Source organism: Salmo salar, chromosome ssa18 (assembly GCF_905237065.1).
Source record: "Salmo salar chromosome ssa18, Ssal_v3.1, whole genome shotgun sequence".
Classification (NCBI taxonomy): Eukaryota; Metazoa; Chordata; class Actinopteri; order Salmoniformes; family Salmonidae; genus Salmo; species Salmo salar.
The window spans coordinates 9,563,521-9,834,154 of NC_059459.1; the positions used below are offsets into that span (position 1 = coordinate 9,563,521).

Here is a 270,634-nt window from a genome sequence, read left to right on the forward strand (position 1 = left end):
CAGACCTCCATGGGTTGATAAATTGGATTTCCATTGATTATTTTTGTGTGATTTTGTTGTCAGCACATTAAACTATGTAAAGAAAAAAGTATTTAATGAGATTATTTCATTCACTCAGATCTAGGATGTGTTATTTTAGTGTTTCCTTAATTTTTTTGAGCAGTATATATAAAAAAACATAATTTAAAAGATAATAAAACAAAAACACTACAGTAAACACTACAGTATACAAGAGTAATGTCTGCAAAAACACTACAGTAAATACTAGTCATGTCCGCAAAAACACTGCAGTAAATACTACAGTATTCACTATAGTGTTTTGTGTAAAAGCAAAAACCCTACAGTGAATACTATAGTATATTAATATAAACTCAGCAAAAAAAGGAACGTCCCTTTTTCAGGACCCTGTCTTTCAAAGATAATTCGTAAAAATCCAAATAACTTCACAGATCCTCATTGTAAAGAGTTTCAACAGTTTCCCATGCTTGTTCAATGAACCATAAACAATTAATGAACATGCACCTGTGGAACGGTCGTTAAGACACTAACAGCTTACAGACAGTAGGCAATTAAGGTCACAGTCATGAAAACTTAGGGCACTAAAGAGGCCTTCCTACTGACTCTGAAAATCACCAAAAAAAGTTGCCCAGGGTCCCTGCTCATCTGCGTGAACGTGCCTTAAGCATGCTGCAAGGAGGCATGAGGACTGCAGATGTGGCCAGGGCAATAAATTGCAATGTCCATACTTTGCGATGCCTAAGACAGCTCTACAGGGAGACAGGACGGACAGCTGATCGTTCTTGCAGAGGCAGACCACGTGTAACAACACTTGCACAGGATCGGTACATCCGAACATCACACCTGTGGGACAGGTACAGGATGGCAACAACAACTGCCCCAGTTACACTAGTAATGCACAATCCCTCCATCAGTGCTCAGACTGTCCGCAATAGGCTGAAAGACGCTGGACTGAGGCCTTGTAGGCCTGTTGTAAGGCAGGTCCTCACCAGATATCACCGGCAACAACGTCGCCTATGGGCACAAACCCACTGTCGCTGGACCAGACAGGACTGGTAAAAGGGTTCTTCACTGACGAGTTGTGATTTTTTTGTCTCACCATAAGTGATGGTCGGATTCGCGTTTATCAACGAAGGAATGAGCGTTACACCGAGGCCTGTACTCTGGAGCGGGATCGATTTGGAGGTGGAGGGTCCGTCATGGTCTGGGGCAGTGTGTCACAGCATCATCAGACTGAGCTTGTTGTCATTGCAGGCAATCTCAATGCTGTGCGTTACAGGGAAGACATCCTCCTCCCTCATGTGGTACCCTTCCTGCAGGCTCATCCTGACATGACCCTCCAGCATGACAATGCCATCAGCCATACTGCTCGTTCTTTGCATGATTTCCTGCAATACTGGAATGTCAGTGTTCTGCCATTGCCAGCGAAGAGCCCGGATCTCAATCCCATTGAGCACGTCTGGGACCTGTTGGATCGGAGGGTGAGGGCTAGGGCCATTCCCCCCAGAAATGTCTGGGAACTTGTAGGTGCCTTGGTGGAAGAGTGAGGTAACATCTCACAGCAAGAACTGGCAAATCTGGTGTAGTCCATGAGGAGGAGATGCACTGCAGTACTTAAAGCAGCTGGTGGCCACACCAGATACTGACTGTTACTTTTGATTTGACTGCCCCCCCTTTGTTCAGGGACACATTGTTCAATTTGTTAGTCACATGTCTGTGGGACTTGTTCAGATTATGTCTAAATTGTTGAATCTGGTTATGTTCATACAAATATTTACACATTAAGTTTGCTTAAAATAAACGCAGTTGACAGTGAGAGGACGTTTCTTTTTTGATGAGTTTAGTAATACTACTGTATACTGTCAGTAATTCTTGAAAATCGGGCAATCCTTGTCTGGCAAGGAAACTTGATCTTTATAATAAAAACAAATATATGTTGTTTCATTATTTGAGCTTAAAAATTACTTTAAGGAAAAATATCTATGTTTTTTACATTTTCTAAATAGTTGTTATGTTATTAATTTCCATGTCTGCTGTGTGTGAGGCCCTTGTCTACAGCAAAGGATTACCATTTCACACTCTCCATAAAAGTGTTTAAAATTCTAAAAACGGGATAAAATGAATATTAACTGACTTTAAGTAATATTTCTCTCATAACTGTAATTCCTAAAAAATGTGTCCTGAGTTTTAGTCAACTCTGTCAGATTTGTCAAAAATGTATCAGAAATGATCTCCTGATCTCCTGATTCGATGGAGTGCAACAAGACAATTCATATTCCTGAAAGTCCTCTACTTTTGATAGATTTAAACAAACATTGATATCACCATGGCCACAACCATAACCTGTCAACTCCATCTCCGTTATAGACTAAGACAGAATATGACTTTTTGCTATTTTGTATACCACTTCAAAATAAAAAATATGCACTTTGTCAACTCCGTAAAACGTCAACTCTGTCACATTTTTGTCTAAGGTCAACTCCATCAGGGTGATGAAAGATCTTTTGGAATGGTTATGTTTTTGTTTTGTTTTTCCATATTTTACAAATGTTTGTATTGAACTATTTTAATAATAGTTTAATATTTTAATAATTGAAATACATTTCATGTTCAATCAATTGAGATCTATTTTGCTACTTGTAGGTTACTGTCTGTGATTTGTTTCAATATATTTCTAGCCTAAGCTGTGCTCAATGATGTGCCAAATTAATCTGTGATTGAGTGCATAATTATAGGGTAGGGATTTGAATAAACTTCTGCAATTTTTGCAGCCATTAGATGATAATATCGCTTTAGGAGCTGATCCGTCATCAGTATTGTGGAATAATTATGTTATTATGTTAATGGCAAAAGCTGATCAGAAATCAGTGCTGCCTTTCTTTCGATCCTGTTAGTATCGACACATGCTCAAAGGACACACTTAGCAAACTATTCAGAAATCGCTCCGCCAGGTTCTGGTTTCTAAAATTAAAATAGTCTGCCTAAATTCAGTTTGAGACAAAACAAGCAAGTATAGTGTAGAGAATCATCTACTATCTATATTTTCCATAACCAAAAATATAATATTTTCAGCTATTTGAAGCTGATGTACAAATCCCAAAGACAAAACTGAAAAACGGGAAGCATAGAAATAGAGCACATAGAACATATCTACCCCTTCTTATACTTGCTTTCAATGAGAATGACAGATCTATAACTGACATTTCTATGTGAATTTTGTCAGGTCGCCCAAAAAGTTACATATTGCAGCTTTAATACAATTATTTTATCCATAGGAGTGGGAAAACAGCTGCTCGTGCATTGATAAGCACACCAAAGACGCCAAATAACGATAAGTAATCAAATAAAAACAGCACTTCTAAAAGCCTATTTCACACCATAGCCTGCTGAATTTCCAAGATAACTTTCTTTCATTTTGATTTCAGCGTAAATGAAAATGTGGCACTGACTTGCCCATGGATTGATGCTTCAGCATTGTCTCAATGAAGAGTTCGGCGTTCGACTAGCCACTCTCGACACGCGCAGTTATAAGCCAGCTAGATTTAGCGGCAGGCGGACGAGCAATATCCATCGTCGTAACACGGATGAAACCCAAGCTGAAATGTGACGCTAACTGAAGCTGGCTAACTTTAGAAAAGCCTGAGTAGATTTAGCTTGCATCGTAGTATACCCCTCAGGGACAGGATGATCCGGCAATCAATGCCGAATCAAGCTAAACCGACATCATCGGGAGCCAATTTACTTAATTGAAAAGCCATCTTGAGTGCGGACTGCCGTGCGCTATAAAAAGCTGCAGACCATATTGAGCCTGATTGAAGTGCACTCGCACAGATGTGCGGTGGGATGGGAGGGAAAGAGACTAGTGGAGTGGAGGACTAGCTGGTGGCCAGGCTAGTAGTTGCTATTGGCCAAAACAGATTTTTATTGGACCATTAAAGCCCAGTGCCAAATCCAATTTAAGGCTTTTGTTTCCACGCCACCGCTAGTTGCTAACTGCCCTGTAGCTTCGGGGCTCTTCGGTGCAGCTTGACAAAAAATTAAAGAAAGGACAAGGGCAAATCAGACCAAACATCACAATTATGGTATCGTTAACATTTACATAACAGACTCGTTAATGTCAACTGAGACAACAGGCATTGATCAAAGGAGCATTTGAATGAAATCTGAGCCTGGAGAAAACGGACAACAAGGGCGTCAAAACAAGCCTGGTTAAACCAGACTGAATTCTGCACTTAGCCGCTCACCTTTCTTTCACTTGAGCATAGCTTTCAGTCTGGTTTACCATCTGAAACTAAATATTGAGAAAGCTTGTAAGAGAGAAAAAGGGGGGGATGTGGAAGGTATGAATGAAAACTGAATGACAGGGGAAGTCCCCATCACCTTAATGTAATATATTAAAGTTGAGCCCCAGACAGGATACCTCCATCTAATTCAATTGAGACGGTCAGTCCCTATTCTGCTCAGAATCTTGCAGCATGTAATGTGACTTGACAGGATATTTCAAGGGAATGAAAAAATAAGGGTATCAGTGTCACCAAATGGATATGAACATGTCCAGATATTGTGTGCCATATTGGGCACTTATACAGTCAAATCGTTATTGATATAATAATGAAGGGCCACATTACAGGCATTTCTACTAATTATAAAACTGGTTGTTTGGATCCTTGATGCTGATTGGACGAGCATGGTTCCTCGTCTTGCTATATTCAATAATGTTTTCCTGCAGACTGCGGTTACTACATGCCACGTCCACTGCCATTGACATGGAACCCAAACCGGCTGCGCGCGTGCGCCATCGTGCATACATTTATTTTGTCCCCCCATACCAAACGTGATTACAACACACAGGTTAAAATATCAAAACAAACTCTGAACCAATTACATTAATGTGGGGACATGTCGAAAGCACTAAACATTTATGGCAATTTAGCTAGCTAGCTTGCAGTTGCTAGCAAATTTGTCCTATTTAGCTAGCTTGCTGTTGATAGCTAATTTGTCCTGGGATATAAACGTTGAGTTGTTATTTTACCTGAAATGCACAAGGTCCTCTACTCCGACAATTAATCCACACATAAAACGGTCAACCGAATCGTTTCTAGTCATCTCTCCTCCTTCCAGGTATTTTCTTCTTTGAACTTATATGGTGATTGGCATCTAAACTTTCATAGTATTACCACGACGACCGCCAACACAGTTCGTCTTTCAATCACCCACGTGGGTATAACCAATGAGGAGATGGGAGAGGCAGGACTTGCACTGCGATCTGCGTCACAAATAGAACTGACTTCTATTTTAGCCCTTGGAAACGCAGACGCTCGTTGATGCACGTGAGCAATGTGGGTGCAATAATTGAATAATATATATATATATATATATATATATATATATATATATATATATATATATATATATATATATATATATAAATTTAGTTTGCAACGCTCGCGCACGCAACACGAGCGGTGTAGTCAGGGTGTGAGGCTGCTAGCGCCATCTCTGGACCACACTACAGCACAGTAGTTGGGAAATGCACCAACATTGGATGCCAACAGCGAGAAAAACCCCACCGAAGAAGAAGGAGGCTGATAGCTAGATAGGAAACACCAGTACCTAGTGTAGTCCAGCCCCGCTTGTCGAGAACTGCTTTCCCGCAGTTCTGTTAACCTTACGGCGAGGGAAGTAACAAGCTAGTGTAGCCAACCCAACTCTTGCGTGATTACCCTCGCCGTAACGTTAAAAAACAGCAGTCTCGATCTCTGTACCATACTGTACATAGAGAGTGAACTGTGCCAGGCTAAATTTTTCTGAGCCAGGCGAAATCAAACATCAATGTCATTATCATGGATATATCCAAGTAAATGCCAATAGAAAAAAATCTAAAACAAACAATAATGCAACTAATGTACTGTCATTCCAAGTGCAATCTTTGACGTGACTGAGTTAGCTGAAGCTAGCTAGCAAGTGACAAGAACGTTATCCAGCTTGCATAGCAACCATTTTGTTTAGAATGGACGACCAGTTCTTTTGCGAAGCAACTATGCAAAAATAATTAACGACTGGGTCGCTTCTGTAGCAACATGACCAAAAACGAACAACCAGATTTTTGTCCAGACTATATCTTCTGGTGGAAGAATGAAATGTTATGAATTTACTTATCAATTCATTGCTATCGGGTAGATTAAGGCCTCATTTATTTATTTCAATTGACTGATTTCCGTATATGAACTGTAACTCAGTAAATCTTTGAAATTGTTGCATGTTACATTTATATTTTTGTTCAGTATTCATTGTCCCCATCATGGCAGCTCTCTCTAACTCACCTTGGATAATCACCCAGATCACGTCAAGTGTCCTCTAACACTGCTGGAAGTACAATCACAGAGAACACTGTGTTATTTAGCAAAGCACTCACCTGCTTTTTCATCTCTCTCTCTGTTCTTTCTCTGTCCTCTCCCTGTCCTCTCCCTCTCCTGCTCTCTCTCTTTCACACTCTCTTTTCACCCGTTTCTCCCTCTCTCACTACCTCCCTCTCCTTCAATCTGCCAGGCAGCCAGAGCCCAAGTGCCTTGAAACAATGTACCAATCATCAGACAAGGACTGTGCCTCACGCCGGCTCTAATCCTGTGGGATTTACCCACCAGCGCTGTCAGCTCAATGCTGTCCGGGAAACAGCCGTTCGGAGACCCCTCCAGCCGCCAGGAGCAAACAGCTTTAATGATCACCCAGGCACTATCACCACTGAAGCAGAGCCAGAGCCAGGGACACTCAGTCAGTTGGTGGGAAGAAAGCCATATATATCACAGCAAGTGATATGATTTAGGAAATACTGTACCAGACAAAGGCAGAGCTAGCTTTGTCACATTTTCTATACTTATTTTCTGTTGTTTGCTTCTTTCTTTAACGCCACTCTCTCTCCTATTCTTTCTCTGCTCTCTGACTTCAATTACCTGCTAGAAAATCTGATATTGACAGAACGACACATGAAAAGTAAGGGAATGGTATGGTGTGTGTTTAAATTATTAAACTGTTTCGCATTCTTTCAATTCTACTGCTGAGAAAACTGAAAAGGTTTTGTGATACCTAAGAGTGGTGTGTTGAAAATGCAGAAATAGCACTGCATGTCTAAGGATTTCTGATGCTGGACGTACACTACATGGCCAAAGGTATGTGGACACCCCTTCAAATTAGTGGATTCGTCTATTTCAGCCACACCCATTGCAAACAGGTGTATAAAATCTCCATTGACAGACATTGGCAGTAGAAAGGCCCATACTGAAGAGGTCAGTGACTTTCAAGCTGGCACCGTCATAGGATGCCACCTTTATAACAACTCAGTTCATCAAATGTCTGCCATGCTACAGCTGCCCCGGTCGACTGTAAATTATGTTATTGTGAAGTGGAAACGTCTAGGAGCAACAACGGCTCAGCTGCAAAGTGGTAGGCCACACAAGCTGACAGAACGGGACCGCCGAGTGCTGAAACATGTAGTGGGTGCAAATTGTTTGTCCTAGGTTGCAACACTCACTACCGAGTTCCAAACTGCCTCTGGAAGCAACATCAGCACAATAACTGTTTGTCAGGAGCTTCATGAAATGGGTTTCCATGGCCGAGCAGCCATACACAAGCCTAAGATCAACACACGCAATGTCAAGCATCAGCTGGAGTGGTGTAAAGCTCGCCGCCATTGGACTCTGGAGCAGTGGAAACGCATTCTCTGGACTGAGGAATCATACTTCACCATCTGGCAGTCCGACGGACAAATCTGAATGCTAACTGCCTTAACGCATAGTGCAAACTGTAAAGTTTGGTGGAGGAGGCATAATGGTCTGGGGCAGTCTCATGGTTCGGGCTAGGCCCTTTAGTTCCAGGGAAGGTAAATCTTAACACTACAGTATACAATGGCATTCTAGAACTAGACACCTCCTTGAGACCATGACACAACGTCCTTACCACTTTACGCAACCATTTTGTGACGTTCTGTGGATGTCCTAACAACAAATTTTAGTTTGCAGGGTTATAACTACAAAAAAACTTTGCATATCAGTTGAGATTTTAGTATTAGTTTTCCCAAAAAATCTCTCTCTCTCTCTCTCTCTCTCTCTCTCTCTCTCTCTCTCTCTCTCTCTCTCTCTCTCTCTCTCTCTCTCTCTCTCTCTCTCTCTCTCTCTCTCTCTCTCTCTCTCTCTCTCTCTCTCTCTCATTTACACAGACAGATAGACAGACTCACTGACTGGGGTTGTGGGTATGTATTGGGAGGTGGGTCAATTGTCTTGATATTACTGCTAGGAATGTGGTTTGTTGTGTAGTGAGCTATTACTGAAGCATGACACCTGATATGCATGAAAATAAAAAAGGGTGATTAATACATTATTGGTTAAAGTTATTACACTATTCATGGCTTGTTTTACCCACTTCATAACGTTACATTATGCAGAAAATGGTATTAGGTTATGCGTTCAGCATATTTATTACATTATTGTCAATTTATTACATCATCAGTTGCTACAAGGTGGACAGAGAGAGAATGGGTGGAGAGGGAGAGAGTGGGTAGAGATGTATGGAATTTGTAATGGACCCAGACACACACACACACACATCGAGAATTCAACAAGGTTTTACAGTAATTATACTGCCTGTGGAACCTCAGCCTCCAGAATCTAGGCTGTGCACAGCCAGGATAGGAACATTACAATTAATTAATCTAAGAATTTGCATTGAGGGAACCGCAAAAGCTCACAGATGGTGCACACGCAAACACACTGCAGAGCAATAAGGGTTAGTCCTTTAGGGAATGCTGCTACTCCAAAGCCGGGAGCTATGCTTCTGGGATCAGACTTTGATGGATCTGATGAGAGTTCGGGAGGAATTTCAAAATAAATGACTGCTCTATTCAGAATGTGCATTTGTGTATTAATTCATTCGACTGTGTGTGTGTGTTTGACTGTGTGCTCATCTCTGGGTATGCATGCTCTTGCACGCGCGTGTGTGTGTGTGTGTGCATGTCTGTGCTACTCTGCGTGACCTTCATCCAGACTGTTCCTTACAGCATATATTTAATTATTTGTTAATTTAGCTTTAATTACCCCACATGGCCCGGCAAGGAATGTACAAGGAAGAAAGCAGCTTGTAATAGCATGCAGGGAAGGATGGAGCGAGGGAGGTAGTGGAGGGAGGGAGAAAGACATAGACAGAAAGCAAAAGAGACAGACTGAAACCAGCTCCCCAGCTGCTCCCTGTTTAAAGGAGGCTGTAAGGGCTGGGAGTGACGATATGGGTCAATGGAGCTGTGATTTGTAGGTCAGAAGCAAAAGGTGAAAAATAAAGCCGGACAGCACAGATTAACTAGAACAGGGGACGGAGCCCTCGGCCAATTGGCCTACATTGGTGCTTTTAGCGCTATAGGTAAGAGACAGATAGACAGAGAAACAATGTGAAAGAGCGGGGGAGAGAGACAGAATCATAACATGTGGAGGGTTACCATTGGTCATACCAATGAAATAACGCCAGTGCTAAATGACTGTATGCTTGACTATTACCAAGGTGACAGGTCAAATAAGTACAAAGAGTACTTATGATGATAAACAGCATGCCGTTGCTTCAAGTGAGGAAAGTCTTAACTCATGACTAAGTTGATATGACCTAATAACACAACTAACTGGAAGCACACTATTTCCCAGCCTCTAAAATAAAAGTTTGAGGTTTCTTCATCAAAGTTAACAATCTATGACTGAATGCCAGCCGGGGGCATCAACAATCCCTGTACGTCACATATCTATGAATCAGCTATGTGTCGCGCTGATAATGCCCTCACCTCAACCCACCCTCTATAAGCAGAGGGGGATTTCAAGGAATTCAATCTACAATAAAAGCATGCCTTGCTATAAGAAATGTTGAAGCACTGTATTCACAAAGAAAAGTTGTCAGGGGCAAACAACAACTATATTGCATAGTGCAGTGCAGCAGAGTCCAACGTTTAATATAAATCATTATGCAGCAAAATAACGCTCTGTCTGCATAGCATAGGACAGCCAGCAGCAAACAGATAAGGAGGAGCTAGCTTCACAATACAGCATTGTACAGCCAGCAGTCCTGTACAGCACATGAGCGTGGTAATGCAACAGAGGCACTTAATGAAACAGTGTGAATGCTGTACTGCGGCAGAGCAGGATGGGAATGGAGGATGTGTGCGTCTGTGTGTGTGTACGGTGTGTTTGTGTGTGTGTGTGTGTGTGTGTGTGTGCGTGCGTACATATCCAACCCTCTCAGGGAAGCAGGCGTGACAAAGGACAGCCAGGGCCATTCTGCTGCACAAAGCCCAGTCAGCTAGAGCGACTAGGCTCCAAAGGCACAAAGAGAACCAAATTTCCTCTGTCCCCTGTTCAGCTGTTCAGCGGAAATGGACAGATCTCCCCAAATGCTCGGCGACTGGCTATCTCTATCCGTCGATGGAACTATTTATCTTTCTCAATCTCTCTTTCGCTATTGAAGTAGTGCTGTGTTCTGTTGAAGTATGTAGCGTTGTGTCTCTCGTTGTGATTTGTGTTTTGTCCTATATTTATATTGTATTTTTTAAATATTTTCTTTATCCCAGGCCCCTGTCCCCGCAGGAGGCCTTTTGCCTTTTGGTAGGCCGTCATTGAAAAAATGTTCTGAAATGACTTGCCTAGTTAAATAAAGGTTCAATAAAAAACAAATAACATAAAATTGATCCCTCTGTCTCTTTCTCTCTTTCTATATCCCTCTGTCTCTTTACCTGTCTGCTTCTGAATTTTCAATCCCTTCTCTTAATCTGTCGCGTTTCCCTGTCTCTCCCTCTTTCTCATTCTTCCTAAATTCCAGTTCTCTTTTTGCTTCACTCTTCTCCTTCCCTCCCACCTTCCCTTCCTCCTTCTCCCTACCTCACTCCCTCCCTCTTCTTATTACGAGGAGTAGAGAGGGTTTCCACAGTGTTTAGCATTCAGCACATCTCACTGCAGCATCACAGGCCTATTTGTTTTTAGAGACCTACTCCTGGAAAAATACAATGCTTAGAGGGAACTGTTTTTTTGTTGTTGTATGCTTTTTCAGTTATAAATGCAGTTACAAATGCAAATGCCCTCATATGTATGGTCACAGACACCACACACACACACACACACACACACACACACACACACACACACACACACACACACACACACACACACACACACACACACACACACACACACACACACACACACACACACACACACACACACACACACACACACACACAAAGTATCTGCAATGAAAACCATGAAAATAATGGATGAATGTTAATGTCATAAACATGGCATTCGGCACACATACGATTAACCTTGAGTAATTCGGGTATGAATCAGGCGGGGGAATTTGCATGATTTCCTCTCTGTGCTTCCCCTCGTCTAAAAGAATACAGGTCAACGTGCTAATGAATAGCCTTCACTCTGTCGATACCCACTTAAATGGCTTAATTCCTCCATTGGTTTGTGCACAGAATTCTCAACAGCACTCCTAGTCTGTATCTATATTATGATGGAATGATTAAGAGTATATTTAGACATGTGGAATTCAGAAAAGCTGTGTTGATCCTGTTTGGCTCAGTTGCTAAGAGCGTCCCACTAACAATACCAGGGTTGTGAGTTCAATTTCCACTGGCTTAAATGTATGCACTCACAAGTCGCTTTGGATAAAAGCGCATATTAAATAGATTTCATTATTATATTATAAATCACTATCAGGGAATTACTGCATCTGTGTTCAAAAAGTAGCTTGTGTCAGTTAAATTTGTCTCTGAGCACTTGTTGCGTGAGATATTTGGTGGTTGAGTCTTCCTGCCTGTGGTTGTGTATTTCCAGCACTAACAGTTCCCCAGATGAGGTAGCAGCAGCTCTAACCTGCACGGTGACTGTTTAGCGGCTAACAGCTAACAGCAGCATAATTAAAAAGCACTAAAGCTCTATGGAGCAGGAATGCTATCTAAACAGAGAGGTTAGCATATCCCACTAGCTCAGCCACAGGCCCTCTGTAATTAATTATGTCTTCATGAGCAAGGGGGAGAGAAATGACTGGTAAATATTGTCCTAACTGGCCGATACCTCTACTGAAGGGTATCACTGGCACCCCCTGTGGTCTTAGCTATTCAGTTAGCTTTTAAGACATGACTATGACTCTGGCAGACATTTTTAATCACACCCTCACAGTGCATAAAAACACTTAAGAGGTGTGATATCTTGAAACTGCTCTATTAATTATTTAATTTAAATGAAACACTAAGAAAATGCAAGCCAAACTAATACTTACCAGAAATCGTTTGGGACATTGCTTATCTTTGACGAGTTTTCACATTTTGATACCATTTCAAGAGAGAAATAGCATAATTTGTAGATAAGTACGTTTTTACACTGTAGCTATACTCACTCAAAGCAAATCCCTTAACTGTTTTGTTGTTTTGCATTCCAAAGTCATTTTGGATTAATTGCAGTGTCCCATTACTCAAAACTGTTATTTTACGCACGAGTGTGCGATTAGGTGCTAAATGTCGGCATAGATGGCTAATTGTCAGACTTTGAACTTAAAAATCTTTTGGCTTAATTTAAGACGACGTAAAAAATAATAAAAAAATATGAAAAAGGCTCTGGGCAATTACATCAGATGAGATTAATCATGTTTACCAGATGGTACTGAAAGAGAATCTCCTTGGATGATAAGTAGGTGATAATATGAACGACGTAGAGTAGAGTTAAACTCAGGTGATCTTATCAACGGCATCATTAGCTGTATTTCACACCCATGAGAATCTTCTCTTTATTAATAGGCATGCAAAATGTGTTAAATTAAACTAAATAATACAGTAGTTTACTGGCAGACTCTATGATGCCCCTGATATTCTGTTATTATACATTTTGTTTGAAGTGACTGTGCAGCTTGGCACTGTTGAGGGAGAGTGTGTTGTCATTCAGTGAAATTCTTTTGCGGAAATCCACAAACCAGATTCCTTCTATTTCACTGTTATCCCATCCAATTAGCTACCAGCCAGACATTTAAAAACATATGTGTTGGATGAAGCTGGTGGCTGAGGTCTGGCATCTAGTGTGTGTGTGTGTGTGTGTGTGTGTGTGTGTACATGCATGTGATCGTGGTTGCACATGTATGCGTTTGTGTGTGTTTGTGTATGTGTGTGTGTATGTGCGTAATGCCACCCGTTTGGCTGTGTGTGGGCACAGCGTGACCATATGTTCTGTGCAGTAGCTCAGTTTAACCTAGCACAGCACAACCAGGCATGAGACACAGCCAGAGAGATAGAGATCAGATACTCTGCGAGTGGGGGCTAAAACAGCACTACGGCTTAAATACCAGCAGTGTGAACACTGGTAAAGATCATCAGTCGCACAGAATACACTGAACTAACAACAGCACAGAGAGGAGGTGAGAAATTCCCCCAAACATGCAGTGTTCTATCCTGGGGAAAGAAGAGATGGGAGCGGTGATATTTGTGGAAGTAGCCTCTCCTCCTGAGGGATGCTGCAATGTCTGAGTCCTTTTTAGTGAGAGTGTGAGTGGAAGATTAGTGTGTGTGTTTGTGTATGTGTGTTTGTGTGTGCGTGCGTGTGTGTGTGCATATGAGTGTGTGCGTGCATGTGAGTGAGTGCGTGTGGCCTGAATGGATTTGCTCTCTAAATCAACACTGAACACACACGCCGTCTTCACGGTCAAAGTGATGAGCGGTGGAGTCAGGCTTCCGCTTTGCATCTTTAATTTCTTTCTGTCTGCGGGTGAAACGAGGACAAAGGGAACCACTGAGCCCTGCGGCACCCCTGCACCTACACCTCCAGCCACCGGGAGGCACTACAGGCAGAAGTTGAATAGCCCCCCCAATGGTAGAAGCCTTGCCTAGGGACATGTGCCAGTACCCACCATATTGGAATTCAAACTGTTCACTACATCAGAATAGCTAGCTGTCCAGCACTCATTTGGTGAGAGCCACAGACAATTGTCATGTAGCAATAGCTAAATATTGTCATGTAGCAAAAGCATATTTCAGTTACTGCTGGTGTGACTGTCATTGTTATCCACAAGTGTATAACAGTAAAACCAGTAACAGTAAACCGATTTCTCCAGGATTCTAATTCTAATCCCGTAAATGGCATTCCTATGCACAAAACAATCATAACAGATGCCTACATGAAAAATGGCAATTGAGGCTGATTACTAGGCTGGAAAAGCACCCTCTAAACAGTGGATGTGAGGGGCTGCCAGGGTGCCCGTTACAGTTCAGCGAGGAAGGGCCTGCAAGGTAGTGTGAGATCGGCAGTAATAGGAGGGGCCTTTGCATATGCAGTGTCATGTCGTAGGGTTGTACTCCCAGAGGAGAGCAGAGGAGAGCAAGGACAAGGCCAATGAGAGAGAGAGATAGGGCTAAGAGAGAGAGAGAGTGAGAGAGAGAGATGGCTGGCGGCATTTCCATCCCAACCCTAAGTGGCCCACTGATGCTCTGAGTGCCGCTCACAATGTCACATTCCCATTGAGAGCTCACTTTCTCAATGGCAATCGCTCCCTGTCTATCAAGCCACACAGGTTTGGTTTGGAATTGGCTCACTTCGATAAGCCTAGTCATGCTCATCGACCTCTGTCATTGGACATCACAAAGGGACAGTTTAGTCATCAAAGGAATGCCTTGCTATTCTCCCCCATGGCTAGTCCATCTGAGATCGCTGAAAAGCTGCACTGGGCACTGCAACCAAGCTAAATAATAGCTGAGCACAGTAGATAGTATTAACTAATCATAAGAGGACACTGTCAACAAACATGCAGAAACACACAGACACGAAAGTAAACATGCACACACACCAGCACAAGCACGCGCACATGCACACAGTAGTTGATGTGTATAACTACCTACTGAAATATTGCAAAACAATGCCACTTCAATGCCAGAGGAGTGTTTTTCCCTGTCTGCATATGTAGACTGTAAAGTGTAGCTGACGTGGCATCTGTCATTTGGGACGGGCCAGCAGGAGGTATGATGGAGTAACAGTGATTTAGTGTGACAGGGACACAAGGCCACAGTATCCATCACAGGAGAGTGGCCTACATACACTGACTCCAGAACCACCCCACCAATCCTGACCCTTCCCCCTTTACAGTGCAACCTATCACAGGCTGATCTACAGCATGCCACTGCACCAAAACAGGATGTCAACTTATGGAGAGTAATAGACAACAACAAGTCTGCCAGGCAGGAGCAAAGCCCTATTATTCTTACACCAAAGTGGGTGCATTTGAATCTTGACCATAACAAGCTGCATTATCTAAAAAAAACAAAAGACAGAGAGAATTTTAGGACAGAATTAAATGTAAAATCTCTGATTAACTCTTACGGTATCGTAGAAATGTCATTCCTAGAAGAGAGATTCTCATTCAAGTCAACGTTCTGTAACAGGAGGAGCGGCAGCCATATTGAATGTATGTTGTACCCATTAACCATGGAGTAAAAGCAGGAAGTTCATCCTTCAATGTGTGCTTTATTTTCAAGTCATTCTATTTCTATGTACTGTACCTTGCTGAGTTGGCTGGTGGGGGAGCCGCTGCCGTTGACCGTGTGACATTTGAAGTTGAGCAGCGTGTCCCCGATGGCATCCTGGTTCCTCTGACCAGAGAAGGGTGGCAGGGGGGCTCTCTGTACTACCATACACGAAAGACCCTGGAAGTTAGATGGCCTGATCAGAAAGGCCTCCATGGCTATGTTTGGGGACACCTGGATGGAGTCAGAGCGATAGGAAGAAGGGGAGTAAGTGAGTTTATCTTCCTGGTCTGAACATAAATGGCAGATCCCTTGAAATTGTCATTCAGAAGTGTCATTCTGCACTGAATCGATAAAAAGATGTTGATGAAAAATAAAACAAATTTGCTGATCATGCTGAGCTGCGAGACTAAAGGGATGATAAACTACAGCAGGCCTGGGCAATTATTTTCCATGGAGGGCCACATTAGAATATATTTTTTCCATCGCGGGCCAGAATTATACAGTTGAAGTCGGAAGTTTACATACACTTAGGTTGGAAACTAGTCTTTCAACCAATCCACAAATTTCTTGTTAACAAACTATAGTTTTGGCAAGTCGATTAGGACATCTACTTTGTGCATGACACAAGTAATTTTTCCAACAATTGTTTACAGACAGATTATTTCACTTAGAAAATTGGAAAATTCTAGAAAATTATGTCATGGCTTTAGAAGCTTCTTATAGGCTTATTGACATAATTTGAGTCAATTGGAGGTGTACCGGTGGATGTATTTCAAGGCCTACCTTCAAACTCAGTGCCTCTTTGCTTGACATCATGGGAAAATCAAAAGAAATCAGCCAAGACCTCAGAATTTTTTTTTGTAGAACTTCACAAGTCTGGTTCATCCTTGGGAGCAATTTCCAAACGCCTGAAGGTACCACGTTAATCTGTACAAACAATAGTACGCAAGTGTAAACACCATGGGACCATGCAGCCGTCATACCGCTCAGGAAGGAGAGGCGTTCTGTCTCCTAGAGATAACCGTACTTGGTGACGAAAAGTGCAAATCAATCCCAGAACAACAGCAAAGGACCTTGTAATGATGCTGCAGGAAACAGGTACAAAAGTATCTATATCTACAGTTAAACGAGTCCTACATCGATATAAGCTGAACGGCCGCTCAGCAAGGAAGAAGCCACTGCTCCAAAACCGCCATAAAAAAGCCAGACTACGGTTTGCAAACGCACATGGGGACAAAGATCATACTTTTTGGAGAAATGTCCTCTGGTCTGATGAAACAAAAAATAGAACTGTTTTGGAGGAAAAAGGGGGAGGCTTGCTAGCCGAAGAACACCATCCCAACCTCGAAGCACGGGGGTGGCAGCATCATTTTGTGGGGGTGCTTTGTTGCAGGAGGGACTTGTGCACTTCACAAAATAGATGGCATCATAAGGGAGGAAAATTATGTGGATATATTGAAGCAACAATGGGTCTTCCAAATGGACAATGACCCCAAGCATACTTCCAAAGTTGTGGCAAAATGGCTTAAGGACAACAAAGTCAAGGTATTGGAGTGGCCATCACAAAGCCCTGACCTCAATCCTATAGAAAATATGTGGGCAGAACTGAAAAAGCATGGGAGAGCAAGAAGGCCTACAAACCTGACTCAGTTACACCAGCTCTGTCAGGAGGAATGGGCCAAAATTCACCCAACTTATTGTGGGAAGCTTGTGGAAGGCTACCCGAAATGTTTGACCCAAGTTAAACAATTTAAAGGCAATGCTACCAAATACTAATTGAGTGTATGTCAACTTCTGACCCACTGGGAATGTGATGAAAGAAATAAAAGCTGAAATTAATAATTCTCTCTATTATTATTCTGACATTTCACATTCTTAAAATAAAGTGGTGATCCTAACTGACCTAAGACAATGAATAATTTTTACTAGGATTAAATGTCAGGAATTGTGAAAAACTGAGTTTAAATGTTGTTGGCTAAAGTGTAAGTAAACTTCCGACTTCAACTGTACATCATGTGTATGACTGTGTTGACAGGTATATCTACTGTAAATCACATCCAGATATGCTACTTATTTAACTTTTTTAACATGCACAAAAATAAACCACATCCATTTCCTCCTTTTGGTAGTTATTTTCATTATTAAATATGCAATGAACTACACGGAGGGAAAAGTACTCTGTGCATTCAGCACCACGGACAGAACTCTAGTTAATTGGTATGCACAAAAACACAAGAAAGAGCGAGAGCTCAACATTACATTTAAATTACTCAATCAGTTTGAGGAGTGAAGTTTCTGATGGGCATTGACTAGAGCAGTGAAGTCAGGTATGGTTTCTGACGTCGCTATGCACAGGATTGCTGAGAGGTGAGAGTCAGTACGAGATGATCTGTGCCTTGACTTTTTATATACTGCTCAAAAAAATAAAGGGAACACTTAAACAACACAATGTAACTCCAAGTCAATCACACTTCTGTGAAATCAAACTGTCCACTTAGGATGCAACACTGATTGACAATACATTTCACATGCTGTTGTGCAAATGGAATAGACAACAGGTGGAAATTATAGGCAATTAGCAAGACACCCCCAATAAAGGAGTGGTTCTGCAGACCACTTCTCAGTTCCTATGCTTCCTGGCTGATGTTTTGGTCACTTTTGAATGCTGGCGGTGCTTTCACTCTAGTGGTAGCATGAGACGGAGTCTACAACCCACACAAGTGGCTCAGGTAGTGCAGCTCATCCAGGATGGCACATCAATGCGAGCTGTGGCAAGAAGGTTTGCTGTGTCTGTCAGCGTAGTGTCCAGAGCATGGAGGCGCTACCAGGAGACAGGCCAGTACATCAGGAGACGTGGAGGAGGCCGTAGGAGGGCAACAACCCAGCAGCAGGACCGCTACCTCCGCCTTTGTGCAAGGAGGAGCAGGAGGAGCACTGTCAGAGCCCTGCAAAATGACCTCCAGCAGGCCACAAATGTGCATGTGTCTGCTCAAACGGTCAGAAACAGACTCCATGAGGGTGGTATGAGGGCCTGACGTCCACAGGTGGGGGTTGTGCTTACAGCCCAACACCGTGCAGGACGTTTGGCATTTGCCAGAGAACACCAAGATTGGCAAAATCACCGATGGCGCCCTGTGCTATTCACAGATGAAAGCAGGTTCACACTGAGCACATGTGACAGACGTGACAGTCTGGAGACGCCGTGGAGAACGCTCTGCTGCCTGCAACATCCTCCAGCATGACTGGTTTGGCGGTGGATCAGTCATGGTGTGGGGTGGCATTTCTTTGGGGGGCCGCACAGCCCTCCATGTGCTCGCCAGAGGTAGCCTGACTGCCATTAGGTACCGAGATGAGATCCTCAGACCCCTTGTGAGACCATATGCTGGTGCGGTTGGCCCTGGGTTCCTCCTAATGCAAGACAATGCTAGACCTCATGTGGCTGGAGTGTGTCAGCAGTTCCTGCAAGAGGAAGGCATTGATGCTATGGACTGGCCCGCCCATTCCCCAGACCTGAATCCAATTGAGCACATCTGGGACATCATGTCTCGCTCCATCCACCAACGCCACGTTGCACCACAGACTGTCCAGGAGTTGGCGGATGCTTTAGTCCAGGTCTGGGAGGAGATCCCTCAGGAGACCATCCGCCACCTCATCAGGAGCATGCCCAGGCATTTTAGGGAGGTCATACAGGCACGTGGAGGCCACACACACTACTGAGCATCATTTTGACTTGTTTTAAGGACATTACATCAAAGTTGGATCAGCCTGTAGTGTGGTTTTCCACTTTAATTTTGAGTGTGACTCCAAATCCAGACCTCCATGGGTTGATAAATTGGATTTCCATTGATTATTTTTGTATTATTTTCTTGTCAGCACATTCAACTATGAAAATAAAAAAGTATTTAATAAGATTATTTCATTCATTCAGATCTAGGATGTGTTATTTTAGTGTTTCCTTTATTTTTTTGAGCAGTGTATTTCATCAATGAAAATGTCTGTTCACATAAAGAGGTTGATCCAAACACTACAAACATTTTCTGAGCATGACTCCTAATCTTTGGAAAGTTTTTTTCATCGAGAGATGCATAGAACCTCGTCAGTGACATTGTTTTGAATAGTTCTCCAATCACTGCATCATACTGAAGATCGATAAGCTCAAGTTGCTGGTCAGTGAGAGAATTATCCACATTGAAGGTGAAAGGGGAGGAAACCAACAGCATGTCATTTTCCAACACTTTGAAATCCTCAAAACGACGAGAAAACTCACTGTTCAAAGGACGCAGCAGCGATGTATACTTCTCCTGCTGGTCATCTCATAGAGAACAGACTAGTAGTGTCGGAAGGTGGGTGAGATTGTTGGCTTCTACTTGGCGGGTCAAGAGGAGTCATTTTCCCTTGAAGGCTTTGACAAGGGTGTTCATTTGATGTGCAAAAAGGCCCTTCCCTTTTAGTTTGGAATTAAGTGCATTCATGAGGGCCATGTGTCACAAGGGTCGTTGAAAGGGGACCAAGGCGCAGCGTAGCGTGTAAAGTGCTCATATTTCTTTTATTAAATGATAGCACTTCAACAAAATAACAAAAAACGACAGCCAACAGTTCCGTCAGGCACTACGACTAAACGGAAAATAACTACCCACAAACCCCAAAGGAAAACAGGCTGCCTAAGTATGGCTTCCAATCAGAGACAACAAAAGACACCTGCCTCTGATTGGAAACCATACCCGGCCAAAACCTGTAAAACAAAACATAGAAATAGAATACTAGAAAACCCCCACATATAAACAGAAAACCCAAAACCACCCAACACAACCACCTGTCACGCCCTGTCCGCTCTACTATGGCAAATGACCTCTTACAGGGGTCAGGAAGTGACAGTACCCCCCCCCCCCCCCCAAAAGGTGCAGACCCCGACTGCACCCAAACAAAAACCCAACAAAAACAACCCCAAATACAAAGGGATAGAAGGGAGTGTGACAAACGTCTATGGCGGCTCATGCGCTACACCCAGACCCCTCCTCTGCCTCCGACCCTCCAGCAACGGAGGTGGCTCCGGATCAGGGCGTAACCCCCGTTCCGCCCACAGATCCCTCCGCTTCTGTAACCCTGGCATGTGGATCATTATCGGAGGAATTGGACTGTAGATCCTTACCGGAAGCTCTGTGCTGTAGGCCACCGGGCTGCATGCCCCTGCCGGAGGCTCCGAGCTGCGAGCCCGCCGCCGGAGGCCCCGGGCTGAGAGGTGTCGCCGGAGGCCCCGGACTGGAGAGCGTCGCCGGAGGCTCCGGACTGGAGAGCGTCGCCGGAGGCTCCGGACTGGAGAGCGTCGCCGGAGTCTCCGGACTGGAGAGCGTCTCTGTAGGTTCCGGACTGGGGACCTTCGCTGCAGGCTCCATGCCAAGGATTATCGCTGGAGGCTTCGGACCATTGATCATCACTGGAGGCCTCCTACAGAGAGCTGGAACCGGTCTCACCAGGCTGGGGAGATGCACTGAGGACCGCGTGCTCAAAGCAGGCACCGGCCGTACTGGGCTATGGAGGCTTACTGGAGGAAGAGTGCGAGAAGCAGGCACAGGACGTACTGGGCTATGGTGGCGCACTGGAGGGAGAGTGCGCGGAGCAGGCACAGAGTACCCTGGGCCTTGGAGGCGCACTGGAGCTCTGGCGCTTAGGGCTGGCACAACCCGTCCTGGCTCGATGTTGATTATAGCCCGGCAAGGGTGGAGCGCTGGTACAGGACGAACTGGGCCGTGCTGGTGAATGGGGGGTACTGTGCGTAGAGCAGGTGCAGGATAACCTGGGCCGAAGAGACGCACTGGAGACCAGATACGTTGGACCGGTGCACTTCTCCCTGGCTGCTGGCCAACTCTAGCACGGCAACGGTGAGGAGCTTGCACCGAGCGCACCGGGCTGTGAGTGCGTATGGGCGACACTGTGCGCACCACCGCATAACACGGTGCTTCTACCGTCACTCGCTCCCCACGGTAAGCACGGGGAGTTGGCTCAGGTCTTAACCTTGCCTTCGCCAATCTACCCGTGTGCCCCCCCCCCTAAATGTTTTGGCGCTGCCTCTCGGCCTCTTCTTGCCTGCCTAGCTGTTCCTCCCAGTATCGTCGTTCCGCCTTCGCTGCCTCTATCTCCCACTGCGGATGGCGATACTCCCCAGGGCATGTCCAGGGTCCTGCCCCATCTAAGATCTCCTCCCAGGTCCACTCCTCTGAACCACACTGCTTGGTCCTGCTCTTACTCCTCGAGAATGCACGCTGCTTGGTCCGTTGGTGGTGGGTAGTTCTGTCACAAGGGTCGTTGAAAGGGGACCAAGGCGCAGCGTGTAAAGTGCTCATATTTCTTTTATTAAATGATAGCACTTCAACAAAATAACAAAAAACGACAGCCAACAGTTCCGTCAAGTACTACGACTAAACGGAAAACAACTACCCACAAACCCCAAAGGAAAACAGGCTGCCTAAGTATGGCTTCCAATCAGAGACAACGAAAGACACCTGCCTATAAACAGAAAACCCAAAACCACCCAACACAACCACCTGTCACTCCCTGACCGCTCTACTATGGCAAATGACCTCTTACAGGGGTCAGGACGTGACACCATGATGTCCACAGTGAAAGCAAAATCAGCCAACCATTCTTTATCTTGCAGTTGAGGGAAATTCAAATATTTTCCTTTCATTTGCAAAAACTCAGCAATCTCCGACTTCAGGTCCCACGCCCTTTTAAGCACCTTCCCCAAATTCAGACATCTCACGTTTTTGTGGTATGTGAGATCTGCATGACACGACTCTGTCTCTTCCCACAGTGAGACAAACTGCCTGTGGTTTAAAGACTTAGCTCTTATGAAGTTTACCACTTTAGTGACTGTATCCACAACATGGCTAATTTTCAGAACACATTTACAGAGTATCTCCTGATGAGTAATGCACGCAGGATTTTGTATCCTTTTCAAAAGGCCAACGTTTTTTCTTGTCAAGTTTGGGCACCCATCAGTGGTCACACTAGATAACTTTTCAAAACTCAGTCCCAGTTTTGCCACACACTTATTAACCTCCTCCAATAAATCTTTCCCTGTGGTTGTGCTCTTCATTGACTGCACTGAAGCACGCTCCTCTGTAATTTCAAAGTCTGGGGTAATGCCTCGTAAGAACATCAACAACCATGCCATGTCACGTGCATCACTGCTCTCATCCAGGTACAAGGAGAAATAGTTCAAATCCTTTACCTTGTCTTTCAACTGTTGTTCCATATTCTCTGTGGTGCCCTCAACACGCCGTGTCACTGTTCGTCTTGACAAGGAAACATTTTCAAACAGCTCTTTCTTGTCGGGGCAAAGTATTGGTGCAGAGTCAATTAAACATTCTTTAATGAATTCGCCCTCAGCGAATGGCTTGCTATGTTTAGCAATTTTGTGGGACAGTACATAGCTAGCTCTCGCAATTCCATCGTTTGCTGAATGCAGTTTTGTGAAAATACCTTGCTGCTTTTGCAACTGAGAAAGCAATTCTTTCGATGCACTTGCCCTCTGCTCAGAAGACATATTCCTATATTTCTCTGCATGCTTCGTCTGGAAGTGTCGGGACAAGTTGTAGTCTTTCAAGACAGCGATGCTCTCTTTGCACACTAAACACACAGCTTTCCCTGATACCTCAATAAATAAATATTTCGATGTCCACTCTTGCTGGAACAACCTATATTAATTGTCTACTTTCCTTAACTTGGAAATCTTTGAAAACTAATTTCTAGCTAGCTACTATTTGTAACTTTGACATGTCTGTCAGCCTCTCAGTCACTGTCTGTCCCCGTGCAGTTATTTATATGTGCCCTCATTTAAATGTCCCACAAGTGGTGGGAGTTAAATCATTACACAAAGGCGAGAATTCATTGGGCTTTTAATTTGAATAACATCGCAAATTCTTTATGTGATCTGAGCATGATTCCGCGGGCCGTATTGAATCAGGTTGCGGGCCGCATACGGCCTCCGGGCCGGCCTTTGCCCATGCCTGTACTACAGTGAGTTCCAAAATATTAAATTTTTTTGCTGACTTTGGATTTAAAATGATGCCGCACTTTGGATTTGAAATTAAACAATGACTATGAGGTTAAAGTGCAGGCTGTCAGCTTTAATTTGATTGCATTTTCATTCATATCGGGTGAACCGTTTAGAAATGATTCTTGAGTGAGAAAGTTACAGACTCACAAATATCATACCCCCTCAAAAATGCTAACCTTCCCTGTTGTTTTAATGGTGAGTGGCTAGCATGCCTTGGGGTATGATATTTGTGTGTCTGTAACCTTTTCACTTACTATTATTCACAATTCACTCAGGATTATCCATAATCATGGTGGCATCCACATTAATGTAGAAGTGTTTAGAAATATATTATATTCTTATTTACAATAAAAGTGACTCCATAATGACACAATACATTTGTCACGCCTGCTCCCGCTCCCCCTCTCTAGTGCTCTCTGGCGCCAGGCGGCCCATCATTACGCACACCTGTCACCATCGTTGCGCGCATCAGCGCATCATGGGACTTACCTGGACTCTATTACCATATTGATTGCCTCCCCTATATCTCTCACTTCCTCAGTTTCTTCCCCGTGTCTGCATTCATGTCATTTTGTTCCCCTTGTCCAGACGCTGTCCTTGTTTTGTTTCACGTCCGTTATTTCTTAAATATTCACTCCCTGTACTTGGTTTTCGTCTCCCAGCATCTGTCCTCACAACATGATTTATCATTCATTTCTATTGGGCACAAAATGATCTGAAACACAACCAAAGCAAATGCATCCAACATATGTGTAGAGACACACGCTTGATGTAGTCATTCTGTGCTATGAATATGGGACCAACTACTTAATTTATTACTACTTTTAATACACATATCAGTGAATTTCTCTTTTGGTCCCCTAAAACGGGGTCTGCACTTTAAACTCATAGTCATTGTATGATTTGAAATCCAAAGTGCTGGAGTACAGAGCCAAAACAACAACAACAACAAAAATGTCCCTGTCCCAATACTTTTTGAGCTCCCTTAAGCTTTGATTCCAAAACCAATCTCAGTAACACTTTATAAGTTATCCTTTTAAGGGGTTAAAGAGTGAACATTTAGTTTACAGATGTTTGTGTGCATTTGATGTTTGTTTACCTACCTTTGATATGACCTGCGTGTCTATGGTGAGAGCCATGTCGGCGATGCGCTCCACACACTGGACAATGCGTGTACATGCCCTGGCCTCGTTCTGAGCCATCCACAGGATGTGTTCCTCCACCAGCATCATGTTACTGGCTATGTCAGAGATATAGTCCCCTAGCTATGGGATTGAGGAAATGAAATGATGAGGGTGTAATTCCACTACACTACTCTGACCTCTTTTGTGTGCAGACCCTACAGTTGCCTTCAGTCATATAAAGCAGGGGTATTCAACCGGGAGTCCGCAGAATTACTGCAGGGGGTCCGCGAAAATGTACAATACCAGTCAAACATTTGGACACACCTACTCATTCCATATTTTTTATTTTATTTTTTACTATTTTATACATTGTAGAATAAAGGTGAAGATATCAAAACTATGAAATAACACATATGGAATCATGTAGTAACCAAAAAAGTGTCAAACAAATCAAAATATATTTTATATTTGAGATTCTTCAGAGTAGCCACCCTTTGCCTTGATGACAGCTTTGCACACTATTGGCATTCTCTCAACCAGCTTCATGAAGTAGTCAACTGGAATGCATTTCAATTAACAGGTGCGCATGGTTAAAATTGCATTTCTGGAATTTATTTCCTTCTTAATGCATTTGAGCTAATCAGTTGTGATGTGACAAGGTAGGGGTGGTATACAGAAGATAGCCCTATTTGGTAAAAGACCAAGTCCATATTATGGCAAGAACAGCTCAAATAAGCAAAGAGAAATGACAGTCCATCATTACTTTAAGACATGAAGGTCAGTCAGTGCAGAATATTTCAAGAACTTTGAAAGTTTCTTCAAGTGCAGTCGCAAAAACCATCAAGCGCTATGATGAAACTAGCACTCATGAGTTCCGCCACAGGAAAGGAAGATCCAGAGTTACCTGTGCTGCAGAGGATAAGTTCATTAGAGGTACCAGCCTCAGAAATCGGCAAATAACTGCCCCTCAGAATGCAGCCCAAATAAATGCTTCACAGGGTTCAAGTAACAGACAAACCTCAACATCAACTGTTCAGAGGAGACCGCATGAATCAGGCCTTTTTGGTCAAATTGCTGCAAAGAAACCACTACTAAAGGACACCAATAATAAGAAGAAACTGGATTGGGCCAAGAAACATGAGCAGTTGAAATTAAACTGGTGGAAATCTGTCCTCTGATCTGATGAATCCAAATTTGAGATTTTTGGTTCCAACCGCTGTGTCTTTGTGAGACGCAGAGTAGGTGAACGGATGATCTCTGCATGTGTGGTTCCCACTGTGAAGCATGGAGAAGGAGGTGTAATGGTGTGGGGGTGCTTTGCTGGTGACACTGTCAGGGATTTATTTAGAATTCAAGGCACACTCAACCAGCAAGGCTACCACAGCATTCTGCAGCAATATCTCATCCCATTTGGTTTGCACTTAGTGGGACTATCATTTGTTTTTCAACAGGACAATGACCCAACACACCTCCAGGCTGTGTAAGGGCTACTTGACCAAGAAGGAGAGTGATGGAGTGCTTCATCAGATGACCTGGCCTCCACAATCACCCGACCTCAACCCAATTGAGATGGTTCTGGATGAGTTGGACCGCAGAGTGAAGGAAAAGCAGCCAACAGCAAATGTGGGAACTCCTTCAAGACTGTTGGAAAAGCATTCCAGGTGAAGCTGGTTGAGAGAATACCAAGAGTGTGCAAAGCTGTCACCAAGGCAAAGGGTGAGTATTTGACAAATCTCAAATATTAAATATATTTTGATTTGTTTAACACTTCTTTGGTTACTACATGATTCCATATGTGTTATTCATAGTTTTAATGTCTCCACTATTATTCTACAATGTAGAAAATAGTCAAAATAAAGAAAAACACTTGAATGAGTAGGTGTGTCCAAACTTTTGACTGGTACTGTATATCAAATAATAATATTGAAAAAGTGCATTTTTTGTAATTTTTACTTTTAATGTTTTTATGAATATCGCTAGCAACAACAGAATAGACTACCAATGTCTATGAAATCTATTCATTTTAAAATGTTGTTTACATCACCTGATGATAAGACAAGATGTTGCATTTTTGGGGGGCTAACATAGATTTTTGTGGGGGGCTAACATATGATGGGGATCCCTCGGTCTCCGGTTTGCCTCACCAGGGGTCCCCGGGCAAGAAAAGGTTGAAGACCCCTGGTATAAAGGAAATACATTTTGAATAGATTAGGGGGATATCTGAATTACCTCTTCATCAACTTAGCTCTCAGGTGCATGATTGTCATAAGCAAGAAAAAAAGGATGAAGGAAAACGCACTGCTTTTACAAATTAATTTTGAAGGCTAGTATAGCGTGGACGGTGGCAGGCTAAGACTCCTTTATTCCTAGAGTGTGAGCACATTTAGCGTAATGTACGGTTTCTCAAATTGAGTTCCGTTAACCTGCGGATCCCGCCATTTAAGCCACGTGTCAAACTCATTCTACGCAGGGCCGAGTGGCTGCGGGTTTGCACTCCTTTTACATGATTGATGAATTAAGGTCACTAATTAGTAAGGAACTGCCCTCACCTGAAAGGAAAAAACAAAAACCAGCAGACACTAGGCCCTCCATGGAATGAGTTTGACACACCTGATTTAAGATGTCATCTGAACAGTTTCAAGTCTATTCTTGCAAATCATTCCTCAGAATTTGGCATATCCCTGCTTTCAAAAAAACACTGAAAAGCACTCACATCTCACAGGCTTAAATAATACAAGGTCACGAATACCAGCTAACAATATGTATAGTTTCCCCTCAAATTGCATGTTACCAAATTGCTGCACTGATGACATCTCAGGGATATTAGCACCCAAAGTCTAGCATTTATGGAGCTGGAGTCAAAAAGAGACATCCACTCATATGTGCCTTTCATTGGACTATAAACAGCTCGTCCAAAGAAAACAGTTTGGGGTTCTTTATTCAGTCCCTCCAGAATTTCCCAGGGATTATTTTATGACATTTGCGGGGCAATAATGCTTGATTTTGCCAGAGGAATTCTGACATTATGCATGGCAATATGCAATGCTTTTGTCCAATTTCTCAGGAAAATGCATTGATAAGGGAAAAAGTTTGTTGTCGTGTGACTTGATTGAACTATATTATGCGTTAAATGTGTGGAGATTGGTTTAAATTGCGAGTCCTCTTTTGGTACTGATTTGACTGTTTTATGAGGAAATAGTGCAGTGATTGGTCAAATTTGCAAGCCCTCTTACAATATGCGAAGAACTGTTGATTTAGCAAAGTAATTACTGCTGCATGGAGGCTGAGGGCAAATGCTGTGTGTGTGTGTGTGTGTGTGTGTGTGTGTGTGTGTGTGTGTGTGTGTGTGTGTGTGTGTGTGTGTGTGTGTGTTTTTGCACGAGCGTGCATGGGTTTGTGTGTGTGTGCATTCTTCTGTGTGTGTGTGCGTGCGCATGCGTGCGTGAGTGAACAGCGGCTAAGTCCTGCTTTCATACTTACTTCTCTACGCTGGTCCACCAGGCGAGTCAGCCTCTCAACCAGGTGTGTGACAAAGATGACATCCATCACATCGCTGAAGTCCCCCGCCCTGCTGGTGAAGGCTACCAGCTGCTGAGCTAACGGCTGGGCATTGCTGGTGTTGATGGTCACCTGGTAATAGAACAGTGATTGGGTTAGAAGAGGCTAGATCACTTGGATTTCATATGCATTTCATATGTGTTATAAAATAACAGTTTGTATGTCTTCCTATGGGTATTAATCAAGCCAGATATTACCTCAAATAAAAAAAATAGTTAATGATTCAGATGATTCCGTTTTAGACCCCCTTGTCTTGCGTTGTCTCTGCTAGTGAGAAAAATGTCCTACCTGAGTAAGCTCATGCAGTATGCGAGTCACCTCGCTGGCATATGGGCACTGGGTATAGTCATCCTCTGCCCACCGGCCTGCCCGGTCACAGCGTCGCCAGGCCTTCTTCTCCCTCTGAGTGAGGTGGTGTGAAGCGGCACCAGAAGGGTGGGGGGCATAGCCAAATGTGGATGGAGCACAGGGCAGGAAGGCCAGTATCCCTGCCAGGGTCTTTGGCCAGCTGTCACAAGATATGGTATCAATATCTTTGTCACCGTGATCCACAATAAGCCTTGATTTCCTGATTACACTACATAGATGTGACACGTTGCCTTGTTATTATGTCACGTTATTATGTCACATTACTAAGTTATCATATATTGTTGATAGTTGATCTGCATGACATGTAAACAAACATAATGGCACTGGATATTACATATACTGTACATCTTACTGTAGTCTATATCTCCCTGAAAATACCCTCAAAAACACCAATGAAAACAAGCTTGTTTCATTCCAACAATGTCATTTTGGCAATTTTTCATAATGTGAAAACTAAGGGAGTAAATTGAAGAAAGACTGAGGATAAATCTGTTGTGTTCAGAGGAACCTGTCCTGCTTTCTCCTCCTGTCATCATGGCACCGGCTACTTCGTAATCTATGGCAGTAATCCCCCCTGACAAAAAAAAGGGTCTCATTTTCTAGCCCATTACGCCACTGCTTAGCAGAAACAAAGCCTCTCTGCTCGCTTCACTGGAAGTGGGTTGTAAAGTACAGGAGCAGTGACAACAATGGAGCATACACGGAAACAAGACTGAAGGGAGAAAAACAGACAACTTCTCAAGACGGACAGGGACAGAGACGGAGGTGGAAAGCAGACCTGGGTTCAAATATTATTTGCCATCATTGATGTGCTTGATTTGTTTTTGATTTTACCTTTATTTAACTAGGCAAGTCAGTTAAGAACAAATTCTTATTTTCAATGACGGCCTAGGAACAGTGGGTTAACTGCCTTGTTCAGGGGCAGAACGACAGATTTGTACCTTGTCCAACACTCTAACCACTAGGCTACGCTGCCACCTGACGCAATGGAACCAGTTGAACAGTTCCAAAATGGTAAACCCCTCCCATCTGGCACTCCAGGCAGACTGAAGCAAATGCTCAAAGTATTTCAACCCAGGTCTCGTGGAGAGCCTGTTAGCTATTCAACTCATAAGGCTGGATGGGAAAATGCCAGTCAGAGACTAATTGGAATGTTTTCTAGAAAGCTACAGTATAAAGCTGAGGTACAGATTTATTAGCATTTTGGTGATTGATATGAAACACATGGCTTCCTAATGCGTGGGGATAACTGCTAGCTAAACAGTACGTACATTCCATGGATTTTTTTTCTCATTTGACTGTTTACTTTCTTTGTTATCTAATATTCTACAGTCGCTTCCTACTTGAGCAGAGCTGAGTTTAGCGAACCATTGGGCTTTCACATTTCACATTCTCAAAACACTGACTTCTTGAATGCCAACCTGAGGTCAGGCATGTTTTAGGCTACCTTGTTGCACTGTAGTTGACCTTTGACCTTGTCATTTAGTCTTCACCTGAAGAGGTCCTTGTTTTTGGTCTGGTTAGAGCACCCACCTGAAGTCCCCCTTGTTGCTGTTGACCCTGTCTGCTGAGCAGTAGGGTGCTGACGTCTCCAACACAAGGATCTCCATCTGTCTGGACCTGTTGCCACGGGAACTGGTCACCTGGCACTCCCAGATGCCAGACAGGCTGTGGTTGATGTTGGAGAGGACGACCTCGCTGGAGGAAAGAAGAAGACAGATCTACTGCATGAGTTTCCGTGTGTGTGTGTGTGTGTGTGTGTGTGTGTGTGTGTGTGTGTGTGTGTGTGTGTGTGTGTGTGTGTGTGTGTGTGTGTGTGTGTGTGTGTGTGTAACCACACAAGAACTACTCAATTCAAGAAACACTTAGAATTGTGAAACTTAAAATAGTGCTGTTACAACGACTTAGAGCTGTGGTCGTTACATGCTTTGGTGATTGGTATTTGGAGCATGTCTCCTTTGTAAGGAGGATTTCTATTTGAATGGCACGTCACTGGTTATATATAGAATACATACATGACAATGACAACAGATTATAAAGTACTGCGAGGCAAAAACCGCTATCTCCATAGAAATACTGTATTTCTCAGCACAAAGCCAAATGTATTTTTTATTACTAATGCATAATAATTTCCGTAAAATCCACATTTCCATGTGGCACCTCAGAAAATTGACTGCTTTGCTCCACAATTTCATTGAGCAGCGTTCTGTGTTGAGCTGAAAAAAAAACTGCCGCGGTTTCCCCCCAAAAAACACGACTTTTCAAATCCGACTTAGGAACAATACTATGCCATGGGTGTTTGACAGTTGACATTCAAATTATAAGTGACAGGCAAGAGATGGCACTTAAATCTTCCACAGTAAAAATGATTAGTTGCTGAGTGCACTCTGATGTGCCAGAGAATAATCCTTGACAACGCCTCTGAACAGAGGATGTGCAGGAAATATTTATTCAGCGACATGAAATATAGTTCCCTGTGGCTTTTTTCTCCAATACCCTCAAATTACTCATCTTACTTGTCTCTTGCTGTTGTGTTTCTTTGAATTATTTCAGTACCATAGCTCTGAATCCCATAGACATGACGACACTAATATTTCAAAAACCTTTACCCTTTTCACACTATCATGCTGATCCGAACCCAACTGTGCTGGCTTGGACATCTTTAAAATGTTCCTTTTCAGCATGGTTCAGCAAGTATGGTGGATGGATGTGTACCCCGGCCAGCTTAGTACAGTTTGGCTCGGGTCAGTTTGGCTCAGCGGTGTGAAAAGGTCTCTAGATTCTAATCTACAGCTTGGCGGCTTTCAAAGTCTCGTATCTTCACATAATGGTAAAGAACATAAAAGTAAAGAGCTGAACACTGTTCTAATTCCCTGAATCAACTCTTCTCACTGACCTTGCCTCAATGACGCTTTCTGCGAGGAAATAAATAATGAAACACCGATTGGTTCAATCTCTGCATTTTGCTCACCACTCATTTCTGATGAGGATTCCAAAGGGCTCTAAATTCAATTTTGAACTCTTGACTGAGATGATGGCATCCTGTGTGGAGTGGTAGAATGGGGGGGGGGTGTCGAGAGCTGTGCGAGAGAGGCCAAACTCCTGGGTGTTTTGCAGTGCTTTTAGCTAATCAAAGGGGGACCATCACGCCGTTCCAGATGTTTGGTTGGTGCGTAAAACATGTCAATTCAGATAAGCAGAAAACTGTGATGGCTCCGCACTCAGAAAGATGTCACATAAAACTTACTTAATTAGGGATAGCGTACACAGACATTTCCCTGATGCAGTGAAACTAATAACACATTTGAATAATTAAGCAAACTTTATGAGACATCTTTTGAGTGCGCAGCCATCACACTTTTTTTTGCAGGGCTGTTAGCTAAAAGCTTTAAACACTGATCATGATTTCATCAGCTGGAGCAGAGACAAGAACCTGAGAGGCTTTTGGGGATTTGAGTAAAAGCTTGCGCTGAAATACAGTATGCTTTACCCTGCAGGCAAACATCTTATGAATGACCTAGGCTACTTCTGTACCCTTTACCACTGAGCAAAACATCCGTCTAGGTCGAGATAGATGTAGCTAGATGTACTGTAGCTAGATTAGGGTTGCAAAACCACCAGTAATTTACCAAGTTACCGGAATGTTCAGCAATTTAGGCAATTAACAGGTAATCTATGACAATCTATGGTAACTTTGGTGATTTGTACTTGAATAATAAATAAAAAAATGTATCATATTTTCTTAATCTTTACACTGATGTTCATTAGTTTCTAGTGGATAGACCATATGGCTCAAGAGAAAATAGCCTAATTAACTCTGCAACTACTCCAACTATGAACTTTTTTTCACAACTGCCACCGCAAAAACATTTACAACAGACATATTGACATAGTAAAATAAATAACAGTGTGTAAAAATTTGAAGGATATTTGATGCTGAAACTCTCATATTAAACGAACTGTATTCACTAAATGTATGGGTTATATTTAGGATAATGTTTTAGCGTTGTCATTAAATGGTTAATTTCAAAATCATCTTATTTGATTGTTTTATATATTTTGCACGTATTGAAAATTCTGGAAGTTTACTGGTAAACTTATAAAGTTAACAGTATTATACTCTCCCTTTGCAACCCTAACATAGATTCATTATTCGTTCCTCTTCCTTCGCTTAGCTCCCTTAGCAATGCCCATTAGACAATTATACCACACTGTACATCAGAGGGACTGATAAAGTGAGCACTCTATGAGTCAAATCCAGTGCAGTGATGTTGAATAATCCTATGATAGCATGGGCAACCCAGTGTTGCTGCTGCTACTGCCTCGGTTAGCTCCAACACCACAGGCAGAAATAGAACACAGCTCTCCCTCCCTATAACAGCAGCGTTCCTTCCAAGGGACACAACCACAAAGTAGTGTATCAACTCTCCAGTCAGGTCCTAAATAGAAACCCTATGAGCTTAATCCAATATCAGCCAGTCTGATGTCTCCATGCAAGCAGCTTGCTTGTCTTTCATTTCTAGGAAAGAGAAAACAGGAGAAGAAAGCCTTTAAACATATTATTATGATAATGACATGATGATGATGATTACTTAAAGATTTGATGATGGTGTAACAGATGTGAAATGGTTAGCTAGTTAGCGGTGGTGCGCGCTAATAGCGTTTTAATCGGTGACGTCACTTGCTCTGCGACCTTAAGTAGTTGTTCCCCTTGCGCTGCAAGGGCCACGGCTTTTGTGGCGCGATGGGTAACGATGCTTCGTGGGCGACTGTTGTTGATGATGCAGAGGGTCCCTGGTTCGAGCCCAGGTTGGGGAGAGGAGAGGGACGGAAGCTATACTGTTACAATGGCAAAGATGACAATAACGAAATAAAGTAATAAAATCCATGTAAATGTAACTGCAGAGAAAGTGTAGGTGTGTGTTCATTAAGATTAGGATTAAAGTGATAGTTCACCCAAATTACAAAATGACCTGTTGGTTTCCTTACCCTGTAAGCAGTCTATGGACAAGGTATGACAGCAATCCATTTCCCTGGATGCTGTGCTCCCTGCCGCCCCTGTGCTACCTGCTGCCCCTGTGCTACCTGCCGCCCATGTGCAAGTCTATGTGAGAGAGACTGAGACATGAATGGTGTGCAGAGAGGACAGATACATCATTGGTGAGTAGGCCAACCAACACATACTGTACCATGGGAAATATATCTCCCCCTCTTCTCCTCATCTCATCGTCTCCTCCTCTCCCTCTCTCTTCCTCTACCAGCTCTTTCCCCCTCTCGGTCTCTACTCTCCCCCTCTCCCTCTTACCTCCCTTCCTCTCCCCTTCTCCTCCCTACTGCCTGAGCAAAGCAAACTCACCGCTGAGGGCTTAAATAACAAAGTGGCAGCTAGATCGTAAACTCTTCCATATCTGCTACACAGAGCTCAACTGAGACCCAGATAAACAGATTGACAGTTGGTCCAGCTCCAGCTCCAGCAGTCAGCTTATGGGTGGTTTGATGATTTGAGAGAAAACATTTTTTAGTCAGGTCATCCTCACACTAAATAATAACTATGAGAGGGAGCTGGGAGCTTGGAGCGCTAGGGCGAGACAGGGGCACAACACAAAGCAATGACCTAAATCCACACGTAACACTGCACTATTGTGGAGCTCTCTGCACCTATCGCTTCCCAAGGGCCTCATTAGGAACGTTTATGCTCTCACGCTGATATTTAACTATTTGTTTTCATGATGCCTGCTTACAAGACAGTAAACTTTAAAAGCATCCCCTCCTCAACAACAAACCAATATTCCAAAGCTCTGGCAATGCTCAGACATTTTACAAGAGGCTCAATGCCACATAGTTGGTTTCCTACTTCCTTTAAGTAAGTGCATGGGTGCTTCCAATCATAAATTCAGTTTAACAGCTACTGTATACAAATAAACATAGGAAACAGAATAAAGATAACTTTGTGTATGGGGACCATAGTTAGCAAACACCATAGCGTAACACCACTAACTATTGGGACCATAGTTAGCAAACACACACGTGAATACACACACACGCACGCGCATACAGACATACTGTACACACACTAGTGGTACACGGGTTGACTCATAACCCACAGTCCACGTGGTTATATCCGCGAGGATATAAAATATTCAGAAATCAATGCATAAAAAAATCCATAAATGTATCATTCTTCTGCAATTCATATAGGCTACATTGAGGTTTTTCTTTCATCATTTTTTATCTGGCAGTGCGTACGCCTAAGCTTTAGGGTCTAACTGTAGGCCAATGCATGCAAAATACAGGGCACGCGCCAAATACACTCCAAGCTCCAAATGCTTTTGGGAACTTGGGCAGAACATTTTGCTTGCTTTTTGGGAGAACCAGTTTTGTTATAGTCTATTTATTTTCTAAACGTATTATTTATTTAATTAGATTTAATTCATATGCTGGTATAGGCTATTAACTGACACAGGCAGTCGGCCTACAAGATGTCCATTTATTGTTTCACATTTTGTTTTGTTTCTGCAAAATGATAGGCTACTGTTCAATAGGCCTAAGTGGGGTTGCAAAGCTACCGGTAATTTAGCAAAGTTACCGGAAAATTAATTCATTTTGGTAATTCATTGTAATTTCGGTCATTTATAATTGAATAACTTTGCAAAAATTAATATACAGTATAAATGTTTTATTACTGTGTACATATTGTCCACGAGTTTCTAGTCGATAGACCATATGGCTAAAAATAAAATAGCATAATTAATCAACTGCCACCAGTTTGGTGGCAAAACATTAACAACAAATACATATTGATATAGTAAAATAAATAAAAGTGTGTAAAAAAAATCTAAAGAAAATTTCATTCTGAAAATATTTTATTTTATTATTTTACATGTGATAAGGACACACTGAGGGGAAGAGAAATTACAGACACCTGTAATAATCTGAAGTACCCAAAAAGGCCACTAGTTGTCTTGTGATAAAATCTCCCCAAAACTTTACCAAAATTCTGGTAGTTTACTGGTAAACTTAAAAAATGATCAGTAATATACCCTCCCTTTGCAAGCTTAATCCTAAGGCTTTTCAAATTAATAGGCTTAAATGCTCAAGAAAAACATAATTTAAAAAAATAAATTGTTGAAGGGCAAAGAAGCCTAATTGTAGAGCGCATTTTCACAAAATCATGCACAAGGTGTGATTATTCTTAGACTTTTTTTTCACAAAAGCATGCATAAGGTGTCAATTTAAGCTATTGTTTGACATTTGTTTGAACAAAACATTAAGTTACTCTTCAATAGTCCTAAATATTTATATAAATGTTGAAGAAAAACATCCTTGTTCAATAAATGTTCAAGAGAAAATATATTGTGAAAATGTATTCACAATAAAGGGAAGTTCATATTCAATAGCAGTGTGTGCATTCATTAAGTTATTGAGCTTGTTTTGGCTGATTTAATTGGGCTACAGATGAAAACAATCGACTTCCTTACACTTGGGAAGTACTTTTTATTTTTATTTTATTTTATTTATTTCATCTTTATTTAACCAGGTAGGCAAGTTGAGAAAAAGTTCTCATTTACAACTGCGACCTGGCCAAGATAAAGCAAAGCAGTTCGACACATACAACAACACAGAGTTACACATGGAGGAAACAAACATACAGTCAATAATACAGTAGAAAAACAAGTCTATATACAATGTGTGCAAATGAGGTGAGATAGGGGAGGTAAGGCAATAAATAGGCAATGGTGGCGAAGTAAATACAATATAGCAATTAAACACTGGAATGGTAGATGTGCAGTAGATGAATGTGCAAAGAAGAAATACTGGGGTGAAAAGGAGCAAGATAAATAAATAAATACAGTAGGGGATGAGGTAGTTGTTTGGGCTATTTACAGATGGGCTATGTACAGGTGCAGTGATCTGTGAGCTGCTCTGACAGCTGATGCTTAAAGCTAGTGTGGGAGATGTGTCTCCAGTTTCAGTGATTTTTGTAGTTCGTTCCAGTATTTGGCAGCAGAGAACTGGAACGAGAGGCGGCCAAAGGAGGAATTGGCTTTGGGGGTGACCAGTGAGATATACCTGCTGGAGCACGTGCTACAGGTGGGTGCTGCTATGGTGACCAGCGAACTGAGATAAGGTGGGGCTTTACCTAGCAGGGTCTTGAATATGACCTGGAGACAGTGGGTTTGGCGACGAGTATGAAGCGAGGGCCAGCCAATAAGAGCGTACAGGTCGCAGTGGTGGGTAGTATATGGGGCTTTGGTGACAAAACGGATGGCACTGTGATAGACTGCATCCAATTTTTGAGTAGAGTGTTGGAGGCTATTTTGTAAATGACATCGCCAAAGTCGAGGATCAGTAGGATGGTCAGTTTTACGGGGGTATGTTAGGCAGCATGAGTGAAGGATGCTTTGTTGCGAAATAGGAAGTCAATTCTAGATTTAATTTTGGATTGGAGATGTTTGATAAGAGTCTGGAAGGAGAGTTTACAGTCTAACCAGACACCTAGGTATTTGTAGTTGTCCACATATTCTAAGTCAGAACCGTCCAGAGTAGTGATGCTGGACGGGCGGGCATGTGCGGGCAGCGATCGGTTGAAGAGCATGCATTTAGTTTTACTTGTATTTAAGAGCAGTTGGAGGCCACGGAAGGAGAGTTGTATGGCATTGAAGCTCATCTGGAGGGTATTAACACAGTGTCCAAAAAAGGGCCAGAAGTATACAGAATGGTGTCGTCTGTGTATAGGTGGATCAGAGACTCACCAGCAGCAAGAGCGACATCATTGATGTATACAGAGAAAAGAGTCGGCCCAAGAATTAAACCCTGTGGCACCCCCATAGAGACTGCCAGAGGCCCGGACAACAGGCCCTCCGATTTGACACACTGAACTCTATCGGAGATGTAGTTGGTGAACCAGGCGAGGCAATCATTTCAGAAACCAAGGCTGTTGAGTCTGCCGATAAGGATGTGGTGATTGACAGAGTCGAAAGCCTTAGCCAGGTCGATGAAAACGGTTGCACAGTATTGTTTCTTATCGATGGCGTTTATGATATCATTTAGGACCTTGAGCGTGGCTGAGGTGCACCCATGACCAGCTCTGAAACCAGATTGCATAGCGGAGAAGGTACAGTGGGATTCGAAATGGTCGATAATCTGTTTGTTAATTTGGCTTTCGAAGACCTTAGAAAGGCAGGGTAGGATAGACATAGGTCTGTAGCAGTTTGGGTCAAGAGTGTCCCCCCTTTGAAGAGGGGGATGACCGCAGCTGCTTTCCAATCTTTGGGAATCTCAGACGACACGAAAGAGAGGTTGAACAGGCTAGTAATAGGGGTTGCAATAATTTCGGCAGATAATTTTAGAAAGAAAGAGTCCAGATTGTCTAGCCCGGCTGATTTGTAGGGGTCCAGATTTTGCAGCTCTTTCAGAACATCAGCTAACTGGATATGGGAGAAGGAGAAATGGGGGAGGATTGGGCGAGTTGCTGTGTGGGGTGCAATGCTGTTGGGGTTGCCAGGTGGAAAGCATGGCTAGCCGTAGAAAAATGCTTATTGAAGTTATCAATTATAGTGGATTTATTGGTGGTGACAGAGTTTCCTATCCTCAGTGCAGTGGGCAGCTGGGAGGAGGTGCTCTTATTCTCCATGGATTTTACAGTGTCCCAGAACTTTTTTGTGTTTGTGTTGCAGGAAGGAAAGTTCTGCTTGAAAAAGCTAGCCTTGGCTTTCCTAACTGCCTGTGTATATTGGTTCCTAACTTCCCTGAAAAGTTGCATATCACGGGGCTGTTTGATGCTAATGCAGAACGCCACAGGATGTTTTTGTGCTGGTCAAGGGCAGTCAGTTCTGGAGAGAACCAAAGGCTATATCTGTTCCTGGTTCTACATTTCTTGAATGGGGCATGCTTATTTAAAATGGTGAGGAAGGCATTTTAAAAGAATAACCAGGCATCCTCTACTGATGGGATGAGGTCAATATCCTTCCAGGATATCCGGGCCAGGTCGATTAGAAAAGCCTGCTCGCTGAAGTGTTTCAGGGAGCGTTTGACAGTGATGAGGGGAGGTTGTTTGACCGCAGACCCATTACGGATGAAGGCAATGAGGCAGTGATGGCTGAGATCTTGGTTGAAAACAGCAGAGGTGTATTTAGAGGGCAAGTTGGTAAAGATGATATCTATGAGGGTGCCTGTGTTTACGGCTTTGGGGTTATTCCTGGTAGGTTCATTGATAATTTGTGTGCGATTGAGGGCATCAAGCTTAGATTGTAGGATGGCCGGGGTGTTAAGCATGTACCAGTTTAGGTCACCTAGCAGCACGATCTCTGAAGATAGATGGGGGACAATCAGTTCACATATGGTGTCCAGAGCACAGCTGGGGGCAGAGGGTGGTCGATAGCAAGCGGCAACGGTGAGACACTTGTTTCTAGAAAGGTGGATTTTTAAAGGTAGAAGTTGAAATTGTTTGGGTACAGACCTGGATAGTAGGACAGAACTCTGCAGGCTATCTCTGCAGTAGATTGCAACACCACCCCCTTTGTCCGTTCTATCTTGTCTGAAAATGTTGTAGTTAGGGATGGAGATTTCAGGGTTTTTGGTGGTCTTCCTAAGCCAGGATTCAGACATGGCTAGGACATCCGGGTTGGCAGAGTGTGCTAAAGCAGTGACTAAAGCAAACTTAGGGAGGAGGCTTCTAATGTTAACATGCATGAAACCAAGGCTTTTACGGTTACAGAAGTCATCAAAAGAGAGCGCCTGGGGAATAGGAGTGGAGCTAGGCACTGCAGGGCCTGGATTAACCTCTACATTGCCAGAGGAACAGAGGAGGAGTAGGATAAGGGTACGGCTAAAAGCTATAAGGGCTGGTCATCTAGGACATCCGGAACAGAGAGTAAAAGGAGCAGGTTTCTGGGGCGATAAAATAGATTCAAGGCATAATGTACAGACAAAGGTATGGTAGGATGTGACTACAGTGGAGGTAAACCTATGCATTGAGTGATGATGAGAGAGATATTGTCTCTAGAAACATCATTGAAACCAGGTGATGTCATCGCATGTGTGGGTGGTGGAACTGAATGGTTGGATAAAGTTTATTGAGCAGGGCTCGAGGCGCTACAGTGAAATAAGACAATAAACACTAACCAGAACAGCAGTGGACAAAGCATATTTACATTAAGGAGAGGCATGTGTCGGTCTATCCCTGTTCTCTCCTCTCTGCCCAGGCCATACAAACACTTCACTGCCACTCTAACCTGGTGGTCCCAGCGCGCACGACCCACGTGGAGTTCCAGGTCTCCGGCAGCTTCTGGAACTGCCGGTCTGCGGCCAACAAGGCAGAGTTCATCTCAGCCTATGCTACCCTCCAGTCCCTCGACTTCTTGGCGCTGACGGAAACATGGATTACCACAGAAAACACTGCTACTCCTACTGCTCTCTCCTCGTCTGACCACGTGTTCTCGCAAACCCCGAGAGCATCTGGTCAGTGGGGTGGTGGCACTGGAATCCTCATCTCTCCCAAGTAGACATTCTCTCTTTCTCCCCTGACCCATCTGCCTATCTCCTCCTTTGAATTCCATGCTGTCACAATCACTAGCCCATTCAAGCTTAACATCCTTACCATTTATCGCCCTCCAAGTTCCCTTGGAGAGTTCATCAATGAGCTTGACGCCTTGATAAGTTCCTTTCCTGAGGATGGCTCACCCCTCACAGTTCTGGGTGACTTTAACCTCCCTACGTCTACCTTTGACTCATTTCTCTCTGCCTCCTTCTTTCCACTCCTCTCCTCTTTTGACCTCACCCTCTCACCGTCCCCCCCTACTCACAAGGCAGGCAATACGCTTGACCTCATCTTCACTAGATGCTGTTCTTCTACTAATCTCACTGCAACTCCCCTCCAAGTCTCCGATCACTACCTTGTATCCTTTTCCCTCTCGCTCTCCTCCAACACTACTCACTCTGGCCCTACTCAGATGGTATTGCGCCGTCGCAACCTTCGCTCTGTCTCTCCTGCTACTCTCTCCTCTTCCATCCTATCATCTCTTCCCTCTGCTCAATCCTTCTCCAACCAATCTCCTGATTCTGCCTCCTCAACCCTCCTCTCCTCCCTTTCTGCATCCTTTGACTCTCTATGTCCCCTATCCTCCCGACCGGCTCGGTCCTCCCCTCCTGCTCCGTGGCTTGACGACTCATTGCGAGCTCACAGAACAGGGCTCCGGGCAGCCGAGCGGAAATGGAGGAAAACTAGCCCCCCTGCGGACCTGGCATCTTTTCACTCCCTCCTCTCTACATTTTCCTCCTCTGTTTCTGCTGCTAAAGCCACTTTGTACCACTAACTTCCAAGCATCTGCCTCTAACCCTAGGAAGCTCTTTGCTACCTTCTCCTCCCTCCTGAATCCTCCTCCCCCCCCTCCTCCCTCTCTGCGGATGACTTCGTCAACCATTTTGAAAAGAAGGTCGATGACATCTGATCCTCGTTTGTTAAGTCAAACGACACCGCTGGTCCTGCTCACATTGCCCTACCCTATGCTTTGACCTCTTTTTCCCCTCTCTCTCCAGATGAAATCTTGCGTCTTGTGACGGCCGGCCGCCCAACAACCTGCCCGCTTGACCCTATCCCCTCCTCTCTTCTCCAGACCATTTCCGGAGACCTTCTCCCTTACCTCACCTCGCTCATCAACTCATCTTTGACCGCTGGCTACGTCCCTTCCGTCTTCAAGAGAGCGAGAGTTGCACCCCTTCTCAAAAAACCTACACTCGATCCCTCCGATGTCAACAACTACAGACCAGTATCCCTTCTTTCTTTTCTCTCCAAAACTCTTGAACGTGCCATCCTTGGCCAGCTCTCCTGCTATGTCTCTCAGAATGACCTTCTCGATCCAAATCAGTCAGGTTTCAAGGCTGGTCATTCAACTGAGACTGCTCTTCTCTGTGTCACGGAGGCTCTCCGCACTGCTAAAGCTAACTCTCCCTCCTCTGCTCTTATCCTTCTAGACCTATCTGCTGCCTTTGATACTGTGAACCATCAGATCCTCCTCTCCACCCTCTTCGAGTTGGGTATCTCCGGCGCGGCTCACTCTTGGATTGCGTCCTACCTGTCAGGTCGCTCCTACCAGGTGGCGTGGCGAGAATCTGTCTCCGCACCACGTGCTCTCACCACTGGTGTCCCCCAGGGCTCAGTTCTAGGCCCTCTCCTATTCTCGCTATACACCAAGTCACTTGGCTCTGTCATATCCTCACATGGTCTCTCCTATCATTGCTACGCAGACGACACACAATTAATCTTCTCCTTTCCCCCTTCTGATAACCAGGTGGCGAATCGCATCTCTGCATGTCTGGCAGACATATCAGTGTGGATGATGGATCACCACCTCAAGCTGAACCTCGGCAAGACGGAGCTGCTCATCCTCCCGGGGAAGGACTGCCCTTTCCATGATCTCGCCATCACGGTGGACAACTCCATTGTGTCCTCCTCCCAGAGTGCTAAGAGCCTCGGCGTGACCCTGAACAACACCCTATCGTTCTCCGCTAAAATCAAGGCGGTGACCCGATCCTGTAGGTTCATGCTCTACAACATTCGCAGAGTACGACCCTGCCTTACACAGGAAGCGGCGCAGGTCCTAATCCAGGCACTTGTCATCTCCCGTCTGGATTACTGCAACTCGCTGTTGGCTGGGCTCCCTGCCTGTGCCATTAAACCCCTACAACTCATCCAGAACGCCGCAGCCCGTCTGGTGTTCAACCTTCCCAAGTTCTCTTACGTCACCCCGCTCCTCCGCACACTCCACTGGCTTCCAGTTGAAGCTCGCATCTGCTACAAGACCATGGTGCTTGCCTACGGAGCTGTGAGGGGAACGGCACCTCCGTACCTTCAGGCTCTGATCAGGCCCTACACCCAAACAAGGGCACTGCGTTCATCCACCTCTGGCCTGCTGGCTCCCCTACCGCTGCGGAAGCACAGTTCCCGCTCAGCCCAGTCAAAACTGTTCACTGCTCTGGCACACCAATGGTGGAACAAGCTCCCTCACGACGCCAGGACAGCGGAGTCAATCACCACCTTCCGTAGACACCTGAAACCCCACCTCTTTAAGGAATACCTGGGATAGGATATAGTAATCCTTCTAACCCCCCCCCCAAAAAAAGATAGATGTACTATTGTAAAGTGGTTGTTCCACTGGATATCATAAGGTGAATGCACCAATTTGTAAGTCGCTCTGGATAAGAGCGTCTGCTAAATGACGTAAATGTAAATGTAAATGCAGGGGCCAGGGGTAGCAACCTAGCAGAAGACGGAGGAGGTCTGTTTATAGCCTCCTCGTGCGTTTCCGTCGGTAAATTAGTGGGGTTCCGTGTGGTAGAGGGGACCAATCCAATTGGCAAAATAGTTATAGTTATAGTGGCCCAAGAAAATTGTCTGATGGACCTATTCAGCTAGCAGCCGATATGCTCTAGACAGCTAACAATTAGCAGGCCACAGTTAGCAGGTGGGCGTTCAGGTTACGTCGCGACGGAGGGGCCAGTTGAATAACCCCCTCGGGCAGATAACGTTGGTAGTCCAGTCGTGAAGGCCCGGTGGGGCTCCGCACCTGCAGTAAAACAGGTCCGGATAGGTGATTGTAGCCCAGGAGTGGCTGATGGAACTCTTCAGCTAGCCAGAAGATGGGCCTAGCATGGGCTGGCTTCGGGGCAGAGACGTTAGCCAGGAGTAGACACTTGGATTGCAGCTAGCTAGCTGATCCAGGCGAAAAGGCAAAGAGCTTGCGGTGGGAATAACCCGGGGATCTCCTAGTCCAGTCGTGAAGGATCGGCGGGGTTCCGTGCCCCGTACCGGCAGTAGAAGGGGTCCAGGTATTGTAGCCCAGGAGTGGCTGATGGGCCTCTTTAGCTAGACAGGAGAAAGGGCCTAGCATGGGCTAGCTCCGTCTAATTGGTGCTTTCTCTGGGACCGACGTTAGCCATTAGGCACTCGGATAGCAGCTAGCTAGCTGCAAGATCCAGGTGAAAATGTCCAGAGCTTGCGGTAGGAATCCTGGGATATGGAGAATAACCTGGGGATCTCCTAAATAGGTCTGGTAAGCTCTGGTTTGAGTCGCGATGTACAAAACTGGCGAGAGCTTTCCGAGTTAAAGGATAGCTGATGACCACTAGCCGTGGATTAGCTGAATACTAACGTTAGCTAGTGAGCTGGCTAACTTCTGTTGGTGATTTCGGATTCGAGGTGAATAATACTTCAGAAAAAACAGATCTGCACCACATTGGGTGAGGCGGGTTGCAGGAGTATGTTTTGAAGTTCAGTTTTTAGAAAACAAATATAAAAAAGATATGCGAAGAAAAATATATAAAAGATATATACACGGGACACGACAAGACGAGGACAAAAGACGTCTGACTGCTACGCCATCTTGGATCTGCAGAAGAGCTAATCCATGCATACATTTTCTCCAGAATCAATTATAGCAATGCTGTACTGTCCCCCATCCTTGCTGATCTCTTTTGGCTACCTGTTCCTCAAATAAATTACTATAAGGCCTCTATAAGGCCTTCTGAGTAGCGCTGCGGTCTAAGGCACTGCATCGCAGTGCTAGCTGCCTGCCGACCGGGAGACCAATGAGGCGGCTCACAATTGGCCCAGCATCATCCGGGTAAGAGGAGGGCTTGGCCGGCTGGGATGTCCTTGTCCTATTGCGCTCTAGTGACTCCTGTGACACATTGGTGCGGCTGGGTTAAGTGGGCATTGTGGCTCTTGACCTTTGCCTCTCCTGAGTCCGCATCGGATTAGCAGCAATGGGACAAGACTGTAAACCATCAATTGGATACCATTGGATACCACATACTCTGCCCCTATGAACCTCCACGCACCCTACGTTCAAGTGACGACAAACTCCTCCATGCCCCCAGGACCAGGCGTGCACAATAGGGGACCATGCCTTTTCTTCCAATGCACCACGCCTATGGAACTTCATTCCAGATAATCTCAGGACTGTGCAGACTGTTGGACCTTTTAAAGCAGGCCTTAAGACTCATCTCTATCGGCTGGCCTACCCTTCCTCCTAGACTTTGATTGTGGCTTTCATGATATGGTTAGATATATTTGAATGTTATTTTATGCACTTTGAGATTATTCTTGTATAATGAAAAGCGCTTTACGAATTGTTGGGTTCTAGTTTGAAATACTTGGTATACTAGAAGTTAATGGTTACATGTATGAGGAATGTAGATGGTGGGGTCAATGGAGGTTGGATAAGATCCATGGGCTTGGAGAGTTACTAAGTAAGGGAAAGGCAGTCACATGGTTGCAGTCACTGATACGGGTGGATAGCTGTGGAGCTAGTGAGGAATGTGGGCCGAGGTCAGGTCAGGTCACAGTTTATTACCCACATCCCTTAACTTCCTGCCTAGCAACAAAGATGTAGTGTTTAGAGAAAAGGAGGAGATTCTGACTAAAGGGGGGTATAAATACTTGTACTGGTGGACGTATGTCTTTGAGGCTGTTTGACCCAGTGGGTGAATAAACTTGGTTTGAGCTTGTTCTAGTTGTCAGTTAGTTTTTACTCTGTTTAATAAATTATTACTATTATTTTATTGTACTGTTCAGCAACATTTGAGTGTATGCCTGGCTTAAGTGGAGCAGGCACGAAGCCCTCGCGTAATAAGGGGACATAGGCTGCGCTGATAGACAGACTTGAACCTTTCACAATCAGCAGACAACGTGAGACACATTTGATAGAATTCCCAAAAGTAACCAAAATTCTAGTACAGAATCGTTTTCATGCTCTAATATTGAAAAAGTACAAAAGTTTTGGTATACTGTGCAACACAATAAAACACATATACACACACCACTGCAGGCCTATGTAAAAGACTCTTGCGCCGTGATGATAAAACACTTTAATAGAGAAAGCTAAATCTGGGTATGGATGGTCGGAGAGTGATTTGGGAATAAATAAAATATCCCTCCTGCTGCACCATCCATAACAGAAGCAGCTATTCTTTTAGAGAAATGTTGTTCTACCTCTCCTCTTTAACCATTCCATCCAGTATAGTGACCCCAGTTAGATTTACTTCATCCACTACAGACCGTCACATTCATGTGTAAGAAGGGCTATAAAATCCTTCTATAAATGTATTTGTTTTGTTTTTTATTTCACCTTAACTTAACCAGGTATGCCAGTTGAGAACAAGTTCTCATTTACAACTGTGATAAAGCAGATAAAGCAAAGCAGTGTGACAAAAACAACAACACAGAGTTACACATGGGGTAAACAAACATACAGTCAATAACACAATAGAAAAAGTCTATGTACAGTGTGTGCAAATGTAGTAAGATTAGGGAGGTAACGCAATAAATAGGCCATAGAGGCGAAATAATTACAATTTAGCAGTAACACTGGAGTGGTAGATGCGCAGATGATGATGTGCAAGTAGAAATACTGGGGTGCAAAAGAGCAAAAAACATATAACAATATGGGGATGTGGTAGTTGGGTGTGCTATTTACAGATGGGCTGTGTACAGGTACAGTGATCGGTAAGCTGCTCTGACAGCTGATGCTTAAAGTTAGAGAGGGAGATATAAGTCTCCAGCTTCAGTGATTTTTTCAATTCGTTCCAGTCATTGGCAGCAGACAACTGGAAGGAAAGGCGGCTAAAGCAGGTGTTGGCTTTGGGGTGGAACAGTGAAATATACCTCCTGGAGCGTGTGCTACGGGTGGGTGTTGCTATGGTGACCAGTGAGCTGAGATAAGGCGGGGCTTTACCTAGCAATACTTACAGATGACCTGGAGCCAGTGGGTTTGGCAAGTTTCTGTCGGGGATGCAGAGCTGTTGGCCTGGGTAGGGGTAGCCAGGTGGAAAGCATGGCCAGCCGTAGAAAAATGATTATTGAAATGATCAATTATCATTGATTTATTGGTGGTGACGGTGTTTCCTAGCCTCAGTGCAGTGGGCAGCTGGGAGGAGGTGCTCTTATTCTCCATGGACCTTACAGTGTCCCAAAATGTAATTAGTGCTACAGGATGCACATTTCTGTTTGAAAAAGCTAGCTTTAGCTTTCCTAACTGACAGTGTATCTTGGTTCCTGACTTCCCTGAAAAGTTGCATATCACGGGGGCTATTCGATACTATTGCAATACGCCACAGGATGTTTGTGTGCTTGTCAAGGGCAGTCAAGTCTGGGGTGAACCAAGGGGTATATCTGTTCTTAGTTCTACATTTTTTGAATGGGGCATGCTTATTTAAGATGGTGAGGAAAGCACTTTTAAAGAGCACCCAGGCATCTTCTACTGACGGGATGAGGTCAATATCCTTCCAGGATACCCAGGCCAGGTCGATTAGAAAGGCCTGCTCGCTGAAGTGTTTAAGGCAGCGCTTGACAGTGATGAGGGGTGACATGACCATAAATGGCATGACCATGGGGTATAGGGCCCAGGTAAGAACACTATTCATACAAGGATCTTCTGATTCAAAAATGTAGTTTAAAGGGAGCTGTTTGTATATTTCTTTGCATGGTGTACATCGATAAAACATGTTGTGACAGTGTAACCCTACCTAAGCTTTTATGTGAAAAAATGAAATTCTCTGCTCTCTCAGTTTGCCACTATCTACAGTATTGTCTATGTAATGCCATCAACTAACCTACTATCCCTCTGACAATCAGAATTTCAACTCCCTCTGGCCAGCTTGGAACATTCCTTCATGTGCTAGTTTAACCTAACTGTCTACCAATCAACTGATGAACTGGAAAGCACTAAGACAATTAACTCTTGTCTCCATGGCTACTGATGCCTGCGGAGAACACAGTGCCAGAAAAAGTCCAAGAGCCAATCAGCTTGAGGAGAGTTGTGAAGAAAAATCAAGGGATGAGGAGAAAGAAAAGTTAGAAATAGAAATGGGAGGAATTCAAAAGGTGAAAATGCCTGGAGAGGGAAAGAATGTGGTTGGGAGAAAATAAGAAAATGGGGGAGCAGGGTGAGAAATAGAGAGAGAGAGAGAGAGAAGCAGAGAGAGAAAGAGAGAACGAGGCAGCGCTTTTCCTCTCTGTTCCCTGTCTGCAGCTAATGTTTTTCCCAGGTCTTTCATTCAGCGGCAGATTAGGGTGATTAAAAATGGAGGGTATTAAGACAGATACCTCTGAAGCAAGCTGCAGGGCTTTCAATTGTTTGATTAATGGGGCATGATTCACACACTGGTCCCATGTCCGCTGCTAGCAATAGTTACTGGGAATTTAGGCTGGCAACATTACTCAGTCTGCAGCAGCCTGGGCTATATATACACAGCACCAGTCAAAAGTTTGGACACACCTACTCATTCAAGGGTTTTTCTTTATTTTTACTATTTTCTACATTGTAGAATAAAAGTGAATACATAAAAACTATGAAATAACACATATGGAATCATGTAGTAACCAAAAAAGTGTTAACCTGTTAGGGCTAGGGGGCAGTATTGACACGGCTGGATAAAAAACGTATCCGATTTAATCTGGTTACTACTCCTGCCCAGTAACTAGAATATGCATATCATTATTGGCTTTGGATAGAAAACACTCCAAAGTTTCTAAAACTGTTTGAATGGTGTCTGTGAGTATAACAGAACTCAAATGGCAGGTCAAAACCTGAGAAGATTCTGTACAGGAAGTACCCTGTCTGACCATCTCTTGGCCTTCTTTGTCATCTCTATCCAAAACAAAGGATCTCTGCTGTTACGTGACACTTCCTACGGCTCCAATGGGCTCTCAGAAGGCGGCAAAAAGCTGAATCGTGGCTTTGCAGGCTCTGGCTGAAAAAAAGTAGCGCGTTTGGGTAGTGGCTGGTTACAGTACTGTGAGACTCAGGCGCGTGCCCGCGTCGACCCGAATGCTTTGTTTTCTTTCCTCTGTTTACCTAAACGCAGATTCCCGGTGGGAATATTATCGCTTTTTACAAGAAAAATGGCATAAAAATGGATTTTAAACAGCGGTTGACATGCTTCGAAGTACGGTAATGGAATATTTAGAATTTTTTTGTCACGAATTGCGCCATGCTCGTGACCCTTATTTACACTTCGGATAGTGTCTTGGAACGCACGAACAAAACGCCGCTATTTGGATATAACAATGTATTATTTTGGACCAAACCAACATTTGTTATTGAAGTAGCAGTCCTGGGAGTGCATTCTGACGAAGAACATCAAAGGTAATCAAACTTTTGTAATAGTAAATCTGACTTTGGTCAGGGCTAAACTTGGTGGGTGTCTAAATAGCTAGCCGTGATGGCTGGGCTATCTACTGAGAATGTTGCAAAATGTGCTTTCACCGAAAAGCTATTTTAAAATCGGACACCTCGATTGCACAAAGGAGATCTGTATCTATAATATTTAAAATAATTGTGTTTTTTGTGAACGTTTATCGTGAGTAATTTAGTAAATTCACCGGTGGTTTGCGGGGGGTATGCTAGTTCTGAACGTCACATGCTAATGTAAAAAGCTGGTTTTTGATATAAATATGAACTTCATTGAACAAAACATGCGTGTATTGTATAACATAATGTCCTAGGGTTGTCATCTGATGAAGATCATCAAAGGTTAGTGCTGCATTTAGCTGTCTTCTGGGTTTATGTGACATTATATGCTAGCTTGAAAAATGGGTGTCTGATTATTTCTGGCTGGGTACTCTGCTGACATAATCTAATGTTTTGCTTTCGTTGTAAAGCCTTTTTGAAATCGGACAGTGTGGTTAGATTAAAACCTCTTACATCTAGACGTTCCGCTAGCGGAACACCTGCTCCAATATCCAATGATGGGCGTGGCGCGAAATACAAACTCCTCTAAAATACAAAAACTTCCATTTTTCAAACATATGACTATTTCACAGCATTTTAAAGATAAGACTCTCCTTTATCTAACCACACCACACTGGGTAGGAGTGGTAACCAGATTAAATCGGGTATGTTTTTTATCCAGCCGTGAAAATACTGCCCCCTAGCCATAACAGGTTAACGAGAGTCTTGTCTTTAAATGCTGTAAAATAGTCATATGTTTGAGAAATTGAAGTAATAGCATTTCTAAGGTATTTGAATAACGTGCCACAGGATTCAACTGGCTGTTGAGTAGGTGGGACGAATTCATCCCGCCTAGCCCAGAGATGTTAAACAAATCAAAATATATTTTATATTGAGATTCTTCAAAGTAGCCATCCTTTGCCTTGACACCTTTGCACACTCTTGGCATTCACTCAACCAGCTTCACCTGGAATGCTGAGCACTGGCTGCTTTTCCTTCACTCTGCGGTCCAACTCATCCCAAACCATCTCAATTGGGTTGAGGTCAGGGGATGGTGGAGGACAGGTCTACTGATGCAGCACTCCATCTTGGTCAAATAGCCCTTACACAGCCTGGAGGAATGTTGGGTCATTGTCCTGTTGAAAAACAAATGATAGTCCCACTAAGTGCAAACCAGATGGGATGGCGTATCGCTGCAGAATGCTGTTGTAGCCATGCTGGTTAAGTGTGCCTTGAATTCTAAATAAATCACACCAGTCACCAGAAAAGTACCCCCACACCTCCTCCTCGCACCACGGTGGGAACTACACATGCAGAGATCATCTGTTCACCTACTCTGCATTTCACAAAGACAGAGGAAGTAACCAAAAATCTCAAATTTGAACTCATCAGACCAAAGGACAGATTTCCACCGGTCTAATGTCCATTGCTCGTGTTTCTTGGCCCAAGCAAGTCTCTTCTTCTCATTGGTGTCCAATAGTGGTTTCTTTGCAGCAATTCAACCATGAACGCCTGATTCACGCAGTCTCCTCTGAACAGTTGATGTTGAGGTTTGTCTGTTACTTGAACTCTGCGAAGCATTTATTTGGGCTGCAATTTGAGGCTGGTAACTCTAATGAACTTATCCTCTGCAGCAGAGGTATCTTTAGATCTTCCTTTCCTGTGGCGGTCCTCATAAGAGCCAGTTTCATCATAGCGCTTGATGGTTTTTGCAACTGCAGAAATTTTCCGGATTGATTGACCTTCATGTCTTAAAGTAATGGACTGTCCTTTTACTTTGATTATTTGAGCTTTTCTTTTACCAAATAGGGCTATCTTATGTATACCACCCCTACCTTGTCACAACACAACTGATTGGCTCAAACATTAAGGAAAGAAATTCTACAAATTAACAAGGAACAAATTGAAATGCATTCGAGGTGACTACCTCATGAATCTGGTTGAAAGAATGCCAAGAGTGTGCAAAGCTGTTGTTAACAGGTATGAATGTAAGACCCAGATGCAGACCACGTCGAATAAACAATAGTTTAATATTCCAACAGGGACAGACAATACACAGTTCAATTTTTATTTATTCAGGTAGGCCAGCTGAGAACAAGTTCTCATTTACAACTGCGACCTGGCCAAGAAAAAGCAAAGCATTGTGACAAAAACAGAGTTAGACATGGGGTAAACAAACATACAGTCAATAACACAATAGAAAAATCTGTATACAGTGTGTGCAAATGAAGTAAGGAGGTAAGGCAATAAATAAGCCAATAGTGGCGAAGTAATTACAATTTAGCAATTTACACTGGAGAGATGTGCAGATGAGGATGTGCAAGTAGACATACTGGTGTGCAAAAGAGCAGAAAATAAAAATGCGGAAGAAGTAGGTAGTTGGTTGGATGGGCTATTTACAGATGGGCTGTGTACAGGTACAGTGATCAGTAAGCTGCTCTGACAGCTGATGCTTAAAGTTAGAGAGGGAGATATAAGTCTCCAGCTTCAGTGATTTTTGCAATTCGTTCCAGTCATTGGCAGCAAAGAACTGGAAGGAAAGGCGGCCAAAGGAGGTGTTGGCTTTGGGAATGACCAGTGAAACATACCTGCTGGAGCACGTGGCACTGTGAAAGACTACATCAAATTTGCTGAGCAGTGTTGGAGGCTATTTTGTAAATTACATCCCTGAAGTCAAGGATCGGTAGGATAGTCAGTTTTACCAGGGTGTGTTTGGCAGCATGAGTGAAGGAGGCTTTGTTGCGAAATAGGAAGCAGATACTAGATTTAATTTTGGATTGGAGATGTATCATGTGAGTCTGGGAGGAGAGTTTACAGTCTAACCAGACACCTAGGTATTGATAGTCCAAATATTCTAAGTCAGAACCGTCCAGAGTAGTGATGCTAGTCGGGCGGGTGGGTGCGGGCAGTGATCCGTTAGAGCATGCATTTAGTTTTACTAGCATTTAAGAGCTGTTGTAAGCCACGGAAGGAGTGTTGTACAGCGTTGAAGCTTGTTTGGAGGTTTGTTAACACAGTGTCCAAAGAAGGGCCAGAAGTATACAGAATGGTGTCGTCTGCGTAGAAGTGGATCAGAGAATCACCAGCAGCAAGAGGGACATCATTGATATATACAGAGAAAAGAGTCAGCCCGAGAATTGAATGCTGTGCCACCCCCATAGAGACTGCTAGAGGTCCAGACAACAGGCCCTCCGATTTGACACACTGAACTCTGAGAAGTAGTTGGTGAACCATTCAAGGCAGTCATTAGAGAAACCAAGGCTGTTGAGTCTGCTGGTAAGAATACGGTGATTGATAGAGTCGAAAGCCTAGGCCAGGTCGATGAAGACGGATGCACAGTACTGTCTTTTATCGATGGCAGTTATGATATCGTTTAGGACCTTGAGCGTGGCTGAGGTGCACCCGTGACCAGCTTGGAAACCAGATTGCATAGCGGAGAAGGTACGTGGGATTTGAAATGGTAGGTGATGTGTTTGTTCACTTGGCTTTCGAAGATTTTAGAAAGGCAGGGATGGATGGATATAGGTCTATAACAGTTTGTCTAGAGTGTCTCTCCCTTTGAAGAGGGGGATGACCACGGCCGCATTCCAATCTTTGGGAATCTCAGACGATAAAAAGAGAGGTTGAACAGACTAGTAATAGGGGTTGCAACAATGGCGGCGGATCCTTTTAGGAAGAGAGGGTCCAGATTGTCTAGCCCAGTTGATTTGTAGGGATCCAGATTTTGCAGATCTTTCAGAACATCAGCTGTCTGAATTTGGGTGAAGGAGAAGCTGGGGGGGCGTGGGCCAGTTGCTGCCGGGGGTGCAGAGCTGTTGACCAGGGTAGCCAGCTGGAAAGCATGGCCAGCCGTAGAGAAATGCTTATTGAAATTCTCGATTATCGTGTATTTATCAGTATGTGACAGTGTTTCCTAGTCTCAGTGCAGTGGCCACCTGGGAGGAGGTGCTCTTATTCTCCATGGACTTTACAGTGTCCCAAAAATTTGAGGGGTGGTCGTTTGACTGCGGACCCATAACGGACGCAATCAATGAGGCAGTGATCACTGAGATCCTGGTTGAAAAGAGCAGAGGTGTATTTAGAGGGCAAGTTGGTCAGGATGATATCTATGAGGGTGCCCATGTTTACAGATTTGGGGTTGTACCTGGTAGGTTCCTTGATAATTTGTGTGAGATTAAGGGCATCTAGCTTAGATTGTAGGACGGCCGGGGTGTTAAGCATATCCCAATATAGGTCACCTAGCAGTACAAACTCTGACGATAGATGCTGGGCAATCAATTCACATATTTACATTACATTTACATTTAAGTCATTTAGCAGACGCTCTTATCCAGAGCGACTTACAAATTGGTGGATTCACCTTATGATATCCAGTGGAACAACCACTTACAATAGTGCATCTAAATCTTTTAAGGGGGGGGGGGTTAGAAGGATTACTTTATCCTATCCTAGGTATTCCTTAAAGAGGTGGGGTTTCAGGTGTCTCCGGAAGGTGGTGATTGACTCCGCTGTCCTGGCGTCGTGAGGGAGCTTGTTCCACCATTGGGATGCCAGAGCAGCTGTCCTGGCGTCGTGAGGGAGCTTGTTCCACCATTGGGATGCCAGAGCAGCGAACAGTTTTGACTGGGCTGAGCGGGAACTGTGCTTCCTCAGAGGTAGGGAGGCAAGCAGGCCAGAGGTGGATGAACGCAGTCCCCTTGTTTGGGTGTAGGGCCTGATCAGAGCCTGAAGGTACGGAGGTGCCGTTCCCCTCACAGCTCCGTAGGCAAGCACCATGGTCTTGTGGCGGATGCGAGCTTCAACTGGAAGCCAGTGGAGAGAGCGGAGGAGCGGGGTGACGTGAGAGAACTTGGGAAGGTTGAACACCAGACGGGCTGCGGCGTTCTGGATGAGTTGTAGGGGTTTAATGGCACAGGCAGGGAGCCCAGCCAACAGCGAGTTGCAGTAATCCAGACGGGAGATGACAAGTACCTGGATTAGGACCTGCGCCGCTTCCTGTGTGAGGCAGGGTCGTACTCTCCGAACGTTGTAGAGCATGAACCTACAGGATCGGGCCACCTGTTCACCTTCACTGTCAGTCATCCTACCTGTCCAGCTACCCACACAGATTCCACTAATCTTTCACTCATCTTCTGCACATCTATCACTCCAGTGTTTAATTGCTATATTGTAATTATTTCGCCACTATGGCCTATTTATTGCCTTACCTCCCTTATCCATACTCATTTGCACACACTGTATATAGACTTTTTCTATTGTATTATTGACTGTATGTTTGTTTATTCCATGTGTAACTCTGTGTTGTTGTACAGTATGTGTCGAACTGCTTTGCTTTATCTTGGCCACGTTGCAGTTGTAAATGAGAACTTGTTCTCAACTAGCCTACCTGGTTAAATAAAAAATTTGCCTCACAATCACCACACATAACATCCTATTTTACCACTTCACCAAATCTTTCCCAAACATTACATTTCTGGCCCTCCCTTCTCTTTATTTTCATCACTCTACTTCGCAGATTTTCTCTTGAATTAAACTGACATTTTTCCCTCAGTGGATCCACATTAACTTTTTCTGTAGTTCCGAAAAGCATATGGCGATTGGCGTTTAGACTACTTGGTTCGCGTAGGCTACAGTTAGGCCCTAAAACTTAGGCTTGCATACTAAGGCCAGATAGAGTAAAAATAATGAAAGAAATCTCAATGTAACCTATAGAGATATAAAGTGTACAAGAATTATAAATGAATTAATTTTATTATGTATTGTTTTCTCTTTATTCAACCTGCTGCCACCCACCTGCCCTTCATCCGCACAATATTTCATGACCGTAAACCTGCCAACCCCATGGAACCCAAACCGGCTGCGCGTGTACACCATCGTGCGCTATCGTGCATACATTTATTTTGTCCCCTTACACCAAACGTAATCACGACACGCAGTTTAAAATATCAAAACAAACTCTGAACCAATGACATTAATTTGGGGACAGGTCGAAAAGCATTAAACATGTATGGCAATTTAACTAGTTAGCTTGCACTTGCTAGCTAATTTGTCCTATTTAGCTAGCTTGCTGTTGATAGCTATTTTGTCCTGGGATATAAACATTGAGTTGTTATTTTACATATGGTGTCCAGGGCACAACTGGGGGGCCAAGGGGGGGGTCTATAACAAGCGACAACAGTGAGAGACTTAATTCTGGAGAGATGGATCTTAAAAAGTAGAAGCTCAAACTGTTTGGGCATAGACCTAGATAGCCTGAAGCGTTCTGTCATGATATCTCTACAGTAGATTCCGCCCCCTTTAGCAGTTCTATCTTGATGAAAAATGTTGTAATTGGGGATGGAATTTTCAGAAATTTTAGGTGGCCTTCCTAAGTCAGGATTCAGACATGGCTAGGACGTCAGGGTTGGCGGAGTGTGCTAAAGCAGTGAATAAAGCAAACCTATGGGCCAGGCTTCTGATATTAACATGCATGAAACCAAGGCTTTTACGGTTGCAGAAGTCAACAAATGATAGCGCCTAGGGACACACAGGGCCTGGGTTAACCTCTACATCACCAGAGGAACAGAGGAGGAGTAGGATGAGGGTACAGCTAAAGGCTATAAGAACAGCTCGTCTAGTGCTTTGGGAACAGAAAAAAAGGAGCCAATTTCTGGGCAAGGTAGGATAGATTCAGGGCAAAATGTGCAGACAAAGGTATGGTAGAGTGCGAGTACGGTGGGGGTAAACCTAGGCATTGAGTGACGATGAGATAGGTTGCATCTCTGGAGGCGCCAGTTAAGCTAGGTTGCATCTCTGGAGGCGCCAGTTAAGCTAGGTTGCATCTCTGGAGGCGCCAGTTAAGCTAGGTTGCATCTCTGGAGGCGCCAGTTAAGCTAGGTGTGGTCTCCACATCTGTGGGGATGGGACAAGGGGGCTATCTGAGGCATGTTGAGCAGGACTAGAGGCTCTTCAGTAAAATAAAACAATGAGAGCTGCCCTAAACAGTATACAAGGCATATTGGCATTAGAGAAAGGCATAAAGCAATCACATGTGATGATTGGGAGAGCTAAGACAACAACGGGTGAGACAACGGGTAAACAGCTAGGACAACAACGGGTAAATGGCGATGAATGGGCAGAGCGGGTCAGTTAGCTACACACAGGGCCCGAGTTCGAGGCTGGGGCCGACAGATAAACAAAATTAAGTACCGTGTCCAGCAGGCATCAGCTGTGTAGCCAAGTGATCATAGGGTCCAATGAGCAGCAAGAGATGAAACAGGGAGCCGTTCGGTAGTCGATTACTACGCTAGGCGAGCGGGAGACACGGCGTTCAGGAAGCTAGCAGGCCGGGGCTTGCAGAAAGATCATCACCAACATCCACGACGCAGAGGCCGGTTGAGAGCACATCGGCAGAATTACGTCAGCAGACCAGTCGTGATGGATCAGCAGGGCTCCGTGTCGACAAAGGGTCCAGGCAAACTGGCAAGAGGGGTACTGTAGTTGGTGTACTTCGTTTGCTAGCCAGGAGATGGCCCTAGCTCGAGGCTAACTCGTGCATGCTTCTGGACAAGGGCGTTAGCCACAGTAGCCACTCGGTAGCAGCTAGCTAGCTGCGAAGATCCGGTGTAATGGTCCAGAGCTTGCAGCAGGAATCCGGTGATGTAGTGGGGGGAAAAAAGCAGCCCGATATGCTCAGGGCTGATATCGCGCTGTGCAGACTGGCAGGTATTTTCCAGGCTAAAGTGGTTGGTGTCCAAGCTAAAGGTAAAGACCGCTAGCAGTGGCTAACAATGACTAAATAGCTAGTAGCTAATTAGCTGGCTAGCTCCTTATTGAGGTTCCAGTTATAAGGTCTAAAAAAAAAAAGCAGATCCGTACCACATTTTATGAGGCGGGTTGCAGGAAGGTATATCTCATTCGAAAATAGAAAAAAGAGATTGAAATATAATGAAATGTATACAAAACAAAAATGTACAAGGTACGAAAACAAACACTCTTACTGCTGCACCATCTTGGAAGAACTTCAATGCAGGCAGGGGTCAGTAAACCAGAGGTGGGGCAACGGTACCGGGCAGCAGGCAAGCTCAGAGTCAGGCAGAGGTCAGTAATCTAGAGGGGGTCAAAGGTACAGGTCGGCAGGCAGGCTCAGGGGTAGGCAGAGTGTTCAGGCAGGTGGGCTCGGAGTCAGGACTGGCAAGGGTCAAAACCAGGAGGGAGTGAAAAGAGTGACTGGAAAAAGCAGGAGCTGAGACACAAACCGCTGGTTGACTTGAACAAACAAGACGAACTGGCAACAGACAAACAGAGAACACAGGTATTAATAAACAGGGGATAATGGAGAAGATGGGCGACACCTAGAGGGGGTGGAGACAATCACAAAGACAGGTGAAACAGATCAGGGTGTGACAGTCGTTAAGGCAAAGGGTGGCTACTTTGAACATATGTGTTATTTCATAGTTTTCATATCTTCACTATTATTCTACAATGTAGAAAATAGTAAAAATAAAGAAAAACCCTGGAATGAGTAGGTGTGTCCAAATTGTTGACTGGTACTGAATATATACGCACGCACGCACGCACACACACACACACACTATTAGCATCCAGGGACCTTTATTTTGGGCCTAAAATCGGAATGAAATATGGAAATGGAGGATCTTATCATTCTGTGCCTGTGAGCGGAGTCGAAATGATATATACAGTGTACACACACACACACATGCATGCACGGCACACGCACACATAGACGCTTACACATGCATACAACACATGCACACCTGTTCGCACACACAAAATCACACGCACGCACCCGCAAACACACATACACTTTTCCCAGCATCAGCGTGCCTTACCGTAGTAGACAGTTACAGCAAGACGATGTAACATATCCTGAATGTTTACACTGACACATTGTGTAGCATGGCACCCTCTGAAGAATGAAGTATGGGCAACTTTGGTTTGTGCCTACGCTCAATTGAGGTGACAGAAAAGCTATGAAAACATTTTGGGATCACCTTAAATAGAGATCATAAAATCCAGATTCAATATGACTTATTGTGGGGGTTTAAGTTCAATTATAAACTGGGTGGTTCGAGCCCTGAATGCTGATTGGCTGACAGATGTGGTATGTCAGACCGTATGACAAAACATTTATTTTTACTGCTCTAATTACGTTGGTAACTAGTTTATAATAGCAATAAGGCACCTCGGGGGTTTGTGGTATATGGCCAATATCCCACGGCTAAGGGCTGTATCCAGGCACTCTGCGTTGCGTCACGCAAGCGTCCCTGTTACACAATAAATGTTTGTTTTGTTTGATAAAGTCCCTCTTTATTTCCCAATAACTCCGTATTGTTGGCGCATTTTGTTCAGTAATCCACTGGCTCAATGGCGGTCACAACATGCAGACGAATACATCCTAATAGTACCGGTAAAGTTTGTCGAAACATGTCAAACGATGTTTATAATTAATCCTCTGGTTGTCTATTGTCTAAATATTCGATAATATTTCAACCGGACAATAGCATATTCAATAGAAAGGAAAAAGAACGAAGGGCGCGCAAACTAGCTCTGGTTGATTCTACAGTCCACTTAGAAAACGGTCTCATTCTTCCTAATTTTTCAGAAAACAGGCCTGAAACAATGTCTAAAGACTGTTGACATCAAGTGGAAGCCATAGGTACTGCAATCTGGGTCCTAACCCAACACATACTGTATAGGCATTCAATAGAAAACTACACACATCAAAAATAGGCCACTTCCTGGATGGATTTTCCTCAGGTTTTCACCTGCCATATCAGTTCTGTTATACTCACAGACATTATTTTAACAGTTTTGGAAACTTTAGAGTGTTTTCTATCCAAATATATATGCATATCCTAGCTTCTGGGCCTGAGTAACAGCCAGTTTACTTTGGGCATGCTTCTCATCCAGATGTTGAAATACTGCCCCCAAGCCATAACAAGTTATAAGCTTCATGATAAATACTGTGTGTTTAGACTTTTCCTCTCCATACAGGGCTACACACAAACACAACTCAGAAGACGTTATTTAAAGGTTAACTCCATTAACAAAAAGAGCATAATGACTACAAATATGACCTCATGTCGTTAAACTGGCATTGACATGGACCTTGCTCCTGGCATGGTGGAGAGGCCAGTGCATTACTAATCTCTGATCCTTTATTAAATGAGAGCACCAGGGCCAGAAATTCTCCCCTCTCTCTAATTCCCTGCTTGTCTGTCGACACACTTGATGATATAGAAGCAGGGTAGAGGTGAGGTTCAGACTGGGCTGAGAGTGGTGTTTTTGTTGGACTGCCGTTTTATACACTCAACAGTCTACAGTGGAAACCAATGCAGTTCCTCAGTTCCAGCTTGCTTTTCTCGCGCTGCTGGGAAAGCTTGACAGAACCAGTGGCTGCCAAGTGCAACATTACCATATAGGTTCCACTTGGAGGGAGAAAATTGTATAATTTGTATATACAAGGGAAAATGTTGGCTAATTGCGAGGACTAATCAGAATGAGAATGAGACAAAATCCATCACATTCCTCTCTGGGACGCAATGGTTGAAAAGGATCATTGGGAGTGTGAGAGTGTATGTGCACAGATGTGTGCGATCGCCTGTCAGTGCATGTGAGCATGGTTAGCGAGATGAAGCGATGTCAGTGATGTGAGGATGTGTTTGTGTGTGTGTACTGCACAACGTACATGTATGTGTGTGTGTGTACTGCACAACTCCACTGCACAACTGAAATGCATGAGTGCACACGCGTGTGTGTACTACTGAGTGTGTCTGTGCGACAGCGAGCGAGAGCGATTAGCTCTCCCCTCACGTTTGTGTGTGTTCCTGGAGAGTGTGTGTGTGTGTGTGTGTGTGTGTGTGTGTGTGTCTCTGCAGCTGCGTGTATGCATGTGTGTGTACATGAGCGCATGTGTGTGCGCATGTTGCTAGAGTGTGTTCCTGAAGCGTGTGTGTGTTGCTGTGAGGGGTCAGAGGGCTCGGCTAACACTGATGAATGTCACAAAACACCAAATCAACTCAGAGCCACTTAATTTAGTTAGATTGCATAAGGAGTGCCTGTCATGCCAAATAGTGTCCACTTGACAAAAAGTGTCCCCCCTGTGTCACAATGGGACTCGATAAGCTATTAGCGCCCATTGCTAGGAACGTTGCTAAAACTTGACAAATTCTGCCTGGCTATGTAATGAAAGAAAAAAATCAATAGCATTCGTTACTATGCTGGTTGCTATGTTCTGATTGTTCTGAGGCATGCGGAGAGAGAGTCGCCTGGAAATGGAGGCGCGTGCAGTCAAAAGACTGTGGAGAATGCGATCGAAGTTACAGGTTATTTACACTATTTAAGATAGTCTGGGGGGGGGTGGTAGCTGACTAGGTAGCTGACTAGTAGTGGCTATTCAGAAGCCTGATGGTCTGGGAGTAGAAGCTATTGGCCAGTCTGTTAGTTTTAGACATGATGCTCCTGTACTGCCCACGTCACAGTGATGGAAGTGGGGAGAACAGGCCGTGGCTCGGGTGGCTGAGGTCCCTGATTATATTTTTGGCCTTCCTGCGACACCTGGTGTTGTAGGTGTCCTGGAGGCCAGGCAGTGTGTACCCACTACTCCAACAAATGCCCCATAATATCTGGCCCTGTGCCCTTCCTAAATCATGGCATTGAACGTTTCAGCAGACTTTTAGCCCTCCATAACTGGCTAAGTGACTATTGCAGCTCTTTGAGTGTTGTTACATCTGCTCTTGGCACGCCCTCTACTTCTCATCCTAACCTGCTGCCACTCTCCCAGAGCTCTCTCCCTCTTCCTCTGTCTCTGTGTGTGTATGTGATTGTGTGGGCGGAGACAGGTGTGCAGGAGGTAGAGCAGATCCCCACCAGCTGCAACCTATTCCATAATCAAGACCTCTACAAATACTCTGCCCTGCCACTTCTACGCTGCCAGATCGTAATCTCTGCTCAGTCATTTTAGATGGTTGTTCCTACTTAGATCCTGTTTTCATGTTATGCCTGTTTTCCCATGCCTGACGCTGTTTTCCTCTCCGCTACAGTTCTGCCTGCTCTGACTTTGACCCCTGTCTCTAGTCCCCTGTCTCGTCAGTCCTGCTACTCTATGCTGGACCCCCCACTCCACTGCATCCTTGGATTCCTCTCTGGACCTGCTTACGCAGTCCCAACTCCCCTCGTTCCAGCCTCAGCCATCACTCTAGGCTTCCTGCAACCCTCCGAGCTTCCCCTGGCCTGCACTCCATCTTACCCCTGTGTTTCATTAAATACCTTGGTTACCTCATCCCAGTCTCCTCGTCTGAGTCTGCTCTTAGGTTCACCTGTTCTGCTTCGTGTGACAGGTGTAACATTTATTGACAATTTTGATACCTTCTGGAAACAAAGCTGGAACAAGTAGTGATGATGTCAATCTCTTGTGGCACCTGACCACACGAGAGGGACCTTGGAAAATTACAATTGGCTCAGAACAGGGCAGCATGGCTAGCCCTTAAATGTACACTGAGCGCTAATCTCTCAAGGCTCAAAGTAGAGGAGAGATTGACTTCATCACTACTTGTTTTGGTAAGAGGTGTTGACATGCTGACAGCACCATAAACAAATTGACAAACTTTTAGCATGCTTATAGAGAAGGACATTCAACAAGCACGGCACTTAGACAAATTACTGATGATTGGCTGAGAGAAATTGATGATAAAAAGATTGTGGGAGCTGTTTTGTTAGACTTCAGTGCAGCTTTTGACATTATCAATCATAGTCTGCTGATGGAAAAACGTATGTGTTATGGCTTTACACCCCCTGCTATATTGTGGATAAAAGAGTTACCTGTCTAACAGAACACAGAGGGTGTTCTTTAACCTGTTAGGGCTAGGGGGCAGTATTTACACGGCCGGATAAAATTTAATCTGGTTATTACTACTGCCCAGAAACTAGAATATGCATATAATTATTGGCTTTGGATAGAAAACACCCTACAGTTTCTAAAACTGTTTGAATGGTGTCTGTGAGTATAACAGAACTCATATGGCAGGCAAAAACCTGAGAAGATTCTGTACAGGAAGTCCCCTGTCTGACCATTCCTTGGGCTTCTTGACTCTTTTAATTGAAAACTTAGGATCTTTGCTGTAACGTGACACTTCCTACGGCTCCCATAGGCTCTCAGAACCCGGGAAAAAGCTGAATGATGTCGAGGCAGCCCCTGGCTGAAAAACATTAGCGCCTTTGGTAAGTGGTCTATCAGAGGACAATGACACTGAGGCGCGTGCACGAGGCGACCCCATGTTTTTATTTTCTCTCTCTTTGTACTAAAACACAGATTCCTGGTCGGAATATTATCGTTTTTTTACGAGAAAAATGCCATAAAAATTGATTTTAAACAGCGGTTGACATGCTTCGAAGTACGGTAATGGAATATTTAGAATATTTTTGTCACGAAACGCGTCGGGCGCGTCACCCTTCTTTACCCTTAAGGAATGTGTCTTGAACGCACGAACAAAACGGCGCTATTTGGATATAACTATGGATTATTTTGAACCAAACCAACATTTGTTATTGAAGTAGAAGTCCTGCGAGTGCATTCTGACGAAGAACAGCAAAGGTAATAACATTTTTCTTATAGTAAATCTGACTTTGGTGAGGGCTAAACTTGGTGGGTGTCTAAATAGCTAGCCCTGTGATGCCAGGCTATCTACTTAGAATATTGCAAAATGTGCTTTCACTTTTGTGAACGTTTATCGTGAGTAATTTAGTAAATTCACCGGAAGTTTGCGGGGGGTATGCTAGTTCTGAACGTCACATGCTAATGTAAAAAGCTGTTTTTTGATATAAATATGAACTTGATTGAACAAAACATGCATGTATTGTATAACATAATGTCCTAAGATTGTCATCTGATGAAGATCATCAAAGGTTAGTGCTGCATTTAGCTGTGGTTTGGGTTTATGTGACATTATATGCTAGCTTGAAAAATGGGTGTCTGATTATTTCTGGCTGGGTACTCTGCTGACATAATCTAATGTTTTGCTTTCGTTGTAAAGCCTTTTTGAAATCGGACAGTGTGGTTAGATTAACGAGAGTCTTGTCTTTAAAATGGTGTAAAATAGTCATATGTTTGAGAAATTGAAGTAATAGCATTTCTAAGGTATTTGAATAACGCGCCACGGGATTCCACTGGCTGTTACGTAGGTGGGACGAAATCGTCCCACTGGCCCTAGAGAAGTTAATGGAAGACTCTCCAACATAATCCAGGTAGAATCAGGAATTCCCCAGGGCAGCTGTCCAGGACCCTTACTTTTTCAATCTTTACTAATGGCATGCCACTGGCCTTGAGTAAAGACAGTGTGTCTATGTATGTGGATCATTGTATTTGGGCCAAATCATTCACTAAACCCTAAACTTCAACTAAATCTTGTAATAAATAATGTGGAAATTGAGCAAGTTGAGGGGACTAAACTGCTTGGAGTAACCCTGGATTGTAAACTGTCATGGTCAAAACATGTTGATACAACAGTAGCTAAGACGGGGAGAAGTCTGTCGATAATAAAGCGCTGCTCTGCCTTTTTAACAACACTATCAACAAGGCAGGTCCTACAAGCTCTAGTTTTGTTGCACCTGAACTACAGTTCAGTCGTGTGGTCAGGTGCCACACAGACAGGGACCTCGGAAAATTACAATTGGCTCAGAACAGGGCAGGACAGCAAGCCCTTAAATGTACTACACAGAGAGCTAACAATAATATGCATGTAAATCTCTCAAGATTCAAAGTAGAGGAGAGATTGACTTCATCACTACTTGTTTTTGGAAGAAGTGTTGACATGCTGAATGCATGGAGGTGTCTGTTTAATTGACGTTCTCCGTCCCGTATGCAGGATCAACATCCAGCGTAAAATCATTTCGCCATGTTCATAACCGAACAATAGAAAAATTAAACAATTTTTTTTTCTTCAAATATAGGACTATTTTATATCGTTTTATAGATACACCTCTCCTGAATCGAACCACGTTGTCCGATTTCAAAAAGGCTTTACTAGCCCACAGCTTGGATACCCATGCATACAAGACATACCTCCAAAGTCAAGAACAGACTATGGGAGGCACGCAGTACTACGTAAAGGCATGGCTACATGGAACTCTATTCCACATCAGATAACTGATGCAAGTAGTAGAATCAGTTTTAAAAAACAGATAAAAATACACCTTATGGAACAGCGGGGACTGTGAAGGGACACAGGTACAGGCACACATACACATAAGACATGCACTCTATACACATGTACACATGGATTTTGTATTGTAGATATGTGATAGTAGAGTAGTGGCCTGAGGGATCATATGTGTTGTGAAAAGTGTTATGAAATGTAATGTCATGTAATATCCTCGTTGAGGATGGAGGTGTGCCTAACTTGTTTCCTCCTGAATTCCACAATCAGCTCCTTTGTTTTGCAGATGTTGAGGGAGAGGTTTTTTCCCTGGCACCACTCCGTCAGAGTGCCTACCTCCTCCCTGTAGGCCGTCTCATCATTGTTGGTAATCAGGCCTACTACTGTTGTGTTGTCAGTGAACTTGATCATGGAGATGGAACTGTGTGAGGCCACGCAGTCGTAGGTACTGTATACAGGGAGTACAGAAGGGGACTCAGTGTGGAGGACGCACCCTCAGTGTGGAGGAGGTAATGTTTTCTACCTTCACCACCTGAGGGTGGCCCGTCAGGAAGTCCAGGACCCTGTTGCATAGGGAGGACTTCAGTCCCAGTGCAATGGCAATTGCGTCGTCTGTGGATCTGTCGGGGCAGTAGGCGAATTGGAGAGGATCGAGTGTGTCTGGGAGGGAGGAGTTGATGAAGTCTTTGACTAGCCTCTCGAAGCACTTCATGATGACAGAAGTGAATGCTATGGGTCAGTAGTGATTTAGTTCAGTTACTTTTCCTTTCTTGGGCACAGGGATGATAATAGACATCTTGAAGCAGGTGGGGATAATGGCCTGAGCTAAAAAGTGAACTCCATTAATCAATCTTCTGGTCATCATGAGTGATCAGATAGTACCTGGGTCCAGCATTAGAGAGGCTGGTTTCAGACTATATCTAGAAGTATAGGACATGCTCAGGCCTATACCAGGGAAATGCATAACCTGTATTAGTAGATTATAGGAAACCCTGTTGCAGTGAAATTATTTTAGCAATATCAGTACCTATCGAATACCAATGTATGTCTGTTGTGGCAGACCAGGGGGTTTGGTCAAGACGTTTATACAGATCAGACACAGACAGAGTATGATTAGCTCAGTTTCAAGGGTGTTTATTTAAATAATAAATCAAAAAAGAAAAGGATAGGTCTCCCCGATGAGACCCTCTCCGGGATATCGTCTTCTGGGCTCCAGTTCTTGCTGTATCCTGTCGGGCACAAAAACTGAACTCCCTCCTCATACCTCTGCAACCGTCCCCAACTATACGGGAGTCCTTTCTTCCCCCTGCGCTCCCTTGTGTGTTGCCCTTCTGGCAGCTTTATGGGCCTTGCACAGCTGTTGAGCAATCAGCCCTTGATTACTCACAAGCTCCCAATCAGCCCCAATTAGTCCTGGCCGGAGAGCCCTTCGAGACCTGGCATGTCCAGCAGATGGAGCCATCGCCTCGTGATTTATACTCTGTCTGTCACCAGGCTTCGACAAGACTCCCCCTGGTGGCTGACCTACTGTACCCCCCCCCCCCAGCTCTGTCGGGGAGGGGACTGTCATCTGTGCGACGTATGTCTCCCTTCTCGATAGGGCATCCGCGTTTCCATGCTTCACCCCTGACCTGTGCACAACAGAAAAAGAGAAGCGTTGAAGGGACAAGAACCACCTGGTGACCCGATCGTTTGTGTCTTTTCCCCTGGCCAACCAGACCAGGGGAGCATGGTCCGTGACCAGGGTGAAGTGGGTACCTAACAGGTAATACTTGAGAGTGTCTAGCGCCCACTTCACGCTAGACACTCTTTCTCAACAATTGAGTATTTATTTTCTCTAGGCATCAGCTTTCGGCTGATGTACATGATGGGGTGCTCCCCTATCTGGGACAGAATGGCCCCTAGTCCCGTATCACATGCATCCGTCTGGACCACCATCGGCACCTAGAAATCGGGCGTTATGAGAATCGGATGGGAGCACAGCGCTTCCTTCAGACGGCTGAACGCCGCTTCTGTCTCATCCGTCCATTTCACTTTTTTCGGGAGGCGAGCCCTGGTTAGATCGGTGAGGGGGGAAGCAATAGCCGCAAAGTTGGGGATAAACCAGCTATAGTATCCTGCCAGTCCCAGGAAGGACTTGACCTGTGTCTTGGTGCGTGGAATGGGCCAGTCACGTACCGCGTGAACATTCCTCTCCTGGGGCTTGACGTTCCCCCGTCTGATCAAATACCCCAGGTACTCCACCTCCTTGAACCCTAGTTTGCAATTCTTGGGGTTTGCTGTCAACCCGGCTTGTCTGAGCGCGTCCAGTACCGTCTGGAGGCACGTCAGGTGCTCTTCCCAACCTTGGCTGTGGATGATGATATCATCCAGATAGGCCGCTGTGTACAGCTGGTGGGGTCGAAGCACTCTGTTCATCAGTCACTGGAATGTGGGCGGGGCTCCGTGGAGACCGAACGGGAGCACCCGGTACTGATACAAACCGTCTGGTGTCGAGAACACCGTCTTCTCCCGGGAGGAGGCTGCCAACAGTACCTGCCAATACCCTTTGGTCAGGTCAAGGCTGCTGATGTACCGGGCCTTTCCCAATCGGTCGATGAGCTCGTCCACCCTCGGCATGGGGTAGGCGTCGAATAAGTTTGTCGTTCACACCCTGGAAATCATTACAGAAGCGGAGGCTACCGTCCGGTTAGGGCACCAACACGATGGGGCTGCACCATGCACTGTGGGACTCTTCAATGACCCCCATCCTCAGCATAGTCTCCACTTCTTGCTTCACGGCCTTCCTTCGGGCCTCCGGAATCCGATATGGCCTCTTTCGTACTGTTTCCTCAGGCCGGGTATGAATGTGGTTTTCAATGAGGGTCGTGCGGCCCGGCTTCTCGGAGAACACCGCCGTGTTCCGATCGACGTGCTCCCTGAGCTCTTGCTTCTGGGCCGGGTCGAGGTCCTCATTGCTCGGGACCACCACTGGTACCGTTGGCGTCCTGGGTCCCGACCATAACACGGCCAAGGCTATCCTCTCATGCCACGTTTTCCGGCGCCCCTTCCGGCTCCGTCTCCGGATCCGTAGATACAGGTTGGTTAACCGGTTGCTTCCGGGCTGCACAGGCGATGGGTCGTCCCTGCTCTCTTCTTCAGCCGGCTCGTATCTTTTTCCTGAACTCGTGCCCCCATAGGGCCGCGAACAGCGGACAATCCTGTCCCACTAGGAGAGGTACCGTTAACCTGTTAGGGACAGACGTTCAGCTAGCGGAACGCCTCACCAATATCCAATGGTAAAGCGTGGCGCGAATTACAAATACCTCAAAAATGCAAAAACTTCAATTTCTCAAACATATGACTATTTTACACCATTTTAAAGACAAGACTCTCCTTTATCTAACCACATTGTCCGATTTCAAAAAGGCTTTACAACGAAAGCAAAACATTAGATTATGTCAGGAGAGTACCCTCCCAAAAATAATCACACAGCCATTTTCAAAGCAAGCATATATGTCACAAAAACCAAAACCACAGCTAAATGCAGCACTAACCTTTGATGATCTTCATCAGATGACACTCCTAGGACATTATTTTATACAATACATGCATGTTTTGTTCAATCAAGTTCATATTTATATCAAAAAACAGCTTTTTATATTAGCATGTGATGTTCAGAACTAGCATACCCACCGCAAACTTCCGGTGAATTTACTAAATTACTCACGATAAACGTTGACAAAAAAAACATAACAATTATTTTAAGAATTATAGATACAGAACTCCTTTATGCAATCGCGGTGTCAGATTTTAAAATAGCTTTTCGGTGAAAGCACATTTTGCAATATTCTGAGGACATAGCCCGGCCATCATGGCTAGCTAATTTGACACCCACCAAGTTTGGCCCTCACCAAACTCAGATTTACTATTAGAAAAATTGGATTACCTTTGCTGTTCTTCGTCAGAATGCACTCCCAGGACTTCTACTTCAACAACAAATGTTGTTTTGGTTCCAAATAATCCATAGTTATATCCAAATAGCTCCGTTTTGTTCGTGCGTTCAAGTCACTATCCGAAGGGTGATGCGCCGGCGCATTTCGTGACAATATTTTTTTAAATATTCCATTACCGTACTTCGAAGCATGTCAAACGCTGTTTAAAATAAATGTTTATGCTATTTTTCCCGTAAAATAGCGATAATATTCCAACCGGGCGACGTTGTGTTCACTCAAACACTGAAAGAAAAAAATTGAGTTGTCTCGTGCACGTGCGCTCCAGTGTCATTGTTCTCAGCAGGACCACTCACAGAAACCCCTGCTGTTTTTCGCCCAGAGACTGGAGAGCTCTCATTCCACTTTCTGGTGCCTTCTGAGAGCCAATGAAAGCCTTAGAAAATGTCACGTTACAGCAGAGATGCTGTATTTTTGATAGAGATGCCCTAGAAGGAGAACAAATTGTCAGACAGGGCACTTCCTGTATAGAATCTTCTCAGGTTTTGGCCTGCCATATGAGTTCTGTTATACTCACAGACACCATTCAAACAGTTTTAGAAACTTTAGGGTGTTTTCTATCCAAATCCACTAATTATATGCATATTCTAGTTTCTGGGCAGGAGTAGTAACCAGATTAAATCGGGTATGTTTTTTATCTGGCCGTGAAAATACTGCCCCCTATCCCAAACAGGTTAACTGTGGTACTGCACCCACCATTATCTGGCAGCTCCCTTGTGGCGTCAGGAGGTTGGTCCATACAGTTGGATCCCGCTTTGTGTCACCGTGAAAACAGGAAATGGACATCTCCCTACCCTGTTCGGTCTCCTGGTTCAGCAGGCTCATGGTTACGAGCGTAACCATACCATTTTGTCGAGGATGGAGAGGGTGGATACATCGGTTAGGAGCCATGCCCTGGTGACGCGCAGTAGGTCGCTCATCTGGGCTCGGGGGGATGCGTCGGGTACGAACCTCCAGTCGTGGAACCATTGAGCCCGATGGGCCAGGCTGTACCCGTATAGGCTGAGTATCTCCTGTTTGAGTCCGTTGTAGTTAGCCGCCTGGTCGTCGTTCAGGTCCCAATATGCCTTTTGGACATTCCCTTAGAGGAACGGGGCCAGCAGACTAGCCCACCTCGGCCTTGGCCATCCTTCCCGTAGCGCTGTCCATTCAAACGTACAGAGGTATGTTTCGATGTCATCGTCTTCCGTTAGCTTGATTAAAAACTGGTTGGGATGTGATTCAGGAGACGCTCCTCCTTGCAGCTTCCTGATTTCATCAACGAGGCGGACGTTTTGTAGTCGCTTATTGTGCCAACAAAATCTTGAATATTATTTAGGGCAGCTTCTAGATTAAGATTTTGTATCTCAGTCCAGCAGTATAACACTAACCCCCCATGCATCTTATTTACATGTTGCCGCAGACAGGAAGTAGAATGGAGTTTGTGCATGCAAACATTGGCATCCATGTTTGGTTTTATTTGGAGGGGGTGTGGTAGCATCCAACAATTTCATTTAATTATTTCCTGGCCACCACTCGGCGATGCAAACAAATAATTTCTTTGCAGAACTGTCCACCAACCACGGATATACCCTCCAACATGGTACAAGCGTTGCAAAACAGGCACAGACACAGGTCGGTAAATCAAATCCAATTTTATGTGTCACATACACATGTTCAGCAGATGTTATTGTGGGTGTAGCGAAATGCTTATAAGTTACACGGTGGGTTTGTATGAAAGGTTGCCTCTCTCGAGCTGTTCTCATTCTAGGTGTGATGCACCATTCCTTTAGTAACCGTGTACACAGGGTTTTGTTTGGTTATTACTGCAGTGGGTTTCTAACATGTGAAGCCCATCCGTGGTATTAATTTATTAGTGGACGACAGGTCACAGTCATACAAGTAATTTCGGTTAAAAAGGAGCTCTTACACTCTGGGTATTATATTTGTGTATCCATCCGCATAACATTTGGGGTATTATAGCAAGTTAATGTGCCTTTTCAGGCCTGTTAAGAGGGTTCGTAATTATTAGTTGGTCAAGCCTAAGATGACGCCTAAGATGACGCATGTTACTTTTGAAGTTTTATTAGGTCCCATCTTTTAAGGTGTCCTTATAGGAATTAGTCATATTCTGTCCATTGTCATTCGTAATGGCCTAGTCATTAATGTGTTACTACTGCCACATAGTGGTGCTTTAGTTTAAGCCCTTTTATACAGTGCCTTCAGAAAGTATTCACGCCCCTTTACTTAAAAAAATATATATCTTACAGCCTGAATGTAAAATGTACTAAATTGAGATTCTGTGTCAAATTGGAATTTAGTTTTTAGAAAATGTTCGAAAATAATTAAAAATGTAAAGCTGAAATGTTTTGTATCAATAAATATTTAAACTCTGTATTATGGCAAGCCTAAATCATTTCAGGAGTATAAATGTGCTTAATAAAACACATAATAAGTTGCACAGACTCATTCTGTTTTAACAAATAGTGGGTAACATGATTTTTTTCATGACTACCCCATCTCTGGACCCCACAAACAGTTGAAGTCGGAAGTTACATACACTTAGGTTGGCGTCATTAAAACTCGTTTTTCAACCACTCCACACATTTCTTGTTAACAAAGTATAGTTTTGCCAAGTCGGTTAGGACATCTACTGTGTGCAAGACAAGTAATTTTTCCAACAATTGTTTACAGACAGATTATTTCACTTATAATTCACTGTATCACAATTCCAGTGGGTCAGAAGTTTACATAAACTAAGTTGACCGTGCCTTTAAACAGCTTGGAAAATTCCAGAAAATGATGTCATGGCTTTAGAAGCTTCTGATAGGCTAATTGGCATAATTTGAGTCAATTGGAGGTGTACCTGTGGATGTATTTCAAGGCCTACCTTCAAACTCAGTGCCTCTTTGCTTGACATCATGGGAAAATAAAAACAAATCTGCCAAGACCTCAGAAATAAAATTGTAGACCTTCACAAGTCTGGTTCATCCTTGGGAGCAATTTCCAAACACCTGAAGGTACCACGTTCCAGAACAACAGCAAAGGACCTTGTGAATATGCTGGAGGAAACAGGTACGAAAGTATCTATGTCCACAGTAAAATGAGTCTTACATCGACATAACCTGAAAGGCTGCTCAGCAAGGAAGAAGCCACTGCTTCAAAACCACCATAAAATAGCCAGACTACTGCACATGAGGACAAATATAATACTTTTTGGAGAAATGTCCTCTGGTCTGATGAAACAAAAATAGAACTGTTTGGCCATAATGGCCATCGTTGTGTTTGGAGGAAAAAGGGGGAGGCTTGCAAGCCGAAGAACACCATCCCAACTGTGAAGCACGCGGGTGTCAGCATCATGTTGTGGGGGTGCTTTGCTGCAGGAGGGACTGGTGCACTTCACAAAATAGATGGCATCATGAGGGAGGAAAATTATGTGGATATATTGAAGCAACATCTGAAAACATCAGTCAGGAAGTTAAAGCTTGGTTGGAAATGGGTCTTCCAAATGGACAATGACCCCAAGCATACTTCCAAAGTTGTGGCAAAATGGCTTAAGGACAACAAAGTCAAGGTATTGGAGTGGCCATCACAAAGCCCTGACCTCAATACAATAGAACATTTGTGGGCAGAACTGAAAAGGCATGTGCAAGTGTAACGGTTGTCTTCTGTAGAAATGGACCAAGGCGCAGCAGGTACGTGAATACTCATCTTTAATTAAAATAAAGGAGTAAAGCATCCACTTAACAATTCAAACAAAGTAACAACAGCTACAGTTCTGCAGGCTAGAAACGCAGTGCAAAAAACAACCACCCACAACCCCAAAGAAAAACACACACACCTATATAGGACTTCCAATCAAAGGCAACTATACACACCTGCCTTCAATTGGAAGTCCCAATCATCCACCCAACATTTAACCAATACAAACATGCCACGTCCTGACCCCAAAACTAAAACACTAGCTCCATCTGCTGGTCAGGACGTGACAGTACCCCCCCCTCAAGGTGCAGACCCCGGAATGCACCTACCAACAAAAAAACCAACACAAAACCCATAAACAATAACCCTAAAACAATAAGGGAGGGAAGGGAGGGTGGCTACCGTCACCGACGGCACTGTGCTACACCCTCCCTCCCCAACCCACCTATCCTGGAGGTGGCTCAGGTGCAGGGCGTGGACCTTGCTCCACCGTCGGCGTAGCCCACTTCGGTGGCGCTGCTAACTGCGCCGGGCAGATGGGCCACTTGGGCTGACCCTGGCAGACGGACCACTCGTGCTGGGCCGGAGGACAGGAGGACCCCTCGGGCTGGACCGGGGGACAGGAGGGCCCCATGGGCTGGGCCGGGGGACAGGAGGGCCACTCGGGCTGGGCCGGGGGACAGGAGGGCCACTCGGGCTGGGCCGGGGGACAGGAGGGCCACTCGGGCTGGACCGGAGGGCAGGAGGGCCACTCGGGCTGGACCGGAGGGCAGGAGGGCCCCTCGGGCTGGGCCGGAGGACAGGAGGGCCACTCGGGCTGGGCCGGAGGACAGGAGGGCCACTCTGGCCGATCCTGACAGGCAGGGCACCCTGGCAGATCCGGGCAGGCGGGCACCTCTGGCAGAACCGGGCAGTCTGGCCACTCTGGCAGAACCGGGCAGTCTGGCCACCCTGGCAGTTCAGGGCAGTCTGGCCACTCCGGCAGTTCAGGGCAGTCTGGCCACTCCGGCAGTTCAGGGCAGTCTGGCCACTCCGGCAGTTCAGGGCAGTCTGGCCACTCCGGCAGTTCAGGGCAGTCTGACCTCTCTGACGACTGTTGACTGGCGGGCAGCTCTGACGACTGTTGACTGGCGGGCAGCTCTGACGACTGTTGACTGGCGGGCAGCTCTGACGACTGTTGACTGGCGGGCAGCTCTGGTGACTGTTGACTGGCGAGGCTGGGTTGACACACTAGACTCCTGATGCGTGGGGCTGGTATAGGACGTGCCAGCCTGGAGACACGCACCTCCATGCTAGTGCGTCTGGCGGGAAACACCGGACCGAAAGGGCACACTGGCGGTCTTGAGTGCAGGGTTGGCATCACCCCTTCCGGCTCGATGCTCCCCTTGCCCTGGCACCTGCGGGGCGCTGGTACTGGGCGAACTGGGCTGTGCGTCCGTATAGGCGAGATGGTGCGCACCTCAGCGTAACATGGCGCCCTCCACCTCGTACGCACCTCCCTGTAGTCACGGGTAGCTGGCTTACGGCTCTTCCCTGGCCTGGCCAAACTACCCGTGTGCCCCCCCCCCAAAAAAAATCTTGGGGCTGCCTCTCGGGTTTCCTAGCCAACCGTGTTCCAGCGTAACGTTCCCGATGGTTCCTCTGTCCAGCTGCCTCCACTCTCCTGAGTGCCTCCACCTGTTCCCATGGGAGGCGATCCCTTCCGGCCAGGATCTCTTCCCAGGTGTAGGCTCCCTTGCCATCCAGGACGTCCTCCCATGTCCATTGTTCCCTTTTTCTCTCCTGTGGCTTCCTCCTCTTCTGCTGCTTGGTCCTTTGGTGGGTGGTTCTGTAACATTTACATTTACATTACATTTAAGTCATTTAGCAGACGCTCTTATCCAGAGCGACTTACAAAATGGTGCATTCACCTTATGATATCCAGTGGAACAACCACTTTACAATTGTGCATCTAAATCTTTTAAGGGGGGGCGGGGGGGGGTTAGAAGGATTACTTTATCCTATCCTAGGTATTCCTTAAAGAGGTGGGGTTTCAGGTGTCTCCGGAAGGTGGTGATTGACTCCGCTGTCCTGGCGTCGTGAGGGAGCTTGTTCCACCATTGGGGTGCCAGAGCAGCGAACAGTTTTGACTGGGCTGAGCGGGAACTGTGCTTCCTCAGAGGTAGGGGGGCCAGCAGGCCAGTGGTGGATGAACGCAGTGCCCTTGTTTGGGTGTAGGGCCTGATCAGAGCCTGAAGGTATGGAGGTGCCGTTCCCTTCACAGCTCCGTAGGCAATCACCATGGTCTTGTAGCGGATGCGAGCTTCAACTGGAAGCCAGTGGAGAGAGCGGAGGAGCGGGGTGACGTGAGAGAACTTGGGAAGGTTGAACACCAGACGGGCTGCGGCGTTCTGGATGAGTTGTAGGGGTTTAATGGCACAGGCAGGGAGCCCAGCCAACAGCGAGTTGCAGTAATCCAGACGGGAGATGACAAGTGCCTGGATTAGGACCTGCGCCGCTTCCTGTGTGAGGCAGGGTCGTACTCTGCGAATGTTGTAGAGCATGAACCTACAGGATCGGGTCACCGCCTTGATGTTAGTGGAGAACGACAGGGTGTTGTCCAGGATCACGCCAAGGTTCTTAGCACTCTGGGAGGAGGACACAAGGGAGTTGTCAACCGTGATGGCGAGATCATGGAACGGGCAGTCCTTCCCCGGGAGGAAGAGCAGCTCCGTCTTGCCGAGGTTCAGCTTGAGCTGGTGATCCGTCATCCACATTGATATGTCTGACAGACATGCAGAGATGCGATTCGCCGCCTGGTTATCAGAAGGGGGAAAGGAGAAGATGAATTGTGTGTCGTCTGCATAGCAATGATAGGAGAGACCATGTGAGGATATGACAGAGCCAAGTGACTTGGTGTATAGCGAGAATAGGAGAGGGCCTAGAACAGAGCCCTGGGGGACACCAGTGGTGAGAGCGCATGGTGCGGAGACAGATTCTCGCCACGCCACCTGGTAGGAGCGACCTGTCAGGTAGGACGCAATCCAAGCGTGGGCCGCGCCGGAGATGCCCAACTCGGAGAGGGTGGAGAGGAGGATCTGATGGTTCACAGTATCAAAGGCAGCAGATAGGTCTAGAAGGATGAGAGCAGAGGAGAGAGAGTTAGCTTTAGCAGTGCGGAGAGCCTCCGTGACACAGAGAAGAGCAGTCTCAGTTGAATGCCCAGTCTTGAAACCTGACTGATTAGGATCAAGAAGGTCATTCTGAGAGAGATAGCAGGAGAGCTGGCCAAGGACGGCACGTTCAAGAGTTTTGGAGAGAAAAGAAAGAAGGGATACTGGTCTGTAGTTGTTGACATCGGAGGGATCGAGTGTAGGTTTTTTCAGAAGGGGTGCAACTCTCGCTCTCTTGAAGACGGAAGGGAGGTAGCCAGCGGTCAAGGATGAGTTGATGAGCGAGGTGAGGAAGGGGAGAAGGTCTCCGGAAATGGTCTGGAGAAGAGAGGAGGGGATAGGGTCAAGTGGGCAGGTTGTTGGGCGGCCGGCCGTCACAAGACGCGAGATTTCATCTGGAGAGAGAGGGGAGAAAGAGGTCAAAGCACAGGGTAGGGCAGTGTGAGCAGGACCAGCGGTGTCGTTTGACTTAGCAAACGAGGATCGGATATCGTCAACCTTCTTTTCAAAATGGTTGACGAAGTCATCCGCAGAGAGGGAGGAGGGGGGGGGGGAGGTGGATTCAGGAGGGAGGAGAAGGTAGCAAAGAGCTTCCTAGGGTTAGAGGCAGATGCTTGGAATTTAGAGTGGTAGAAAGTGGCTTTAGCAGCAGAGACAGAAGAGGAGAATGTAGAGAGGAGTGAGTGAAAGGATGCCAGGTCCGCAGGGGAGGCGAGTTTTCCTCCATTTCCGCTCGGCTGCCCGGAGCCTTGTTCTGTGAGCTCGTAGTGAGTCGTCGAGCCACGGAGCAGGAGGGGAGGACCGAGCCGGCCTGGAGGATAGGGGACAGAGAAAATCAAAGGATGCAGAAAGGGAGGAGAGGAGGGTTGAGGAGGCAGAATCAGGAGATAGGTTGGAGAAGGTTTGAGCAGAGGGAAGAGATGATAGGATGGAAGAGGAGAGAGTAGCGGGAGAGAGAGAGCGAAGGTTGGGACGGCGCAATACCATCCGAGTAGGGGCAGAGTGAGAAGTGTTGGATGAGAGCAAGAGGGAAAAGGATACAAGGTAGTGGTCGGAGATTTGGAGGGGAGTTGCAATGAGATTAGTGGAAGAACAGCATCTAGTAAAGGTTGTAACGGTTGTCTTCTGTAGAAATGGACCAAGGCGCAGCAGGTACGTGAATACTCATCTTTAATTAAAATAAAGGAGTAAAGCATCCACTTAACAATTCAAACAAAGTAACAACAGCTACAGTTCTGCAGGCTAGAAACGCAGTGCAAAAAACAACCACCCACAACCCCAAAGAAAAACACACACACCTATATAGGACTTCCAATCAAAGGCAACTATACACACCTGCCTTCAATTGGAAGTCCCAATCATCCACCCAACATTTAACCAATACAAACATGCCACGTCCTGACCCCAAAACTAAAACACTAGCTCCATCTGCTGGTCAGGACGTGACAGCAAGCAAGGAGGCCTACAAACCTGACCAGCTCTGTCAGGAGGAATGGGACAAAATTCACCCAACTTATTGTGGGAAGCTTGTGGAAGGCTACCCGAAACATTTGACCCAAGTTAAACAATTTAAAGGCAATGCTACCAAATACTAATTGAGTGTATGTAAACTTCTGACCCACTGGGAATGTGATGAAAGAAATAAAAGCTGAAATAAATCATTCTCTCTACTATTATTCTGACATTTCACATTCTTAAAATAAAGTGGTGATCCTAACTGACCTAAGACAGGGAATTTTTACTAGGATTAAATGTCAGGAATTGTTAAAAACGGAGTTTAAATGTATTTGGCTAAGGTGCATATAAACTTCGACTTCAACTGTATACAATTATCTGTATTGTCCCTCATTCGAGTAGTAAATTTTAAGCACAGATTCAACCACAAAGACCAGGAACGTTTTTCAATGTCTTGGAAAGAAGGTCAACGATTAGTAGATGTGTAAATATAAGAAAGCAGATGCTGAATATCCCTAGAGCACAGTGATGTTATTAATTAGGCTTTGGATGCTGTATCAATACACTCAGTCACTACAAAGACACAGGCGTACTTCCTAACTTAGTTGCCGGCGAGGGATGAAACTGCCCAGGGATTTCACCATGAGGCCAATGGTGATTTTAAAATATGAGAAAACTGAGGAGGGTGAAAAGAAGGAAGCCTGTACAGAATACAAATATTACAAAACATGCCTCCTGTTTGCAACACGGCACTTAAGTAATGCTGCAGAAAATGTGGCAAAGAAATTAACTTTATGTGCTGAATACAAAGTGTTATGTTTGGGGCAAATCCAACAAAACACATCACTAACTACCACTCTTTATATTTTCAAGCATGGTGGTGGCTGCATCATGTTATGGGTATGCTTGTCATCGGCAAGGACTAGGGAGTTTTTTTGTATAAAAAGAAACGGAATATAGCTATAAGCACAGGCAAAATCCGAGAGTTAAAAGGGAAACATGGTTCAGTCTGCTTTCCAACAGACACTGGGAGACAAATTCACCTTTCAGCAGAACTATAACTTAAAACACAATCCCAAATGTACACTAGAGTTGCTAACCAACAATGAATGTTCCTGAGTGCCCTAGTTAAAGTTGTGACTTAAAAATCTATGGCAAGACTTGAAAATGGCTGTCCAGCAATGATCAACAATCAACTTGACAGAGCTTGTTTCTAATGAATAATGGGCAAATACTGTACAATTCAGGTGTGCAAAGCTCTTATAGACTTACCCTAATAAATTCACAGCTGTAATCATTGCCAAATGTGCTTCTGCAAAGTATTCACCCAGGGGTGTGAATACTTGTGTAAATGAGATATTTGTGTATTTCATTTTCAATCAATTTGTAAAAACATGTTTTTACTTTGTCATTATGGGGTATTGTGTGGAGATGGGTGGAGACAAAATCTATTAAATCATTTTTTTATTTAGGCTGTAACACAACAAAATGTGGAATAAGTCAAGTGGTATGAATACTTTCTGAAGGCACTGTACGTAGTAACATGTTATAGTGATGCCTTTAGTTCATATTTTAAGTGGTGTCAATATAATGTAATTGTATTTCTATGTACAGTATGTTATCCTAATATTAATGGCACTTTGTATTCTGCTCTGCAGTGCTTCCCTGCTCTCTTTTTTCCACACATTTACTAATGAGCTTATGTTGATTCAATTTAATTTAACATGCAATATCAAGAGTAATGCAGTCACCTCCTGATAAATGAGTGAGTAAATTCATGTGTTTATCTACGTAATGCATATACTTAAACGCAGACTCAGTGATATGATGTGAACACAAGCAGTAGTGTGAGATAATGCAAAGTGAGGGCAAAGAAAATGGCTGCACTTGTCATCACCCATACAGATAATGGTAAGCATCTGTGCATGTGCACAGGACTTTTTCTTCCTTCTCCTGCAGCATGACAGTTGTGTGACAGCAGTCAGTAATTATGTGATTTTTCTTCCTCGCATCGTCAGATATTCTCCTCCAATCCTTTTTTAAAAGGACGTGAAGAGAAAAGACGTGAGGAATCGAAGAAAGACAAATCGAGAAAGAACCTATCCCTGAATCCCAAATCAAAGCCTAGCCCTTACACCCTATGCACTTGTGTAGACCTGATGGGGTTTGAAAGGTATAAGCAATATGGTGACAATTCTACCTGGCCCATTAGAGGGCAAGATGGAGCTGCTGTAGCCCAGCATATGTGAGTGTATCGATCTGGACAAGTCTCAGTCCCTGCCGCTGAAAAACATCCCCACAGCATGATGCTGCCACCACCATGCTTCACCGTAGGGATGGTGCCAGGTTTCCTCCAGATGTGACGCTTGGCATTCAAGCCAATCTTGGTTACATCAGACCATGGTCTGAGAGTCTTTAGGAGTCTTTTGGCAAACTCCAAGCGGGCTATCATGTGCCTTTTACTGAGGTGTGGCTTCCATCTGGGTACTCTACCATAAAGGCCTGAAGGTGGAGTGCTGCAGAGATGGTAGTCCGTCTGGAAGGTTCTCCCATCTCCATAGAGGAACTCTAGAGCTCTGTCAGAGTGACCATCAGGTTCTTGGTCACCTCCTTGACCAAGGCCCTTCTCCCCCGATTGCTCAGCTTGGCCGGACGGCCAGCTTTTGGTGGTTCCAAACTTGGTGGTTCCAAACGTCATCCATTCAAGAATGATGGAGGCCACTGTGTTCTTGGGGACCTTCAACGCTGCAGAAATGTTTTGGTACCCTTCCCCAGATCCCTGCCTCGACACAATCCTGTCTCCGAGCTCTACGGACCTCATGGCTTGGACCTCATGGCTTGGTTTTTGCTCTGACATGCACTGTCAACTGTGGGACCTTATATAGACAGACGTGTGCCTTTCCAAATTTTGTCCAATCAATTAAATTTACCACTGGTGGACTCAAATCAACTTGTAGAAACATCTCAAGGATGATCAATGGAAACAGGATGCACCTGAGCTCTATTTCGAGTTTCATAGCAAAGGGTCTGAATACTTATGTAAATAAGGTATTTCTGTTTTAAATGTAACAGTCTTTTTTTTTGCTTTGTCATTATGGGGTATTGTGTGTATTGCTTAGAAAAAAGTATATTTATTCAATTTTAGAATAAGGCTGTAACAAAATGTGGAAAAAGTCAAGGGGTCGGAATACTTTCTGAAGACACTGTGCATGTCGGAGAGGCATGTTTGTTCTACACAACATATTGATATCTAAACATTCCAAAACGGTGTGTCCTGCTAACTGCTCCCCTGATCTATATGTAACCTGCGTGTTTTTCTTTCTGTGTCCTACTCATCTGTCTGCTCCCCTCTCCCCTGCTCCCCTCCCCTTTCGCCAGGATCTAGGGGTTCTGCAATTCTGCCTACCATATCCCTTCCCTAGAACTGGATCCACCTGATGTCTTCCATGACCAACCACCCTCCAAGATCCCACTTTTCGTGACATTATCTAGAGCTACTGTTATTGTCATGTTGCTTAATCTAATCTGTTATGAAACGGTACTTGCCATATCATCCTAGGCACAGTGAGATACACAGATGCGCTACATACACTAGCACTGCAAACACTCCAACAGCGAAGAGAGCAGCTGTGCCTGGAATTTGCAGTCACCATCTTCAAGTCCCCCTTCCGAGACTGGCTGCCTGTGGAGGTAAAGTGACGTGCAGAACCACCCGTAGCACCCACCTCCTCTCTATCCCACACACCAGAACTGAGAGATGAAAAAAAAACAGCCATACCCTACTTCTGCCAAATCTTTTTGAGGATCCTCCTCTCATATGATGTACTTTACCTGTCATTCATACTTCTGTTTTCTCAACTAAATTGCACTTTATTATTTATGTGTTGATTTTAGCCTATACCCATGTGGGTATATTAAATTAAATAAACCACTTCATGACACAACTGTTCCACAAAACTGTCTGTTGTGTCCTGCATTATATTCAACCACAAGTGTCCTGCTGAATTACTGAGCTATGCCTATATGCCATGTGGTGGAGGAAGGGAGATAGGAACAAAGTAGTATAATAGGACTAATGAAAGCATATTTTAGTAAGACATGACAAGGGGAAGTAAGCTCAAAATAAAAACATGCCAGGCAGACGAGCCAGTGTATGAATTGAACTGATTTGAACATGAATGAAGTGACAATAGCTGCATAGCAGCTCACGTTGCAATCTGAAAGGTAAGTTAATGTGCAGTTTACACATTTTCTTCGCTATTTTCCCGAAAAATGTAGATCCATTTAAGACATGACTTTTCATGTTGTTGAAATGTTAACAAGGTACCCGAAAGTATTTCAAAGTCATGTTTTCATCTTATTATCTTAACAAAATCCCTAGAGTCGATGACCATGCCCCATATAACTGCTTAAGCAAAATAAATCTGTGGTGGAAGGTGGCCTAGCTACAGCGGTGTTTGCCAGACTACGAGCCATCCCGAAAATGGCCTACAAACTAGTATGATCACTATATGTTCTCCATTTTGCTCTACGACCCCCCAGAAGCGTCACAGGACTCATCTGAGGTTAGTACCGCCGATCTGCCAACTTCTGCCTGTAGCGTCAGAACAGTTTGGGCTACACCTTTCCCTCGATAGAAAGGCGAGACTCTCACGAGTGCAGAGGAGTATTTATGTCTGTAATAAAGCCCTTTTGTGGGGAAAAACGAATTCTGATTGGCTACGACCTCGCCCAGTCATGTGAAATCCATAGATTATCGAGTCCCATTGAGAGCAAGTGGGGGGACACTTTTTGTCAAGTGCACACTATTTGGCATGACAGGCCCATTAGAATAGAACACCACCTAACAATGGACACTGGGCTCTTTATCAGGCCACTCCGCTCTGCTGTGTATGCTGTAGAGAACACAGGCAAGTGTTAATCACTCTCCAATCCCTTCACATATACAAGTGATACATTCACCAGAGCAGCTTGATGGACACAATTCACAACTTAACACTACAGCTGTTAGTTGCCATTAGCTATGAGTGTTCCACAGCCATCAGCCAGTTTGTAATGAGCAGCCAGGTGTGAACTACAGACCTCATTGGAGAGGCAATGCTAAGTAATTCCATTTTGTCAGACCGCTACAGAACAATCTATCAATACAAATAAAAATTAGGAAGAGAAACACTGAATACTGTTAGCCTAGCGCAATATATAAATGTTCATGCAACATATCTTTTCACTCATCCTCATACTTTGAGATAATCAACTCAGCCACAAAGCTATAGAGAATAGAACATAATAGTAAACTTCAACGTCATAAATTACAAGTGGCAATGTTGGTCAAATCGGGAGCAGTGGGAGCTACGACATTCTGGGTTGGTATCTTTCCTTGTGCTATGTAAACCGTGACAACAAGCATTCCGGCCCTGTTGACACAGGGAAACATATTTCTGTCAGCACCATCAATATTTATGTTAGAGCCCCCGGCTCAGAGCGTAGCAGCAGTTAAACTAATCAACGGCAATGTGCTCCTCCATATGAGCCTGCTTACCGCCAAGCCAAGCAGACCTGGGTTCAAATACTATTTTAAATCTTTCCAATATTTTGAGTGTTTGCTTTAGCCTGCTTAGAGGACCAGATGGGGGGGTTTTACAGGTTTGGGAAGATTTGATTGGTCCAATAAGCCAGGCAAGCTTAATTGAGCACAGATAAAGTATTTTAAATGATTTTAAATAGTATTGAAACCAGGTCTGCTGCCAAGCTAACAGTAACAGAAGCATGGAGAGAAAACAAAGACAGGAAGAGGAAATGCAACAACAGGCCCCGAAATGTGAGAATACCAGCATTGCTGCTCCCATTATCACTGTAATTAAGATTCAGCAACTGTTCCTGTTAGCTTGTGATCGCCAAGCACTCCGGCAACGTTCCTGGAGCGCTCCGCAAACGTCCTGAGAGGGGCACAGATTAGCTTTCAGAGGCAGTGGCACGCGGCCAACCCAATTCTGTCTCTGTCCTTTCAGATCCTATCAAGGGCGGACGATAACACAAGGTAAATCTCGGCTACAATAAGGGAGAGAAGGGGAAGAGTGTGTTTCTGCACAGATGCGTGCGATTGTCTGTTAGTGCATGTGAGCATGGTTAGCGAGATGCAGTGTTGTGAGTGTGTGTTTGTGTACTGCAAAACTGTACCGCATGAGCTCATACATGCATGTGTGTGTGAGTGAGTGCTGCACTGCACAAATGTAACGCATGAGTGTGTCTGTGCTACAGCGAGCGAGAGAGATTAGCTCTCCACTCACGTCCCCGATCCCCCCTACCCGGTGAGCAGGCAGCAGTCATGGACCAGGGTATCCTCTACGTAGACGCCCCTGTCCTCGTTGCTGTGGACGATGTGGCCATTGTGGTACCAGAGCAGCGTGACCGAGGGGTCCAGGTAGGACACAGTGCACTGCAGCGGCAGCCGGTCCCCACGGAACACCACCTGTCTCTGGGACGGGATCAGCTGAAACAGGGGCAGCTCCAAAGGCTCATCTGGAGAGGAGAGGAAGACACCAGGGAGAGGGTCAGGGAGAGGAGTAGAGGACGGGAAGGGTAGAACTCATTCATCCAGAGAGAAGGAGAGACTGGTGCTGTATTGGAATGGGAGGGGAGGAGGGGAATCAAAATGAATGATTCTCCATGACTGAAATCATGTCAGTAATAAGGTATTGCAAATGTGAACGCACAAATATAAATATACAATATGCACAAATACACATACGCATTCTGCTTGTAGGAATTAACAAAATCTGTGGAAAAAATAGAGGATTTATAGTCATTCATATCAGTCACTACCATATTAGTTATGATAATTGTGGAAGTTGGCTATACAAAAACTCAGGTAAAGGGTTTAAAAGTTTTAGGAAACGCTTAGAAAATGCTAGCACTGTGCCTGGCGCTGCATGCACGGACGCACTTCTACATACTGATCTGAGATCATTGCAGTGTACTGGCTCGCTGTGGTATCTTGGGAATTCCACTGAAAACAGGGAACATGTTTGATTGGACACATAAAGACATTTCCTTGGACATGCTCCAAGGAGCCAGCTAAGCAACGCTCTACCTTCAGTTCCATTCAGATCAATGGAGAGTTCTAGCAGTACAGTGTGATAGGCCAATCAGTACATGGATCGTAAAGCTCTCCCATTTATGGCTGCTGATACATTCAGTTCATACGCCTACATCTCCGGCTACATTACATCTACATTCTAAATGCTATGCAACAAATCTGACAGAGATCAGGGTTGGGGAGTAAGTGATTACAAGTAAATCAGTTACATGCAATCTGATTAAATTTTTTAAAACTGTAATCAGTTATGTTACAAGGAAACATATTGTAATAAGGTTACAGTTATTTTAGAAAAACTGGATGTTTACTTTTAAATTCAAGTTGGCGAAAAAATACATTATGACACCTTTCTGTTTTCTCAGTGACATTCAATTGAGTAAGTTCGTTCTACCTGAGCAAGTTTGACCACAAGTCAGAGACCACTATGATGACACACTAAATGCATTTTATGGATCCGTTTTGTCTTCCAATGCCTCTTAAGGGGAAAGTAATCAGATTACGATACTGAGTTTATGAAATCCAAAAGTTACGTTGCTGATTACAATTTTGGACAGGTAACTAGCAACTGTAACAGACTACATTTACAAAATAACCTACTCAACCCTTACTGAGAGATAGTGAGAATGCGAAGGCACGGCTCCAATCCATCTCTCCAATCCATGGTTAAACTAAGCCAATAACAGAGCCAATAAATGTATATTTTAATGTATGATCTGAGAAAAGATCAAGGTAGATTTAGCGAGGCCTGACCTTGATTTTATGTATGCATACTCTAATGCATACATACATGGTAATAATGCATACAAATAGCAGATATAAGACATACAGTGCCTTGCAAAAGTATTCATCCCCCTTGGCGTTTTTTCTATTTTGTTGCATTACAACCTGTAATTTAAACAGATTTTTATTTGGATCTCATGTAATGGACATACACAAAATAGTCAAAATTGATGAAGTGTAAAAAACTGAAAAGTGGTGCCTGCATATGTATTCACCCCCTTTGCTATGAAGACTCTAAATAAGATCTGGTGCAACCAATTACCTTCAGAAGTCACATAATTAGTTAAATAAAGTCCACCTGTGTGCAATCTAAGTGTCACATGATCTGTCACGTTGTTTTCCCGGGCCTTATACACCTGTTCTGAAAGGCCCCAGTGTCTGCAACACCACTTAGCAAGGGGCACCACCAAGCAAGCGGCACCATGAAGACCAAGGAGTTCTCCAAACAGGTCAGGGACCTAGTTGTGGAGAAGTACCTATCAGGATTGGGTTATAAAAAAAATATCTGAAACTTTGAACGTCCCACAGAGCACCATTAAATCCACAATTAAAAAACTGAAAGAATATGGTACCACAACAAACCTGCCAAGAGAGGGCCACACACCAAAACTCACAGACCAGGCAAGGAGGGCATTAATCAGAGAGGCAACAAAGAGACCAAAGATAACCCTGAAGGAGCTGCAAACCTCCACAACGAAGATTGGAGTATCTGTCCATAGGACCACTTTAAGCCGTACACTCCACAGAGCTGGGCTTTATGGAAGAGTGGCTAGAAAAAAGCCATTGCTTAACCTCTTGACGGTCGCCTAGGATAGGGGGCGCTACAGCGATTTTTGAAAACAATTCGTGCCCATTTTAAATGGCCTCCTACTCAAACTCAGAAGCTAGGATATGCATATAATTAATACTTGTGGATAGAAAACACCCTAAAGTTTCTAAAACTGTTTGAATGGTGTCTGTGAGTATAACAGAACTCATATGGCAGTCAAAACCCTGAGACCGATCGTAACAGGATGTGGAATTCTGAATTGCGGACTCAACTTCACCACTTTGCCTGTAATTCACACAGTGAGAAATGGTTCATTGAGCACTTCCTATTGCTTCCACTAGATGTCCCCAGTCTTTACAAAGTGATTTGAGCCTTCTACTGTGAAAACTGAATGAATGAGACGCAGTGGAACGTGGTCACATGAGGAGGGCCATCACCATTATGACGCCGGCGCCCCTGGCTACCCTCCCCTTTTGAAACGTTTTGAAAGACAATGCAATCATCCCCCTTGAATCTTATTGGAGCTCTGGTTGAAAAAGGCCCTAAAGACTAGATTTGATATGCGATTGTTCCAAGATGGCGCTGACCTGTATTGCTAGTCTATTTTCTGAGTATCGCATCCCCTTTTATCGCAAAGTGTGATTACCCAGTAAAGTTATTTTTAAATCTGGCATTACAGGTGCTTTCAAGAGATATTCATCTATAAATCTTAGAATGACATTATTACATTTGAAAAATGTTTTCGAATAGTAATTTAGTAAATTGTAGCGCTGTTTCACCGGATGCATTTGAGGGAAAATAGTTAGTCAACGTTACGCGCCGATGTAAAATTCTGTTTTTGTATATAAATTGTTGTGTAACATGATGTCCTAGGTGTGTCATCTGATGAAGATTGTCAAAGGTTAGTGCTGCATTTAGCTCTTTTTTGGTTATTTGTGATGCATGTGGTTGGTCGGAAAATGGCTATGTGGCTACTTTTACGATATACTCCTCTAACATAATCTAATGTTTTGCTTTTGCTGTAAAGCCTTTTTGAAATCGGACGACGTGGTTCGATTCAGGAGAGGTGTATCTATAAAACGATATAATTTGGAGACATTTTTTTTAATATTTTTTTTTAAATGTTGTTATGCTAATGGGGATAGGATTTTTCGCTGGATGTCCGTCCGACCAGGGGTTAAGGGAAACCTGTTTCAGTCTTCCAGAGATTTGAGACTGGGACGGAGGTTCACCTTCCAGCAGGACAATGGCCAAAAGCATACTGCTAAAGCAACACTCGAGTGGTTTAAGTGGAAACTTTTAAATGTAATTGGAATGGCCTAGTCAAAGCCCAGACCTCAATTCAATTGAGAATCTGTGGTATGACCTAAAATTGCTGCACAACAGCGGAATCCATCCAACTTGAAGGAGCTGGTGCAGTTTTTCCATGAATAATGGGCAAAAATCCCAGTGGCTAGATGTGCCAAGCTTATAGAGACATACCCCAAGTGACTTGCAGCTGTAATTGCTGCAAAAGGTGGTTCTACAAAGTATTGACTTTGGGGGGTGAATAGTTATGCACGTTCAAGTTTTCTGTTCTTTTGTCTTATTTCTTGATCGTTTCACAATAAATAATATTTTGCATCTTCAAAGTGGTAGGCATGTTGTGTAAAGCAAATGATACAAACCCCCCAAAATCCATTTTAATTCCAGGTTGTAATGCAACAAAATAGGAAAAATGCCAAGGGGGTGAATACTTTCGCAAGCCACTGTATGTGCTGCTGTACTAAAGTACACCAAAAACTCTTCAGCGTCTCATCCCGTCAGCGGGATCAAAATCCAGCGAAAAATCATATTGCCATTAGCATAACAAAATTTAATAATTTGAAAAAAAATATTATTTTTGTTTTTTTGTTTTATAGATACACCTCTCCTGAATCGACCCACGTTGTCCGATTTCAAAAAGGTTTTACAGGAAAAGCAAATCATTAGATTATGTTAGAGGAGTCCATCGTAAAAAGCAGCAACGTAGCCATTTTCCGACCAACCACTTGCATCACAAATAACCAAAAAACAGCTAAATGCAGCACTAACCTTTTACAAACTTCATCAGATGACACACCTAGGACATCATGTTACACAATGCATGCATTCTTTTGTTCAATAAAGTTCATATTTATATATGAAAACAGCATTTTACATCGGCGTCTGACGTTGACTAACTATTTTCCCGTCAAAAGCATCCGGTGAAACAGTGCTACATTTTACTGAATTACTATTCGAAAACATGTTTAAAATGTAATATTGTCATTCTAAGATTTATAGATGAATATCTCTTGAAAGCACCTGTCATACCAGATTTAAAAATAACTTTACTGGGTAATCACACTTAGCGATAAAAGGGATGCGATACTCAGAAAATGACCTAGTAAATACAGCTCGGCGCCATCTTGGAACAATCGCAGATCACATCTAATGTTGTATAATATTGTCAATAATCCCTTACCTTTAGTTGTCTTCATCAGAAAGCACTTCCAGGATTCCCAGGTCCACAACAGATGTATTTTCGGTCGAAAAAGTCCATCCTTTATGTTCCATTAGCATGCTGTTGTTAGCGCGTCTCAAGGCAGTATCCAAAAGCTCTGCCGTCCGCGGGACAGCCGTGTCGGAAAGAAGCTATTTTTTCCCATTTAGGTTCGTTCAAACATGTCAAACGTTGTATAACATAAATCTTCAGGGCCTGTTTCAACAAGAGAGCCAATAAGATTCGAGGGGGACGATTTCAATGTGTTTCAAAACGTTTCCAAAGGTGGGGGTAGACAGGGCCGCCGGCGTCATAATGGTGATGGCCCTCCCGCTGTGACCAATTTCCAACGCGTCTCATTGACTGAGTTTCGACAGTAGAAGGCTCAAAACACTTTGTAAAGACTGGCGACATCTTGTGGAAGCAATAGGAAGTGCTCAAATAACGATAGTTCACGGTGTGAATAATAGGCAACGACGTGAAGTTGAGTCCACAATTCAGAATTCCACTTCCTGTTTCAATCGGTCTCGGGGTTTTGACTGCCATATGAGTTCTGTTATACTCACAGACACCATTCAAACAGTTTTAGAAACTTTAGGGTGTTTTCTATCCACAGGTATTAATTATATGCATATCCTAGCTTCTGAGTCTGATTAGTAGGCCGTTGAAAATGGGCACGAATTTTTTCCAAAATGCGCTGTGGCGCCCCCTATCCTAGGGTAACGTCAAGAGGTTAACATGCTTATCTCTTGGGCTAACACCACTCATCTGTTGATATTGCAATCTACATGTTTTTATAAAAAATAAAAAAAAAGAATATTGTACTTTTTTACCCCCCTATTTCATGATATCCAATTGGTAGTTACAATCTTGTCCTATCGCTGCAACTCCCGTATGGACTCGGGAGAGGCGACGGTCGAGAGCCATGCGTCCATGCGTCATGCGTCCTCCAAAACACAAAGCTTCTTGACACACTGCTCGCTTAACTCGGAAGCCAGCCGCACCAGCGTGTCGGAGGAAAACCCATACACCTGGCGACTGTGTCAGTGTGCATAGACCCGGCCCGCCACCGGAGTCAAGGACATCCCTGCCAAACCCTCCCCTAGCCCGGACAACGCTGGGCCAATTGTGCGCCGCCTCATGGGTCTCCCGGTCGCGGCCGGCTGCAACACGGCCCAGTATCAAACCCGGATCCGTAGTAATGCTGCTAGCACTGTAATGTAGTGCCTTAGACCGCTGCACCACTCGGGAGGCCCTCAATCTACATGTGTTTTATAGCGTCATTTCATTTGTTGATCATTTACAGAGCCATGTATTGGTAGTTGCACATGAAGAGGTGCAGAACTGGAGCTACCGCGTACCCTGTAGCTGACTGCAGCTGGCTAAATGGTACCACAGCAAAAAAGCGATGGACCGTTGACCTGCTATTATGCTCATACTGTTGAATCAACACTAAGTGCCAAAGGATCAGAGTGGCAGATGGCCTGTGCCTATCAGGCGCTGCCAGGGTGAGATTGTGTGTGTGTGTGTTTTCCCGGTGTGTACAGTATGTGATTGTTGATGAAGTAGGGGTGTTGAGCCATTGTGTGTGTGTAATGGCACGAGGAAAAGCCAGGGCAATGCCCTATTTGTGTGTGTGTTTGTACGCTAGTATGTGTGCGAGCGTGTGTGCGCGCATGTGTGAGTAAGTGTGTGTGATGGTGCGAGGATCCCTAGATGCCAGAGCTAAGCTCTGCGATCACTGGGCTGCAGTTAACACAACCCCCTAGAGTCGATGTCCTCACCCATGATGAAATCGAATTAGCATAGTACAAAAATCCCCATAGAAATTAATCTGTTGAAGCTAGAGATGTTTTTTTGTTGTTGCAAGGGCTGCGTCTCAATCCACTGTGGTGGAAGGTGGCAAGCTACAACTGTGTGTGTCAGACCAGGAGACATCCCGAAAATCTATAGCGTCCGAACAGTTTGGCTCTACGACCCCCACAAGTGTCACGGGACTCATCAGAAGTCGGTATTGAATATGTACCAACTAGGGATGTGACAAATGTGTAATTGTTCTTAACGTTTAAACTGCAATTTTTTTAAACAGTAATAAAATGTTCATAAAATGAGGAGTCACAATTCAGATATAATCCTGCGTATGACAGCTAAGGGGCAATGCAGTTCGATCTACAGCAGTCCTGGCTACTTACCAGAAGGCACTCACCTTACTACTGTCCCCCACCCACTCAGCAACAGTGGTAGTTAACACCATTTTATGTTCTTTGCTGTGTCCCTCTCCTCCATGTTCCCAATTGTCAGTACATGGGACTTCATGTCCCGCTTCTTATCAATGTGATTGCTCGTTGCAGTGATGTATGACAGCATGTCCATAGATGTCCAACAATCTGTTGTTAATGCCACGTATGGTTTTTGAGAGCTCGCACTTAGTACTTGCAGAGCAATCATTGTACATTTTCTCCATCCAGGCCATCATAGTTTTTGGCATCTTGTAGTGTGGTTCTAGATATGCCATCAGAGCAGTGAAGCCGACATCCTCTACCATTGACAATGGATGCATATCAACTGTAATCAGCGCTGTGATTTTTTTCACTCTGTCCCTGATCGCACTGCTGCCAGCAACGAGTTGGGGGTGCCTTCCTTTCAGATGGTTAAGCATTGGACCTGTACTGCCACTGTAGCGCAATTCCAACTTGCAAAGATTGCATTTATTTCACCACCTTCTCAAGTATTGCCTAACAGGACTGCTGCTGTCGCTTCCCTGTCTCACACTCTGCCATTTTCCAACCGTTAACGATGATGATGTGCGGAGCGCTATAAAGTATATCCGTGGCAAATCATTTGAAAGATGCATATTTTCTACTACTAACTTTACAGCATTGTTGCATAAGGTATTTGTTTAATTTGTATGTTTCCCTTTATAATGATCGGGACCTGTTCGTTTTCTGCTGCACAATTTTGGAAACAAAAAAGTGTTAAAAAATGTTCGCCAGAGATTTTTAATGAACAATAACGATTCAAATGTCATTTAAACATTTAACCTGTTGGGGATAGGGGGCAGTATTTGCACGGCTGGATAAAAAACGTACCCGATTTAATCTGGTTACTACTCCTGCCCAGTAACTAGAATATGCATATACTTATTGGCTTTGGATAGAAAACATCCTAAAGTTTCTAAAACTGTTTGAATGGTGTCTGTGAGTATAACAGAACTCCTATGGCAGGCCAAAACCGGAGAAGATTTCAAGCAGGAAGTGGCCTGTCTGAGAAGTAGTGTTTCATCTTGGCTCTTTTTATTGAAGACTCAGGATCTGTGCAATAACGTGACACTTCCTACGTCTTCCATAGGGTCTCAGAGCCAGGGAAAACGTTGAACGATATCGAGGCAGGCTCTGGATGAAACACTTTATCGCTTTTGGCAAGTGGCCACTCAGAGTACTATGGGCTTAGGCGCGTGCCCGCTTCGACCGAATGGTTTCTTTTCCTATGTCTGTTTATCTAAACGCAGATTCCCGGTCGGAATATTATCGCTTTTTTATGAGAAAAATGGCATAAAAATTGATTTTAAACAGCGGTTGACATGCTTCGAAGTACGGTAATGGAATATTTAGAATTTTTTGTCACGAATTGCGCCATGCTCGTCACCCTTATTTAGCCTTTAGGATAGTGTCTAGAACGCACTAACAAAACGCCGCTGTTTGGATATAACGATGGATTATTTTGTACCAAACCAACATTTGTTATTGAAGTAGAAGTCCTGGGAGTGCATTCTGATGAAGACAACAAAGGTAAGAACATTTTCTTATAGTAAATCTGACTTTGATGAGTGCTAAACCTGCTGGGTGTCTAAATAGCTAGCCCTGTGATGCCGGGCTATATACTGAGAATATTGCAAAATGTGCTTTCACCGAAAAGCTATTTTAAAATCGGACATATCGAGTGCATAGAGGAGTTCTGTATCTATAATTCTTAAAATAATTGTTATGCTTTTTGTGAACGTTTATCGTGAGTAATTTAGTAAATTCCCCGGCAGTGTTCGGTGGGAATGCTAGTCACATGCTAGTCACATGCTAATGTAAAAAGCTGGTTTTTGATATAAATATGAACTTGATTGAACAAAACATGCATGTATTGTATAACATAATGTCCTAGGGTTGTCATCTGATGAAGATCATCAAAGGTTAGTGCTACATTTAGCTGTGGTTTGGGTTTATGTGACATTATATGCTAGCTTGAAAAATGGGTGTCTGATTATTTCTGGCTGGGTACTCTGCTGACATAATCTAATGTTTTGCTTTCGTTGTAAAGCCTTTTTGAAATCGGACAGTGTGGTTAGATTAACGAGAGTCTTATCTTTAAAATGGTGTAAAATAGTCATATTTTTGAAAAATTGAAGTAATAGCATATCTAAGGATTTGAATAACGCGCCACAGGATTCAACTGGCTGTTGAGTAGGTGGTTGAGTAGGTGGGACGCAAGCTACACGCTAAAGTATTCAGACACTGTCACGGTTGTCGTAGGAATGAGCGGACCAATGTGCAGCGTGTGTGTCGTTCCACATTTTATTTATACTGTGAAACTATGTAATACATAAATAAACTGAAAGACAAAAACAACAAACCGTGACGCAGAGGTGAAAACATATACTACTCAAAATTAATCTCCCACAAACCCAGGTGGGACAAACACCAACTTAAATATGATCTCCAATTAGAGACAACGATGACCAGCTGCCTCTAATTGGAGATCATCTCAAACAAAGCCCAACATAGAAATACTAAAACTAGAACAACCCAACATAGAAATACAAACTAGAACATAACATAGAAAAACTAAACTAGAAAACCCCCCTGTCACGCCCTGACCTACTCTACCATAGAAAATAACAACTTACTATGGTCAAGACGTGACAGACACCTTGACTTTTTCCACTTTTTGTTATGTTACAGCCTTAAACAAAAATGTATTAAATTATAATTTTTCCTCATCAATCTACACTCAATACCCCATAATGACAAAGCAAAAACAGTTTTTTTTAGAAATGTTTGCTAATTTATAAATAAATAAAACTGAACTATCACATTTACATAAGTATTCAGACACCCTTCTTGGGAATGACACTATAAGCTTGGCACACCAGTATTTGCGGAGTTTCTCCCATTCTTCTCTGCAGATCCTGTCAAGCTCTGTCAGGTTGGATGGGGAGTGTCGCTGCACATCTATTTTCAGGTCTCTCCAGAGATGATCGATCGGGTTCAAGTCCGGGTTCTGGCTCGGCCACTCAAGGACATTCAGGGACTTGTCCCGAAGCCACTCCTGCATTGTTTTGGCTGTGTGCTTAGGGTTGTTGTCCTGTTGTAAGGTGAACCTTCGCACCAGTCTGAGGTCCTGAGCGCTCTGGAGCAGGTTTTCATCAAGGATCTCTCTGTACTTTGCTCCGTTCATCTTTCCCTCAATCCTGACTAGTCTCCCAGTCCCTGACACTGAAAAACATCCCCACAGCATGATGCATCACTGTAGGGATGGTGCCAGGTTTCCTCCAGACGTGACGCTTGGCTTTCAGGCCAAAGAGTTCAATCTTGGTTTCATCAGACCAGAGAATCTTGTATCTCATGGTTTTTAGGAGTCTTTAGGTGCTTTTTGGCAAACTCCAAGAGGGCTGTCACATGCCTTTTACCGAGGAGTCGCTTCCGTCTGGCCACTCTACCATAAAGGCCTGATTGGTGGAGTGCTGCAGAGATGGTAGTCCTTCTGGAAGGTTCTCCCATCTCCACAGAGGAACTCTAGAGCTCTATCAGAGTGACCATCGGGTTCTTGGTCACCTCCCTGACCAAGGCCCTTCACCCCCGATTGCTCAGTTTGACTGGGCAGCCAGCTCTAGAGAGAGTCTTGGTGGTTCCAAATTTCTTCCATTTAAGAATGATGGAGGCCACTGTGTTCTTGGGGACCTTCAACATTGCAGCAATTTTTTGGTATCCTTCCCTAAACCTGTGCCTCAACACAATCAGTCTCGGAGCTCTATGGACAATTCCTTCGACCTCATGGCTTGGTTTCTGCTCTGATATGCACTGTCAACTGTGGGACTTCATATCGACAGGTGTGCCTGTCGAAATCATATCCAATTAATTGAATTTACCACAGGTGGACTCCAATCAAGTTGTAGAAACATCTCAAGGATGATCAATGGAAACAGGATGCATCTGACGTCAATTTAGTAAAGGGTCTGAATACTTTTTTTTTCTATCTTTACAAAATTAGCAAAAATGTCCAAAAGCCTGTTTTTGCTTTGTCATTTTGGGGTATTGTGTGTAGATTGATGAGGAATTTGTATTTATTTAATCCATTTCATATTAAGGCTTAACCTGTTGGGGCTAGGGGGCAGTATTTTCACGGCCGGATAAAAAATGTACCCGATTTAAACTGGTTCCTACTCTTGCCCAGAAACGAGAATATGCATATAATTAGTAGATTTGGTTAGAAAACACTCTAAAGTTTCTAAAACTGTTTGAATGGTGTCTGTGAGTATAACAGAACTCATATGGCAGGCCAAAACCTGAGAAGATTCCATGCAGGAGGTGCCCTGTCTGACAATTTGTTGTCCTTCTGTTGCATCTCTATCGATATTACAGCATCTGTGCTGTTACGTGACACTTTCTAAGGCTTCCATTGGCTCTCTAAAGCGTTCAGAAAGCGGAATGACGTGTCTCCTGTCTCTGGGCAAAGTACAGCAGCAGAGTTTGTAAGTGGCCTGCCTGGGGACAGTGAGACTGAGATGCGCGTTCACGAGACTTCTCAATTTCTTTCTTTCAGTCTTTGAATGAATACAACGTTGTCCGGGTTGGAATATTATCGCTCTTTTACGAGAAAAATAGCATTAAAATTGATTTTAAACAGCGTTTGACATGCTTCTAAGTACGGTAATGGAATATTTTGAATTTTTTTGTCATGAAATGCGCTCGCGTGTTACCCTTCGGATAGTGACCTGAACGCACGAACAAAACGGAGGTAGTTGGATATAACTATGGATTATTTGGAACCAAAACAACATTTGTTGTTGAAGTAGAAGTCCTGGGAGTGCATTCTGATGAAGAACAGCAAAGGTAATCCAATTTTTCTAATAGTAATTCTGAGTTTAGTGAGCCCCAAAATTGGTGGGTGTCAAATTAGCTAGCCTGTGATGGCCGAGCTATGTACTCAGAATATTGCAAAATGTGCTTTTTCCGAAAAGCTATTTTAAAATCTGACATAGCGTTTGCATAAAGGAGTTCTGTATCTATAATTCTTAAAATAATTGTTATGTTTTTTTGTGAACGTTTATCATGAGTAATATAGTAAATTCACCGGAAGTTTTCGGTGGGTATGCTAGTTCTGAACATCACATGCTAATGTAAAAAGCTGGTTTTTGATATAAATATGAACTTGATTGAACAAAACATGCATGTATTGTATAACATAATGTCCTAGGAGTGTCACCTGATGAAGATCATCAAAGGTTAGTACTGCATTTAGCTGTGATTTTGGTTTTTGAAAATGGCTGTGTGATTATTTTTGGCAGGGTACTCTCCTGACATAATCTAATGTTTTGCTTTCGCTGTAAAGCCTTTTTGAAATCGGACAATGTGGTTAGATTAACTAGAGTCTTGTCTTTAAAATGGTGTAAAATAGTCATATGTTTGAGAAATTGAAGTTATAGCATTTTTGAGGTATTTGTATTTCGCGCCACGCGATTCCACTGGCTGTTGAATAGAGTGGGACGCTAACGTCCCACTGGCCCAGAGAGGTTTTAATAAGACTCTCACGAACATGTTGTTGTTCTCCATTTTTCTCTACGACCCCCAAGTGTCACGGACTCGTCTGAAGGAAACCCGGTACCGGGATGAAAATGTAATGGAAGTGAATAGGGCATTTCCACATCAAAGAGTCATTCCATGGTAAATTATTATAATTCTTATATCTCTCAGATATAGGACACAGGCACTTCAATCTGTTTTTCCATGTATGAATCTGTTATCAAATGTGTTTCTATGGACTAATAGCAGGCCAAATTCAATGTTTAATCAAATATTTATTTAAAAAATACACAAAATTATAGCTACCGACAGGAATCCTAAAATTCAAAATCCAATAGCTAAATGATCCTTGTTAAGACCATCTTAAAACAATTCCCAGCCCCAGGCCCCTAACCAGATTGACCTGTGTTCCCTGGCAGGAGGGGCGTGCCGAACAGCTGCTATGGCTGGTCCTGCAGTGAGTGGACACATGGCCAAACGTCTGGCAGTAGTCCACAGAGGAAACCATTCAAATCACTACAGAACAGCTCCACCAAAGCCTGGTACCTGATCTGTTTGTGCTGTCTCGCCAAACGCAACTATGACCATAGAAGTTGGCAAGACAGCACAAACAGATCTGCGACCAGGCTAGTCCCAGCCATCCACCCACAACTGCTAAGTTGGTCTGTGAGTGAGCCACATCATTCAGGAAGGGAAGCCATTAAATGAGAATCTCCTAATTAATCAAAACAAGTCCAACCCTTCCATTTCCTCAATACGATTAGGCCCTTTCACACACACTTTCCACACTTCTTATTGTATTCAGATGTTGCTCGGATAATACCCTGTCTTTTTCAGAATATGGAGTTGATTAAACTTCAAACCAAGTTCTACTGGCTGGCCACAGGGTCTGATGGGTATATTGGTCTATATGCATAAGGCCTGTAGTGACCATAAGAGGAACATGTCACTGCCGTAGCTTATTAGAATAAATAATAACACCAGACATCCAGAGACCCAGGTTGTGTATGAATCAACCAATCTCTGCAATGTATTTCATTTCAATGAATTCCACAAAGAGGCCCTGCCTGGTTTTCACTGATGAGCCTTGAGGAAACAGAAGTATAGGGCCGTCCTCCTTTATTCCTCCGTGTTTGTGTGCGTGTGTGCATGTGTTCCTTATTTCTCAGGGTTATATGAGCTGAACAGACGTTGCCCTGACCCCCATCTGAGGAAGCACCTGATCCTGGCAGGAAACCTCTCCTCCCTCCTCCCTCCATCCGTTCCCTTCGCTTGAGAATGACACTCGACCCGAACGCCATGTCAGACAGACGAAAGGAGGAGAAACACTTTAAAATGTGTTCACCCTGACATCTGCTACTCGTTACATCACTTTGGAGAACTACGATAGAAGAAAATAAAAAAAGGACGGCATGGATGGAATTCCAGAGCAACCTAATAGTTCAACCTAATAGTTCAACATAATGAAAAGAGAGACAAATCTCTTGTTTGGTATGAGTTGGAGGGGTAGCTTTGTCAATTGTCATCTTATCGACCGTCATTCTCAGTAATACCTTGACCTATAGCATCAGGTGCTGAACAAACACAGCTGATACGTGATGAAGTGCTGATGGCCACAGTATAGCCTTGCTGCATTCCATGACATTAAGTGAACCCATACGGAGATAATAGGCTGAAAATAACATTACAAGAAGAGGTTGTTAGAGCACTCCACTGTGTCCAATCGAAAATGGTTCTTGCCAAGCAAATAAATAAGGTATTGTAGGAGGCTGTTGTATAGGGAGTAAAATCCCACGGAGGCATGCACGGTAATCCCATAATGGATGTGTTAAGCTGAAAGGACAATTCACTATTCCAACCATCCTAATTCCACTCTTGGCTTTATGTCATACGACTGTGTGGAATTACCCAGTAATTGCTTGGATTGTTCCACATAATGAAAAACACACACTCAGGATTACATAGAAGAACTTCAGAATGTATTTGGTAGGGTACGTGGATAAGAAGTGTGTGAATACAACAATCTGCACAAACAAACACATAAAAGACTTAGAAAGAGTGACAAATGGGTCAGGACCTAATGCCTAGTGGTCTCTGACCTCTTGAAATACGTTAAATACCTTCATCGCACCTTGATAGATGGAAATGTATCTGTCACTTGTTCTGTTACTACTAGGAAATACTTGTGACATTCTATTCGGTTCGATGAAATAGTTAATGTATGTCAAAAAAGGCAATTCTGGATCCAAATACTTCTTTAAAATCTTCCTGGAAAATGTATTTTTTTAGACATTCTTATTCTAAAGAAATCCACCACTAAGATGCATGATGCGGCTACAAAAACTTTAGTGGGCTGGTCAAATGCCATCTCCAACATCAAAGACCTTTCGTTAGGTACCCCCAATCTCTCAATTGTTGTATCTTGAACTGCTGTATCAATCCCCCCTTCATGCTCATGTTTTGTCACTGTACAAATCATGTGCCTGCTATATCTTGTTTGATTGACATTGATAAAAGCACCCAATATTTGTTTTCCTAACACACACACACACACACACACACACACACACAACCCCCACCACCCCACCCCAATTTCCATTTCGAGCAGTGACTCTTGTTTTCTCGTCCCGGTGCAATATCCTCTAAGCGTGTGCAGGATACGGGGAGTGTAGGGGCAGGGCAGGGGGAGAGCTGCTATCAGAAACGAGATGTGATTCCCCCCATGGCTCAGAGCACACAGAACAGCACACAGCACAGCACAGAGCAGCGATGGAAACACCAGAACAGCTAGCTACCTCACCAGTCCCCAGAGCTTTCCTCCATGTCTTCCTCACGGGCCATTCACTCACCTTACGTACACAGAGGGGTGATCAGACAGACAGCAGGGAATATTCAGCCACAGACTTTCAGACATCGTCATCATCATAGGCCATATTCATAATACTCATTTATTTTGTGGGACAATGCAAATTCAAATAAATATACACAGAAAAAAGGGTCATGTAATGCTTGTGTAGGTGTTGTGTATGCCTTATTTAAAGAGAGATAGGGACGATGTGAGATAACATACCACATCTAAGCTGTGTCTCCCTCAGGTTGTGGACCTCCAGGCCGCGGAGGTGTGTGGGATGAACACACAGGGTGTCGTTGCCCAGAAGCACGCCGTTTGCCCTGGCCCACAGCAGCAGCCACTCCAGCTGACAGTCACAGAACAGAGACTCTGTAGAGAAGTGCCTGAGGGGATACGGCAACGGCGTTAAAACCACCATCGCACTGTGTTGGTGTCATTTTGGTAAAGGGTGTGACTGACTATCTATTCGTAGGGTGTGTGTGTTTGTGTGTGTGTTGTATCATTTTTGTTTTCTTACAGGACTTCGAGAGACAGGAGGTGTGTGAATAGTCCCACCGGCAAGGAAGAGAAAATATTTCCAGATAGATTCCTGTGGGGAAAACAGGGCAAATACACATCAAACCAGTTAACTTTGAACAAGTACAAAAGCCACAGTATCTGCTGTTGCATTACTTTGAAACAGCCTTATCTAAGAGAAACAACATAGCTCCTACATCTCAAAACATCTCAAATTGTGCGTACAGTGGTGTATGTTTTCAATTTAGAGATTACTCACAATTTAGAGAGATTGCCAAGGTCTACAAACATTTCAGGAGAGAGGCAGCCAATCCGATTGTTGGACAGATCCCTATAAGGACAAAAAGCTCACTTTAAATGATGGCTTAGAGATAAGCCAAGCCCATCTGACTTAAAGCATTAAGAGCACTGATCATCGCAGGAGAGCTGGCATGAGATAACACAGAATGAGCTTGGCTGTGACAACAAGTGTGTTGTGTGTGTTTTTTGTGCCGTCTCCTCTCATAATAACGTAATAACGAGAGCTTAAGCAGCTCAAGGAACTATGATGTTAAACCACCAGTCCAATGTTTATTTATTCCAAATCGCGGGATATCAACCCTGACCTTCTGTTACCCCTTCACCCCTCACATTACCATCCATCCTCACACACTTATGCACCACACACACGCACACACGCGCGCACAAACACACACTCACACACACAGAAGGCTGTCGTGGCTCTGTGCCCTTCCCCTCTGTAATTAAAGAGCTGCTTTGCTGGAGCAGCTGTGGGAAAATAAGCAAGGCACTCAAGTAATCACCAGTTGGGGAGCACTTAAATTAGCACTCTGCTGCTCCCAGAGCCTGGCTCACTTGCCTGCTGCAACACCCCAGCAGCCTAAAACCTCCTAACAATCATGATGGAATTAAGTCATTTACGCTGCAGGGTTTATCTATGACCATCTTTGTGCGAGTGTGCGTAACAGACAGACAGACAGACAGACAGACAGACAGACAGACAGACAGACAGACAGACAGACAGACAGACAGACAGACAGACAGACAGACAGACAGACAGACAGACAGACAGACAGACAGACAGACAGACAGACAGACAGACAGACAGACAGACAGACAGACAGACAGACAGACAGACAGACAGACAGACAGAGTTTTATCTACCACTTCAGGAAATAATGAATTTGCTGCTTCTTCTTTAATCATGACGTCATAATTGTCACAGTGTAATAACCCACCCCTCTCCCCGCCCTCCCCTCACCAATGCCCCTTAACTCCTATAAGACCCTGGCCTCTTCACTCTGTGTAGCCCACCCACTACACTATGACAACCCGCTTCATACTTACAGTCTCCTCAGAGCCACCAGTCCGCGGAAGGCCCCGTGCTCCACCGTGCTAATCAAATTATTCCTCAGGTCCCTAAGAGAGAGGGAGGGATAGAGGGAGAGAGAAAGAGAGAGAGGGCGGGTGGGGGTTGAAAGAGAAAGAGCGAGAGAGAGTAAGCAAGAGAGAGCGAAAGAGAATGAGAGAGAGGAGAGATAAGGGAGGTCACTTATCATGCCACTGTGGGTTTTGAGAGTCACATTGCTGGAGACAGGGAGGGGGATTGCCCCTTAAAACCCTCTCATCTGGCAGTACAGTAAGTGGTTGGCAGTTAGCGATGAGATACATTGAGCTGAGCTCTTGTCAGGGCCGAGCATGCAAGCTCATTGTGACATTAAGATGTAAACTCTAGCCTCCTAACAACGAAAACGCCATTTGTGATTCATTCAAGACGTGACAGTGCAGTTCCCATAGATCACAAGGCCAAGAAGATTCGGTGAAATGCAAAGATGGCAACTTTTACTAATGCTTTACTAACATGATGAAACTGAGTTGTGAATACACAGTTAACCCTGAATGGGTATCTCTATTCAGAAAGGAAATAATACTCTTTATCGCTTTGATGTGGTCGGATATTACATACATTTTACAATGGCCATCATATGCATCATCAGTGACAGAGAATGATAGTGTACGGAGGTTTTTTCTAAGAAATACCATGTCGGTCTGACACAAACATTATAAACATCACAGTGGTTTTAGCCAGGATCACTCTGTTCCCAATCCCCACTCCCAGTCCCTCGATTTCCCAACCCAACATTGCTAAAAATGGACCGGCATCCTTTCCTAACCCTACTTTTTGGTTTTCTCTCGGGCCAAAGAAAACTTCCTGAAATTGTGTCCCCTGGTTTCCTTTTGACTGGGCCTGTCGGGAGTGATGAGAATCAGAAGGAGTCTGGCTCTCTCTCCGTCCAGATGTGTGTACAGTAGAACACAATACACCAGTGCAGTATGGGTAGTCTAGCCTGTAGTCTCAGCCCAACCCCAACTGCTGGTCACATCAGCAGTCATAAAAACATGCAAGGCCAGCCAAAGGCATTAAAACATTACCACTAGCACTAATAAGTATAATGTGCCCCTTTCCCAATGTAACCATAAAAATTGAACGATGATAGTTTTTATTTGTAAAACAAGGCACTGCATTGAAACCAAACGATCATTTTCAGCTGTACAAAGCCAGAGCAGAATAAGTCAATGTTTTACTGTATATCCAACACGTCAGCTGAGTGCCTCACAGAATCAACCAAAAATCTAACAATTAAAGGGCATATTTTCTGCACCATTAGAGATACAGTAAGCCTGTAGACCACCAGCAGTGAAGGATTCCTCTGATGGAACTGATACTAATTCAATCAATGTAAAAAGAGTTACACACACAAAAGAGAGAACAACGCGTACTCATACAGAAACCATCATTATCGTTAGATAAATGACTCCTGTCTGTCCTTAATGATGTGTGCTTGCTGTTAAATTGTTTGGTCCAGAGTTAAAACCCACTACACCATTACCCCAACCCACACTCCCTACTCTACCAGTTCATAGGCTAAAGTTATTCTCAAAGCTTCACCACACCGCATGCTCATTCACTTTCATTTATTCTTGTGCCTGTGGATTTTTGGTGGTCCACAATGATTGGCATGGCGAAATTGGTTTTGGCAATCTCCATTGGCTTTCAATGGACCCGACAGCACATAAACCCTCTAAGTACATTAGGGTCAGTTTCTCTCCAACCCTCTCTCCAAGTTCTGGAGCTCCCCATATGTTGGTTTTCAAGCACTGCCTCACTGTATGAAAACCTATCTATCCTGAGATGGGAAAACTAAACGAGTGGATACAGTGGAATGGAGAGTAGATACTGAGTGGAGCGTGGAGCACTCTACAGGCCAGGGCTTCTCAGATCTCTCCTCTTGTCAATGGGAGCCTTTGATTATATAAATCATGTTATGAGGGAGCGGGTGGACCGGCGAAGGGTAAGGTCAAAGGTCATTCACTGTGCCTCTTACTTTGCTCTTCCTGTTCACAGCACACACAGCAGCCAACCACAGCCAGAGGTCTTCTCAGTGCTCCTGTCTCATAGTCAAGGTACTATGAGCACTGAGCAGAAAACAATAATAACAGCTGTAACTTTTCTTTGGTTATGAGATGTACTGTGGGTGTGGGTTATTTTGTACTGTGAGCAGACAACAATAATGACAGCTGTTGTTGCTTTGATCTTATACTGTTATCATGTCAATGAACTATCCCAGTTAAACACGTCTTGTTCTAAAGTGGAGGTTGGTGTGTGTTGTTAGATTGCTGTATTGCATTGTTAAGTGATTGGCAGCAGAGAGAGTGAAAGGCAGGATGGAAGTCCAGTTGAATAAATAAGTCTTCCTATTTCCTGAGAGAGGTCTGTTTGTAGCTCCGGTCAGGAGGAGCACACACACATGCACGCACACACGCACACACACACACACTACTGACTGTTACCTATATCTGAATTCACTCTGAAACATGTACAGCTGGCTAAACTCAGCAAGATATGGATGTTTAAACATTAAGCGGTTTCTCCCCCGAACCTTGAGTATTTGAAGTATGACCGGGACCTACACTCTGCATGGACCTGGCTCTAGCGAAACCATGACATAAACTCCAATATTTGTGGAAGATGTTTGAAAAGCTACTGAAGTGGTTCCCAATTAATTCTGGCTGTACTGTAGATCTTAGACTGCTGAGGCTGTTCACCATATGACACTAATGGGAAGATGCATCTCCTACTCTGGCCGTTCAGCACACACACACAAACGCACACACATACACACACACACGCACAAACATGCTCGCACACGAACACACACACACACACACACACACACCACACTCACACCACACAAACACATACGAAAGGGGACATAGACCTCCAACAATAGACTGTACTCTGACTGGGCAGACTCGGACTTGACATAGTGCAGGACATGATCACCCATGTCTCTAATTCATAGACACTGCGTTGTTGTTACAATCACCATGGCTTAGATTCAAATCAGTTTACATTCTGGCATTAGCAAACACAAAAAAATGAGTGAGTGAGCAGGCACTGAGCCAAGGGCATACAGGTTACATCATGGATGGGTAACTTTGAATAGGGTGGGGGCCACAAAAAATCCAAACTCATCATGAGGGGCCGCAGTGGCTCGCGGGTCTGTGTACACACATATAAAGTTGTGGAGAAGTACAGATCAGGGTTGGGTTATAAAAAAAGATCAGAAACTTTGAACATCCCACGGAGCACCATTAAATCCGATTTTTTTTTTTTATTGAAAAAATATGGCACAACAAGAAACCATGCCAAAAGAGGGCCGCCCACCAAAACTCACGGACCAGGAAAGGAGGGCATTAATCAGAGAGGCAACAAAGAGACCAAAGATAACCCTGAAGGAGCTGCAAAGCTCCACAGCAGAGATTGGAGTATCTGTCCATAGAGCTGGGCTTTATGGAAGAGTGGCCAGAAAAAAAGCCATTGCTTAAAGAAAAAAATAAGCAAACACATTTGCTGTTCGCCAAAACGCATGTGGGAGACTCCCCAAACATATGAAAGAAGGTACTCTGGTTAGATGACACTAAAATTTCGCATTTTGCCCATCAAGGAAAACGATACGTCTGGTGCAAACCCAACACTTCTCATCACCCCGAGAGCACCATCCACACAATGAAGCATGGTGATGGCAGTATCATGCTGTAGGGATGTTTTTCATCAGCAGGGACTGGGAAACTGGTCAGACTTGAAGGAATAATGGATGGTGCTAAATCCAGGGAAATTCTTGAAGGAAACCTGTTTCAGAGGTTCACCTTCCAGCAGGACAATGACGCTAATCATACTGCTAAAGCAACACTCAAGTGGTTTAAGGAGAAACATTTAAATGTCTTGGAATGGCCTAGTCAAAGCCCAGACCTCAATCCAATTGAGAATCTGTGGTATGACTTAAAGATTGCTGTACACCAGTGGAACCAATCCAACTTGAAGGAGTTGGAGCAGTTTTGCCTTGAAGAATGGGCAAAAATCCCAGTGGCTAGATGTGCCAAGCTTATAAAGACATACCCCAAGAGACTTGCAGCTGTAATTGCTGCAAAAGGTGGCTCTACAAAGTATTGACTTTGGGGGGGGGGGGTGAATAGTTATGCATGCTCAAGTTTTCAGTTTTTTTGTCTTATTTCTTTGTTTCACACTGTAGAGAAAATGTTTCAGTTTTAAAGAAAGCTTGCTGCAACTCTACATATTCTCAAAAATAAGTTGAGACACCGACTGAGTTCCCAACCCAGAAAAAATGAATCTGCGGCCCTACAGTTGCCCATCCCTGGGTTACATGATTACATACCATGACTAATTAATTTCCACTTAATTTATGGCGTTAAATAGACAACAATGCTTTATCATGTGGAATATTATAGAATATGCACTGATATCTAATAAAACCAAGAGATGAAAAATAGTATTGTGTAAGCTCTCTACCATGTTAGGCATGGTATGCCCGATCTAATTTGTGTTATGCATGATGGTAATGTTTTGAGTGTCCAGTAAACAGAGGTAATCCTGTAGTTGTGGGGGGTGCCTACTCCACTGTCAGAGAAGCAGTATTCAGGTCAGAGTAGTGGAAATTCACTCACACTTACACACACATACACACAGACACATATACACACACATTCACACACAGAGGACAGTACAGAGTGCCCTGCTAACCATTGCTCCACTGGATAAAAGGGGGAGAGAGAATGAGAGAGATAAATGGAGAGAGCGAGATTAATGGGTAAATCCATTTGAATTCAATCACTTTTTGAGAGCATCCCTTTTGATTTAAAACAAAACTTTCCATACATGTTTTCCCATGGAAGAAAGAAGTGGTCAGAAAGTGACTTTTTGGACCTGTTTGCCAAAACATTCAGCAGATAAAGGTGCTTAAATTGACCCAATTTGCATACCCCAACCATACCATTAGACATCGATGTCCTCATCACTGGAATATTTAAACGGTTCAGTTGGATATCATTGAAGAGCTTACAAACAGTATTGTCAACCAATTTTATTATTATTATTATTTAATTTTTTTATAAAAATGATCGAATAAATCTATTTTTTGTGTTGTGCCCATCTTCGGTCGAGACACAACATGCTCTTGAATACAGGGTGGGTGTCATTTAAATCATAGAAATATAATTAATAGAATGGACCTATCCCTTCAGACCACTGCAATTTAGCTGGTACATGATTGGAATTGGAAGGAAATATTTACTTATCATTACTACCACAAAGATGACCACTGGTCGACCCACTGTTGAATGTCAACTTAAATGGTCATGTCTATTCTACTATCTATATTTCTATGATTTCAATAGGGTTCCTAGTATAATTTAAAACAACAGATATTCCACTTCAAGTCAACATTCTCAGATGTGTGGACCTCCAACTATCTTTGTGGTACCATTTGAAAGTAGAAATGTAAATGTTATTCCCATTTTAGTACATTTATCAGCCAAAATCTGAAACCCACCCTGTAAGAGCATGGTCGGGCACAACACAAAAGCCTTAGATAATGTAAAATAGGGTCTAAGTTACAACATATTTGAATATGAAGAAAAAAAAAACTTAAGACCAGGAAACATAGAAATAGTGCACATAACGTAGTACATATCTACTGCTTCGTAGACCTGCTTTTAATGAGAATGACATATCTATAACTTACATTTCTATGTGAATTTGGTCGGTTCGCCCCAGGAAGGTTACATAAAGCAGCTATAAATGATATCAATGTCAACCGTTCATCTTTTCCTGTGATCAAGTCATGGATGTCTCATGGTTTGGTGGGGTATGCAAAATGGGTCTACTTTGAGCACCTTTATCTTTTGAATGTTTTGGCATTCGGGTCCAAAAAGTCACTTTCTGAGCACTTTTACAATGGGCACTTTTACAGGTTTTGTTCAAATCAAAAGATGTTCTGTCAAAAATGTTTTGAATTAAAATGGATTTACCCTAATGAGAGTAGAGAGCAGTCCCTGACAGAGAGAAAAAGGCCACTAAGTAGCCTAACAATGGAAAAACTGCTTCCTCTCTTCCTCTCAAGGTGGGACTGCATTGGACACCGCAGGTCCCTCTCAGTTTAAAACATCTCATACTGTATTCCAATCCAACCATGAATGCACAGTGCAGAATAATACAACAACACAAACATGCTAATTTGCCTGGGATTTGATAAGAACATATTGAAACTGAGATTACATCCTTTCTCATTCTCCATGGTACCGTTATAACTAGTTTGTTCATATTACATATCCTGGGTCAATTTGCTCTCCCACTGAGGAAACAAGCTGGCAGGAAGAAACATCTCATCAGACACTTCAAATTAGATCATACACATCTAATTAGGATGAATAACCACCTAATGTAAATAAATATGCTTTGAGATCTCTCGAGGAGAGTAAAAGAGGGTTAAGTAAGACAGTTCAGTCCAATTAGAGCGACTGAGTGTATGCGATGTGACAGTAGTAGCAACCACTGCCAGAGCTTCAAAAGGCACTGGGCTTCCATTAATAACATACAAGAAAATGACATAAGAGCACTCTGGCGGGACCAACCATCATGCATTAATAATAAATGCATGACAAATAAATACTACCTGTTGATGGAACCTATGTCAATGGCCCACACTTTTGTGGGTATAGAAGTTTATATTTTCATATGTTATGTTATTTGTCCAATGCAGGTGTTTTTATCTCGACATCACATCATTTCTGGGTAACAACTAAGAATCTTACTGTTATTGTTTTTTTGTTTGGTTTTTTTGGTCAAAAAGAAACCAAAATAGCTTCTTCGCAAAGAGCAATTCTTCAAGCAAGAATTTAGCTAGGACTGTCTGGGAGTGTTCTGAGTGTGGAAGGGAAAACTGAAAACTAGCTGTTATTGGCAGAGAGGTTTGGAACTCTCTTATTTATTGCTATCTTAACTAATTTACCACCTGGTGATGTCACTAGGCAGGCCAAAACTCCATCCCACCAAAACAGGCTGAAATTTCAGTTGTTCTTTCCAAACACATATTACACGAAAAGGGCATTATTATAATTTTCACAATTTCTAAGTATTATTCCAACCTCAGAGTGGAAATATGTATAAAACACAGTGAATTCATGTTTGACTGCACCTGGCCTTTAAGAAGTTATTCCTCCTTTAGAGGGTAAGTGTGAGAAATTCTTTGCTCTTTCAGTACTTCGCCACTCTATTTCCAACCCAAACGATGACTAAATTCTTCTCAGCTGCAACTCCAGAGCAATTTATTCCTGGAAGCTTAGCTAACAGGACTTGGAATGCTTTAGGTGTGTTCATGCAGTGTTTCCTTTGGATTACTTTATTGGCGGCTCACTAAGGACCCAAACATTCAACCTTAACTAATAGTGGCCATTTTTAATGACACATTTTTTGTCTCCCCATCTTCCTCCCCTCCTGAGAAAAGTATGTAGATCTTTGGAGTGGTGTGACATTTGTCAAATGACACACCACTGTGCTACAAAACCTGAGCTATGCTTAACAAAAATATAAATGCAACATGTAAAGTGAGCTGAAATAAAAGATCCCAACATTTTTCCATATGCACAAAATGCTTATTTCTTTCAAGTTTTGTGTACAAATTTGTTTACATCCCTGTTAGTGAGCATTTCTCTTTTGCCAAGATAATCCATCCACCTGACAGGTGTGGCATATTAACAAGCTGATTAAACAGCATGATCATTACACAGGTGTACCTTGTGCTGGGGACAATAAAAGGCCACTCTAAAATGTGCAGTTATGTCACACAACACAATGCCACAGATGTCTCATGTTTTGAGAGAGCGTGCAATTGGCATGCTGACTGCAGGAATGTCCACCAGAGCTGTTGCCAGAGAACGTAATGTTCATTTCTCTACCATAAGCCGCCTCCAACATCGTTTTAGAAAATGTGGCTGTACAGCCAACCGACCTCACAACCGCAGACACGTTTAACCATGCAAGCCCAGGACCTCCACATCCAGCTTCTTCACCTGTGGTATCATCTGAGACCATACACCTGGACAGCTGATGAAAGTGGGGGTTTGCACAACCAAAGAATTTCTGTACAAACTATCAGAAAATTCCATCTCAGGGAAGCTCATCTGCATGCTCGTCATCCTTACCAGGGTCTTGACCTGACTGCAGTTTAGCATCATAACCGGCTTCAGTGGGCAAATGATTAACTTTGATGGCCACTGGAATGCTGGAGAAGAATGCTCTTCACGGATTAATCCTGGTTTCAACTGCATCGGGCAGATGGCAGACAGCGTCTATGGCGATGTATGGGCGAGCGGTTTGCTGATGTCAACATTGTGAATAGAGTGCCCCATGGTGGTGGTGGGGTTATGGTATGGGCAGGGATAAGTTATGGACAAGAACACAACTGCATTTTATCGATAGCAATTTCAATGGACAGAGATACTGTGACGAGATCATGAGGCCCATTGCCGTGCCATTAATCTGCCGCCATCGACGTGTACAACAGTGTGTTCCAGTTCCCGCCGATATCCAGCAACTTCGCACAGCCATTGAAGAGGAGTGGGACAACATTCCACAGGCCACAATCAACAGCCTGATTAACTTCATGCAAAGGAGATGTGTCACGCTGCATGAGGCAAATTGGTGGTCACACAAGATACTGACTGGTTTTCTGATCCAAGCGCTTACCTTTTTTTAAGGTGTCTGTGACCAACAGGTGCATATCTGTATTCCCAGCCATGTGAAATGCATAGATTAGAGCCTAATGAATTTAGTTCAATTGACTGATTTCCTTATATGAACAGAAACTCAGTAAAATCGTTTAAATTATTGCATGTTGATTTATATTTTTGTTTAGTGTAAGAACATACTGTATTTCTGTCACGACTTCCGCAGAAGTTGGTGCCTCTTCTTGTTCGGTTGGCGTTCGGCGGTCATCGTCACCGGCTTTCTAGCTGCCACCGATCCATGTTTCTTTGCCCATTTGTTATGTCTTGACTGTTCACACCTGGTTCCCATTTCGTTGTGATTACTTCCCTATTTAAACCCTCTGATATTCATGATGTTTTGTGCGTTATTGTTTTACTGTTGGTCGTGTTCGTCGTATGTATAGTTATTGTTTTATCCCTGCGTGGATTTTGTATGATGAACTTTTCTTAAAGTAAAATACGTACGTTTCACTCAGTTCGGTGTCCTGCGACTGACTCTATTTCTCATTTCCTATACACGGACACTGACAATTTCTTCTATGATATGTATTGCTTAATTAACATCTAATTTAACCCTGTTATATAGAATAACTGCAAACCAATTGTGATTTCCAACACTTCCTGTCTGGAAACTGTTATAAATATTTTAAATGAATCATGCTGTTCTAATTCTCAATCAAATCCATTTTGAAAGATCGTATGCAAGGGGGAAGGAACGCTCTTCTCTTTTTAGGCTGAAAAACAGAGTTGATAGATAGCCTTGCAGAGAAAACCACTGAGACCAGGCATCACAGAGCCAACAATGAAGAGAAAGAGAAATCGGCCTCTTGTGTTTTCAAACGCTGCTCGGTAAATCAGCAGGCCCAGATCGCTATCACTTTTAACCTCATCTGTGACCCTGCAACTGACTCACAGAAAACAGCTCTGAAAACCCTGCCATATCAAAACAGCACTTGGAACCTTTAAAATACATGCATTGTATTCTCTGGCTTGAATTTAAGATACCTGACAGAACTGCGTTATATATCATCACATGAAATATGTTCAGCAAAAAAAATGTAAATACATCTGGGCTCTCTGAAAAGATTGCTGCATGTAATTGCATGGATTTGCTTCAATTTGCCATACTCAATCAAGTACATCTTTGACATCAAAGCATTAATAAATTCAGAGTCAATTATATCGCTTCCCTGCCCTCTTAATTACTATAGAACTTTAACCCAGGAAGCAGGTTTATAAATCCTACAGTCACATGATCCCTTGAATATGTATATATATATATATTTTAATCAATCGTGAACAAAATTGCACTTGGCCCGCACTGGAAAAAAATGTGCGCATTTATCAAGGTCTATGCCAACAGCGCAGACAATGCTTAATTTATCATAACCATTACAGTTAACAAATTCTTATTGCTAAACCGCCCTATATATATATATATTCAGCCAATAAAAACGTACCGTTGAAGATTAATTTAATTTATGAAACCGTAATATCAACTGGTTATAGTATATCGTGGAACACAATCTTCAAAAAGCAGTAACCTCAGGAGTGGCGCTTGCTTGTAGAAGCCTATGGCTGTGCTTTGTTAATTTAGCATACAAGATGCTCTTATTTCCCGAGCCCTTATCACAGTCAAGATACCAATTTTATAACAGAATAAAATACAACAGAATGTTTTTCCAAATTAAAAAAGTTGCCTCTGCGATGTGATGCACATCTCGAGTCTGGGACAGTTATTCTCAATGAGTGTTCATTTGAAAAGGGCTCAATTTGGTGCGTTGAACCCATTTTTTCAGGGTTACAAGATGAAAGCTGTCTTCTTTTCGATATACAGGTATACGATTTAGTTTATTCTGCCATTTTTAAACTTCTTTGGAAGTTTAAAAATGGATTCAAAATTCCACATTGAACACCGAATGGTGATGAATTATGGCTACGACATTCGTTTGGCGAGCAGGCCTAGGCTTAATGATTCTGATAAAAAAAAGTTTGCTCTTTGTCTTTATTAACCTAATGTTTTGCGTGTTTTCAGTGTGGAATCGGTCTATGGTTTGGGGGGGGGGGTTATAGCCAAGGCTAACCAATTCTAAATGGCAACTGCAGCTCAATCACTCAACCAGTCCATTTTGAATTTGTGATAAAACTATCATCATTTGGAAATGACATTGGCTTGTGTATCCCATCAGTTAGACGGGAGTTGGTGTGCGCACTCAGCATAATGTGTGTGTAGGGAGCGGTCGGGAAAGCAATTGAGTGAATGACACATGGAGGGGAATGTAAATTTAGGGTGAATAATTGTGTGGTGCTTGGCTTGGTTTCTTTTTTGTTGTGCCCCGCAAATGCACATGTAGAAATGGAACACTAGACACCATTTTTGAAACATTGGGCGAACATTTCACTTGCCGGTTCAGGCAGCCACAAAGCACATTCCACCAAATAGTTTAGAAGTATTTGAAAAATGGGATCTCTGGTTAAAGCTTTGACGCTCATTTGCATATTTGATTACTCATGCCCATCCCTAGTTCAGAATCTGTTGCTATATTGCTCATACATACATATATATGCACAACCAGGCAGAGTGATTTGTCCTTCAAGGATCTGGAATACATTCATCAATCAATATCCAAGGAGACACTACCCTAAAGAGGTGTTTAAAAATGTCAGTAAGTCTCCAACAGAAAACAATAAGAGCAAACTTTAGAGGACAAGTCACCCTCCTGACATACACTTACAGAGTGAGAAATGGCAGTCGCCACCCTGCATTCTGATGTCCCAGAGGTGAGGTCATCTCGCTCTACTCCATCTCTCTGCCTCTCTTCACTTTACTCATCATGTCACAAAGGAAATGTTGGTCAAGGTTTTAACTGAGTGGCCAAAACAATGTCCTCTCTTCAGTAAATGGCTGTTGGGCAGTCAATGCAGATTCATTTATGGCACATACTATCACATACAGTGCCTTCAGGAAGTATTTAGACCCCTTGACTATTTACAATTTTTTGGGCGTTAAAAAGTGGGATTAAAAATGATTTTTTTGGTCATTTTTTTTGTCAAAGATCTACACAAAATACTCTGTAATATCAAAATGGAAGAAAAAATCTAATATTTAAAAAAATGTATATACAGTACCAGTCAAAAGTTTGAACACACCTACTCAATCCATGGTTTTTCTTTATTTTTTACGAATTGCTGCAAAGAAACTACTACTAAAGGTCACCAATAAGATGAAGAGACTTGCTTGGGCCAAAACACATGAGCAATGGACATTAGACAGGTGGAAATCTGTTCTTTGGTCTGATGAGTCCAAATGTACGATTTTTGGTTACAACCGCCGTGTCTTTGTGAGACGCCGAGTTGGTGAACAGATGATCTCTGCATGAGTGGTTCCCACCGTAAAGCATGGAGGAGGAGGTTTGATGGTGTGGGGGTGCTTTGCTGGTGACACTGTCAGTGATTTATTTAGCATTTAAGGCACACTTAACCAGCATGGCTACCACAGCATTCTGCAGTGATACGCCATCCCATCTGGTTTGTGCTTAGTGGGACTATCATTTGTTTTTCAACAGGACAATGACCCAACACACCTCCAGGTTATGTAAGGGCTATTTGACCAAGAAGGAGAGTAATGGATTGCTGCATTAGATGACCTGGCCTCCACAATCACCTGACCTCAAACCAATTGAGATGTTTTGGGATGAGTTGGACCGCAGAGTGAAGGAAAAGCAGCCAACAAGTGCTCAGCATATGTGGGAACTCCTTCAAGACTGTTGGAAAAGCATTCCAAGTGAAGCTGGTTGAGAAAATGCCAAGAGTGTGCAAAGCTGTCATCAAGGCAAAGGGTGGCTAAAATATAAAATATATTTTGATTTGTTTAACACTTTTTTGGTTACTACAGTACATGATTCCGTACGTGTTATTTCATAGTTTTGATGTCTTCACTAGTATTTTACAATGTTAAGAAAAACCCTTGAATGAGTAGGTGTGTCCAAACTTTTGCCTGGTACTGTATATGTATATGAAAAAAAAACACTAATATCTCTTGATTAGATGAGTATTTAACCATCAATACATGTTAGAATCACATTGTGTTCCATTTGCACATGTGCAGCAACTACAGCTGTGAATCTTTCTGGGTAAGTCTCTAAGAGCTTTGCATACCTGGATTGTACAATATTTGCACATTAAAATTCTTAAAGCTCTGTCAAGTTGGTTGTTGATCATTGCTAAAAAATCATTTTCAGGTCTTGCCATAGATTTTCAAGTAGATTTAAGTCAAAATTGTAACTCGGCCACTCAGGAACATTCACTGTCATCTTCGTAAGCAACTCCAGTGAAAATCTGACCTTGTGTTTTACATTATTGTCCTGCTGAAAGATTAATTAATCTCCCAGTGTTTTGTGGAAAGCAGACTGAACCAGGTTTTCCTCTATGATTTTGCCTGTGCTTAGCTCCATTCTCTTTATTTTTTATCCTGAAAAACTCCACCGTCCTTAACGATTACAAACATACCCATAACATGATGCAGCCACTACTATCCTTGAAAATATGGAGAGTGGTACTCAGTAATGTGTTGTATTAGATTTGGCCGAAACATAATACTTTGTATTCAGTACAAAATGTGAATTTCTTTGCCTATTTCTTTGCAGTATTACTTTAGTGCCTTGAATATTGTTATTCTGTTAAGGCTTCTTTCTTTTCACTCAGTCAATTACGTTAGTATTGTGGAGTAACTACAATGTTGTTGATCCATCCTCAGTTTTCTCCTATCTAAGCCATTAACTCCGTAACTGTTTTAAAGTCACCATTGGCCTCATGGTGAAATCCCTGAGTGGTTTCCTTCATCTATGGCATCTGAGTTAGGAAGGACGGATATATCTTTGTAATGACTTGGTGTGTTGATATACCATCAAAATAGTAATTTATTACTTCACCATGCTCAAAGTGATATTCAATGTCTGCATTTTATTAAACCCATTTACCAATAGGGGCCCTTCTTTGCGATCCATTGGAAAACTTCCCTGGTCTTCGTGTTTGAATCTGTGTTTGAAATTCACTGCTGGACTGAGGGACCTTACAGATAATTGTATGTGTGGGGTAAAGAAAATAGGTAGTCATTTAAAAATCATATTAAACACTATTATTGCACATGCAAATTATTATGTGACTTGTTAAGCCAACTCCTGAACTTACAGTTGAAGTCGGAAGTTTACATACACCTTAGCCAAATACATTTAAACTCAGTTTTTCACAATTCCTGACATTTAATCCTAGTAAAAAATTCCCTGTCTTAGGTCAGTTAGGATCACCACTTCATTTTAAGAATGTGAAATGTCAGAATAATAGTATAGAGAATTAATTATTTCAGCTTTTATTTCATTCATCACATTCCCAGTGGGTCAGAAGTTTACGTACACTCAATTAGTATTTGGTAGCATTGCCTTTATATTGTTTAACTTGGGTCAAACGTTTCAGGTAGCCTTCCACAAGCTTCCCACAATAAGTTGGGTGAATTTTGGCCCATTCCTCCTGACAGAGCTGGTGTAACTGAGTCAGGTTTGTAGGCCTCCTTGCTCTCCCACGCTTTTTCTGTTCTGCCCACAAATATTCTATTGGGATAGAGGTCAGGGCGTTGAGATGGCCACTCAAATACCTTGACTTTGTTGTCCTTAAGCCATTTTGCCACAACTTTGGAAGTATGCTTGGGGTCATTGTTCATTTGGAAGACCCATTTGCAACCAAGCTTTAACTTCCTGTCTGATGTCTTGAGATGTTGCTTCAATATATCCACATAATTTTCCTGCCTCATGATGCCATCTATTTTGTGAAGTGCACCAGTCCCTCCTGCAGCAAAGCACCCCCACAACATGATGCTGCCACCCCCGTGCTTCACGGTCGGGATGGTGTTCTTCGGCTTGCAAGCCCCCCCTTTTTCCTCCAAACATAACGATGGTCATTAAGGCCAAATAGTTCTATTTTTGTTTCATCAGACCAGAGGACATTTCTCCAAAAAGTACGATATTTGTCCGCATGTGCAGTTGCAAACCGTAGTCTATCTTTTTTTATGGCGGTTTTGGAGCAGTGGCTTCTTCTTTGCTGAGTGGCCTTTCAGGTTATGTCGATATAGCGCTCGTTTAACTGTGGGTATAGATACTTTTGTACCTGTTTCCTCCAGCATCTTCACAAGGTCTTTTGCGGTTGTTCTGGGATTGATTTACACTTTTCGCACCAAAGTACGTTCATCTCTAGGAGACAGAATGCGTCTCCTTCCTGAGCAGTATGTTGGCTGCGTGGTCCCATGGTGTTTATACTTGCATACTATTGTTTGTACAGATGAACATGGTACCTTCAGGCGTTTGGAAATTGCTCCCAAGGAGGAACCAGACTTGTGGAGGGCTACAATTTATTTTTCTGTGGTCTTGGTGGATTTCTTTTGATTTTCCCATGATGTCAATCAAAGAGGCACTGAGTTTGAAGGTAGGCCTTGAAATACGTCCACAGGTACACCTCCAATTGACTCAAATGATGTCAATTAGCCTATCAGAAGCTTCTAAAGCCATGACATCATTTTTGGGAATTTTCCAATCTGTTTAAAGGCATAGTCAACTTAGTGTATGTATGTAACTGACCCACTGGAATTGTGATAAAATGAATTATAAGTGAAATAATCTATCTGTAAACAATTGTTGGAAAAATTACTTGTGTCATGCACAAAGTAGATGTCCTAACCGACTTGCCAAAACTATAGTTTGTTAACAAGACATTTGTGGAGTGGTTGAAAAACGAGTTTTAATGACTCCAACCTAAGTGTATGTAAACTTCCGACATCAACTGTATTTATGCTTGCAATAACAAAGGGGTTGAATACTTATTGACTCAAGACATTTTAGTTTTTCATTTTTGATTAATTTGTAAAAAAAAAAATATATATATAATTCCACTTTGACATTATGGGGCATTGTGTGTAGGCCACTGACAAAAAATCTAATGTGTGAAAAGGTCAAGGGTGTTATGTCTCCTCCCGCTCCTCCCCTCCGGCGTTCGGCGTCGCTGGTTTACTAACCACCAGTCCTGGCAACAATCATCACGTGCACCTGGCATCAAACCTTATTCACACCTGCGCTTCATCATAAGGCACACCTGGACTCCATTAACTCACTCATTACCTCCCCTTTATCTGGGACTCCCTTAGGTTAATTTCCCAGGCAGTATTGCTTCTGTGTTCCATGTCAAGACGCTACTCCTATTTTGTATCGTTCTTTAGTTTATTAAACTTACTATCTGCACCTGCTTTTCGACTCCAGGCGTCTATGTTACAAAGGGGTGTGAATAATTTCTGAAGGCACTGTACCTTCGGAAAGTATTCAGATTCCTTGACTTTTTTTGCTAATTTATAAAAAATAAAAAAATGAAATATTACATTTACATAAGTATTCAGACCCTTTACTCAGTACTTTGTTGAAGCACCTTTGGCAGCGATTACAGCCTCACGTCTTCTTGGGTACGACACTCCTGCGTTGTCTTTGCTGTGTGCTCAGGGTTGTTGTCCTATTGGAAGGTAAACCTTCTCCCCAGTCTGAGGTCCTGAGCGCTCTGGAGCTGGTTTTCATCAAGGATCTCTGTACTTTTCTCCGCTCATCTGACAAATCTCCCGGTCCCTGCCACTGAAAAACATCCCCACAGCATGATGCTGCCACCACCATGCTTCACAGTAGGGATGGTGCCAGGATTCCTCCAGACGTGACGCTTGGAATTCAGGTCAAATAGTTTAATCTTGGTTTCATCAGACCAGAGAATCTTCTTTCTTATGGTCTGGGTGCCTTTTGGCAAACTCCAAGCGGGCTGTCTTGTGCCTTTTACTGAGGAGTGGCTTCCGTCCGGCCATATCCACAGAGAAACCCCAGAGCTCTGTCAGAGTGACCATCGAGTTCTTGGTCACCTCACTGACCAAGGCCCTTCTCCCCGATTGCTCAGTTTGGCTGGGCGGCCAGCTCTAGGAAGAGTCTTGGTGGTTCCAAACTTCTTCCATTTAAGAATGATGGAGGCCACTGTGTTCTTGGGGACCTACAATGCTGCAGAAATGTTTTGGTACCCTTCCCCAGATCTGTGCCTTGACACAATCCTGTGTCTGAACTCTATGGACAATTCCTTCGACCGCATAGCTTGGTTTTTGCTTTGACATGGACTATTACCTGTGGGACCTTATATAGACAGCTGTGCGCCTTTCCAAATCATGTCCAATCAATATAATTTACCACAGATGGACTCTAATCAAGTTGTAGAAACATCTCAAGGATGATCAATGGAAACAGGATCCACCTCAGCTCAATTTCGTGTCTCATAGCAAAGGGTCTGAATACTTTTGTAAATAAGATATTTATGTTACTGTTAACGCTTTGTCATTATGGGTTATTGTGTATAGATTGCTGAGGATTTAATTTTTTTAAAAAATCTATTTTAGAATATGGCTGTAACGTAACAAAATGTGGAAGAAGTCAAGGGGTCTGAATACTTTCCGAAGGCACCGTGCGTTTGGAATGTACTCAGACCCCTTGACTTCTTCCACATTTTGTTACGTTACAGCCTTATTCTATAATTTATTTAAAAAAAAAATCTTCATCAATTTCAACCAACTTTTTTTAACATTTTGCACTTACATTTTTTTTTAAAATTAATTACTCGAAATTGAGTTCAGGGGCATCATGTTTCCATTGATCATCCTTGAGATTGAACTTGATTGGAGTCTACCTGTCACACCATGATCTGTTTCACCTGTCTTTGTGCTTGTCTCCACCCCCTTCCCGGTGTCGCCCATCTGTACCATTATCCCCTGTGTATTTATAACTGTGTTCTCTGTTTGTCTGTTGCCAGTTTGTCTTGTCTTGTCAGGTCTTACCAGTGTGCTTTCCCATCTTCCTGTTTCTCATGTTCTGTTTCCTAGTTTTTCCCGGTTCTGACCATTCTGCCTGCCCTGACCCCGAGCCTGCCTGCCGTCCTTTACCTGCCTGACTCTGACCTGATCACGAATCTCTGCCTGTCCTTGACCTGCCCTTTGCCTGCCTCGTGTTTGTAATAAACTGTACTATCCGCCTCCTGTGTCTGCATCTGGGTCATATTCTGAGTCATGATAGTACGAACTGGCCATGACTGACTCAGCAGGCTCTGACCAGCTCCGCAACGCCGTCTCCGTCCAGGGAGCCACCATTGGAAGACAGGAGTTACTTCAAGGTCTTATGGAAGGATTCCAGACCTTGGCGTAACGCCAGGACAGTACTGTCAGCACATTGCTGGAGAAATTCCATGGATTGTCTGTGAGGCAGCCTGCCACTACAGTAATCCCCCAGACTGTCAGTTACCCCGCTACCAGCAGCGTTTCTCCCCAAGAACCCTGCTTACCTCCTCCGGAGTGCTACGCTGGAGATGCCGGATCCTGCCGGGCGTTTCTCTCCCAGTGTTCTCTCATCTTTGAGCTACAGCACTTTTCATTTCCCTCGGACGCTCGAGGATACTGTACGTGATAACGCTGATGACCGGGAAGGCTCTTGCCTGGGCTACAGCGGTGTGGGAGCAACAATCCACCGTTTGCCTCACACTGGAGGAGTTTGTGCTGGAGGTACGTAAAGTGTTCAATTCTATGTTGTCCTGGAGAGAGGCAGCTCGTAAGCTGTCCCAACTATGTCAGGATTCCCGTAGTGTAGCAGACTACACAATGGATTTTTGCACGTTGGCAGCTGAGAGTGCCTGGAACCTGGAAGCCCTGTTCGATGCGTTCCTTCACGGATTATCGAAGGTGATTACAGATGAACTCGCAGCCTGGGAGCTGCCCCTGGACCTCGACACCCTCATAGCCTTGACCATCCGGATCGATGGGCAGCTACGGGAATGTAGGAGGGAGACGGACTCTGTTCCCTGTCGCCGACGCTCATCCTCAATTTCCACCTCGCCTCTGAGGAATCCCGGAAATCCCCGAAGCCCATATTTCCGAGTGGATCCTATGTTGCCCGAGTTCTCTCGGAGGTCACCGAGGGCTTTCGAGTCGTCTCCTCCAGAGCCCATGCAACTGGGCAGGGCCAGATTGAGCGCTTACGCAGACTTAACCTGTTAGGGCTAGGGGGCAGTATTGACACGGCCGGATTTAATCTGGTTACTACTCCTGCCCAGTAACTAGAATATGCATATAATTATTGGCTTTGGATAGCAAACACCCTAAAGTTTCTAAAACTGTTTGAATGGTGTCTGTGAGTATAACAGAACTCATATGGCAGGCCAAAACCTAAGAAGATTCCATGCAGGAAGTGGCCTGTCTGACAAGTTGTTGTTCATCTTGGCTCTTTTTATTGAAGACTGAGGATCTTTGCTATAACGTGACACTTCCTACGGCTCCCATAGGCTCTCAGAGCCCGGGAAAAAGCTGAATGATATCGAGGCAGCCTCTGGCTGAAACACATTATCGCGTTTGGCAAGTGGCCGATCAGAGTACTATGGGCTTAGGCGCGTGCACGAGTCGACCCCGTGCTTTATTTTCTTTCCTCTTTTTACCTACCTTCCCGGTCGGAATATTATCGCTTTTTTACGAGAAAAATGCCATAAAAATTGATTTTAAACAGCGGTTGACATGCTTCGAAGTACGGTAATGGAATATTTAGAATTTTTTTGTCACGAAATGCGCCATGCTCGTCACCCTTATTTACCCTTTCGGATAGTGTCTTGAACGCACGAACAAAACGCCGCTATTTGGATATAACAATGGATTATTTGGGACCAAACCAACATTTGTTATTGAAGTAGAAGTCCTGGGAGTGCATTCTGACAAAGAACAGCAAAGGTAATAACATTTTTCTTATAGTAAATCTGACTTTGGTGAGTGCTAAACTTGCTGGGTGTCTAAATAGCTAGCCCTGTGATGCCGGGCTATCTACTTAGAATATTGCAAAATGTGCTTTCACCGAAAAGCTATTTTAAAATCGGACATATCGAGTGCATAGAGGAGTTCTGTATCTATAATTCTTAAAATAATTGTTATGCTTTTTGTGAACGTTTATCGTGAGTAATTTAGTAAATTCACCGGCAGTGTTCGGTGGGAATGCTAGTCACATGCTAGTCACATGCTAATGTAAAAAGCTGGTTTTTGATATAAATATGAACTCGATTGAACAAAACATGCATGTATTGTATAACATAATGTCCTAGGGTTGTCATCTGATGAAGATCATCAAAGGTTAGTGCTGCATTTAGCTGTGGTTTGGGTTTATGTGACATTATATGCTAGCTTGAAAAATGGGTGTCTGATTATTTCTGGCTGGGTACTCTGCTGACATAATCTAATGTTTTGCTTTCGTTGTAAAGCCTTTTTGAAATCGGACAGTGTGGTTAGATTAACGAGAGTCTTGTCTTTAAAATGGTGTAAAATAGTCATATGTTTGAAAAATTGAAGTTTTTGCATTTTTTGAGGTATTTGAATATCGCGCCACGGGATTACACTGGCTGTTGAGTAGGTGGGACGCTCTCCTCAAGACCACCTCCAGGTATCGACGTTATCGCCTCGGGCAGAGGGTATGGCTGTCCACTCGGGATCGGCCCCTCCAGGTATAGTCCCGCAAACTTTCCCCCGGTTTTATTGGCCCTTTCCCCATCTCCAAGATTCTTCGCCCCTCTGCTGTTCGTCTTCTGTTGCCCCGTACCCTCTGTATAGATCCCACTTGTCATGTGTCTAGGATAAAAAATGTCTCACAGGCCTTTGTCTCCTGTTTCCAATCCTGCCGTCCTGTACCTGCCTGACTATGACCTAATTACGAACCTCTGCCTGCTCTGACCCCGAGCCTGCCTGCCGTCCTGTACCTGCCTGACTCTGACCTGATCATGAACCTCTGCCTGTCCTCGACCTGCCCTTTGCCTGCCCTATGTTTGTAATACATTATCTGAGAACTCTTACTATATGCCTCCCGTATCTGCATCTGGGTCATATCCTGAGTCATGATACCTGTGGTAAATTCAATTGATGATTGGACATGATTTGGAATGGCACACACCTGTCTATATTAGGCCCACAGTTGACAGTGCATGTCAGAGGAAAAACCTAAGTTATGAGGTTGAAGGAATTGTCCATAGAGCTCCGAGAGAGGATTTTGTTGAGAAACAGATCTGGGGAAGGGTACCAAAAAATGAATGCAGCATTGAAGATCCCCCAAGAGCACAGTGGCCTCCATTATTCTTAAATGGAATAAATGTGTAACCACCAAGACTCTTCCTAGAGCTGGCAGCCCGGCCAAACTGAGCAATCGGGGGAGAAGAGCGTGGTCAGGGAGGTGACCAAGTATCCGATGGTCAGTCTAACAGAGCTCCAGAGTTCCTCTGTGAAGATGGGTGAACCTTCCAGAAGGACAACCATCTCTGCTGCACTCCAACTCTGCCTTTATGGTAGAGTTGCCGACGGAAGACACTACTCAGTAAAAGATACAGGACAGCCCACTTGGAGTTTTCCAAAAGGCACCTAAAGACTCTCAGACCATGAGAAACGAGATTCTTTGGCCTGAATGCCAAGACTCACGTCTGGAGGACGCTGTGCAGCGATGCTCCCCATCCAACCTGACAGAGCTTGAGAGGATCTGCAAAGAAGAATGGGAGAAACTCCCTAAATACAGGTGTGCCAAGCTTGTACCGTCATACCCGAGAAGACTCAAGGCTGTAATTGCTGCCCAAAGGTGCTTCAACAAAGTACTGAGTAAAGGGTCTGAATACTTATGGAAATGTAGTATTTATTTTTTATTTTTAATACATTTGCACCAAAAAAAGCTGTTTTTGCTTTTTTTAAATACATTTTAGAATAAGGCTGTAATGTAACAAAATGTGGAAAAAGTCAAGGGGTCTGAATACATTCTAAATGCACTGTACATACATATCACATGCTACTTTGGTCATACTATTATTGAATTCTCAATGTGATGACATAGGATTCAAGGAAATTAAATTATATGGAATGGGGATAGTTTACATTGTGGGAAAGCATTGAACTGGTAAATCGTCAAATCATGACATATTTATGGTGTGCTTTGTTCATATGCATGCTATAAATCTGACCCACTTTGACATACACTGAGCCCAGGCCACCACCCAGCACATCTCTTCTCTGATGTGGTGAATGATATCTACATATTTCAGCATGGGTGACATAAAAGGCAAAAGGATTGCAACGAACATAAATCTCAATTTTGAGCAAGTGGTTGCAAATATATGCCAATCAATGGTACATAGGCAGCAGCTCAATAATCATACCATCTTTAAAACTATCAGAACCATATTCCATGCCCTCAAATTATTAAGTAATCACCAGGAAATATGCTGTATAATCATCAGCCCAGTGTCATTCTAATATGTCCAACTACCTCTGCTCCTCTTCCAGTTCCAGGGTACAGTAATGGGACACTCTGTTACACTCACAGTGGTAGAGTACACACAACACAGCAGCACAGATGGTGCATGCATGCCAAACCCTCAAATGCTTGAGTAACGAAGCAATATGCTGTATAATCATCAGCTCAGCCTCATCCTAATGTGTCTAGATACATCCTCTTCCTTCCAGATCTAGGGTACAGTAATGAGGACTCTGGTCACAGTGTGGTAGAGTACACTCCACACCATCACAGACTGTGCTGGGTAAGCTTGTTAGTCAGCACCACGGCCCTCTGGGTGCCAAACGGCAGACTTTGCAACAGCTGGCCGTCACAGCCCACTCACTGAGGGCACCTGCAAGCAGTGCTTTGGCACCCACCGCTCGTAAGAGCACAGTCGGCAGGCGCTGCCAATAGCTACAGCTGGCAGCCATGAGGTCAAAAGTCACAGAATAGATGAAGAACCTTGACCTGGATCTGGACCAGTAGCTATTGTCTATCCATCAAATCAGTGGGGTATATCATCAGAGGGTCAGTCCTTAATGGCACAACTCAATCACACTGAGATCGATGACATCATTCTCTAAACAGTACAGGGAGGGTCATCATTAAAAGACATGAGGGATAAAGAAATGGATTACTCATCAAATTGAAATGGAATGTCAAGGATTAAGCACTAAACAATATTCTACGACATCCAGTAGAGACACTGTATGCAACACTGAATATTAACCAGTGTGTGATCGCTGGAAGATTATTCGTAATGTTGTAGAGCAGTGGTTCCCAAACTTTCAAAAAACCTGTTTTCACTTTGTCATTATGGTGTTTATTTATTTTTATTTTTTTACATTTATTTGACCTTTATTTAACCAGGTAGGCCAGCTGAGAACAAGTTCTCATTTACAGTTGCGAACTGGCCAAGCTAAAGCAAAGCAGTGCGACAAAAACAACAACACAGAGTTACACATGGGATAAACAAACGTATAGTCAATAACACAATAGAAAAATCTTTGTACGGTTTGTGCAAATGTAGTAAGATTAGGGAAGGTAAGGGAATGGTCTTCCCTGTGGCTCAGTTGGTAGAGCATGGTGTGTGCAATGCCAGGGTTGTGGGTTCGATTCCTACGGGGGGCCAGTACAATTTTTTTTTTTTTAAATGCATGAAATGAAATGTATGCATTCACTACTGTAAGTCGCTCTGGATAAGAGCGTCTGCTAAATTACTAAAATGTAAAATGGAATAAATAGGCCATAGAGGTGAAATAATTACAATTTAGCAATAACACTGGAGTGATAGATGAGCAGATGATGATGATGTGCATGCAGAGATACAGGGGTGCAAAAGAGCAAAAAAAAGAAATAACAATATGGGGATGAGGTAGATGGGTGTGCAATTTACAGATGGGCTGTGTACGGGTACAGTGATCGGTAAGCTGCTCTGACAGCTGATGTATTGTGTGTAGATTGCTGAGGATTTGTAATTATTTAATCCATTTTAGATTAAGACTGTAACGTAACAACAACAAAAAATGTCAAGGGGTCTGAATACTATCGGAAGTCACTGTATATGTATACTGTATATATATATATACACACGTGATCCGTTTCAGGAAGTTAGGCGTATCTCACACGTCAATACATCACAGGAGAGGCATTTGAACGTCTTTTTAAAAATTATTTTTTGATATTTTGGCAGAAATGCCTTCTGGAATATGTGAACTTTCATGTGCCTTAATAGCAAACTTGTATTCCATCTGTAAATACAAAGACACTTTTTTAATTACAAGCCTAATTGGTTTAACCACGGGAAAAGATAGGTACCTTCCCGCTAGCTATGATTGGCTTAGATAATTAATGGGCTGGACATGCCGGGAGATAAGTTTGGATTGGTCTGCCATATAGAATGCTTCTGTCTATAATGTGATCTGCTCAGTATGTGTTAATAGTCCTTTCTACCACAGCGTTTTTGAAAGATATAACGTGAGCCATCGAGAACTACAAAGGTTTTGTTTCTTTTGTCAACAACATTGATGCCCTGAATTTAGCAGGCGCTATCGACAGATCAGTTCGAAAAAGTTGTGATGGGCTACTTTCTGCACACGCAACAGTGAGTGTGAACTGGAGGGACTTGACACACTGGCCAAAAAAGATGTAGCGACAAACAAAAAAAGTTAAATGGTTCCAGTCTGCCGTGAAGCATTCATCCATGTATATGGGTAAGATTCTAGCTACATTTTCAGATGTAGTTTCTAATTTTGTCAGAAAGTTGTTTTCATTGCAAGATAAAGCGTACTGTTAGCTAACTAGCTAACATTAGCTTGCTGGCTCACTAGCTGTCACGGTTGTTGTAGGATGAAGCGGACCAAAGTGCAGCGTGATTATCGTTCCACATATTTATTGAACTGTGAAACTATGCAATACATACAAAATAAACTGAATAAACAAAAACAACAAACCATGACGAAGAGTTAACATACACGTACTCAAAAACAATCAAACACAAACCCAGGTGGGAAAAACACCTACTTAAGTATGATCTCCAATTAGAGACAACGATGACCAGCTGCCTCTAATTGGAGATCATCCCAAACAAAACCCAACATAGAAATACAAAACTAGAACATAACAACATAGAAAACTAAACTAGAAAAACCCCCTGTCACGCCCTGACCTACTCTACCATAGAAAATAACAGCTTTCTATGGTCAGGACGTGACAGTACCTCCCCGAAAGGTGCGGACTCCGAATGCACCAAAAAAAAAAGGGGGGGTAAGGGGGGTGACAAATGTCTATGGCGGCTCTGGTGCAGTACGCAGAACCTTCTCATCCCGCGGATCCTCCAGCAGAGGAGGCGGCTCCGGTTCGGGGCGTAAACCCCGCTCCGCCCGCTGATCCCTCCGCTTTTGTGTCACCGGACTCTGGATCGTCGCCGAAGGACCTGGACTGCGGATCATCACCGGAGGTTCTGGACTGCAGACTGCCGCTGGAGGTTCTGGACTGCAGACCGCCGCTGGAAGTTCTGGACTGCGGACCGCCGCTGGAGGTTCTGGACTGCGGACCGCCGCTGAAGACTCTGGACTGCGGACCGTCGCTGGAGGTTCCGGACTGCAGACAGTCGCTGGAGGTTCCGGACTGCGGACCGTCGCTGGAGGTTCCGGACTGCGGACCGTCTCAGGAGGTTCTGGACTGCGGACCGTCTCAGGAGGTTCCGGACTGCGGACCGTCTCAGGAGGTTCCGGACTGCGGACCGTCTCAGGAGGTTCCGGACTGGAGGCCGTCTCAGGAGGTTCCGGACTGGAGGCCGTCTCAGGAGGTTCCGGAATGCAAAACGTCGCCGGAAGCTCTGGAATGGGAACTGTCGCCGGAAGCTCTGGACTGAGAACTGTCGCCGGAAGCTCTGGACTGGGAACTGTCGTCGGAAGCTCTGGACTGGGAACTGTCGCCAGAAGCTCTGGACTGGAAACTGTCGCCGGAATCTCTGGACTGGGAACTGTCGCCAGAAGCTCTGTACTGGGAACTGTCGCTGGAAGCTCTGGACTGGGAATGCGCACTGGAGGCCTGATGCGTGGGGCTGGCACAGGTGGCGCCAGACTAGTAATACGCACCTCAGGGCGAGTGCGGGGAGCAGGAACATGACACCCCGGACTGGGCAGGTGCACTGGAGGCCTGATGCGTGGGGCTGGCACAGGTGGCGCCAGACTGGTGACACGCACCTCAGGGCAAGTGCGAGGAGCAGGCATAGGGCGTACCGGGTTGGATACGCTCACTGGAGGCCGGGTACGTGGGGCAGGCACAGGATATACTGGGCCGTGGAGGCGCACTGGAGGTCTCGATCGTAGAGCTGGCACAACCCGTCCTGGCTGGATGCTTACTTTTGCCCGGCAAATGCAGGGCGCTGGCACAGGACGCACTGGGCTGTGAATACGCACTGGCGACACAGTGCGCAGGGCCAGTGCAGGATATCCTGGACCGAGAAGGCGAACTGGAGACCAGGAGCGCTGGGCTGGCACCACCCTTCCTGGCTGAATGCTCAACCTAGCTCAACAAATGCGGGGCGCGGGCACAGATCGCACCGGGCTGTGAATCACTGCATAACACGGTGCTTGCTTCGTCACGCGCTCCCCACGGTAAGCATGGGGAGTTGGCTCAGGTCTCCACCCTGACTCTGCCAGTCTCCCGGTGTGCAACCCCAAAGAAAATTATTGGGGCTGCCTCTCGAGCTTCCATTGTTGCCGTGCTAGTGCCTCATATATTTGCCGTTCATCTCTCGCAGCCTCCATCTGCTCTCTTGACCGGCGATATTCCCCGGCCTGCCTCTAGGGTCCTCTCCCATCCAGGATTTCCTCTCATGTCCATTTGTCCTGCTGACCACGCTGCTTGGTCCTTTGGTGGTGGGAGATTCTGTCACGGTTGTCGTAGGATGAAGCGGACCAAAGTGCAGCGTGATTATCGTTCCACATATTTATTGAACTGTGAAACTATGCAATACATACAAAATAAACTGAATAAACAAAATCAACAAACCGTGACGAAGAGTTAACATACACGTACTCAAAAACAATCTCCCACAAACCCAGGTGGGAAAAACACCTACTTAAGTATGATCTCCAATTAGAGACAACAATGACCAGCTGCCTCTAATTGGAGATCATCCCAAACAAAACCCAACATAGAAATACAAAACTAGAACATAACAACATAGAAAAACTAAACTAGAAAACCCCCCTGTCACGCCTTGACCTACTCTACCATAGAAAATAACAGCTTTCTATGGTCAGGACGTGACACTAGCTAACATTACATGTATGATCTATGTAGTAATATTATTCATTTACATTTACATTTACATCATTTAGCAGACGCTCTTATCCAGAGCGACTTACAAATTGGTGCATTCACCATATGATATCCAGTGGAACAACCACTTTACAATAGTACATCTATATCTTTTTGGGGGGGAGGGTAGGGGGGGAGGGTTAGAAGGATTACTTAATCCTATCCCAGGTATTCCTTAAAGAAGTGGGGTTTCAGGTGCATTGCTAGTTATAGCCTAATGTTAGCTAACCAACACTGAACCTAGTTGGTTAGCTTTAGCTTCCTGCAGATTCATACTCCAGCTATGACAATGTTTGTATTGGTAGTAGTATGAGTTGGGATTATCCCGTTTTTTTGTTTAGCTAGCTAGCTAGCTAGCAAAATCCCAACTCATACTACTACTAATACCAATACAAACATTACAAACATATAGCTAGCTAACTATTTGTCTAAACAAAAGACTCCACTTCGCCAGATGATTACATGACCCATCAAGGTAGCCAGGTGTGTCTGGGGGTGATTAGGGCCCTCTATTGTATTTCATGAACACGTGTACATGTCTAGACAATAGGGGGGTGGTTATATCATTTCTTTCACATGACCCATCAATTTAGACAAGTGTCTGGGTATGCAACATCTAATAATTCTAAAATATTTATACAATATTTTTATATGGACACTTTCTGTTTTTGCTTCTATGCAAGTAACAATTTCACTGTATCGTTTACACCTTCTGTATCCTGTGCATGTGACAAATAAACGTAGATTTTATTTGACATAGTGTGTGTTTACCAGAGATGGTAATGTGAAGAACAACATGACCTGTGTAGGTCTACAATCTTGTCCCTGACATCCTTGGAGAGCTCTTTGGTCTTGGCCATGGTGGAGAGTTTGGAATCTGATTGATTGATTGCTTCTGTGGACAGGTGTCTTTTTTACAGGTAACAAGCTGCGTTTAGGAGCACTCCCTTAAAGAGTGTGCTCCGAATCTCAGCTCGTTACCTGTATAAAAGTCACCTGGGAGCCAGAAATCTTTCTGATTGAGAGGGGGTCAAATACTTATTTCCCTCATTAAAATGCTAATCAATTTATAACATTTTTGACATGCGTTTTTCTGGATATTGTTGTTGTTATTCTGTCTCTCACTGTTCAAATAAACCTGCCATTAAAATGATAGACTGATCCTTTCTTTATCAGTGGTAAAACGTACAAAATCAGCAGGGGATCAAATACTTTTCCCCCCCACTGTATATATATATATATATATGATATGATATACTTTATTGTCCACAAGGAGAAATTTGACTTAGAAATTAATTTGTATGCAGACCACGGTGACATCTCAACTGACAGCAGAGTTATCATCACAATCAGTGCCCCATCACATTACAAAGCCAAATTGTACCAACTTACAATTTATGTATTATGCATTTTAAGACATTGACTCAGGCAATTGAGGTTAAGTGTGGTGGCTTGAAGGTGGATGCAGTCAATGACTTGATTTGGGCTAGCATTAACAACAACCGCCCCTTGAGCGTTACCCTAGCTCCCATGGCTATCCCTTTGCACTGTCCCTTTCACAGCGCAGGCAGGGTCATTTTCATGATGACAGCTATTATGGCTCAGGGGAAGACAAACAGAAAAATTCCCTGCAGCAGATGGCTTACTTACAGTTTCTCCAGGATTGTCAGGCCAAAGAAGGAGGCGTTTCTCAGTAGTGAGATCTTGTTGTTACTGAGAATCCTGTGGACAGAAGAGTGGAAAGGTGAACTGTGAGATGGTGACCTTAGGGACATACGAGTAAATACCACAGAAATACAACCCTGTGGGGTGATTTAACACAAATGTCCAATAAATTATGCATCCTGTCAATAACTTGGTGAGAGATTTCTATTTATCTCTGATTAGATCCGGCCGTAAATATCCAGTCCGGACTCATTACGGTCTTATTTATGGCTGTTTGTGGTTAAAATAGGTAATGAACACTTCTGGTGTCAGAATATCACCCTTGGAGAACACACCTAATGCATCGTCAATTCAGCACAATTCAATCTTCTACAAATACTACTATGAACCGCAAACAAATCAATGATGTGCTCCACAGGGATATATACAATGAATGATGATTTGCCCCAGGATTTGCCTTCAATCTTTTTTCAGCTCAGATTTACTCAAGGGGTATACAACGCAGCATAAGCATAGCATATACAGTACCAGTCAAAAGTTTGGACACACCTACTCATTCAAAGGTTTGTCTTTATTTTTAGTATTTTATACATTGTACAATAATAGTGAAGACATCAACACCATGAAATAACACATATAGAATCATGTAGTAACCAAAAAAGTTTTAAACAAATAAAAATATATTTGAGATAGCCACCCTTTGCGTTGATGACAGCTTTGCACATTCCTGGCATTCTCTCAACCAGATTCATGAGGTAGTCACCTGGAATGCATTTCAATTAACAGGTGTGCCTTGTTAAAAGTTAAGTTGTGGAATTCCTTTCCTATTTAATGCGTTTGAGCTAATCAGTTGTGTTGTGACAAGGTAGGGGTGGTATACAGAAGATAGCCCTATTTGGTAAAAGACCAAGTCCATATTATAGCAAGAACAGCTCAAATAAGCAAAGAGAAACGACAGTCCACCCTTACTATAAGACATGAAGGTCAGTCAATACGAAAAATTTCAAGAACTTACGTAAGTTTCTTCAAGTGCAGTCGCAAAAACCATCAAGCGCTATGATGAAACTGGCTCTCATGAGGACCGCCACAGGAAAGGAAGACCCAGAGTTACCTCTGCTGCCGAGGATAAGTTCATTAGCGTTACCAGCCTCAGAAATTGCAGCCCAAACAAATGCTTCACAGAGTTCAAGTAACAGACAAACCTCAACATCAACTGTTAAGAGGAGACTGCGTGAATCAGGCATTCATGGTCGAATTGCTGCAAAGAAACCACTACTAAAGGATACCAATGAGAAGAAGAGACTTGCTTGGGCCAAGAAACACGAGCAATGGACATTAGACAGGTGGAAATATGTCCTTTGATCTGATGAGACCAAATTTGAGATTTTGGGTTCGAACCGCCATGTCTTTTTGAGACGCAGAGTAGGTGAACAGATGATCTCCGCATGTGTGGTTCCCACCGTGAAGCATGGAGGAGGAGAGGTGATGGTGTGGGGGTGCTTTGCTGGTGACACTGTCTGTGATTGATTTAGAATCCCATCTGGTTTGCGCTTCGTGGGACTATCATTTGTTTTTCAACAGAACAATGACCCAACCAAGAAGGAGAATGATGGAGTGCTGCATCAGATGACCTAGCCTCCATAATCACCCAACCCCAACCCAATTGAGATGGTTTGGGATGAGTTGGACCGCAGAGTGAAGGAAAAGCAGCCAACAAGTGCTCAGCATATGTGGCAACTCCTTCAAGACTGTTGGAAAAGCATTCCAGGTGAAGCTGGTCGAGAGAATGCCAAGACTTTGCAAAGCAGTCATCAAGGTAAAGGGTGGTTACTTTGAAGAATCTCTAATATAAAATATATTTTGATTTGTTTAACACTTTTTGCTTGCTGCATGATTCCATATGTGTTGTTTCATAGTTTTGATGTACTCACTATGATTCTTCAATGTGTAATTTAATAAAAATAAAGAAAGATCCTTGAATGAGTAGGTGTGTCCAAACTTTTGACTGGTACTGTATATATAAATATATGTATGATATGTGTGTATTTGTTCATGTATTCATTCGGGTTCACAGTTCGGACCAAACCGAGGACCCCATACGAATGTTTCGGTAATACGTGTACCGTTACACCGCTAGTCATAACACACTGAGCCTCCGGCATGGGTCCAGGTAATCCACTAACACAGACACACTGACACAAAAGCAAAGACGAATGCAGTGCACAGACACAGATATACACACACACACACACAAACACTCATAGAAAAACAGTAGCTATTCAGTCAATGTTGCGTTTGGAGAGTCGATAGGGACTCGTTACGACAAAGACGGGGGTCTGTGTTACCTACTGCTCTAGTGAAACAAACAAACATATCAGACAATATAAACTCCACAAACACACGGCAGTAAAAAAAAAAACACCAGTCTTTGTCCAACAGCACGCACACCCTGCCTGCCATCACAGCATGGACAGTCCAGGAGCTCTGCAAAGTTTTCCCATTGATTTTCCACTCCTGGGGAGGAATACAGAAGTACATTATTTTGACTTTGAATACTGAGATAACCAGTCCAACCCCTCTCTACTGGCCCTCCTTCCCCTCAGAGCTGTGGGCTAAAAGAGGACGAGTGTTTAATGATTGATGTCACGCTTGTTGCTCAGCCCAGATCCACATAATTTCAAATACACCTCAAATGTCATTTTTTTGGATTTCATATCTGTTAAAATATTGATCGCTCTTGTCAGACCTTATATCATCCTGTCTGCTGCAGGGCTGGCCTGGCAGTATGACCGTGCAGTGCGTGGTGGAGCATGGCAGTGAGTCTGCATTCAGACGGGACCTGCTGCTTTACATGCACGTCGCATTTGTCCTATCGGCACTCTCCTACAGACAGATGGCCAAGGTCAAATCACTCGCTCCTCTTCCTCCACCCCTTCTTTAACAAGATAGTCTTCCTTCCACTCTCAAGAGTGATGGCAGAGGTTTGGTAAGAGTGGTAATTGGGATGTTCCCGAGTCACCTCCGTGATGAGAGGGCAATTATTTTGCCAGCAGGAATGTATCCTCCATTCTAATGCCCCAGGATTAAGCAGTCGGATCCCACAATGCATTGTGCTTAAAAGGCAAATTGCTAACCGACCAATGCGGAGGGGCTGTGTGAAGTGTCATGTCATGGCGTAGGATCCATACAGTGAAAATGGACACGCTTTCATAAAAAAATAAAATTCAAAGCACATTTTGAGTGCATAAATACAGTGTAAAATTGCATTAAAGACCATTAATAGATACCGTGCTGAGCAAATGCATATGAAATTGGTCAACGGAGAGACAAGCTACTACATATTTTGTAGTGGTATGAGCACAAGTTGTGAGTTAAAAACTGATCACCATAAGAGTTTTGCCAGAAGTTTAAAGAGAAATTGTCCTGCTCCTAAAGTGTGAAACACACCGAGAATCTGACTGCCGATAGGTACATATCACAGTAGGAGGCCTTTCCTTCTCTTGCTAGAACAAAAGGTGTACCTACTTGATAGAGACGACCCTGACATTTCTACTTGTAGAATCACAATGCTCTACAGCGGCCGACAACTTGACTTTGAAGAGATTGGCTCAAAGTCCATAAAGCTTGAATGATTTGCAGAAGTTCTTGCTCTTTCCTCCTGAAAACACTGTTCAAAATTTCCCCTTTGCTTTGACTTTCAGTGGAAGAAGTCGAAACACGATGGAAGACTGACGACACATTACACCAAGGCCAGGAAGGTGGCGCCCTCGGGTAGTGCTGATGGAAGGGGCACGGGAAGACAAATCTTCATCCTTCAGATACTGCACTTTCTGGCGCCCCATATAAGCAGAGAGCCTCTGTATCCAACTTGAACTCCCAGGTAAATAAACATCAATTGAAGCAACTTGTTCCCATAAGATCAGATCCTACTGCTTTGATATGAAAGTGTGGGTATGTAGCTATACTGAACAAAAATATAAACGCAACATAAAACAATTACAAAGATTTTACTGAGTTACAGTTCATAGAAAGAAATCAATCAATTAAAATAAATTCATTAGGCCCTAACCTATGGATTTCACATGACTGGGCAGGGGTACAGCCATGGGCCCACCCACTTGGCAGCCAGGCCCACCCACTAGGTAGCCAGGCCCAGCCAATCAGAATGAGTTTTTCCCCACTAAACGGCTTTATTACAGACAGAAATACTCCTCAGCACCCCCCCACCCCCCAGACGATCCTGCAGTTGAAGAAGCCAGATGTGGAGGTCCTGGGCTGGCATGGTTACACGTGAGGGGTTGTGCGGTTGTGAGGTCAGTTGGATGTACTGCCAAATTATTTAAAACAAAGTTGGAGGCAGCTTATGGTCTTTTACTGTCCCCAGCACAAGGGGCACTTGTGTAATGATCATGCTGTTTAATCAGCTTCTTGATATGCCACACTTGTCAGGTGGATGGATTATCTTGGCAAATGAGAAATGCTCACTAACAGGGATGAAAACAAATTTGTGGCAAAAAATAGAGAAATAAGCTTATTGTGCATATGTAACATTTCTGGGATTTTTTATTTCAGCTCATGAAACATAGGAGCAACACTTTACATGTGTTTATATTTTTGTTCAGTGTACATTCCCCCCAAAAAATGTGTTCCTTAGGATAGTCCTGAGGAGGACAGATACAGCCTACCTAGTGGGACCCCCTCGCCCACGTATGATGGCCAGCTACCAGAACAACAGCGTCCATTGGAACCCCTCGCTCATGGAGGAGGGCGAGACCAGCACCAGCTCAGCACAGCCTGCATTTTTACCCCAGTGCCCACAGATGAGGACCAGACCAGCACCAGTCAGCACAACCACAACAACTCTGAGATTGGGGTGTAACGTATACGCTAAGAATCGGGAAGCAAGTACAGGGAGTGAATTTAATAAATAACGGAACAAAACAAGAAACACTAGTAGCATACAGACATTAAACACAGAAACAGAGTTAATAACGCAATAACGCACTCCCCAAAGGGAGTGATAGATATAGGGGAGGTAATCAGGAAGGTGATGAAGTCCAGGTGAGTCTCATGAGGCAGGTGTGGCAGGTGTGCGTAATAATGAGTAAACTGGCAACATCGAGCACCTTGAGAGGGGGAGCGGGAGTAGACATGACAGTACCCCCTCCCTGATGCGCGGTTCCAGCCACAGGATGCCGACCAGAGGAGCGGGCCGGTTGCTTCTGCTGAGGCGCGGGAACCTGTAGAGCCGGCTGGGGAGCGGGAACATGTCGAGCCGGCTGAGGCATGGGAGCCTGACGAGCCAACCAATATTTTTTTTTGCAAGTTCATAAAAGTTTTTAAACTGAAATATCACATTTACATAAGTATTCAGACCCTTTACTCAGTACTTTGTTGAAGCACCTTTGGCAGCAATTACAGCCTCAAGTCTTCTTAGGTATGAAGCTACAAGCTTGGCACACCTGTATTTGAGGAGTTTCTCCCATTCTTCTCAGCCGATCCTGACAAGCTCAGTCAGGTTGGATGGAGAGTGTCGCTGCACAGCTATTTTCAGGTCTCTCCAGAGATGTTAGATAGGGTTCAAGTCCGGGGTCTGGCTGGGCCACTCAAGGACATTCAGAGACTTGTCCCGAAGCCACTCCTGCATTGTCTTGGCTGTGTGCTCAGGGGTGTTGTCCTGTTGGAAGGTGAACCTTCGCCCCAGTCTGAGGTCCTGAGTGCTCTGGAGCAGGTTTTCATCAAGGATGTCTCTGTACTTTGCTCCATTCATCTTTCCCTCTATCCCAACTAGTCTCCCAGTCCCTACCACTGAAAAACATCCTCACAGCATGATGCTACCACCACCATTCTTCACCGTAGGGATGGTGCCAGGTTTATTCCAGACGTGACGCTTGGCATTCAGGCCAAAAAGTTCTATCTTGGTTTCATCAGACTAGATAATCTTGTTTCTCATGGTCTGAGAGTCCTTTAGGTGCCTTTTGACAAACTCCAAGTGGGTTGTCATGTGCCTTTTACTGAGGAGTGGTTTTCCATCTGGCCACTATACCGTAAAGGCCTGATTGGTGGAGTGCTGCAGAGATGGTTGTCCTTCTGGAAGGTTCTCCCGTCTCCACAGAGGAACCGGAGCTCTGTTAGAGTGACCATCGGGTTCTTGGTCACCTCCCTGACCAAAGCCATTCCCCCCCGATTGCTCAGTTTGGTCGGGCGGCCAGCTCTAGGAAGAGTCTTGGTGGTTCCAAACTTCTTCCATTTAAGAATGATGGAGGCCACTGTGTTCTTGGGGACCTTCAATGCTGCAGACATTTTTTGATACCCTTCCCCAGATCTGTACATTGAGACAATCCTGTCTCTGAGCTCTACGGACAATTAATTTGACCTCATGGCTCTGACATGCACTGTCAACTGTGGGAGCTTATATAGACGGGTGTGTGCCTTTCCAAATCATGTCCAATCAATTGAATTCACCACAGGTGGACTCCAATCCAGTTGTAGAAACATCTCAAGGATGATCAATGAAAACAGGATGCACCTGAGCTCAATTTCGAGTCTCATAGCAAAGAGTCTGAATACTTATGTAAATAAGGTATTTCTGTTGGAAAAAAGGGAAGGTGTCTGAATACTTCCGAATGCACTGCACTTATCACAAAATAAAGAAGCTCAGACTTTTGCATGGTTTAAATCTGTAACTATTCTTAAGATCTGCCTGGCTAGTCAGTTCTATCAGATGAAGGAGGTACATGCCTAATTCTATCTTCATATTACACATGCTAAACAAAAGTAGTCTGTGTGTTCTTGATTTGCAGATTTAAAACAAAACATTCCAGTTTAATGGGCCTGAAGATGCGTAGATCATACTCACATGCTTATGGCAGCAGGTAGCCTAGTGGTTAGAGTGTTGGGCCAGTAACTGAAAGGTTGCTGGATCAAACCCCTGACCTGACAAGGTCAAAATCTGCAGCCCCCTGCATCTCTCTAATTCAGAGGGGTTGGGTTAAATGTGGAAGACACATTTCAGTTGAAGGTATTCAGTTGTGCAACTGACTAGGTATCTTCCTTTCCTTTAATCAAGGCTTGGGTGGCTAGTATTACATTCTGGCTCGCTAAAGAATCATTTGTTTATGATTCTTACTCAGTGTTGTGTACAAAGTTATGACATATTGTATGTGATGGAACAATAAAAATCTAAACAAGCCAGAAACAGAGAGGCAGTCAAAGTAGCATTTTAATGTTGTTTTTGTCTCGCATGGGGTTACAACCAATTTAAACACCAGCACAGAATAAGTAAAAAGGTGTACACTCAGTTTTCTGAGCAAAACAACATGCATGCTCTGCTTTTAAACATGCCACATGAATGACTGTGGCGGTGACTGCTGGGCTTCATTTCTAATCAAATGGGCTAGGCTGTAGTTAGTTTGTCCCACTGAAAATGCACTGCATGCACTGACATGAAGTAACTGCAGAGTGTGTCTCTGTGCTGCTTAGCTCTCACTTCAGTATTAGTGGTGTATGGCAGAGAGCAGTGCGGTAGGAGAGGGTCTTGTCTCCATCTTCCTGGGAAAGTTTCATGATTGGCTCCATCCATGTCAACAATGTCATGTGCGTATCGGTCCATGCACTCACTCTGCAGGAAGTTGTGTAAAGCGAAGCAAGGCAACAAAACTTCCACCACTCTCTCAAGATGAAGGTTGATGGTGGTCAGGAAGACTCTGAAACGATTAGTTAGGCTGCCAAAGGCATTTTCCATGACCCTCTGAGCACATGACAACCTGTAGTTGAAGACCTTTTAGGGGTCTTCAACTTGCCATTGTGGATATGGCTTCATGAGGTCGGCCTCAGGGGAAATACCTAGTATGGAGCCAGATGGTCGGTGTCAGGAAGGTGGCGCAGCAGCAGGGATGTTGGCGGTCCTCTTCATCAAGGCATCCTGTAAAGAACATCTGCCAAACAGCCCGCCATTCGAAACCTGTCCATTGCATCCAACATCAACGTACAGGTTGTAATTGCTGTCCACCAGTGCATCAACATAATAGAGTTGTGTAATTGTAGAACATGGATCTAGACCGTGGTTACATGTTTTCCATCCAATGCTCCATAACAAAGAGGAGAATCTCATTGCTGTTGGAATCCAAGGGCTACTTCCTACCACTCGTCTACTGCGTCTGGGCACTGAAAAACAGAATAGAAAACACAATGCATTTTAGAGGGTGGAAAGCCAATATTTATCACACCAACTCCAGAGATCATGTCAAACACAAATTAACTCATCAAACTGCTCACAGTACAACTGGTAGACCCATTAGGTGATGGCAGATCAAAACAGAAATTGTAAACAACTGTTATCTGGCCAACCTCAAAGCTATAACTATACTATACTCAGAACTATACAAAGCCAAGTATCAAGATTCAACATTGTCATTTTTATTTAACTAGGCAAATATGTTATAATCAACCAACATTGTTTGACGATAGCCATCTATCCAAGTGTTTTGTTCAAGTATATGCCATCTATGGTATAGCTAGAACATTAGCTAGCTTAAGCTAGCTATTTATATTTTCTGGCTGAAAATGTTAGTTAACCAGCTTACGTTACTAGCTAGCTATTATTATAGCTCATGAAAACCAGTTTGTTGTGTCTTCCGAAAACGTTATTAGCTTACCCATTGCCAAGAAGCACAGCGCAATCATGAGACGTTCTCCCACCGAGATGCAATCCCTGTAGTTTTTATTCTGCCTCTGGATGAGTGGAGTGACCTACTCTTTCAACATGTGAAACTGCTCAGGAAAGAGTCGGGCAAAATTCTTGAAATCAGATATTTCATGTGATTCCAGCTCACGGCAAAAATGTGGATATGCAAATTGATCCTATCGCTGCAGTATCCATGACTTAACCCATTTTCTGCGCTTTATACTAATCTTTTGTCTTCATCTCTTATTTTCCTCCTCAATCAGCCAAAGGCCTAAACCTGATAAAACAAGTACCAGCTGTAAATTGCTTTTTATTTCTTATTTTTATATCTTGTGTGTTTTTGTTCAACCTTGTTATTTTTAGTATTACATTGTTATTGATTACTGCATTGGGTTAGAGCTAGCAAGAAAGGCATTTCACTGTACTAGTTGTGCATTTGATATTAAAACTCGAAACTCAAGTATTTTGCCGAGATCGGCTATATGTGAACAAGTACAAACTTCAGCCCGCACTCTGTTCAGAGGTGCTAAATACTCACGGCTGGGGAACGGTAGACAATCCTATGTGTGTGTCTGATCTATGACTGATCAAGGCAGGAAGTACAATGAACTGACAGAGAAGAGGAAGTCCCCTACAGCTCTGAGAGGGCAGACAGTACAGAGAAAGTGGTGTCAAATTCATTCACATCAAATGTTCAAGAGATGTTATCTTTTGGTGTCTCCCATGGAGCGGTATCAGTGCTAATTGTCCATAGAGACAAAACAATCTGAGCCTTGTCAGTTAAGATATTTCCATTTCCATGTAAAAAGGACCCAGAAGCACCAACGTGAAGTTTATAGCAGCATATCAAATTGGGTGCCAAATGAAAGCTAATACTATATTTCTGGGAAATGTAGGTATTTTTCTACCATTTTCCATCTTTAAAATTAGGCATACATAATGGATTTGATTTATGGACAAACAGATGTAAAAGTGGTCTTAGAAAACATCTACCAATTTTATTTTATTTTTTAAATGTATGACAAATATATCAAAACACAATAAGGTTGTTTCACAAGTTTGGACAGCACAGCACAGTAAAGAAAAGTAGAGTTCAGTACAGTACAGTACAGTAGAGCACACTAGAATAGAGTACAGTATAATGCACTGTATTGTACTCTACTGTATTCGACTGTACTGTATTGAACTATACTTTACTATACTGTACTGCACTCTACTGTGATGTGCTGTACTCTACTGGGCTCTAATGTGCTGTACTGTGATGTCTAAACTTGTGAATTAGTTCAGAATTGATCTGGTCCTGCCCAACCTAATTTTGTCTTGTTTGGGGCGGAGCTAATTACAGTGATAGCCAGTGTAATAACTGTATACAGTGGAGATCAAAATTATTGACACCCTTGATAAGGTTGAGCAATAATGATGGTTTAAAATAAATAATTAAAATACTGAGCTATATTGTCTACTCCCCAGAAATTGCGGAAATATTGTTTTACACCAATACAATTGCTCAAAATTGCAGAAAAGACCCCCTGCCAACTAATATCAACACGTATATGTAGGGATAAAAAATACACAAAAGTGAACTACTGTAAAATACATTGTATAAAAGCTGGAATGTCACGTCCTGACCATAGAGTGCTCTTATTTTCTATGGTAGAGTAGGTCAGGGCGTGACTGGGGGGTTTATCTAGTTTATTTTTTCTATGTTGTGCTCTAGTTTATTTTTTCTATGTTGGGGTTTTTGTATGATTCCCAGAGGCAGCTGGTCATCGTTGTCTCTAATTGGGGATCATATTTAAGTAGTTGTTTTTCCCACCTGTGTTGGTGTGAGATTACTTTGAGTTAGTGCATGTTGCACCTCTGTCGTCACGGTTTGTGTTTTGTTTGTTTGGCTAAGTTTCACAATATAATAAAGATGTGGAACGATACTCACGCTGCGCCTTGGTCCGTTTCTACACACATGCGTGACATGGAAGCAGAAGCCTAAGTGTTGTTGTCCATTAGTTTAGTCCAATTAGGAGAGGGGTGGTAGGGTTAGGGGAAAATAAAAAAGGAAAATATATATATTTTTAAACCATATATAAATAATAAAAAAAGACTTACATTTTGTTTTGGTGAAATTATTTGCCTTCTGTAAGTTTAAGAAACATTGCCTTGTAATTCCTTTACCAAAAACTCATATACTGTATCTTTATGATATTTTCTAATTTCTGTCCCTCATGAGGGAGGATAATGAAAGTTTACAGAAGTAACAAGTAAAGGTAGACATACCAATTACTTAGTGTCGTCTGTACTTTCGACCAATCGATTAGTCTACATTTTTCAATGTGTATTTTAATATATATAGACACATCCTATGTGTTTTAATCAAATCAACTATATGCTCTGAGCTTGTCTGATGCTTTAAGCGAACTGTTTGATGAAATAATTTCACACACACAAATGACTAGAGGGAGTACGACCGCAATTGATTTGATTGTGCCGGGCCTGGCTCAGACTTGCTGCGCTGTGTTAAGCGAGTGACTGTGTGACTAGCACTCATTCACTCTCTCCTCCCAGCTGCAGCAACCACCACAGCACATCAACAGTGTATGTCGCACTGTCTGTGTTGCTGAAGCCACAACATAATTACAGCCATTTCGGACTGAAAAGTAATGCTATTGAAATCCCTAATTTGTTTAGGAATAGCACTCCCTATTCCCTCAACCTTGCCCTCTTTACGTGACACATGTAGGGCCTGACCTATAGCATATCATAATCACATCAATAAATTGGTTATAACAAACTCAGAACACCGTAACACATGTAACAGCAAAATGGATGCAGAGGATGTGACAAATAAACTCGAAACGGGGGAATGTTTACTGGTTGCTCAGGAGGTAAAGGGAAAGTCAGATGTGTGGAATAAATTTGACTAGATGTGGAAAATACTGGAGATCAAGAAGAAGAAGGTAAGGAGCAAGTGTCAAGGGTTTGTACGTTAGGCGAAGTCAGGTGCAGGAGAGCAGATTGTAGTGAACAGGCGCACTTTAATTCCGTTCCAAAAATGACAGCACATAAAAACAATAGCGTGCCAAAAACACGGAACATAGAAAAAGTAAAGCGCCTGACAATAATCCACATAACAAACAATTACACACAAAGACATGGAGGGGAACAGAGGACTAAATACATGCAGTAATTATGGAATGAAAACCAGGTGTGTAATGGAACAAGAGAAAACCAATGGAATATGAGAAATGGAGCGGCGATGGCTAGAAAGTCGGTGACGTCGATCGCCGAATGCCGCCCGAACAAGGAGAGGAGCTTATTTCGGTGGAAGTCGTGACAGCAAGAACTGCATGCATATTATGTGAGCCAAACACGTTATGTACACTGTAATTTTTTGGACAGTTTGGAACAATGTAACAACACTAAATACATTATAAGCGTACCTGAGAGTCTGCTGTAACATTTTTGTAGTTTTTTTTGTTAAGCCTTGATTACATCAAAGACTAAAAACAGTCACATTCATTCATGAATGCAATTTCCAAAATGGATCTGTTTAGGCATATTTATTGTTTAAGCTAAAAATTCAATGGTCGCTTTGTTATTTTATTTTATAACTAAAATGCTAGTTTTTACTGATATACAGTACATTTTTGTTTATGAATGAGACTACCGTTCAAAAGTTTGGGGTCACTTAGAAATGTCCTTGTTTTTGAAAGAAAAGCTATTTTTTTGTCCATTTAAAATAACATCAAATTGATCCGAAATACAGTGTAGACATTATTAATGTTGTAAATGACTATTGTAGCTGGAATCGTGAATAATGATGAGTGATGAAGTTACAGAGGGTCAAAGATCATACCCCTAAGACATGCTATCCTCTCACCATTACCAACAAGGCAACAGTAAACATGTTTTCTCCCAATAATGATGCATCGCCCACCCTAGGGCCAATTGAGATATCGTGTGTGACCACAGATTATCCATTACATTGCTCAGACACTCAAATTGGCCACTCCAAAGGGCCATCCCCACCAAGGATGATAACTACAGTATAACGATCAGTATAACGATCAATTATACATACAACTATAAATGTTGGCGAGCCTCCACACCAGCAGACGGTTTATCATTCGGCAGTAGGTTACACCTGTCAATCAACTGATCAGCACACTGTTGGCCTATTAATAAGGTGGTAACACAGACCATTCAGTGCGTCAAGGTGTGTTCATTGTCATAGTGAAAACTGTAAATAATACTTCAATGTATATGTAATGAGAAAAAATATAAAACTAGTATTTAAATGTAGCAATTTAATATATATATATATATATATATATATATATATATATATATATATATAAATACAATCGAGGTGGGGCATTGGAAATACTTTTGCCGATTGATCTGCTTCTGTTCTGTGGGTGGCACTGTGTGCTCTTTTTGAGGGATGGGTCCCGGTCTGTTGGGGGCCCTGGGATCTGGAGGGATGGGGTGGTCTGCCGGTCACTGGGTTGACAACCCAACTTGGGATCGGGGGATGTTTCAGCGGGTGGAATAGTGGAGAACAGTTGGATGTTTACTTAGTAGCAATGCAAATATCATGGTACAGCTATACGGACACTCAATCATTAGGATAAATAGAATTGAAACTTGTATCTCATTATGGTAAATGATGAAATAAGTATAGCCAGTTTTAATTGTCATGGCTTAGCAGATAATAAGAAAAAACAATCAGTATTTACCTGGCTAAAAGAGAACAAATGTTATCGGTTATTTACAGGAAACTCATTCAACACTTTTAGATTAAGTTGTGTGGGAAAAGGACTGGGGGGCAAAATATACTTCTCCCATGAGCAAACAAATTCAAAAGGAGTGATGATTTTAATGAACAATCATTTTGATCCGAATGTGCAAATTGTCCAAACAGAGCCAAACAGGTAGATGGATTATTTTAAATATGTTATTGGACCATAAACAGATTTGGCTCATTAATATATACGGTCCAAATCATGATGAAAATATACAGTGCATTCAGAAAGTATTCAGACCCCTTCCCTTTCTCCAGAATTTGTTACGTTACAGCCTTATTCTTATTGTCATCATTAATCCACCACACACACACAATACCCCATAATGACAAAGTGAAAACAGGTTTTTAGATATTTTTGCAAAAGTATTAAATATAAAAAACATATCTTATTTACATAAGTTTGGAACACCCAAGACTCGTCCTTGAGCTGGCTGCCTGGCCAAACTGAGCAATCTGGGAAGAAGGGTCTTGGTCAAGGAGGTTACCAAGAACCCAATCGAGTTCCTCTGTGGAGAACCTTCCAGAAGAACAACCATCTCTGCAGCACTCCACTAATCAGGCCTTTATAGTAAAGTGGCCAAACGGAAGTCACTCCTCAGTAGAAGGCACATGACAGCCCGCCAAAGGGCACCTGAATAGTCTCAGACCATGAGAAACAAAATTCTCTGGTCTGATGAAACCAAGATTGAACTGAATGCCAAGCGTCACGTCTGCAGGAAACCTGGCACCATCCCTACGGTGAAGCATGTGGTGTCAGAATTATGCTATGGAGATGTTGTTCAGCGGCAGGTACTGGGAAACTAGTCAGGATCGCGGCAAAGACGAATGGAGCAAAGTACAGAGAGATCATTGATGCAAACCTGCTCCAGCGCACTCAGACTGGGGTGAAGGTTCACCTTCCAACAGGACAATGACCCTAAGCCAAACCCCAGACTTGAACCCGATCTAACATCTTTGGAGAGACCTGAAAATAGCTGTGCAGCAACGCTCCCCATCCAACCTGACAGAGCTTGAGAGGATCTGTAGAGAAGAATGGGATAAACTCCCCAAATACAGTTGGGTCTAAATACTTATGTAAATGTAATATTTCCGTTTTTCTTTCATTTTTAACCTGTTTTTGCTCTTTCATTATGGGGTATTGTGTGTAGATTGATGAGGATACATTTTTTAAATCAATTTCAGAATAAGGCTGTAATCTAACAAAATGTGGAAAAAGTCAAGGGGTCTGAATACTTTGAAGGCACTGTAGGTTCAGAACTTTTGAAACAGCTCAGTTAATGTCACGTCCTGACCCTAGTAAGATGTCATTTTCTATAGTAGAGTAGGTCAGGGCGTGACAGGGGGTGTTTTGGGTTGATCTATGTTTTCTATTTCTATGTTTTAGTTCTTTTATTTCTATGCTGGGGTTGTTTGGGTTAATCTCCAATTGGAGGTCTCGTGTGGCTCAGTTGGTAGAGCATGGTGTTTGCAACGCCAGGGTTGTGGGTTCGATTCGATTCCCACGGGGGACCAGTACGGGGGAAAAAAATCTGAAATGTATGCATTCACTACTGTAAGTCGCTCTGGATAAGAGCATCTGCTAAATGACTAAAATGTAAAATGTAAATGGAGGCAGCTGATCCTTGTTGCCTCTGATTGGAGATTGTATTTAAGTTGGGGTTTTTCTTCCTGGGTGTTTGTGGGTAGTTGTTTTCCGTTTTGTCTGTAGTACCTGATGGAACTGTTTGGTCGTTTTGTTGTTTTCTGTATCGCGGGTCATATAAAGCGGACCAAGGCGGGGCGTGTGAAGTGCTCATATTTCCTTTAATGAATACACTTAATACAGAAAACAACAAAACGACCAAACAGTTCTGTCAGGTACTACAGACAAAATGGAAAATATGATCTCCAATCAGAGGCAATGAGGATCAGCTGCCTCCAATTGGAGATTAACCCGAACAACCCCAACATAGAAATAGGAAAACTAGAACTAAAACATAGAAAACATAGATAAACCCAAAACACCCCCTGTCACGCCCTGACCTACTCTACTATAGAAAATGACATCTAACTAGGGTCAGGACGTGACAGTTAAAAATATATGGCAAATAGAAATCAAACTGGATGGTCTTCAGAGATAGATTGGAGGGGTTGAGGGTAGCTGAAGGATGGTAATAAAAACAAACAAATAATAACTACTGTAAAATACATTGTTTCTGTAAAATGTACATATTATGTATAAGCTGGAAGTAGAAGCCTAAGTATGGTTGTCCATTAGTTTACTCCAATTAGGAGAGGGGTGGTAGGGTTAGGGGAAAATAATAGGAATGATTATCAATTTGTTTGGATCTTCTCTGCGCTCATCTCTCTGTCTGTCCTGCACTCATCTCTGTCTGTCCTGTGCAACCATTTGCATTGCATCAGTGCAAAAATGTTATCATCCAAAGTGATCACACCATCACACGCTCCCTCTCCTTTCAAACTCACCGATTTTACATTCAGTGTCATAAACTTCGTCGTCTGAGGAGGAGAAATCATCGGCTAATATGCAGCTGTTAAATTGCTCATCTTCTTATTTATTAAAGAAAGGAAAAATACTCATACAAAACAAACGACGAAAACTGTCCTGTAAGGTGCTCAGACTATACACGGAAACAACCACCCACAAACACAAGTGAAAACAAACACACTTAAATATGGCCTCCAATCAGAGAAAACAACAAACAGCTGCCTCTGATTGGAGGTCATTGACAAAACTAACATAGACATAGAAAAACTAGAAAACCCACATAGAAATAGAAAACATAGAACATCAACCAAAAACCCCGAAACACACTAAACAAACACCCCCTGCCACGCCCTGACCAAACTACAATAACAAACAACCCCTTATACTGGTCAGGACGTGACATTCAGCAAGCAAGAGTAAGCTGGAATCTTTGCTGATTGGAATATGTTCAAAGATTCATCCACCCAGGACTCATCCATCAACATTGAGGAAAATACATCATCAGTCACAGGCTTCATTAGGAAATGTGTTGATGATGTTGTACCCACAATAAGTATCCGGACATACCACAATCCAAAACCCTGGATGAAAGATATCCGTACAATGCTGAGAGCCCATAGTGCAGCAATCTATGTCAGCAGTACAAACCCAGATGACTCAGTGATGCGCAACACGTACAAGGAAAGCAGATGCGAGCTCCGCAAATTTATTAGGGACGCAAAAAGACAATACAGGCTCAAACTTTAATTTATGTTCAACAACTCAGACTAGAGTCACATGTGGCAAGGACTACACAGGAAAATCCAGCTGTGCGATGCCCCCCGAAGCAACACCACCACTCTTGTCAAAGGGCACAATAGCGTTTCTACTTCATAAGACGGCTGAAGAAATTTGGCATGCCGCCCCAGGTCCTCTCCAAATACTAACGCTATACCATTGAGAGTGTTCTGACCAGTTGTATCACGGACTGGTACGGCCCTCCAGCAGGTGGTAAATATGGCTCAGTACATCACTGTGACCATGAGCCCACCAATCCAGGACATCTACTCAAAACGGTACACAAGGAAGGCACGCAGCATCATCAAGGACCCCATTCCCCAGCCACGAGCTGTTCTCTCCCTTCCTGTCGGGCATATGGTATTGGAGCATGAGATCAGTTAAACCAAGGCTCAGAGACAGTTTCAATCTACAAGCCATTAGACTGCTGAACACTTGAACTGGACTGACCACCTGCTCGGATTTTCCGCACATGCACGCACTCATGCACAGACACACACACACAGACACACACACAGACACACACACACACACACACACACACACACACACACACACACACACACACACACACATACACACAAAAAAAATAATGATTGGAGTAAATCATTCTAGTCTAGGAGGTAAACTGCAGTGAATATGTCATTGAAATACCTGCTAAAAAGCCCTGTGTTTTGAATGCATGTTTAATTCTGAAATAATATTAATAATGAAGCCTAGGCTTGATTAGGCAACCATTTGGATCAATAATCAATCTTTTCTCCACAGTTTACAACATGGGTGTCAAACTCATTCCACAGAGGGCTGAGTGTCTGCGGGTTTTTGGTTTATCCTTTTATTTTTATTTTGTCCCCTTCTCCCCAATTTCAATCTTGTCATCGCTGCAACTCGCCAACGGGCTTGGGAGGCGAAGGTTCACACCCGCCCGCTTAACCCGGAAGCCAGCTGTGTGGGAGGAAAGACTGTTCACCTGACAACCGAGGTCAGTCTGCAGGCGCCCAGCCCGCCACAAAAGCTTGATGAGCCAAGCAAAGCCCCCACGGCCAAACCCTTCCCTAACCCGGACGACGCTGGGCTAATTGTGTGCCGCCCTATGGGACTCCTGATCACTGCCGGTTTTGATACAGCCCGGGGCCTTGAACCCGGGTCTGTAGCGATACAGTGCCTTACACTGCTGTGCCACTCAGGAGGCCCCTGGTTTATCCTTTCAATTAAGACCTAGACAACCAGGTGATGGGAGATCCTTACTAATTAGTGACCTTAATCAATCAAGTACAACGCGCAGACCCTCGGCACTCTATGGAATGAGTTTGACATGTGGTTTACAAGGTCCAGAAAGGCACATTAGCAGGCCAGTGCGTATCTTGTCAGGATGTATTGGCATTAACAGATAGGCCTATCAACGGAAAATATGGCCTTCTCATGAACTGTTTGTCTTGGATCATCATTATCCCAAGTCGTCCTATAATTAATGTGGCCACCAATATGCTCACAAATGCCTGCATACTGGCTTACTGTGCCTTGCGCACCTAGAACCAAGAACGATTCAATAGAACACGTTTTTGATTGGTTGTCAAAAAAATTTAATCATCGGAGGGACAGGGAAAAAAATCAACAAAGAAAAACGACACATGCTGGAGAAGACAGATTTTACTCAGTGTTATGTAATAGCTGAAACCCCATTCTTTCTTCAGACATCTTTGAATCTTAATTCAGAGCAGATATTTTGGGGAAAATGTGGTTGCATATAGAGCTGAGGGAGAGTTTACCATAATTCTGTTACCAAACTTTGCATCTGCACAGTTCCTACAATACATGTGTTTTTGTGAAATATTCTTTGTAAAATGTTCAAAGTAGGTACAGTGGGGGGAAAAAGTATTTGATCCCCTGCTGATTTTGTACGTTTTCCCACTGATAAAGAAAGGATCAGTCTAATATTTTAATGGTAGGTTTATTTCAACAGTGAGAGACAGAATAACAACAAAAATATCCAGAAAAACGCATGTCAAAAATGTTATAAATTGATTTGCATTTTAATGAGGGAAATAAGTATTTGACGCCCTCTCAATCAGAAAGATTTCTGGCTCCCAGGTGTCTTTTATACAGGTAGCGAGCTGAGATTAGGAGCACACTCTTAAAGGGAGTGCTCCTAACTGCAGCTTGTTACCTGTAAAAAAGACACATGTCCACAGAAGCAATCAATCAATCAGATTCCAAACTCTCCACCATGGCCAAGACCAAAGAGCTCCCCAAGGATGTCAGGGACAAGATTGTAGACCTACACAAGGCTGGAATGGGCTACAAGACCATCGCCAAGCAGCTTGGTGAGAAGGTGACAACATTTGGTGCGATTATTCGCAAATGGAAGAAACACAAAAGAACTGTCAATATCCCTCGGCCTGGGGCTCCACGCAAGATCTCACCTCGTGGAGTTGCAATGATCATGAGAACGGTGAGGAATCAGCCCAGAACTACACGGGAGGATTTTGTCAATGATCTCAAGGCAGCTGGGACCATAGTCACCAAGAAAACAATTGGTAACACACTATGCCTTGAAGGAATGAAATCCTGCAGCGCCCGCAAGGTCCCCCTGCTCAAGAATACTTATACATGCCGTCTGAAGTTTGCCAATGAACATCCGAATGATTCAGAGGACAACTGGTGAAAGTTTTGTGGTCAGCTGAGACCAAAATGGAGCTCTTTTGCATCAACTCAACTCGCCGTGTTTGGAGGAGGAGGAATGCTGCCTATGACCCCAAGAACACCACCGTCAAACATGGAGGTGGTAACATTATGCTTTGGGGGTGTTTTTCTGCTAAGGGGACAGGACATGTGTTTTTCAGGATATTTTTGTTGTTATTCTGTCTCTCACTGTTCAAATAAACCTACCATTAAAATTATAGACTGATTATTTCTTTGTAAGTGGGCAAACGTACAAAATCAGCAGGGGATCAAATACTTTTTCCCCCCACTGTATTATGCATAGAGTTGTGTAGTTTGTTAAACTTCTAAATCGGTGTTTTTTGTTGTTTGGCATACATGTTAAAGTGAAAAATCTGCATCTCAGCATAATTCTGTTACTGTGACCCGATTCAGAAAACTAGGCGTATGTCACAAGTCAGGTCACAGTAACAGAATTATGCTGAGATGGCACCTGCGTGTCATCAGACTCACCTGGACTCCATCACTTCCCTGATTACCTTCCCTAAATATGTCACTCCCTTTGGTTCCTTCCCCAGGCGTCATTGTTTCTGTTTCATGTCTATGTGCTGTTAGTGTTTCTTGTTTTGGATTATGTTTATTTTATTAAAACACTCATTCCCTGAACTTGCTTCCCGACTCTCAGTGCATATCGTTAACAGTAACGTTAGTGTAGTTTTGTCAGAATGCCATTTCGCATTGCTAGTTGTAGCCTAATGTTAGCTAGCTTACTAGCTAACATTGAACCAATTGGTTAACTTTAGCTAGCTATGACAATCGGTTTGTATTGCTAGTTAGAGCTTGCTGTTAGCTAGCCAGCTGACGTTAGTTGGCTAGCTAGTTACAGTAGCTAACATTCCCTGAATGAACTGTGTAGTGGTATCTCAGAATGACATTTCGCATCTATTGTATAATAATGCTAAAATATTTGTATCAGTAGAACACGCCTGACTCTTATCCACCAGTCATCAAAAAGAGAGCTGGCCCAAGCAAGTAAAGGCAGCAGCACAGTGATCAATTACATGCACCATTTCCTGTGAATTGTGATAACTGCAGTGGCCAAAACAAGAACAAGTTTGTGCTCTGGTATTGTGCCTGGTGAACCATGCACAAGCTCCACCACAATCTGGGTCTTCACTTCCTGATCACAGACCACGCCAAGTTTCCCCCTGACTGCTGCTTCGGCCTCATCAAGCAGTGCTTCAGAAAGACCAGAGAACACTTTGTCTGAGATTGCTGGTGTTGTGAAGGACAGCACTATGACAGGGGTCAACATCCCAAAGCTGGTTGGACTGGAGGATGGTACGGTGCTGGTGGAAAGCTATGGCTGGCAACAACACCTGACTCCGTACTTCAGGCCACTGCCACAGATCAAGCAGTACCAGCACTTCAGGTAAAAAATAATTTTCATTGTATGAGGTTATTCTTATCTAAACTTGGGAGGTGAATTGATGTTGTGCAGGGTTGTAATGTCTTCAGATTTTTTTGTTATTCCCTGTTTTATTGCTTCTATGCTCTGGAGCCTGGTGTTGTCGTTCAGACTGTCGGGAACAGGTTTCAGCTACTGCGCATCCTTCCTCTCATAGATGGGCTGCCTGTAAAAGCACCACCTGGACTGGACACAGCTAGACAAACTATGTTTTTGACAAGATCAGGGAGTTTTGCGACGAAGAGGCTATGGACATCACATGGCCTGCACCAAAGTCAAGGGCAGGACAGAAACGGGCTCTCCGAATATAGATTCTTGTTCATGCGTGGTTTGGACAGACCAGTCATCAGCACTATCTGCAGTGCCTTTATTCAAATGACTCTCTCCTAACACACACGCCATACGTTGCTGCTCCATTTTTTTTAACCTGCTGCTCAGCCACTTTACCCCTGATTGTATGTATATAACCACCTCGTTTATCACTGACATCGTTATTGTTCTTGTCCATACTGTATATGTTATGTATATTGACACAATCTATTTCTGACATTGCTACTATGCAAGTAACCCTTTGGCTGTACTGTTTACACCTTCTGTAGAGACCATCCACTTAGAAAAATATTGATATATATAATGAATATTGATATGTGTGGTCGTAACATGATTTTGTGACATACCACAACACTATCATGTGACCGTATCAAGTGTCCACCACATAAATATATGGTGCATGTATCTGTTTATGTACTGTACATGTGTGCCTCACTCAGGTTTCAACTCAGGTTGTATGGCCTTAACTAATGTATGGAATACTATGTGATAAGTGCATGTGTAAAAGTATACATTATAAAGTATGTTAATGTACTGGTGTGAAGGCATTTGGGCAGTGGTGTAAAGTACTTAATAAAAAATACTTGAAAGTACTACTTAAGTCATTTTTTGTGGTGTCTGTACATTACTATTTATATTTTTGGCTACTTTTACTTCACTACATTCGTAAAGAAAATAATGTACTTTTTACTCAATACATTTTCCTTGACACCCAAAAGTACTTGTTACATTTTGACAGGATAATTGTCCAATGTACACACTTATCAAGAGAACATCCCTGGTCATCCCTACTGCCTCTGATCTGGTTGACTCACTAAACCCAAATGCTTAGTTTGTAAAGTGTTGGAGTGTGCCCTATGCTATCATAAATAACACATTAAAAATAAAATAATTGTGTCGTCTGTTTTAATATAAGGAATTTGAAATGATATATACTTTTACTCTATGATAATGTAGTACTTTTTCCACCAGTGGATGTGGCTGGGGTTATAGCATTTATTTCACATGACCCATCAATTTAGACAAGTGTGTCTGGGTAAGTGTCTAATATTTATTAAAAAAACAAATTATCTGGACACTATGTTTACATGGAATTGTTCCTTATTATAGGCTACTACCACTTTTTTTCATGTGAATCCTGAAAGAGATGGGTGGGGCTGGCTTAAGAGGGTGTGAACAATGCTGAATAGGTGTAGACAAAGGAGAGCACTCAAGTTGGTCCCACAACTTTCAAGGCCCTTTTCTCAAAAGTGAGTTTACAAGTTGATCAACTTCCAAAGCAGAATTACTTTCTCATTGTTCCTCATTTGCAGTGTATGATATACCATTTTGTAGCTCTGAGTCTCTACTTTTATCCAATGTAAAAAACCCAATTTCAAAGTTTGCTACACAAGACCGATTTGATCTGGTCAGTCTCTACTGTGGAATTGCCTATATCTAAACTCAGTGAGAAAATACTGCAACACTAATACAATGCCGAGGGGAGCCTAAAACTGAGTAAGCAACAGTTCATAAGAACTTTTATTGTTGTTGTTTTAGACATCAATATCTTATTGGGGTTCTGTCAGTTTAGATTCCATCTGATATAAAGTGATGTAGGGAGGAAAATCTAAACAGTCACAAGGTTACAGAGTCAATTGGGGCTGGGTGAGAGACTATTTGATCAAATAATCTAAACCTGAAAACACAGATGTGACTTTCAAAAGCAGAAGCTCGTTCCAAAAGTATTTTTTGCAAACCTCCAAATGCCTTGACTCTAAACAACCAAACAAAGGTTGCTCACCTTGCTTTGAACAGAAACCTAGTATGCACTCTGTACTCTTGTGGTTAAGAGCACTGTGTACTGTCAAATCTCTCCTCCGTGTTCCCCATCCTCCCTGTATGGGCAGAGCCCCCCTCTGAGGTACAGGCAGACTCTGTTTGTGCAAACTCGAGCGTGTCCTGCGCTGTGTAGGAAAGCAGCCCCACATGCCTCTCTCAGGCCTCTGCACAACGTCCAGGAAATCAGAGGCAAAACATAATTGTACATTACGTAAACAGTGCATAACCAAATTCTAGTGTCCTTCCAACTTTATATTTCCATGATCAATTATGTTCTCCTAGGATGAGGTGCTTTCAGGGGAACGTACAAATTGAATATTGTCTCGCTGGGCTTGATCTATGTCATAGCTCTCTGTGTTTCTCTGATTAGCACTAAGCGCGAGAGGAGCATGCACATTATGTACACGCATGCATACGCACACACACGCACACACACACACACACAAACATAGGCTGACATGACAATTTTAAAAGTCATGTTTTCCTGAAGTGGCTTAAATGTTGTAATTTCTCTTTCTTGTTTGAACAAGGGGTTAGATCCATTTCTCATTGAATTTGTGTGTTGTTCTGATTGGTTGAACTTGGTGAACAACCCTGGCTTTCATTTTGCTCTCTGACCATAGACAGTTGGGGTATTTCTCTGAGGTCCAATTCAAAAAGCACCATTATAGAACAGAACCAGCCGTACACGAGAGACATTTGACTGTATTATTATAAAAGTGCAGAAACCAAAATAACTTAATTTGATGTTCTCCAATCATGGGGACCAAGTAGGGTAAAGATCAGAATGTGAACTATTACAAACATTCAGATAGGCACAGCCCCACGGTTTCCAGCCACTTCTCTTCAACCATCGCAAACCCTCTGTTATCCTATAATATCGAGTTACTATGCACAGCTAACCAAAATAACAGATTTCATATCGACTAACATTGACTTTGGAAGCAAAACAGAAATTTCTCTGGAGTTCTTGTGGGTATTAACAGAGCTTCAAATAGGCCCTGGCTGACAGCTGAGCACATCTGCACATGTCACCGCCCCACAGGACCTGGGAGGTAGTACACTCCGTGACCATAAAACAGTTTCCTCAAAAGAAGCTGGCTTTATTATTGCAAATCAGTATCCTTGCAAAACCGACTTTATTTTCCTATCATTGTAACACTGAGGGGCATGGAACATTTCGAATAGTCAATTCCATTTACTAAGACAAAATCACAAAGTATCGATGGTTGAGCAACATGTGATGTGGTTTGGAATTGTTTCAAATTTGAGAGGGTGACATACAGAGCAGACTGCACACTGAGTAAATGGTGCTGCATGTGTGCAGAGGCCCCGACAGTGCTGAGCCTGGGAGGGAGTTAATTTGTTTCCTACTGTGATCACACCCTGCAACAGAAGCAGCACACTGCAGGCTTTTAATCGCGGTGTTTTACAACGTCTCAAACCAATGTCGGGAAAACAAAACATGCTTCCAAAGGTTGGGCTGCCTGCACTTTAGCAGACTTATGACAGCGTAAATAACCTTGGTATTTGCTCAATGGTGAAGCGAGGAGGTAGAGATCACAGACCAGAGAGTATCCTTCATTGTATTTCCCTTGCTTAATATTTTTATACGGTCCACACTCACACTTTGGCCACATTTTTTGATTTTCGAGGGCATTGTGTGATTTGTTCCCCCAATGGTCACGAACTCTGGCACTGCGAGTCATTATTATCTCATAAAGCAAAACTGATCAGGGTGTCCTTTGAAACCACAACAAATTATAACACAGCTTTTGACACCCAATGATAACAAGTGTGCTAACAAGTATTTTCCAGAGAAAGCTAGCGGCTTGACATGATTCAGTACTGGGCACTGAGAAGTGTGGCTTCTTGGAGAGCCGAACAATTACACTATAGACCAACAACAACAACCCACTTCAAGCGGCATAACAATAACACACAGTCTAGATCCATCTCTCACAACATTCCATCATAGCAACAGGTAGTAGAGATCCCTCAAGTTGTGGTCTTGCTACTGTGGGTCAATGTCAAGTGTGATAAAGGTATAAGGCCTAAGGCTTTGGAAGGGTTATCATACAGGGTAATGGATAAGCCGACTTCTGAGTCCCTGGATTTTATGGACCCTAAAGTAGCATTTTTGGGACATGATAGCTTTTGCAGAAACAAGGGATGATTTCCAAGAACCATTTCCCATGGGCTTGGGAGATTATTACTGGAAAGGGCACTAGTCTAAAGATGAACCTGCCACTTTTCAAACCTTCACTAAGGGCACTGGATAAAAGCATTGGGAGATGGCGAGGGAGAGAGAAACAGACCATAGTAGCTGCAGTCACAATCTCCTGCGACTGTATATAGCAGGGGTCATTAACTAGACTTTTCTTTAAGAGGATGGTCAGGGGGCCGGAACATAATTATAAATCATTTGTACTCTGCAAATTGACACAAGAAAGGGAAGGGAAAGGGGATAGCTAATCAGTTGCACAACTGAATGCATTCAACCAAAATGTGTCTTCAACATTTAACCCAACCCCTCTGAATTAGAGAGGTGGGGGGGGGGGGCCTTAATCGACATCTACGTCATCAGCGCCCAGGGTGCAGTTGTTAAGAAGCCCAAACAGATATAGTATTTGACAAAAAACAAGATTTCAGTGGGTCACTGAAGGTACAAACTCTGCCTTCCCGGCGGGCCCAGAGAGCAAATCAAGTGCACTATGGGCCTCCGCTGGCCAATTGGATGGCTCCGATTACCTTGTCTGCAGTAACGTAGCAGGCATAACAGAAAGCTACAGTAAAGTTGATACTGTGAGATTTCAAAACTTTTAAAACCATGACTAGAGAGAGCCTCAACGACTACAGCAAAGAGCTGCTGTTTTTATGTTTCATTCTTACTCAGCACTGTCAACACTTTATTTAATACTTTTATAAGACCCACGTCATTACCATCACAATTAACTTAAATGGGAGGCAACAGTCATATAATATAATTGCCGTAAAGCTGCAATATGTAACTTTTTGGCAACCCGACCAAATTCACATAGAAATCTGAATTATAGCTGTCATTCTCATTGAAAGCAAGTCTAAGAAGGGGTAGATCTGAAAATACTATATTTTTGGTTATAGAAAATATATTTCACAGTGGTTTATGGTACAATGATTCTCAACATTGTACCATAGGATATCCATTGGTAATTTACACAATGTACATGGGACAATATGTTAAAATGTCAATAGCTCCAAATTTCAATGACTTTAATTTAATGAGAAAACTAAAAGATGTGCAACATGACAATATTGTGCCATTTACATTGTCATTTATTGACGGTCCCCCTAACTAGCAGCCTTTTGCGGACCGAGAGGCATTCACTCTCTGCTCCATCCTTGCTAACAGAGGCGTCTGTGTGAAAATACACAGAGAATATAGAGGGGCTTCGCGTGCATGTCTATTAAATATTCATGATAAACCACTTAGAACAGAGCAGAGCGGACGGAAACACCACCTGAGGAACGAGAGAGCTAGGAACGCAAGGAAATAGATTTATAGATAGCACATCAAAAACAGTCCACGAGGACAAAAATGCCATCTTTCATAAGCAAGGGCACTGATAAACTTCAATGTACTGATAGAGGAAAGACCCATTTTTTCAGGTCCAGGAGTGGTTGTTGAGTCATAATGTCTGTTGAAATGGACCTACAAACAGTACTGTTAGGAGACCTGAAATACACGATCAATCCATGGGAAATATGATTGTTCTCTTACATAAAGTATTTATTTTTAGGGCAATCGTTGTTGAAATGGTACAAATAGAGAGGTTCAAGACCCTTGTAAGACATCACAGTAAAATAGAAGGATGTATAGCAAAAGGAAATAGTAACATGGTAATATACTGGGAAAGATGGGTTAGTCTGTTGACATCTGAGGGGTAGAATTAAGATAAGAGGGATTGGTTGATTTGACGAGTCCAGTACAAATAGGAGGAGGCTTCAGAAAGTATTCATACACCCAGAAAGTATTCATATAACATTTTGTTATGTTACAGCCTGATTTAAAATTGATTACATGTAGATTTTGTGTCACTTGCCTACACACAATACCCCAAGTAAGTATTTCTTTGGATGGTGTATACCATGTGTATCCCATACATACAACTAATAAAAGTGTTAATTATTGTATTAGTGATTTCCACTGTTTCCAGTTGGTTGGAGTTGGACAGACATGCAGTCCTTGGCTTTCCTAAACTGGGCACCCAATGAGCCCAACGGAGCCTTCAACCCTGGTTACGTGGGAGGAGAGAACTGTGTGGATATGTTCCATGACAGACACTGGAATGACAACAACTGTGTGCAGAAGAGAGAATATGCCTGTCGCCACCACCAATGTGAGTACTAAGTATAACCGATACAGACAGGCACAGGGTGCTTTGCCATAGTCCAAACATTTTGTGAATTATTAAAATTGGTGAATTTTTCCATAGAATCCTATAGGATTCTCACAGTCCTATAGGATTTTGTGTCGCCTCTATCAGAATCCTATTGGACTACTTTTTTTCTATTGGAATTTAAATGTAATCCTATTGGATCCTATAGGATTCTCACAAAAAATCCTATAGGATTTTGTGTCACCTCTATCAGAATCCTATTAGACTACTTTTTTCCTATTGGAGATCAAAAGGAATCCTAATGGATCATATAGGATTCTCGCAATCCTATACAGTTTTGTTTCACCTCTATCAGAATCCTATTCTACTTCTTTCCTATTTGAAATCAAAAGGAATCCAATTGGATCCTATAGATTTTTGTCACCCCGATTAGAATCCTATTGTAACTTTTTTTCTTATTTGAACCCATTAAATTGTAGTTTGTTGTTATTTGTTCCAGTACAATACAACATTAATTCGTTTTTTGATTCTTATTCATGCAACTTCTTGTCTTTAAATTAGACATTACAATATGACACACAAACAATAACACCAGATTTGGTGTTGTGAGAAATGCTCATATCTTTGTCTTACTGTACCTAAATGTTTTGTCTTACTGTACCTAAATGTTTAGGTACAGAAAGACAAAGATATGAGCATTTCTTTCATTTAAAATATAATAGTCAGCTATGCATACAAAAATAAACCATGTATGCACAATAACAACAGGTAATTGTTTAAGAGGTTTTGGGGGTGAGGGCTCCATATGTTAGGCAGCCAAGTTAACTATAGTGAATAGCCAAGTTTTGAGATTAAATCCTTTAGAATGTAATGTGAATACCTATACAATTCCCATCAACAAAATTATTGGAAATCCTATAGGAGAAAAAACATTGAAATCCTACAGTGTATGACTCCAATACAAGGATCCAATTAGAATCCAATACAAAAATCGGCCCCGCTTTAAATGATGTTCAGTTTATACAGTAAAGGCTTCATAAAGCGGAATTATGTGGAATTATGTTTTTAGAAATGTTTACAAATTAATGAAATATGAAAAGCTAAAATGTCCTGAGTCAATAAGTATTTAACCCCTTTGTTATGGCAAGCCTAAATAAGTTCAGGAGTAAACATTTGCTTAACAAGTCTCATAATAAGTTGCATGGACTCACTCTGTGTGCAATAATAGTGTTTAATATGATTTTTGAAGGACTACCTCATCTCTACACCCCACACATACAATTATCTGTAAGGTCCCTCAGTCGAGCAGTAAAAATCAAACACAGATTCAACCACAAAGATGAGGGAGGTTTTCCTATGGTTCATAAAGAAGGGCACTTATTGGTAGATGGGTAAAAATACAATAAAAAAAGCAGACATTGAATATCCCTTTGAGCATGGTGAAGTTATTAATTACACGTTGAATGGTGTATCAATACACCCAGTCACTACAAAGATGCAGGCGTCCTTCCTAACTCAGTTGCCAGAGAGGAAGGAAACCTCTCAGGGATTTCACCATGAGGCCAATAGTGACTTTAAAACAGTTACAGCGTTTAATGGCTGTGATAGGAAAAAACTGAGGATGGATCAACAACATTGTAGCTACTCCACAATACTAACTAACCTAAATGACAGAGAAAAAAAAGAATGAACCCTGAACAGAATAAAAATATTCCAAAACATGCATCTTGCTTGCAATAAGGCACTAAAGTTAAACTGCAATAAATGTGGCAAATAAATTAACTTCATGCCCTGAATACAAAGCGTTTCATTTGGGGCAGATTCAACACAACACATCACTGAATACCACTCTTCATATTTTCAAGCATGGTGTTGGCTACATAATGTTATGGGTATGCTTGTCATTGGCAAGGACTATGGAGTTTTTTAGGATCAAAATAAATGTAATGAAACTAAGCACAGGCCAAATCCTAGAGTAAAACCTTGTTCAGTCTGATTTCCACCAGACACTGGGAGATGAATCCAGCAGGACAATAATCTAAAACACAAGGCCAAAAATACACTGGAGTTGCTTACCAGGATGACATATATATATTGTTCCTGAGTGGCCTAGTTACAGTTTTGACTTAAATTGGCTTTTCTCCACAGTGTGACCGTGGCCCACAATGCCATGGACCACACCGCCCAGGGACTACAGATGAAAATGTGCTACAGGGCATTCAGAAAGTATTCAGACTAGAGGTCAACCGATTAATCGGAATGGCCGATTAATTAGGGCCGATTTCAGGTTTTCATAACAATCGGTATTTTTGGACACCGATTATGGCCGATTACATTGCACTCCACGAGGAGACTGCGTGGCATGCTGACTACCTGTTATGCGAGTGCAGCAAGGAGCCAAGGTAAGGTGCTAGCTAGCATTAAACTTATCTTATAAAAAACAATAAATCTTAACATATTCACTCGTTAACTACACATGGTTGATGATATTACTCGTTTATCTAGCTTGTCCTGCGATGCATATAATCAATGCGGTGCCTGTTAATTTGTCATTGAATCACAACCTACTTTGCCAAATGGGTGATCTAACATACACATTCGCGAAAAAAGCACTGTCGTTGCACCAATGTGTACCTAACCATAAACATCAATGCATTTCTTAAAATCAATACACAAGTATATATTTTTAAACCTGCCTATTTAGTTAATATTGCCTGCTAACATGAATTTCTTTTAACTAGGGAAATTGTGTCACTTTTCTTGCGTTCTGTGCAAGCAGAGTCAGGGTATATGCAGCAGTTTGGGCCGCCTGGCTTGTTGCGAACTGTGTGAAGACCATTTCGTTCCTAACAAAGACAGTAATTAATTTGCCTGAATTTTACATATTTATGACATAACATTGAAGGTTGTGCAATGTAACAGCAATATTTACACTTATGGATGCCACCCGTTAGATAAAATACGGAACGGTTCCGTATTTCACTGAAAGAATAAATGTTTTGTTTTCGAAATGATCGTTTCCGGATTTGACCATATTAATGACCTAAGGCTCGTATTTCTGTGTGTTATTATATTATAATAGAGTCTATGATTTGATAGAGCAGTCTGACTGAGCGGTGGTAGGCAGCAGCAGGCTCGTAAGCATTCATTCAAACAGCACTTTCGTGCATTTGCCAGCAGCTCTTCGCTGTGCTTCAAGCATTGCGCTGTTTATGACTTCAAGCCTATCAACTCCCGAGATTAGGCTGGCAATACTAAAGTACCTATTAGAACATCCAATAGTCAAAGGTATATGAAATACAAATGGTATAGAGAGAAATAGTCCTATAATAACTACAACCTAAAACTTCTTACCTGGGAATATTGAAGACTCATGTTAAAAGGAACCACCAGCTTCATATGTTCTCATGTTCTGAGCAAGGAACTTAAACATTAGCTTTTTTACATGGCACATATTGCACTTTTACTTTCTTCCCCAACACTTGGTTTTTGCATTATTTAAACCAAATTGAACAAGTTTCATTATTTATTTGAGACTAAATTGATTTTTTTTATGTATTAAGTTCAAATAAGTGTTCATTCAGTATTGTTGTAATTGTCATTATTACAAAAATATATATATATATATATATATATATATATATATATATATATATATATATATATATATATATATATATATATATATAATATATATAAAATAAATACAAAAATCGGCCAATTAATCGGTATCGTCTTATTTTGGCCCTCCAATAATCAGTATCGGTATCGGCGTTGAAAAATCATAATCGGTCGACCTCTAATTCAGACCCCTTGACTTTTTCCACATTTTATTACGTTACAGCCTTATTATAAAATTTATTAAATCGTTTTTTTCCCCTTCATCAATCTACACAAAATACCACATAATGACAAAGCAAAAACAGTGTTTTTGAATTTTTTGCTGTATTCAGACACTTTATTCAGTACTTTGTTGAAAAACCTTTGGCAGCGATTACAGCCTCAATTTTTTGGGGGTATGACACTACAAGCTTGGCACACATGTATTTGGGGAGTTTCTCCCATTCTTCTCTGCATATCCTCTCAGGCTCTGTCAGTTTGGATGGGGAGCGTTGCTGGTATTTTCCTTCCATTCTGCAAGCAAACGTGCAATCTGTGGACAATAAAATAGATGACCTACGCGGAAGATTAAACTACATTCAAAACTGTAATATCTTATGCTTCACGGAGTCGTGGCTGAACGACGACACTATCAACATACAACTGGCTGGTTATACGCTGCACCGGAAGGATAGAACAGCGGCGTCTGGTAAGACAAGGGGCAGCAGACTATGTATTTTTGTAAATAACAGCTGGTGCACGATATCTAAGAAAGTCTCGAGCTATTGCTTGCCTGAGATAGAGTATTTTTAAAATTTTATTTTAACCTTTATTTAACGAGGCAAGTCAGTTGGTTAAGAACAAATTGTTATTTACAATGACGGACTACCCCGGCCAAACCCGGACGACGCTGGGCCAATTGTGCGCCGCCCTATGGGACTCCCAATCACAGCCAGATGTGATGCAGCCTGGATTTGAACCGGGTACCAGGTACTGCAGTGATGCCTCTTGCACTGAGATGCAGTGTCTTAGACCGCTGTTCCACTCGGGAGCCGAGTATCTCATGATAAGCTGTAGACCACACTATCTACCTAGAGTGTTTTCAACTGTATTTTTCATAGCTGTTTACATACCACCACAGTCAGAGGCTGGCACTAAGACAGCATTGAATGAGTTGTATTCCGCCATAAGCAAACAAGAAAACGCTCACCTAGAAGTGGAGCTCCTTTTAGCCAGGGACTTTAATGCAGGGAAACTTAAATCCGTTTTACCAAATTTCTATCAGCATGTTAAATGTGCAAACAGAGGAAAAACACTTTGGACCACCTTTACTTCACCCACAGAGATGGAAACAAAGCTCTCCCTCACCCTCCATTGTCAAATCTGACCATAATTCTATCCTCCTGATTCCTGCTTACAAGCAAAAAGTAAAGCAGGAAGCACCAGTGACTAGATCAATAACAAAGTGGTCAGATGAAGCAGATGCTAAGCTACAGGATTGTTTTGCTAGCACAGACTGGAATATGTTCCGGGATTCCTCTGATGGCATTGAGAAGTACACCACATCAGTCATTGGCTTCATCAATAAGTAAATCGATGACTTCGCCCCCAAAGTGACTGTATGCACATACCCCAACCAGAAGCCATGGATTACAGGCAACATCTGCCCTGAGTTAAAGGCTACAGCTGCCGCTTTCAAGAAGCGGGACTCTAACCCGGAAGCTTATAAGAAATCCCGCTATGCCCTCCGACGAACCATCAAACAGGCAAAGCGTCAATACAGGACAAAGATCGAATTTACTACACCAGCTCTGACACTCGTTGGATGTGGCAGGGCTTGCAAACCATTACAGACTACAAAGGGAAGCAAAGCCGAGAGCTGCCAAGTGACACGAGCCTACCAGACGAGCTAAACTACTTCTATGCTCGCTTCGAGGCAAATAACACTGAAACATGCATGAGAGCACCAGCTGTTCCGGAAGACTGTGTGATCACGCTCTCCGCAGCCGATGTGAGTAAGACCTTTAAACATGTCAACATCCACAACGCCACAGGGCCATACGGATTACCAGGACGTGTACGGATTACCAACTGGCAAATGTCTTCACTGATATTTTCAACCTCTCCCTGTCTGAGTCGGTAATACCAACATGTTTTAAGCAGACCACCATAGTGCCTGTGCCCAAGAACACTAAGATAACCTGCCTAAATGACAACAGACCCGTAGCACTCACGTCTGGAGCCATGAAGTGCTTTGAAAGGCTGGTCATGGCTCACATCAACACCATTATCCCAGAAACCCTAGACCCACTTCAATTTGCATACCGCCCCAACAGATCCACAGATGATGCAATCTCTATTGCACTCCACACTGCCCTTTCCCACCTGGACAAAAGGAACACCTATGTGAGAATGCTATTCATTTACTACAGCTCAGCGTTTAACACCAAAGATGCCCTCATCAATAAGCTAAAGACCCTGGGACTACACACCTCCCTCTGCAACTGAATCCTGGACTTCCTGACGGACCGCCCCCAGGTGGTAAGGTTAGGTAACAACACAGCCGCCACGCTGATCCTCAACACAGGGGCCCCTCAAGGGTGCGTGCTCAGTCCCCTCCTGTACTCCCTGTTCACTCATGACTGCACGGCCAGGCATGACTCCAACACCATCATTAAGTTTGCCGATGACACAACTGTGGTAGGCCTGATCACCGACAATGATGAGACAGCCTATAGGGAGAAGGTCAGAGACCTGGCTGTGTGGTACCAGGACAACAACCTCTCCCTCAACATGATCAAGACAAAGGTGATGATTGTGGACTACAGGAAAAAGAGGACCGAGCACACCCCATTCTCATTGACAGGGCTGCAGTGGAGCAGGTTGAGAGCTTCAAGTTCCTTGGTGTCCACATCACCAACAAACTAACATGGTCCAAGCACACCAAGACAGCTGTGAAGAGGGCACGACAAAACCTATTCCCCCGCAGGAGACTGAAAAGATTTGGCATGGGTCCTCATATGCTCAAAATGTTCTACAGCTGCACCATCGAGAGCATCCTGACTGGTTGCGTCACTACTTGGTATGGCAACTGCTTGGACTCTGACCGCAAGGCACTACAGAGGGTAGTGTGAACGGCCCAGTACATCACGGGGGCCAAGCTTCCTGCCATCCAGGACCTCTATACCAGGCGGTGTCAGAGGAAGGCCCTAAAAATTGTCAAAGACTCCTACCACTCTAGTCATAGACTGTTCTCTCTGCTACCGTATGCCAAGCGATACCGGAGCGCCAAGTCTAGGTCCAAGAGGCTTCTAAACAGCTTCTACCACCAAGCCATAAAACTCATGTACATGAAGGTAGAGTTATTAAAGTGACTATGCATAGATGATAACAACAGAGAGTAGCAGCGGTGTAAAAGGGGGGGGGGGGGGCAATGCAAATAGTCTGGGTAGCCATTTGATTAGGTGTTGAAATTGGGGCTAGGGGGCAGTATTTGCACGGCCGGATAAAAAAACATACCCGATTTAATCTGGTTACTACTCCTGCCCAGTAACTAGAATATGCATATAATTGTTTGATTTGGATAGAAAACACCCTAAAGTTTCTAAAACTGTTTGAATGGTGTCTGTGAGTATAACAGAACTCATATGGCAGTCAAAACCCTGAGACAAATCCTGACAGGAAACTGAAATCTGATGTGTGGATATCACTTCAAATATTTGCCATTGAAACACACAGGGGCTTTGGATTCATTTAGCACTTCCTAAAGCTTCCACTAGATGTCCCCAGTCTTTACAAAGTGGTTTGAGCCTCCTACCATCAAAATTGACTGAAAGAGAGGATGTTTACCTTTGTCACAGGGGATGGGCCATTACCATTGTGACGTCGGCGCCCATGGGTACTCTCCCTTTTCGAAACGTTTTGAAAGACAATGCAACCGTCCCAATGGAATATTATTGAAGCCCTGGTTGAAAAAGCCCCTAAAGATTTATGTTATACAACGTTTGACATGTTTGAACGAACTTAAATATATATTTTTTGCTCATTCCTGACGACAAGTCAGACGCACACGGTACATTTTCACTAGACTTCGGAGCGCGCTAACACTATTGGGACATAAATTATTAACTTTTTTGAACAAAACTACATTTGTTATGGACCTGGGATTCCTAGAAGTGCCTTCTGATAAAGATAATCAAAGGTAAGGGATTATTTACAATAGTATTTTTGATGGTTGATCGTTCCAAGATGGCTCAAAACATGTATAGCCTAGACTATTTTTCTGGGCATACCACGTCGTTTATTGCAAAGTGTGATTTCCCAGTAAAGTTATTTTTAAATCTGGCAAAGAGATGGCATTCAAGACATGTTAATCTATAAGTCTTTGAATGACAATACTACATTTTAACAATGTTTTCGAATAGTAATTTTGTAAATTGTAGCGCTGATCATCGGAAGCATTTGAGGGAAAAGTTTTTTCTGAACGTCATGCGCCGATGTAAAATGCTGTTTTTATATATAAATATGAACTTTATCGAACAAAAAATGCATGTGTTGTGTAACATGATGTCCTAGGAGTGTCATCTGATGAAGGTTGTCAAAGGTTAGTGCTGCATTTAGCTGTGTTTTGGGTATTTGTGATGCATGCTAGTTGCTTTGAAAATGGCTGTGTGATTATTTCTGGCTGGGTACTCTGCTGACATAATCTTATGTTTTGCTTTTGCTGTAAAGCCTTTTTGAAATTGGACAACGTGGTTCGATTCAGGAGAGGTGTATCTATAAAACGGTGTAAAATAGTCATATGTTTGAGAAATTGAAGTTATAGCATTTATGAGGTTTTGCATTTAGCGCGACGCGATTCCACTGGCTGTTGATTAGGGTGGGACGCAAGCGTCCCACTGGCCCAGACAGGTTAACTAACCGGTGCCCCCCACATTGACTCTGTACCGGTACCCCCCTGTATATAGTCTCGCTATTGTTATTTTACTGCTGTTCTATAATTACTTCTTACTTTATTTCTTATTCTTATCCATATTTTTTTTTAACTGCATTGTTGGTTAGGGGCTCGCAAGTAAGCATTTCACTGTAAGGTCTACACCTGTTGTCTTCAGCGCATGTGACTAATAACATTTGATTTGATTTGATTTGCACAGCTATTTTCAGGTCTCTCCAGAGATATTTGATTGAGTTCAAGTCCGGGCTCTGGCTGGGCCACTCAAGGACATTCAGAGACAAGCCACTCCTACGTTGTCTTGGCTGTGTGCTTGGTCGTTGTTTTGTTGGAAGGTGAACCTTCGCCCCAGTCTGAGGTCCTGAGTCCTCTGGAGCAGGTCTTCATCAAGGATCTCTCTGTACTTTGCTCCATTCATCTTTCCCACAATCCTGACTAGTCTACCAGTCCCTGCCACTGAAAAAACATCCCCACAGCATGATGCTGCCACCACCATGTTTCACAGTAGGGATGGTGCCAGGTTTCCTCCAGACGTGACGCTTGGCATTCAGGCCAAAGAGTTCAATCTTGATTTCATCAGACTAGAGAATCTTGTTTCTTATGGTCTGAGAGTCCTTTAGGTGCCTTTCACTCCAAGCGTGCTGTCATGTGCCTTTTACTGAGGAGTGGCTTCCGTCTGGCCAGTCAACAATAAAGGCCTGATTGGTGGAGTGCTGCATAGATGGTTGTCCTTCTGGAAAGTTCTCCCATCTTGGTGGTTCCAACTTTTTCCATTTAAGAATGATGGAGGCCACTGTGTTCTTGGGGACCGTCAATGCTGCAGAATTGTTTTGGTACCCTTCCCCAGATCTGTGCCTCGACACAATCCTGTCTCAGAGCTCTACGGACAATTCCTTCGACCTCATGGCTTGGTTTTTGGTCTGACATGCACTGTCAACTGTGGGACCTTATATAGACAGGTGTGTGCCTTTCCAAATCATGTCCAATCATTTGAATTTACGACAGATGGACTCCAATCAAGTTGTAGAAACATCTCAAGGACGATCAATGGAAACAGGATGCACCTGAGCTACATGAGTCTCATAGCAAAGGGTCTGAATACTTATGTAAATAATGTATTTCTGGTTTTATTTTGTAATAAATTTGCTAAAATAAAAAAATGTTTTCGCTTCGTCATTACGGGATATTGTGTGTAGTTTGATGAGGAAAAACATTAATTTAATCAATTCTAGAATAAGGCTGTAACGTAACAAAATGTGGAAAAAGTGAAGGGGTCTGAATACTTTCCGAATGCACTGTATCTAGCTAAATCAGGTGCAATCGTATGTTGTACATGGCCTCTGACAAATAAACAAATAAATAAAAGACCGTAGGCCTATGCCAGGCAACTCCAGATATGTCCCTACCCAAATCCAATGCACTCATTTTCCTTTCCACAAGCATCAATTTGGAGAGAATAGAGTCTTTCGTTGTTTTGAGGAGCTATTTGTGGTTCTTTCGTAGAGGATGTCCAAATCCATACTATCGTTGGCATCTGAAAAAAAATGTAATGCATGCTTATGCTACATTACATGCATGCTTATACTGCAATTTCCTTTTTTGCAGATTCTGACAAGGTAAAAAATCTGACAGGACAGTTGCACTGCAAATCTCTGAGAAGGAGACGGACAAAGAAGTCCAAACTTCTCTTTGCTGTCAGCTTTGCAAGTGCAGAACACACACCTTGTCACATACAATATCTAAAAGTAAATCAAATCTTGTTTGCCGGATAGGTTTGCATTTCATCTGTGACTGAGCAACAACAACCGCCTGCAAAGACAATGTTTGCGTTTCCCTGTCATGTTCTCCCTATTGCTCCTTCCATCTCACCATCCCAAACATCTCTTTTCACAGCACTTCCTGTCTCCCTATGCATTTCTTCTGTGTCACTCTTTCCAAGTCTCTATCCCTGTCACTCCCTCTATCCCTCTAAATGTTTCTCTCTCATTTTCTCCCTCTCCCTCCCTCTGTCCATATGCCCCCAGCTTCTCTCTCTGACTTTCTCTCTTCCTCTCTCTGTCTCTCTTCTCTCTTAGGCCAGTGCTATGTTCCCTAGCCAGTAACATTGCCTGAGACAGGTGTCAGCTACAATCTCTGCTCCTGTTCTCCACAGAGACACAGTGCCTCTCTCTCTTTCTCATACTTGCCGCTGAAACGATTACACCAGATAGGTCAAGGTCAACAGAGCTGTCAGACTCCACTCCAACTCCGGAGCAACTTCTTTCACGTGTCGGAGAGGGAAACATGCAGAGGTGTTAATAGAGGGCTTCTGCAGCTCTAAAGCTGCTAAGAATTATGGACATTTCACAAACAATCCATTTTCTTTTCAGTTATGTTTGAAGTTGTTTTTTACTGCATGGGAATTTGTAATAAATAGACTACAGATGCACATAAAAATAACAATTGAGTAAAAATAAAAGTAAAAGACATAGGGGCGGTGCTGCCACTTAATTACAACCACTATACACAATTTGTGAATAGAATGCATCTACTTTAGGAAAACTTACTGTAAGTGCCATAATAAAGAAGGTCACTAATACAGAACTTGTTGTCTGGAGAGGTGAAGTGAATAAAAGGAACAATGAAGGAGGCTAAGGGGATGCATTAGGAGAAATCTACTAGTAAGGGAATTCACTCAGTGTAAGCAACATGATGTGCATTGCCTATTTTCCTCTCATATCTGTTTATTTTCACAGCACATCTAAACAAAAGGGAGACGTGGGAGGCCACTTCGGCCCGACAAAGGTCACATTTCCTAATGCAGGAAAACTGCTTCCTGGCCAACCCAGAGGCCTGCTGGAGACTTGTGACCAAGGGGAAAGACAGTGAGCATTATATGTATCACCTTAAATGTAACGTTAAAAAGGATTTGTAATTTGTATTCTTAAAAAGAGTAGACTATTTGAATTGTAAACTGTTGTTGCAATGAAGGATACTCCTCATTTCCTGCCAAGAGGCATTGATTGGACAAAGAGACAATGTTTATGCTATTTCAGGGGGATAATTAATTTAGTCTGGCTCATTTACCATTTATGAGCTTTACAATATAAACACTGACTTTTTAAATATGACCGTAACCCAAGATTGTCAGTGAAGAACACTTCCTCCAATCAAAACTTGGTAATGCCTCCAGTCACAACTGCAACAACAGTTTAAGGAAGTGAAGACAAGATTAGCCTTGGTGCATAATCAGTCATGTATCTTAGAGCAGCGGAATTACTTTATTTACATTAAATATATATATTTTATTTTTTCACCTTTATTTAACCAGGTAGGCCAGTTGAGAACAAGTTCTCATTTACAACTGCGACCTGTCCAAGATAAAGCAAAGCAGTGCAACAAAAACAGCAACACAGAGTTACACATAAACAAACGTACAGTCAATAACACAAAATAAAATATCATTAAAAAAATATATATGTACAGTGCGCAAATGTAGAAGAGTAGGGAGGTAGGCAACAAATAGGCCCAGAGGCGAAAATAATTACAATTTAGCATTAATACTGGAGTGATAGATGTGCAGATGATGATGTGCAAGTAGAGATACTGGGGTGCAAAAGAGCAAGAGGTTAAGTAATAATATGGGGATGAGGTAGTCGGGTGTGCTATTTACAGATTGGCTGTGTACAGGTACAGTGATCCGTAAGCTACTCAGACAGCTGATGCTTAAAGTTAGAGAGGGAGATATAAGACTCCAGCTTCAGAGATTTTTGCAATTCGTTCCAGTCATTGGTAGCAGAGAACTGGAAGGAAAGGCGGCCAAAGGAGGTGTTGGCTTTGGGGCTGACCAGTGCAATGCACTTGCTGGAGCGTGTGCTATGGGTGGGTGTTGCTATGGTGACCAGTGAGCTGAGATAATTCGGGGCTTACCTAGCAAAGACTTATCGACTTATCGATGACCTGGAGCCTGTGGGTTTGGCGACGGATATGTAGTGAGGGCCAGCCAACGAGAGCATACAGGTCGCAGTGGTGGGTAGTATATGGGGCTTTGGTGACAAAACGGATGGCACTGTGATAGACTACATCCAGTTTGCTGAGTAGAGTGGTGGGGACTATTTTGTAAATTACATCGCTGAAGTCAAGGATCCGTAGGATAGTCAGTTTTACGAGGGTTTGTTTGGCGGCATGAGTGAAGGAGGCTTTGTTACAAAACAGGAAGCCGATTCTAGATTTAATTTTGGATTGGAGATGCTTAATGTGAGTCTGGAAGGGGAGTTTATAGTCTAACCAAACACCTAGGTATTTGTAGTTGCCAACGTATTCTAGGTCAGAACCGTCCAGAGTAGTGATGCTAGTCGGGCGGGAGGGTGCAGGCAGAAATCGGTTGAAGAGCATGCACTTAGTTTTACTAGCATTTAAACGCAGTTGGAGGCCACGGAAGGAGTGTTGTATGGCGTTGAAGCTCGTCTGGATGTTTGTTAGCACAGTGTCCAAAGAAGAGCCAGATGTATACAGAATGGTGTCGTCTGCGTAGAGGTGGATCAGAGAATCACCAGCAACAAGAGCGACATCATTGATATATACAGATAAAAGAGTCAGCCTGAGAATTGAACCCTGTGGCACCTCCATAGAGACTGCCAGGGGTCCGGACAACAGGCCCTCCAATTTGACACACTGAACTATATCTGAGAAGTAGTTGGTGAACCAGGCAAGGCAGTCATTTGAGAAACCAAGGCTATTGAGTCTGCCGATAAGAATGCGGTGATTGACAGAGTCGAAAGCCTTGGCCAGGTCGATGAAGACGGCTGCACTGTACTGTCTTTTATCGATAGCGGTTATGATATCGTTTAGGACTTTGAGCGTGGCTGAGGTGCACCTATGACCAGCTCGGAAACCAGATTGCATAGTGGAGAAGGTACGGTGGGATTCGAAATGGTCGGTGATCTGTTTATTACCTTGGCTTTCGAAGATTTTAGAAAGGCAGGGCAGGATGGATACAGGTCTATAACAGTTTGGGTCTAGAGTGTCTCCCCCTTTGAAGAGGGGGTTTACCGCGGCAGCTTTCCAATCTTTGGGGATCTCAGACGACACGAAAGAGATTGAATAGGCTAGTAATAGGGGTTGCAACAATTTAGGCGGGTAATTTTAGAAAGAGAGGGTCCAGATTGTCTAGCCCAGCAGATTGGTAGGGATCCAGATTTTGCAGTTTTTTCAGAACAGCGTTTGATAGTGATGAGGGGTGGTTGTTTGACCGCGGACCCAGTACGCAGGCAATGAGGCAGTGATCGTTGAGATCCTGGTTGAAGACAGCAGAGGTGTATTTAGAGAGCAGGTTGGTCAGGATGACATCTAATAGGGTGCCCACGGTTATGAACTTCGGGTTGTACCTGGTAGGTTCCTTGATGATTTGTGTGAGATTGAGGGCATCGAGCTTAGATTCTAGGTCTGCCGGGGTGTTAAGCATGCCCCAGTTTAGGTCACCTAACAGTACAAACTCTGAAGATAGATGGGGGCAATAAATTCACATATGGTGTCCAGGGCACAACTGGGGGCCAAGGGGGGTCTATAACAAGCGGCAACGGTGAGAGACTTGTTTCTGGAAAGGTGGATTTTTAAAAGTAGAAGCTCGAATTTTTCCGGCGACATACGGCGTCGACAGAGATGGCCGCCTCGCTTCGCGTTCTCAGGAAACTATGCAGTATTTTGTTTCCCCAGACAAACTAAACAACTTCTTTGCTCGCTTTGAGGACAATACTGTGCCAAAGAAATGGCCCGCAGCCAACGTGAGTAAAGCATTTAAACGTGTTAACCCTCGCAAGGCTGCCGGCCCAGACGGCATCCCTAGCCGCGTACTCAGAGCATGCGCAGCCAAGCTGGCTGGTGTGTTTACGGACATATTCAATCAACCCTGACACCCTAGACCCACTCCAATTTGCTTACCGCCCCAATAGGTCCACACACGATGCAATCGCAATCACACTGCACACTGCCCTAACCCATCTGAACAAGAGGAATACCTATGTAAGAATGCTGTTCATTGACTACAGCTCAGCATTTAATACCATAGTACCCTCCAAACTCGTCATTAACCTGTTAGGGCTAGGGGGCAGTATTTGCACGGCTGGATAAAAAAATGTACCCGATTTAATCTGGTTACTAATCCTACCCAGTAACTAGAATATGCATATACTTATTATATATGGATAGAAAACACCCTAAAGTTTCTAAAACTGTTTGAATGGTGTCTGTGAGTATAACAGAACTCATTTGGCAGGCAAAACCCTGAGACAGATTCTGACAGGAAGTGGATACCTGATGTGTTGTATTACCTTTAAACCTATGCCATTGAAAAACACAGGGGCTGAGGAATATTTTGGCACTTCCTATTGCTTCCACTAGATGTCACCAGCCTTTACAAAGTGTTTTGAGTCTTCTGGAGGGAGATCTGACCGAACAAGAGCCATGGAACGATGATGGCCCATTAGACATCTGGCGCGCGAGTTCATGTTGGGTACCCTCGTTCCAATACGTTATAAAAGAGAATGCATTCGTCCACCTTGAATATTATTCATGTTCTGGTTAAAAAAGGCCCTAATGATTTATGCTATACAACGTTTGACATGTTTGAACAAACGTAAATATTTTTTTCCCCCTCGTTCATGAAGTGAAGTCCGGCGGGCTTAGATCATGTGCTAACAAGACGGAGATTTTTGGACATAAATGATGAGCTTTTTTGAACAAAACTACATTCGTTATGGACCTGTGATACCTGGAAGTGACATCTGATGAAGAGAATCAAAGGTAATGGATTATTTACATAGTATTTTCGATTTTAGATCTCCCCAACATGGCGGCTAGTCTGTATCGCAACGCGTATTTTTCTGGGCGCAGTGCTCAGATTATTGCAAAGTGTGATTTCCCAGTAAGGTTATTTTTAAATCTGGCAAGTTGATTGCGTTCAAGAGATGTAAATCTATAATTCTTTAAATGAATCCTACAGACGAAGAACCGTATATGTGACATTTTTCAAAAAAACGAGATATACATGAAAAATCATTATTGGACACCCTTTTTCTATAGTGAACCGGTTTCACAAGCTTTCCACGCGCTAATTAACAATATGTTTAAATTTAAAGATAGGCTCTCGTGGAATAACCGTTTATGTGCACCACTCAGAATGGACGGACAAGCGCACAACTTTTCTGTTGCTGATGAAAATCACCGAAATGTGGGAAAGAAACGTAAAACAAAACTAAAAGAATGGAAAGAATGGAAAGACAGGCAAAGGAAGATCTTACGGGATGCGGGAAAACCCATACAAATCGTAAGGGTCAAGAAAAAACTGGGAAAAGCTGTCCAAAAGAGGTATGTGGAAGAACCGTATATCAAACAATCAAGCTAGCTAGCTATAGAGTACAGTAACTAACATGTATGTTCTGGGTTGTCTAATTTGTAACTATAGAGAAAACATATTAGCTAAAGTTCGTTGGCTACTAACTTATACATTATCGTTACAAATGTTATTGCTAGATTATAGAAGAAACATAGCTAGCTACTTTTTGTCCATCCACCGGATGATTCGACATGGCTACAGTAGCTAGCTAGTTATATGTAACGTTACACTGTATCCTGCAGGGAAGAGCGTGTTCCACGACGTGCAGAAAGGATTGTGGAAAGTTGATTGATGAGCGCAAGCTGCATCTGTTCAACAGTTTCTACACTGTCCCATACGAGAAACAACAAGCACAACCAGCAAAACCATTCAAGGTGATGAGGATGCAATGTGAAGACTTCAGTCACCTCCCAGATTCTGTTCTCAAGCGACCAGCTGGACTACAGACCACTTCAGTGAGGTGGTTAAAAGTCACATGTATTGCACAGAGAATAGTTTACTAACATCCCATCAACATGCAACATGTTGTTCTAACAATAAAATATCCTAATGATTCCCTTTTTTTATTCATTACAATATACATCTCTGTCACCACATTTAGCATCAACTCTAAGCAGTTAATACTTATTTACTGCTGTCACCTCAGTACAGGACGTTTCTTGCCTTTAGCATGGGTTTAACGCAATTCAAAACTTAATTGCAGATCATAGTGTTAAACGCAAAGAGAATGGTTTTCTGAACGTTTTGTAATATTGACCTTAGGGACCTGCATAATGGGCATGCATATTGGCACATCACATTGATCCATATTTGATATGTACAAGTTGTACTTCTTTTGATTGAATTAATTTAATTGTATTCTATTTTGTAGTTATTCTATGGTATGTTCACATTGAGGGCTTCATTTTAAATGAGACTAAGATTTCATGACTCAACTTTTAAGAAAAGTCATCGGTGCTAAAGTTGATAGACCACCTTTAAATAAACCTCCATTAAATGAATTAACTACATATTGCATTTAAGTTATTTACATGAAGGGCATCTGTACTTGAAAGTACTTAAAACATCATATCAGGTATTAAAAAAGGACATCTTACAAGTGTCATGCAAAATGTCACATATACTGTTCTTCCACAAACTGAAATCATCACTGGAGATATACTGTTCTTCCACATTCTAAAAATTAAAACGGCAATAAAAAAAGTATTTTTTGAAATAACAAAAAAATATCAATTGTTGTTGGAAGATATGAGTATGGTGAATTATTTGTCAATCATAAAACACCCAATGTGGTACACACAATGAATAATATAAAAATAACTGATTATCTTAAAATGGAAAAATTGTCACATATATGGTTCTTCGTCTGTAGGATTCAAATGACAATATAATATTTTACCAATGTTTTCTAATTTTAATTATTTAATTTGTGGTGCTGACTTGAATGCCGGTTATTGGAGGGAAACGATTTCCTGAACATCAACGCCACAGTAAAACGCTGTTTTTGGATATAAATATGAACTTGATAGAACTAAAAATGCATGCATTGTCTAACACAATGTCCTAGGAGTGTCATCTGTTGGAGATTGTAAAAGGTTAGTGCATAATTTTAGCTGATTTTATGGTTTTGGTGACGCCTGTCTTTGAATTGGCACAACATTACACACAACTCTTGTAAATGTACTGTCTTAACATACTCTAAATTTATGCTTTCGCCGTAAAACCTTTTTGAAATCGTAAAACGTGGTTAGATTAAGGAGATGTTTATCTTTCAAAGGGTGTAAAATAGTTGTATGTTTGAAAAATTTGAATTTTGACATTTATTTGGATTCAAATTTGCCGCTCTTGAAATGCACCTGCTGTTGATGGAGTGCACCACGGGTGGGACGCTTGCGTCCCACCTAGCCCATAGAGGTTAAGCTCGAGACCCTGGGTCTCGACCCCGCCCTGTGCAACTGGGTCCTTGACTTCCTGACGGGCCGCCCCCAGGTGGTGAGGGTAGGAAACAACATCTCTACCCTGCTGATCCTCAACACTGGGGCCCCACAAGGGTGCGTTCTCAGCCCTCTCCTGTACTCCCTGTTTCACCCATGACTGCGTGGCCATGCACTCAGAGTGAGGGCCCTCACACTCAACGTCAACAAAACAAAGGAGATGATCGTGGACTTCAGGAAACAGCAGAGGGAGCACCCCCATATCTACATCGATTGGACAGTAGTAGAGAAGGTGGAAAGATTTAAGTTCCTCGGCATACACATCACAGACAAACTGAAATGGTCCACCCACACAGACAGCGTGGTGAAGAAGGCGCAACAGCACCTCTTCAACCTCAGGAGGCTGAAGAAATTTGGCTTGTGACCAAAAACACAAACTTTTACAGATGCACAATCGAGAGCATCCTGTCGGGCTGTATCACCGCCTGGTAGGGCAACTGCTCCGCCCACAACCATAAGGCTCTACAGAGGGTAGTGAGGTCTGCACAACGCATCACCGGGGGCAAACTACCTGCTCTCCAGGACACCTACACCACCCAATGTCACAAGAAGGCCAAAAAGATCATCAAGGACAACAACCACCCAAGCCACTGCCTGTTCACCCCGCTATCATCCAGAAGGAGAGGTCAGTACAGGTGCATCAAAGCTGGGACCGAGAGACTGAAAAACATCTTCTATCTCAAGGCCATCAGACTGTTAAACAGCCATCACTAACATTGAGTGGCTGCTGCCATCATACTGACTCAATCTCTAGTAACTTTAAACTATGCTACTTTATATAATGTTTACATACCCTACACTACTCATCTCATATGTATATACTGTACTCTATACCATCTACTGCATCTTGCCTATGCCGTTCGGCCATATATATTTTTAAGTAGATATTCTTATTCATTCCTTTACACTTGTGTGTATAAGGTAGATGTTGTGAAATTGTTAGATTATTTGTAAAATATTACTGCATGGTCGGAACTATAAGCACAAGCATTTTGCTACACTCGCATTAACATCTGCATGTGACAAATACAATTTGATTTGATATGACAGAACTCTGCAGGCTATCTCTACAGTAGATTGCAACTCCGCCCCCTTTGGCAGTTCTATCTTGTCTGAAAATGTCAGGATTTTTGGTGGCTTCCTAAACCTGGATTCAGACACGGCTAGGACATCCGGGTTGGCAGAGTGTGCTAAAGCAGTGAATAAAACAAACTTAGGGAGGAGGCTTCTAATGTTAACATGCATGAAACCAATGCTTTTACGGTTACAGAAGTCAACAAATGAGAGCGCCTGGGGAATGGGAGTGATGCTGGGGGCTGCAGGGCCTGGGTTAACCTCTACATCACCAGAGGAACAAAGGAGGAGTACGATAAGAGTACGGCTAAAGGCTAAAAGAACTGGTCGTCCAGTGAGTTTGGAGCAGGTTTCTGGGCGCGGAGGAATAGATTCAAGGCATAATGAACTGACAAGGGTATGGTAGGATGTGAGTACGGTGGAGGTAAGCCTAGGCATAGAGTGACGATGAGAGAGGTTTTTTTCTCTAGAGGCACCATTTAAGCCAGGTGCGGTCACCGCATGTGTGGGGGATGGAACATAAGGGCTAGCTAAGGCATATTGAGCAGGGCTGGAGGCTCTACAGTGAAATAAGGCAAATATTACTAACCAAAACAGCAATAGACAATGCATATTGACATTAGGGAGAGGGATGTGTAGCCGAGTGATCATAGGGTCCAGTGAATAGCTAGGCGAGCAGGAGGCACGGCGATTCAGACAGCTAGCAGGCCGGGGCTAGCAGCAGGCTAGCAAATGGGCCTCAGGGGGACTTCGCAACAAGAGTTTGTTGAAACCCCCCTCGGACGGTTACGTTGGCAGACCAGTTGTGATGGATCGGTGGGGCTCCGTGTTGGCAGCAAAGGGTCCAGGCCAATTGGTAGAAGAGGTATTGAAGCCCAGGAATTATCTGATGGAATTCTTTGTCTAGCTGGGAGAAGGGCCTAGCTCGAGGCTAGCTCCAGGCTAACTGGTGCTTGCTTCGGGACAGAAACCCCTCGGAGGGTTACGTTGGTAGACCAGTCGTGATGGATCGGTGGGGCTCCGTGTCGGCAGCAAAGGGTCCAGGCCAATCGGCAGAAGAGGTATTGATGCCCAGGGATTTCTTGATGGAATCTCTTCAGCTAGCCGGGAGATGGGCCTAGTTCGAGGATAGCTCTATGATAGCTCTATTGTCCCCCCAACTTTCTGAAATTGGAATGTGATACGAAATGCGGCTGCGGTGTGCTTTACGACCATCCGGCCGCCTCCGAGCAGTTAGGTAGGCTGTTTGGAGCGTCTATTTGACTGGATTCTGACAGGCTGTGAGAAGGCAAAGCTTCTGGAAGGCTGGCTGTACCAGCACAGGAGAGTTGAGCATGGTTCAGTGTGTACGTGTTGCGCTCTCTCACCGAGTTGTAAAAATTAGCAAAACAGAAACTGCCTACTCTTTAGTTCACTAATGTAGCTGGCAAGGAAACTGATGTAGCAGAAAAAAAACTCAACTAGTGTTTATTTGCAGTACTGAGGTAGTATTGTTACTGACATGTAACGTTAGCTAATGTTTCATCCCCTCTCGACTGAGGTGAATGAATAAGCTACGCTAGTGAGTAGCTGCCACAGCCAGGTCAGCTCTAGCCTCTAGTTATCTATCAGATAACTAGAGCTTTTTCAAGTCTCTCCAAAGATATTCGATCGGGATCAAGCATGGGTTCTGGCTGGGCCACTCAAGGACAATTAGAGACTTGACCGGAAGCCACTCCTGCATTGTCTTGGCTGTGTGTTTAGTGTCGTTGTCCTGTTGGAAGGTGAACCTTCGCCCCAGTCTCAGGTCCTGAGCACTCTGGAGCAGGTTTTCATGAAGGATCTCTTTGTACTTTTCTCTGTTCATATTTCCCTTGATCCTGACTAGTCTCCCAGTCCCTGCTGCTGGAAAACATCCCCACACCAGGATTCTGCCACAACCATGCTTCACCTTAGGGATTGTGCCAGATTTCCTACAAAAGTGATGCTTGTCATTCAGGCCAACGAGTTCTATCTTGGTTTCATCAGACCAGAGAATCTTGTTTCTCATGGTCTGAGAGTCCTTTAGGTGCCTTTTGGCAAACTCCAAGCGGGCTGTCATGTGCCTTTAACTGATGTGTTGCTTCCGTCTGGCCACTCTACTATAAAGCCCTGATTGATGGAGTGCTGCAGAGATGGTTGTCCTTCTGGAAGGTTCTCCCATCTCCACAGAGGAACTATGTCAGAGTGACCATCGGGTTCTTGGTCACCTCCCTGACCAAGGCCCTTCTCCCCTGATTGCTCAGTTTGGCCGGGCGGCCAGCTCAGGAAGAGTCTTGGTGGTTCCAAACTACTTCCAAACTCTCCACTTTCTGGAGGACTGAGTTTTGAAAATCAGTGGAATTAGAGTATGATAGCTAAGGAGATGGAGAAAATTCTGGCGTTTGATTGCAAATATGCAGAGGGAGTCAAAAAAAGAGAAGACACAGAAGGCTGTTGTATAAAACACCTGTCTCCGGATTACATCTTCAAACTAAGACCAACCAAGGCACCAATAAAGGAGAGGGGGAAGCATCCAGCCATGTATAGAGCTAAGATAGTCTAGCTAGCTACATTTTCAGATACTACACATTTCTAATTTTGTCACAACGTTGTTTTCATTTCAAGTTAATGTGTACTTTTAGCTAGCTAGCTAACTTTAGCTGGCTCCTTGCTAGCTAACATTACGTGTATGATCTGTGTAAGTATATTATTTTCCATTTGCATTGCTAGTTATAGCCTAATGTTAGCTAGCTAACATTGAACCTGGTTGGTTAGTAACCTGCAGATTCATGCAGGGTAGTAACATTATAAATTGGGATTATGGTTCATTGTTTAGCTAGCTAGCTACATGTCTAAACAAAAGACTATGCGAGTAACCATTTCAATAGAATGATCATGATGTCACTGCGACAACTGTCGATAGACGTAGCTGGTAAATTTGTTCTGGTTATCTACTCAGATTTAAGCGCACTCTCATCTGAGTGTGCCAGAGCAGAATAACTGACAAATTTACAAACGCTCAACACCCGCTGAATATGGCCGGTGTCAGTAAACGTTGACAAAAACACGTAATTAAATTGTTGCAAGCAGCACAGTTGCAGTCACCAACACTCTGGATAACATAAAAACAGCCTAACCAGCTCTGCTTGGGCGAGTAAAGTGGTCAGAGTGAGCTGTTCTCTCATTTGTGTCTGTAAGTAGCTAGAAAGCTAGCCAACATTAGCCAGGTAGCTTGGGTGCTTGACTGCTGTTGTTAGGTCAGAACACTCGGATCAACCCTACTGGAAAGATTGCGCCAACAGATATGGCAGCTGCTTCTAGCTCCTAAGCAACTTTGCAGTATTTATTTTTTTATTTTTTATTTCTTACATTATTAGCCCAGAAAGTTTTTTGTGTTATTACATACAGCCGGAAAGTACTTTTGGATATCAGAGCGGTACCGAAGTTCTATCAACACAATGACTATAATACTCGCACTGCTAAAACAATCGACCACTGCTACTCTAATTTACGGGATGCCTCCCTTCGGCTAATCAAATAATGACTCCATTTTGCTCATCCCTTTCTAAAGGCAGGAACTCAAACAGGAATTGCCCGTGCTAAGGTCTATTCGACGCTGGTCTGACCAATCGGAATCCATGCTTCAAGATTGTTTTGATCACGCAGACAGGGATATGTTCCCGGTAGCCCCTGTGAATAACATCGACGTATACACTGATACAGTGACTGAGTTCATCAGGAAGTGTATAGCGGCGGTTGTTCCCACTGCGACTATTAAAACCTACCCAAATCAGAAACCGTGGATAGATTACAGCATTCGCGCAAAACTGAAAATGCAAACCACCGCATTTAACCATGGCAGGGTGACTGGGAATATGGTTGAATACAAAAAATGTAATTTGGCACTCCAGATTAAATTTACGAACCCATAGTATAAACCAGCCTTTAGTCTTGAAATCTTTGGTTGTTTAGTACATGGCCTCACATATGAATCCTTAACCTGTTATGGCTAGGGGGCAGTATTTTCACGGCTGGATAAAAAACATACCCGATTTAATCTGGTTACTACTCCTGTCCAGTAACTAGAATATGCATATAATTATTGGCTTTGGATAGAAAACACTCCAACGTTTCTAAAACTGTTTGAATGGTGTCTGTGAGTATAACAGAACTCATATGGCAGGCAAAAACCTGAGAAGATTTCATGCAGGAAGTGGCCTGTCTGACAAGGTGTCGTTCTTCTTGTCTCTGTTTATTGAAGAGTGAGGAACTTAGCTGTCCCGTGACACTTCCTACGGCTGCCATAGGGTCTCAGAAGGCGGTAAAAAGCTGAATCGTGGCTTTGCAGGCTCTGGCTGAAAAAAAGTAGCGCGTTTGGGTAGTGGCTGGTTACAGTACTGTGAGACTCAGGCTCGTGCCCGCATCGACCGAAAGCTTTGTTTACTTTCCTCTGTTTAGCTAAATGGACATTCCCGGTCAGAATATTATCGCTTTTTTACGAGAAAAATTGCATAAAAATGGATTTTAAACAGCGGTTGACATGCTTCGAAGTACGGTAATGGAATATTTCGATTTTTTTTGTCACGAATTGCGCCATGCGCACGACCCTTATTTACCCTTTCAGATAGTGTCTGGAACGCACGAACAAAACACCGCAATTTGGATATAACGATGGATTATTTTGGACCAAACCAACATTTGTTATTGAAGTAGCAGTCCTGGGAGTGCATTCTGACGAAGACAACAAAAGGTAATCAAACTTTTATAATAGTAAATCTGATATTGGTGAGTGCTAAACTTGCCGGGTGTCTAAATAGCTAGCCCTGTGATGCCGGGCTATGTACTTAGAATATTGCAAAATGTGCTTTCACCAAAAAGCTATTTTAAAATCGGACATATCGAGTGCATAGAGGAGTTCTGTATCTATAATTCTTAAAATAATTGTTATGCTTTTTGTGAACGTTTATCGTGAGTAATTTAGTAAATTGTTAGCAAATTCCTCCGGAAGTTTGCGGGGGGTATGCTAGTTCTGAACGTCACATGCTAATGTAAAAAGCTGTTTTTTGATATAAATATGAACTTGATTGAACAAAACATGCATGTATTGTATAACATAATGTCCTAGGTGTGTCATCTGATGAAGATCATCAAAGGTTAGTGCTGCATTTAGCTGTCATCTGGGTTTTTGTGACATTATATGCTAGCTTGAAAAATGGGTGTCTGATTATTTCTGGCTGGGTACTCTGCTGACATAATCTAATGTTTTGCTTTCGCTGTAAAGCCTTTTTGAAATCGGACAGTGTGGTTAGATAAAGGAGAGTCTTGTCTTTAAAATGCTGTGAAATAGTCATATGTTTGAAAAATTGAAGTTTTAGTATTTTTGAGGAATTTGTAATTCGCGCCACGCCTATCATTGGATATTGGAGCAGGTGTTCCGCTAGCGGAACGTCTAGATGTAAGAGGTTAAAGAGATGGGTGGGGCTAAAGCTTTAGGGGGTGTGAACGATGCGGAATGGGTGTAGACAAAGAAGAGCCATCCAGTAGGTGTACCAAATCAATCAAGGGCCATTTTCTCAAAAGTGAGGTTACAAGTTTATCAACTTTCAAAGCAGAATTACTTCCCCATTGTTGCTCAACTGTAGTGTATGATATACAATTTTCTAGCTCAGAGTCTCTACTTTTATCCAATGTAAAAAAACAGTGTTTCAAATGTTGTTAAATAAGACCGAATTGAGCCGGTCGGTCACATTTAGGCAATTCCTAGCTGCTGGGCTGCTCAGTCCTGGCCCTGGGAGTCTGCTGTACTGTTGTCACTCTGGCCTTGGCCTAACACACCTGAAACCAATAATGAATGTTTCAGTAAGATCCTAAAGCTGAGTGATTTGTGTTGGGTTGGGGCGCTACAGGGCCGTGGACCCCGAGAGGCACGACGGGATGTCCCAGCTACATTGTGTGCAAGTAAAAAGAGCTCTACAGTAGTATTAGGCCTACGATATGAATTATATGGAGGGTGTACTGTTTCCGTGTGTTAATGTGTATGTGTGTTTTCATTCAACTTTTGTTTTCCAAACCTTTCCCTTGAGACATAAAAAAAGATGGGAAGGATGATGTGTTGGAGAAAGAGTTGAGTTATTGACTAGACTGTTGGGGGTTGGGCGTGTAGGCGGCTCGGGTTGGCTGGGCGATCTGGCTGAAATTTGATATAGAGGATGTCTTAAAGACAATCAAATGTTAAGTCTTTGTACTTTATTTGTAAGAGTTGTTCATTTGTTAAGCTATTAGTTAAAGGTGCAACACCATATTGATGATTGAATTATCATGGATCTAGTTCAGTCTTATCAATCACTTAAACAAATTTAATCATCTCTTACCTAGCTTGATGACTGTGGGCATTTATGCTTACTTTTTGTTGATCTAAATAGAGACAACTAGAAGGGACATGAGTCATATTAGATGCAGGAAATGTGCTTTAGATGCCCCCCAAAAATGGGAGAACCCCCAGACCCCCTGCCAAGTTATGTCCCGCTCTGCAAATAGCACTGATGGGTGATTTAAAAAGTCATAGTCAATCTATCAATAATACTCTTAGCAAAAAAATTTTTTTTATGTACAATATGTAGAATCTATGAGAATAGAAAGGTTCAGAACTTTTGAGAAATAGAGACAGATGGGAGTGGTTGAGTGGAGCTGAAGGATTGGACTAAAACAAACAAAAGAGAACTATTGTAAAATATACTGTGTGCGTGAAATGTATATTGTATGTATAAGCTGGAAGTAGATGCCTAAGTGCTGTTGTCCATTAATTTACTCCAAACAAGGGAGGGATGGTAGGGTTAGGGGAAAACAATAAAGAAAAATATATTTAAAAATATATATTTACAAAAAAATATATGAGAGATTGGAAATGATGCAGACAATTACAATGATGGAAGCCACAATCTATCTGCAATACTGAAGCTGATCTAACCCCCCCACCCACCCACCCATACTCACAGGGAAACTGTTTTGTTGGGTAAGAAACTGGGTTGTAGAGTGTCCAGTAATTCCACACCATCACACACCACTTTCACCCGGAACGTTTGTCTGCCCAACTTCTTGGACCTCTCGGAGGAGCAATGACAGCTGTCAATGGAGAGGTTCCGGCAGTTTCCGGTCGTCAGGCATGTCCTCCACAACCCGACAACAACGCAAAGTAAGTTCAGCAGTTTCATTCTGAACTGAGACTTTAATTGAATTATCTTCCAAGTGATCTCTTCCCAGTAAATAAAGCAAGTGTAGACCATTTCAAATAGGCTTCTTCTTGGTGAATGGTTACCTACCGACCAGTTATTTGCACGTTTGACAGTTATTATGTATTCCAATAAGTCTGCTCTTGACTACTCTGAAAACACCTGTTATGTGTTCATATTGTTTTATCATGGATAATAACGAAAGTATTTGCTTTGTAGGACTATTGTTTCACTGCGCAGTGCCATTTGTATTATTTCTGATATTGTTTCACATTTACAGAAACGTGTGACTCGGTAGGCCACCGAAGCGTTACTAGATAAAAGTTAGCAAATTTGTTACCACTATCCTAAAAGTTTGAATTCCATGGGAATGCAGTAGCCTATTACTCTGTCTTCGCCGTCGGCAAGATCTTCTTTCAATGTGTCTATTGTCACTTTTGTCATTGTACTCCTACAAAGTTATCCATTGTCATAAATCCGTTATCAACAGGTTGCCACATATATTCCCATCCACGTGTGCCGCGCAAGGGGCTTCTCCATCCACGTCTGCTCCTTCAACCATGGGACTTGTTGCAATTATTCAGCGCATGGAAGTTGAGAAGTCCCTCCTCCTACAAGGCAAGGGGCGTGAGTTGGTATTGTTATTACATTGATGAACCATACAGTGAGGGAAAAAAGTATTTGATCCCATGCTGATTTTGTACTTTTGCCCACTGACAAAGAAATTATCAGTCTATAATTTTAATGGTAGGTTTATTTGAACAGTGAGAGACAGAAATAACAACAAAAAAATCCAGAAAAACACATGTCAAAAATGTTATAAATTCATTTGCATTTTAATGAGGGAAATAAGTATTTGACCCCTCTGCAAAACATGACTTACTACTTGGTGGAAAACCCCTTGTTGGCAATCACAGAGGTCAGACGTTTCTTGTAGTTGGCCACCAGGTTTGCACACATCTCAGGAGGGATTTTGTCCCACTCCTCTTTGCAGATCTTCTCCAAGTCATTAAGGTTTCGAGGCTGACGTTTGGCAACTCGAACCTTCAGCTCCCTCCACAGATTTTCTATGGGATTAAGGTCTGGAGACTGGCTAGGCCACTCCAGGACCTTAATGTGCTTCTTCTTGAGCCACTCCTTTGTTGCCTTGGCCATGTGTTTTGGGTCATTGTCATGCTGGAATACCCATCCACAACCCATTTTTGATGCCCTGGCTGAGGGAAGGAGGTTCTCACCCAAGATTTGACGGTACATGGCCCTGTCCATCGTCCCTTTGATGCGGTGAAGTTGTCCTGTCCCCTTAGCAGAAAAACACCCCCAAAGCATAATGTTTCCACCTCCATGTTTGACGGTGGAGATGGTGTTCTTGGGGTCATAGGCAGCATTCCTCCTCCTCCAAACACGGCGAGTTGAGTTGATGCCAAAGAGCTCCATTTTGGTCTCATCTGACCACAACACTTTCACCCAGTTGTCCTCTGAATCATTCAGATGTTCAATGGCAATCTTCAGACGGGCATGTATATGTGCTTTCTTGAGCAGGGGGACCTTGCGGGCGCTGCAGGATTTCAGTCCTTCACGGCGTAGTGTTACCAATTGTTTTCTTGGTGACTATGGTCCCAGCTGCCTCGAAATCATTGACAAGATCCTCCCGTGTAGTTCTGGGCTGATTCCTCACCGTTCTCATGATCATTGCAACTCCACGAGGTGAGATCTTGCATGGAGCCCCAGGCTGAGGGAGATTGACAGTTCTTTTGTGTTTCTTCCATTTGCGAATAATCGCACCAACTGTTGTCACCTTCTCACCAAGCTGCTTGGCGATGGTCTTGTAGCCCATTCCAGCCTTGTGTAGGTCTACAATCTTGTCCCTGACATCCTTAGGGAGCTCTTTGGTCTTGGCCATGGTGGAGAGTTTGGAATCTGATTGATTGATTGCTTCTGTGGACAGGTGTCTTTTATACAGGTAACAAACTGAGATTAGGAGCACTCCCTTTAAGAGTGTGCTCCTAATCTCAGCTCGTTACCTGTATAAAAGACACCTGGGAGCCAGAAATCTTTCTGATTGAGAGGGGGTCAAATACTTATTTCCCTCATTAAAATGCAAATCAATTTATAACATTTATGACATGCGTTTTTCTGGATTTTTTGTTGTTATTCTGTCTCTCACTGTTCAAATAAACCTACCATTAAAATTATAGATTGATCATTTCTTTGTCAGTGGGCAAACGTACAAAATCAGCAGGGGATCAAATACTTTTTTCCCTCACTATGCATCCATATAAATGTGACAATACACAAGTTGACTTTCACCTGTTCTGAACAACAAAACATTTCATTGTATTTATTCATGATTTTAAGGACCACCGTGAACATAACATTAGGCCAACCCTAGAAATACATTTCTAAAAATATAATTACTAGTAATTCTACTTCTATGCCAACCTACATCAATCTACATCAACCCTTTATCAAGTGGTTCTGAAACAGAATGGTGAAGGAGTTCAGCCTCAGACACATCTAAGATCAGATGACCACTAGATAAGGATCATTGAAGGACACCTGGACTCCCATGTATAGCCTACAGTATGATATCCATTTGTTCCTGGCTCCTGGATACAAACTCAATGCCATGCTGAGAGAGATGTCTGATAATTGCTCACTTATTGAGGACATAAAGCATCAGCACGGTCACACCTTAGCAACTAAGAAAATGCATCTTGTACATCGATAATACATTTTATCTCTTGGCAACCAAATAAAAATACCCCAGAAAAAAACACTACATTGAAGTCTCTGGGAGAGTAGCAATCTATGACTGAACATAACACTGTGCTTCAGAGAAAGATAAAGCAGTAGCATGCTCATTATCGAATACCTCCCGTCGAGTTGATAGGCAACAATAAGCTAACAATGGAAACTGAAAAACACCCGAATCGACAATGCAGAGGCCATGTTTTGTATACACTTATTAGAGATCAGTAATGTGGGAACATAGACCTACAGGCTACAATAGACCTCTTCACCAAAAAGAACAGAACATAAAGGAAATATATAAATTCATGGTACAACGTTACACTAAAACAGTAGATATACGATATGATGGCTCTCACAGCAGGACCACATTTTTAGGGAGTGTAAGTTGTTCGGTACTGTAGTCTACAGACAGAGTGTAGCAGTGATATCAATCATTTCCCATGCATGCCTGTAGTCAGAGCCCTTAGAGACAAAAGCCCAGACAGCTGGTTGGGCTCCTGAGCTTGGGCGAGTTGCTTCCCCTGTGTGTGCACTCTGCTCCACGCCAAATTCCTCTCTCATTATCCGTATTGTCTCCAACACAGCTAGACTAGGAGCACAAAGGAGGATTTCAAACCGCTCCCTGACCCTTCTGAGCAGCCCATGTTTCTCGTTCGTCTCCCTGACAGGCAAACATGGAGTGTCTCCTATAGGAGTACACAGTCACAGGGAAGAACAGATTCCCTGTTCCTCCCTGTTTTTACAGAGGGAAACTAAAGCCATATTTTCTCCCATATTGTGGTGCCGGCCCTTTGACTGCCACTCACACTTGTTTGCACAGATGAATATTTACCTTGCTCAAGAAAGTAAGGAGGCAAATCTCACCGCCAGCTGACCCTTGGGATATGTGTAGGAAAATAAGTTGAGCTGACATCATCATTTGGCATGATAAATCCTTAATCGGTGTTCACTGGGCTACTTGCATGGCCTTATTGGAAAACAGAGCCCTCACAGGCTCGCTGTTCTTTGTATTCGTATAGCGCTATGTTGTTATAGCTTATGTTATTAAAGTATCATTTTGATCAGCCAAGCATAACCTTTACAGCATATTGGAAATTGTTTACATGCCTTATAATGATTATATTCCAGCTGCTACTTAAAGCCTTCTGTACATAACCACCCACTGGACACACCATGTCATTATAATGTGGAAATGTGGGTAATATTTGTAAGAGACTTAATAAGTGAGATTTCAACCTCTATTCACCCACTCAAAAAGTCAGCCTGAAGTTTGTTCAATTCCCAATGTGTTATTTCAACCATCTAAAAGCACAACAAAGTTCAAAAGAGGAATACAATGTCAGATATTTTGTATTTATACAACAACTAAATGTGTTATCACTATGCTTCATCTAATAGCACAACCAAATGACCTAGGTTGCAGTTGAGATGACATTAAAATCACAAGTGATCAAAGCTCTTCTAGATTCTGCACAGGTTATTATGGAAATTGTGAAGATCTCCACAGACCTGCGACCTTTGCATGCTATCTTGAACATGCACACTTTCTATGATTACATAACCTCAAACTGTGGCCATGGCTGTGTTAATCATTGTCAGGTTGAATAAATACTTGGTTAATAAGCTATTTACTGTATTGCAAAAGTGATATTCAATTGTGTTTGGCTGTCAACGCAATGGAGACGTTAATTCAGCATATCAATTATTACTTTGTAGACAAACTGGAAGTAAAGCCAGACTAAGTCAGTGGCACAGATGGAACTGTTCAAGCAGAAGATACATCTCCTTCAAATGTTGATATTGGGTTGCGTTGACAACTAAACACAATTCAATATCAAGTTTGTCTTCAAATTAATAATTTATATGTTGGATTCACGTCTCCATCTCTAAGTTAAAGAATAGGACTAAGTAAAATGAAACGTTAATTGCACTTTAAATACAATTTGATTTGATTTAGTCATATTCTTCAATTTAGATTTTGGTTGAGATGGAGACGTTAATCCAACATATTAATGGTTAACTTGACGATTACATTAGAAATCAACCAAAGCTTGAAACCCTAGGCCTATATGTATTGTTTATTTTCAGTTTAACCCTGGGTTGAATTGAAACAAAAGATGTTGATGACTTTGCAAATGCTATTAGGCCTAAATAGTCTCATTGATGATATATGATATATAAAGTATGGTTACATTTCATTTGCTCTGGTAAACCTATCTTTGGGAGTGACTTTGAATGCAGCAGTGACTATATTTAGTTATTAAGAGATTCCCCAATTGTTATTCTCACGATAGCACATTGGTACTAGTCAGTGACAAATATCAAAGCTATGCAGGGTTGGGTTTGGTTAAAACCTTGGATGTAAGACTAAATGGATAGCTATAGATAGATCAAGTCTCCAGTAGGAGGTGCTGTCCAGCCTATAGTTTTTATTTCTGAACATTGAAGAACTGATGTTTCAAAGGAACAAATACAAGACCACTAAATTGTAGCTGGTCCCATCAGATAACATTGCACACGTTAGTCCTATGCTAACCTCAACAGGTGGTACTGATTATATTCTGGTACTTCTTCATGTTAAAATAGGTCAATCCTGGCCACTAGAGGGATATTTTAAACCTACAAATTCAAGGTTTATTTGTTCTGTTGGTCTGTAACAAAATGTCAAGTGCCAAAATTGCACGGACACATCCTTGACTAGGCTACTAGCTACTACTAACGTTAGACAACATTTTTCACGTTTTCGCATACTGTATATGACAAAATCCCACATTTTTGTTTATTAGTTTCACACACATAAAGGGAAATAAATCATCTGCTTTTATGGGAAAAATAAAAATGAGGTCCGTACAACATGTAAGTTTATCATATATAAAAATAAAATAAATAAGAAAAGTCTTATGGATTGACAAATAGCAGTCATGTAGCCGATCATTGTCACCATCGCTTCCCGGTGGCACACACTGCTGAAGCGGTTGACTTTCACAGGATGTTGGTGGCACCTTAATTGGGGAGGATTGACTTGTGGTAATGGCTGGAGTGTAATGAGTGGACTGGTATTAAATACAACAAACCCATGGTTTCCATGTATTTGATGCCATTCTATTCGCTCCGTTCCGGGCCATTATTTCAAAGATTTTACTGAGTTACAGTTCATAAAAGGAAATCGGTCAATTGAAATAAATTCATTAGGCCCTTATCTATGGATTTCACATGACTGGGAATACAGATATGCACCTGTTGGTTACAGATATCGTAAAAAACAAACATAGGGGCGTGGATCAGAAAACCGGTCAGTATCTGGTGTGACCACCATTTTCCAATTGTAGTGCGACACAACATCTTCAGATAGAGTTGATCAGGCTGTTGATTGTGGCCTGTGGAATGTTTTCCCACTCCTCTTCAATGGCTGTATGAAGTTGCTGGATATTGTCGGTAACTGGAATACACTGTCGTACACGTCAATCCAGAGCATCCCAAACATACTCAATGGGTGACATGTCTGGTGAGTATGCAGGCCATAGAAGAACTGAGACATGTTCAGCTTCCAGGAATTGTATACAGACTTGTCATCTTGTAAATGGTTTCTTTGGATGCTACACTGACTGCCAATTGTAAAGAATGGCACACAGCGGATGAGTACCAAATTGGGCAATGCACATTCTTCCTTTAAAATCTTGTGCACCCCAGTCATCACGGACACATTATCAGTGCCAATACCCTGAAGATTCTCTTTTGTAAGGTTACACTTCTCAAGAAACTCAACTACCGCCTTTACTATTGATCTGGCGTCGCCCCCCTCCAATTCAACCAGCCCGAGAAATGTGGACACAACGGTTCTTTAGCACTGAAATACCGAATCACCACACCCAGGTATTTCGAGACACTGACATCAGTGGACTCATCCAAAAGGAGAGTGAACTTTTCATCCCCCACATCTGATGTTACCCTTTTGAGAAAATAAGGAGCCAGTACTCCCTCTGTGCACTTGGTGCGATGCATTTGGAAGTTTGTTGCTGCCACAGAATCTGAAAAGGCAGCTTGGCAAGCCATACCTAAATGGTGGCATGCTAGCAGCGAACAATGCTCCGCAATGGCCATTGCCATAGTAGCTTCTGCAGTTATCCACTTTAACCCACCTCCGTAATGTAGACTGCGTTGTGGGGTTGTAGGGTTTTGATTTATTTATATGTTTTGCTGTAGCACAATGTTTTTTGATGTCATACATTTTTGCATGCATATCTGATTTGCAGTACACACAGTATGCCCGTCAATCATCCCCAATTACTGGCTTCAGCCACCCTTTAAATTCAGGTACAGACTCCCACTCTTTTCTGTACTTCTGGCTGTGCAATTTTGATTGAGACATGTTGATTGATGTTGTAAGTTCTGTTCAAGATCAAACATTTGTGACCAACTATATTCATTGGGTTTGTCTCGTCGAACGCATACTACTGCTGCTGCAGTCAGCCAACAATGATTTGCAATTTGCTGAAATTGCTGCTGCCTGTGGACGAGCTGAGCGCCTGCTGCTGACGTCACTCACAATGCACTTTTGCAGCCAGGCGCGTGTGTTGTGACTGAGTGTGTGACAAAGAAAATCGTTTTTGTGTCAATTAGAGGGAAAATGCGTTTTAGCGTTTGTCACTTTTCAAAAGTTGCTAAAAGTTCCAAGTACATTTTTAAAAGTAGCTACATTTGTTGCTAGGTGCTGTTTGAAAAAAAAGTTGCTAGGGTACTCTGAAAAGTTGCTAAATCTAGCAACAAAATTACTAAATTGGCATCACTGGTTCTAGAAGGCTGTACAGACACTTTGTATCTGTCTAGCATGAACACTAGATGGCAGTGTTGAGTGAACTTAGGGATATTCATTTCAACACACTTTAGAGGTTGAATGTAGCATTTGTGTTATTGTAAGAGTCAAATATACTGTATTTTCACATTACATAGCAGCGCCCTCTAATCTCGTGGAGCAGGCTACAGGGGAGTCATATTACAGGATCCCATGTACGTTGTGAGAAGAACTACAAATTACTTGACATTTGCAAACATGACTAAAAAAGCCCCACATTTCATACGTCCTCTTTTTGATACATGTCCACAGTGGCGTTTTAATGGGAAATAATGGTAATTTAAGGGGCAGCAAGTGTTAATTACAACCTCTGTTGACTGTCACATCGTTGACTGGTAGGATGAGTCAAATATGAAATATGAGGTGTCCTTCCATTCAACTACCTGAAATGAAATCACACTTGTTGAAATAATGACAAAATGATAGCTACCTTGCACATTAAATAATTATAATGATACGTGTGTAAAACCTTCAATGAAGCAAGACAAGTGTTATATTCAAACACAGATATTGCTTGAATAACTTTACAAAGTAACAATTTTTTTTTACATCGCATGTAGCCTATTTACCAGTAGTCCAAAAAAAAAGGGAATACATTTTGTTATGTGAATATAAATAAACTGTGCATTTCCTCAAAATGAAGACCAATATGAACAACAATAACCAAAAAGACCTGAGGAAAATATGATGAAAAGGTCACATGATGTCATAGGAAAGCCACACCGTTTTGACAAAATGATACAGTGTAGTAGCCCATCAAGGAAAGACCTCCGGTTAAAGGTGTCACATAGGAACAGAGATCATTAAAGCCTTTTGCCACAACAATTTTTTAGATTCCTTATTCCTATAATAAAAAACACCACATGTTTTTCCATTTGTAGCGCTTCTACAATGAAGTGCTTCAACATCTGCATTGTTTGGCTGTTTGGGGTTTTAGGCTGGGTTTCTGTATACCACTTTGTGCTATCTGCTGATATAAAAATGGCTTTATAAACGGGGGACCAGTACGGGAAAAAAATGTATGAAATGTATGCATTCACCACTGTAAGTCGCTCTGGATAAGAGCGTCTGCTAAATGACTAAAATGTAAAAAATGTAATGTAAATGTAAACTAATCATCAAGCCCTCAATGAGTTGAGTTTGTCCAGGGCAACAATACAAATGTGTGCAAGGGTACGTCCAGGCTAATACATTTCAAGCAATGTCAATAGAATGCTCACTGTGCATCCGTTGCAAATGGGGTCATGCATGGTTGATCCAATCTAATTCACATAGGAAGTCGATGTGGTCTGAATGGTCCAGACATACAGTGGCAAGAAAAGGTATGTGAACGCTTTGGAATTACCTGGATTTCTGTATAAATTGGTCATCAAATTTGATTGGATCTTCATCTAAGTCACAACAATAGACAAACATAGTATGCTTAAACCAATAACACACAAATTATAGTATATTTCTTGTCTGTATTTAAACATTCACAGTGTAGATTGGAAAAAGTATGTGAACCCCTAGGCTAATGACTTCTCCAAAAGCTAACTGGAGCCAGGAGTCAGCTAACCTGGAGTCCAATCAATGAGACGAGATTGGAGATGTTGGTTAGAGCTGCCTTACCCTATAAAAAACACTCACAAAATTTGAGTTTGCTATTCACAAGAAGCATTGCCTGAGGTGAACCATGCCTTGAACAAAAGAGATCCCAGAAGACCTAAGATTAAGAATTGTTGACTTGCATAAAGCTGGAAAGTGTTACAAAAGTATCTCTAAAAGCCTTGAGGTTCATCAGTCCACGATAAGACAAATTGTCTATAAATTGAGAAAGTTCAGCACTGTTGCTACTCTCTAGGAGTGGCCGTCCTGCAAAGATGACTGCAAGAGCACAGCGCAGAATGCTCAGTGAGGTTAAGAATCCTAGAGTGTCAGCTAAAGACTTACAGACATCTCTGGAACATGCTAACATCTCTGTTGATGAGTATACGATACGTAAAACACTAAACAAGAATGGTGTTCATGGGAGGACACCACGGAAGAAGCCACTGCTGTCCAAAAAAGCCATTGCTGCACATCTGACGTTTGCAAAAGTGCACCTGGATGTTCCACAGTGCTACTGGCAAAATATTCTGTGGACAGATGAAACTACTGTTGAGTTGTTTGGAAGGAACACGACACTATGTGTGGAGAAAAAAAGGCACAGCACACCAACATCAAAACCTCATCCCAACTGCAAAGTATGGTGCAGGGAGCATCATGGTTTGGGGCTGCTTTGCTGCCTCAGGGCCTGGACAGCTTGCTATTATCGACAGAAAAATGAATTCCCAAGTTTATCGAGACTTTTTACAGGAGAATGTTAGGCTATCTGTATGCCAATTGAAGCTCAACAGAAGCTGGGTAATGCAACAGGACAACGACCTAAAACACATAAGTAAATCAACAACAGAATGGCTTCAACAGAAGAAAATGTGCCTTCTGGAGTGGCCCAGTCAGAGTCCTAACCTCAACCCGAATTGAGATGCTGTGGCATGACATCAAGAGAGCAGTTTACACCAAACATCCCAAGAATATTGCTGAACTGAAACAGTTTTGTAAAGAGGAATGGTCCAAAATTCATCTTGACCGTTGTGCAGGCCTGATCCACACTACAGAAAATGTTTGGTTGAGGTTATTGCTGCCAAAGGAGGGTCAACCAATTATTAAATCCAAGGGTTCACATACTTTTTCCACCCTGCACTGTGAATGTTTACATGGTGTGTTCAATAAAGACATTAAAACGTATAATTGTTTGTGTGTGATAGTTTAAGCAGACTGTGATTGTCTATTGTTGTGACCTAGATGAAGATCAGATAAAATTTTATGACCAATTTATGCAGAAATCTAGGTATTTCCAAAGGGTTCACATAATTTTTCTTGCCACTGTACATCAGTTAAGGCTAATACAGTATATTTCACAGCTATTCTCTTATTGAATTAAACTCTGACATTGTTCTTTTTGCCTCAGTGGATTGACAAACTTATTCTGCCCAAGTTCCCAAAAGTGTTTGACAATTAGCGTGTATTCGGCGAGCTTAGGTTAGGCTAATGCCAAATACAAATAATTAAAGAAAAAACTAAATGTAGCCTATAGATATGAATTGCACAAGAATTATACATTTATGGATTTTTAATGCATTGTTTTCTCTTTATTCAACCTACCCGCAACCCACCCGCACCTCATTTACACAATATTTCATGACCCTAAACCTGCCAGCGTACTGTACTAGGGTGCTGTACAGTATACAGATTTTGAAGGATTTCTGGCATCTCATGTAGGCAATGCACATGGACAGTATCTAAGGGAATGCAATGATCAAATAAGAAAGGGCACAAGGCACCTGTGACAAATATGTTTGCAACACAAATGTGACTGGCACACAAATGTGAGTGGGCAGGCCTTAGCTGTAAAGCACTGAAGGCTCAAAGTCACAGACACATTAGAAAAGATCACAGATATAATAAGGCTATATGGAGAGTAACACGAAGTGAAGAACTGATGATGTGAGGATTTCTATCTTTCACATGTTCAGCACAATTAATCTGTCTAATCTGCATATTGTATGCTACTAATCTGCATATTTAGAACTAGAAGACATTAATCTATAACCTCACCCAGGGTCAAATCATGCATATTACAGAATGGTGATCCCAAAAATACCCAGTGTTCCAGTGGCAGGGCGGAACCGGCCGATCCACTAACCACCACTGACCACCAGCCACCTGATTACTGCTTAACCCTCACGGAAGGTTTGGCCCGGGCATAATGTTAAAAACAGAGACCATAAGGTACCTAAATTACTTATTTTTAGGTCATTTTATGAAGTTGTTTGCTCAATAAAGGGGTAAGCTAGGCATTTGTTTGACAAATCAATTTCACAAGGTTAAATGATCGTCGCATCACACAAATTGTATGAGGAAACGATCAGTTTGTTCATTAGGTGTCCTATGTTGTATGATCTGTAAAGGTGTTTGATACAGAATCACACACCATACTACTATAGAGCCCCACAGTGGAGGTGTCATAATACCCATAAAACGTAGCAGTCAAACAGGGAAATGGTTCCAATGGTTCTTTCACCCTTCATTTTCCCATAGGGGATTTTAGAAACACTTAAAATAAGGGATTTGTTTTGTGTATGCTTACCCTAGCGTGACGTTTGGATAACCATGTAAATCTCTCTGGGACAAGGTGACTTTTATAATTATATTCGGCTCTATTTACTCTCAGATTCGAAAATGCTACTTAGCGTCAAAGTAGACATCATGCAAAACTACAAATCCCTGCAAGCTACTGCACATCATCTCTAGCTGACACCTTTGCTAACACGTATTGTGTCAATTTAAAACTTGCACATGACCGTTCACAGAATTGTCCATTTACAGAAATGTTGCCAATGTATTAATTACTACATTTACCTAATATTAGATTGTTAATCCAAAGATTCTTACCTCATCCAGATCATCATGGCATTTGTAGTTCTTTATTATAGCCACATTAGCAGCTAGTTAGCTTTCATTTTTGGGGTGTAAATACAGGCAAATATATTGGTAAAAGTCACCTTGTCCTCGAGAGATTTACACGGTTATCCAAACGTCACACCAGGGTAAGCCTACATGAAACACCAACCATTATTTTAAGTGTTTTTAAATTCTCCTATGTGGAAAAACTATCGGGACCATTTCCCTGTTTGACCGCTAGGTTTTATTGGTATTATGACTGTGGTACTCTATACAATAGCACCAATAGAACAGCATGGCCTATAATGAAGGCTTTTCTGGCTTTCAATCTATTGACTAATATACAGTAGTTACTACTTATTAGCCTGAAGACATGATAGAGCTTCAATTGACTGCATTGACTGTATTTATGCTGAATTTGCTTGTCATTTTGAACTTCATAAAATTATTTTGTCTTCAATATCAACTCCTCTCTGGTGACTAAAAAGTGTCATAATAAATGTTTACAAAGATCATTGTTAGCAGTTATCATCATTAGCACTCAGTTGAATGTAAATAGCATTTTCTGTGATACTCCAACATCAGCAATAATTCTGATTATAATAAAAAACTATTTTTACTCAAAATTCCTCTTGGCTGATGTTGTCTTTGTTGTGTGTTGTTTGATATAGTGTAGCAGTGACAGGACTCACAGGAGAAAGGGAATCCATATCCCAGCGCTGTGAGTGGAGCAGCAGTCAACCTCATAAGTATTCCGATCCCTCGCAGTAATCCAGCTTGCGTGAGCAGGGACCCAATGAGGAGATGAAGTCCCATGAGAACAGGGAACATTTCCTTGGAGGGGGGGTGGATAGAGAGTGTTTCTCTGCTGTCCTTTACATGTCCTCTGTCTGAGTTATCACAGAGGTCAGTCTTCCCCAGTCGCCCTGTCTCCCAGTCTAAGCAGGGCTCCATAGGGCTGGGAAAGGGCAACACATATACAGTATGCCTCCAAACATGAGGCGCCAGTCCCAGACAGACAGAAAGTCAGACACACTCACACGCACAGCAGTCACCATCCGTGTGGCCTATGACAGCAAGATGGGAATGAATCCACAATACTGTGGGGGGGGGGAATGCCAAAAGTATTCATAATCGCAACGGCAACTCAAACACATTCTTCATTCACAGTCGGCAGTAATGGTGATTCATTTAAACTACTAGTCCCTGTTTATATACTGTACTAAAAAGGCTAATGGATGGGTAACATATTAAAACAAGCTAACTATTGAATGGTCTATTTTAAAACCATTTTAAACAAAGACATATTGTCTAACGAGGTGATTAAAAAATAAATCCCCTGAGGTTGTTTGCTGTGTGAACTTTGACCCTGATGGCCACAAAGCTAGAATTGCACAGATGCCATGCGAAGGCTTCAGCTTTGTACAGTGTATCTTCTCCACCCATCTCTGCCGAATAATTGGTGCCTGTTCTCTGTAGTGAGATGGGTCATCATGAAGTCCGCCTAGAGCTCACCCACTCTCCACTGCAGAGATTTCCCGCCATGCTATCCGACTGTCGGTAAAGCTCACTACCCTTACATGTACTTTCTCTATTAAAAGAACCCGCTTTAGCTCTTTTAGAAGAGAAGAGATGTCTTCCTCATAACAGGAGAGGAGCTTGAGTCTAGCCTCCTGGGGATGTGTGCAAACAGGCCGTTCATACTGCCGCTCTGCTCTCATGCCCTGTAAAGAGAGTATTTTTGTTCAATCTTTAATTCAACGGGGCTCCACTAGTCCTTTACATGCTTCTCTTCCTCCTAGCTTTCAAGGGTGGCAACATCAATATACATTTTATCATTTGTACTAGAGGGTGACTGCACTTCCTGATTTGGCCTTGTTTTTCATCAATGCTCATTAGAAATGCTAGTGGCTGAAGACAAACGAGTGTTGTCTTGGAGGTGTGGTTTGACTTGGGTGTTTCTTGGATGTGTCTTTGCCATTCAATCACAACAAAGGCCAGTAGTGAGTACAGCAAGGTAAGCTAAGCTAGCTTTGCAATGGAAAGAACAAAGTTTTGAAGTTGAGGACTTCTCCCTTTCTGACTGACTCGCCACCTCAGGATGGTCAGCTAATTCAGTTCTATGTGTAGGCTAAAGTCTGCGATGACAGCAGCTAGTACGCATTGCTTGGTAATAGCTGCATCTGGCTATCCTATCTAGCTGATATTTCTCTGTCAAATCAGTTATGGCAAGATAGCAAGAGCCAGTGTCTGGACTGTGTTTCATAAGACACTTGTTTTACAACACATTGCTACAAAAGTAGCTTGCAAATTAGTTTCAACGTTTCATAAGGTCATGTGAATACATGTTACATATTACAGCGGAAACGGTATCAACTGCAAGTTGAATGCCCAGTCTTGAGTCACCTCAGCTGTCCTAAAACAATATTCTATAACTGGCTAGTTTTGTCTCATCTCGTCTCTCCTTATGTCTGCTGTTAGATCATTCCCGCGGGACCGATCCCAGAACTACTAATATCCCTACAACAGGTGTAGGCTACATGTTTGTGCAATGTCCAGCTTGAGTGTAAATACATTGAACAACAACAAATCGATGTGGTTCGTTAACAAAGACCAAATATTTTATGCTGTAAATATCATAGTGATGTGCATATAAAGACTGTTGGAGCCATTTTGGCCTGCTTAGTGTGTTGTGTATATGTTGTCTGTCAATGGTTATTTTAACTTGTTTTGTACACTAGAGGGGTCATGGGTCGCTAGTCACTTGTGTACATGCTGTAGGTATCACAGGTGACCAGGAAGGGTTAGCACAGGTGAGAGGAGAGCACATACAGTTCTTACTGAATCACAGATATAGCTTATAGAATGACTCTCTCTGTACCTTTTCTATAGGAATATGTGTTTTGGAGCTATGTATATCTTATATGCACAATAAATGGGAATTTCACCCAAAAAGAGTAACGTTTGGAATGCTGATTTTTGTGGACGTGTTATGGACAGCTCTCTCCTGTGCCAGTGGCCTTTTGTAGGGAATCGCCACTACAAAGACTGTATGCCTACACTTACCTAGCAAATAAAAATACATTGTGTGTAGAGTACAACTTCAGCTGTCTAGCAACTCAAATGTTGTAGGTTCAAATCTCATCACGGACAACTTAAGCATTTTACCTAATTAGCAAATGTTCAACTACTTACCACTTTTTGGCTATTTTGCAACTACATGTTAGCTATTCCTTCCCCTAACCCAAACCTTAACCCTTTTCGCAAATGAATGATTAATGAATGTGAATCAATGATAATTGATGATAATTAGCTAGCTAGCATTTGGGGTCTTCGTTTGCTAAGCCAAAACAACGTGTGTTCTCAAAATAGTTTGTGTATTTTTTAGGGTACTTGTCTACTACAAATAATGCAAGGGCTATTGGCAGCAAATAGCAAAACGTATCTGCAAACATTCAGTAACGTACACAGCTGGCTGCATAGCAACAGGGTAAGTGTCACCAGCCTGAAACTATTCTGTAGTTACAGTCCTCCTATTACTATATAAACTGAGCATACAAAACAGCTCTTTCCATGACATAGACTGACCAGGTGAATCCAGGTGAAAGCTATGATCCCTTATTGATGTCACTTGTTAAACTCCACTTCAATCAGTGTAGATGAAGGAGAGGAAACATGTTAAGGAAGGATTTTTAAGCCGTGAGACAATTGAGACATGGATTGTGTATCTGTGCCATTCAGAGGGTGAATGGGCAAGACAAAAGATGTAAGTGCCTTTGTTGAACAGGGTAGGCACAGGAGGTTGGTGGCACCTTCATTGGGGCGAACGGGCTTGTGTTAATGACTGGAGCGGAATTACTGGAATGGAATCAAACACATGGTTTCCAGGTGTTTGATGCCAATCCATTAGCTTCGTTCCGGGCATTATTATGAGCCGCTCTCCCCTCAGCAGCCTCCTGTCAGGGTATGGTGGTAGGTGCTAGGCACACACCGGTTTGTGTCAAGAACTGCAACGCTACAGAATTTCATGCTCAACAGTTTCCCGTGTGTATCAAGAATGGTCCACCACCCAAAGTACATCTAGCGAACTAGACACAACTGTGTGCAAAGCTGTCATCAAGGCAAAGGGTGACTACTTTGAAGAAACTCAAATATAAAATATTTTGATGTGTTTAAACACTTTTTTGGTTACTACATGATTCCATATGTGTTATTTCATTGTGTTGATGTCTTCACTATTATTCTACAATGTAGAAAATTGTAAAAATAAAGAAAAGACCTCAAATGAATGGGTGTGTCCAAACTTTTGACTGGTACTATATGTTCCCACACCTTGCAAGGAACCAAATGTACTTGCTGGGAATACTATTTGTCCTGGAGTTAACCTAACCACGAATGATAATGTAATCAGTGCTGTGTGTATATGTTTGTCTTGTATGTTGTAAGGAGGTGCAACATTCCACTGTGCCAATGGACTACACCTGGGCCCGAGTGAGTAATGCCAAACAGTCAGTGCCATGCTGGCATGTCCTTTGTGAATTAGCTATGAATCCAGATCTCTGATTCGCTATGTTCAACCATGTATTTACTGTTGGCTTCCATGACTTTCTCTCTCTACCTCCCTCTGTGATATAGGAGCTGGGTCTGATATAGGTGCCAAAGTCGGGCTCCTTCATGACCAGTATCTGTGACGAGAGGTGCCTGGAGCTGATCTATGCTGCCATGCCTATCAGCTTTTAAAATTGAGTTCTCTGACTGATACATGGGGCTGTGTATTCTTCAAACATGTCAGGGAACTCCTGTCTTATACGGGACACCATACAGGAAGGTATACTATTTGCACATTGTTATGTTAGCAGAACGCTGCTTCTATAGTATTTTGTGAAGAATGGTGTATTGTTACACTTACAACTTATCAAAACACTTTGTTTAGAATATCATATTATTCTGTAGGCTACTGACTGATGCAAAGCTTCCTCCTGGAGGAATCTTTGAATTGGTCAGTAGTATACAGAGTGGTATGAGAAGAGTGCCATCCTCCTGAATCTCACATCTGCCTGTAGTTATTGAACTCTGCCTGCTGGACCCATGGGTTGAGGCAAACTGTCATATCCAGATGGAGTGTCATGCACTCCACCCCTCCTGCCACCTGACTCCACCTGTCCATAACCTGTAATACATTAGATAGATGGAAGGGACTTCATCACCCACACTCGAGACTTGAGGACACAACCTGGTCTCAGAGCATTTCATATTATTCTCTACGTAAATCCGAGACACTCCATTTAGTATTATATGTTACGTTTCGTATGGTATGTATTAATTTGTGGATGTCCATCACAGTAACATCATACGAATTCACATGTATGATGTGTTACGAATTACAATTCGTATGATATGTTACTGTCACATAGAGTAGGCCAGAAGGCTAAACTGAAAAACCTAACCTCTATCAAATAAAAAGATGGTGGAGCCGCAAAAGTACTTCTGTGCAAGGGTGTTGATTTACAGAGTGAATTCGGAAGAAAAACAACAGTCTTGCCATCCAAAGTATCCATTATGGGGACAGCTTAAAAACAATGCTGCCCCATCAACAGCTCAATCCCAAAATGTCTCCCCTTTGAACTGAAAGAGAAGCTCCTTTTGTAAGGGAAGCCCCTTCCATCAGAACATAATCAGTTCTAATTAATTAAGCAATTACCTATTCAAAGCCTACATTTTCCATTCAGCTTAACATACTAAAGTATATACATTGCAACATGTTTTTCATGACACAATATACCAATATAACATTTACAAAATCACATCACTACTGACATGGTGTCTTTCAATATGCCCATTTACATTAACGAGCCATTCGGGACAGGCACTACAAAGTCAGCCCGATTGCCTTAGCTCGGGTCCTTATCCCAGCATACCCGGAAGCTACAGAGATGGAGTGAAGAAACGAACCAAACAAACAATGCGCTCATCCATAACATTGATAGGTATAATAAACGTTGCTTAAATTAAACATGAACACTTGTCTGTATATTCCTTATACCATAACCTGTTACTGACGGGAGGTAAGTGTGAAAGGTATGTACTAAGACAGGGACATTAACTTGTGTGTCGACCCACATTGTTAACGTAGCTGATAATGGAGCAGGGAGGCGCGATGAATGTGTGGGTGTGTTAGTGTACCAAATGCACCCGCTGTGTACCCCCGGCCAGTGACGGACTTCTCCGTCAGTTACTAATTTGCAAAACCTATAATAAGTTAGAATTTGCAAAATGTACAATGTTATACGCCCACCCATCCACCCTTCTTTCGTTTTTGCCTAAAGTAACCCGTCTTATGTAACCATATCAAACTTAACATATCATACTAATTCTGAGCTTCCCAGATTTACTTTTCCTATGTTACGTCTAGTATATGAGACCAGGTTGCCCCCCTACACACTGCAATGCACCCTGTCCATTGTGCAGTGGAGATACATATTTTTTTGTGCCAACCTGTCACTCAATCATTTCAACTTGTTTGCTATTTTTATATAGTGACAGAACAAAAACAGAGTGGCTAAAGTTTGAACTGAGGGGGGCTATGCCCCCTTTTGGATCCAGGCCGGGGTTAAGGTTAGCATTAGGAGTTAGGTTAAAGGCTTAATGTTAGGTGGAGGGTTAGCTAACATGCTAAGTAAGTAGCTAAAAAGTAGTAAGTACATGCAAAGTTGCTAAGGAGCTAAAATGCTAAAGTTGTCCATGATAAGATTTCCAACACGCAATCTTTGGGTTGCTAGACATTAGCGTCATGCGGCCACTCATCTACACAGACCAACATGTGTCATACCAAAAGTAACATATCATACTAATTTGGGTGTCCCAGATTTACATAGGCCAGTTTAATGTAACCTAACATAAAGTAACATATCATACATACTAAATGGAGTGGCAAGGATTTTAGTAAAATATAATACATTTTTCTCTGAGACCAGGCTGATAATCCATACCCAACCCTCCAGTAAATCATGAATAACTCACTTACAAAACTCTGTTTTAGACTTTATAACCAAAATGATCCTTTTTACAATGTTGTAAATTTGGACACTAAAATTAATGCTTTGGACTCATATCGATGCCACATAGGCCATTTAAAACCAGAGAAGTTGGTTCTAAGGGTCAGTTGACCTTTATAAAGGATGCATGTGAGGAAATCAAGAAATCGTATGACTTACAGCTCACCACATGAATCTCTATAGAGAACTCTACAGAAGGCTTGGTCTAGCATGGATCAAGAGGACTAAAACCGTGTTGGGCTCTGGTGGTGACATGCTCTCTGTCATCTAATGGAATGATGAGCCGGTTGCCTGTTCCCTGTTCCCCACCTCCCTCTTGTGTTATCCTGCTTATGTTTCCACACGCCCATAATCTCCCGTCCAATCCAAACCAGGGTTCTGAGCTCAGAGCTCTCTAATTGTTCCAAACCACCGATTTGGCTCGTGTGGCGGCATCCCCAGATTTCCCACAGAATCTTCCACCCTGCTGCCACAGTAAAGCCTGGGAGGATGCAGCGGGTAGCAGGCTGTGGGCATGGAAAGGGGGTCAACGCCATCAGAAACCATGACCTCAAAACCTGAGGGTCACAAATACCAGATCTAAGAGGCAGACAGCCTTGAGAATCTGAGTAGCTGTGCTTGTAAACTCAAATGCTAATTTCAGAACTAACGTTTATGAACAGCGGTAGGCCTTGGTGTTATGCTACCACTCCTCAGACATGCTCTGGCTAAATGGGAAAAAAATAGACTCTACCTTCACCCCTAGTTAGCCTGCGGCTGTGGTTGTTGGGGCTCCCTGTGTGTGCGGTGGTGGTGAGGGGGAGAGCAGGGGCCCCAGCTGGTATAACAGAGCAGGGCCACCTCCAGCTGAGAGAGGCATGCTCGCTAGTTGGTCTAGGTCACCCCACTGCATTGCCCGGGGGCAGTGCTCTAAGCCAGCGCTTCCCAATTGTGGGGCGCACCCGGGGTCAGCAGGGTGGGCGCGGCTTTCAACTTACTCTTGAAAGTTGTAATAGTAGAATGCACAAGGTGCACTACCTACCCAAATTCGAAATTGCATCAGCAGTTTTCCTCTTGTCATGTCAGTCATTGAATTCCTTAGAGCTATTTATAACTTTTAAAAAATGTCCAGATCAACTAGCCCATGTCAGCTAATGTTTTTTTTAGCTAGTTTTCTTCCCCATAGATGTTGTTGTAATGTTTGAGTCACTCAAATATCACATGAATTAACATTAGACATGGCAAAATGTATTGACTTGCAAGAAAATGAGCTTTAGAACTGCAACATGTTCTCTGCACCCTATGACATAATGTGTAGAATTGCATGAAGTAAGCTTTAAACCTGCAACTTTTTCAGGGATGTTCCCCAATGCTGAAAGGGGGGCCTGAGTGAAAAAGTTTGGAACACCTGCTCTAAGCAGGTGAGTGCAGGTTAGAGTGCTTCATAATATAGAGTGGGAGGACCACCAGTACAGAGTAATTGAAGAGTTTTGTTCCAAAACGCTATATCCACCAATGTTTCACATTTGTGTCTGGAGCTCTCAAGTGAGGTGTAAGAAGGATGTTCCTAATTCACAGGAGAGACGTTTATTTTTTTATCAAAAGGTTTTACTTTTAAACTTTCATGTGCCTTTAATAACAAACTTGTAGGGTATCTGTAATTATGAATACATTTTTTTAATTACAAGCCTAGTTTATTTCTCATGGAGAAACAAAGGATTATTCCTGGTTAGCCTTAATTGGCTGAGATAATGAAGGTGCTGGTCATGCCGAGAGATGAGTCCTGATTGGTCTGCCATGCAACAGTCTACCACGGATACATTTTTTTTTTTAAAGATACTAGCAATAGACATCCCTGTTAGTGAGCATTTCACCTTTGCCAAGATAATCCATCCACCTGACAAGTGTGGCATATAAAAAAGCTAATTAAACAGCATGATCATTACACAGGTTCACCAAGTGCTAGGGAAAATAAAATGGCACTCTAAAATGTGCAGTTTTGTCACACAACACAATGCCACAGATGTCTCAAGTTTAGAGGAAGCGTGCAATTGGCATGCTGACTGCAGAAATGTCCATCAGAGCTTTTGCCAGAGAATTTAATGTTAATTTCTCTACCAACATCATTTTAAAGAATTGCAGACCGTGTGTAACCTGACCAGGACATCCGGCTTCTTCACCTGCGGGATAGTCTGAGACCAGCCACCCGGACAGCTGATGAAACTTTGGGTTTGCACAACGGAATCATTTCTGTACAAACTGTCAGAAACCGTCTCAGGGAAGCTCATCTGTGTGCTCATCGTCTTCACCAGGGTCTTCACTTGACAGCAGTTCGGCATTGTAACAGACTTCAGTGGGGAAATGCTCACCTTTGATGGCTTCTGGCACGCTGGAGAAGTGTGCGCTTCACGGATGAATCCCAGTTTCAACTGTACCGGCCAGATGGATAACAGCATGTATGGCATCGTGTGGGTGAGCGGTTTTCTGATGTCAACGTTGCTAACAGAGTTCCCCATGGTAGTGGTGGGGTTATGGTATGGACAGGCATAAGCTACGGACAACGAATACAATTGCATTTTATCTATAGCAATTTAAATGCACAGAGATACTGTGACGAGATCCTGAGGCCCATTGTCGTAGTGTACCATTCATCCACCGCCATCACCTCATGTTTCAGAATGATAACGCACAGCCCCATGTCGCAAGGATCTGTACACAATTCCTGGAAGGAAAATGTTCCAGTTCTTCTATGGCCTGCATTCTCACTAGATATGTCACCCATTGAGTATGCTTGGGATAATCTAGATCGACGTGTACGACAGCGTGTTCCAGTTCCCCCAATATCCAGCAACTTCGCACAGCCATTGAAGAGAACTGGAACAACATTCCACAGGCCATAATCAACAGCCTAATCAACTCTATGCGAAAGAGATGTGTCGCGCTGCATGTGGCAAATGGCTGTCACACCAGATACTGACTGGTTTTCTGATCTATATTCCCAGTCATGTGAAATCCATAGATTAGGGCCTAATGAATTGATTTAAATTGACTGATTTCCTTATATGAACTGTAACTCAGTAAAATCTTTGAAATTGTTGCATGTTGCATTAATATTTTTATTCAATGTAGTTGCTTGGTATATAATGGCAGCTGATGTTATAAATTGTATCTCAGGCACTTTTCCCCTCATGTTGGTTAAGTGTGCCTTGAATTCTAAATAAATCATTGACAGCACAGCACCCCCACATCACCACACCTCCTCCTCCATGCTTCACGGTGGGAACCACACTTGCGGAGATAATCCGTTCACCTACTCTGCATTTCACAAAGACATGGCGGTTGGAACCAAAAATCTAAAATTTGGACTCATCAGACCCAAGGACAGATTTCCACTTGGCCCAAGCAAGTCTCTTCTTTGGTGTGGGGGTGCTTTGTTGGTGACACTGTCTGTGATTTATTTAGAATTCAAGGCACACTTAACCAACATGGCTACCGCAGAATTCTCCAGTGATACGCCATCCCATCTGGTTTGTGCTTAGTGGGACTATAATTTGTTTTTCAACAGGACAATGACCCAACACACCTCCAGGCTGAGTAAGGTCTATTTGACCAATAAGGAGAGTGATGGAGTGTTGCATCAGATGACCTGGCCTCCACAATCACTCGACCTCAACCAAATTGAGATGGTTTGGGATGAGTTGGACTGCAGAGTGAAGGAAAAGCAGCCAACAAGTGCTCAGCATATGTAGGAACTCCTTCAAGACTGTTGGAAAAGCATTCCTCATGAAGCTGGTTGAGAGAATGCCAAAAGTATGCAAAGCTGTCATCAAGGCAAAGGGTGGCTTCTTTGAAAAATATAAAATATATTTTGATTTGTATAACACTTTTCTCGTTACTTTATGATTCCATATGTGTTATTTCATAGTTTTGATGTCTTCACTATTATTCTACAATTTAGAAAATAGTCAAAATAAAGAAAAACCCTTCAATGAGTAGGTGTGTCCAACCTTTTGACTGGTACTATATATATACTGCTCAAAAAAATAAAGGGAACACTTAAACAACACATCCTAGATCTGAATGAAATAAATAATCTTATGAAATACTTTTTTCTTTACATAGTTGAATGTGCTGACAACAAAATCACACAAAAATAATCAATGGAAATCCAATTTATCAACCCATTGAGGTCTGGATTTGGAGTCACACTCAAAATTAAAGTGGAAAACCACACTACAGGCTGATCCAACTTTGATGTAATGTCCTTAAAACAAGTCAAAATGAGGCTCAGTAGTGTGTGTGGCCTCCACGTGCCTGTATGACCTCCCAACAATGCCTGAGCATGCTCCTGATGAGGTGGCGGATGGTCTCCTGAGGGATCTCCTCCCAGACCTGGACTAAAGCATCCGCCAACTCCTGGACAGTCTGTGGTGCAACGTGGCGTTGGTGGATGGAGCGAGACATGATGTCCCAGATGTGCTCAATTGGATTCAGGTCTGGGGAACGGACGGGCCAGTCCATAGCATCAATGCCTTCCTCTTGCAGCAACTGCTGACACACTCCAGCCACATGAGGTCTAGCATTGTCTTGCATTAGGAGGAACCCAGGGCCAACCGCACCAGCATATGGTCTCACAAGGGGTCTGAGGATCTCATCTCGGTACCTAATGGCAGTCAGGCTACCTCTGGCGAGCACATGGAGGGCTGTGCGGCCCCCCAAAGAAATGCCACCCCACACCATGACTGACCCACTGCCAAACCGGTCATGCTGGAGGATGTTGCAGGCAGCAGAACGTTCTCCACGGCGTCTCCAGACTCTGTCACGTCTGTCACGTGCTCAGTGTGAACCTGCTTGCATCTGTGAAGAGCACAGGGCGCCAGTGGCGAATTTGCCAATCTTGGTGTTCTCTGGCAAATGCCAAACGTCCTGCACGCTGTTGGGCTGTAAGCACAACCCCCACCTGTGGACGTCGGGCCCTCATACCACCCTCATGGAGTCTGTTTCTGACCGTTTGAGCAGACACATGCACATTTGTGGCCTGCTGGAGGTCATTTTGCAGGGCTCTGGCAGTGCTTCTCCTGCTCCTCCTTGCACAATGGCGGAGGTAGCGGTCCTGCTGCTGGGTTGTTGCCCTCCTACAGCTTCCTCCACGCCTCCTGATGTACTGGCCTGTCTCCTGGTAGCGCCTCCATGCTCTGGACACTACGCTGACAGACACAGCAAACCTTCTTGCCACAGCTCGCATTGATGTGCCATCCTGGATGAGCTGCACTACCTGAGCCACTTGTGTGGGTTGTAGACTCCGTCTCATGCTACCACTAGAGTGAAAGCACCACCAGCATTCAAAAGTGACCAAAACATCAGCCAGGAAGCATAGGAACTGAGAAGTGGTCTGTGGTCCCCACCTGCAGAACCACTCCTTTATTGGGGGTGTCTTGCTAATTGCCTATAATTTCCACCTGTTGTCTATTCCATTTGCACAACAGCATGTGAAATGTATTGTCAATCAGTGTTGCTTCCTAAGTTGACAGTTTGATTTCACAGAAGTGTGATTGACTTCGAGTTACATTGTGTTGTTTAAGTGTTCCCTTTATTTTTTTGAGCAGTATATATATATATATATATATGGTATATATTTTTGGTATTAGTTATACTGTTTTAGATGTTGATTATTGCACTGTTGTACATGTCTGTTGTTGAACAACCCCATGCCATGATTAGATAGTGAAAAAACGACACCAATCTTTTCATAAGCTTATATAACAACATTTCTGAAAATTGACATATAGTGTTTTGGAATGAAACTCTTGATATCAGGACTTCCACCCACCAGTATGATGGCCAACACACCAGGACCCGTTATGTTTTTCCATTCGTTATTACTCTCACTTTAGTCCCTTGGGAAAATATTCTACTGAAGTGGTCAACTGGAAATATGCTATATGTAAATGTTCCTACTCAACTGCTTTATTTTTATATGCAACTTTTATGGAAAATTGCTTTATAGCTATAACACATGAGTAAATGGGGAATTTATTAACATTGTTACACAATTGACAAGGCAGAATATATTTCAGTCCCTCTGCTTTTGGATTGTGAATCTTGAAGTTGCGTCTCAGCCATACAACAGAGCGTTTTTAATGACTGTATTTTTGCTGTAATTACCAGGCTTTGCACACTTTCTTTGCCCTCATTAAACAACATTTTTAATGGATGAGGTTTGAAATAAACATGTTTCTCACCGAGGGGGTGGGTTGGGTTAAGGTTCAGAGAGTTTGTTAGCCTTTAAAGTTTGTTACCACTGAAGAGATCAGAAAGTGCCCTAGAGATGTGCACAGGAAGTGCCTATGGATGACTGTGTGGTTTGAGAATGGTGTGAGATACGTACAGGGAAATTAAACCTCATTGAAGCTCTTACTTCAGACAGCCCTGTTCTTTGAGAACACGGAAATATTAGACCAGGACTGAGAAACAAAAGGATGGGTTCAGTAGGAGGTAAGGTCAGTGGAAAATACAGCTTCTCTTTGTAATAGGAATAGGGCAGCAAGGGCACCCACATGACTTTGTAAGTCCATCATCCCTGTCCCTCTATTTTCAGATCATGCTTCCTCTGGTTAAAGTTAACACAGGCCAAATTATTTATCATGTTCACACTCTGTCTCTGAAGGGGCCTTGGACGGAGAGCTGGATGAAACCAAACCCTTAGCCCAGAACCCATATTACCCTTCTTCATTCCCCAGCCCTTGAGCACCTCTGCTCTGCAACACTCCCTCCACTCTGACCAAAAGTGTGTTTTCTCTTTCTCTCCTTATTTCCCTTATTAAGTCATGATTACAAGCCCGGCACCCAGTGACATATTCTGTCAGTTGGCAGTCAGGCATTCAGGGAGGCTCTAGCTGAATCAACAGTAGGCTCAGAGAGCGGTCCACACACACATGTGCATGTATGCAAGCACACACAAATGCACAAATGCTGGAATGAGGGTCACAGGAAGTAAAATGGAATAATAAAAGTGTGGATGCACAGTACTGTAGAAAGTCAGGAAAAGAGAAAGGAAGGGGAAACAAATATTTACATCTCCCCATGCATGTTATTAAAGACTTTATGACCCATAACCCACTGTAATTTTGATGGTGGTGAGATGGACAGCAGGGAGGTTCCTACCCCAGGACAGGCCTCACTCCGGCCCCCCTTCAGTCCTAGTGCAGGGCTCCATACATATCTATGACGCACAGCTGGAGTTAAAAACACTGCCGTGTTCCTGTTCTCTTTTATCTCCTCATTCCATTCCCTTCCCCAGTTCCCCCCCTTTAGTTCATGAAGCTGGAAGCCTGCCAATCAAAACCCTGACCCCGATTCCATGGGTTCGATTCAGTCGCAGAGCAGACTCCCCTTTCTGCAGGGAGGGCCTCTGCCCTGCCCTCAGTTCCCGCAACCCACAGGCAGTACTTTCCTACGATTGGCTGTCAAACAGTGGCAGGTAGTTAAAAGGGTTCATGGGATTGGCTCACATGCTATGGCAGAAAGTTCAACAAAAGTTGGTTGGATAGAGAACACTGCATAAACCACTGACTATCCATAACGCATCAAATCAGTGCAATGGTAATCTCGTGGACAGATACACGCAACATAAATGGTAGTAGCGTCTGTCGACAGACTGTGGGATGTGATGACTAATGAAGAACTTTGTTTCCGGTACTCTGATTTTTCTAATTTCTGAAGGGCGGTGGACATTTTGCCCACAGGCTTGCCTGAAACTGGCTGAGAGTTTCTGTTTAAAGGAGTACAGTCTTCGCTAATCATGTTAATATCTTTTCTAACATGTCTCCCTCAGAACTTAAGCATCTAAAGCAAATACGTTATTCGATTTTTGTTTTGGGTGCCCGAGATTAATGCAATGCAATTGTCTAATTTCACTCTTACTGTCCCCAAGTTCTAAAAGTGACACCACAGCATGGAATTATATCTTCAAAGACATGTTCTGTTATGATGTGACTGCTGCTGCTGGTCAGACATGATGGAGTTCAAGACATTCTCCAAACCTACCAAGATATTTTCAGAAAATGCTTCAGTGGAAAACTAATTTGAAATCAAAGACAACATCGAAAAGGCGCATCATGTTTTTTTCCCCTTCCTGGGTTCCCTTTCAGTCAGTCAACTCCGGTACAACATACAATGGGGAGTTGCACTCTCATGACTTCAGTTGAAGACCAATGAAATTCGCGCCTTGCTGGAAGCTCTGTCTTCCACACGTAATAAGCCTGAGTCTTGGATTAATTTCCTTAATTATGAATTATTCTGCCTTTCACCTCAGTGTGAACAGAAACGAGTCACACTACAACAAACAATTGGAATACGAGACCATCGTACGTTGCGCCAACTAAATTATCTCTTAGTGGTAAAGCCTGCTCACCCCCTGGACATTGTGTAATGATGTTTAAATGGTTCTCATGCGTTTCCTAATCACAAACAATTAGTTATTCTTTGAATTGCTTGGCTTGGATAGAGAAATAAGTAAGATGACTAATGCAAACAAAACGATGAAGGCTAACAAGGTAGGTTTGGGTTTGGGACCATGCCCAAATGAATGAAAATATACTCACATTTGTTGTCTTGTATGTTTTGGCTCGGCACATGCTCAGGCTGCCCTCGCTCTAATCAGTTTGTGTGCAAGACTAGGGGATGGCTGGTACTGTTCCCCTGCTAGTCTGTGGCACAGATTATCCTGAAAATCGTGTAGCATTCTTTAGGGGGCTTGGCGTTTCCGATAGTGACTTCCTTCCGGGTACCAGTACCTCGGCTGAGTCTGAGTTGTGAGATGTGGAGATGGTTTTGGTCGTTGGTTGGGTGGAATGTATCCTAGCTCCGGTGCGCTCTGAGGCCGGTTACGGGAGACTACTCGAAGAGAGAGTGAGACCAAGTTCTGTGAGTATCCCCCCCGCTGCCTGAGTCTGCCTTGGTTAAGCACCGCTTGCCTGTCTTCCCAGAAGGTTCCGGGTCCCACCTCGTGATCCGGTCCTACGTAGACTTGAGACCAGACTAACTAACAAGCACTGCATAGCGTGCTAGCAAGTTAGCTAACTCACAGAGGTGAGCTAGCTACTACTAGTTATTCCTGCTTCCCTACGGTGTTGTTGCTTGGGTAGCTCTCTTGTTTAGTATACGTAGCTTTAGGTCACTTGGTTATTCTAAACGGACCGTGCTGTGGTCAAAGATACTAACTAGCCTAGCTTATAATAAAGAGCCTCCTGGCTAACTTTGGCTAGCATGCATAACTTCTGTTGAATGAAGCTTACTAGTGTTCCCCCGGTGCTTTGGCAACCCCATTCCTATTTTCAATTCCTAGTTTGAGGGAGTAGAGAAAGCAGGGCTTGTGTGCTCCTCCAATGAGGAAGTAGCCAATGATCTGCACGGCTCCACAACAAGATTACTGTATGAACAGTCCCCCACGTTTGGTATGGCAAACAGGGTAATACATCAGCCCTCTGTACCCATAAGAGGCCCGGGCTTCGTGTATGCTGTATAATCTCACGGAAGCACGGTTGTTGGAAGTTTGTCCATGTTTACTGCCCCTCTGGTACCCCACATTTCATGGTGTTCACGGGATTCAACGGCTATATTAATCTCTCCAAGCTGGGAGTAATAAGTTGGTAATTCACTCTCTGTCCACAAAAGGGCACCCTTCCCGCATAGGTGGCACATTACTGGGATTCATTGCTGATTCCTGCCTGTAGCTCACTAGTCCCTATGAGTCAAGGGAACAAGCAGGGTTGGACACGACCATGCTATTATCCCCCACAAAGTCTCTGGGATCATAGGAACCCTGAAATTAGCTGTCTTTCTCCAGCTCTGCACTTTTCATTCCTGGAAATTAGATTTGATTTCAAATCGATCCTGTCTTTTACTACAGAAGGGGTCAATTTTTCTGAGCTGAGCTCGTTGTGACAACAGTACCCCAAGGTGGCACTGCCAATCGGGGTACGTCATTGATCGCCAGAGTGGGTCAGGCTTTAGGCAAACCTTGGCACATAAACACAGTTTTATCAACCCCACAGTGTTCATGGGTGTCAAAAGTGTTGTGTTTCCCACGTGTGAGTTCGATGAAAAGTGTCCCTTCTCCACGTTCAGACACACGGTTGTCAAGAGTGGTGGAAATGGAAAAGAACCAATCTCTCCCAGTCCACAAAGTGTCGTCCCGCTGTCTGCTCCGACCAATGGCGTGCATGCACAGTGTCGGATCATGGATCATGCAAACGGTGACGTGAGGGTACAGGCTACAAATTGTTGTGTGTCCTCCATGCGCCTGCAGTATCATTACGTTGACTGTTCCCAAGGCCTCAGCGCCCATTTTGAAGGAGGAAATATCCTCCCGTCTCCAGAAGCAGGCAATCCGAGTGGTTCCTCTGTCAACGATCTAGGACAGATGGTACAGCCAGTAATTCCTGGTTTAGAAAAGCAACAGTACTTTGCATCCCACTCTAGACCTACATGCCTAGAATGACCTTCAAAGTGCTCAAGAGCCGCCGCCCATTACAGCCGACTGGCTTTTGTCGGGCAGGCTTTTGCTGGTCTGAACTGACAGTATGTCAGTGGTGGCGTGCATCAGAAATTTGGGGAGAGACTCTGTACCTCTCCCTCCTAACCTTGGCTCACTTTCTATTGCTGGGGAGACGCTTGCTTTGGGTGACACGTCCCCGGTTGCCTCCAGTGCAGATATTTTATCCAGGTGGGACCCTCTCTCTCAGGAGTGGAGGCTACACCCATGGGTGGTTTACCAGGTATGGAAACATTTCGGCAGGGTTAACTTCTTTGGGATAGGTGGCAGTATTTTCACAGCCGGATAAAAAACGTACCCGAATTAATCTGGTTACTACTCCTGCCCAGAAACGAGAATATGCATGTAATTGGTAGATTTGGATAGAAAACACTCTAAAGTTTCTAAAACTGTTGGAATGGTGTCTGTGAGTATAACAGAACTCATATGGCAGGCCAAAACCTGAGAAGATTCCATACAGGAAGTGCCCTGTCTGACAATTTGTTGTCCTTCTGTTGCATCTCTATCGAAAATACAGCATCTGTGCTGTAAGGTGACATTTTCTAAGGCTTCCATTGGCTCTCTAAAGCCGCTAGAAAGTGGAATGGGGTGTCTGCTGTCTCTGGGCGAAGAACAGCAGGAGAGTTTGTAAGTGGTCAGCCTGGGGACAGTGAGACTGGAGATGCGCGGTCACGAGACTACTCCATTTTTTTCTTTCAGCCATTGAATGAATACAATGTTGCCCGGTTGGAATATTATCGCTATTTTACGAGAAAAATAGCATAAACATTTATTTTAAACAGCGTTTGACATGCTTCTAATTACGGTAATGGAATATATATATTTTTTTGGTCACGAAATGCGCTCGCGCGTCACCCTTCGGATAGTGACCTGAACGCACAAACAAAACGGAGCTATTTGAATATAACTATGGATTATTTGGAACCAAAACAACAGTTGTTGTTGAAGTAGAAGTCCTGGGAGTGCATTCTGACGAAGAACAGCAAAGGTAATCCAATTTTTATAATAGTAATTCTGAGTTTAGTGAGCCCCAAACTTGGTGGGTGTCAAAATAGCTAGCCGTGATGGCTGAGCTATGTACTCAGAATATTGCAAAATGTGCTTTCGCCAAAAAACTATTTTAAAATCTGACACCGGGATTGCATAAAGGAGTTCTGTATTTATAATTCTTAAAATAATTGTTATGTATTTAGTGAACGTTTATCATGAGTAATTTTGTAAATTCACCGGAAGTTTTCGGTGGGTATGCTAGTTCTGAACATCACATGCTAATGTAAAAAGCTGGTTTTTGATATAAATATGAACTTGATTGAACAAAACATGCATGTATTGTATAACATAATGTCCTAGGAGTGTCATCTGATGAAGATCATCAAAGGTTAGTGCTGCATTTAGCTGTGGTTTGGGTTTATGTGACATATATGCTTGCTTGGAAAATGGCTGTGTGATTATTTTTGTCTATGTACTCTACTAACATAATCTAAAGTTTTGCTTTCGCTGTAAAGCCTTTTTGAAATCGGACAATGTGGTTAGATTAACGAGAGTCTTATCTTTAAAATGGTGTAAAATAGTTGATTGTTTGAGAAAATTGAATTGTGGTAATTTAGTTGGTTTTGTATTTCGTGCCGTGCGATGCCATTGGCTGTTGGCTAGGGGTTCCGCTAGCGGAACGTCTGTCCTCAACAGACACAGCACAGACAACAGCACAGACAAAAAAAAATAATGAAATGTATGCATTCACTACTGTAAGTCGCTCTGGATAAGAGCGTCTGCTAAATGACTAAAATCTCTAAAAATGTTAAAGGAGGGTTCTGGTGCGCCAGAGCACCGGTTCCCAATGGGGCACTCGGGTCCCTCATTGAGAAAAAAAGACAGCATTGTACAGTCGTGGCCAAAAGTTTTGATAATGACAAATATTAATTTTCACAAAGTCTGCTGCCTCAGTTTGTGTGATGGCAATTTGCATATACTCCAGAATGTTATGAAGAGTGAGCAGATGAATTGCAATTAATTGCAAAGCCCCTCTTTGCCATGCAAATGAACTGAATCCCCCAAAAAACATTTCCACTGCATTTCAGCCCTGCCACAAAAGGACTAGCTGACATCATGTCAGTGATTCTCTCGTTAACACAGGTGTGAGTGTTGACGAGGACAAGGCTGGAGATCACTCTGTCATGCTGATTGAGTTTGAATAACGGACTGGAAGCTTCAACAAGAGGGTGGTGCTTGGAATCATTGTTCATCCTCTGTCAATCATGATTACCTGCAAGGAAACACGTGCCGTCATCATTGCTTTGCACAAAAGGGCTTCACAGGCAAGGATATTGCTGCCAGTAAGATTGCACCAAAATCAACCATTTATCGGATCATCAAGAACTTCAAGGAGAGCGCTTCAGTTGTTGTGAAGAATGCTTCAGGGCGCCCAAGAAAGTCCAGCAAGTGCCAGGACCGTCTCCTAAACTTGATTCAGCTGCGGGATTGGGGCACCACCAGTACAGAGCTTGCTCAGGAATGGCAGCAGGCAGGTGTGAGGCGTGAGGCAAAGACTTTTGTAGGATGGCCTGTTGTCAAGAAGGGCAGCAAAGAAGCCACTTCTCTCCAGTAAAAACATCAGGAACAGACTGATATTCTGCAAAAGGTACAGGGATTGGACAGCTGAGGACTGGGGTAAAGTCATTTTCTCTGTTGATTGTTTGGGGGATCCGGAAAAAAGCTTGTCCGGAGAAGACAAGGTGAGCGCTACCATCAGTCCTGTGTCATTCCAACAGTAAAGCATCCTGAGACCATTCATGTGTGGGGTTGCTTCTCAGCCAAGGGAGTGGACTCACTCACAATTTTGCCTAAGAACACAGCCATGAATAAAGAATGGTACCAACACATCCTCCGAGAGCAACTTCTCCCAACCATCCAGAAACAGTTTGGTGACGAACAATGCCTTTTCCAGCATGATGGAGCAACTTGCCATAAGGCAAAAGTGATAACTAAGTGGCTCGGGGAACAAAACATTGATATTTTGGGTCCATGGCCAGGAAACTCCCCAGACCTTAATCCCATTGAGAACTTTTGGTCAATCCTCAAGAGGCGGGTGGACAAACAAAAACCCACAAATTCTGACAAACTTCAAGCATTGATTATGCAAGAATGGGCTGCCATCAGTCAGGATGTGGCCCAGATTTTAAATTGGGAACGGATGCTCTGGTGCACCAGTGGCCTCGTAACCCTCCTTTAAGCACTTCCGCCAGTGGTTCTGATTTAGCCCACGTTGGAGCGGGTCTCCCGGGAGGGCTTACCATTTATTATTTTGGTAGCCTTGGTTCACAGAGTTCATTCACATTTTATGCAGGGACCTGTGGCAACTCCCGTTGCGCAGTGCCCTTTTGTCCCAGGCACATGGGCAGGTTTGGCAAGCAAGGCCTGAGATTTGGTTCCTATGGGCCTGGCCCCTGTGAGGGCCAATCTGATGGCTAGAGAATGCTATTGGTACCATTCTGTCACGTCCTGACCAGTAGAGGGTGTAGTTGGGTCAGGACGTGGCAGAAGGGAGTGTGTGTTTTATTGTTTCATTGATTTTGGCCGTGTGACTTCCAACCAGGCACAGCTGTAGAGGGTTGTGGTTGATTGGGAGTCACACATAAGTTGCCTACGTTTCCTTTGTGTTTCGTGGGTAATTGTTCTTGTCATTGTGGTTGCACCTGACAGGACTGTGTTGGCTGTCAGTTTTTGTTGTTTTTGTGAAATGCATAGTGTTCGTGTATTAAATATGACGAACCCTAACTCCGCCGCATTTTGGTCCACTTCTTCCATAGACAGCCGTTACAGAATTACCCACCAAACCAGGACCAAGCGGCGGAAGAGGAAGGAGCAGCAGGAGTACAGCGTTATGGACGAATGGACTTGGGAACAAATCCTGGACGGAGAGGGACCATGGACTCAGGCTGGGGATTATCGCCTCCCGCAGTGGGAGATTGAAGTGGCGAGAGCGGAGAGGCACTATTATGAGGAGAGAGAGCGCAACGAGCGCGAGAGGCAGCCCCAAGAATTTTTTTGGGGGGGGCACATGGGACAGTCGGTGGAGCTGAGGTCGGAACCAGAGCCAGTCGGGATGACATTGGAGGTGAGCGAGGGATATGAGGCAGAGACTGTGACGGGGTTAATGGGGAAATTAGGAGAGAGAGAGATGAGAGAGCTGCTAGTGTGGTGCATAAAGTACGGCATTCGCCCTAATGAGCGTGTCGTGGGAATGATGTCACCTGAGGCAGCTCTCCATACTCGTCCTGAGGTGCGTGCTGGTTGTCTGGTAAAGACTGTGCCTGCGCCCAGAAACAGGCCTCCTGCATGTCTTCCCAGCCCTGCACGTCCTGTGCCTACGCCCAGAACCAAGCCTCCTGCATGTCTTCCCATCCTGGTCAAGCCCGTGCCTCCTCCACGGACCAGTACTCCAGTGGGTCTCCCTATCCTGGTCAAGCCCGTGTCTCCTCCACGGACCAGTCCTCCAGTGGGTCTCCCTATCCTGGTCAAGCCCGTGCCTCCTCCACGGACCAGTCATCCAGTGGGTCTCCCTATCCTGGTCAAGCCCGTGCCTCCTCCACGGACCAGTACTCCAGTGGGTCTCCCTATCCTGGTCAAGCCCGTGTCTCCTCCACGGACCAGTCCTCCAGTGGGTCTCTCTACCCTGGTCTCTCCTGTGCCACCTCCTCAAACCAGGCATCCAGCGGGTCTTCCCAGACTGGTGAGTCCAGGGCCTACGCCCAGAGCCAGGTCTCCGTTTTGTCTCCCCAGCCTGGTGAATCCTGAGCCGGAACTGCCGGAGTGGCCAGACTGCCCTGAACTGCCGGAGTGGCCAGACTGCCCTGAACTGCCGGAGTGGCCAGACTGCCCTGAACTGCCGGAGTGGCCAGACTGCCCTGAACTGCCGGAGTGGCCAGACTGCCCCGAACTGCCGGAGTGGCCAGACTGCCCTGAACTGCCGGAGTGGCCAGACTGCCCCGAACTGCCGGAGTGGCCAGACTGCCCCGAGCTGCCGGAGTGGCCAGAGCTGCCAGACTGCCCCGAGCTGCCAGAGTGGCCCGACTGCCCCGAGCGGCCAGAGTGGCGCGACTGCCCGGAACGGCCTGCACCTGAGCCACCTCCAGGATAGGTGGGTTGGGGAGGGAGGGTGTAGCACAGTGCCGTCGGTGACGGCAGCCACCCTCCCTTCCCTCCCTTATTGTTTAGGTGTTCTTTTTTGTTGGGGATTTTCTTGTGTTTTCCTTTTTTAGATGCATCCCGGGGTCTGCACCTTGAGGGGGGGGGTACTGTCACGTCCTGACCAGTAGAGGGTGTAGTTGGGTCAGGACGTGGCAGAAGGGAGTGTGTGTTTTATTGTTTCATTGATTTTGGCCGTGTGACTTCCAATCAGGCACAGCTGTAGAGGGTTGTGGTTGATTGGGAGTCACACATAAGTTGCCTACGTTTCCTTTGTGTTTCGTGGGTAATTGTTCTTGTCATTGTGGTTGCACCTGACAGGACTGTGTTGGCTGTCAGTTTTTGTTGTTTTTGTGAAATGCATAGTGTTCGTGTATTAAATATGACGAACCCTAACTCCGCCGCATTTTGGTCCACTTCTTCCATAGACAGCCGTTACACATTCAGTCTGCAAGGGCACCCTCCACGAGAGGGCTGCATGCATATAAGTGGCAAGTGTTATAGCTCTGGTGCCAAGATAAAGGAGTGAGGGACATCCTTATGTTCCTACAGGCGCTTTCTAATCAGGGGCTGGCATTCTCAAGTCCTTACCTTTTAAGTGTGCTTACAGCTGGGACAGGGGAAAGTAACTAGGCAGCATGCCGTGTACGCAATACCCAGACTGATGCATCTGGCGGGAGTTAGATCTGGGTGGTCTGCCAAGGGCCGTTTAATTTAGTATCCGTTGGGGTCGACATAGGGCATGTTATATTTCCCCATAGTATGTTGTACTGAAGTTGTCTGACTGAAAGGGAACATAAAGTTAAGACTATAACTACTGTTCCCTGAAGGAGGGAAATGAGGTACAACACCTGTTTTGCACCACGACGCCCATTCCTGGGCTCCGTGGAGAGCAATGTTAAATTGAAGGAATGAATCCGAGCCTCATGCTTATTAGCTGTGGAAGGTGGGGCTTCCAGCAAGGCACGGATTTTATTGGCCTTGTCAGGCGTGATTGTAAATCCTTCAACCGAATTCGCGAGAGTTCGTCTCCCCATAGTATGGTGTACCTTGTTTCCCCTCTTCAGGGAACAGTAGTTATAATCATAACATTATGTTTTTTTACCCACTGGGGAAGGACATGCAGTGCCGCAACCAATTCACAAAACATAGCACATACACGAAGGACTTCGCTCAGTAGCGTGGCGGTGCTTATCACAAAAGGAACAAAATAAAGTGACACCACATTTACTTCCATCTGATAGCGCTTGAGCCTGAATTTTCACTAACGTTTTCATTTACTGAGGCCTGGTTACCATGTCGAGCCTGGTTACCAGGCAGCAAGAAAGCGGTCCAGTGTGGAGCAAAATGCCAATCTGCAGATTAGAAACCGGAGTATGACTGCCAACTACCCAGCTACCCCCTGGCACTCTGTGACATCGCATCATGTCATTGTGTTGAGTCTGCAGACCTGACCGGATTGGCGACTTCCCAATCAGTGCTTTCTGCCCTCCAAACCCCCCAAGAAAAACAGTGCATTTACAATAAGAGGAAATCAACACATTAAGCGCATGAGAGATGTTGGCGGAAGTTGTGACATATTGTAGACTCATTCGAATATTGCTCATCTGAGCAACAAAACCAGAATGTACAAAATGTATTCTAATGGCACATTTTACCTTAAATAACCTAATACTTATATAATACTGGATATTTTATGCATGATTAAACAGTGAATTAGTACACGTGACTTAAAATATATGTTTTGTAAGTCTCGGACCCAAGCTCAAACTTATTATCACCATCCAATATTTACATTTCCAACCTTCTTTAATTTGACCACCTACTGTATATGTCAACAGTTGCTACTCTCTCTCCTATTTGGGCTCATTTGAATTAGCTCCATTCAAAAGCTGTAAATGAATAGTCATGAGGACCTGAAGCTCTATTTCACACTGAGGCCTGATTGGGGAGCAGCTGGGATCTACGTTTAAACCCTCACTGCTTACACCATGTACGTATTGCACACTGACTGAACACGATCTGTGCCCTACAGCTGACATGCAGTCCACAATTTGTGTCTTTTATCATTTTTATACACAGTGCCTTCGGAAGGTATCCAGACCCCACAACTATTTTTTCCTCATCAATCTACACACAATTCCCCATATTGCCAAAGCAAACATTTCTAAAAATATATATAATACAGAAAAACCTTATTTACATGAGTATTCAGACCCTTTTCTATGAGACTCGAAATTGAGCTCAGGTGCATCCTGTTTCCATTGATCATCCATGATTGGAGTACACCTGTGGTAAATTCAATTGATTGGACATGATTTGGAAAGGCGCACACACCAGTCTATAACATTTGACAGTGCATGTCAGAGCAAAAACCAAGCCATGAGATCAAAGGAACTGTCCGTAGAGCTCCGATACAGGATTGGGTTGAGGCACAGATCTGGGGAAGGGTACCAAAATATTTCTGTTTTGGAAATACCAAGACTCTTCCTAGAGCTGGTCGCCCAATCGGGGAGAAGGTGACCAAGAACCCGATGGTCACACTGACAGAGCTCTTTGACCCAGTCTGAGGTCCTGACTGCAGAGATGGTTGTAATTCTGGAAGTTTCTCCCATCTCCACAGAGGAAGTCTAGAGCTCTGCTAGAGTGACCATCAGGTTCTTGGTCACCTCACTGACCAAGGCCCTTCTCCCCCGATTGCTCAGTTTGGCTGGGCGGCCAGCTCTAGGAAGAGCCTTGGTGCTTCCAAATTTTTTCCATTTAGGAATGATGGAGGCCACTGTGTTCTTGGGGACGTTCAATACTGCAGAAATCTTTTGTTACCCTTCCTGTCTCGGAGCTCTACGGACAATTTCTTCGACCTCATGGCTAGGTTTTTTCTCTGATATGCACTGTCAGCTGTGGGACCTTATATAGACAGGTATGTGCCTTTCCAAATCATGTCCATTCAATTGCAATTACCACAGCTGGACTCCAAGTTGTAGAAACATCTCAAGGATGATCAATGGAAACAGGATGCACCCGAGGTCAATTTCGAGTCTCATAGAAAAGGGTCTGTATACTTATGTAAATAAGGTATTTCTGATTATGTTTAATACATTTGCTAAAATGTCCATTTTTTTTTCTTCACTTTGTCATTATGGGGTATTGTATGTAGATTGCTGAGGATTATTTTTATTTAATCCATTTTAGAATAAGGCTGTAATGTAACAACGTGAAAAAAGTTTGAATACTTTCCGAATGCACTGTATAACATTAGGTTGAAGATAGTTTTGTGTTATATAACACTAGGTTGTTTTGTGATATATAAGATTTGATGATTCACAGTGTTGAAGGCAGCAGACAGATTTAGGAGAATGAGAACAGAGGATAGAGATTTTGCTTTGGCAGTGCTGAGAGCCTCCATGACACAGCGAAGCGCAGTCTCGGTTTAGTAAACCGTCTTTAAGTCTGACTGGTTAGGGTCAAGAAGATTGTTCTGAGAGAGATATCGAGAGAGTTAGTCACAGACAGCACGCTCAAGTGTTTTGTAATGAAAAAAATAAGGGATACTGGTCTGAAGTTTTTCACGTCAGATGATTCGAGAGTTGGTTTCTTGAGGAGGGGAGCGACTCATGACTCATTTTGAAGATAGAGGGGACTCAGCCAGTGGTCAGGGATGAGTTGATGAGGAAAGTGAGTAATGGGTGAAGGTCTCCAGAGATGGTCTGGAGAAGGGAGGGGACGAGGTCGAGTGGGCAGGTTGTCAGGCGGCCGGACCTCACTAGTTACAGGATTTCATCTGGAGAGAGATGGTGGCAAAAGGTCAAGGCCTAGGTCAAAGGTCAAAATACTGAGTGACTGATGAACGGATATTGTCAACCTTCTTTTCAAAGTGGTTGACAAAGGCGTCTGCAGAGAGGGAGGAGGAAAGGGGAGGGGGTGGAGGATTAAGGAGGGAGGAGAAGATGGAAAATAGGTAGAAGCTTGAAATTTAGAGTGATAGAAAGTGGCTTTAGCAGCAGATACAGAGAAAGAGAAGATAGAGAGGAGGGAGTGGAAGGATGATAGGTCCTCCGGAAGTTTAATTTTACTCCATTTTTGCTCCGCTACCCGCAGACCTGTGTGAGTCATAGGATGCGGAAGTCATAGGATGCGGACACAGACAGTGTGTCATGCCCTGACCATAGAGAGCCCTTGGTTCTCTATGGTGTAGTAGGTCAGGGCGTGACTAGGGGGTGTTCTAGTTTATTTTTCTATGTTGGTGTTTTGTATGGTTCCCAATTAGAGGCAGCTCGTAATTGTTGCCTCTAATTGGGGATCATATTTAGGTAGCCGTTTTTCCCACCTGTGTTTGTGGGATATTGTTTGTTTGAGTTGGTGCACCACGTAGTCACGTTGTGTTGCTTGGTCATTGTTTTGGTTGAAGAAGTTTCACATTAAATAAAGATGTGGAACTCTACACACGCTGCGCCTTGGTCCGTCTCTCCACACGATCGTGACAGAATATCCCACCAAGAAAGGACCAAGCAGCGTGTAAATGAGGTAAAGGAGTTTTGGACATGAGAGAACACGAGACCCTTCCTTGGCAGGAGTCGCCAAGGAGCATAGGGGGACAGCAACGGGGAGGGGCACATGGGGCACATGGAGCGGTCGGCGGAGCAGCGGGGAGTGCCAGAGCCTGAATGGCAAACTCTGGAGGAGTTCAATAAAGTGTAGAGCTGCTGTCTATGCTGTCTGACAAAATCACTATTTTAGTAGTTCATACTAAGTAAATAAGGCTTTATGACTGCTGAATACCAACTATCAATCACTTAGATCATGAATGTCCTGGTGGGAAGAGAGAGAAGAATGCCCGTTTTTGTCCCTCATGGTTTTTGATAGCAAAAGTCGCACTTCGCTTCGCTCCACAGGTAATATTACACTTCATTACATTACAACGGTTTGATTTGTTTGATCTGAGCAATTTTTCTTAGCTAGCTACATAGCCGTCTTTGTATCAAAGATAATTGTGTAGTTTAGAGTAATTAGAGTATTATCGAGGTTAGCTATTTTCGTCCTAACGTAGTCAACACTGCTAGCTAACTAGTCAACACTGCTAGCTAGCTAACTAGCTAACTTCTACCGACTAGCAGCACTGTAGAAACTATTACATTACAACGGAACGACTTGATTAGTTTAGTGTTAGTGTTAGTTAGCTAGCTACATTGTTGTCTTTGCATCTAAGATAATTGTGTAGTTTAGAGTAATTATCGAGGTTAGCTAGCCAGCCGCGACGCCGTTGTCCAGACTCCAGACTTAGTCATCATCAAACCCACCGCTAGCTAGCCAACCGTTACCGAATAGCAGACTAGTAGATATTAATACATTACAACGGAACGATTTGACTAGTGCAGTGTTAGCTAGCTAGCTACATAGTTGTCTTTGTCATAGCTTGATAATTGTGTAGTTTAGTAATTATCGAGGTTAGCTAGCCAGCTATTTCCGTACCCCGCGACGCCATCTTCCAAACCTAGCCAACTACTACCGACGAGCAGCATTGTAGAAACTAAATACATTACAAAGGAACGTCTTGATTAGTGTTATGTTAGCTAGCTACAAAGTTGCTTTTGTATCATGACAAGGTGTAGTACTGAAACTATCGAGGTTACCTAGCCAGCTACACGTTCAAACAAAGTCAACAACGCAGCCACTGCTAGCTAGCCTACTCCACCAGCCAGCAGTACTGTATCATTTTCGTCATTTTAGTCAATAAGATTTTTGCAACGTAAGCTTAACTTTCTGAACATTCGAGACGTGTAGTCCACTTGTCATTCCAATCTCCTTTGCATTAGCGTAGCCTCTTCTGTAGCTTGTCAACTATGTGTCTGTCTATCGCTGTTCTCTCCCCTCTGCACAGGCCATACAAACGCTTCACACCGCATGGCCGCTGCCACTCTAACCTGGTGGTCCCAGCGCGCACGACCCACGTGGAGTTCCAGGTCTCCGGCAGCCTCTGGAACTGCCGGTCTGCGGCCAACAAGGCTGAGTTCATCTCAGCCTATGCTACCCTCCAGTCCCTAGACTTCCTGGCGCTGACGGAAACATGGATTACCACAGATAACACTGCTACTCCTATTGCTCTCTCCTCGTCTGCCCACATGTTCTCGCATAACCCTAGAGCATCGAGCCAGCGGGGTGGTGGCACTGGAATGCTCATCTCTCCCAAGTGGACATTCTCTCTTTCTCCCCTGACCCATCTGTCTATCTCCTCATTTGAATTCCATGCTGTCACAGTTACCAGCCCTTTCAAGCTTAACATCCTTATCATTTATCGCCCTCCAGGTTCCCTTGGAGAGTTCATCAATGAGCTTGACGCCTTGATAAGTTCCTTTCCTGAGGATGGCTCACCTCTCACAGTTCTGGGTGACTTTAACCTCCCCACGTCTACATTTGACTCATTCCTCTCTGCCTCCTTCTTTCCACTCCTCTCCTCTTTTGACCTCACCCTCTCACCTTCCCCCCCTACTCACAAGGCAGGCAATACCCTTGATCTCATCTTTACTAGATGCTGTTCTTCCACTAATCTCATTGCAACTCCCCTCCAAGTCTCCGACCACTACCTTGTATCCTTTTCCCTCTCGCTCTCATCCAACACTTCTCACTCTGCCCCTACTCGGATGGTATTGCGGCGTCCCAACCTTCGCTCTCTCTCTCCCGCTACTCTCTCCTCTTCCATCCTATCATCTCTTCCCTCTGCTCAAACCTTCTCCAACCTATCTCCTGATTCTGCCTCCTCAACCCTCCTCTCCTCCCTTTCTGCATCCTTTGATTTTCTCTGTCCCCTATCCTCCAGGCCGGCTCGGTCCTCCCCTCCTGCTCCGTGGCTCGACGACTCACTGCGAGCTCACAGAACAGGGCTCCGGGCAGCCGAGCGGAAATGGAGGAAAACTCGCCTCCCTGCGGACCTGGCATCCTTTCACTCCCTCCTCTCTATATTCTCCTCTTCTGTCTCTGCTGCTAAAGCCACTTTCTACCACTCTAAATTCCAAGCATCTGCCTCTAACCCTAGGAAGCTCTTTGCTACCTTCTTCCTCCCTCCTGAATCCTCCTCCCCCCCCTCCTCCCTCTCTGCGGATGACTTCGTCAACCATTTTGAAAAGAAGGTTGACGATATCCGATCCTCTTTTGCTAAGTCAAACGACACCGCTGGTCCTGCTCACACTGCCCTACCCTGTGCTTTGACCTCTTTCTCCCCTCTCTCTCCAGATGAAATCTCGCGTCTTGTGACGGCCGGCCGCCCAACAACCTGCCCACTTGACCCTATCCCCTCCTCTCTTCTCCAGACCATTTCCGGAGACCTTCTCCCCTACCTCACCTCGCTCATCAACTCATCCTTGACCGCTGGCTACGTCCCTTCCGTCTTCAAGAGAGCGAGAGTTGCACCCCTTCTGAAAAAACCTACACTCGATCCCTCCGATGTCAACAACTACAGACCAGTATCCCTTCTTTCTTTTCGCTCCAAAACTCTTGAACGTGCTGTCCTTGGCCAGCTCTCCTGCTATCTCTCTCAGAATGACCTTCTTGATCCTAATCAGTCAGGTTTCAAGACTGGGTATTCAACTGAGACTGCTCTTCTCTGTGTCACGGAGGCTCTCCGCACTGCTAAAGCTAACTCTCTCTCCTCTGCTCTCATCCTTCTAGACCTATCTGCTGCCTTTGATACTGTGAACCATCAGATCCTCCTCTCCACCCTCTCCAAGTTGGACATCTCCGGCGCGGCCCATGCTTGGATTGCGTCCTACCTGACAGGTCGCTCCTACCAGGTGGCGTGGCGAGAATCTGTCTCCGCACCACGTGCTCTCACCACTGGTGTCCCCCAGGGCTCTGTTCTAGGCCCTCTCCTATTCTCGCTATACACCAAGTCACTTGGCTCTGTCATATCCTCACATGGTCTCTCCTATCATTGCTATGCAGACGACACACAATTAATCTTCTCCTTTCCCCTTCTGATAACCAGGTGGCGAATCGCATCTCTGCATGTCTAGCAGACATATCAGTGTGGATGACGGATCACCACCTCAAGCTGAACCTCCGCAAGACAGAGCTGCTCTTCCTCCCGGGGAAGGACTGCCCATTCCATGATCTCGCCATCACGGTGGACAACTCCCTTGTGTCCTCCTCCCAGAGTGCTAAGAACCTTGGCGTGACCCTGGACAACACCCTGTCGTTCTCCACTAACATCAAGGTGGTGACCCGATCCTGTAGGTTCATGCTCTACAACATTCGCAGAGTACGACCCTGCCTCACACAGGAAGCGGCGCAGGTCCTAATCCAGGCACTTGTCATCTCCCGTCTGGATTACTGCAACTCGCTGTTGGCTGGGCTCCCTGCCTGTGCCATTAAACCCCTACAACTCATCCAGAACGCCGCAGCCCGTCTGGTGTTCAACCTTCCCAAGTTCTCTCACGTCACCCCGCTCCTCCGCTCTCTCCACTGGCTTCCAGTTGAAGCTCGCATCCGCTACAAGACCATGGTGCTTGCCTACAGAGCTGTGAGGGGAACGGCACCTTCGTACCTTCAGGCTCTGATCAGGCCCTACACCCAAACAAGGGCACTGCGTTCATCCACCTCTGGCCTGCTCGCCTCCCTACCTCTGAGGAAGCACAGTTCCCGCTCAGCCCAGTCAAAACTGTTCGCTGCTCTGGCACCCCAATAGTGGAACAAGCTCCCTCACGACGCCAGGACAGCGGAGTCAATCACCACCTTCCGGAGACACCTGAAACCCCACCTCTTTAAGGAATACCTGGGATAGGATAAAGTAATCCTTCTAACCCCCCCCCCCCTTAAAAGATTTAGATGCACTATTGTAAAGTGGTTGTTCCACTGGATATCATAAGGTGAATGCACCAATTTGTAAGTCGCTCTGGATAAGAGCGTCTGCTAAATGACTTAAATGTAATGTAAATGGATACCGGAGAGAGGTTTTGGCGAGGAGTATGCTGCAGCGCTGGCGCGCTGAAGACCGCTTTCTCAGCCCGGTACCATCTGTGCCGGCTATACACACCAGGCCACCAGTGCGCCTCCCCAGCCCGGTACATCCTGTGCCTGCTCCCTGCACTCGCCCTGAAGAGCCAGAGACCGTCAGGGAGGCGATGGAGAAGTTGGGAGAGAGAGAGAGGACAGATGTTGGTTTGGTGTGGTTGGCACCGCATTGGCCCTGAAGAGCGTGTTACCAGTCTGGTACAACCTGTGCCAGCTCCACGCATCAGGCCTCCAGTGCGCCTCCCCAGTCTGGTACGTCCTGTGCCAGCTCCCCGCACTCGCCCTGAAGTGCGTGTCACCAGTCCGGTACCACCGGTGCCGGCTCCACACACCAGGCCTCCAGTGCACCTCCCCAGTCTGGTACGTCCTGTGCCAGCTCCCTGCACTCGCCCTGAAGTGCGTGTCACCAGTCCGGTGCCACCTGTGTCGGCTCCACGCACCAGGCCTCCAGTTCACCTCCCCAGTCCGGTACGTCCTGTGCCAGCTCCCTGCACTCGCCCTGAAGTGCGTGTCACCAGTCCGGTGCCACCTGTACCGGCTCCACTCACTAGGCCTCCAGTGCGCATTCACAGTCCAGAGCTTCCGGCGACGGTTCACAGTCCAGAGCTTCCGGCGACGGTTCACAGTCCAGAGCTTCCGGCGACGGTTCACAGTCCAGAGCTTCCGGCGACGGTTCACAGTCCCGAGCTTCCGGCGACGGTCCACGGTCCGGAACCTCCGGCGACGGTCCACGGTCCGGAACCTCCGGCGACGGTCCACGGTCCGGAACCTCCGGCGACGGTCAACGGTCCGGAACTTTCGGCGACGGTCCACGGTCCGGAACCTCCGGCGACGGTCAACGGTCCGGAACTTCCGGCGACGGTCAACGGTCCGGAACCTCCGGCGACGGTCATCGGTCCGGAGCCTTCTGTGACGGTCATCGGTCCGGAGCCTTCTGTGACCGTCATCGGCCCGGAGCTTTCAGTGACGGTCAACGGTCCGGAGCTTCCAGGGACGGTCAACGGCCCGGAGCTTCCAGGGACAGTCAATGGTCCGGAGAGTCCAGGCACGGTGTCCAGTCCCGCTCCATGCCAGGAGCCTTCCTCTGCATCAGTGCCCAGTCCAGGCACGGCGTCCAGTCCAGCACCAAGGCAGGAGCCTTCCTTTGCGCCGATGCCCAGTCCAGGCATGGCGTTCAGCCTGGCGCGATGGCCGGATCCGGGGTCTGGGCGGGGGCTACGACCTGCACTGGAGCCGCCACTGACACTAATCACCCCCCCTACCCTCCCCATTTGGTTTCAGGTTTTGCGGCCGGAGTCCGCACCTTTGGGGGGGGGGGGGGGTACTGTCACGCCCTGACCATAGAGAGCCCTTGGTTCTCTATGGTGTAGTAGGTCAGGGTGTGACTAGGGGGTGTTCTAGTTTATATTTCTATGTTGGTGTTTTGTATGGTTCCCAATTAGAGGCAGCTGGTAATCCTTGCCTCTAATTGGGGATCATATTTAGGTAGCTGTTTTTCCCACCTGTGTTTGTGGGATATTGTTTGTTTGAGTTGATGCTTGTTGCACCACGTAGACACATTGTGTTGCTTGGTCATTGTTTTGGTTGAAGAATTTTCACGTTAAATAAAGATGTGGAACTCTACACACGCTGCTGGAACTCTACACACACGTTATTGTATCCACAACATGGCTCATTTTCAGAACACATTTACAGAGCACCTCCTGATGAATAATGCAATGCAGGAAAAAAAAATCTGATCTGGGTTCAGGTCAGCTACTTGATATTGTATCCTTTTAAAAAGGCCAACGTTTTTTCCTGTCAAGTTTGGGCACCCATCAATGGTCATACTGGATAACTTTTCAAAAGTCCCAGCTTTGCCACACACTTATTAACCTCCTCCAATAAATATTTCCCTGTGGTTGTGGTTATGCCTCGTAAGAATATCAACAACTGTGCCGTGTCACGTGCATCACTGCTCTCATCCAGGGCCAAGGTGAAATCCTTTACCTTGTCTTTCAACTATTGTTCCATATTCTCTGCGATGTCCTCAACACGCCGTTTCACTGTTCGTCTTGACAGGGAAACATTTTCAAACAGCTCTTTCTTGTCGGGGCAAAGTATTGCTGCAGAGTCAATTAAACATTATTTTATGAATTCACCTTCAGCGAATGGCTTGCTATGTTTAGCAATTTTGTGGGACAGCACATAGCTAGCTCTCGCAATTCCGTCATTTGCTGTATGCAGTTTTGTGAAAATACCTTGCTGCTTTTGCAACTGAGAAAGCAACTCTTTCGATGCACTTGCCCTCATATTCCTATATTTTTCTGCATGCTTCGTCTGGAAGTGTCGGGACAAATGCTCTCTTTGCACACTAAGCACCCAGCTTTCCTTGATACCTCAATAAAGAAATATGTTGATGTCCTCTCTTGCTGGAACACCCTACATTCATTTGTCTACTTTCCTTTTCTTTGAAATCTTTGAAAAACACATTTTTGCGCAATTTCTAGCTAGCTAGAACGTGTGTCAGCCTGTGTGTGTCAGCCTGTCAGTCATTGTCTGTCCTCGTGCAGTTATTTATACGTGTCTTCAAAATAAATGTCCCACAAGGGGTGGGAGTTAAATCATTACACAAAGGCGTGTATTCATTGGGCTCTGAGTTTGAATAACAAATACGTTTCGCAAAACTTTACTATCGCAATTTTTTTACGTGATCTGAGCATGATTCCGTGGGCCATTGAATCAGGTCGCGGGCCTGAAGAGCTCAGTGACTTTCAACGTGGCACTGTCATAGGATGCCACCTTTCAAACAAGTCAGTTCATCAAATTTCTGTCCTGCTAGAGCTGCCCCGGTCAACTGTAAGTGCCGTTATTGTGATGTGGAAATGTCTTGGAGAAACAACAGCTCAGCTGCGAAGTGGTAGGCCACACAAGCTCACAGAACTGGACGGCTGAGTGCAGAAGCGCATAACGTGTAAAAATTGTCTGTCCTCAGTTGCAACACTCACTACCTTGTTCCAAACTGCCTCTGGAAGCAACGTCAGCACAATAACTGTTCGTTGGGAGCTTCATGAAATGGGTTTCAACGGCCGAGCAGCCGCACACAAGCCTAATGCCAAGTGTCGGCTGGAGTGGTGTAAAGCTTGCTGCCATTGGACTCTGGAGCATTGGAAATGCGTTCTCTGGAGTGATGAGTCACGCTTCACCATCTGGCAGTCCGACGGGCGAATCTGGGTTTGCTGGATGCCAGAAGAACGCTACCTGCCCCAATGCATAGTGCCAACTGTTAAGTTTGGTGGAGGAGAATTGATTTGGAGCTGTTTTTCATGGTTTGGTTCTAGTGAAGGGAAAAATGTTAATGCTACAGCATACAATGACATTCTAGACGATTCTGTGCTTCCAATTTTTTGGCATCTGTTTGGGGACGGCCCTTTCCTGTTTCATGGTTTGTTGAGATCAGTGTGGAATAACTTGACTAGTCTACACAGAGCCCTGACCTTAACCCGATCGAACACCTTTGGGATGAATTGAAACGCCAGGCCTAATTGCCCAACATCAGTGCCCGACCTCTCTAATGCACTTGTGGCTGAATGGAAGCAAGTCCCCGTAGCAATGTTCCAACATCTAGTGGAAAGCCTTCACAGAAGAGTGGAGGCTGTTATAGCAGCAAAAGGGGAACCAACTCCTTATTAATGCCCATGATTTTGGAATGAGATGGTCAACGAGCAGGTGTCCACATACTTTGGTTGTGTACTATAGTTGCCAAAGCTACAAAAGAGCAAAATAATACAATAATCTGAAAATAACTAGGTACGATGCTCAAGTAAGAGAGTGGTGTGGAGCCTTCCTCTCTTTCCTTCCTCAAACAACTCGGCAGAACCATTTTGGCGACAGTCTTAGATTTGCGATGAGACCGCTGCTTACAACTGCTGCTGAGTAAAAAGGGGAGACTGAAGTACTAATACTAATTGCTATTTGCCTTGCAAAGGTAAGGAGCACACCTCCCGGTAGTAATTGCTGATTGCCTAAGAGAGGTGAAACCCCTCCCCCTCCAATACAGCTACTGATTATGAAAAACAACAACAGTCACAAATTGCTCTGCTCCTTAATCCTGGTTGATTTGTCAACAATCATCTGCACGTTAATAGCATTCAGCAGTTCACACACCAAGTAGGCTACTGGGAAGACAGGCAGCACTTAAAGTAGATGGCCCTAGCTAGCAAAAAGAGTACTAGACAACAACAGATAAAGACCAAAATTATACTAATATCACTCCCAGAGATATCAGGAGTCCTCTAGCCAAAACCATAGGACAACCACTAAGCTCTAAGAAACATATTGTTCTCAGAACATTATGTGCTAGCTGGGATACTACACACATCTTAAACATCTGTCTGTTTTCATGTTTTCAGCAGTAAATATTAGTTTTTTGAATGCTTTCACAGTACCCAGACGACATTCCCACATAATAAATTACTGTAAAGCTTAGTATTTGAGTAGTTGTACTAAGGACATATTTTGATCAATACATCCACATTTGTTTGGGAACAAAGAGTCCTGGGGTAGACATCTGTCTTGTCTGAATGCTCTCTGGCTGATGTCTACTGACTGGAAACCTGAAGCATTGCTTGTCTGATCACATCTATCTCTTTCTCTGCTTACAGCAACGCAAGTAGTATTACAATCCCATCCCTTGCCAGTATATGGGTGTGTGTGCTTGTGTGTGTACGTGTTGGTGTGTGTGTGGACTTGTTCATCTATACTTCTGGGGACCAGAAGTCCAACTGGGGACATTTTGTTAGTCCCCACAAGGTAAAATGCTATTTCTAAGGGGTTAAGGTTAGAATTTGTGTCAGAATTAGGTTTAGGGTTAAGAGCTAAGGTTAGGGTTAAGGTTAGGGTAAGGGTTAGGTTTAGGGTTAGCGCTAAGGAAAAATAGGATTTTGAATGGGACTGAATTGTGTGTCCCCACAAAGTTAGTTATACAAGACTGTGTGTGTGTGTGTGTGTGTGTGTGTGTGTGTGTGTGTGTGTGTGTGTGTGTGTGTGTGCGTGCATGCATGCATGCGCGTGCGTGCGTGCGCACATGCAAGAGTATGTGTGTGCGCACACATGTGTTTGTTAATATCTGGTAGCTCTTAATTAGACTGTGGGCTGCTGGTCCGGAGGGGATTTCAGCACTATATAAACATCATACATCATGATTCAGTGAGGTGAGCACGGTCCACCAGCTGCCAATGCTCAGTGAGAGGATGACAGTAAACAGGGGAGGTCAAAAATCTACAGTGGCAGTTATGGAACCCATGATGGACTCAGGGTCCAGCTGTTTCAATACTGTAAACAGGACAACAGCCCTAAGCAGTATGTCACACATTGTGCACCGAGCTAATTCAACGGAAGCTGTCTGTGAACATGTGGTGACAGTAGTGACAGTAGTTCTGCTTGATTCTCAGCTCACCACCAATGTTTTCTGTATTCTCTGAAATATTAGGAATTCTGCTTGAACTTAAATTCTTGTTAATCTAGCTGCAGTGCCCAATTTACAGTAGCTATTAAAAACAAAATACCATGCTATTGTTTGAGGATAGTGCACAACAACAAAACACTTTTATCACGGCAACTGGTTCACCTTTGAGGGTAAATAATGTACATACATTCAGTAATCTCACTCTGATTTGTCATCCTGAGGGTCCCAGAGATAAAATGTAGTGTAGTTTTGTTTGAAAAAAAAAACTATTTTTATATTCAAATGTAGGAACTGGGTTCTACAGTTTGAACCCACTGCTGTCTCTGGCTCCACACACACCCCGCCCGGCCATCTAGATGTGTGAAGCTAGTGTCTTTTCTGTAGGGAAGCTAATGATCCATCATCTATGACAATCCTGTGAGTGTGTAAACTTGCATTTTTTTATTACCAAAGCATTTTTGTATGTTCTCTATAGTTATGTATAAATTGACCAATTCGACACATTTGGGCAAACTCCTGGCAGACCTGATGCAAAATATTGTGTAGTGGGGTAATTCTTCACTGGATCAGTCTGAAACTTTGCATACAAACTGCTGCCATCATGTGGGCAAAATCTAACTTACGCCTAGAATCCTATCTCAATGTATGGCCTTTCTCCTACATTAATTTCACATTTCCACAAACTTCAAAGTGTTGCCTTTCAAATGGTATCAAGAATATGCATATCCTTGCTTAAGGTCCTGCGCTACAGGCAGTTAGATTTGGGTATGTCATCTTAGGTTAAAATTGAAAAAGGGTCTGATCCTTTTTTTTAAGCTTGCATTCAATTGCCACTCCCTGTTGCACACAACAAGCTTCCATTCCGTTTATGGATGATTTAAGATAAAACCCTGTTCATTTATTTGGCACTTAATATTTCTTTATGTGACCTCTTGAGATAGGATTTTTTTAAGGAAGTTTATCTAGTGCTCTTTAAAATGTTCAAATTAGGTGAAATCAAATGTTTTTTGGACCCAAGTTACACCAAAAGGCACTGAATTGTTAGAATGACCCAAGTATTCAAACCAGAAGCCATGGATTACAGGGGAAATCCTCAAGGAAAGGCTAAAAGATAGAGTTACCGCTTTTCAGGAATGGGACACGTACATGGACACAAACAAGAAATCCCGCTACGACCTTCAACAAGCCATCAAACATTCAAAAGGACAATATAGGATTAAGATGTAATCCTTCTACAATGGCTCTAGTGCTCGTTGGATGTGGCAGGGCTTGCAGACTATTGTGGATTACAAACGGAGCCATGAACTTTCCAATGATGCAGCCCTCCCAAACCAGCTAAATGCCTTCTATGCTCGAGTCGAGGTAAACAACACTTAGCCATGCATGAGAGCCCCTGCTGTTCCGAACAACTGTGTGGTCTCGCTCTCCATGGCTGACATAAATACGATTTTTAAACAGGTTAACACTCGCAAGGCCCCTGGGCCAGACGGAATGGCAGGGCAAGTTCTCAGAGCATGTGCAGACCAGATGGCAAGTTTCTTCACGAATTCCAACATGTTTCAAGCTGACCACTATTGTTCCGGTTCCCAAGAACTCTCAGGTAATCTGCCTAAATGACTATTGCCCTGTAGCACTCACATCTGTAATCATATAGTGCTTTCTTTGAAAGGCTGGTCATGGCACATATCAACACCATCATCCCAGAAAGCCTGGAACCACTCCAATTTGCATACAAGAGATCCACAGATGACATAATCTCAATTGCACTTCACACTGCTCCCTTCCACCTGGAACAGAGGAAAACGTATATGAGAATGCTGTTCATTGACTACAGCTCACCATAGTCCCCTGGATCCTGGACCTCCCGACTGGATGCCCCCAGGTGGTGAGGATAGGCAACATTACCTATGCCACGCCGACCCTCAATACAGGGGCCCCCCAGGGTTGTGTGCTTAGTCCCCTCCTGTCCCCCCTGTTCACCCACAACTACCTGGCCATGCACGACGCCAACACTATCATCAAGTTTGCCGGCAGTGACAACAATGAGACAGCCTACAGTGACCTGGAAGTGTGGTGCCAGGACAGCAACCTCTTCCTTAACGTCAGTAAAACCAAGGAGCTGATTGTGGACTACATGGGAACAGAGAGGCGAGCACGCCCCCATCCACATTAACAGGGCTATAGTGGATTGGGTCGAGAGCTTCATGTTCCTCAGTGTCCACATAACTAAGGACTTAATAAATGGTCCACACACACCCGCACAGTGATGAAGAGGGAACAACAACGCCTCTTCTCCCCCAGGAGGCTGAGGTTCTTCTGCTGTACCATTGACTGGCTACATCACCGCCTGGTACGGCAACTGAACCGCCCTCGACCGCAAGGCCCTACAGAGGGTGGTGCCGACAGCTCAGTACTTCACTGGGGCCGAGCTCCCTGCCATCCAGGATCTTTATATCAGGCGATGTCAGAGGAAGGCCCAAAAAATTGCCAAAGACTTCAGTCACTCAAGCTATGGACTGCTCTCTCTGGTACCATCTGGCAAGCGGCACCGGAGCATCAGCTCTCGAACCAACAGGCTCCAAGACACCAACAGGCTCCAAGCCATATGACTGTTGAATAGTTAATCAAATGGCTACCCGGAATATCTGCACTGACTCTCTTTTGCACTGACTCTATGCGCACTCTCATGGCTCTACCCACACAGGCACACACTTACACTGACACTCCCACACAAACACATACACACTGCTTGTATTTATGAGAGGTATTGACATGTTGAATGCACCAAGCTGTCTGTTTGAACTACTGGCGCACAGCTCGGACACCCATGCATACCCCACAAGACATGCCACAAGAGGTCTCTTCACAGTCCCCAAGTCCAGAACAGACTATGGAAGGCACACAGTGCTAAATAGAGCCATGACTACATGGAACTATATTCCACATCAAGTAACTCATACAAGCAGTAAAAAACAGATAAAAAAAACACCTTATGGAACAGCGGGGACTGTGAAGCAACACAAACATAGGCACTACACATGCATACACACACACACACACACACACACACACACACACACACACACACACACACACACACACACACACACACACACACACACACACACACACACACACACACACACACACACACACACACACACACACACACACACACAATAGCATAGGCACTATACACACATGTACACATGGATTTTGTACTGTATATATGTGGTAGTGGTGGATTAGGGGCCTGAGGGCACTCAGTCTGTGATTGAATTGTAATGTTTTTAAAATTGTATAAACTGCCTTCATTTTGCTGGACCCCAGAAGAGTAGCTGCTGCCTTGGCACCTGATGTATTTGGTGCATGTGTCAAATCCAATATTATTTAATTACATTTATATTTACTATACATCTGCACGTACATTACATTACATAAGTCCTCCGAGTGAGACTATATAAAAGGCTCATAAGGGTATTAGCATTTTTGTGGCACATTGTCAAAAAGGGTCAGCATCCACTGATAATCTCTTAAATGTAATGCCAAATATCTAAATCCAATCATAACACTTTTCAAAACACCTGTTTATGAACGTAGCACAGCGCAACACTTTTAAACTGCCTTCATTACACAGAGTGACACGCTAATCAGCATTAGCTGCAGATGTGTTCTTTTTTTATAGGTATGGAGTGATTATGGATTTTTGTACTGTATGTAACCAACGCCTGGGGGCAGCAGTGTGTCAGCTGGCTGCTGCTGCTAGCCCAGCACACCCGACAATTTTAGCATGTCTCCATGCATGGTTATAACCCCTTCCCCTCACATCGATGTGTGCTTCAGAAGGCTACTGACTCTAATCCAAAACTGCTGCTGTCGCTTCCGTTTAGAGTGCCTCTGATTAGACTGCAGGGGTCCACCATAAATAAATAACTCCTTTCTTCTCCATTTTTTTTCTTCTGTAGCACAGAGATAATATTAAGGATGAGATATGAAAGAGTTTATGAATAGGTTGAGCGGGTTATGTTGCTGTTTTTCGACGCCCGACATGCCATTTCCCCCCCAACGCACACATGGATTACAAGGAATATTGGATGGTTGGTTTTATGAATGTCCATGGAGATGTTTTAGTTGGAGGTTAGAAGACAATACAACTCATTTCATTCTCTTTTAATCACTTCCTATAAATGTCAGATTTTGTGATTTTGCGATATACAATATTTGATGGTAAATTTGATTGTCATAAAACTATTGTTAACAATGGAAATTACATTTACATTTTACATTTAAGTCATTTAGCAGACGCTCTTATCCAGAGCGACTTACAAATTGGTGCATTCACCTTATGATATCCAGTGGAACAACCACGTTACAATAGTGCATCTAAATCTTTTAAGGGGGGGGTTAGAAGGATTACTTTATCCTATCCTAGGATTGCTGTTTATCTTACCCTTAGCTTTACTTGATATTCATCTACATTTACCTGCTATTTCACTAGAACCTTTTCCGTATACGTACATGTAATGTATGTAGGAGACCTTTCAAATTTGCCTATATTGAAAAAGAAGGGGAGAAATGCCATATCTGACAGATCAATGGACTTCCTTGATACAGTATACACAATCTTATTACGATTAAAGAGGGGACTGTCTTGGAAATCCCAAAATAGTTTCCAACAAATCCTGATCAAAGAAAAAGCAGACTGTCTATGTCTGGTTTATGTGTGTCTATGGCTCTGTGTGCCAATGATGACGCTCCTCAAGTCTTCAAATGGGTCTTGTATAAACATAATCAAACTCTGAGGGCCGGATGATGTTGGAAAATCAAATAAATAGAGAGCAGTCGGTACCATAAACATTTGAGGAAGGATACCACAGAGCCATTCAAAAGGATGGCTACCCATTTGGGCTGTTTCATCCTGGCTGGAAAATGGCTCTTACAGGATGATTCATGGGAACATCACTAAGGGCAGAAAATAGAACCCAAATTTAAGGTTTATGGGAAATACATAATCTGCATTCATGTGCCACTGTGCCTCAAACGAAAAGTGGACTGAATATGGAACCTTTAAATACAGTATTTCAAAGAAGAGGAATGAGTGAGCTTTTTGAGTTTTGAGGCTTTCATCATATTTTACTTGGATGTGGAGAACTGAGGCAGTGGCTATATTCTAATGAGGGCCCGAGAGAGTCCTCTCAATGATGGCTGCCAGTCTTCAAATACCCAGTTAAAAGAACAAGAGGTGGAAGGGTGGCAGAATGGAAATGACTCTCTTTAGTCACACAGAGAGATGAAGCTCAAACACACCTTGTAAAAGGTGGGGGATAGACTGAAGATAGTTTTTGTAGCTGTCTGAAGTGGTTTACATACTGTACATTTAAATAACATTATAAAGGGAGATCTTGAACAAGATATTCCACTTGATACAGACAAAAATGAACAATATCACAGTTACGTTCCAGCACTCCATGGCACTGTGTGTGGCTATGCGTGTGCACGTGTGTGCTTAACTTGTATGAAAATTCATACTAATTGGACACTAATGGCTCATTGAGCTTGGAGCTTTCCCTATGACAACTGCAACCAGGCACACTGCTGAACCCCCCACTGCTGAACCCCCCACCCACCCCCCAGACACACACACACACACACACACACACACACACACACACACACACACACACTCAAGTCACTTGTTGTAATGCTCCTCTGAGGAATCCCTGTCACACCCTCCCTTAATGACCAAAAATGAGAGCAAGAGAGAAAGAAAGAAAGAGGAAAGAGGATACAGGGTGTGTGTGTGTGAGCTGCTCTGTATTCTTTGCTCCCACCGTGATGCAGAAGCTCCAGACTGAGCTATGACTCATTAACAGCACTAAGTGAGATCTCTCAGGTCAGACAGCGAAGAATACAGATAGATAGAGGTAGAGACAGAGAGAGAGAGGGAGAAAGAGAGAGAGAGAAAGACAAAATATGGAGAGAGAGAGAGAGAACGAGAGAGATAAGCAAAACAACCAGCCGAACATGTTCACATATAAATGTGGTCAGAACTATTCACATCGTTTTGATGATCTCCCCTAAAGACTGGCAAAGACTATAGCAACATCATGACACTTCCTCTTTACTATATGTACAGAATTGCATATGGTATCATCTTTATACTGCATACAATATGCTATATAAACTATACTGTATGCTGCTGGCTGGTATATATACTGTACTTTAGCCTTTAATACAACATCACCTGTCTGGTGGTCCCTGGTCACCGTAGGCCCATTAGGACTTGGAAACATTGAGTCATTTAACCCATTCTGCCATGACATAACCCTTAGTATAAGCCCTCTCCTCTGTGAGTCAGCAGAAAGACAGACAATGCAGTGGCAATATCACAGCGCCTCTGACAAATTGGTTACATAAACAAGCCTTTACTCCTGCCTGCCATTCCAGTCCAATTACATGGCTTTTAGAGGTCAGGGAAAGACACAGATTTCAGAGGAGATTAGGAGTCACTCCAGCAACCCCAGCTACAGTCCTCTCAATGGGACTTCTATGGTCTTATTCTTCAGCAACATCACAGAGGGAGAGAGAGGAAGAAGGATAGGTGGTAAAGAGGGAAATTTAGAAAGGAGAGAGAGAGTGAGAAAGTCAGAGAAAGAGAAGAGAAAGAGAGTTAAGGTTTGTCAATACAGTCCCTTTAGTGTAAGATAACATTCAACTGGATGGTGTTGGTTTACAAATGCAGTGGTGTAAAGTACTTAAGTAAAAATACTTTAAAGTACTACTTACGGTGGTTTGTGGGGTATCTGTACTTTACTATTTATATATATTTTTTGGTTTTACTTCACTACATTCCTAAAGAAAATAATGTACTTTTTATGCCATACATTTTTCCTGATACCCAAAAGTACATTTTGACAGGAAAATGGTCCAATTCACGCACTTATCAAGAGAACATCCCTGGTCATCACTATTTCCTTTGATCTGGCAGACTTACTAAACACAAATTATTTGTTTGTAAATGATGTCTGAGTGTTGGAGTGTGCCCCTGGCTATCTGTAAATCCATTTATTTTACTCAAATTGTGCTGTCTGTTTTGCTAAATATAAGGAATTTGAAATGATTTATACTTTTATGTTTGATACTTGAGTATATTTTAGCAATTCCATTGAATTTTGATACTTAAGTATTTTTAAAACCAGATACTTTTATACTTTTACTCAAGTAGTATTTCACTTGGTGACTTTCACTTTTACTTGAGTAATTTTCTATTCAGGTATCTATACTTTTACTCTAGTATGACAGTTGACTACTTTTTCCACCACTGTACAAATGCATAGGAAAGAAATACGGCAGACAACATTGGAACACCATACATTTTCCTTGACACCCAAAAGATAATTTTTTGCAGGACAGGAAAGTGGTCAAATTCCCACACTTATCAAGAACATCCCTGGTCATCTCTACTGCCTTTGATCTGGCGGACTCACTCAACACAAATGCTTCTTTTAAAAATGACAGTGGCTTGCGAAGTATTCACCTCCTTGGCATTTTTCCTATTTTGTTGCCTTACAACCTGGAATTAAAATTGATTTATTGGGGGGTTTGTATCATTTCATTTACACAACATGCCTACCACTTAGAAGACGCAAAACATATTTTTTATTGTGAAACAAACAAGAAATAAGACAAAAAAACTGAAAACTTGTACGTGTATGACTATTCACCCCTGCAAAGTCAATACTTTGTAGAACCACCTTTTGCAGAAATTACAGCAGCAAGTCTCTTGGGGTATGTCTCTATAAGCTTGGCACATCTGGCCACTGGGATTATTGCCGATTCTATATGGCAAAACTGCTCCAGCTCCTTCAAGTTGGATGGGCTCCGCTGGTGTACAGCAATCTTTAAGTCATACCACAGATTCTCAAATGGATTGAGGTCTTGGCTTTGACTAGGCCATTCCAAGACATTTAAATGTTTCCCCTTAACCACTCAAGTGTTGCTTTAGCAGTATGCTTAGGGTCATTGTCCTGCTGGAAGGTGAACCTCCATCCAGTCTCAAATCTCTGGAAGACTGAAACAGGTTTCCCTCAAGAATTTCCCTGGATTTAGCGCCATCCATCATTCCTTCAATTCTGACCAGTTTCCCAGTCCCTGCTGATGAAAAACACCCCCACAGCATGATGCTGCCACCACCATGCTTCACTGTGGGGATGGTGTCTCGGGGTAATGAGAGGTGTTGGGTTTGCGCAAGACATAGCGTTTTCCTTGATGGACAATAAGCTCAATTGTAGTCTCATCTGACCAGAGTACCTTCTTACATATGTTTGGGGAGTCTCCCACATACCTTTTGGTGAACACCAAACGTGTTTGCTTACTTTTTTCATTAAGCAATGGCTTTTTTCTGGCCACACTTCCGTAAACCCAGCTTTTTGCAGTGTACGGCTTAAAGTGGTCCTATGGACAGATACTCCAATCTCCGCTGTGGAGCTTTGCAGCTCCTTCAGGGTTATCTTTGGTCTCTTTGTTGCCTCTCTGATTAATGCCCTCTTTGCCTGGTCCGTGAGTTTTGGTGGGCGGCGCTCTCTTGTTGCTTTGTGGTGCCCCTTGCTTAGTGGTGTGGAAGACTCTAGGGCCTTTCAAAACAGGTGTGTATATATACTGAGATCCTGTGACAGATCATGTGACACTTAGATTGCACATAAGTGGACTTTATTTAACTAATTATGTGACTTCTGAAGGTAATTGGTTGCACCAGATCGTATTTAGGTGCTTCATAGTAAAAGGGGGTGAATACATATGCACGCACCACTTTCAGTTCTTTTAATTTTACATTTTTTGATAAAGTTATTTTTCTCATTTCACTTCACCACTTTGGACTATTTTTTTTGTCCATTACATTAAATACAACAAAATAGGAAAACCGCAAAAAACAAGAAAATTGTGCCATCTGGTTTGCTTAATACAAGGAATTTTAAGTGATTTATACTTTTACTTTTGATACTTAAGTACATTTTACCTATTACATTTACTTTTGAAACTTAAGTATATTTAAAACGAAATGCTTTTAGACTTTTACTCAAGTAGTATTTTACTGGGTGACTTCCTATTAAGGTATCTTTACTTTCACTCAAGTATGACAATTGGGCACTTTTTCCACCACTGACAATACCCCATAATAACAAAGCAAAAACAGGTTTTTGGAAATGTTTGCAAATGTATATAAAAAAAGAATATTACATTTACATAAGTATAAAGATCCTTTACTCAGTACTTTGTTGAAGGACTTTGGCAGCGATTACAGCCTTTGTCACGTTCTGACCAGTAAAGGGGTTATTTGTTATTGTAGTTTGGTCAGGACGTGGCAGGGGGGTATTTGTTTTATGTGGTTCGGGGTTTGTGTTTATGTAGAGGTGTGTTTGGTTAGAGTATTCCGGGGTTTTTGGGTTATGTTCTATATTTCGTATTTCTATGTTCTGTCTATGTTGTGTATTTCTTTGTTGGCCTGGTATGGCTCTCAATCAGGAACAGCTGTACATCGTTGTTGCTGATTGAGAGTCATACATAGGTAGCCTGTTTTCACCTGTCCCTTTGTGGGAAGTTGTGGTTGCATAGCTGTGTGTTTAGCCTGCAATCCTGTTCGTTCGATCGTTTTCTTGTTTTGTTTGTTACATGTTCAATAAAGTTACTATGAGCACTCAACCCGCTGCGTGTTGGTCCACTACGTACGACGACACTTACAGCCTTGTATCTTCTTGACTATGACACTACAAGCTTGGCACACCTGGATTTGGGGAGTTTCTCCCATTCTTCTCTGCAGATCCTGTCAAGCGCTGTCATGTTGAATGGAGAGCGTTGCTGCACAGCTATTTTCAGGTCTCTCCAGAGATGTTCGATCGAGTTCAAGTCTGGGCTCTGGCTGGGCCACTCAAGGACATTCAGAGATTTGTCCCGAATCCAAACCACGTTGTCTTGGCTGTGTGCTTAAGGTCGTTGTCCTGTTGGAAGGTGAACTTTAACCCCAGTCTGAGGTCCTGAGCGCTCTGGAGCAGGTTTTCATAAAGGATCTCTCTATACTTTGCTCCATTCATCTTTCCCTTGATCCAGTCTCTGCTGTTGAAAAACATCCCCACAGCATGATGCTGCCACCAGCATGCTTCACCGTAGGGATGGTGCCAGGTTTCCTCCAGACGTGATGCTTGGCATTCAGGCCAAAGAGTTCAATCTTGGTTTCATCAGACCAAAGAATCTTGTTTTTCATGGTCTTAAAGTCCTTTAGGTGCTTTTGGCAAACTCCAAGCGGGCTGTCATGTGCCTTTTACTGAGGAGTGGCTTCCGTCTGGCCACTCTACCATAAAGGCCTGATTGGAGGAGTGCTGCAGAGATGGTTGTCCTTCTGGAAGGTTCTCCCATCTCCACAGAGGAACTCTGGAGCTCTGTCAGAGTGACCATCGGGTTCTTGGTCACTTCCCTGACCAAGGCCCTTCTCCCCTGATTGCGCCGCTCTAAACTTCTTCCATTTAACAATGATGGAGGCCACTGTGTTCTTGGGGGCGTTCAATGCTGCACAATTGTTTTGGTACCCTTCCCCAGATCTGTCCCTCGACACAATCCTGTCTTGGAGCTCTACGGACAATTCCTTTGACCTCATGGCTTGGTTTTTGCGCTATCATGCACTGTCAACTGTGGACCTTATATAGACAGGTGTGTGCCTTTCCAAATCATGTCCAATGAAGTGAATTTACCACATGTGAAAAAAGTCAAGGGGTCGGAATTCTTTCCGAATGCACTGTAGATTTCCATAACTTAATACATTTCTGATAACCTACCTTAATCATTTTATCACTTCTATTTTAGCCAAAGCTTTCTTCTGTATTTTTGGGTGTATGAGCCCTTCTATATACGTTTTCCCTGGACAGTGCTTAGCTGTGTTGCATTACTGCCACCAATGTTCTTATGGAAACAACCCTGGATTACAGGCAACTAAAACAGAAAAGCACAGACGTTTTAGTGATATAAGCTGCTTATAACATTAAATGGATTATCAATAACCGCTGATACTGGTTGATCCTTTTTAATGAATACAATGTGTCAATTAATCTCCATTTGTTTTACTGCAAAGAGAAGCTCCTTGTTCTGCAGTTGCAGTTGTTTAAATCTGAGTTAATATTGCCACCTCATGGCCATGTTAGACTGTACATCCATACCTAGAGGATGCTGCCTCTGTCTGGAGGACATGTTGTCATATTACAGGGTTAATTGGTTTACTGATTAGATTTTGCACTGTGACTGTTTACAGAATTATCTTTCTATGGATCCGTCACACCTCTTAATCTCCAAAACTCAAAGTCCCAGTCTGAATGTCATATATACTGACCATTTGTTATGCAATAAACTACTCAGATTTGAACTAAGGTATAGAGATGGTTAGCTAGTCTTTTAAAAAGAAAGACAATTTAAGAATTTGACACTCTTTGAATGTCATCGGGCTGATCAAATAGAAAGAAGGCTTACCTGAAAAGAATAGAAAACTTACCTGACTAAGGTAGTTGTGTTGAACCACCACAGGTCTGTTGGGTCAAAACAAGGGTAAAGCTGTCATAAAAAGTGGGTCTTTTTTGCAGAGCTTTGTCACCCAACCACCCACCAACTCATTGCATTTACACTTGAGAGTTTTGTGTGTGGTTTCTGTAAGTTAGAAACATTTAAATAGTGAGAAACATGCATAAAGAGTAAATAACCATTACAAAGCACCAGACTCAAGCAAATTACACATGTAAAAGGTAAATGCACATGAATAAGAACATGCGTATCGGCTATGGGCCTGCAGCGGTGCCAGTAAATACATTGGTCAAGTTTGTCTTGCATGGCCCGGTGCCCCGGGTGGGTGTAGTTTGGTTCTTAAAGGTCATGAACAGTCAAAGTCATGTTTTTCATGAAATTGGATGATATTTGGATAAAGCCAGATCAAAGTATGATGACCAAAGTATGAAAAATTACTGTTGCTTCTACAGTGATACAATTTGATCATATAGTTCCTGATCCCCTCTTCCATGTAAAACACTTGTATTCATTATTAAGGGAATAGGGTGACATCACATTAACTCTAATTTTAATACACTAATGGTAACATGATATTCTCTTACCTAACTTAAATAAGTACTGCCTTGTAACCAATATCAGAAAAGGCGTGTTTGCAGAGCGGCATGGTTAAATTAGCTACAGTTGAAGTCGGAAGTTTACATACACCTTAGTCAAGTAAATGTAAACTCAGTTTTTCACAATTCCTGACATTTAATCCTAGTAAAAATTCCCTGTCTTAGGTCAGTTAGGATCACCACTTTATTTTAAGAGTGTGAAATGTCAGAACAATAGTACAGAGAATGATTTATTTCAGCTTTTATTTCTTTCATCACATTCCCAGTGGGTCAGAGGTTGACATACACTCAATTAGCATTTGGTAGCATTGCCTTTATATTGTTTAACTTGGGTCAAACGTTTCAGGTAGCCTTCCACAAGCTTCCCACAATAAGTTAGGTGAATGTTGGCCCATTCCTCCTGACAGAGCTGGTGTAACTGAGTCAGGTTTGTAGCCCTCCTTGCTAGCTCATGCTTTTTCAGTTCTGCCCACACATTTTCTATGGAATTGAGGTCAGGGCTTAGTGATGGCCACTCCAATAACTTGACTTTGTTGTCCTTAAGCCATTTTGCCACAACTTTGGAAGTATGCTTGAGGTCATTGTCCATTTGGAAGACCCATTTGCGACCAAGCTTTAACTTCCTGACTGATGTCTTGAGATGTTGCTTCAATATATCCACACAGTTTTCTTTCCTCATGATGCCATCTATTTTGTGAAGTGAACCAGTCCCTCCTGCAGCAAAGCACCCCCACAACAGGATACTGCCACCCCCGTGCTTCACAGTTGGGATGGTGTTCTTCGGCTTGCAAGCCTCCCCCTTTTTCCCCCAAACACAATGATGGTCATTATGGCCAAACAGTTCTATTTTTGTTTCATCAGACCAGAGGACATTTCTCCAAAAAGTACCAACTTTGTCCCCATGTGCAGTTGCAAACCGTAGTCTGGCTTTTTTATGGCGGTTTTGGAGCAGTGGCTGCTTCCTTGCTGAGTGGCCTTTCAGGTTATGTCGATATAGGCCTCGTTTTACTGTGGATATAGATACTTTTTTTGCCTGTTTCCTCCAGCATCTTCACAAGGTCCTTTGCTGTTGTTCTGGGATTGATTTGCACTTTTCGCACCAAAGTACGTTAATCTCCTGGAGACAGAACGCGTCGCCTTCCTGACGGCTGCATGGTCCAATGGTGTTTATACTTGCGTACTATTGTTTGCACAGATGAACCTGGTACCGTTTGGAAATTGCTCCCAAGGATGAACCAGACTTGTGGAGGTCTACAATTATTTTTCTGAGGTCTTGGCTGATTTCTTTGGATTTTCCCATGATGTCAAGCAAAGAAGCGCTGAGTTTGAAGGTAGGCCTTGAAATACATCAACAAATACACCTCCAAATGACGTCAATTAGCCTATCAGTAGCTTCTAGAGCCATGACATCATTTTCTGGAATTTTCCAAGCTGTTTAAAGGCACAGTCAACTTAGTGTATGTAAACTTCTGACACACTGGAATTGTGATACAGTGAGTTATAAGTGAAATAATCTGTCTGTAAACAATTGTTGGAAAAATGACTTGTGTCATGCACAAAGTAGATGTCCTAACCGACTTGCCAAAACTATAGTTTGTTAACAAGAAATTTGTGGAGTGGTTGAAAATCGAGTTTTAATGACTCCAACCAAAGTGTATGTAAACTTCCGACTTCAACTGTACATAGCTACTCTACCGGCGCCAAAATTTGACTGTAGGGTGTCAGCAAAAATAATTAAAAGTTGACCTTATTCGACTATGGCAAAGATATACAGTATCAGTCAAAAGTTTGGACACACCTACTCATTCATTCACGGTGATTCCCACCGTGAAGCATGGAGGAGGAGGTGTGATGGTGTGGGGGTGCTTTGCTGGTGACACTGTCAGTGATTTATTTAGAATTCAAGGCACACTTAACCAGCATGGGTATCACAGCATTCTGCAGCGATATGCCATTACATCTGGTTTGCGCTTAGTTGGACTGTCATTTGTTTTTCAACAAGACAATGACCCAAAACACACCTCCAGACTGTGTAAGGGGTATTTGACCAAGAAGGAGAGTGATGGAGTGTTGCATCAGATGATCTGGCCTCCGCAATCACTTGATCTCAACCCAATTGAGATGGTTTGGGATGAGTTGGACCGCAGAGTGAAGGAAAAGCAGCCAACAAGTGCTCAGCATGTGAGGGAACTCCTTCACGACTGTTGGAAAAGCATTCCAGGTGAAGCTGCCAAGAGTGTGCAAAGCTGTCATCAAGTCAAAGGTTGGCTACTTTGAAGAATCTAAAATATCAAATATATTTTAGTTACTACATATATTTTGGTTACTACATGACTCCATATGTGTCCTTTCATAGTTTGATGTTTTCACTATTATTCTACAATGTAGAATATAGTAAAAAATAAAGAAAAACCCTTGAATGAGTGGATGTGTCCAAACTTTTGACTCGTACTGTATGTGTGTTTCCCCTTTCATCTGTGTCTGGTGTTAGCTAGTTACTGGCTAGCTCGGTCTTCAGTCAGCATGGAACAAAAGGGGGGAATAGTCGTTAATAACTTAGACGCAGTTGTCAAGTCAACACATCTGTCAGTGCTGATGTGAACTGCATCAGAAGAGACATGCAAAATGGGAGATGTATATAAAAAGAATGACATCGTTGTTGCAATTTCACTGTTTGAGTTGCTTTGTGGACCACAAAATTTGCTTGCTAAGCCTGTCTTTTAAGACTTCCTGGGAGTTAGCAATGAGAGAAAAGGTACTTTTTCAAAAATGTTGAGCATTTATATCCAAAACAAATATTATGGGGGATATTTTAGTCACTCAATAGGCTATTTTACATGAGAATCAGTGACTGTTCAGGAACTTTAAGTGAAATCTCCACCCACCCAGGGCACTGGGCCATGCAAAACGAACTCTGCCATTAACATGTGTAGGTCTACTGATATATGGACTAAAACAAGACATTCAGAAGCTAACCAAATGCAAGAAACACATTACATACTATGTTTAGTGAGTAAAGGTATAAAGAATTAGACTAGCTCTACATAAAGATTGCAACCATTTGTTTGGTACAGTACAAACTTGCACATCCTAGCTTATTAGCATGTTAGGGCTACAAACACTACCAAACAAACCAAGACAACATCATGACTCAAATTGACTAGGCCTCAGTTTCCCAAAAGCATCTTAAGGCTAAGTTAATCTTAGAACCATAGGATCCTATGGTTCCTTTGATAAACGTAAATGCTTTTGGGAAACTGGGCTTTGGCCATATCCGCTCCTAAGTTCTCCCGAACATCTGCCCATTTCCCTCCCTCTTTTTAAAACTCACCTGACGCCCATGGGGAGGGCACTGGTGAAGTGATTGGTCAGTATACGGAAGCAGAGATTGCCTGGCTGGCTTGTCAATAAATAACCTTGAAGGTGCACGGGCTTTCTTTACATAAAGAATTGCATGCACAATGGAATTGTGTGGCAATATTTATTTAATTAGCGTTATTGCTCACACGCACACCTTTCTTTGCTAAAATAAATATATTCAAAACATGCGTCACAAAGTTACCTTTCATCAGTAGTCACAATAGACATGCATTCACTCTGCTGTAATATGATTATTCATAGCCCAGACCTCATGGGCATTGTACATTTGATTAAGCTAGTATTGATACTCCATGTACTGTGAAAAAGATAATTGCACACATTTTCTCATACGTCTGCTTCTGCTCTGTACAACGGTTGTACTTTTTCTGACTGTGTCAATATTCCCTTTGACTCCGACACCCTCTGCAATTGTTTGGACAGTGTGAAACATGCCTCTAAGAACATAATACTAGTTTGTTAGTTTGTGAGAGTACAGACAGCCTAAACTCAATGGCTACTCTCAGATGTACTTAGCAGAGGACTTAGCATGGGTCCTCAGATCCTCAAAAGGTTCTATAGCTGCAACATCGAGTGCATCCTGGCTGGTTGCATCACTGCCTGGTATGGCAACTGCTTGGCCTCCGACCGCAAGGCACTACAGAGGGTAGTGCGTACAGCCCAGTACATCACTAAGCTAAGCTGCCTGCCATCCAGGACCTCTACACCAGGCGTTGTCAGAGGAAGGCCCTGAAAATTGTCAAAGACCCCAGCCACCCCAGTCATAGACTGTTCTCTCTACTACCGCATGGCAAGCGGTACCGGAGTGCCAAGTCTAGGACAAAAAGGCTTCTCAACAGTTTTTACCCCCAAGCCATAAGACTCCTGAACAGGTAATCAAATGGCTACCCGGACTATTTGCATTGTGTGCCCACCCAACCCCCACAACCACTCTTTTTACGCTGCTGCTATTCTCTGTTTATCATATATGCATAGTCACTTTAACTATACATTCATGTACATACTACCTCAATTGGGCTGACCAACCAGTGCTCCCACACATCGGCTAACCGGGCTATCTGCATTGTGTGTGTGTGTGTGTGTGTGTGTGTGTCCAAACCCCTCTTTTATGCTGCTGTTACTCTCTGATTATCATATATGCATAGTCATTTTAACTATACATTCATGTACATATTACCTCAATTAACCCGACTAACCGGTGCTCCTGCACATTGGGTATCCGGACAATCTGCATTGTGTCCCGCCACCCACCACCCGCCAACACCTCTTTTACGCTACTGCTACTCTCTGTTTATCATATATGCATAGTCATTTTAACCATACCTACATGTACATACTACCTTAATTAGCCCGACTAATTGGTGCCTGTATATAGCCTCGCTACTGTTATAGCCTCGCTACTGTTATAGCCTCGCTACTGTATATAGCCTCGCCACTGTTATTTTTTTGTCTTTTTACTGTTGTTTTTTCTTTCTTTACTTATCTATTGTTCATCTAATACCTATTTTTTACTTAAAATTTTAACTGTTGGTTAGGGCTTGTAAGTAACCATTTCACCTGTTGTATTCAGTGCACGTGACAAAAACTTTGATTTGATTTATATTATGTGTCAAAAAAACTCAAAGGCTTCACCCATCATAACTTCTGAATTTAGGCCATGTGTTTACCTAGTGATATGCAAGAGTTATTACATGTAGATATGCAAAAAGTATTACATAGATAACAAATATATCATATCTGTTCATCTGCAGTGCTACTAGCTTCCACAAACTCATAAATACTACATTACCTAAGAGGAGTGTGCTAGAATTCTGTAGGAGTTCAGCCAGAGGAAGAGATACAAACCATATTGCCTCGGGAAAATCTAGCTATGATCAAAGGATGAACTGAGATATAATGCATTCTAACTGTGATCAAACCTTTCAACTCTCCAGTGACAATAATAAAAACGCTAGTGTCCTTAATTGAAACAATAACAAAGCAGTCACACCGCCTCTGTTTTGGTAAAAAGCTGAGGGGTGGGCCCAGAGAAATGTAACCACTCTCAAAATCATAGACAGAGCTATGGATGCAAGGACTAACCATCCAGGATATCAAAATTAGAGTTCTAATCATGTTTTGAGGCTATACAGTGTCTGTTTACATTAACATTGTTTACAAACATTGGAGTAAAACAAGCTTATATTTTGGGTTCTGATGAGGTATGACATTTATAGTTATATTCTCCAAGAATCAATGGGTTTATCATTAAAGTCCAAAAATATATGTAGGTTTTTTTTTTTTCAATTTATGCTTTCGCCACAAGTACGAGAATAGGATGAGTCAACAACATTATTTGGATATGAGTTAACGGAATATTAACTTTTAAAAGTTACATTTTCACAGACGGTAATGTTAATACTCTATGTCCTATAGAGGCAAACAGCAGATGGCATAGTTTTGGGTGTCCGGGATGCTTAACTTAGCTTAACTTTCTGTGGTGCTATGGAACAGAACAGTAGTCTTGAATTATGAGTCTTTATCCATATTCATAGAATATGTGACGTAAAACCGAAATGTATAATAAAACAATTTAAATTGAACGATTTACATGATCGTTCCATAATGTTAGTTCTGTTCATTATTTAAAATGGTCCATTGAGCTGACATTCTGCTCCATATTCTTGGACTTGGAACGCAGCTCAGAGATCTATGTTTTGATAGCTGAGCTGATGTTAACTGGGTGTTTGGCCACTTCTGGAGAGTAGCACCTATGATATAAAAGGGGAAAAGTAAACACTTACAATAAAGGATGAAAGTATATACTGCACAAAGGCCTGTAAATTGGGTCCAGCTTTGTTTTCTCTAGGGGGAGCCAGGCGCAGGGCTGGAGAGTGCGGAGCTGGGTTGTGCAGGGGAACACGCAGGGCTGGAGAGGGCGGAGTAGGTCGAGCAGGAGAAGCGATTTTCACCAGTTTCCTCACATCTATGAGGAGCCCAGGCACATCTAAAACTCATTGATTAGATTGAAGAAGGTTTAGTAGTGAAATAACATCTTTCAGAGGTGGGCTACAGCAGATGTGAAAATCTTATTGTTTCTGTGAATGTACAATGTTAGACGAAACAGCCAAGCTGGGTCAGCTCATTTACTGACACTGGCAAACATGCCTTACACAAGCATTACTAAAATGGCAGTGGTGTAAATACTTTAAAGTACTACTTAAGTAGTTATTTGGGGTATCTGTACTTTACTATTTCTATTTTTGACAACTTTTACTTTTACTTCACTACATTCTGTCACACCCTGATCTGTTTCACCTGTCCTTGTGATTCTCCACCCCTCTCCAGGTGTCACCGAGCTTCCCCATTATCCCCTGTGTATTTATACCTGTGTTCTCTGTTTGTCTGTTGCCAGTTCGTCTTGTTTGTTCAAGTCAACCAGCGTTTTGTGTCTCAGCTCAGCTCCTGTGCCTGCCTGCCGACCTGTACCTTTGCCCCCCTCTGGATTACCGACCTCTGTCTTACTCTGACCCTGAGCCTGCCTGCCACCCGAAACTGTTCCCCCACCTCTGGTTTACTGACCCCTACCTGCCTTGACCTGTCTATTGCATGCCCCTGTTGGAATATTAAACTATTGTTTATTTGATGTGGTCTGCATCTGGGTCTTACCTTCATACCTGATAGTACAAACTAGCCATGACTAACCCAGCTGCCACGGACTAACTGCGCAATGCCATCTCCTCTCAAGGAGCCTCCATTGGTAGGCACAAGGAATTGCTTTGTGGGCTGATGGAGGGGGTCCAAACGTTGGCTGAGCGCCATGACCGGGTGTTGGACATGCTGCTGGAGCAATTCCGCGAGTCGTCTGGGGGGCAGCCTGCCACTGTGGTAACCCTACCGCCCCTCAGGAACTCGGTGGTTAGCAGCGCCGCCCCACCGGCCACACCACCTTCCCGAGAGCCCTGGTTACCTCCTCCGGAACGCTTTAATGGCGAGCCGAGCACCCGTCGGGCATTTCTAGCTCAGTGTGCCCTTATTTTTGAGCTTCAGGCCTCCTCCTTCCCCTCGGATCGCTCCAAAATAGCCTACCTCATCACGCTGATGTCTAGAAGGGCTCTCCCCTGGGCTACCGCCATATGGGAACAGCAGCCGTCAATATGAGCGAGCCTGGAGGGGTTCGTGGGAGAGGTGAGGAAGGTTTTTGATGCTGCCTGGAAGCTAATCCAGAGAGAAGCTGCCTGGAAGCTAATCCAGCTCTGGCAGGACACCCGCACTGTGGCCGACTATGCAGTGGATTTCCATAAGTTGGCAGCGGAGAGTGCATGGAACCAGAAGGCACTGTTCGACATGTTCCTGAATGGCGAGGTTAAGGACGAGCTGGCGGCTCAGGAGTTACCCACAAATTTTGACTCCCTCACCGCTTTGACCATCTGCATCGATGAGAGATTGCGGGAACGACGGATGGAGAGGAAATTTGATTTCACTCGCATGTCCAGGGATTGCACCTCGCCTCCGAGTGATCCCGGAAGTCCCCGACGGTCCTGTGGCCGAGAGCACCCGAAATTTCCTGACCTTCCTCCAGAGTCACCGAGGAGGGCCGAGGCACTGTTTCCCAAGCCCATTCAACTAGGCGGTGCTGGGTTGTCGCCAGCGGAACGGCAACACCAGGTCAGCACAAGGAGCTGTCTGTATTGCGGAACGTTTGGTCATTTTTTGACCTCTTGCCCAGTAAAAGACCAGGCTCACCAGTAGGAGCGAGTACTCTGGTGGGCCATATGGGGAACTTTTCTGCTTCCCTTACTCGCACTCCTTTTCATGTCATTCTGCTGTGGGGAAACCAGTCAAAATCTCTCCGGGTCCTCATTGACTCTGGGGCTGATGTGAGCTTTGTTCAGTCTGGAAGCCACACTGGCTTCCAGACTGAACATCCCCACTCCGCCCCTCTCCATTCCCGTGAATGTTAGAGCGTTGGACGGGTGCTCTATAGGTCAGGTCACCCATAACATCACTCCCATCAACCTACGTGTGTCAGAGAATCACACCGAGACCATTCAGTTCCTGCTCATCAAGTCCCCCCAGATCCCTGTGGTGTTGGGATTCTCCTGCCTCCAGCGACACAACCCACTCATCAACTGGTCTACGGGTGCCATCATGGGCTGGAGTCCATTCTGCCACGCCCATTGTCTGAAGTCGGCGCAACCTACCCGGGACGTCTTCCTGGGTCCTCGGTGGTGGTTACGGACCTCTCTACCATTCCCGCGGAGTACCAGGATCTCCGGGAGGTGTTCAGCAAGTCCCGGGCCACTTCCCTTCCACCGCACCGCCCCTATGACTGTGGGATTGTCCTTCTCCCTAGCACCATGCTGCCCCGGGGGCATCTGTTCTCGCTGTCGGGACCTGAAACCAAGGCTATGGATGACTACATTGGGGACTCCATAGCTACTGGATTTATCTGTCCCTCTTCCTCTCCCACTGGCGCAGGGTTCTTCTTCATGGAGAAGGACAAGATCCTGCGCCCGTACATTGACTACCAGGGACTCAATCACATCACTGTAAAGAACCATTATCCGCTACCACTCATTTCCTCGGCCTTCGAGCCACTCCAGGGGGCCACTGTCTTCTCCAAGCTGGATCTATGTAACGCCTACCACCTGGTGTGGATACGAGAGGGTGACGAGTGGAAGACCGCCTTCAACATGGCCAGCAACCACTACGAATATCTGGTCATGCCCTTTGGCCTCCCCAACGGCCCTGCCGTGTTCCAGGCTCTGGTGAATGATGTTCTCCGCAACATGCTGAACCGGTTCGTATTCGTGTACATTGATGACATCCTCATCTTCTCCCCCCCAAGAACACGTGCTCCATGTCCGGCAGGTTCTCCAGCGCCTTCGGGAGAACCAGTTGTTTGTTAAAATATTCCATCAGGAGCAGGCAATAGACAGGTCAAAGCAGGCAGGGGTCAGTAAACCAGAGGTGGGGCAACAGTACCGGGCGGCAGGCAGAGGTCGGTAATCCAGAGACGGGCAAAGGTACAGGTCGGCAGGCAGGCACAGTGTCAAGGGCAGGAAGAGTGGTCAGGCAGGCAGGCTCAGAGTCAGGACAGGCAAGGGTCAACACACTGGCAACAGACAAACAGAGAACACAGGTATAAATACACAGGGGATAATGGTGAAGACAGACGACACCTGGAGGGGGGTGGAGACAATCACAAAGACAGGTGAAACAGATCAGGATGTGACAGTACCTCCCCCTCTAGGGGTGCCACCTGGCGTCCTACCTGGGCGCATACCTGGTTGACCGGGGTGTCGGCGCTGAAAATCCGCGATGAGGCCTGGGTCCAGGATGCCATAACCTTCCCAGTCAATCAGGTATTTGAACCCCCTGCCCCGAGGTCGAATCTTCAGGAGACGCCTGACTGTGTAAGCTGGTTAGCCGTCGATGAGACGGGGGAGAGGGGTGGGCCTGGAAACAGGAGACAAAGGGCTGTAAAACATGGGTTTGACTCTGGACACATGAAAGGTGGGATATATGTGAACGGTACAGGGCATCAGAAGATGAACAGCAGAGGGGCTAATGTTCTTGGAGATGGGGAACGGGCCAATAAACTGCGGGGAGAGTTTGCGGGATTCCACCCAGAGGTGCAGATCCCGGGTGGACAGCCATACCTTCTGCCTGAGACGGTGCCGGGGTCCGATGGCGATCCGCTTGTCGTCAATACCTGGAGGCGGTCTTGAGTAGGGCTGACCGTGCTCTCCTCCAGGTACGACAACAGCGGCGGACAAACATCTGGGCAGAAGGGTATGCCGACCTCCTCTTCCTGCTCATGGAAGAGCGGGGGCTGATACCCTTCTGCCCAGATGTTTGTCCGCCGCTGTCTCAGGGAACACTAAAACGGTGATAGGCACATGACAAAGCTGGGAAGGGTGTTGTGGGCGTATTCCACCCACACTAGCTGCTGGCTCCAAGTGGTGGGGTTGGCGGAGACCAGGCAGTGCAGGGTGGTCCCGAGGTCCTGGTTGGCTCGCTTCGACTGGCCGTTTGACTGGGGATGGAACCCGGAGGACAGGCTGGCCGATGACCCAATGAGGGTGCAGAATGCCTTCCAGAACCGGGATGAGAACTGAGGGCCGTGGTTGGAGACCATGTCCACGCACGGGCAGTCCATGGATCTGGAAGACGAGCTGCACCATGAGCTGGGCCGTCTCCTTGGCATAGGGTAACTTGGGAAGAGAAATGAAGTGGGCGGCCTAGGAAAAGCGATCCACTACGTTCAGGATGGCAGTGTTGCCATCAGACGGGGGGAGACCCGTGACAAAGTCCAGAGAGATGTGAGACCAGGGACGATGAGGGACGGGCAGAGGTTGGAGGAGGCCAGCCGGAGCTTGTCAAGGGGTCTTGTTCCCTGCACAGCCCGTGCAGGCGGCGACAAAGACGGTGACGTCCGGAACCATGGTAGACCACCAAAAGCGTTGTCGCATGAAGGCCAGGGTCCGCCGGGAGCTCGGGTGGCAAGCCTGCCACAAGGAATGGGCCCACTCCAGGACTGCGGAGCGGACAGCGTCAGGCACAAGCATCTGGTTATCTGCCTCCCCAGCTGAGTTCCATCGCCAGGCACGAGGTGGGAAGGATGGTCTCGGGCCCTGGGGTGGTAGCCGTGGGGTTTTAGTGGTGAGACAGGGCATCCGGTTTGACGTTCTTGGACTTGTCCAAGACGTTCTTGGACTTGCCGGTAGGAGAGGGAAAAGTTGAACCAGTTAAACAGCAGGGCCCATCTCGCCTGCCTGGAGTTGAGGCGCTTGGCGGTGTGGAGATACTCCAGGTTTTTGTGGTCGATCCACACAATGAACGCATGTTCCGTCCCTTCGAGCCAGTGCCTCAAAGCCCTCTTCACCGCAAGAAGCTCCTGATTCCCCACATCGTAATTCCACTCCGTGGCGGTGAGGTGGTAGGAGAAGAAAGCGCAGGAATGCAGCTTAAGGTCCAGGGCAGAACATTGGGACAGAACAGCCCCCACTCTGACATCCAAAGCATCGGCCTCCACGACGAACTGAAAGGAAGGGTCCGGATGAACCAGGATCGGAGCTGTGGTGAAGTGGTTTTGAAGGTCCCAGAACGCCCAGTCCGCAACCTTGGACCACGTGAACGGAACCTTGGTAGAGGTGAGGGCAGACAGGGGGGAGACCAGGGTGCCGTAACCCCGGATAAAGCGGCGATAAAAGTTGGCGAACCCCAGGAAGCGTTGCAGCTGCACCCTGGACGTAGGCTGAGGCCAATCCATCACCGCTTTCAACTTCTCGGGATCCATCTTGACGCTCCCAGTAGAGATGATGTAGCCCAGAAAAGAAATGGTGGAGTGATGGCACTCGCACTTTTCTCCCTTAACTTCAGGCTAGGGTCCTTTTTTCTCACTTTCCGCCTGACTGACGTGCCCAAAGTAAACTGCCTGTTACTCAGGCCCTGATATGTATATAATTTGTACCATTGGATATAAAACACTTTGAAGTTTGTAGAAATGTTAAAATAATGTATGAGACTATAACACAATTGATATGGTAGGAGAAAATCCAAAGAAAAACCAACCTGAATTTACTTTTTGAGAGCCCATGCTCTTTCAATGGAAAGCATAGGGGCATATGCAATTGTAAACAAAATGCTAGATGTAAACAGTCTTTGTTGAAGGTTTCAGGCTTGTAACTTGAATAATGAAGAAGGAATGTGAGTTTTAGTACTACACCAGTTTGGAAATCTGTGTTTGATCGCGCGATGAAGAGGATTCGCACCTGCTAATTTTGCTTTCCTATTGAACATACTTCTTTCCGTATGAAATATTATAGTTTAATTACATTTTAGGGTACACGAGGACTGAATAGAAACATATTTTGACAAAGTTTAGGTGTAGTTATTCGGATTCCTTTCTCTGCATGTAGAACAAGTGGATTACTCAAATCGATGGTGCCAACTAAATTGACTTTTTGGGATATAAAGAAGGATTTTATCTAATAAAACGACACTACATGTTGTAGCTGGGACCCTTTGGATGACAAATCAAAGGAAGATTTTCAAAAAGTAAGTGAATATTTAATCGTTATTTGTGAATTTATGAAACCTGTGCCGGTGGAAAAATATTTTGATGTGAGGCGCCGTCCTCAAACAATTGCATGGCATGCTTTCGCTGTAATGGCTACTGTAAATCGGACAGTGCAGTTAGATTTAAAATAATTTAAGCTTTCAACTGATATAAAACACTTGTATGTAGCTACATGTTTAATATCCATAATTTTTATGATTATTTATTTGAATTGTGGATATTATGGATATTAACTTCCACCGGAAGTTGTCCCGCTAGCGGGACGCCTAGCCCTTAAACTATTGTTTATTCGACGTGGTCTGCATCTGGGTCTTATCTTCAGACCTGATACATTCCTAAAGAAAATAATGTACTTTTTACTCCATACATTTTCCCTGACACCCAAAAGTACTCATTACATTTTGAATGCTTAACAGGACAGGAAAATGGTCAAATTCACGCAATAATCAAGAGAACATCCCTGCTCATCCCTACTGCCTCCGATTTGGCAGAGTCACTAAACACAAATGCTCAATTTTTAAATGATGTCAGAGTGTTGGAGCATGTCTGTTGCTATTTGTACATTTTAAAAACAAGAAAATAGGTCCATCTGGTTTGCTTAATATAAGGGATTTGAAATTATTTATACTTTACTTGGACTTTTGATACTTAAGTATATTTAAAACCAAAGACTTTTATTCAAGTAGTATTTTACTGGGTGACTTTCACTTTTACTTGAGTCATTTTCTATTAAGGTATCTTAACTTTTACTTAAGTATGACAGTTGTGTACTTTTTCCACCACTGTAAAATGGTGAAATATGTGTGGGCATGGATGTTCAAAATGAAAAGACTGACTGGTTTGTAGCATCACTCAGACATCAAGCGGGTCCATAAAAACAACAAATGTGCGTAAGGAACAAGGTGTTCGTTGGGGTTACCTAAAACACTATTAGTAGCCATGGTATCAGTTAGCTTTCAATACTAAATAAGGGGAAAGCCTATTGCAAAAATGTTTGCTTCAGTATAGCTCAGCGGATAAGAATCAAGACTATTGCTCAGTATTACCTTGAAGAACCATCTCCTTCTGTCTGTCATTCTGCTGTTACAGTTCAAAGTTCTCCTGTTTAAGTTTGGAGATCTCCTGCTCCAATTCATCTACTCTGTTCATGAGCTTAACGCTGTGGTGGTACTGTTTAAGGACTGGTACTGTTTAAGGAACAATTCAGCGGATGTCATCTTCTGACTTCTGGGTATCATATGAATGCCAATATGGGTGAATGACAAATGCTGACAATCACTGTTCATTGAACACAAGAGGGACAATTTTGAAGCAGTAATGAAACCTAAATAATCCTTACCTTTGGCTGCAAGGGGGTTGGGCTATGAATACCAAACAAAAATACAAAATCAACATGTAAAGTGTTGGTCCCATTTTTCATGAGCTGAAATGAAAGATCCCATAAATGTTCCATATGCAAAAAATGCTTATTTCTCAGAAATGTTGTGCACAAATTTGTTCACATCCCTGTTAGTGAGCATTTCTCCTTTGCCAAGATAATCCATCCACCTGACAGGTGTGGCATATCAAGTAGCTGATTAAACAGCATGATCATTACACAGGTGCACCTTGTGCTGGGGACAATAAAAGGCCACTCAAATGTGTAGTTTTGTCACACAACACAATGCTACAGATGTCTCAAGTTTTGAGGGTGTAATTGGCATGCTGACTGCAGGAATATCCACCAGAGCTGATACCAGAGAAATTAATGTTCATTTCTCTACCATAAGCCGCCTCCAATGGCGTTTTAGAGAATTTGGCAGTACGTCCAATTGGCCTGACAATCGCAGACCACGTGTAACCACGCCAGCCCAGGACCTCCACATCCAGCTTCTTCACCTGCGGGATCGTCTGAGACCAGCCACCCGGACAACTGAAGAAACGGAGTATTTCTGTCTGTGGGGAAATATTGTGGGGAAATATTTATTCTGATTGGCTAGGCCTGGCTATGCCCTCTCAGGATCACCCATGGCTGTACACCTGCCCAGTCAAATGAAATCCAAAGACTAGGCCATAATGAATATTTCAATTGACTGATATCCTTACATGAACTGTAACTCAGTAAAATCATTTAAGTTGTTGGATGTTGCGTTTTATATTTTTATTTAGTATATGTCAGTTGAGTTGTCTGACTTGAACTTATTTGGGTGGAACAGATGCCCTCTTCCTCTGCTTTGGAGCCTGGGGTTGGACATCGTTATTACTGTCAATTTATTTGATCTTGCTTATTGTGTGGAATCGGTTGTCTGAAACAAATACAAGGTTGAAGAAGACATTTACCAGAGTTAGGGTCATTGGTTAGGCTTAAGCCAACCTCTTTCCCACTCTAAATGGCATTTAGCCTGGCATAACTATAGCGTGGAGGTTTGACTACTATGAGGGAAAGGAGGATACGTAGTCAGTCGCACAACTTATGCATTTAACCCAACCCCTCTCAGGGAGAAGTTGTTGTTGGGGCTTCAGGCTAGGTGGGATGCTAGCGACCCACCTCGACAACATCCGGTGAAATTGCAGAGCGCGAAATTCATAATACAAAAATCGTAATATTAAACATTCATGAAAATGCAAGTGTCAGACATTGTTTAAAAGCTTATCTTCTTGATAATCCAACCGCGTTGTCAGATTTCAAAAAGGATTTACGGCAAAAGCATACCATGCGATTATCTGAGGACAGCGCCCCGCATACACCAGCATTAAAAACATTTTCCAAACCAGCAGAGGCGTCACAAAAATCTGAAATAGCGATAAAATAAATCACTTATCTTTGAAGATCTTCCTCTGTTTGCAATCCCAAGGGTCCCAGCTACACAACAAATGGTCGTTTTGTTCAATAAAGTCCTTCTTTATATCCCCAAAAAGTCAGTTTAGTTGGCACGTTTGATTCAGTAATCCACCCGTTCTCCTCGTTCAACATGCAGACAAAGGAATCCCAAAAGTTACCGGTAAACTTCATCCAAACAAGTCAAACAACATTTCGAATCAATCCTCAGGTACCCTAATATGTAAATAAATGATACAATTTAAGACGGAATGTAGTATGTTCAATCCCGGAGATAAATAACGAAGTGCGTGACCTCCTTCATGCGCGCCACAAGACTAGAGTCCTAATGAGAAACACCTTGAAAAACTACAACTACTTGCTCATTTTTCAAAAAGCAAGCCTGAAACCCTTTCTAAAGACTGTTGACATCTAGTGGAAGCCATAGCAACTGCAATCTGGGAGGAATTCCTTTGAATTTCCCATAGAATAGCATTGAACTAGCCTGTGAAATCCAAAACATTTTTTTACGGATGGATTCTCCTCGGGTTTTTGCCTGCCATATCAGTTATGTTATACTTACAGACATTATTTTAACAGTTTTAGAAACTTCAGAGTGTTTTCTATCCAATGCTATCAATTACATGCATATAATAGCTTCTGGGCCTGAGTAACAGGCAGTTTACTTTGGGCACGTCAGTCATCCGAACTTCCGAATACTGCCCCCTAGCCCAAAGAGGTTTTAACTGCCTTGCTCAAGGGTAGAACATAATATTTACATCTTGTCAGCTCTGGGATTCGATCCAGCAACCTTTCAGTTACTGGCACAACACTCCTACCCGCCAGGCTTCCTGCCGCCCCCTCTATGGACAACAGTTGCAAAAATTCCAGACCAACACCCATGCAATGACCAACAGACCAACACCCATGCAATGGAACTCCTTATTTTTATGCCCAACCAAATAAAATGTGGGTATGGGTGGTGGTTAACATCATGCTATTATCTAACCTGTTACCATTTGAATATTCTATTCTTGTTAAACTTATAAAAGGTCAATTTTCCACCTGACATTTTGCAGAGTGAACTCTTTCTCCTGATGTTCCTGTGTGGACTGTTTTCTCCTTTCTCATTACTATATTCTCATAAAAGCTACTATAAGTGAAGAGGGTGTGCACACAGCATTATGGGCCAACCAAAATTTCCCCTGGGTGCTGACGTAGGGCTTCTTTTTTACTTCTTTTGACTTTATATGGCGGTTGGCAACCAACTTTACAGTGCATTACTACACCCAACTGGAGTGTGGACGTCAGTTCATCTTTCAATCTTTCAATGGGAATATGCTCTTAAAAACCAATGAGGAGATGGTAGAGGCTGGACTTGCAGCGCGTTGAGCATCACAAATAGAACCTATTTCTATTTTAGCGCCTGGCCACGCAGACACTCGCTGAGGCGCACAAGCAGTGTTGGTGCAATGATTGAATAACATGTATGTGTACATTTATTTTTCAACGCTCACGCACGCGATGCAAGCAGCGTAGCTAGCTAGCATTAGCCAAGCACACATGCAATATTGGTGGACCAGTCTACTTATCATATCTTTCCATTTCATGTGAATTTCATGTGAAATCCTAGGAATAGATTTGTATTGTTAACTTACCTATCTTCATCTCCTTGAACTTTCAGCTTCCTGTTATGCGTTGACTGTTTGACTAATTCTAGAAATTCAAATTGTACGACCTAGCAAGCTATGTCTCTCTCCTACATTGAGCTTGTCATTGTGGTGACTCGTTGACTGCAGAATTTAAAATATTTCTAGCTAAGTCACTACGTTACCCTCACGTTGGGTGTTCACTATCAAGTGGTAAATTGCCGCGTGGTGCTTAGGCGGCCCAGAGTGGCTCACTTGTGGGCGTGCTGGTAGCATATGCCAGCCTATAGCAGCACCTTCGGTTGTGCGTCAAGGATTCAGCATAGCAAGTGTGTATGAAGGTCTGGTTATTAAATGGGTAAATAGTTATATAGTAATATGTTCTAAAACGCTCTGGTGACAAACACACTTTGCTACCCTGTTTCCAATCGTCCACATGGCTGGGAAAACCTATTCAAGTAAGTAAATACATTTCTAAAATGTAAAAAAACAAACAATGTATTATTAGCTAACTCGCTATAGTGCAGGCTAACTCAAATGAGCTGCTAACGTAGCTAACAGTAGTTAGCTTTCTAGTCAACTTTACATACTGTATAGATAGCTAGCTAAGTGAATAAAACACAACCAGCTACCCAACTTCATATTAGCTAGCTATCTTGATGTATTTATCACTGTAAAATAAACTCCAAATGCATTTGTAGGTTGCTAGCTAACAGCCATGGAGGAGGGTGAAAGGATAGCAGCCCCAACTGTCAAAGTGAGAGAGTAGGCTATTCTGGACAGGGCAAGTACTTTTGTGTAGTTCCAGTCCCTAGAAGTGAGGATGGATATAATAGTAACATAATATTCAGTGCGGTCCAATTTGACTATAATGAAGTCTGTTTCTTGTGAGGTTTTCTGTCCTCAGACACAGAGAGCTGTGAAAGAATGTCTGCAGATGAAGAGGTCCCAATGAAGAGCAGTGGTTCTCAGTCCTGGTCCTGGGGACTCAAAGGAGTGCACATTTTTGTTTTTGCCTTAGCACTGCACAGCTGATTGAAATGATCAACTCATCTTCAAGTGCTTCAAGTGGTATTTATGTATTCATTTGTGATGCTATCCTTGATATGATCCTGCTATTGTCACATGCTACACATGCACATGTGTGTGCACATGCATCTATCAATCCAATGTTATAAGGGATATTATACAGTACTTTAGTAATCCTAAATGACCTGGTGATGTAAAAGTCTAATAATGACATTGTCTTCCAAATTCCTACAGATACCTTGTAACTGGAGATTCCTTCAAAAGGATTGCCTACAGTTACCGTGTAGGGCACTGCAATAATAGTATTCTTCCATTTACTTAGCTATGTCAACTGCAGTTATTCAATTCCTAGTTTCTCTCCCTCAGATGAGGGTGCTGTTTAGGTAAGGGTGTGATGTCTGTACAAAAACTAAACAGACTATTTTAAGTCACCCATATTGAAAAATGTAGAACAATTAGACACCCTATAACCCACACCTACACACTCATGTATAAATCTGTTTGATGGACTGTGTTGCGTAGTAAGCAGGCTCAGGTGTATAACTTTGGCTCCTACTACTTTCAAAGAATAGGCAAGAGAGCCAACCTTGGAGAATAGTAAGAAACTTCATTATTTCTATAACTACGCTATATTGTTTGCCCTCGTGTGTCTGTGCATGATTTTCAGTATAACGTACTCTGCAGCCACTTAGTGTGGACACCATGTGAGGCCACACACACAGAGATTCCTGTTGAACACTCTCTTTAACTACCTTTCTCAATAAAAGTCTCTCTCCTTCACTTCATCCCTCTCTCCCTAAATCCTCTAGGTTATATCAGCTGTGTCGGTGAACCCCTCTCACATATGAACTGGCTACATAGAGGGCACAGCATGATCAGAGGTGAGAGGTCACTTGGTCGGGTCAACAGGAAGTATTATTAAAGAGATGCTTTACATTGAAATACAGATAGAGATGCAGTAGTCCTGTAGGTAACTGCATCTCTATCAGTTTTGCATTTTACATTCTGATGATTAAGAGTGTTAGAATAAACATCTCTCTCTCTCACCTGCGGGTATGTTTTTATTTTTATTTTACCTTTAACTAGGCAAGTCAGTTAAGAACAAATTCTTATTTTCAATGACGGCCTAGGAACAGTGGGTTATCTGCCTTGTTCAGGGGCAGAACGACAGATTTTCTACCTTGTCAGCTCGGGGATTCGATCTTGCAACCTTTCGGTTACTAGTCCAACGCTCTAACCACTAGGCTACGCTGCCGCCCCGTTTTGATGTGAGAGAGGATGCCAACCCCCAGTCCCCTCATCGCCACCTCACCCACTCTTAAGATAACCTTTGGGCCGACTGGGAGCCCAAGGCTGGTTAGGAGACACCACTAGAGACACTATTATGTAATTGTGATGAACTGAGAGAATATTAACGTAGCACAGTGATTCATTAATCATATGCTGCCTTCCCTGCTCCTCTGTTCTTACCACTTTCCCTTTCTGTCTTTTACACCTCTCTCGCCACCTCCTCTTTCTTCCTCTGTATTTCAATGCACACCAGATGTGCATTGAAATACAGATTGAACTTGTATTTATAATATTACAAGTATAATATTTATAATGCATATATTATGTATTTATAACACTTTGATAATGAACTTCTTTCAATAAATCATGTCACATTCTCTACTGGTTGAAATTAAGTCTCTCGTTTGATTAAATACTACACCTATCCTGTGTTTATCAGATCAATGCAGATGAAGGAAATTAGATATTGAGATTAACTGGTTTTAGAGTATTTACATGATGCATAGGAAGTGTACTGTACTGTTTTTTAAAATTCTATTTCTGTATATAAGAATTACAAATCTGCCTTTAACTACTTAAATCATGTTTCTAGTCCATTGCATAGTTACAATGTGTAACCACTGATGTCCCAGGACCATGATTGGTAAACACTGTTGAAGTGTATAATTGTACTACATACATGCACACAGCATCATTCAAAGACTGGAATTTGATACTCCTGGTATTGGATATGACTGAAAAATAATCTCAAAGACATTCATACCTGAACTGTACCTTTATTTGCCAAAGTAGAATACATGATCAGTGAATATATTAAATGTACATATACAACTTGCATCCCAAAGTTATATTATATTCTACTCAATCCATAGGCTTCATTAATGTCATTCAGACTGTTTTGACATTGATACAACTGGCTATGATAGCTGAGGTTCATAGCTAGGTTCTGAACTAATATATATACCAAACGTTTTAGGGTCCATACACAGACTGGCTACATAGCTAGCTACACATCCATAGGCATACAGGTATTTTTTTATCCTCCACTGCACAATAAGCAAAAAAATAGTTAGCTAGCTACGTTACTTCATATCTGCATAGCATGGCAAATATCAGCAAGGCAAGCTTTAAAAAATTGTAATTTAAATTTGCTGTATATGCTTTAGCTAGCTAACGTTAGGTTCTTTACATCCACTGTTTCTCAAGGCGACAGCCTGGGTTGCTGGTTGTTTCAGGAGCCCCTAAAACATGGAACAACCAGAATTACAATTTCATACTCATGTCAACAACACCCATAAAGCTAGCCAGCTAGCTGGCTAATGTTAGCTGGTCAGCTAGCTTGCTAAATCGCGATTTTTGTAAATGTACTTTATGACAAAAGAACATGCATAATGCTCTCAACTGTACATTTTTTTTGCATGATTCATTGTGATGTTATATTCACTTGCTTTCGTCCTAGTATTTTTGTCAGCCATCGTTGTTGAACAAAGTCTCCAGCCTTGGGTCGCGTAGGGTCAAATTTGTCATGGGAACCACTCGATATGATTGGTCATTGCTCAGCGGTCGCCGCTGGTGATTTGCATGAAGTTGGGAAAAGTGTATATTTTTCACCTCCTCCCACGCCACCTTCACACTGCCCAAAGATCCCCGCTATATCCGCTTCTCACCACTTTCCTTCCATTGAAAATTGTGTTTACCACACGGCACCGCATGCTAGTGAACACCGGCATTAAGTTTCGACTACATAAAAGGACCCGCGTAAAATAAAGGCAAAAAAGGGGAAGCTAGCTAGCGCTAAAGCTAAGGGAGTGGTTGTTGTTACGAATGACCAATTATGCCAAAAAGAAAGTATCCCCCTAACACAGAAGAACAACTGAGAGATGGAGTTCACAAAAATACTTGGACAAGATGGAAACTACGGTGACTGTTAATGTTTGCTAACAATCTAACTTAGCTAGCTAGCTAGCATACACACATTTAGCTCATAACATGTTTCCACGGCGCTAGCACCAAAGTTCATATAGCTAGCTAGGTTAAGAAGTTACACATTATCTTGTCATTTAGAGGTAACGTTAGTTTAAGTCAAGTTAACTCGCTGGCGAACCAGCTTGAGGATTTAGCTAGCTAGTAGATCATCTTAGCTAGCTACTGTCACCCAGTTAGCCCAGAACACTGAACTGATCGCCGATTGTGGCTTTCCGTAGGACGGACATGGTCACAATCCTAATCTGCCAAATGCCTTTTTTCCATAGGAGAATTTCCAGAACCTTGACAAATCTCGGATGTAGTAAAGAAAGAAACACCGACTTCACTGTTCCATAAAATGTGAGTACTCATCTTTTGATAGGACTGCCACAGTTGTTATAGTGTTGTACAAAGTTGATATGATGTTCCCATTAACCTCTATGGGCTAGGTGGGACGAATTCGTCCCACCTACGTAACAGCCACTGCCAGCCTGTGGCGCGATTTTCAAAACCTTAAAAATCCTATTACTTCAATTTCTCAAACATATGACTATTTTACAGCCATTTAAAGACAAGACTCTCGTTAATCTAACCACACCGTCCGATTTCAAAAAGGCTTTACAACGAAAGCAAAACATTAGATTATGTCAGCAGAGTACCAAGCCAGAAATAATCAGACACCCATTTTTCAAGCCAGCATATAATGTCACCAAAACCCAGAAGACAGCTAAATGCAGCACTCACCTTTGATGATCTTCATCAGATGACAACCCTAGGACATTATCCTGTTAGGGCTAGGGGGCAGCATTGACACGGCTGGATAAAAAACATACCCGATTTAATCTGGTTACCACTCCTACCCAGTAACTAGAATATGCATATACTTATTACATATGGATAGAAAACACCCTACATTTTCTAAAACTGTTTGAATGGTGTCTGTGAGTATAACAGAACTCAAATGGCAGGTCAAAACCTGAGAGATTCCTTTACAGGAAGTGGCCTGTCTGACCATTTGTTGAACTTCTTTTCCATCTCTATCATTTACTAAGGATCTCTGCTCTAACGTGACACTTCCCACGTCGTCCATAGGCTCTCAGAGCCCGGGAAAAAACAGAATGTCGTCATTCCAGCCCCAGGCTGAAACACATTATCGCCTTTCTCAAGTGGCCGATCAAGAGACACTAGCTTATGCGCGTGACCCCGACCGCCCCGCCTTTGGGATTTTTTCCTCTGTTTGCCGAAAAGGAGATTCCCTGTCGGAATATTATCGCTTTTCTACGAGAAAAGTGTCGTAAAAATTGATTTTAAACAGCGGTTAACATGCTTCGAAGTACGGTAATGGAATACTTAGAATTTTATTGTCACGAATTGCGCCAAGCGCGTGACACTTCTTTACTATTTCGGATAGTGTCTGGAACGCACGAACAAAACGCCGCTATTCGGATATAACGATGGATTATTTTGGACAAAACCAACATTTGTTATTGAAGTAGCAGTCCTGGCTGTGTATTCTGACGAAGACAACAAAAGGTAATGAAACTTTAATAATAGTAAATATGATTATGGTGAGTGCTAAACTTGCCGGGTGTCTAAATAGCGAGCCCGTGATGCCTGGGCTATGTACTTAGAATATTGCAAAATGTGCTTTCACCAAAAGCTATTTTAAAATCGGACATATCGAGTGCATAGAGGAGGTCTGTATCTATAATTCTTAAAATAATTGTTATGCTTTTTGTGAACGTTTATCGTGAGTAATTTAGTAAAATGTTAGCGAATTCCCCGGAAGTTTGCTAGTTCTGAACGTCACATGCTAATGTAAAAAGCTGGTTTTTGATATAAATATGAACTTGATTGAACAAAACATGCATGTATTGTATAACTTAACCTCTCTAGGCTAGGCGGGACGAATTCGTCCCACCTACGTAACAGCCACTGCTACCCTGTGGCGCGATTTTGACTGAGAAATTTTGTTTGAGAAATTTGACTGCACCAGATACTGACTGTTACTTTTTCCTATTTTGTTGCATTACAACCTGTAATATAAATTGATTTTTATTTGGATCACATGTAATGAATATACACAAAATTGTCCAAATTGGTGAAGTGAAATGAAGAAAAAAAACTGAAAAGTGGTGTGTGCATATGTATTCACCCCCTTTGCTATGAAGCCCTAAATAAGATCTGGTGCAACCAATTACCTTCAGAAGTCACATAATTAGTTAAATAAAGTCCACCTGTGTGCAATCTAAGTGTCACATGATCTGTCACATGATCTCAGTATATATATATACACACCTGTTCTGAAAGGCCCCAGAGTCTGCAACAACACTTAGCAAGGGGCACCACCAAGCAAGTGGCACCATGAAGACCAAGGCGCTCTCAAAACAGGTCAGGGACAAAGTTGTGGAGAAGTACAGATCAGGATTGGGTTATAAAAAAATATCCGAAACTTTGAACAGCCCACTGAGCACCATTAAAGAATATGGCACCACAACAAACCTGCCAAGAGAGGGCCACCCACCGAAACTCACGGACCAGGCAAGGAGGGCATTAATCAGAGAGGCAACAAAGAGACCAAAGATAACACTGAAGGAGCTGCAAAGCTCCACAGTGGAGATTGGAGTACCTGTCCGTAGGACCACTTATCATGACACAAGCTGAGACCCAAATGCAGACACAGGAGGCAGATGGTTGGAGTTTAAGATGTTTAATAAATCCAAAAGGAGTAGGAAAGAGAATTGTCATGGACAGGCAAAAGGTCAAAACCAGATCAGATTCCAGGAGGTACAGAGTGGCAGACAGGCTCGGGGTCAAGGAAGGCAGAATGGTCAGGCAGGCAGGTACAGAGTCCAGAAACAGGCAAGGGTCAAAACCGGGAGGACTAGAAAAAGGAGAATAGCAAAAGCAGGAGTACAGGAAAAAAACACTGGTTGACTTGGAACACACAAGACAAACTGGCCCAGAGAGACAGGAAACAGGGATTAATACACTGGGGAAAACAAGCAAGTGTGACGCCACTTTAAGCCATACACTCCACAGAGCTGGGCTTTATGGAAGAGTGGCCAGAAAAAAAGCCATTGCTTAAATAAAAAAATAAGCAAACACATTTGGTGTTCGCCAAAAGGCATGTGGGACTCCCAAACATATGGAAGAAGGTATTCTGGTCAGATGAGACTCAAATGTAGCTTTTTGGCCATCAAGGAAAACACTATGTCTGGCGCAAACCCAACACCTCGCGATCCCCACAGTGAAGCATGGTGGTGGCAGCATCATGCTGTGGGGATGTTTTTCATCGGCAGGGACTGAGAAACTGGTCAGAATTGAAGGAATGATGGATGGCGCTAAATCCAGGGAAATTCTTGAGGGAAACCTGTTTCAGTCTTCCAGAGATTTGAGACTGGGACGGAGGTTCACCTTCCAGCAGGACAATGACCCTAAGTATATTGCTAAAGCAACGCACGAGTGGTTAAGGGGAAACATTTAAATGACTTGGACTGGCCTAGTCAAAGCCCAGACCTCAATCCAATTGAGAATCTGTGGTATGACTCAAAGATTGCTGTACACCAGCGGAACCCATCCAACTTGAAGGAGCTGGAGCAGTTTTTCCTTGAAGAATGGGCAAAAATCCCAGCGGCTAGATGTGCCAAGCTTATAGAGACATACCCCAAGAGACTTGTAGCTTTAATTGCTGCAAATTGGTGGCTCTACAAAGTATTGACTTTGGGGGGGTGAACAGCTATGCATGCTCAAGTTTTCAGTTTTTTGTCTTATTTCTTGTTTGTTTCACAATAAAAAATATTAGTAGGCATGTTGTGTATATCAAATGATACAAACCCCCCCAAAATATATTTTATTTCCAGGTTGTAAGGCAACAAAATAGGAAAATTGTGAAGGGGGGTGAATACTTTCCAAAGCCACTGTATATGCATCTCATGAGAAAGAAGTTAGATTTGTAGCAAATTATACTTTTTGTACAGCGACAACACCTCTGCCGCACCTTATTAGATTTTCCCCAAAAACAAATAGCAGGTGAATAGCACGCTATTCTCATGCTTAAGTTCAAGGTCAGAATACACATAGAGAGAAAAGTGCATAAAGGACGAATTATGTTTCATTTACTCGCACTATAATCAGGTCAGAATCGGGGCCCCAGTCTGGAATCATTAGGACCCTGAACAGCTTCTACCCCCAAGACATAAGACCGCTAAAGAAGACTGCTAAAAAAGCTAATCAAATGGCTACCCGGACTAGCTGCAATTGACACTTTTTTTGCACTAACTGTCTTGCACTGACTCTATGCACACACTCACACACTACATACGCCCACACAGCTAACACACATACACATACATACTGACGCCACACAGACACTCACACCTCAAAAACCCACTTTCATACTCAACACATACGCTGCTTTTACTGTCTATTAACGATCCTGTTGCCTAATCACTTTACCCTATATGTACAGTACCAGTCAAAAAATTGGACACACGTACTCATTCAAGGATTGTTCTTTATTTGTACTATTTTCTACAATGTAGAATAATAGTGAAGACATCAAAACTATGAAATAACACATATGGAATCATGTAGTAACCAAAGAATTGTTAAATAAATAATATATTTAAATATATTTTAGACTTTAGATTCTTCAGAGTAGCCACCCTTTGCCTTGATAACAGCTTTGCATGCTCTGGTGTGCCTTGTTAAAAGTAATTTGTTTAATTTCTTTCCTTCTGAATGCGTTTGAGTCAATCAGTTGTGCTGTGACAAGGTAGGGATGGTGTACAGAAGATCGCCCTTTTTGGTAAAAGACCAAGTCCATATTATGGCAAGAACAGCTCAAATAAGCAAAGAAAAATGACAGTCCATCATTACTTTAAGACATGAAGGTCAGTCAATGCAGAAAATGTCAAGAACTTTGAAGGTTTCTTCAAGTGTAGTCGCAAAAACCATCAAGCGCGATGATGAAACTGGCTCTCATGAGGACCACCACAGGAAAGGAAAACCCGGAGTTACCTCTGCTGCAGAGGATAAGTTCATTAGTTACCAGCTTCAGAAATTGCAGCCCAAATAAATGCTTCACAGAGTTCAAGTAACAGACACATCTCAACATCAACTGTTCAGAGGTGACTGCATGCATCAGGCCTTCATGGTTGAATTACTCAAAAGAAACCACTACTAAAGGGCACCAATAAGAAGAAGAGACTTGGTTGGGCCAAGAAACACGAGCAATGGACATTAGACCGGTGGAAATCTGTTTGGTCTGATGAGTCCAAATTTGAGATTCTTGGTTCCAATCGCCGTGTCTATGTGAGATGCAGAGTAGGTGAACGGATGATCTTCGCATGTGTGGTTACCACTGTGAAGCATGGAGGAGGAGGTGTGATGATGTGGGCGTGCTTTGCTGGTGACACTGTCTGTGATTTAATTAGAATTCAAGGCACACTTAACCTCCATGGCTACCACAGCATTCTACAGCAGTACGCCATCCCATCTGGTTTGGGCTTAGTGGGACTATCATTTGTTTTTCAAAAGGACAATGACCCAACACACCTCCAGGCTGTGTAAGGGCTATTTGACCGAGAAGGAGAGTGATGGAGTGCTGCATCAGATGACCTGGCCTCCACAATCACGCAACCTCAATCCAATTGAGATGGTTTGGGATGAGTTGGACCACAGAGTGAAAGAAAAGCAGCCAACAAGTGCTCATTATATGTGGGA

At 43.4% G+C, this 270,634-nt stretch overlaps 1 protein-coding gene and 2 long non-coding RNA genes across 3 annotated transcripts; 2 read left to right on the forward strand and 1 right to left on the reverse strand.

The window, feature by feature from the left end:
- Nucleotides 1–15,195: 15,195 nt before the first annotated feature.
- Nucleotides 15,196–182,764, reverse strand: LOC106576780 (adhesion G protein-coupled receptor A3-like). Its single transcript, XM_014154178.2, has 12 exons — nucleotides 182,032–182,764; nucleotides 128,622–128,693; nucleotides 99,973–100,044; nucleotides 98,885–98,956; nucleotides 98,627–98,698; nucleotides 98,329–98,492; nucleotides 82,626–82,839; nucleotides 30,191–30,355; nucleotides 28,577–28,796; nucleotides 28,211–28,360; nucleotides 24,710–24,871; nucleotides 15,196–15,778 (listed from the first exon to the last, which is right to left on the reverse strand). Exons 1-12 carry the CDS (start codon nucleotides 182,319–182,321, stop codon nucleotides 15,557–15,559), a joined length of 1,875 nt encoding a protein of 624 aa, XP_014009653.2. The 5' UTR covers nucleotides 182,322–182,764; the 3' UTR covers nucleotides 15,196–15,556.
- On the forward strand, nucleotides 171,901–172,525 carry LOC106576783 (uncharacterized). The gene is made up of 2 exons (XR_001322014.1): nucleotides 171,901–171,942; nucleotides 172,213–172,525. It is a non-coding gene; the product is annotated as an uncharacterized lncRNA (long non-coding RNA).
- Nucleotides 182,109–195,446, forward strand: LOC106576782 (uncharacterized). The gene is made up of 4 exons (XR_001322013.2): nucleotides 182,109–182,230; nucleotides 182,758–182,894; nucleotides 193,536–193,683; nucleotides 195,027–195,446. It is a non-coding gene; the product is annotated as an uncharacterized lncRNA (long non-coding RNA).
- The last annotated feature ends 75,188 nt before the right edge of the window (nucleotides 195,447–270,634 follow it).

Excerpts from the sequence above, each read along its gene's own strand:
- LOC106576780 (XM_014154178.2), bottom strand. The coding sequence starts at position 182,321 with ATGGTCTACACTTGCTTTATTTACTGGGAAGAGATCACTTGGAAGATA. Across the intron at positions 98,493-98,626 it reads CTCCTGTCTCTCGAAGTCCT|GCACTTCTCTACAGAGTCTC; the intron begins GTAAGAAAACAA and ends GTATCCCCTCAG. Across the intron at positions 28,361-28,576 it reads TACTGCATGAGCTTACTCAG|GTGACCATCAACACCAGCAA; the intron begins GTAGGACATTTT and ends TTCTATTACCAG.